Source organism: Drosophila tropicalis, unplaced genomic scaffold (assembly GCF_018151085.1).
Source record: "Drosophila tropicalis isolate 14030-0801.00 unplaced genomic scaffold, ASM1815108v1 contig_845, whole genome shotgun sequence".
Classification (NCBI taxonomy): Eukaryota; Metazoa; Arthropoda; class Insecta; order Diptera; family Drosophilidae; genus Drosophila; species Drosophila tropicalis.
The window spans coordinates 5555137-5840009 of NW_027173338.1; the positions used below are offsets into that span (position 1 = coordinate 5555137).

Consider the following 284873-nt stretch of genomic DNA (forward strand, 5'->3'; position numbering starts at 1 on the left):
AACCTTAGCCAAAGAGTCACATACTTGTTCAAAAATGGCAAAACATGGCAAAAACAATTACTGGCCAAAACGTTGCCGCTGCTTCAAGCCAATAACAACAACAACAGCAACAAAATAACCATAGCAAAATAATAATAATAATTGTGGCCAATTGCTGTTTAGTTGGCAGTTAATTGCAACATGGCCAAAACTCCAACCAAAGAGCACGAGTTCTGGCCCACCAAAAAGTCAATATAAAATACAAAGTAAAAGCGAATGTCTATGGCAAGTTAGTTAGCCGCTGCAAAAATAAAACCACAGGTAAAAGACACCTGAGAACCATATGATTCTCTAATGAATCTATCCCATAAAAAAATAGACAAAAACAAAAACAAAAAAACTGAGAAATCAAAAATGAAATGTAGTAGCAGAAATCGAACCATTTGTTCATTGATAATTCGCTTAATGATTGCACAACTTTTTCACTCAATATGGCTCTTCATGAAGTCATAATACCTAAAACTTGTATCTTATTGTTAGTTCTTTAGTCAGAGAACAACCTGCTAACCATCCCATTAAGTTTATAATTTGGTTTGGTTTCTAAACATCTTAGACACTTTCTTAGGCCTCAATGGAATGGATAGGAATTATACGGAAGAACTTTCGGGGATCACATTTGCCATATTGGAGAAAACTTGTCAAGTCTTAAAAAGATCCTGTTTTTACTTAAATTTAGGATTTAAGAGTACTTAATGTTAATATATGATTCTTAATACACCCAAACACAGATCTTAAAAAGAGATATTCGGTTACTCTTACTCAGGGTCGGATCCAGAGAGGGTCCTGAATCAGACTAAATCGTAAACTTAACAACTTTGCACATTTTATTCTTTACTTCTGGATAATCTGACGATTTCTAATAGATCCCCCACCAACTTTTTTTCCTAGATTTGATCTTGGTCTTCCTCATTCTAACTTCCATCACAAAATTTGCCAAAGTTAGATCTTTTATAAAGACTGGACTGTAGACTAACCGATTAATCTTGGACAGTTGTCATTTTACTTTTATTATTTAATTTCTTTGTTATTAAAACAATTATTTAAAGAACTTCAGCACAAAGTATCTCATAATTTGAAAGACTTTCTCAAGTTAAGGTATTTATAATACTATCAGATTATATATTCAATTTTAGGGGTTTTAATTTTTAAGCTTTTACTTTTGACTTTGAGTTATGGTTAAATAGTGAAGATAGATTCACAATATTAAACTGTCAGACTCTAACTTTTTTGATGTTACTAAAAATTAATCCGTGAAGTGGTAAAAAGAACTTGTCTTAACCCGATTTTGATTGGACATGGTAAGCATAGATTTTTCAGATGAATAGAATTGTGGCTAACATAATCAACAATCTCCTGTATTTATATTGACTTTCCATTGATTATTTTCTTACCACTTGATGTGACTTCTTTTTGACTTTGATTTTCAATTATTGAAGGACAAGTGCTTTATTTTCAAATATTGTTTTCTACAGGTTTTGTTCATGTTTAGATGGAGTGCAGTGATCTAACGATTCAGTGGCATTTCCATTGCCAAAACGTGTTGCATGTCTAAGACACATTTGCCTGCCGCCAAAACAAACAGACAAACTACATAGAGGATAGGAGAAGACAGGCAACTTTTTTGTTCTCAAATTGGTGTTAATGTGCAAATAGTTATAAATACGTATGTATGTATGGGTGTGTGTGTGTGTGTGTTTATATAAAGTCACCTAAAAATCTATGCAAATTAAACAGGAAATCATAAAAGTTGCTCTATCGAGCGTTGATTTGAAAGTGCCAATAGAAAAAGAGAAGAAAAGACGAAGGCAGATAAATGAAATAAATATTGTCAACAACTTCAATAGAGATAAATGTCTACAATGAAAACTACAAAAACAAAAACAAAAACAAAAAAATAAAAAGCACACGGAAACTTGTTCATTCCGAAAGTTGAGTTCAAGTTCAGAAATAGCAACAAAATGTAGATGCTTTGGTTTATATAAATCTAATATGAACAATGTGCTATTATTTGCCTATGGAAAAGTAAATGATAGTCAAAATATCAAAGAAGTTAAATTCGGCTATGCCGAAGTTTATATACCCTTGCAGTCCTTGACAATAATAATTTCACATGTTCAAAATTTGTTTTCTGCAACTCAATTCATTAATATACAAACAAAACAATTTTACTCTTCATACTATGTACAATTTGTTCTTCTTCTTCCCTCATTCCCTAAGCAAAGCAACGCACGCATACACATACAGTTTATGTAGCGTTGCGTCTGTGTGTGTATGCATGTGCTCTGTTAACAGATGGTGACGTAGTAGGCAGCAAGCAGAGCTGCCGGCAGCGATTGAACCGATTTATATAGACTGTAACTTGTGTTCTATTTATCCGATCAGGGTCAAATTTTGGGATCTGAGATTTTATATCAAATTCAATTATATTGGTAAAGTTCATGGGGATACTCCAATTTTTGCAAAAATTTTTGTTCCAGAGCTATATGATATAGTAGTCCGATCCCAAAGATTTTCATACTTTATCTCACCCGGGTAAAAAAAAAGCTCCCAAAAAAAAATTTCATCCCGATAGCTCTTAAGATGGCTGAGTAAAACGCGTACGCACCGACGGACAGACGGACAGACGGACATGGCTATATCGACTTAGCTTCTCATGCTGATCAAGAATATATATACTTTATGGGGTCGGAAACGTCTCCTTCTGTGCGTTACAAACATCTGACCAATTTTATAATACCCTCTGCAAGGGTATAATGACATATATTTTGATTATAATTCAATGAAATTTTTAATACACTATGAAATTGGAGGTGAAATATTTCTTATTTACTTTGATGTACATCTTTACATCATCTTCACACAACGCAATGGAATTAGGGACTTATATTTTAGGAATAGAAATTGTATTAGTTATCCAAGATTATTTATCTTAAACATTATTTATAGTTAACTAAAGATTTGCTGTGGTGTTGTGTTGCTTTCATGACTTTCTTTGGTGGTTAAACCTTCCATCATAGTCCATATACCCCTTTAAAGCCTTCTCCCTTTTTCGTATATAATAACTTTGATCTTTTTCTCTGGCAAATACGGCAAAACCCCACCTAGAGTTCAATTTATGTAAGAAGTGAAATGTTAGACACTTGGATAACATTTCCACTTTTAGGACCGTATTAAGTATCTATTGAAGTATTTTTCCATATTTGGTTGACCATTTTGTCAATGACTTTAAAACGTGAATGCCTAGACGAACGGAGCAGAAACTTGGCAAAAAAAAAAAAAGAAAAGAAAAAAAAAAACTTTACGTCGTGTTAAGACAAAGTGCAATAATTCACACTCACTTGCCGTTGTCTGAGGCATTCGACATGGACATGCCTCTCGATCGATTTGCCGTTCTCCCCACACAACCACCCAAACGATTCATCCACCCAACCACCCACCAGCTACTCTCCCGTCCCGCAATGATTATGAAATGTGAAGTCGAGCCTGCCCGCTTGTCTGCCACTTTAAATAGTTTATGAATTGACGAAGAGTTACAATTTGAACAAGGAATATTGAAACTAATCTGAATAGAGTTATAAATAATCCAAAAAAAAAACTGCCACTGGCAAAAATGCAAATTAAATTTATAGTCGATTTTATCATATATGATTTAAAGGCCTATAAATAAACCATGTGATTAAATATTAAGGGGTTTGGCTCAAGATCAAAACAAAAAAAAAAAAGAAAAAGAATGCAAAAGAATAATAAATATATTTAAATAATTGGCAAAAAAAAAAAAAACAAATTTAATTAACTATAAAACAAAGGTCATTTTAAACTTAGTAATAGTTAAATTATTTATGCCGAAGTTCTTTCTTCGTTAGCCAAGACACAAACCCGATATTTGCCGAAACGCGAATCGCCTGGATGCGAAACCTTGCTTCGGTTTTGCTTTTGTTGTTGTTGTTCGAGTGGTGCGGCGGCGACAGCAGCTACTTCTACTTGTGGTTGCATAAAAAGTATTTCAGTGGAGCAAACGGCTTCAAACCGACAGCATCTGAAACGCGCTTAAATCAACCAAAAAACCAAAAACGAGGAGAGAATCCCTCAAATTATTTGAAACGGAAGTGAAGTGTAGGTGTTAGCCTTAACAGGAAAAAGGAAGTGAATTCAAAGTGTGACAAATATTTACAAATCTATTCGTACCGATTTTTTGAAAGATCCCAAATACTTGAAATATTTTCAGCTCTTTTTTTTTTTTACTTTGGATTAAACAACTTTTGTTTGGAATTATCACTTAAATGAAGGTGAGTTGTTACTTTAAATGTGAACAAGTTTTGTTAAATGGAATTTCATTTTAATGGGGAAAGTTCAATGGCAAGTGAATTAAAAACAAAATATAAACAGATTAGTCAACTGCAAGTATAAACAAATACATATGAAAAGTAAAAAACTTAGAACAAGTTTCCATAAACATAAAGTTATGCAATTTGTTCTGTTTAAAGTCTAAAAAAGGAAACCTTGACAACTTTAAAAATTTATTAACTAATTTGCATTAATTTTGACTGAAATAAATTTATAATTTTTCTAGTTATGTTGATAGTTTGAGAAATGCATATACAATTTTTGCATATATTTTATTTGATTAAATAATAAATGCATAAACTAAATGAACTTAGTTTAGTTTTTAAGTCAAACGTGTTGCCTTTTCTTGCTTTTCTTTCACTTAATTTTTAGTTAGAATAAGAGAATTTTATGTTCAAGTTTTAAAACTCAAAAAACTTTGAATAAGATTCAATAATTTTGACATATTTATTATGAAATTATAAACTTTTTTTGTTTTATTTATTATTATTCACCTGAAATTCCTATGCTATTTTGTTTGGAATCTACCTGTTTCGTATGACTTTGCACTTTAGCATTTCCAGGAGGGAAGAACAACATACTTAAGCTTTTGTTAAGATTTCTTTGAATTTATGCTAAATAGAATTAAAATGGTAAATCATAAGAACCATTAAGAATAACAGGTCTCGCTCATGTCGATTGCCTTTCTATAAACTAAATGGCAACTTTTTTATAACTGTCACTCGGGGGGAAAAATGGCAAATCATTTGACAATTTCAATTAATTTAATACAAAACTTAACAATCATTTTCTCTCAGTAATCAGACTGACAGATGACAGCAGTAGCAGCAGCAACAACAACAACAACAACAGTAGCGAACAACAAATTTGCATATTAATTTTAATTGATTAGGCAATGATACCAGAAGCTCAAGCTCAAAGTTGAAGTCAGTTGGAAATTGAAAATGTCAAATTCAAATTGAATTTCGGGGGAAAAAAAAAAACAAAGCCATTGGCATTGTGCACTAGACTAAAACTTCAATCAGATGAATACATATAGCACTTACTGTTCGAGTTTCTGTTTCTGTGTGTGGTCTTTGGACCTACTGCATTAACATACAATGCAAAGAAAAATAAAAAGAGATAGACTAAACTAACAGAAAGAGATAGCAGAAGAAAAAAAAGGAAAGAGTCTTTATATGCATTATTCATGTTGCACTTCTTTTATCGCGCTCTAAATGGTTTAACGCCATAAATGTATGGCTAGTTTGTTGCCTAAGTCTTTTGATTTGCCATACAAATGTTTGTCATCTCTCTCCCTCCCCCATTCATCTCTGAGTGTTTCCGCCTTGAAAGTGACAAGTTGGTAAATTATTACAAAATTCTCTCGACATTGACAATGGCCAAAAAAAATTTGCGAAAAAAAATTCGCAACAAAAAAAATTTCGATCACAATTTGCATATGCAAATTGTATTCCCACGACTTTTAATTTTTTCGCTAAAAAAATCAAATAGAAGGCTGTATCACTGAAGTGATATAATTTTTCATTTAATGGCTAACCATGAGCCAAAACAAAACTAACAACAAAAAAAAAACAACAACAACTAACTACAAGTCCGTGGTAGATGCTATCAACAAATTTTCAATGCCTATTAAGCTGATTGATCTAATCCGACATACATACTTAGTAGTAGCTTCTATTCGGTCTCTTTTCTTGTTTTCCCCCTCATAGACCGAATACCTGAACACTTGTTGTTGCTGACTTTTACTTTTGAGCAAGGATTTTCATTGTCTTTAAAGTATTAATCATATTTCTCCTAGTCATGGTTGACTTTCATTAAAATTAGTTTGTAGATTTCCGACTGAAAAACATTTCTCATTTTGTTAGTTTAATTTAAAATACAATTCAAAGTTTTTGGGAAGAATTTGCTAAGTTCAAGAATAAATTGGGATTTTATGATGGGTATTCAATTTTAATTTTAACTTAGGAAGGATGAATAAAACACTTCAGCTTGCGTTTTTATGTCATTTCTTTCTCTCTCTTAAGGGAAGAACGACTATCTTTAATTTAAGACTTAAGTATTCTATAATGGTAGTTATTGGCCTTTATAATGCTTAATTTAAACATTACTAAATTATTGGATTACACACTTCGTTATGTTTTTATTAGACTAAATATTCTTAAGGCGTAGGAATCGCTTTTTTAATAAAAAAGGTTAGACTCTTAAAAAACTTAGCAGTTCTTTTAATGAAATTTAAGTTTTAAAGGCTCTAATCATATTGATGAATCTAAAGGTTTTTTTACGCTTTACTCTTGATCACACTGTGTTCTGCTGTATTGATAACCCCGACGAGTGTTTTGACATTTCCATATCCTAAAGCTGCCAACTAAGAAGGTGATCCAGACGACAGATAACTTTGTCTCTCCTCTGAATTAGTACTACTAAAGGGGTTCTTTAACATTTTCCCATTTTAAAGCTGTTATTTAAAAAGGTGACCCCGACGTCAAGTAACGCTAAAATAAAAGTTGTATGGACTTTAAGTTCAAAAGGGTATAGAAAAAGTGACTATACTCTACAGATCTTTTAAAAATGTGACTTCCATTTGTCTATAGACAATAGCTACTCAAGTTTTTGGTCATTTTAATTAACACTGTTAGCAAAGCTATTAAAAAATAAAAAAATTAGATTTTTTTTGTTTGCAAATTAATGTAGCAAATTAAATTGACATTTGTTGGCAGTTGGTTGTTTTTTTGTTTTGTGCAGGTTTGTAAATCTAAATACTTCAAGTATTGTCATAAATTAAAGCAAATTGTGACAGTTGCCTCAGGGCGACACTTGGTGCAGCAGCAGCAGCAGCAGGAGACAAAGAACATCAAGACGATGACAATGCACAAATTGAACTGCACCCTGGAAATTGCGTTGACATTTTGCCAAGAGAATAATTGAGAATTAATTGAGTTTTATCCCCCTTAACTCGTGCCACCCCAACTACTCTTACCTTGAGCTAAGACTAGAAACAAGAGTTTAGCTCAACTTGAAGTTAATTAATTACTTTCAAGGCAGTTTTAGGGGCGTGGTTGCCCTTTTTTTTTTTTTTTTTTTTTTCAATTTTTCATTTACAAATTGAGTAACATATTTTTGGTTTAGTTTGAAATGAAGAAAAATGTAACGAGGGGAATGGAAATTAATTGAAAGTGCTCATCAGTCTTACAAACATTGAAAAACAAGAAATAACTGGGAAAATGAGAAAAACAAATATTTATTCAAGTTGAGGCCAATTTGATTGAAGCTCACAGTGGGCAGTCCGAAGGGTTAAGATCTGGTGAATGGTTTGAGATAATCTTAAGTGGGGAAGGGTCATTTGCCTAGAGGCTAATGAAGCAAACAATGCAAATGCAAATGAAAAGTTATGAAATTGTCCGAAAAAATCATCGAATTAGAAGTTGTTGCAAGTTATTGAAACTTTTGGTTCAAGGTAAAAAATGCTTACGCAATTTACAAGATTTTTCCCAATGTGTTTTTGTATTGTAATCAAAATCAAAAGACTACGCCTTGCTTTTTTTTCTTTTTCTTCCATATAAATCAGCTTGACCACGCCCACATGAGTGCGTTAAACAAGAATCGTAGGCAAACCCAATTTGTAACTGAACATGGCCTGAAATAATTTGCATTAAATGACAAGCCAAGTGCTGACCTGGTTAAGAAACTAGGCAAAAAACCAAGCAAATGCATAAACTACATTAAAAGTTGTAATAAAAGTGTTTTGCATTAGCCGCAAAATAAATAACAAAAACTAAAAAAGAAAAAACAAGTAACAGGTGCTTAAACATTGTTAACAACATTTATCAATATGCAAAAATGTAATTAAAAATGATTTGTTTAATTTTAAGAAACAAAATTTACTTCTTATTTTACGGCGGGTTCTTCAAAAGTTCTCTAGGCAGCAAGTTCGTTGTTCAAGTCATTTGTTTTGTGGCCAAATTGCCATTGAATCCAGCAATTAAAATCCAGTTAACCGAAACAAAATGAAATTTAACTAAATGCCAAACAATGTTGAAGATTTATTTAAGAATTTGCTACTAATTGCCCTGAAGTTTCAAACTTAATTGTGTCATATACACACACACACACACAGGTACACACACACACACATTGAGGTGGGAGAGAGGGTTGGGTTAGAGTTAGATTCGGTTGCTTAGGGTAAAGGTAATGCGGGCAGGGGCACATTCTAACGCCTATTTGACATATCACGAACTTTTCGAGAAATGCAAATTCAACTGATCAAAAAATTTGCATTGCTCTTTTTTTTTTTTTGGGTTTTGGGTTTTTGGTTTTGGCCTCTCCAATTGCTAAATCGAGGGGAATTGAGTAATCTTTGCTAGATTTCTTTAGAAATCGAAAGGCATGCGTGACTGGCCGATATAATGCCGATTTTGTGATTCACTGTCAATAAATGAAACTTGAAAACTTGAACTCCCACCTCAAATACAATTATAGGTTTTGGCAATTTATTGAACTTTTGACCAACTCAAAATGAAGTATTTTGCCAGAGGCAAATACATTTTGTAATGATGAGAAAAGCAAATCATTATTTGCGGCTTTTTATCATCTTTGTATTCAGAAACTCATTAAAGTAATAAGTACAAACTTTTTATTACACTTAAAGCAAAAATATTAGCTTGAATTTATAAAGTAGTAAAAAAATCTGATGAATAGCTAGGAAGTGTAAAGATGCAAAATATTACTCGCCAACCCATTTTATAACTTATTCATCTAAAATTTGGACTAAAGAAGATAAACCTTGCTTACTTACTAAAAGCTAATAGAAGAAACTTTATTTTTAAGAGTGAACGTTTTTGTAAAGTAAAAAGGAAGAATTTTTTTTCTTTTGAAGATGTCTTAATTAGAAAAGTCAAAGATCGGCAGAAAATGGGCAAATAAATTAACTCTATTATAAATTTCAATAATTCTGTACATAATTATTACGATCATTATGAAGTATAGGGTATATATCATTGTTCGTGGGGGGGCGGAAGGATCCAAATGAAATACAAGGAGTTGGCGGGTGCCAATTTCTTCAGTTTGTGGTGAGCGAGTGGTGAATTAAAACGCACGAGAAACTTCGGTTAACTAAATGTAGGTTTTATTATTTATATAATATTCACAGGTAAACCGGCACACACGGAAATGGTTCGGGTTGAAAGTGATTAACAAATCGTAAAAAAAATGCAAGAGAACGGGTGTTCGGGTGAAAGGCTCGATTCTTAGTGATGGCGGTGCCCATTGGAAAAAATCAAGTCACTCCTCCTGGTGTGACCGTAGACGCCGAGGATCAAAAAACCCTCCTCACTCCTCACCGCTCACTGCTCTTCGCCGCTCACTGCTGTTCACCCGGTGGCGTGAACATACCGCCCCCCTTGCAACATGTTGCAATTGTCACCCTGGACATATAAAGGATGGGGGACGGCAACGTCCTGGAGCGCCTAGATCCCACAGGAGCCGGAGACGACCCATCCGAACACGGTGCTCTGGGCTGCGGGAGTACCGCTATGACCGGGCACACAGCCTGGTTGGATGACCTCAGGATAGAGGTCTGCCCCGAGCACCACGGATACCGACGCCGGCCGATAGAAGTAGGGGTCGGCCAGGATCAGGGTTGCGAACTTCTCTCGGACCGGCGCCGCCACTTCCCGGATGGGAGTGCGGATGAGCAAGTCCTCTTCGACCCGGAATATAACGTTCCGTCGGAACGTCTTGTCGGACCTCGACTCGAGGACGGCCGTACAGGCTTGGTCGACCCCGACCGTGGTCACAGCTAACCCCAGGGACCGGGCAAAGGAGAGATTGATGCGGCTCTCAGCCGCACACGCATCAAGAAGGACGCGGGTCTCGAAGGATTTCGAGCCATTGCCCAACCGTAGGACTGCGGTGGGCAGGACAGTCGTCGTCCTGGCGTGGAGCAGGGAGGATAACGAAATCTCGGGTGCGCCTTCTGGGGAAGCGGAGCGGTCGGACGATGATCGGGAACGGGGTTGTAGCGGGGGTGCAGCACGACTGGAGGGGGTGATCGGCTGCGACGCCGGGCGGAGGCACGTCGTCTCGGCGGTTGGTCGGCCATGTGGAGCAGGGTATGGTGCCTTTGCCCGCATCGTCGGCAACCATGGCGAGTCCGACACGCGTCGGATGAATGCTCGTGGGCCAAGCAATTGGGACAATATTTATTGATGAGCACCGCCCGAAGCCGCTTTTCCCCTCGGAGGTTTAGGAAGCGCTGACACTGCCGGAGTGCATGAACCCCCCGACAGACCCGGCATCGGTACACGTTCGTGCCCTGTGGAGCTCGTTTGCTGCGGTGGTGCGGCAGACGCGTGGGGGCCATGTCGCTATGAAAGGGCGAGCTGAATGAACTGTAACGAAAGAAATTACGTATGGGGGAGTGGATTAGTCTATGCACGGGAACGAGAAACATGCACGGAGACGAGGACATTCGGAGGAAACATAGAGGGATTAGGAGTCACGATAAGGTTTTAGACTCAGGACTCCTGCTGTCTTGCAACAGAATGAGCTTCGCTACGGGTCTTCGGATAGACCCACGCGCGGTGGTGACATCAGCCACTCGGACGAGGCCGTCAGCCCCGGGCAGAGTGCGCTCAATTCGCCCTAAGCGCCACTCGTTGGGAGGGGAGATGATCTTCGGACACGATCACGAGGTCGCCGGTCTGGATGCTGCGAGTCGGTGATTTCCACTTGTTCCGTTTGTGAAGCTCCTTGAGGTACTCACTCTTCCAGCGGCGGCAGAAAGCCTGCTGGATTGCCTTTAGTCGCTGCCATCGGTTGATCAGCGACATAGGCTCGACCAGAATTTCCGGTTCCGCAATGGCTAAGAGTGGTCCTCCAATCAGGAAATGTCCCGGGCTTAGGGCCAGTAGATCCTCTGGGTCCTCACTCATGGGAGAGATTGGCCTGGAGTTTAGGCACGCTTCGATCCTACACAGGAGAGTGGAAAGTTCCTCGAAGGTGTATTTGACAGTGGACGAGGACTTGTAAAACAGGGTCTTAAAACTTTTGACCCCTGCTTCCCACAGTCCTCCCATGTGGGGCGCGCTTGGCGGAATGAACTGCCAGGATAGGATGTGCTGGGGGAATGCCTTCATTATTTCAAGCTTGGTGGCGTTCAGGAAATCTTTTTCGAGCGCCTTTGAGGCCCCTACGAAGGTTTTGCCGTTGTCGGAGTAAATGCGCTGTGGACATTGTCTCCGTGCGACAAACCGAGAGAAGGCTGCCAGAAATCTTTCAGTGGTGAGGTCGGAGGTAGCCTCGAGATGGATTGCCTTCGTGCTGAAACACACAAAGACGCAGACATAACCCTTAGTTATGAGACACGCACGCCCGGTGTAATTTTTGATCTCGAACGGCCCTGCGAAATCAATGCCCGTGTGGGTGAAGGGCCTGGAATACGTGATGCGTTCTCGAGGGAGATCACCCATCATCTGGGTCTGTAGTCGTCGACGATGAACGATGCAGACCTTGCACCCCTTGATGTGGGACTTTACCATGTTCTTTATCCGTGGGATCCAGAATTTGGTGCGCAAATACCGCACCATCAGTTGATTGCCGCCATGCAACGTGATGCGGTGGGCGAATGCGACAAGCAGGCGAGTGAAATGAGTACTATATGGGAGGAGAATAGGGTGACGTTCATCATATCGGAGGGACTCAGCGGCCCGGAGTCGTCCGCAGGAGCGGAGTAACCCATGCTGGTCGAGAAATGGGTTCAGATTGAGTAGAGTGCTGGATGATGGCAGGGGTCGCCCTTCGCCCAGGGCCCGTATCTCCGCGAGGTATTCCCGCCGCTGAGAGGTCCGAATCAAGGCGCGCTCGGCGGAAAGAAGTTCGTCATTGGTGAGGCGAACCGTGGAAGGCGTCGAAATCCTCTTGGTGGCGAAGCGTAGGATGTACGCGATGACTCGTAGAGCCCTACCATAATTCGAGAACCGTTCGCTGACGTCCTCGAGTAGCGTGGTCGCGGTGGTGTGGCACTGGACCCGTTGCTCCAGCTGGGTGTCTGGGAGTTCGTTATGGGGAGTTGGCCAATACTCGGGGGCTCTCTGGAGCCAGTCCGGCCCATGCCACCAGAGGCTGCTGGCCGATAGCTCGGCCGCGGAGACTCCACGGCTCGCCAGATCCGCGGGGTTGTCCTCGGAGCGCACATGTGACCAGCTTTGGCCACTAGTGCTTTCGGAGATCCTGGATACGCGATTGGCCACGAAGGTGGACCAACTGCACGGAGGTTTATTGAGCCAAGCCAACACGATGGTAGAGTCGGTCCAAAACTGGGAGGTTGCAGGTCGGATTGGAAGTTCAGGAACGATCGACGCCCAGAGATCGGCTAGCAGAACCGCTCCGCACAACTCTAGCCGAGGCAGCGAGACTGTTTTGACTGGAGCTACACGGGTCTTAGCCGTTAATAAATGGACGTCTACTTGATTGCCGTACCGAACCCGCACATATAGGGCCGCTCCATACGCTTTCTGTGACGCGTCACAGAAGCCATGAAGCTCCCACGAGAGCTTATCGCTGGTGTTTAGCCAACGGGGAATGCGGAGTCGACTGAGGCCTGGGTAATCCTGCAGGAATTCATGCCATTGCTGCAGCAGGAGAGGCGGCAGAGCATCATCCCAGCCCAGTTCGGTAAGCCAGATTTGCTGCATGAATATCTTCGCTCGGATGACAAATGGGGCTAGCCACCCAGCGGGGTCGAAGAGCTTAGCGATATGAGACAGAACCTGCCTCTTGGAGATCGACTCCTTCAAGGGGGGTCCGCTGTGGTGAAGAAGAAGACGTCCTCAGCAGCTTGCCATCGAATACCCAAGGTTTTTGCGGTGCTCGCGTCTTCCAGCTCGAGAAAGTCCTCTCGCAGCAGGTGCTCTCTCGGAATGGCTTGAAGTACTTCCTTCTTATTGGAAGTCCACTTCCGAAGCGGGAATCCCGCAGATTGGAGGACCGCTTGAAGCTCTCGTATGGCGAGACGAGCGTCGGCTTCAGTGTGAGCGCCGGCAAGGACATCATCAACATACATGTAGTTCCGAAGGATTTCGCTCGCCTGAGGATACATCGTTTGCACGTCTTGTGCCAGTTGTAAAAGGACTCGGATCGCCAAGAATGGCGCGCAGTTAACCCCAAACGTGACAGTTTGTAACTCGTAATCCTGAATATTGCCGCAGCGGTCTCGGTAGAGGATCCGCTGAAAGGGGGTATGCCTGGGATCGACTCGGATTTGTCGATACATCTGCGTTATGTCGGCATTGAAAACGAATTGAAAGAACCGCCATTTCAGTACCTGAAGCGTGAGGTCGGCCTGAAGAGTAGGACCGGTGTGCAAGACATCGTTGAGGCTGACGCCTTGTGTGGAGGGGCTCGACGCGTTAAATACCACGCGTACCTTAGTGGTGGTGCTATCGGGCTTAAACACCGCATGATGGGGGAGATAGAAGTTTTTCCCATCTTGAGGCGGCGTCACCCGAATCATATGACCCAATTCCTCATATTCTTGAATAATGGCATCGTACTGCGTTTTTAGAACCGGATCCTTGAGAAGGCGTGCCTCATTCCGCAGGAATTGAGCCAGCGCGATCGGTCTTGAGTGGCCCAAGTCAACGCTATTCGGACCTTTGAACGGTAGGGACACAACATATCGGCCGTCCTTTCCCCTTTGGGTGGTCTCCTGGAAGTTCCGCTCGCAGAATGCGTCATCCTCCTTTTCCGGCTTTGCGGGAAGGTCTTCCACCTCCCAAAACTTGGTGAGGAGTACATCAAGCTTTGCTTCGGGACTAACTCGCGTCTGTGCCGCGAAAACGGATCTAGACACCGGGGGGGTCAGGAGTGATAGCCCCACACAGAACCCATCCAAAGATGGTTTCTAGCCCGACAAAATCACCAATATCCTTTTTGATCCGTTCTCCGAGGATGTGGGGAAACAGGTCTACACCGATGATCATGTCAATAGGCGCGGGCTTGTTGTAGTACGGGTCAGCCAGGGGGCGATCGAGGCACTGCGTCGGAACCGTATTAAGGAATGGAGCTGTTGGAATGGCCCCTGACAATTTGGATACGACCAGGGCGGAGACCTCAATCTTGTTCAATCTGTCACACGGGGGAGACAGCATTAGCAGACACACCTTGTCGGCGCAGCCTCCATCACTCTGGCCCATGCCAGTAACCGCGGCGTCTACTGGGTAGAAGGGGGCTGGACCATGCTGAAGACGCGTTCGGAGAGAAAAGTTGAATCGGCTCCCGAGTCGATCAACGCCCGAATATGATGATCCACACCACGATGGTGCAGAGTGACAATCGCAGTGCCTAAAAGGCCTCTGCCTGGGGTAGATGCAAAATAACTTTGAGCATTTGTGAGCTGGTCGCTCGCGGACGGGCGCTCTGTGACGCTGGATGGTGGGACTTGCGCAGCGGATGGCGAGGGCACGGACACATCACTAGGATGCAACAGCGTATGATGACGTTCCTTGCAGGTATGGCAATTATGCGCACTGGAGCAGCCCTTCACTTGATGACCGCGGGCAAAACAGTTCAGACAAAGTCCCTGCTGTCTAATGGTTTCCAGCCGCCTCTGAACAGGCATATCAAGGAAACTAGGGCAGAGCCGTATTGGGTGATTTTCCCGATGGCACAGCTTGCAAGACGCCGATTTGAGCTGAGCTTTCGCTGGAAACGCTTGGACTTTCATCGTTGCAGAGGATTTGCGGGGGCCAATGGGGATGGCTTGGACACTTGGGGCCGACTTATGTTCGTCGGTGGCATCCAGGACCCGATACCGATCGGTAAGAAATTGGTTCAAATCGGACCACGTTGAGACGACAGTCTTATTGGGCACTGATTGCTCCCACAGGAGGATTGTGGCCTTCGGCAATTTACTAGTGCAGATGGCGATAAGTAGGACATCCCAATTCTCAGTACTAACACCCGAACGCTCAAGTGCGGTAAGACACCCTTGAAACGCGGTCTGCAGCTCTCGCAAGGATTTGCCCGACTCTTGTGCCACCGCGGGAATCTGAAGGAGTTGTCTGGCTTGAGTCATGACCAGCAGACGGCTGTTTTCGTACCGTGCGGTGAGGTTCTCCCACGCGGCCTGGAAACCCTCATTCGTCAGGGGGGACTTAGCCACGATGGTTCTCGCTTCCCCTCGCGTCTTGGCGTTCAAGTGATAGAGCTTCTCCACTTGTGACAAATACGGATTGGCGATATAAATGGCGGCGAACAAATCGCGGAATGTGGGCCATGCTAGGCTGTCGCCATCAAATGTCTCTACCTCACACGGAGGAACTCTATGCCCCGGTGGCCCCGACGGAGCGGTTGGCTGACGCCTAAGAGTCGTCATCTGTACCGAGAGCTGTTCGATGCGTTCTCCGAACAACGTCCCGCATCGCACATATGCCGCGTAAGCGGATTCGTGCTTCGCCTTGATGTGGCTTATGTTTGCCAAGCTTTCCTCGTCGGCTTGGATTGTCAAGGCCTTGTGACAACGGGAGTATTCCATCTCGACAGTTGACCAAAGGGATTTGAGCTGCTCTAAGTGCATTTTAATGGAAAACAAGGGCACTTCAGAAGTTAGAGCTTCACTCTCGCGAGCTTCAAACAGAGTCAATGCGTCGCACGCTATAACGAAATCGGAAAGGGACATTCTGGAGTGTTCTCTACGCTGTTGTGATACGGATCGGGTGACGGGAGCGTCAGAACAGTGCGTCACAACAACGTGCGGAATCTGGGTCTGAGTTGAAAGCTTGGAACGACCTTGGTGTTCCCTCGAGTCTTTAACCGAGAATCTGCGACCCTCAGGTAAGCTGGACGAAGACGGACGGGACCTTGGGGATTCGCTGCGGCTGCGAACTGACGAGAACTTGCGCGAAATATCCGTACGCTTCACGGTCACCGGAGTTGTCGGAGGCCGAACCTTCTCCGGAGTTGCAGAGGGAGACGAAAGACTGTTGGACTTCGGCGCAGTCTTGGACGGCTCCGTGGACATACTCAGGGGACGAGCTTACCGACGAACACCGCGTTTGTGCGCGTCCCTTTTTTTGTTTTGGAAGTGAGAAGTGGACTGTATGGGGACGCAAGAACTTCCTCACTGTGCACCGCAGGATTGCGGGAGAATTTTCTCGCGTGTGGCTCGGAAACGAAGCCTCTTTAATGGGGATAGATGCGGAATAATATACGAACGCACGAATGCGGATTGAAAATTACCGATGGGAGTACGTATAAAACAAAACACGGATGAAATATATAAACAAAGATGTATAGGATAAAAGGAAAATACGTTTTTATATAAATCTGGATCTGGATATATATGTGTGCGCAGAATAATGGCCGGAAAAAATTGTATATATAATTTATAAATATGGACGGAGATATAAATATGGGCCCGATAGTGCTGGAAAAAATATATATATATGTATTTATTTAGAAATATGGGCGGATATATATATGAGCGCAAAAGGCTGGCCGGAAAAAATATATATATAGTTTTTAAAGCTGAACGGATATATAAATATGGGCCCGATAGTGCTGGAAAAAATTTATATGTGTTTATTTATAAATATGGGCGGATATATATTGAGCGCAAAATACTGGCCGGAAAAAATATATATATAGTTTTTAAATATGAACGGATATATAAATATGGGCCCGATAGTGCTGGAAAAAATTTATATGTGTTTATTTATAAATATGGGCGGATATATATATGAGCGCAAAATACTGGCCGAAAAAATTATATATATAATTTATAAATATGGACGGATATATAAATATGGGCCCGATAGTGCTGGAAAAAATATATATGTATTTATTTATAAATATGGGCGGATATATATATGAGCGCAAAATACTGGCCGAAAAAATTATATATATAATTTATAAATATGGACGGATATATATATGTGAGCGCAAAAAGTTGGCCGGAAAAATTATATAAATGATTTATAAATATGGACGGATATATAAATGTGGGCACGATAATGCTGGAAAAATATATATGTATTGTTTTATAAATATGGGCGGATATATAATTAGGCGAAAAAAGAGAATCGGAAATAATGTGATTTAAATTTGGCGCGCTTGAGCCGCCTATCGATATCACGACTCGACTCACGTGTCACCACTACTCCGAAAACAGCTGTCGGCCGCTGTTTATATATTTGGTTTTTGATTTTGTTGTTTAATTATGTATGTGAATAATTTTTTTTTTGTGGTTGTGCGGAAAAACCAAGAACAAGTGTTGTGCGGAAAAACAAGCGAGTGTTGTGCGCAAATAAAACAACCGATCAATGCATATGGACAGATGCTTTGATCTATGTGTGTACGTACATGCATAAGTACACAGGTGAGTATAGATATGTATGCACACGCGTTGTTCACAACAACAAAAAAAACGTAAGTAATTGTAATTTAATTGGATGTGGGGTTGTGTTAAATCAATGCGCGACACCGAAATGTATTATGCGTTGTGGATATGTACATATGTATGTGCAATGTATGACTATGTAAGCATATACATATGTATGTATGTACGTATGTAAGCAAGTGCACCGGTATCCAAAGACGCGCGTGAGGAAATTAATTTCGCACCTAATTCGAACGCGCAAGAAATCGCGGTGCATACGTGAAGTGCTATTTAAAAAAAAGAATATTTTTTTTGCCTTTTGTGTCGTGGTAAATGTGCGAAGGGATTGTATGTATATGGATATGTATGTACATATGCGCGTACATCAACAGGTGACGATGTATGTATGTACGTAGATACGCGCGTGTGGAAATAAGTTTGGCATTAAAGATTATTATTCCAACACATAAGAAAACGCGGTGAACACTTTGATTTTTATTTTTCCCTATTTTTTATAACACTTTAATAATTTTTTTTTTTTTGTTTTTTAAACTTTTACGCGGATTTGGCAAACAGCTGTGGAAATTACATGTACATGTGAATGCATATGTAAAAAAGGTGGATTTGGACAAGTGCGAGGAAAAAAAAACATAAATGAAAATGGATAATCGTGGAATGTAAAATGAGAACGTTGGACAATCACGCTAAGGATTAGGAACTACCATGAAACCTTGGAACAGGTCAGGTATGTACATACAATATGTAAAAGTGTGTAGGTCGCTATGGAGAAGCGGGAAAACCTCACACTTTTAGTAGTATGTAAATGAAATGAATAATGAAATTTTGTACTTATCAGGAATTCCGCCGATGCAAGCTGGAGGAGCGGAAGGATATCCGGCTCGAAGGACCAATGTTCGTGGGGGGCGGAAGGATCCAAATGAAATACAAGGAGTTGGCGGGTGCCAATTTCTTCAGTTTGTGGTGAGCGAGTGGTGAATTAAAACGCACGAGAAACTTCGGTTAACTAAATGTAGGTTTTATTATTTATATAATATTCACAGGTAAACCGGCACACACGGAAATGGTTCGGGTTGAAAGTGATTAACAAATCGTAAAAAAAATGCAAGAGAACGGGTGTTCGGGTGAAAGGCTCGATTCTTAGTGATGGCGGTGCCCATTGGAAAAAATCAAGTCACTCCTCCTGGTGTGACCGTAGACGCCGAGGATCAAAAAACCCTCCTCACTCCTCACCGCTCACTGCTCTTCGCCGCTCACTGCTGTTCACCCGGTGGCCTAACTATATTTTAAAAGCACTGGCAAACTAAGGGCTTCGGCTTAGACGAAAATTACATCCATAGCCTGGGATTCGAACCCGGGTCCTCGTTGTTCAGTTGCCCAAATGACTGGGTCACTTAGACAACTCATCTACCGAGGACTCGAACCTTGTATTTAATATTTTTATTAAGTATGTCATTCTACAAGTAATAATATGAAAAGTAATCAAAAGTTCAATAAATTGCCTAAAACAGTAATTGTAATTGCGTTGGGAGTTATTGACAGTAAATCAGAAAATCGGCTTTATATCAGCTTGTCATTTTAACTTAAACAGGTCCTCAATATCAATAAGAGCTATAAAATTTGATCAAAGTCGAACAACTTTAACAAAATAATTAAGATTCAAAAGAATAAGCTTTATATACTCGGATGTGGCCATCTTCGAAAACATCTGAGACTAGGCTTAAAGATGCTTCAAATCAACCTTTTCATTTCATTTACTCATGACGTCTTTCGTGTATATTCTCATAACTGAAGCTGTAAAGTTTGACTTTTGAACCAATATTAAGGGGTTGAAATCATTTTGGATGCTCAAGCAAGATGTTTTCATTCAAACAGCTGCTGATTAAGCGACAATATTTCAAATTTTTAACTTAAATCCTGATTCAAACCCTATACATAGTTTCTGAGCTAAGATCAGAACTGAGTCAACGAACATAAATCTTCTCAATTACACTATTAATTTGTATTGTGAAATATTTTCATTCTCTTGTTATTCTAAATGCTAAACGCTTTATGTTTTAGTTTGCATAATTACACTTACTAAGACATTGTAGCTCTCACTAGGTTGGGGCAATTAAAATAAATTATCATTGGCCCACGCTGAATAATGTAGTGAAAAATGTGGCTGGCAGAGATGTTGCAATGGCTGGCAAGTGCCATGATCCAAGCCATGCAACCGAAGGAGGCTTGTGAACGACATCAATTAGCAGTGTTTTTAATGTGCTCCGCATTTTTTGGCGCGAATGCGTAGCAAAGCGCCTCGAGTCAATCAATTTTTTCCTACCACTCCACAACACTCCACAGATCCATGTCCAAGCAGGTCCAGTGCCAAAGTGTTTTGGGGCCCGTCCAGAGCCAAGAGAGCCAAGAGATGCCGAGATGTCGAGATTGCGGCGGCAGCAAAACTTACGCAAATTTTTGTGCAAAGTTTTTTTCTTCTGTTTTCGCAGGCTCTGTAACTGCGCCTCATCAGACACCCAACACCAAATGCCGCACCCTAATACTTTAAGATTTTGTTGTTGTTGCCTGCAGTTTTCTGGCTTTTAGAGTATTTGAGATTTTTAATTGAAATCTGCAAATGGTTTTGGGGTCTTTTTTTCCGTCTCTCCCATTTTTTTTCCTTTTGGTCAAGTCAACTAGTTTACGCATTTGAAAGTGCGCACTGTGTGGACTTGGTCTCAGTGGCTCTTGTAATTAAAAACTTGTCGTACGATTTGATAACTTTTTTAGCTTTGTTTTTTTTTTTTTTTTTGTTGTTTTCTAATACCCTGAAGCTGGCAAAATAAATCAGGTTGATTAGTCACCGATAAAGTAATATCAACTAAAAGCAATTTCAATCAAATTTTATTTCAAAACAAAAATCCCAATCAAAAATTACCCAAATATGAAATGATTGTGTTTTGAAAACACTCCCCCAAAATAATATTGATTTGAATATAAAAATGAATAATTATACCTAAATCATTACACGGTGAAAAATAGGTAAAAAAAGACGAAATAGATATTGAAGAAAAAAGAGATCGATTTTTAAATCTTTCTTCGTTTTAATTTCTTTTTTTTCATTTTTGGAAACTTATTAGGTTTCACATTTTTAAAATTTGTACAATTGAGTAACTTTTTGTAAGTTAAATTTCTTTTTAACTTACTTAATAAGAATATTTTGTAAGAAAATTTAAGAGATATTCTGAAAATTATAATTAAAAATATTTGAAAATGTCTAATCATGATATGAAAAGCGAAAATATTAATGACATCTAGGGAAAAATGTTCTTTCTGGTTTCTCAAAACTTTTGAAGAGAAAAAATAACACAAGGAAATTTCTAAGTACATAAATCTTTAAATCTTTATTTCCCTGAGAATCTTTTTAGTGAGAAATTTCTAATTAAATAATTCTTAAAAAAAGGGGAACTCAGACATTTCTAATTAAAAAAATAAACATTTTGGATTAATTGCTGTGTTTAATTAATTTTATTTGCCACTAAAATCGTTTACTATTTATCAATCTAAAGTGTATTCAAAATTCATATGAAATCTAAAATGGAAAATGCGTTTTTTTATCCCACTTACAACCCGAGACAACATTGCGTATGAGCAACATTTGTCATGCAACTGTATTAATTATTTTATATACCCATTTACTTTGGCTTTTACTTTATTTTATTTTGCCATAGGATGTTCAATTGAGTGATTAATGTTTAGACGGCGAAACTTTGGTTGATTTGTCACCCACCTTCAACTTCCACATTATATATACCTATATTTTTTTAAGTAGCGATGTCTTAAAAATCTTGGCAAATTCTGTTAATACCAGTTTAAAAATTAAACTGGTTTCAATAAAAACGCCCCATGGCAACCTACTAAAAAAAATACCCAAACCCAAACGCACTTTCAAGTTTGGGGTACAGATTGCACAACTTGAGGGTATGACGTGACATCCTGGTCACTACAAACTATCAACTATTGGCTATTGGCTATTGGCTACTGGGTGAGATAATATAAAGCTCGATGATTGCATTTTATGCCTTTGGCTTAAGATTTTTGAGTTTATTATGCACAAAGTGAGCGGCAAGGCGCACGCAAGGATTTTAATTATAATTTTTGGTTGGTTTGCCTAACAAATCTAATTTCCGTTTGCAATACAAATAGAAACAGATCGAGAGAGAGAGAGAGAAAGAGATAGGGAGAGTGAGTGGAAAAAGGAAAGATATAACTTATTTATGTCTCACTCTGATGCAATCGTTAAACCAACTAACCAAAATAGAAACCAAAACCAAAAGTGCCACGCAAAAGTTATCAACAAATCAATGCGAGGTTGACACAGTTTCTCTTTGAGAACTGGCAGCAGGCAGGAGCCGGGGATTTTCCTAGAGAGCCGACCAGGCCAGACTAGGCCAACACAATCCAAAGACCAGAGCAGACCAGGCCCAAAAGTGCGTGCGACGTTCAATCAATGCAATTCATTCATTGAGTCTGAAGTGGCCAACAACATGCAACTAGACAGGCAGAAAGTCAGTTAGACAGACAGTCAGACAGACAGACAGGAAAATGTTGAATTTGATGTTAACAGGGGCTGAGTTTTGTCGACGGGGGAAGAGGGGTACAAGTACACAAGTAATTTTCTGCAGGGAAATTGCTTGTTAACCCAAATAAGGCAAGGGAAATTTTCTTGAATACCTTTGTGCAACATCATGCAACTCAAACTCTGCCCCCCTTCTCACCATCCGTTCAACTTTACCTTTTGGCACACGCTCTACCAGAAAAAAAAATGCGTATGCAAACGCCTGCAGAAAAAAGACCCAACTAGAGCAACAAAAGGGGGAGAAAAAAATTGCGTATTGCTAGAAAAAATATTGATTTATTTATAAAGAGCGCATAATTTATTACAAATCAAGTTTACCTTGCGATAAGATGAGGCACACAAAAAGAAAGAGGGGAGATACATTATCGTTTGCTTGATTTATCGGCTATATACATTTTACGAGATGCAACAAACAAAAGACTTGGACAACAAACTTGTGCATTAAATCGGATATAAACATAGATTCGAAGTCGTTAATGTAAATTTATGTGCTGATTTTAGTCAAGCGAGAGCATTAAGATGTTATACAAGATTGTTTATTGATTATTTTAACTAAAAATTGAAAGGGAAAATAAATTCTCGTTCAAGTTTGCACCTAATGCGTCAAAAAACAAAATTAAAGATGTTGGACTACACAGAGAAAACTGAATTTGCAAGGTATACAACTTATCGTTAGTCCAAATGACCGGGTCAAGCTCGGAGTCTGAGGTTTCTAGGGGGGCTACGAGCGCCACGAATACTCCCTTGGATACGTTTCCGTACTGTTGAATAAGTATTCAACACTCGCAAAGAGAAAGGGTGAATGCAAATAAAAGAGTTCAAATCATTTATTCAAGTTGAATTAAATGATTACTTGAAGTTTGTTTTGCCTTAAAAGGAAGAAAAGAAAATTGAAGATATTCATTTCGTCTTCCCTAAACCCATGAATAAGATGCTCATAGTTAAACAAACTATCTTTAAATAAAATGTTTTGATTACTTAGAATATATACCAAGTCAATAATTGCTTTAATTCATAATTGTTTTAGATCACACCATATTAGGATATCCAATTTAGTTGGAGTTACCAAAAATTCTCTTTAGCATTTGATACACTTGATTTCAATTTGAATAATTGTCACATAAGTCCATTGGTTGTTTCAATTGACATTTTCACGTATATGTTACCCCTTTCATCGCATCTGGGCAATCAAATGTCTTATCTCCCTGTTAATGGCTTAATTAAACGCCTTAAAAGCGAGTCAAAGTGAATAATGTATGCCATGAACTAAACCAACTTCAACAGCGACGCCCACGCTGAAACAACACCAACTACAACAACAACAACAACAACAATAACCCAATCTGACCACACGCCACCTTTAGGCTGAAAATCCATGGAGTATAAAGTCAGAGCCAGACTCAGCATAGACGGGCCAAGTTGGGCCACCAGCAAACACAGTTTGGCTTTGGCTTTGGCGTTAACATTAAGTTTGATTAATATCATTAGACACCCCGCCCCCGCCAGCTAACTTTGTTATTGTGTTTTTTTTAATTTAAGGCCTTTGTGTTTGCAGCAGTCTAGTCTGGTCTGTCTCTTTTTTGTTCAATATAAATTAAATTATCAATTAAATACTCGAATTTACTTACTGAGATGATCAGCAAAACGGTTAGGCTAATTAGTTAACTCGCTTCCATTATGCCAACTGCCGCCTCGGGCAATACTCGTATGTATTCACAATTTTCAATGTATGAAATATCACGCCAATTACCAACAGAGACTCAACCAGCAGATTTAAGCCACAAGCTCTCAGTGGTAGCCGTTTCCATTGACTGGAACTGTTTAGCCCGACTCAACGCGCGCCGCAAATTAAATCAATTAAATTATGACAAAAAAAGAAATACAACAAACATTAAAAAGTAAAAAAAAAATCATAACGAAATAAAGAAATATTTTTAAAAGTGACAATTTGATACTCTTTATTATTATAATTATTCATAATTTTGAATAAATTCATGAATTCGTCTTTTGTTTAAAATTCTAATTTATGTTTGTCTTTTAAAAGTCTTTTCTGACTTTTAAATTTTATAAATTTTATTATTGAGTTTCACTTTTCTTACCCCTTTTTCTTTGATTTTTTAATTTTGTAAATATTTATTATTGAGTTTAACCTTTATTAACCTTTTTTCTTAATGATAATAATTTGTAATCAAATTACAAATTCATTTTTTTGCTATAAAAAGTCATTATTATGGATTGAATTGAATTGTATTAAAAATTAGATAGATTTTATTTCAAAACATTTAAATATTCATAATAAAAAATTTCGTGAGAGAGACAAAAAGTCATTTGCCAGCAAAACTTTCAATCTGTTTAATTAGGAATTAATAAATAAATATTTCAAACTTTTTGAATATTTCATTGGCATTAACTAAATGTAGAGTAGATTATTACATTGTAACCGCAAAAGTTTCAAGTTATAGATAGACAACCGATTAAGTTTATGTCTTTCGATCTCTCATTAAACATTTATGGGTATTTTGATTGATTGCGCTGATGACATAAACGGAGAAGTTGGGAAAAAATTGGAATTACTTCATCTACTTACCTTAAGAAACTAATTAACTTTCGATATGTACTTCTAGATGACGCTTCAGAGATTGCCCGTGTTGATGCTGTTGAGTCTGTTAGCTTTGCTGCAAATTGAATCGCTCCAGGCGGATCTGCTTGGCTATCATTATGACAGACCCTCAGGACCATCGGCCCCAGCTAGCAGCTACACTGGGCATCAGTTTAAGCCATTGCCCACCATACAACCATTGCCGCCGGTGCCAGCTTTGCCGCCATTGCCCACAGCTCGAGTTCCTTTGCCCAGAAGTCGACCCACTGTGGCCAGCATCGTGAGCCAATATTTGCCACCTGCAGTGGCTTCACCCATCGCCTCCATTAGTTTTCATGGATCGACAGCAGCGCAACTGAATAAACCAGTCTATGGTGCTCCACCTCCGCCACAAGCAGTTTCGTTCCTACAGCCAACTGCTCCGACGGCGACATTTTTCCAGCCCACAGCTCCTCCAGCTCCTTATGTACGATCAGCAGCTCCGGCAGGACCTCTTCGCATACCGTTTGGCAAACAAGCTCTGATCGCTCCCGGTGAATCCTATGTGGCCAATGGGCGGCAGTTGAAGCAATATGCTGTCATCGAGATCATCGACAATGACATAGATGAGACTCCGGCGCCCTTCCTTAGTTCCAACTTCTTTGATCGCTACCGCGCTCAATCGAATGGCGTCCAATTGGATTCGCGGGCCAACTCTTTGCTACTGGAACAACAATCCCTGGGAATTCAGTCACGTTCTCAGCAGCCAAGTCAGGGTCAAGCTGATGCCATTGCCTTGGGTTCCGGGGGCTTGGGCTATATTCGTCTGCCCAATGGTAATGTCTATTTGGGTTCTGGTTCCTTGGGATATATAAGCGGTCAGCAGCGAGTTGCTTCCGTATTGGATGCACGTACTCGTTCCGATTCCATACCAGATGCCCTGCATTTCGGGCATGGTCCTTTGGGCGGACAAAGTGGAAATCTCTTGAGATTTAAATAGAGCAAACTAATTGGAATTTTTACTATTTTTATAATATTGTGTAAATATGTAAATTATTGTTTAAGCTTCTTCAAATTTTCTTGTACATTATTACCACTAACCATAGAACACATAGATGGGACAAACTCATGTTTTTTTGATTGCAAACGCTAGCCTAGTCATGGAACCCCAGAGAACTTCGGGAAAACCCGAACGCTCGTACTCTCAATGAGAGCGTAAAATGTAGCACAGACTACAGAACGATGAAGGCAGGCCTATGTCGCTTGTGATTTCGTTCTGTCTATGTATGTGTACACTCGTCGGTACATGCTCAGGCTTCGTAGTGTGTGTGTGACGTGAAGTTGTACAACATCGCATTTCAATAGCTCGCTCGACCAAAATTTTTAATTTTCGACAAAACAGCGACAATGCGAATAGGATATGCCCCTGTCGAAAGAATATCAAGAAATATTGGCCCTAGCTTCTTATGTATCCCGGTGGCTGTGCCGATAAAGTGCTCGCTTGGCGATCGGAATGTCCCTGGTTCGAATCCCAACTCGTACTCGTTAAAAAGGTTTTTCTTTGCCTATTTTTTTATTTATATAAAAATATTAAAAAAAAAAAACAAACCAAAAAGAAACAAAATAAAAAAATAGACAAAAAAACCTTCGTCAACGATAATCGAGAGTTTATTTCTATTTTGTTTTTTTCCCTTTTGTTTATTTTTTTATTTTCTTATATTAAAGTGCTCGCTTGGCGATCGGAATGTCCCTGGTTCGAATCCCAACTCATACTCGTTAAAAAGGTTTTTCTTTGCCTATTTTTTTATTTATATAAAAATATTAAAAAAAAACAAACCAAAAAGAAACAAAATAAAAAAATAGACAAAAAAACCTTCGTCAACGATAATCGAGAGTTTATTTCTATTTTGTTTTTTTCCCTTTTGTTTATTTTTTTATTTTTATATAAATAAAAAAATAGGCAAAGAAAAACCTTTTAACGAGTACGAGTTGGGATTCGAACCAGGGACATTCCGATCGCCAAGCGAGCACTTTATCGGCACAGCCACAGGGATACATACGAAGCTAGGGCCAATATTTCTTGATATTCTTTCGACAGGGGCATATCCTATTCGCATTGTCGCTGTTTTGTCGAAAATTAAAAATTTTGGTCGAGCGAGCTATTGAAATGCGATGTTGTACAACTTCACGTCACACACACACTACGAAGCCTGAGCATGTACCGACGAGTGTACACATACATAGACAGAACGAAATCACAAGCGACATAGGCCTGCCTTCATCGTTCTGTAGTCTGTGCTACACTAAATTATTTTTGTAGCTGCTTGGCCCTCTCCCCATTTTACGCTCTCATTGAGAGTACGAGCGTTCGGGTTTTCCCGAAGTTCTCTGGGGTTCCATGACTAGGCTAGCGTTTGCAATCAAAAAAACATGAGTTTGTCCCATCTATGTGTTCTATGGTTAGTGTTATTACCTACAGTTTTTTTCCTATTGACAGATGATGAAATAAATATGAAACAAAATAATAAACAAAATGCTTGCATATTTTTAAACTGAAATATTTTTAAAACATTTGAAATCTTTAAAAAATGCGCGCAAATTCTAGAAAATGTTTTCTGGGTTGCTGAGTTATCAATAAATTGTGTTATCGCTCATTTGCACATCTCTAGCCATTGTTATTGTTGTTTTCAAGTTGAGAAGTCGTGTGTGCGGGTTCTCTTATTGTTTTATTTTTGTGTGATAAATGCCGGCTAAATGACTAAGTTTAGGTAAATTTTAATAAGTTTAAACAAATTAAGGAGTGAAAAAATAAAATAAAAATGAAATTCTTAAAAACCGGGTTGCTCTTAGCTCTTGGCTGCATAGGTGAGTAAGAAATTGTTAATAAAAATTATTAATAAATGCTAAGCACGTAGACAGAGAGAGAGAGAGAATAGTTAAAACGAAGTTGAATGAACTTTTTTAAATGTTATTAGCATTGACATTGCCATCCCGCAACAACAACAACAATACATAAGAATGTTTATATCTGACACAGATTTTTAAGTGGAGCAGCTGTTATTAAAAACACAGTGTGAAAGCACAGTGGGGCAAATATAAGACTAAATTAAAAACCATATATAAAGTATACAACTAAAATGTTCAATGCCAAAAGTACTGGTTTTTAAATAAAAATTTTAATGAATATTGCTTATAACAATGTAGGAAATTACAAATATAAAAATAAACTGGTTGCCAACACACTGTGACTTAAACAACTTGTTGATAACCCTTGGCACACACACAGACACAAGCGTGTTTACTTATATATATGTATATGTATAGAGAAGCTGAAGATTAGCTTGTTTGCTTCTGGTGAAAGTTATAAATGATTACAAAATGACGTGGTCCTCCATTCTATGGTCTTCTTCTTCCACCCACAGCTCAAATCCAAGCCGGCCTCATTCCTCCGGAGAGTCAACAGCTGTACAAGCTACAGAACCACGTGAGCCTCGATCAAAGGGCAAGTTATCAATTGGAAACGAACTTGAAAATTAATTCTGTATGGAATCAAGATGAAGATCAACTGCTGGAAGTCTATCTCAGCGAGAGTCGTGTGAGTGCCGAAGGAGTGAAACGTTCTATAACTAGTCTGCCCGATAGACCATTCTATATCAGTGTGGTCAAAGGACAACCCCATCAGGTGATAGCCCATACCGGGCGTGATCAATCACTGCTCAATTTAGAGCGGGGCATTGCTTCCCTGCTCCAGCTACGGTATGCGGGTGACGAGGAACTTGATGTCTCGGGCCATTGTCGGGTCTCGTATCAGGTGAAATCCTCCACACGAGTGGAGAAAACCAAACGCGATTGTGCTCTATGGGATTTACGTGTCAGCTATCATCCGGAAGATGCATTGGGAATAGCACAGGAGTCAAAAGAGCAAATCTTTTACGATTTATCCGCCGATGGCCTATTGCTTCGAGCTGAATCTAAAGAGAGTCATCGCCTGAGGCTTAAACTGAAGCCAGATGTGGGTAGCTTCGTGGAGAGTAATCTAATTCTTGAGCATTTGGGTTCAGGATCTGCAGAAGAGATTACCCAGTTGAGTTTTTCCACGCTAGAAGCAGCCGTTGAGAGTCTCTTGGAGTGGTATCGTGTCTTTGACCTGGAGGCAGACGTGGATGGCCAAATAAGTGAACTAAAAGAACAAACTGTATGTATATATATTTCAAAGATGTATGGACAAAATTCTTAAATCTTCTTTAAATTGCAGCTTGTGGAAGAATTGGAATTATCAGTCGAACAATTGCAAACGGAAGATATTGGCAAATCATCGCTAGCTTTGGCATATGCTAAACTTTTACCCTTGGCCCGCATCACCAAACAAGATCAATTTGAGGAGTTGCTAGGGAAATATCCCAAACTTGCTTCACAGTTGGTGGATTTGTTGGGAGCCGTGCAGACATTTGATGCCCATAATGCCACCTTCAGCCATTTGTATCATGAAGCCGATAGCACATCGGAGCAATTGGAGTTGTTGGAAAAGTATTTACAATCTCTGGCTGTGGGCACACATCCGGAGAGGAGCATACTTGAGCATTTGTACAAACTCTTGGAACTGCAGGGTCAAATGAAATTCAAGGATTCAATACTCCAGACTCTGGCTACTTTGACACGGCAGAGTAACTTGGATAACAATGATCCATTGCTACAACAGATATGCAATTATTTGCTGAATGGCTTGAAATCGGAGGATCCGCTTTTGTATATACGTGCTCTGCAGAATCTTCAAGATTCGACTACTATTGAACAGCTGCTTGAGCAGGCTCTGAATCAGGAAGATTCCAAGCTATCGGTGGCTGCTCTGCAAGCACTGAAATCTTTTTCAGTCAAGAGATTTACCCCAGAGCATCGTCAAGTGTTTGAGAGAATCTTTTATCAACGCAGCGGACGTTTTGATAGCTCTGCTCGTACTTTGTCTCTGGATATTATTTTGGAGATGCGTCCATCATCAGAGCAATTGGGTCACTTGCTAGACTTTCTGGCCTCCAATGATCGACAATTTGAGATTAAGACTTATGTCTGGCAAAAGCTGCAAATGCTAGCAGAGATGTGTCCACGTTTTCGTGCATTGTTGAAGGCAGAATTGACGCAGCGTTCGAAGGTGAACAACTATCATGTTCTGGGACAAAAGGGTAAGTTCTGTTCTTCATGAACTTTCCAATGTTAAACTCTTTTCACGCCATTTTCAGGACTTACCACTGTATTGACTCGTCCCTTGTCGCAATCACCTGGCTTCAATGAGTCTCTGCTAAGCACTCAGGAAGTGTATAATGGCATATTGAAACGTGGCTCAGTGGAATTTCTACTTGAAGCTGGACGCTCTAAAGTCAGTAGCTTTAAATTGGGTATATATACCGCCGGCTTAGCTTCAATGGTGGGCGATGGCGATGATTCTACTGCAGGTAATGATCCCACACCACCTGATGATGATATCGTTGGCGAGGAGACAGTCACAGCTGGCATGGAAATCAGTGTGCAAGGATCACAGTTGCGACCACTCGTATTTTTCGTCGGACAAACTGAGCTGATGGGCCATGTTTGGGGTGGCAGCGCATCGGATTCGACGCCTGCATATCAAGCTACCACGTTAAATCAGGATCATGAACAATATGTGATATTGTCATCGGGTGCCACATTGCATTTACGTTTGCTAGGAGCCAAAAGTGTGGATTTAAATGGCAAAGTGGGTTTCAGTCTGTGGAATCGTAATGCCCAGACTGAAATTCAGCAAAAGTGAGTTTAAATTGAAATTCTCATTTATGTAACTTATTTATTTTGGTTCTACTTAATCCTTATTCTAGTACTGGTAGCGCTGTGGTTGGTCATCTAGCTGTGGGCTTTACTTATGCACAGCTACAGCAGGACTTCACCCTCACCCATGAGCCCAAGTTAAGTCTGCAAGCAGATTTGGACTTTTATAGTGGCATTAAGTTGTGCATGCAGCTTCAACGTTCCGAGCAGCTCCTAACGTAAGTTCCCGTAGACTTCCATATTTGAACTATTTCTAATTATTTCCATGTTTCCAGTTACCAAAACGTTCATTCTGTCCATCTTCATAAGGTGGAAAGATCCTATACCAAACATTGGCGCTCTATACTTATTCACAAATCACCTGGTTGCACATTTGCCCTCAATCAAAAGAACAACGAAATGTGCAACTTAATACATGCAAATTCCTAAAATTGAGATTGCTAAATTTACATTTTTATAACTAAATAACTAGTATGCTTCCAGAATTTTTACGAAAAAAAAAAAAAGAGATTAAGACTCAATTTAGTTGTAAATGTTCCACAACGAACAAATTTTGTACAATCATGAATACTCTTTATAAATTGTAATAATTATACCATATAATCATTCTGTAAAAAAATGTTTGATTTGAATTTAAATTTTGCGCCTTTTTGGTTCAAACAAATTTGGTATTTTTAGCTGGTATTTTTTGTGCAGCATAAATATAAGCAGGTGAGCTGCCAGACAGTTTGTAGCTTACCTTCTGGCAACACTAGTTAAAATTGAGTGCTGCCAGAAACAACGACACTGAAGTAAATAAATATAAATAAATTTAAAACAAAATCACAGATAAATGAGAAAGGCAAAGCAATTGTGTGATATATAAAGTGTAAAAAGTACGAATGGTTAAACAAATATTTAAAAAACGTGAGAGAGAAAGGGAGACACCCAGTGCAAAATTAGGCCAACAAAAATACTTCACTGTATGTACGTACGTACTGTAATGTAATGTGTGTGTGTTTGTATGTATGTATGGGGGAGGCTTGTCGCAATTCCCTCCAGCATCCCCACCCCTCCTCCTAATAATAATGTTTATTTGGTTAATATGGCCAACTGTTGACTGAAATTGTTGCTAATCGTTGCTAATATCAGAGAGTGGTTGTGTGCAGTTATTTATGGCTGATATTGTGCTAACTAAATGCAAGCAAAAAAGTGTTAACAAATATTCAATTTACAAAGTTTTTTTTTTTGTAGTTGTACACAAGAAATTTTTTCTTGTCTTTTTTTTTGGCACTCTACAGACGCATAGGCACATACATACATACATACACACGCATACAAAAACGGAAGAGCGTTCTTGGCATTGCATGGGAATTTAGTTTTTGTTGTTGTTGTTACCCGGTAGAGTTGGCCAATAAAAAACCACGTGTGAAGTTAAGAGTGCATCAAGGTTTTAATTGTTTATGCAAGAGATTCGTGCTAAAATTTACGCCACGTTGCGAAACATTGTGAAATGTGTGTTTCTTTTCATCCACTATTAATTATTAATATCAATAAAATAAACAAATAAAAATACTGCATTGCAAATATATAATGCCGGTAAATTATTATCTATGTATATTTTTTTTGTTATTTACATATGTTTGTATGTGTGTAAATTGCTGTCACCCACTCGCTCACGATCATGAGAGTGATGCTCGGTTTGAGTGAACTAGTTCATTTTTATTTATGTGTTTGTGTTATGAAAATTTGCTCTAAAATAATCAATGATAAATGATCTCAGATCATTGTGACAATATATATAACATTTGAAAAATTCGTATTATTCTTAAAAACTTTTTAACTTTGCAATGTAATTTTAATATAATGGCAATGAAGTGGAAAAAAGTCACATTAACCAAAAATATTTTTTTTAAAATGAACTACAGAGCAGAATTCGTCAGCACTGTTTCCCCTCTTTTATAACACACGCACACAATTACATTAGCGCACTCTCTTAAACTTTTGCGCTCTCACAAATAACTGGTAACGGTATTACACGCTCTTCTGGGCGAATATTCTCTCTTTACGGCGAATATTCAAAAAGTTACGGCGAACATGTTGGAGTTGGCCTCATCGGTTCGCCGTTGGCATCAATTGTTCGTGTTCGACTCTTGCATGTTGGATCGAGTTGCGAACCCCCCTTGTAGTGGCTGTCAAACTTTTTAGGAAAAGCCCTTGCAGTGGCGCCGTCAAACAAATTCTTCAAACAACCCCCCTTCTACATAAATTAACATTTTGAAATTTCTTAATATTTATTTATATATGTATGTATGATATGAATACTTTTTGAGACAATCATTCAACTTACAAATGACATTTCGACAAAATTAATTAAACTAAACTGTTAAAGCTAAGGAGTAAATTTTATAAAGATTAATAAAGTTCAAATTAGTATTTTATATTCTTTTTATATATTTTTTAACAATTTGTTATAAAATTAATTGTTCATGCATTTTTTTGCATTTTGCTAAAATGTTGCATATAGTCAAAGAAGAAGATTCCAATTAAAAACCTTTTCGACTTTAAAAAGATTTCATTTTATGAAAATTTTGGACGTTTTGCAAACAATTTAATATCATTTCTCGCAAAAAATATCTCCAGATTTTGAAATTCTACAGTTCCATGCAAGTTCTAGGTAGTTGTAAATAGTTACTTATTTTGTTCTTTATTTTCTAAACTTATTTTTCAAAAGATCTGACTTTATAACTCTCAAAATTGAGAGTAGATTTCATTGATATCTGTTTTACACACTTATTGCTAATACATCTATTATTTTCATTTAACAATTTTAATTTCATTTTAAATTTCAATGTAAATAACGTGCAATGTAAATAAGCTAAAGTTTTACCAAGTTATCGAATCCGCCATATCTTAAAACCGAGGAGTTTCAATTCCTACATCCCGAAGTTGTAGTGTAAGTAAATAATATCATTGTATTTGCCTTATCTATTAATAATAATTTCAATGGTTTGCGAGTAGCTCGTTTGGTATTTGGACGTGTTTCGTGTTTTCAGAATCGAACCACATAGGGAGTGCCCACTGTTCCAATAGCAATTCGCTTTCGCCGCGGTTAAAATCGAGTGTCGTCGTGGTCTGGTCTGGCCAGCAGACTCGGGCCATATTCGGAGGAGTCTCACATTTTCATGTCTCAGTCTCAGTACATTTTCAGCAGTCAGGCGGGCAACAACAACAATAACAAAACAAATCGAGTGAATTTAGTGAGAAACGGTAAAAATAATAATAAGCAAAACTAAAATAAAACCACTGCCTAACGGTTAATGTAAAGCCAGCGAAAAAAAAAGAATAAAGAAAAAATATATATTAACTTTCAATTCAAAAAGCAAATATCTTGATTCTGAAGTTGTTTCTGTTGTTGTTTTTGATTTCAAATTGTGCGGATGTGCGGTCGGAGTTTTTCTTCAAGAGTAAAAAGAGTAGCAAAGCGCCGAAAAATAAATTATTACAAAAATTTAAAAAGCATCAAAACACACAAATTGTTTATTTTTGAAAATAGTTGATTTCTTCAAAATATTAAAAACACTCGCAGCGGAAGGTAGTTGCCGCGGCATTAATAGTTTCAATATTCGATAATTCCGAAAAAAATTAAAGAGATACAAGAAAAAAAAAGGATTTATCCTATAAAAGGGGGTCAACAATTTGTGTGCGCCCGTGTGTTTGTGAGTGTGTTTAGGTGCGAAAGCGCTTAAATAATAAAACATCAATCCTTATAACAAATATTCTAGAATATACCATTTCAAAGGTGAAAACGACAAACGACGGGCAACTATCCCAAAAACAAAAAAAGAAACGAAGAAGCCAAGCAAAACACAGAAATAAAACCATTCGCGTGTGTGCAGAGGAAGCAAAGAAAGAAACACAGAGAGAGAAAACAAAAACAAAACGTGAAAAATAAAAATCAGCGAAAAAAAACCATCTACGAAGGAAAGAATATAAACACACACACCAAGAAAAAATAAAAAGAGACAGGTATGTAAATGCATTCCATTTTCGTTCTACCAGATTTAAGGAATTCCTGTGATACTATCAATGAATCATTTTATGTTCTTTATGCCAATCATTTCGAGTCTAAAAGTTCAATATTTCTGATAGGTTCTTTTTTATTTATTCCGGATGAGTCAGTGTGTTACTTGGTCATAAATTCTATATTTGACATTGGCAACAAACATGGAAATACTACCAGCATAGTAAGGAGTTTTTTTGTTGTTGCTGCTTACTTGAGTTTTAGTATAGACACTTGATAAATTAATGATAAAGGTATTACTGATTTAAATTACAGTAAAAATAATTGAATTTTGTATATTTTGGAGTAGTTTCTTACAAATTTTGTATATTTTCAAAAACTATTATCAAAAAATTCCCCATAAAAATGATGGGAATTCCCCTTACTAAGCATACCAAGAATATCGTTTAATTTTTATTACACATACTTTTATCTAGGGAAATTTTCAGCATTATGGCCATAGTTAGGGCATAATTTTTGATTTGTTTATCGTATAGCAGTCATATACATTTAAACTTTTAAGTTTAATCAAAGTAATTTGACGTGAAACAGAGTAATATCCAAATCGTTTGGGTATTATTTGAACTGATTTGAAGGCAGATTAGAAAATATTAAAAATTTTCATTATTATCATGTCTTCTTTTTAAATTCTTTCCCCTTCTAATTTAAATCCTGAATACGTCCTTTGAAAAGTTGAAAAGCTAAAAGAAAATCCTTCCGAAACTTGCATTGTTTCCTTTCTCCTTATTTACTTGGCACATAAATAAGAAAAGTTTATAGATAGACACTCTAAATTGTAAAGTTGGCTAAAGTTAGCCTAACCCTTTGGTTCTTTTGTATTTTTGGCTAAATCTCGTAGTAAGCAAACTGATTAGATAAAGTTTATATATATATATTTTCTGTCTAACCTTGCACAATTTATGATGTTTTGCAGGTTCGTTTTTCTTTCTTTTTCTGGTTTTGATAATAGTAGAAATAAGTTGTTCTATGGTGAGACTTTAATTTATATAGTGTCTTGTCTATTTAGGGTTTTAACGTTTTATTTGCAGTTGGCCTTAAATTATCTTTGAAAACGAAAAGGCAGAAGAATTTTTTGTATTTTGTAATTTATGAAACTTTTGGAAGTTTTTTTTTTTTTTTTTTTTGACAGACAAACATACGCTTTGTTTAAAATTTACGAGTTTGGGGAGCTTGAAAAGTTGTGATATTTGATTACAACCGAGACGAATAAGTTTCTTCTAGTGATGTAAGAAATTGTTTTGGTTACACGTAATTAGACTTAAACAATAAGGTAATAAGAGATTCAAACCTCACCTTTTTGGCTTCAATTACAAGCTTATTTTTAGCCGACTTTAACAGGTATTTACAGGAGGGCTGCAATTGATCTGACGATTATTCCTAAGAATATGAGTCATTATTATTTTTTATTTATTTATTTGTTGTGTTAAATTAATACTTAAATGTTTGTGTACTTGAAAAATAAGTTCAACAAGTGTTTCCAGTATCGAAATTCTTAAGAATTTTCATAGGGTGTGTTTAAAGTTTAAATTGGCCCTTGGCAAAAGAAGAAATCACCGCCCACTTTCAAAAGAATTAATGGCATATAATTCCCAAAAAAATTGCAACCACATAATGACACTTTGAGCAAGAAATAAAACCAATTTCGTTTTGGCCTAGCCCAAGTTATCTTATCTAAAAAAACAAAAAATTAAAAGAGATTGCCCACTATGAACGACGACCCAATTATTCCCACTGAGATTGAAAGAAACATTGCCCAGCTTAACGATCGAGACTTGTAGACAAATTATATTTTGGCTAAACTGTTTCTGACTGTCTGTCTGTCTGTCACAAATGATCATTAGATCGTTCGTTCATGTTGGAAAACGACTTTTAAAAGTTGCAAAGTAGCCAATCAACACGATTATAGATCCGGCAAATGCAACTGCAGACAGCGGACAGAATATCAATCCGAATATCGGCAATAAGTCAATGTCGCTTTCAATTGAATATTGCATCAATAATGCGTTGTGTGTGTGAGTTTGACATTTTTCTGCGATTTTCTAGACTTGAACGTGACTAGATGACAATAATGCGGTTTACTTCTATACATGCATGTATGCGTCATATGTAATCAATAGTGTTTTGTGACTTGTTTTAAGTTATATGCAATTTACCTGCATGCTAGACGAAAGACGAAAAGTTCATTCAACCTGCTAGTTTAGGGCTGAACTAGTAACCCAATGAAAGGGCAAACGACTCTCCACCCCCTTAATCATCAACAATTTCGTGTCCAGGTGAAATAGGAAAATCAATAAATTGTCTAAAATTATACATACACATTATTTATAATCGTCTCCTGACCTATGGGTATGTTTAACAACAAACAACTTAAGGTGGGAAACCATCCAACCAACGATGTTTGCAAACGATAGCAATTTAGAACCATTTTGAATTATTTCGTTTTCGAAGCTAAGTTTCAATTACTTTTGTTTTGCCTACTGTATCAGCAAATTTTAACAAATAACTCAGGTTTGTCAGGTTTGGCATAAATATTCCGACTGAAAACATTTGGAAACCGAGAATAAAATTGACCTTCGACTGCTTTTAAAACTATCAAAACAAATAATTCTTGTGACTTAACAGTTGGTACGAAAAAATCTATGTATTTATACTAAGAATCATCCTCGAAATATTACACTATTTGAAATCGAATAATAAACGAAAGCGAGAACAGGTCTTAAATCCTATTTCGACTGTATATCGCCAAATACCAAATAGAAATATTCTACTCACAATCCGTAAAATTGGTACATATGTATTTGTACGTGTTATTTTTGGGCTAAGTGAAATGAGAACCCCCACACCATGCTTAATAAATCCTAATCAAATTGATTAAATCAAGTACAACTCGTCGTAAAGCTCGCAATGATACAGAGACCACATACTACATACGCCCACAAAATTGACTCTACAAACAAACGAACACAAATACAATGAAGTAAAAATACAAAAATAAAACTAATTTCAGCGATATGAATGCCTATATATATATTAATGTCTATATAGTAATTCTCTGGTTATAAAGCGACAAAGCATATGCCCCCGAGATACCAAACAATCAATTGTCTGGTCGGGCAGAGACCCAGAGGGGCATTTGGGGTCTGAGGCTCAGGCTGCTGCTGCTGCTGCTGAGCCTGGTGTCCGGTAATTGTGCCGCATTAATTTGTGCAAGTAATTTCATTGACGAAGCCCGACATCAACAACAACAACAACAACAGCGACAACTGCAAAAATAACGCATATATACATACATTTGTGTGTGTGTATGTATATCAAAATAATAAAATCATATTGCTATGCTTGGTTAATGAATAAAAGTTTAATAACTGAGCCCAGTTAATGGCTAATGACAGAGATAGAGAGGGAGTGAAAGAGAGAGAGAGAGAGAGGGCAAGCGGCGGGTGGGCGACTCTATTGAGCTTATAGTGTAAATATTTTTACATTTTCCCTTGATTAAATAACCTTGATTTTGCCTTAGTGTGCGTGTGATAATATTGCTTGTAACGGTTAAATAAGTATAAACTACTTGCTACTTGTTTTTATGTCAATATAGTAGATGAGGTAAATTTGATTAAATTCGTGTTGCTAACTCGAGTTAAACGACACAGAAATTATATCTAAAATCAAGAGTTTTGATAATGAAATCAATGAGACAAATAAGTTCTCAAAGGACTAATAAATAAACTTTTGCTCTTTGTAGGGTTCGAATTCGAATCCCAAACCTGCAATGAAGCCCTCTCAATTTTTAAACAATTTAGTTTCTCGATTAGCCAAAGTTTTCAATGCATTAGTATTGCTTTTGAATTCACATTCAAAAGTTTAAGAATTTAAAAATATATATTTTGCCAAAAGGTTTTAGCACAGCATTCCTAAAGAAATCTACAAAAATCGGCGATGGTTTTTCTTAAAGTTAACCAACTATAGTAATTTAATAAAAATTTGAGTCAATTTTAAAGTTTTAAAACATTTTGACGAGTTATTTTTGTAACATCCCAGATAAAACTTACAAAAGATGAACCCACACAGTTAGAAGCCTTTTGTAAATTGAAAATTTAAATGTTGTAAATATAAATTTTATGTTATTTACTTGAGACTAATAATCATGAAATGCATGATAAGTAAGTGTTGGTCCATCGTATTCTCTGTGGAGTGCATTCAGATATGATTCAGTTGAAAGGGGGACAATTGTCCGCAGAAAGTAAATATTTAAAAACCGCTTGCTGGTTGTCACTCTTCATTGAGATAAGTTCAATTCGCACAGAGGTTGTAGTTAAAGCTCAATTCCAGGCGAAACTACTTACACACACACACACTCTCAACATTTACATATATTATAGTATGTAGGCACATACATGCATATATCCAAGCCCGATAACATCCGGCCGATCTGGGCACAAAAGCCTTTGTATCGGAATCTCTCTCTGTTTTGAGGTTCGAGGCGAACCACTTCAAGCAACAATGCTGCACATAGCGCGTAATTCACTTGCGTGTGTGTGTGTTTGGTGTGTTGTTGTGTATGTTGCATATAGGCATTTATTTATTTTATTATGCCATATTTGAATAAAGTGAATTACGCTCTCAAACAACAAGAACAACAAAAAAAGGTCTACAAGCCACGCAGCGCAGTGACTGAACTTAACTTCCCTATATAGGGGAATGCCAACGTTTAATTCAATTGAAAAAAAAAAGAAAACAAGAAACTCAGAACAGAAGGCAGGAAAGTCTCCTCTGGAATGACAAACTCTCTCCCCGCATAAAAATTCTTAGGCTTTGCTTGAATTTTTCTTTTGTTTTCATTTGTCTGTTGCATATTTTATGCCCCTTGTTTTCTTGTTGTTGTTGTTTACTTTGTCAACTGAAATGATTTAATTTATTATGTGTGTGGTTTGCTCTCAGCTCTGAACTGAACTAATTCAATTTATTGCATATCAACATCATTTGAGCCCCCTTGCAAATTCTTTTTGTCTGTATTTTTGTGGGCGGCATTTATGACATTTTTTTTTTTGCACGCCTTTTTTGGAATTCTTTTGTGGTAAATGTCACGTCCATCGTAGTCTCTGTCCATACTTGGGTCCGTAATTAATTAATTAGCTCTGTTTACCATAGGAATTTAACCAATTGGCACGTGTTAAAGACTAAAATATTTGCGTTTTTACGTTTAAGGACTACAACGCCGACGGGTAGCAACAGGTGACATGCCACAGTCAAAATTAATCGTTGGAAATCAATAAAATTTACTCTAAATGGTACTTATTTCTTTTGATTATCTCAAAGTTTATTGTGTGCATTCATTTTCAAGAGTTTGAATGAGTAATATGTTTGTGTAAAAACTCATTTGTTGAGTATAAACGATTCCATTACATTACGAGTGGCGTTTAATGGGTCAATGACGTAAATCTCGCATATTGAGTTATTTTTCGCGTTCTGCTACTGCTGCGTGTCTATGAAATTAGCAAGTATTGTCCCATTGTCTGCTGTCTGTTGTATGCTTGAACATCTTTTCGATGAACGTGATCACACAATATGTTGAAAGTATTAAAATCAGTTAAGAAAGTTAACAACAAACATCATTACGCGCCACACGAACACATACACACGCACACCCACACCCACCTACATATGGATAGGAAACGAGGGGGATGAAAATATCTCGGCATAGCAAAAAAGTCTTGGGTTTTTTTTTTGAGCAAACATTTGCCACATCAAATCGGAACCGGGAGCAACGAATTCCAGATACTTCATAATAAGTACGAAAAAAAATCTTTATTCCACTTCTGTTAAAAATTTGTTGTTGTTTTACAATTCTTTGAACACGCCACCTTCATAAGTCGAAGCTCGAACTCATGATCCTTTAGTTAGACTAGGTTTCCACTGAGCCACCAACTAGGATTAATCTAAGAGTATGTATGTATGTAACTTAACTGGTGGAAATCGGCCTTTGAGGTGGAAATATCTTTTTGGGATATCTAAATTTCAACACTTTCTTAGGGAAAAAAACGAAAGGTACCCTCAATTTATCATCCGACGAACAGCCACTGTTAGTACAATTCGATTTTGCCATATTCTTTTGGCAAAAAAAGTTGACCCAAATGCAAAACAGCCTGCTCCTAAAATAAATATATGCCCTGAATGTAGGTTATTACATCCTAATGAACACTTTTATCACTCGTTTGAAATACTCGTAAAGAATTAAATAGTTTATAAACTTTGTCTCTATATACCGACCGCTCCTTTTTTATGCCCTAGAGACACAAAGTATAAAAAGTAAACTCGTGCTTAACCTAAAATGGTATTGTATAATATGAGCGATACCAAATTACAACCAAAAAATACACAAATACATACATGGACATGCTATAAATATTTAGAAACAAGCCTCCCAATTGTTTATAAATACAACAACAAAGTCGACGACGACCGACTATGGCGATGGAGCCAATACAGCGAAACGTAACAAAAAACTTTTTGAAAGCACGTGACAGCGGCGGCAACGACAACATCTCAACTTGCAACGCAACCAAAGGGTGACAGAGAGAGAAGGGGGAGGACGTGGGGGCAGATGGAGTCTTGGTCTCAGCTGAGCTCTCGAATGTCATTTGTGGAGTTCGCTGAAACGCCAAACAAGTGTTCGTTCGTTGAGGCAATTGTTGTACAAAAAAAGTTGAGTCACGACATTAACTCACCACACGGTATAGAACGTTGCCGCCGCTGCTGACTTTTACACAATTTGGTAAAGGTGAATTTATATATGTATATATATATTTTACTTATTTATTTATTTATTATTTTTCGCAAAACCACAATATTTATGTGTGATGATGGCATCGAACCGGTTCGATCAGTCCAAAAACTTGAAAAAATACAAATACAAAGAATATCACAAGTGCAAGCAGCAGCACATAAACCAAATAGAGTCCAAATTTGTTGCTTTTTATTAATGACAATGATCTTATGATGTTTGAGATGATGACGTTAGATTTACAATCAATGTCAGAGACACTACCTGAGACTGATAGCCGTACGTTTGATTTTTTCACTCGTGATATGACTTGCTTACCTGCATCAACCCACAAAATTACCAACCAAGTTGACAATATTATTTATTATCTTTTATCAGCAACATGACCGAGTGTGCCAGTATATGTGTGTGGGTGCCAGTGTGTGTGTTAAGCTCAGTTTTGCAAAATCAAAATTGAAATCAAATTTATACATAAATAAAGTTAATAATTCTTATCAGCTCTTGTATTCCGGGTACAAGCAAACGGTATAGACTTTAAAAACTGAACCATATCTTATCAATATGTGAAATATACATTCAAATATATGTATAGAACAGTAAATGATATGCGTATGCTTATATTATGCATATTTCTTACCGCTTTCGTTTGTTCTTATGGTTGGCCTTAACGCGTGTATTAAGTCACATAATATCAATTAACTTTTAGTTTTTTTGATTAAAACAACAAACTTGTTATTCCCCATTTTAGTTAAAGTGTTTATTGCTTAAAATAAAATAAAAATTTAAAAATAAGTAGGCTTGATGATTGTGTCTGGGATGAATTCTTATCATAAGTGCGTAGCAAATTCATTTATTAGCAGACTTTGCCCTTAGCTATAGAATGCAAAAACTAATACACTTTGGGAATTACAACTGAACAAACTATAAACAAATTATCGAACTCTTAGCCATAAAGCTATTTCAAACTCTTTTTCCGTGTGTCTCTTTCTGTCCCTTTTATATTTTGCTAGACCCTAATTTCCCATTGTCTTCTTTACGCGTCTTTACATACATAGGTGATTGCCATGTCTCTGAGGTTCTTGATTGAAACTTGGTATTACATTATATAACATCAACTACCTAAATGACACAGTTGGTAGAATGACTCAAAACTTTGGACCGATTGTTGTTATGGCACTATATCTTATATGGGGGCCATCAATTTGTATACTTTAGTTCCCAAAAAAAAAATATATATATTTTTGGAGGTTATAAATTAATAGCAAGAAATTGACATAAACAGACAGACATGGTTACATGGAGTAGATTTTAAGAATATTTTTTGATATGTTGAAAATGCCCAATTTCTTGATTATCCTTCCGAATAAAATGTGTCTCTTTCTAATCGATCTAAAAGTCTTTTGTCAGTCAAATCCCAAAACATCTCTGGACTTTTGAACCTTTTTTCAATTGCCAAATTATTTTCATAAGATGAATCATCATCGGTATAGACAATGCCTACTACTTTATCTACTATATATTTTTATGCGCTGTCTAACTGAAATTAGTTCACAAAGAATTAAGAAAGAAATGTAATTGTGAAATATTGAAAAATGTTAAATTTTTACAACATTTTAATTAACATTTTTGTGAAGTGTGATAAAATTTTGAAAGAACGAGAGTTGGCTAAAAAGTAGTGAAACTGTTAGCATTTTGTTTTGTTTCTATTTTAATTGTATACACTTTGTATAGATTTGTATACATTGGTTAATGACTAAAGTTTAATAAAGTATAAATCCCATCTAAAAACTCAAAATAAATGCTGACGAAAACACTTTTTGTGGTTTTACTTGAAATATATACACAGCTTTTCAATCACACATCGTACATTCCTGCATATGTGTATGGCAATTGCGCAAATGTTTTTTGTATATTTTCTACCGACCCCCCCCCTAGCTTCTGCTACCAGTTTTACTACTACTACTGAATATTCTGTTATAGTTTTAGCCTTATAGTCTCTAGGGACTTTACAATTACCATTATTTTTTTGTTATGTTTTTTCCTCTCTTTTTTTGTTATTATTGTTAGAGTATAGTGTAGTGTGTTTGGTATACATATGTGTTGCCATTTATCTTTCGGGGGGTCAGACCCCATTAGTAATGGGACACAGCATATGGCCGAAAGTCTATTAAATGTCTTGCTCTATGTGTAATTAGTCGTAATTTGAGTGCAACTGCTGTTTGGAGATGTCTTCATAAAAATTTCATTGACCATAGCAAAATGACCACAAAATGTGCACATTAGTTTCATTTAATGACTTTCTATATGTACATATATATCTGTACATATTTTTCGTATATGTATATCGTATGGTATAATAATTTCTCTATATTTTTAGGAATTTGTGTTTAACCATATGGAAGCATCAAATAGTTTCTTAATTGCTTTTGAGCAATCTAAACGTTGGTGTTGGACACAGTACAAAAATATTTTAAATCCATTTCATAATCATACAGAGCAAGAAAAGCAAAATACCAAATTTTTATTAAAATTCAGAACTCAAGATCTGTCCAATGGTATTTTGGACACCCGCCCCTCTTAACAATAAACAGGGTAAATTGTAAATCATGACTTTTGATTTAAGTTGAGCCAAATAGCAAATTGTGTTAAAGCTATTCAAATGAAACTGAATGTGAGTACAGAGAAAGATCAATCTTGTTCTTAGGAAGGAGTATGAAATATATATTGGAAAGATCATCAAATTATCATTTTTATTATATTTACCTTATACGCAGCTATATTAATGTGTTTAATCCACAGAATCAATTTACAATGCCTAATGGGGGTTATATAGAAATCCATTCATGTTGTAACATGGTTTAGAAGTAAAAACAAGACAGGGAAGTCCTTACTTCCCTTCCCTTCGTTATCCTTATAACGAACAAAAATTTGGACTTTTAACCCTTGGACTCTTGATCTTTATACGTTCTCCTTTTTTTTTCTTGGAATACTTGATCCGATCCAAATGTTTATGACCGCGTTTGTACTGATCGATTAAATGATTCTGGATAAATAAATAAAGATTTTCTACTCGTGACGAAATCCAAAGGCAACGAATTTCAATCCTCAAATGCTCCCAACACCCATAGATTGTTTTCTTTATTTAATAGAAAACCTGCAGCTACTCCGATTCAGATATTTCGACGAATTTGTGCAACAAAAATTCAATAGACCGTTGGAAAACATCAGATTTCATGTAACTTTGTCTAGCCCGTTGAAGATGAAATAAATTGACCACATGGCGTATGTGTAATGTGCCGAATCTATGTATGTATGTATAATGGCCCTTTGATTATGTATGTATACTAGAAAGTAAACATTTTGTAGTGATTCATTTGGCTTCTTCTCTTTTCTTTTCTTTTGCTTTATTTGTGTGGCTGTTGTTGTTGTTCTTTCATTCTTCTTTACATGCATTCTCTGCGAGTCGCTAACGTTGCACTTTGACTACATTTTTTTCGTCGTTTTTCTTTTGGCTGCATTGCGAACTTTTCTGCCAGTCAAAGCGAAAAACGAATAGGAAAAAAAACAACAAGAAGAGAGAGAGCAAAAAAAATGTGGAAAATGCACGCTTACATAACACATTTATATGGGCAAGCTGCTGCTGTTGTTGTTGTTGCTGTTGTTACTGCTGCCTGCTAATGTCGTTTGGGAGTTGGTGGAAAAGCCTAAGCCAAGTTGCATCTAGAGAAGGCTCCCGGCGACTTCAAGTGGTCGTTCGCTGCTGTTTCGCTGCTGTTTGCCTTTGTTTGGGCTGAGGGACGACGACTTTTGTGTGCCATTTGTTGGCCCCCACTGCCTTTCCGCTTTTCCAGACCGTTTCACGTGATTTTCTTATGCGCTTTTATATGTAATCATTATGAAATAAAAATGTTGCTGCTGCTATTGTTGCTGCTGCTGCAATTGCAATTTTGTATGGTTCATTGACCTCGGAGTTGGCTACATGAGCTCTGTGTTATACATATACACATATATCTTATATATATACATATATATATATAGTATATACTGTTGTGGCAAGTGCATTGTACAGGTTTTTTCTTTTGTTGCCAAAAAATATATAGCTTAAAATGAGAAAAAGAAAAACGAAAAAACGGCCAAATCTTGCGTGTGTATGTGTTTGTTGCCGTCACGAAGTCTGCCACACAAAACTTGCTCGTCTCGGGGCAACAAATGAGGGAGACAGGGATAGCGAGAGATGGCGTGTCAGAGCGAGAGACATTGTGGGGGTGGGGGTGCTGGTGTTGGTGCTGCGGAGTGGGGCGCATGGCTGAAAACCAGGTCAAGCCTTGTTACACTTGCCAACAAAACGTACAAAAGCGTAGAAAGCGAAACAAAAGTTTAGAGGAATCATAGCCTTGGTATAAAACCACAAAAAAATGTTAAGAAAATATTTCACATTAAAGTCTAAAACGACTCGGTAAATGTAGATATATATATGGATAGACTGTTAATTCGGAAGCCTTTAACTTGTCTTTTTTCATACAACATTTTTTCTCACAGTGCAGATACAATCTCTGAGCCCCGGATTTTAATTGTTTTTGTTGCTATTTGTGTATATGTACATACATATGTATGCATGTATATATCCATGGATGTGTGTGTGTGTGTACGTCCTTGCCTTATACGCCGACAAGTTGATTTCCTTGCCAATCTATTTTCACTTAGCTTTTGTGTGTCCTTTGCATGCCCTCTGTTCCTGTAGCCCCCGCCGTGTTGCTTACAACATAAATTGATTCAGTTATTTGCCCGACTGGCACCGACACAGTCGCCGCCCTCCCTCTTTCTTTTTCTCCATGGTGGTGGCACATGCGTAACGTTCATTGTTAACCAAGTTTGTTCTCTTTGCCCCTCCATTCACTTTGGTTCTCGCTCTCTCTCTCTCTTTTGGATATAACACACCCAGTTTTTCCACTACGCAATTCTATATTGCTGACGCAAAGTGACCTGTCACACCCACACCCACTCATACACATACACTCAGACAATGAATGGTTCGGTACTTTAAGGACTTTTGTTGGCTGGATGGCATAATTTTTCGTATTTGCTTTTGGCTAAATTGACACAATTTTGAATTGAGCTACACAGCTAAATGTCCCTGAAAGAGGGCCAAGTCATTGCACTTCTTTTTTTGTACCCCAAAAAGGGTTGAAAAATGACAGCTGCTTGGCCTACTTTACCTACTTTTGCCCTTGCCTAACCCCAAAACCCCCTTCTAGTTGAACTATAATATCTCAACAGAAGGGCTTAGTCCCTTTTACAACTCATATCATATGCAAATTTTGTAACAAGTGGCAAACTAAATAGTTGCTCCTTGTAGACTTGTAAGTATTTACACACACTCACATACACACACATTTTGGCATTCCGCAATCTCTTACAGGTGACCTAGTTTTTCACTCACTAAATATTTCAATTTATTTTCGCCTCCAAGTATATAGTAATTAAGTACTTATCAATGGTAACTGCCTGCACATGACATTTCTAGGACAAAATTGTCTATCATTCAATGCATTGTAAATGGAAATTTGTGACTAGTAAAAAAACCACCCGTATGCGTCAGAAGGATAATTAATAGTAGAGGAGAAAGATAATCAAAGATATAATATAACGCAACTGTCAGAAGGTATATTATAAAGGTCAAATGTCAATCCTTTTTTATATGTTCGATAAGAATTTCAAATGTTTATAATTTCTACTTTCACATTTGTGTTCTCAAAAACGTGTGATAAAAGAAACATTTTAAAATATATTTTTTTATATATGGCTACATAATCAGCTGAATGTCATATCAAGGTTAAAGAAGACCACAAATTCAGCAAAACTCAATTTTATTTTTGTTTTAGTTTCATTTTCTGTGTTTACCTTTATACGCCATAAGCCATCTTAATTTTGAATTGGAACCAGACAAAATTCCAGCTAAGTACTAGCTACTTAGTTTCTTAACTCTGAAACTCAAACTCAAATGGAACTAGAATTAATAGTTTCATTAAGTAGCTTATATAATAAGCGAGCAAAAGAGCTCTAATAACTTTCATCAACTTTTAATGTCATGGAAAATTACACGAGCGTCAAAAGTTTTCTCTATCACAAACTGACGCAAATTGCATAAACAATTACATTGAGGGGAGGTGAAGAGGGGAAAGAAAAGAAATGTGACTGGCCAAATGTCCAGCCGGAGGAATTTACGTCACATGACCATCATGATGATTATCATCATCATCTATATCCCACCCACGCTTTGAATTGGTTTTCCGTGGCAAACTATTCAATGTGCTTTTGATTAGCACCTGTTAACCTGTAATTTTATTGCTGATTTTAATTTTTTTCTTTAAGTATTTTGCTGACCAGACATTTGTGACCTCCAGCGCCACTCAAATCAAAACAACACAACACAAACATTTCGGTGGACTTCTGCTGACATTCGACATGACATTGTGTCAGCTGATTTAGCATAAATGTTTTAATTAACTTTGCTTTTGCCCAGAGGTGGCCGTCCCCTCCCCTCCACTCGTGATCTAATCAATTCCATGCAATAACAACATTTAGTTGGGTTATTATGTCTAATTGAATTTGAATTGAAGTGAATCAAAAATAATCAACATTGCTTAATAACTTTATCTACATATACGAATTCATAACTATGTATATATATATATACTATAACTTGAGTTAAGGCACCTTGAGCAGAAAATACTAGAAGATTGCAAATTTTATGCGTTTTTGCATGCACATTTGACTGGTTTTTTTTTGTTTGTCTTTTCTTTTACGTATCTATAAGATATTTTATGAATATTTCTTTGCAGCACTTGGGCGATAAATACCCAATAGTTTTTTAAAAATATAGCGTAATGAATCATCATTGATGATATTTGATAATAAATAATCAAAATAAAACTAAAGAGCAAATTATTAACTATAAAGAATTATTCTTTATAGGACATGAAACTGGGTAAAACAAGACTAAGAGATTAGTCAGTCAGAAATGTGTTTTAATGAAAGTTAGAGAGTCTTGCAAACAATATTTAAAAGTTACATATTTCTAACTATAATTTTGGACACGTTCTTGAACGCTGTTAGTTAGTCAGTATCTTAAATGTTCCTTTATACGTAACTTTTGAGGAGGATCACTTGGAAAATTTTCACACATAACTTTTTTTGAAAAAATTGTTATATGTAAATATTGGTAAATATATAAGACATTTAACTGACAGTTACGTTAACATGTGTGGCGGACTTTATTGATTTTGTTGTCATTAGACAAGACATTAGAAACAACTGAAAGAAAGACTTAATGGCAGTTCCAGCTGTTAATGTCTCCAGGGTTAGTCAGGCAGTCAAGGCAAAGAAGCAGAAATAACAGTTTTGACATTCCGTGTCATGGTATTAAATGAGGCAAATTATTGCTAATAAATTGAGCTAAAGTATTTTTTCAAATATATGTAAATATTTAATAAGAGCCGCATTTCTGTTGCTCGACTAATTTTTCTAAGAAACTTTATTAAATTTGAGTTTGGTTAAACTTTTAAAGAATCACATGACCCAATTTTAATTTTAATTATCTCCAAAAGCAAATTCATAAATGAATTGAAAGTATTTTGGCTTTGATATTTTGTGTGTTTAACATGACGTATACGTGATATTTTGTAGATATAAATTTTATAAACGGTTAGCGTCATTCCAAGAGAGTGTAGTTTCATGCACTTGAATTCATTTATTTTTAGCCACAAAATTTTATTCAAAATGAAGCACTGCACTTTGTTAGCGTTAAAGAATAATAGTTTTGATATTTTGCACTTTGTTATCACAAGAAACCAGTGTAATATACATACATACATATATTCTCAATTGATGTGTGTGCGTTTAGATGTGTGTGTGTGTGTGTGTGTCGGAAAAGCAATTAATGAGGCTTAAGTGGGTGGGCATCAGAAGCAGCAGCGTCTACCTCAATTAAACTTGAGCACGGCTATGACTGGGACTGAGCTCTTCTATCTGTTTATATTTGTTATTATTAATTTGACCCTGGTTAAAGTAAAATAATACAAAAAAAAAACCTCAAGAATTAAGCAAACAAAGGAAGGATACTCAATTGAGTTTTTCTTAAGGTTTTTTGTTTCTTTGTCACCTTATTTAGTTGTAAGTTTGTTCGCTTCGTTTCAACAATTGACTGCAGCAATTTACTGTCTCTTAACTAAACGCAACAATTTATTTATCTATCTATCAGACTCTTTGCTTCCCACCTGTCTATGTGTTTTTTTCTCTTTCTCTTTTTCTCTCTATCTGTCTTATCTGTCTGTGGCTGTCTCCGCCGGCTGTCTCTATCTCTGTGTCTCCGTCAAAGTCCGTTGACAGGCAAAATCATTAAAAATGTCAAATGAAACTGACTGAATGAGAAGTGTTTGTTGCTTGTGTTTGAGACTGTCCGTTTGCTTAGTCTTTGTCTGTTTTCGGTTTTTTGCTCCCCTCTCTCTCTTTTACGTTAACAGAATTTCAATTGAAATTTGCAATTCGATTTAGCAAAACTCATTTGACTAATTTTTTTTTTTTTTTTTTGTCATTTGTTGGTTTTTTTTTTTTGGTTTTGCCTATTTAGCATGCTAAAGTGTCAACCGTGCAAATGAAAGCGAAATTAATTTAAAGGAATTACTAAATTTATGTTTATTGATTGCAGTTTGCTTAAAGAATTTATACGTTTTATTTGATACGATTTTTTAGTTATGGCTTGGAATTTTCAAACAAGATGGATAGTTTAAATAATATTACAAATATATTTTAAAAAACTATGCGTTTTATACATAAATAATATAAAATATAAAAATATATTTATTATTTATCAATTATCAAAGAAGCTAAAAAAGTGTTTAATTATTGGCTATAACATTAAGGATAGAAAGATCCGTAAAAATGAAAAACTTTGACCCCTAAAGTATGCAATAAGAAGTCGAAGAATTCACTATATTGAAAACTTGTAATGTCCTGTAGATAAGGACATATCATCAAGGAGACATTGTTAATAGAAACATTCAGCTTATTACAAACTTTAAGAAGCAAAGTTATTTCCATTTCAAAGCCCTAAATCAGTCTCTGTTCTAGTCGTAATAGGCTTTAACCAGTTCTTAAAATTTCGTTTCACTGATTAAGAAGTTATTATTTTTTTTTAAACAAAGTTAGAGTTTATGGCATCGTGTTAAAGTGTGAAAATTTTTGCTTGGCCCTGTTTTTAAATTTAATTGCATTTATTTTATATACATAAATGAATAATATACCACCATATACATACATATACATATATGTAAGAACATCTGTATTTTATACGTGTAATATATATTACACTTTTTTTGTGTGTGTGTATTGCTAAATAAAATATTTATGCCGGTTTTGGCATTTAATTAGAAACATTTAAAACCGGCTAGTGAGGGCAACAGCTAAAATATTGAAAATCAAAAAAACACAAATATACATACACATATGTATACAGGGTGGTTAGCACATTTTTGGCTGAGTATAAATAGGGTCGATGCTTTAAATTACCCCTTTCCATGCCAGTTCTAGTGTAGTCAATTATGAAATTTTGAAATGTTTATTTACAATATAAATTCTATGCCATTAAACTGATTTCCAGACCATTGATTGATGTTTCGTTTTCCTTTCTCTCTCTCTGTCTCTTTGCAGTTTTTGGAATATTGAGCTACTATGCCCTTGCAGTATTTGTTGTAAATTGTTTATTATAATGAATTCGGCGCGGCATCATCGTATTGGAGTATTTCTGTCTCCATAAATTACAAAAAGGATAAAAAGAAGCAAGAAGCAAAACTAATAACAGAGCAATCACGCAAAAGCAAATAAAAAAAAAAAACAAGTTATCTAGTCACAAATAAATAACTAATAAAAAAAGAAACAAACACAAAGGAAAAGGAATAGAATCATCGCCTCACAATAACAACGAAACAGAAATTTATCGCTCATAAGACAAGAGAAAATCCTTTACAACTACACACATATATAACTTTATATATATATAAATCTAAGGATAAGAAGCTGGCAAAGAAAATGCCATATCATCGTGGTGATACATCGGCCCAGGCCGATAAACTGAGCGGAATTGTGGAGGAGAGTGATCTATATGAGGGATTTGCACCACATGTGGAAACATCGGAAATTAAAACACTTGACTTTTACAATATACCAAAGCAAACTGGTAAGTTCAATAAATCCTATAAATAATTAACGATTTCCGGTCAGGCATAACTTAAGTATATTTGATAAATCTGTTGATCTATAAAATAAACATAAAGTATATGAATTAGCAAGTGGCAGCAGCAGCTAATAACAAAATTCTTGGAATACAAATAAAAGTTGGAGCATTCTTTTTAGTTGGAATACAAAAGAAAAGAACTTTTACCACTCTGTTGAAAATGATATGACTATGAGTTACCCTGTAACTAAATAAATAAGAGATTTTTATATGCAATAGAAAGGCAGAAATGGCCACACTTGATTCCAGGACTTCCTTAGGACAGATATACCCCATTTCTGAATATGATTGCTGCAGGGTAACAAAAATTGATTTAAGTGTACCATTGAATGAAATCACATCACGAGTTTCTTCAGACCGGGCACACGCCCACGAAAAACGAAACAAAAATATTTTGAGTGAGAAATTTTTAATTTATGTTTCTTAATGAAAGCAAGTACATAAATTTTTTGCTTTTTCTCCTTCTTCTTCTTCTTCTTCGTTTTTGCAAGAAGATTAATCAATAAACAAAACTTGAGCAAAGAAAAGGAAAAATGTGTAAAAAAAAGAAGTAAACAACTAAATAAATTATATTCAGCTTAATATTAGCTATGGACAATAAACAAAATAGTAAATTTCATGCCTTTTTAGACATCATACGATATTGCATGAACTGATATTTCGTGTATAAGGTATGCAGTGCTTCTAAAACTATATGGTGGAATTCTAAACTGTTGAAATTTTTGAAGCAAATTGGTTTCATGTTGATTTTATATGCAATTTTTTTGTTTTGGTTAACCCGCAGGCATTAATGCAATCTTCTTCTCAGCCTCTTTTTCGATGTTCTCCTTCTCTTTCACTCTCTCAGTCTCTTTCTTTTCCTTTTCAATTTATTTTTTTTTCTGCTTGCGGTTGTGTTTATTCAATTCATTTTCATTGGCACATGAAATTTTTGTTGTTTATTTGTGTGTTGAAAATATAAAATGCAAATTGCAATTTACATAAATTTACAACAACAATGAAAAAAATATTGTTAAATGGTAATTGTTTTTTTATTATGTGTTTCGTTTTGTTTTGTTAGTTTGTTTACCCAGTCAATGGGTTAGCTCACTTCACTTCATTTCACTTGCACCTCTTCCATCGACAATAATCGACCAAGCACAAAAATAAAAAACCAACCTTATCAAAAAGAAGAGAAAGATAAAAAAGGTTATACAACTCATTGACCTACATTATTTTTGTCAAATAATACTGAAAAACAGTAGGTGAAAATAAAATGTTTATGATAGCTAAATTTTGTTCGATCAACAAGTCCAACACCAAGAAAATTTAAATATTTAAAAATGGCGTTGTGGTAAAACTATATATAATTTGAATATTGCCATCAAAGCCAATTAAAATTTACAACATTTCAAAATGATTTATTCATGTGCATCTAATTGGTGCAGAAAAAAAAAACAGCCAAGAACATAACAACGTAATGGCAAAATTTTAAACTTAAAAGATGGGTGGACATAAAAATAAAAAAAAAAGAAATGAAGGTAAACCAAAAATGTTTCCTGAAAATGTTCAAATCAAAAGATAATTATCAAAGCCATGAAATGAATTCAATAAAAGAGATCAGGAAAACACACAGTGCTGTTCAGTTAAATAGGGCCCAGGTATTAGATATACCATAAAGTGGTACGAATTAAAGAAAATCCTTAAGCAATATGTTGCAGTTTAAAGAAGTTTCTGAAACAAGCAGAAAAGTTGTGTATATTTTTCTACTGAAATTAAAATATTATCAAAGTCCGAAAAACACAATGGTGATCAGCTAAATAGGAAAGAAGTATTTTCTATACTATAGAGAGATAAGAATTGAATATGAATGGAAAACAAGTAAGGAAAATATGTTTTAGGTTTGTTCTTAAAAACTCATAGCAAATATTTGGATTAATGTATTTCCTTTCAGTTTATTGGCTTACATATTTACTAATAGGTTTAGACAACTTTACAAATGCCCCTTTGATCGAGTCTTTTCCTGTCTCTCTCTCTTCCACCCCACCCCAAAAACCCGTTCAATCTCTTGTCAAAATGCCAAAATGCATTAAATGCAATTCCAATTTCGATACCAATTCGCAATAAGCTAAATGCAATCGAGCAATCCAAACAAATCGATCGAAACTTCCCTTCTGCTGCCTGGTTATGGATGGCTAATGGCTCTGACGACAATGGCCTTGATCCATCTTCTAGCCTTTTATAATGGCACAATTCTACGAAAATACTTACATCAACTGAATCCATATAGTCGACCATGTAATGGTATGTTTGCATATGGTTTGGATTTTCCACTCAAAATGAAAGCAGCAAATGGAAAAACCACAAATATTATATATCTATAGAATTGCTTGTTCAGGTTGATCGCATTGCGGAGAAGAATATTCTTTTATATTCTCGATTTATCTATATATGTATATATAGATAAATGCTTTTTGACACACACTTTTCTTTTGGTTTTAAGAATTTTTGCACAAAAACAAACACCAAGAACGAGAAATCATTCACGTTTTTATGGCAATTGGCTAGCGGCCAATTAATATTTTTAAAAATAAATGCAATCTTTGCTCTGCCTCCCCCATTTCTGCCCCTCTTCTAGGTGTCTTTAATTTGATTGGATTTTCATATGCCGTAGCTTTTCTTTTTATTTATTATTATTTTTCTTCTTTTTTTTGCGCGCGCGTTGTGATTAACACTGAAAGTGTGCAGAGCAGAGAATGAAATCTAAATACATTTATTTCCATTTTCTTTTTTGTTTCTTTGAAATGACAATACAAAAAATTTTATTATGCATCGGGGAAATTTTCATGACTTTTTCGGTTCAACCTTTTCGATGTATAAACAAATTTAGGTTTGTGTTTATTTTTGTGAAATTTGCATTTTCCATCAACATATCCATCCATCTACCTGCCTTTGAAGTTAAATCATTTTGTCTGATGGGTGGAATTAAAATACCCTGCAGTCATTGAAAATTTATCACAAACAAGTGTATCTTCTTGAAAGTCAATCGAGTCAAAAGTTTTCATATTAAGTATCAAAATATTTCGACCAACGTGTCGTATGAGTAATAAATATCAAAGTGTAATAAACCCTTGACAAAACTTCTGACTCTGAGATGCAGGGCTTATATAGACAATTTACTTTGATCCAAACTGTGATCGGTAAGTGGACCAAATGTGGAATGATTCTTAAGAATTTCAATATTTTATATCGTAAAGGGAAATAATTAGTTTCGGCCCACATTCAGTAACTTTTCAATGAATAGGTTTGGTTTTTCTTTTGCCAAGACTAAAATTAGTGTTCCGATTAAACAGATTATGTTGAACATCATCACACCTATGTAAAAAAAATTAATGTCTGGTTTAATAATCACGTTTTTTTCAAAATTTTTCCTAATAAAACGAAAACTTATTTTATTTATCTGATACAGTTTGACATTCACAGTTTAGAATTAACTGCTACTTAAACCCCAGTTTAAGAAACAAAGTTTTGAAAGAAGCGTTCAATGTTTTTTGTTGCTTAATATATGTTGCATTAATGTCATATTTCAATATTTTAAATAAAGTATCCTAATTTTTTGTATTTAACTTAAACTTTTAAATACCTCTACCAAATAAGATTCTGAGATATACATACATATGTATAATAACATAAAATTTCGATTTGTAATTAAAGATATTATTATAACTCGATTCAAAAAAGTATTTTCAAAACTTTGTTTTATGCGCAATTTATTTTCCCCACTGACATTTGATCCCATCAACAGAATTTTTTAGTCCGCGTGCCATTCGAAAAAAAAACAAGCATTTAATATATGTATAATATATTGATATACAAATACATATATTTTGTGAACATGATTTCTTTATGGCTTAAAATTGAATATTTATTTGTTTTTGCTGCTTCAAATGAAGAGCATTTTCTTTTCTTTTGCTTACGTAAGCAGAAGGCAGCCAATGAAAATATCTTTTTGGGATTCTTTTCGTTTTTTTTTACTTGTGACGTGAAAAGATTTAAAGAAAAACAACAACTTATAATAAATGTTATTAGCTCGAGGGGGCATAAATTTCAATTTATTTGAAAAACATAAATGTTTTTATTTTTAAAAAATTTTCCTATCAGGCCAATAAACTGATACACAGACACACACACACAGAGAGAGACAAATGAATAAGAACAATATATAGAGAGAGAGCAAAAACGTATTTGACTAACCCAGAAGACAAAGAGACGAGGCACGTGCCACAGACCAAATGAAAAAGTATGCGAAAAGTGTGCTTGCTGCGAATGCGTTCAAAACGATTCTCGAAGTCAGCAGATTCTTGTAACTGGCCAAAACTGGTTTTTGGCTTTTGGTCGAGTGTCTGGCCGAATTGTTTCGCCCAATGCTGCTTTATCGGCTTGCCCATTTCGAATTGATGGTTTGTTTTGGCATTTATTTTTAGTTTTTAGAGAATTCCACTTTAGTTCAATGCGTGGGCTAGAGAGAAAGAGGTGGTGATTGCAATTTGTAAAATGTTTGTCATAAACTTTATTTGGATTATTCATTTGGCGTTTCGAAAAACGAATTTTGAATACCAATATGACATTTTTTGTTTGTTTGTGCCAAAAAAAAGAAGCTATTTGACCGTTTTGACCGCTGCGGTTGGAGATGAAAAAATGAAAACCACTTGAGGATTTTTCGTTTTGTTTTTGCGTTTTGTTTTTCCCACATTTTTGGTGTATAACTTTTTTTTTGCCAAAGGCAACTTGCAATGTCTTGGCTCACTCAATTCTATTTTTGGTTTTCTGCTCATTTTTTTCTCTGATTAGATTAGACCAATTAAAATCATATCTATATATACATATGTACACTTATAAGTCGACAAGTTCGAAGATCAAATCCGTTAAATTAACACACTCTTTTTTGCTTCGTCTTGTTCTCTGTCTGTCATCATTGCACACGGTTGGCCACTTCCTTTTGATTCATTTATAAACCATTTTTCTTTGTTTTTTTTTGATCCTCCCGGCATTCTGTCCACTTGTTCATAAAGCAATCATCAACCTCTCCACACTCTGAGCTATAAACATATACATATACGAAGAGAAGGGGGTGGAAGAGTGTGGCTGGTCGGCAGTTGGATTTATTAATAATGCCAGCGGACGCGTTGGCGTCGATGGAAGCTTCTGTCCCAGGCACGACACTTTGCGTGACGAATGATCATGTTCTCAGCCACTAGAATGAACGGCATAGTTTTTGATTTCAACTAAAACCAAAATTTAAAAAAAATAAACAATCTTTTAGTAAGGCCAATTATAATTGTTAGTTCATCAAACTAACAAAAACAAAAAATGATGCGATCACCTTTTTAATTAAAGGGAATATGTTATTTCAGTGTTTTTGTAAACCTACCACAAAGTCCAATTATGTTTATAGGCGGATAGGAATACATAATAGCTGAAACTTTATCAAATCTCAATAGTTTCTCTCAAAATACCAATATTATGATCTTTCTCATACTTAACCAAAATATTATGAATTTACATATCTGACGCCCCGGCGTATACTTAATTTTTGTCACTCTTGACTTTATTTCAAAACAAAACATTTCCTTTGCATTTGCATTAGCAAAAACGCTAAATTAATATTAAACCAAACCTTAAATTAATATTAAAAAACAAAAAAAGTTGTAAAGCGAATAAATTTCTACCACTGTAAAAACCAATTACTGAGAAATAAATATCAAAGGCAACCTTCAAAGAGGCTTACCTGATATCTCATATAGAAAAAGAAGACGATTTTAGATTTTGGCTGAAAAGTGATTGATTGATAGTTTATTTCCCCATTTTTTTTTTTGGAAATTGCTTCAATTTAATTTTGGCATGAATTCAATTTGGCTAAATCCATCAGCGAACAATCAATAAACTGTTTTCAAGTGTTGGCGCCTCCAATTAGGCATTCATCTGTGTTTCTATATGTATTTCTCTTTATTTGTGTGCGTTGTTGTTTGTCTGTTTGTGTGGCAGTGTGAGAAGGTCAGAAGCATGTCATGTTTTAACCACTTCAAAAAGCAAATTATAAAACTTTTGCATATGTCTGTGTGTGTGTGTGTTTGTTTACACGATCTTTGATTTTCCACACACACAAAAAGAACATTAAAAAACACAACAAAAAAACAAGAAAATTGTCGCAACAAATGTTTAAATTTAGTTTTCACACGCATACTTATACATACCGGCAAATTGCCTGCTGTTTGTCATACTTCTCCCACTCTCTTTTTCTTTTTTGGTCTCTTTCCTCTGTCTCTAACAGATAACAGTGTTTACTGTGCTTCGCTGTTCAGAGATAAACAGAGTTAACAACAGTGGGTTTGGGTTTGTGGGTGGCTGGCAACCAGAGGGGGAGATTGGGAAAGAGAATTGATTCTTGTTTATTTTGTTTTAACATGGTCTATAGTATAGGCTAACAATACAGTTGTCAATGCCTTTCATACAGTGCGTATGCATAATAAAGTAGAAAATTAAAAATGGCTATCATCCGTCCTCTGTTAAGCCATTAACAGAATGATTACAGGGCTCTCTGAAATGTTAATAATATAAGCTGCCTGAAAGTCTGCTACACAAATATTTGCATTTACAAAATGGCCGAACAGATGGTATGCTTATTGAGAGACACCACTGTTAACACAACGCTTTAACGAATCAACCATGACAAAGTACATCCACAATTTCTTAAATTATTTAAATAAAAAATATCAAAGAAGTTAAATTCGGCTATGCCGAAGTTTATATACCCTTGCAGTCCTTGACAATAATAATTTCACATGTTCAAAATTTGTTTTCTGCAACTCAATTCATTAATATACAAACAAAACAATTTTACTCTTCATACTATGTACAATTTGTTCTTCTTCTTCCCTCATTCCCTAAGCAAAGCAACGCACCCATACACATACAGTTTATGTAGCGTTGCGTCTGTGTGTGTATGCATGTGCTCTGTTGATTTGATGATGACGTAGTAGGCAGCAAGCAGAGCTGCCGGCAGCGATTGAACCGATTTATATAGACTGTAACTTGTGTTCTATTTATCCGATCAGGGTCAAATTTTGGGATCTGAGATTTTATATCAAATTCTATTATATTGGTAAATTTCATGGGGATACTCCAATTTTTGCAAAAATTTTTGTTCCAGAGTTATATGATATAGTAGTCCGATCCCAAAGATTTTCATACTTTATCTCACCCGGGTAAAAAAAAGCTCCCAAAAAAAATTTCATCCCGATAGCTCTTAAGATGGCTGAGTAAAACGCGTACGCACCGACGGACAGACGGACAGACGGACATGGCTATATCGACTTAGCTTCTCATGCTGATCAAGAATATATATACTTTATGGGGTCGGAAACGTCTCCTTCTGTGCGTTACAAACATCTGACCAATTTTATAATACCCTCTGCAGGGGTATAAAAACTTTTAAAATATCAGATGATTTCTTTTTTGGTTTAACTTCGATTAAGGACAATTTATTTTTTGCTGTGGTCTTTCTTTCAGAAAATTAAGATCAGAGATCAACATTGGTCAACCAAATAACACACCTACAGAATTCATGTACTTTTAATTTATTTTTGTTTGCCATGATTATCTAATTTGTTTGTCCTTACAATTACATTTTTACACCTGAAAGCCTTTGGCAATGCCCGTCTGGTTTAGGTTTTGCTGCTCAAATGAATGTCACCACAGATTGATTCACACTTTGTTCACACACACACTCCATAACCACAACAAATGCGATCACATGATTACTTTGTAGCCTTCTGTCTCTCTGCCCATTTGCATTAACAATAAAATCAACAACAACAAGAAGAAATAAAGTATATATCGTAGTAAATTATAATATAATTTTAATTTTTATTAAATACATAACAAACCGCTCATTGATATGATGAAAACGAAAACCTGTCCATTTGCATTTGTGCACGTTTCGTTTATTAATTGTTTTAGAATTTTCAAAGCAGGTTCCGGCAGGTGTATTTATATATGGTTAACTGTCGTTTTTTAACCAATAGTTATTGGCCGTGCCTCCAAAAGAAAAGCCCAAACTATATAAAGTTGAACGAACTCGAACTCGGAAGCAAGTCTTCAAGTTACAGTTTTTAGAGAAAGCTTTTCATACATATGTACCTGCTATTTAGTAGGTGAGAAAGATATAGTGAAGTCGTTCAAATGGTTTAAGTTAAAGTGGGTAGACCTAACTTAGTATCGAATGAGAAATTATCTTCTAGCTATCGAGATGATCATTATCCTTAACGATCTACCCTCTGAGTTGTCTCTCAATGAAGAAATGATGGTAAAAATTGTATGGAGTTGCAAGAAAACCTGTTAAGATCCTCCAAAGATAAAAACTTCTTTAAACTTTAAAAATTAATTGCAGAGTAACTTGAGGTCGTTGTTTCTTTATCTAGTTTATCTAGCTAAATGCATTGGGGAAAGCTTTTTTTTGTGATATCAAAAAGCACTTGAAATGAATTTCGCTTGCAGTGCTTCCACCTGTCGCCATCAGTTTGCTCTCATAGTTATGCTTTGACCCCCCCACCCCCTCGACATTAATCACTCTCTCTATCTCTCTTGATGTCTCTTGTCTTATCTCTTTCCTCTTGGGAGTAGAGATCGCCTATTGGACTAGCTGGCGGCTCAGTTTTGTTTCAACCCTCGGGCAAAGCGGTTGTCGTTCTCTCTCTCTGTTATTCTCTCTCTCTATCTCTCTCTCGCTGTGTCTCCATTTACGTTTCTGTCTTTTACGCGTTGCCCACATCAAAAAAAAAAAAAAAAACCAACAAACAAAAAAAGTTGTCAACTGTCGAATTGAACTTTGTGTAATTGTAATTACTTTACGGTTGTGTGAGTGTGCGTGTCTGTGTGTGTCCATTATGCAACTTCCAAAAATTTAATGCAATTACTAATGTGCACACACACACACACACACACAAACAAACATACATATATCTAAATCGGTTATTGAGGAGGCAACGTCTCGTTAATTATCACGCCTCGTAAAATTGGAGAGGAAAAGCGAAAAGCCTCTTATTTCCATAGCTCATTCAATCATCTCAGTCAATCAGTTAGTCAGTCAGTTGGTCAATCAGTCAATGCTAAGCAATATCGCTCTCTCTCTCTCTATCTCTATCTCTCTTTTTCAACGTGTGTGTGTTTGTGTGTGTTCAGGTGTAGGCTATATGTAAATTGTTTATGCCAACATCATTTCTGAAAAAAAAAAAACAAATCATTGAAAACGAATTTTGTTCAGATTTTTTATTACTTACTTTTGTTGCTAAAGAATGACATGAAATTAAGGCCTGAAACGAATTGATTGTATACGATATATATACATATATCTGAATACAAGATATATAACTGATTGCAATCGAAACAGATTCTCGAATTGCAGCATTTAATGAATGCAAAATCAAGTAACAAAAAAACTCGTTTATAATTGTTGTAGTTGTTGTTGTATTTGCACATATGTTCGAAGATCAACCGTACGACTAAAGTTAGTCGTGGTGCCAGGCTCTCACAAATGAATTGTGGAATTGATATGTGCAACTAATCAAATCAATATCATTTAGCATGATTATTAACTAATTCATTTTCCATATTAATCAACAATATAACAATAAAAACACTCAAAACACGGCACCCACTCGTGCTTTTTGCAAAAAAAAAAATTTGCTTAATCCTCCCACATTTTCCCACCTCTCTTTTCATTATTAAACACATGTAAATCAAAGTAGGCGGAAATATGCCCCCTACAAAAAGAATATACATATATAGACGTAGATATCTATTTGACATGGGAAGGGATCACAGAAAGGTCGTTTTGGTCGATCATGTGCCACACATGTCTCCGATTACGATCGAAAAAATTGTGCTAATTGATCGTGAAACTAAAGTTATTTATAGCCCCACAAGGAGAAAACAAAACAAAAGATGAGTAAAAATTATATAGGAAAATATGGAACCCTCACGTGAAAGAAGGCTCGTTTGTTGTCTTGAGACCTAATTCAATTTAATTGAATCGCAAAACGACAAATTTTCAAGTCTCACACAGAAAGAATAAGTATATTTAGCAGAGTCTCAATAATAGTCAAAATATATTTATGTTTTCAATTCGTAGACCAAAATACTGATTAGCGTTGGAAATATTTTTTAGATAAATTTGTCTCGTAATGTTTTGCATAAAAAATTTGAAATTACCCAAATAATTTGTACAAATATATTATTTGAATGTTAAATTAACAAGCCCCAAAAAAGAGCACAAAAATCACAAATAGAAAATTTACCAATTTAATTTATGCAATTGACAATTGTTTGTCGCTAAAGTTAAACACTAAGAAATTCTCATCGAAATAAAATTTAGAACTTGTTTTATTTTTCATACAAACTTTGAATAGTTTTTAAAGTTTTCTTAACACTTATACCTTCATTTAGTTACATCATTTTAATATATACATTTAATTTGTGAGAATGATATACTAAAAGTTAATTTCTTGCCTGAAAATAAACTCCAGGACACTTAGACATTTCACATCCTGTTGATTTAACCTGACATTGTGGCAGATATAAAATTCTTAGCAAATAAACGTAGGACTAAGAAGTGTGTCTTTAAATTTACACGAAAAGACACAAGTTGGATCCATTCTTATGAATAAACCATTAATTAAAAATTTAAACATACTTAATTATTTTTAGATTCTGAAATGCAAACACATTGATTCCCCATTAAGCTCAAACCTTACCGCTTATTTAGTTTTTCTTTTGACTTTGCCTCTCGCAATGATAATTGCAATCCAAAGTCAATATCTTCCATTTAAATTCGTTTGTGATCTATTTATAGTGTGAAATCGATTCTCTCAGTTGGTGTGACGCGTTTTGTGGCTAATTAACAGATAAATGTTGGCAATCTTGGAAATCAATAAAACAAAAAACCAAAAAAAACAAAACAAGGCAGAACCATAAATTAACAATAGCAACAATTATTTACATATTGCCAAATAACAGAAACAAAAAGAACATGTTGTTGTTTAGCTTTTGGTCAAATTAAATTTAGATGCAGTGCCGGCATCTGGCTCAAATTGCTGGCAGCAAACAGAAGAAGCAACAACAATTGCAATAATAAATTACATTTTGCATACATTTGGCCCTGCTCCTCCGCCCGCACTTTACCCGCTTTTCCCCTATGTCTTTTCGCCCTCTTTATGCTTTTTCTTCATCAAACAATCCACGTCAGACAACGACGACAACGATTTTCTCATGTTTTTCTTTCGCCATTTTCCTTTTCCTCACTCTTTCTCCTTCTCTTTTCCTTAGGTCTATAGTCTATTGTACTAAAAATTGACCATTAGATCATGTCAAAATAATTTTATTTGCCATTTAGTAAGGAATATGTTGATAAAGATGATTAATGCAATTTAAGGGAAATAAATTTATTTTAAATATAAAAAAAATTCTTGGAAATAAAATTTTTCCTTTGTTATCTGCGTTTGGTTAAGCTTTTATCACATGATGATGGAACAATAAAAACAAAAATATGTATATATATATAAGAATATATCGACATCTTTAGAATCGTGCAATTTGCATTAGACAGAACTCACAAATTGATTATTGAATAATCATAAACTCTTTTAATATCAATGACTAAAAACTGAAAATTAATTTTCAACGAAATACTTAATTATAAGTGCCCTGCCATTTGCTCTAAATTTCTATGAATTTGTCTGCAAAATGTTCAATTCAAGTAATTACAAAATGATTTCCGTTATTGCAATTATTTGCATTGTTTGCACTTGAGAACTTAATTAAAATATTTTATGCCCTGTAGATAATTGATAGATATTAGTACCCTATAATCTAAAGTTCTCTATATTTTTGGCGCAGTGTACGAAAATTTGTACCTTCTAATCGAAGTATAGCAATCGTCTCTTTTGCCTGATACTCTCCTCCTGTCGAACTGTTCATAAAGATATCAGATCAGATATCAGCATATTATATGACCAATTTAGTTTCATATGGTGCCTAAATAGTATATTTTATGATTCCCTTGATTTGGAATAAAGTCCCCAGTTGACTTCTCCCTGTTTAACGTCAGAGCCAGAGTTGTTTGTCTCAGTTGTTTAACTAATCGGATATGAGACACGACAAATATCCATGCGTCATTCTGGCTATGAATCTACGTGACGAAATTTTTCTGTTTTTAGTTTCAAAAATCTTTCAAAGATTGCTCATTCCTGTATTTTGCTACCATCGTTAAGTAGAAGGTGTAAAACAATTTTTATTTTCTTGGCACAAGAATCAAAATTTCTAATGAGTTGACCATCTGATATAGCCAGTTCTCGAAAATTGTTCTGGTTTAAACATTTTAATAATTAATCATTTTAGTTCACACTCTGTCTGTCAGTGTGTGTGTGTGTGTGTGAATGTGTGTGTCTTGTGTTTCTTTTGGGCCACGCGTTTTGTTTATTTATTTTATATTTTTATTTTTTTGTACGCTTTTTTTTTTCTTATTTTATCTATTTTAGTATAAACAAATGGCAAAAGATTCGATTTGTGTTTTCCTCTTATTTTTTTTTCTTTTCTATTTTGTTTTAACATTTCGCCTGACGAAACATGTGAAAAATCAATTTGTATATGTTAAATGCTAAAAAAAGATCAACAAAAAACATTATTTAAATGTGTGTGTGTGTGTGTGTGTGTGTGTATGTATGTTGAAATGCGTTCGCCACACATTGTAGGAAGGCGTCACGTGAGGCAAACACAAAGAAAATAGACTTAACTTATATTTAAAACTTTTTCATTTTTCATTGGGAAATCCAATAAAACGAAATTTCTATATACATATAAGAAGAGAGATGATTTTCTATTTAAAATTTTATATTAAATATAGTAAATTAGTAAAGAATCATTTAAAGTATAAATTGAGATTTCTGTCCTAATATTAAGAGTTTCGAGTTAGTTCCAAAACTCATCTCTCTGTTTATTTTTTTTATGATTTTTTAGCAATTCCCTGAATTTATTCGTATTTGGCTTTGAGCTTACTCTATTAAACTCTGATTTGTAGGTAGTACAAACGAGTAAATTATAATATGCCTAAACTTATGGAATATCCTGTCTATTTCTCATTCCTCACATTCAAAAAGATACCCTGCGACTTATGTGTTTTGTAGACATTTTCGTTTGTTGCACTTCTAGTTCTTTTAAAAAGATATCCTGCAATTGAATGTTAGATTTTTTTTGAAAGTAGTCCCTTTGGACTTAATTCTTATCGTGTATATAAAAAAAAAGAAATACTTTTACAAACAATCTTAATAGTTTTATTAGGCAAAGCATAACATCAATCAAATGTAATTTCATGCCTTAGGAATAGTCAATATTATTGAAGTACTGATCAAATAAAATAAAAGTAAACAGTTGTCTCAATTCACAAAATGGATAATTCGTTCTACTTTCATTTGATATTATCATAATTTTCATTCAGAGGCTTTTTTCTTTCATAATATTCACTTGGAGTGTGTATAATTTCACAATAGGCATCCGCTTCCAGTTTATTTTATAGTCAACACCTGATTTCCACTGATGTCTGCAGTTCCCTTGACGTCTGCCTCTTCGCAGTCGTCGTCGTCGGCGTCGTCATCATCGTTGTTTCCCCATAAATATTAGAAGCTTCATCTGTTTCTATCCAGCACAAGAAGAAGAAATTTTCCATGGCATAGTATAAATATTTTCATGCCATATAAATGCCAAGCTTCTAGCTACTTAAAAAATGTAAAGTCAAAAGGGGCACAAAATGGGTGGAGGGAGGAGGGGATGGTATCATAAATCTAAATGCCGAAATTTTCCCCATAAACAAACATGGCACAAAAAACAACAACAAGAACAGAAAAAAATTGCCTAACACAAATATTACTTATACGCAAAGCGTTGCAAGAATTTTTCACAATTCTGCGGTTTTCCAAGCTTACGAAATTTCCCCAAAAATTCTTAACACACTGACATAAAGAAAGAGGGAGAGAGAGAGAGAGAGAGAGAGAGCGAAAAGAGCGCCAATATGTGTTTAAACAGAAAACAGCTGTTTGGTATCCCGCAGCAGATAGTAAAAAGCGAGAAAAAAAAACAACAACAATAAAAAGAAATTAAATCAAATGATGTATACACAACTCACAACTAAATAATTAGGCGACTTTGAGATACCCTTTAATAAAATAAATGCTACAAAATAATAGATTTTGATCTTGAAAGATCAACAAGAACACAAAAACCTTTATAGACATTCTTTTGAACTGCATATACCATTGCATCCTCTGTATACAGGGTGTGTGTGCCTGTGTGTGTGTGTGTGTAAAACCAAAAGAAAGTAAGAAAAAGCTTTTGTGGCGCATAACAAAGCTCGCACGCGCCGCCACCAGGTTGGTTGCGATCATCGAGCACGCTCTCAATTAGTCTCTTCCTCTCTGTTGGGCGCTCTCTCTCTCTCTCTCTCTCTCACCCCATTTTGGGGTTGTCAAAGCTTTCGGTTTCATTCACAGCGCCATTGAAAGCATTGAAACCGGCCCGCCAGCTGAGTGAAGTGCTGAGAACATTGAACGCATTCAAACCCATCGCACGTAGGCCTACGGAATTTTTGATTATTGTATTTGTGTGTGTGTCTCGGGCCAAAAGCGCGCGATCCCCGCTCGATATCGATCCTCAAGCCGCCGTCGTTACTCGCGATCGCGATTGACAAAAAAAATTTTATGATATTTTTCAACTCACAGTTGCAGCCGCAAACAAACTGCAATAAATAATAAATGTAAAATTATTCAAAAGAAAAATAAAACAAAAAAACACAGAAAGTGATCAGAAGCAAAAGTGAAAAGAATAAAACAAAAAAATGAAAATGTAAATTGAAAAATTTAAATGTATTGCAAATTAAAATCAACTGCGGCGCCCAGCAGCCCCACCACCAACCAACCACAGCAACCACCAGCACCACCCTCCTGTCGGCTCCACTAACGAGAGCAACAAATAAACGAAGCAAATTGCAGAGCGCAATAAATTAAAACAATAAAAGGCAAAAGGCAGTGACAAAAAAAAAAAACAAAAGAAACAACAACAAAAACGGACTAACAAATCTACATAAATGTATTTGTGGTTGTTGTTGCTCTTTTGAGCAAAAACAAAAAAAACAAAATATATATTTTTGGTGCCAAAAAAACACAAGTAAAACCCAAGCAGCAGCAACAAAAAATAAAAACGAATAAACCAAAACGAGTACACAGAAAGAAATAACAAAATAAAAACAGAAAATAAAAACCCACTCGAAACTCATTCGAAATGGTTGGCAAAGTCTTGGGCATACGCGATTTGGAGCAATTCAGTAGCCGTAGGAGCAGCGTCTATGTTGATCCCGAATGTGACAAATTCTTTGAGCTGCCCCTTTTTATAGCGGCCAGCTCGAATGATGTAACCACCAAGTGTCAGTGCTTTCAATTTAGTCCAGGTAAATCGACAAAAAAACGACAACCAACCGACAACTATAAACTGAAAAGCAAAAACAAAAAAGTTGAATACTAAATCAGAAGGCAGCAATTAAAAAAAAAACACTAACAACAATTATTGTGTTAATAGTTCAAAATAGTGTGAAAAAAAGAATATAATAAAAATTTAAATGCCCGATAAAAGAGAAGGTAATAAAAGGGAAAAAGATAGAGGATAGAGAGAGAGAGTGGTTGAGTGAGAGATTGGCAGAGTGTTTATAGGAAAAGCTCTGCAATTTGTTTGTTGATAAGGAAAATCTCCACAATTTATCTCTTTGCAATCTACCCTATCTCTTCGCTATCTCTAACCCTTTTTGCAGGGCTCTATTTTTTTCGTTTTTATTGCGAATTTAAGAACTACCAAGCAAATTGAAGTTTAAAAATTGACAAACAAAATAATATTTAGGTGGAAAAATTCTACGAAATTGAAGATGATTTATTTTCCTATTTATATCTAGTATATGTATTTCAGTTAAATTGATTAAAAATATTGATGCAATACATGGATGATAGATCTAATGTATTTTCTTAGTATTATCTACTTGAGTTCCAATTTAAAGTGATTGATGAGGAAAAGCAAATTTAAGGCATGAAGCGATGTGAATAAAGTTATCAACAAAGATTTTGCAGTGACTAACAATTAACACAATTAAACGAATAAAATATTTTTATATGAAGATTAAGGAAAAAAGTTAAATGAAACTTCGAAATTGAAATAAATGTAGATTGTAAATTATTAGAACTATTTAAACAATCAGTTTTTATGTTAGTCAAATATTATTTGATATCTATCTTCATTTTCGGTTTTGTGTGTATGTGTGTGTGTATACTGTTAGTTTAGCTTTGATTAGGCATATTTCAATTATTTAATGTGATTACATCTCTTAATTGCATGCATTAGAAAAACTTTATGGCACAATCTAATAATTAGATGGAAAATAATATTTAATTATTATGGAAATAGTTTTGCTGACATAATATGGCCATTTAGCATTTGCATATCGACGTGTGTGTGTGTGGGGGTGTGTACGATGATTTCTGATCTCCAACACATTCCAATGGAATGGAAATTGATTGTGTTGATAGGAAAATTACCGCATCCATAAGTTTTATATGTAAATATATATGTGGCTAAGTATATTCAGTTCACTTTGTGCTTAGTTTTTTTTTTTTCGATTTCCATTTTTTTTTTTTTTTTGTTTTTTTCTGAAATGCAAATGGTTGTTGCTTGAAGATGATGGGGATTAATTACCCGCACAGGCATGAGGAGAAACAGATGAAAAGAGACAGAGAGATGGAAAGAGTGAGAGAAATGCAAACGAGCCCCATTCAATATTATACCAGTTATTTTTATTGCATTTATTACTTATTACTCTGTCTCAAACGATATCGATATGTGTTCTTACATATACAAATGAGTCATTTTGTATACAAATGAGTCATTTTGCTCCTCTTTCAATTGCATTTTGGCACAAAAAATTGATTTTTGAGGTGAAAGCATCTAATTATATGTACATTAATTACATTACTAAGCTGCAACTTTGTTGTATCCCTCTCTCTCTCTCTCTGTGTATCCCTCTCTGTTTTTGTGTATTGATTGATATGACGTTGGGTTTTTCATCTTATCAGCATTTTGGACAATGATAAGATGAGGAGAACTGCGCTGCTCATGCAAAAATCGATCAGCTGTCTATAATGAGACATGTTTCGGGCGGCGCTCACAAATGTAATCAATTAACCTAGTTCAAAGATAACCCCTAATCAATACTTCTACTTGGACTATGACATTGAAGTGTTGCCTTAGCTTGGGGGTCTTCTTAAACAGCGCCACCTGACCAAGAAAGTTCGTTCTCGTGCTACAAACTGACCGATATCAATATAAACAAAGAATTGGTCTCTCGAGAATCTACCTAAAACTGTCAATTCCTTGGCCATATTCAATTGATTAAGTGAACATTATAAATGGCTTTATGACATAGTTCAAGATATTCATACACCAAATATTAAATATATGCGTAATATTTTATGTACGCCTCCAAATGCTATATGTATATATAATGATGATCTATCACTGACCTTATCAAAATGCATTTTTCTTTTTCTCCTATCTAAGTTTTGTGTACTTAAAAATATTGTGTTTGAAGTTGAAGTATTTTATTTGCCACTTTACTGCTTGCTCTGAGTTGATAATTAAGAGGGTAGAGGTATGGTCACCTCAGAGGGGGATGGGGGCAAGTAGGTGGAACGATAATAAAACACTTATAATGAAATTTAACTACTTATCAGCCGGACTACTTAAATGTACATGTATTTATATCTTGAGCCAATTGATAAACTTCAATGGAAAAAGAACGTATTTGTTTCGTTTACATGGAAAATGCTTTGGAATAACCTTAAAAAAGCCATCGAAAATATTGTGTTATCAACAATCATGTCATATGATAGATATAGTTCGTAAGTGATCAATAGAAGAACGTCAGTGAAAAAAATAAAACTTGACTCACTTGAGTAGTAAGTTTAAAGGATTAGCTAGCAAATTTGTTTCAACAAAGTGCAAAGATTTCATATAATAAGGGAATCAACTAACTAGTTTGTCTATACTATGACCTATCCTAAGTAAAACCAGAGTAAACTCTGTCTCTAATAACCTTCTCTATTTTGTAGGTAAAGAACCAGCCTTGCGTTCATTTACGGAGATTCAACAGCTACTGCAACAGGGCAAAAAGCGTGATGTGAAAAATATACTCAGAGAGAACTCTTGGCCCATTAATTCGCCCATTAGATCACAGCTATGGCCATTGCTTTGTGGCCAACATTTGACCAAGCAGCATATGCTAGATGGTTTCTATTGGGAAATGGTCCATCAGGTGAGTTAACCCATTTCATTGATATAAATTCATAATATTAATCTCCGTTTCTGCTTTGTTTTAGGTCTTTGGCACAACCGAACTATCGGAGAAGCCAATTATGCTGCCTGCCTTTGTTGATGCCATCCATTGTTTGCCCTATCACTTGACCAGCACAGGACGAGCTGTTGCCGATCGTATTGTGAACGTATTGGGCTATGATTGCCCCGATATTACCTACAGTCCAGTATTGTATCCAATTACATCGATACTTTTGCATTTCATGTCGGGTAAGTCATTCCATTCACAATGCCAATCCAATGTAGATATTTGTCAATATTTGTTCAAGTCATTTGCAAAACGGATAGCACAATTATAATCAGTTGATCGGTTCAGCGTTCAGTGAATTCAAGCTCTCAGATCTCTCAGATCTTTGCAAATTGATGTATCGTGATTTTTGTTAAGCTAATTGATTTGGTCAACATGCAAGCGAGTGAGCAATTTTTTAATAAAAGGGAGGAGAAACCAACAACCAACCGCCCTTTGTACCCCAAACAACATTCCAAATGAAAACCTCGTACTTGACATTAACTAGACGAGACTCTCTAGAGTCCATGTGTCTAGTTTGATTTTGATTTTAAGTTTCCGCACTTTTTGTTATCAGTTGTTGTTGTCGTATGGCCAAGGCAAGGCGACACCAATTAAATTATTGTTATACAATATTCATACAAATATGAATATTCAGTTTGACCGAAAATTGGTTTAATCTAGCCACATGTGGGTTGAGATTGGTAAAACCGCTAAAATCCAAGCACAATCACTTGTGGACAGGGACAGGAAAATAAAAAGAATATAAATGCAAAGCTCTTGATTGTTATCTCGCGCGATCTGTTGGAGGGTGTCAACAAATAAATGAAATTGACTCGACAAAAATGAATAAAATGACGAGACTTGATTGGATTCATCTCACTTTATTGTAGATCACTTCAAAATCCACAGAAAGAAAAACAAATTTCAAACCAAATTTTGTCAGTTTGAGTCATTAGAGAAGTTAAATTATAAACTAAAGAAAATCTGGCTTCTTCTTCTTTGTAGGTTGTCCTATATTATAATCTCTTAACCACGACTCTCTGGGTAGTCAAGCTTCTCCTAACAATTGTCTTTGCCTTTCTATGTTTGGCCCAAAACGTGGACAAATGTAAAAGTGAAGGAAATTTCGGCATCCAAACTTTGATTTGCCCTTTCTATAACCATTATCATTAGAAAGTCGATGAAAAATCGAAGCAATGAGCAAATGGTTCTTAATATTATCACACCAAAAACCTATAAAGACAGATTTAAAGCTATTTGTTGCATTGACTTTAATTTGTTTCTAAAGTCTTAAATAAAGAATAAAATTAGAATTAAAAACCTCAAGCTATAATTAACACACTTAATTATTAAATAAATATGTTCATTTGTATATAGAGCAATAAATCAATGATTTAAAAATTGCTATAGCGCTGATCACATGGCTGAACCATATATAGGTATATAAATATATAAGATAACCCATGAAATCTATAATGCACAAAAGTTTATAATGCAGTTTAATCGCTAAATAATGAACTATTTTAGCCCCCCATTAATAGATTTCTCCATATGCCTACGTGTTGTGTTGGATCTAGTATAGTTTATATGTATATGTACAAGTATATGGAGGTATTATATGGGTTGCACCTACAACAAATTAAGAGAACAACAAGACAATCAAAATAGATTTCCATCTACTAAAGTTCAAGTAGGCCGGCTGTTGCTCTACGTCGCACTTAATTTAGAATCTATAAACATATACAAACGATTCTCTATCGAGTGCACATGATGATGATGATGATGATGGTGACGATGATGATAGCTGATGCCTTCAACATTTGCTACTGATAAAGCCCGTTTGGATGATAAACCCCAATGGGGGAGGAGAAGGCAAACACACACACACACACACACGGTGCGGGTCAAGCTTCAGTCAGTCAGTCAGTTATCATCATTTTTTGGAGGTTTGTTTACACTGAGCAAAATTTCTGTTCCGCTGCCTTCAAGGCTAACCCCTGTCTCCGATCTGTCCTGGCCAGTCTGGTCAAATGTTTGTAAACATTTTGCACTTTGTTCAGACGAAGGGCGCTTTGGGAGTGAAGTGTGTAGTGCATTTTTTCATTTGCATATTTGTACATTTGTTTGTTCAATCAACACTCATTTCAAGTTCATGTAGAAGAAGAATGTTGCCTGTCTGCCTGCCTGCCCGCCACCCTTCAATTGACGTCATTGCCGGAGCCAGGAGCAAATGCAAACAGTGGCCAGGCTCCTCTCACTACTGACACACTTTTCTTTGACACTCTTAGTACGCTGCTGGTATTTATCAGTGTGTGTGTGTGTCTGTTTTTTTAGCCCATAAAGTTTATCTTGGAGATTTTTTTTGATGTATTTTTAGCCCCACATTTATTTGCTAATGATGACAACACGTGAGCATAATATTCGCATAAAGCCGAAAAGGGAAACAACTGAGTCGAAACATATTGCGCACATTACATTTAGTATGTTTTATTTTTCTCTCTCTCTCTCTCTCTCTCTCTCTCTCTCTCTCTGTCTCGTTTGCTCTTCTTGTCCCCCAATCATTTGTCGCACTTTATGCATATATTTGTTTTCGGGGACTTGTTAAATCAACTCACGCACGTTTCAGCTTAAAACTTAATGGGTTTGTTGGACGGCGGCAATACACCGACCACTTTTTGGCTCAAACACAAACGTATGTACTTTATTCTACGTCAGAAGTTGGAATTTGGCCTTGAGAGTAAAGATTTTTGCAATCCACAATGCATGGTCCAAATAATTTGCATATGTAGGTGCGAGCTTTAAAGCTTTACTTGAGGCTTCTATCGAAAGCTTCAGTTTAATTTCATCCCACTCCACCTATCCCATAGGGTGTGTGTGTGTATTTGTGTGTGAAAAGCTAAAAACATTTTCTTTTCGAGTGTGCCAAAGTACTTGAAATTTGAAAAATGTTTGAGATTTTCCTTTCTTCTGTCATTGGCTGAGTGTGTGTGTGTGTTTTGTTTAAGTATACTATATTATGCATTGTTTATGTTCAGCTAATTAAGGCAATTCAACAACGTGTTTTTCTCTCTATATATGTTTAGACTATAGAACCAAACAAGACAGCCCATAGACAGCCCAAATATCTATAGTCAGCCATGTGCATAATTTATTTTATTGTTTTCTTTTATTTCACTCACCTGCAGACAATTTAGTCACATATACACATACATATGTATATGTATTTAGATCTATTTGGCCCCAAAAAATGTGACGTCAAATTGGTGGAAACTTATCTAAACATCATTTAAAGTAAATAAACGAAGAAACCCATATATTTAGCTGATACTAAAGATCATAGTATGAAATATAAATTTAAAATGGATGAAAATTGTAATATTTAATTTATATTAGATTTGATTAATCATTAAAAGGCTAGAGAGATTATTTTCATATATTTAAAATAACATTTAACTAACTGAGGGATCTAGATATTACTTTTAAGGGTTGAGCAATACAAAATCAAATTCTTTCTCCGTTAAAATTATAGGTATTGGTTGTTGCTGAATTTTTCAAAATTATTTGGTGCACGGACCCCAGATTAGCCATTCAACGAAAGACCCCTTGTATTCATATGTACATATATATTGTGGTCACTGTATCAGAAAAGTTCATAACTAATATATCAGCTCAAAAACTTACCTATATAGACACCAAACATTTCATAGATTGTTTGAACAATAATAACACTGATGAGTCCCTCTCCTTTTGTCTGTTTTAAAACTCTTTCTGATTAAAATGAAGTATTTTTCATACTTGATTAAAATACAATTTAAAAGATAATCGCTCTGAATAAAAATAAGACTCTAAAGCGAATCGAGAATGATTTAAAATCTGTTAAGAGTCTCATATGTTACAAAATGAGTTGCCTTACGAATAAACAATAAAACTATTGGTTAAAGATTAAACATATGACTCAAAAAAGAATTGAAACTGATTTAAAGAAAAAGAATCGTGACTAGGATTCCATTTTCTTCCAAACAAAGAAGTCATATATGTATGATTAGAGAACGTACTTATTTATGAAAAAAGATTCGTGTGTGATCAGAAATTCTATGAAAGACTATGTGGGGCAACTGGCCATATAATAATAATTCTTATTGGGCCAAAAGTGTTGCAAATATTTTACGATATTTTTATAATCACTCTCTCTTATCACATTATGGAATTTCCTTACCACACCTAAATCTGAGAAATTTTGGCAACATTTTTATGACTTTTAAAGAGCATTCAAGTTTCGAACTGATACACTTAGCCCAATTTTTTTTTTACCGTTTTTGTTAAAATTTTTCTTATCTGGCCTAATCGTTGGTCATAAATATAAGCTTTTACGATTTACAATACTCATTATGGTTTTTTTTTTTTTTTTTTGTTAAGCCTAATTGGTTAATTAGTAGCTCGTTTTAGTTATTGTATGTATTTATTTACGGTAAGCAGTCATAAAGTGCAATCAGTTGAGGTAGTAGCTAAAAATTTGTCAACTCCAAGATTAAAAATGCACTTTTTGCAGTCAAGAACATGATTATGATTATCTGAAGCATCATAATGCGTCAGAGGACTACTATAAATAGTTGATTTAAAGCCGTAAAACTTAAATACTGCAAATGATAAAAATACATTCACAGAGCAAACAAAAAAACAAAAACAAAGATTGTTCTTATCGAGGTTTTTCACATCTCGATGTTTGCCAACTTGGAAGGTTTCCGCCAGTGGACTAGATAAAAAGCCAGAAAATGGCAAACAAAAAAACTCAGTCTCTCTCTCTGTCTCCCCCTCTCCTTTTGTGTCTCGAATCTCTGTTTGTTTTTATTGCTTTCCGTTGCTGTCAAAACAATTGATAATAGAAAAAATTATAATTAAGGGCAATCGCCGCTAAATAAGGCAAAACTGCCTTAGTCTAGCTAAATCCACTGATAAGAAGCCAGTTTAAAACTCAAAAGCAGCAGCAACAGCAGCAATCAGCCTATCAGCAAAAAGGAAGAAAGAAAACATAGTATATACATATGTATATAGTCAATTGAATTTGTTTAAACTTTGTAATGTGCAACAAGTACATACATATGTATATATGGAGTTCAAATCTTATCTGTCTTGAAAAGAAGTCATCAGTTTGCCTCTTTATTATTATCATCCTCTTTTGTCGTATCTAAATTGAATTTAAAGCCAGATTGTTAATTGATAACATTGACAGCAATTGTACAAAAAAGCCAGCCCTATTTTTATTTATAAAAAAAAAAAAACGAATCTTTTTATTATTATTCTTTTTTTTTTGTTTTGTAATTTAACATGGCGCTAATGGGCCGGACACGAATGAGTTTTGTATTCACATGCCTTAACAATGATCAACTGAACCGGAGTCGGTACATACTGATGAAAATCACAGATCTGTATTATTTTTAGCAGCGTGCGGCATAATTTTAGCTAATTTATAAATCAAACACACACACGCATGCGTATATATAAAGGCCAGGCTAACAGACTCCATAAACAAATTGTGGCAGCTAATTATGGGACAATTGCACAAAGAGCAGCAAGAGAGAAAAGGGAAAGAGATTGGTTAAAGTGCATGATGATGATGATGATGATGACCTCCTCCCACTGTCACTCCCACATAATCAATTGAATTTGTGCTGCGTCATCTGCGGTTGAGAATCAACTGCCACAAAAACCGCAAACATGTTCCAACTGCATCACACAAATGACATTTCAGTATATGTGCAATTAAATTTATTCCTCTCTCGATAGCCCCGCCATCCATCTGTCCATCCATCCCTCCAGTTAAAGGCCTTTTATAATAGAAATCTAGATAATTGCCAGTAAATTGGGATAGTATAGCTGCAATTCGATCTGACTGGTCACGCCTTTAGCTACTGTCAATATTATTATGTATACGAACTGTTGAACAGATTATGAAATTAATACGATTTATATTTAGATAAAATGATTAAATAGTTTCGTTTCATTTAGCACCTCTCCATAGCATAAACGGAGGCGGTAAAGAATTTAAAGTTCTGCCCTAGTTTTCACTTTTTCTGTTCTCCCTCTGTCCATGAAAAAAACATAAAAAAATGTTCAAATACAAAAACATTATAGGAGGCAGTTGGCCATGGCCAGAAATTTATAAACTTTTGAAACCACAAACAAATCAGACTTTAAAAACAGACATCAAATAGTATTAAACATTTGGAAATTTTTAAAATACTTTGAAATTTTATTGACTTTAAGCTTTATGAAATTAAGATTTAATGTGAATATTTTTCTGTTCTTTCCCTTTTTTAAGAAGTTAGTGAAATTTAAATGACGTAAAATTGATAATGAAACAATTTTATTTTAAATTAATGTTGAAAAATAGTATTCCCGGTTACGAGTCGTTTCATAAATCGACTACAAATCTAACATACGTCAATCGTTTCCGTTTTCTAAGCCAACTTTCAAAGATTAACATTCTATTGGGTTATATTGTTTTCAATATATTAAAGACTAATGGAAAGATTTTAAAGAAAATGTAAACTTAATATTTTACTGAAAGCGAGAATAGGTCTCAAATCAAATTCCATCTGTCCTTTATACCTAAGTATATTCCATTTTTAAACCTTACTTATTTGGTTTTTCTCTCCTTTTCTATTTGCAGAGGAAGAGGCCTACATTTGTCTGGCTGGTCTGGTGGCCAGCAAAGAGAAGGTATTCATCAATCAAACCAAATTGCAGCATGAGGTCACTTGGAAGACAGTTATGCAAATAGCTAAAAAGCATACGGTAAGACGAAATGAAATTCAAAATAAATATAAAAATTGCTTAAAATGTATTTCAAAAACATTTTACAGAAGAGTGCCGTTTCGTATTTTCAACGTATTTGCCCTGGCCTGAAATTGGAACGCGTTTTCATGGACTGGTGCTGGTGGATATTAGCTGGTCTACCCTTTCAGCATCTTGTGCGTATTATGGATTGCTATTTCCATGAGGGCATCAAGGTGCTCTATCGCGTTGCCTTGGTCATACTCAATCTCTTTCACAAGGAATGCCAATCGAACAACGAATGGAGTCCGGATAATATTAAAAATGACATTGGCAATGCATTGATTAAGTTCTGTAAAAAGATAACAGTGTCGCCAGCGAAGCTGCTTCATGCCGCTTTTAGTATTAGGGGACTGAGGTAAGCACACACACAAATACACATTGTTAGAACTATATTTAATTGAATTTTCTTTCTGTTGCAGTACCCAATATATATCTAGAATATCTATCAAGACTGAAATGCTATTAAAGAGCCGCTCTGTGCTCAATAGCAGCTCGAAGCAATTAATTAAATCGCGTTCAAGTGATAATCTGCCCACTAGTCAGTCGCAGGTCAACATACAAATGATGTCACATACATTGACCATACGTGAGGTATGAGAGAATTTAAATCTTCCACAAAAATTATATTGAAATAATTTCAAAACGAAAAAAAACTCAAAAACTCTAACGAAACGAAACACGTAAACACAACAATAAGAAACAACAAACTTAAAACAACTACAAAATCAATTAAGTTAGACAAACAGCACAGTTTTCTTTCTCTCTCTGTCACTCACTCACTCTCTTTCTATCAGCTGCAGTCAGTTATAGTTTTTTTTTTTTCGTTCTTTAGGGCTTAGGTCTCTTCTTGCCATAACTCTTAATATATAATACTTACAGCAACCACAAACAAAACAAAAAAAACACTTATCTAATGGTATAACTTGTATTTGATTTTCTGTATCTGTATGTGTGTTTTGTTTTCTTTTTTTATCTTCTTCACATTTTTATTTGATTTTCAAAACTTATGGAACACCCCCTGCACAACAACAAACAACAACTATCTACTTCTACAACAACTGCAACAACAATAAAAAAAACAAATTGAAAAACAAAACTAGAAGCTGCACTCCGAGAGCTGTCGCAATTTGGTATGAGGCAAACAAAATAGAAAACAGAAAAAAAAAAAAACGTTTTTAAACAAAATTTACAATATTTTCGAATGATGTTTGAGAATTCTGCTTGTTTTGTTTTTCAAAGTTCTCTTCAATATTTTTTGTTTCGATTTACTACTCAATCGACTTTTAGTTACAAAATTAAAAATTTATGTTTTATATTAACTTGTGCTTCTTCTTACACTCACCAGTTCTTATGTTACAACTCTCTAACACAATATATACATATACAAAACAGAAATCTGTATTATATTTATCAGTTTTTTGCTTCATTTAGTTTTTCCTAAAGAAACATGCAACAGCAGCAGCAGCTTATTATTTTGTTGTTTTAATTGCATAAACAAAATAATCAAAATCTACATAATACAAAATATACCACACACACCCACACACATATATATACATATATGAAAGAAGAAGAAGAAAAAAACTGTTATATAAAAAATGTTCTCTATTTTTCTTGTACTTTTCTTTGCTGCCTTGGCAACTATGAATGATCATGATAACGAAAACTAAAACCAAAACCAAAACTAATGCGTGCGCTTAATCAACATAATTCGATCATACACAATTTCCATACATATATACAAATACATTCTCAAAAAAAAAAAAACAAAACAACAAAAAATTAATCATTTAACATTTACAATTGACCATCTACTATATATATATATATGCATATAGGGCGAAAAGTCGCCTGGTCATAGAGCCATTGCCATGGGCGTTTATCCCATACATAATCTGAAAAGTAAAGTTTGTGCGAATGAAGATGTAAGTTTTTTTACCCCCCTCTCGTTATAAAAGACCAACTACTTCAATTATGCCACAATACATACATATACATACACACACACACACATATATATATATATTATCCCAAACGTAATATCTGCCAGATCATAGTTTACTCTATATATGCACCTGACAACTGATGCTTTTTTGCAACTTCTTCACAGATTGTCATATATGAAACCATGCATGGTCATAGGCAAAAACCTCCTTTTCCATTTTATCATATTTTCTATCAATTATTACGAGTTTCTGTTTGTTTAGTTGATTTCTTTTTATTGATCTCTTACCAGCCAGTTACAGTTTCAGCAGCACTGAAGTCTAAGTCTACCAAAGCAAATTAGTCGTAGGGTTAGATCATATAAACTTCTGATACTTTTTGTGAACGAACTATACTAATTAGATTGGTTTTCTTTGCATTGTAGGAAATTGGGATTTGTTTTGAAGCCTAGCACTTTGCTTATCGATTCTATTTATCTTCCACTAAGTGGCATTAACTTGTTTTTCTTTTTAAGTTACACTTAATAACTATGTGTGAAAACGTTTCAAGTGCAGCACCTTGAGTGTAATGACGTCTTTTTTAGTGCGAAGGCAACTCAAATAAATAAAAAAAATAATCATTTTTAACTATTTTTTAATTTTAAATCTTTATACATTTCGAGGAGAACAAATCTCAAAAACTAAAACCGTTTATAAATTTCGATATAAAAATATTATGTTGAGAATATAGTAAAGGAAAAATATAGAATAGAATGACTCTTCTTGTTCATAATCTAAAATAAATTTCCTAAATGAGAATCTTTTTGTAATTAAACTATGTCTTAATCTTTCAATAAATACTTTGAATAGTGACAACTTTAAACTTAAAAAGTCTCTAAATTAGATAAGAATTGCAAGATCTTTTCTTTTTTATCCTTATTAATGAACGGCAATGATTTAGACTTGGTTTTCTTACATACAAAAATCAAATAAAACCAATCTAAGGATGTTTCTCTTCTATCATAAGCCACATAAATCACATTAATATAAAAACATATATACAAATATATATATATATTTCTCATAGCATTTTGGTTTACCGGGCACAACGAATTTCATTAAAACCTGGACGGATAGACAATTTGTAAGCATATGCATTGTTGCATTTAGACCATCCATCCAACCACCAACCCACCCACCACAAAAAAAAAAAGAACCTTTCCATGTTTTCAAAAAGTGAATGCCCAAAAACCATCCCACATACTTACACCAACATTCCAGAATCCATTCCATCCACTATGTAAAATTGTATATTATCCCGCTCCATTGTCATTTTGTGCCGTCTTCCAAATATATATATATATATATACATACAATATATATAATAAGCCTTTCCAAGTGTGTTTTAGATACTCTGAAAGCAGCGTCTAATTAGATACATTCAATCTTCATGCGTATGTCCATCTACTAAGTAGTCCTGTGAGCGTCTTTTGTCTTCCTGTTTTTATAATCTAACATGCAGAAAATTTTCTACTCATTCATAATAATCTAAACAAAACAAAACCAAAAACGCAATCCAAGCCGCAGCAAAGCCTACCTACAGTTTGACAAGCACAGCTGCTTTGAAAATAAAAGAAAAAAACAAATGCAAAAATGTAGCTCCTCCTGTTTTGTTGTGATTGAAACTTAACTTGGCTTTTAGTTTGTTTTTTTTTTCCTTGGCAATTTAGTTCCCCGCCTCCCTAATCAGAATATATATATATTTATATATATATTTTTGTGTTCTTTGTTTTTCCGTCTTCTGTTTCTAATTCTTTTTTTTTTAATATCTACCTAATTGATTGGCTAACTGCTACCTACTTACTTACCTTTTATACTTATCTCTTATATACCCACTAGTTACTCTGTTTTATTAGTATATGTAGTTATTTTTGAGCTCTCAATTTGCCCAAAAACCAAACCAAACTTAACTGAAACAAAACTAATTCATGATTCACTTAAATTCATCCAGCTATTCACTCTCTGGTCGTGGCTGCCCGTCCGCATAACAATGTACCAACCGAAGCTGCTCTATACAACCGAGGAGCATGGCTGCTCGCTGACAACATTCTATGTCCGAGTGGAACAGCATGAGCCCACTCTGCTCATGATCAAGACGTGCAATAATGAGGTAAGCTCGACAAGAATACATCACTTGAAGAGGAAACAACTCAATTACTTCATTGATCACTCATCATTTAGGTATTTGGTGCCTACTGCTCATCGCGTTGGTTTGAACGCAATGTCAAGGATGACAAGGGCCAGCGACAGGCCTACTTTGGCACAGGCGAAACCTTCCTGTTCTCACTGTATCCCGAAAGAGCCAAATACCCTTGGGTGGGCATTGAAGGTGATAAGGATTTGGGCCATAGTTCGGAGCTATTTATGGCAGCTGATTCCAAAATGATAACCATTGGCGGAGGGTAAGTAAATAATGTTAAAGTAATCAATAAGGACTTTTTCCATAGACATAAAAAACGCAAATTGATTGTGAATAGAATATGTAGAGTAGGCATTTTTAGTTAATAATAAATTTGTTTTTTTAAATTTTAAATTTAAAATTTCTTCATACACACAAAAATGTTTAATTGATTTACTTTCAAGCAAAAAACTTACTATAAATTTTTATGCATCTTCTTAAAAACCATAACACATGAAATAAATTTTCACAAATTTTGTTTTATGCATAAAAATTTACAATAAATATTTCTGAATTTAAAGAAAATTTAAGAAAAATATAATGGTTTGAAAATTAATGAGATGAATTGTTTGTTTAGAAAATTTATGAAATCAAAAATTGTTTCTTATCGCAAAACTAAGCTTTTACTAATACATTCAAATCTTCTGTTTAAAACATTGTTTAAATTATTTAAGATTTTCAAAGTTTAAGTGATTTAAGATTGCCTTAAAGGGATTTTTATCTTTTTACTTATATAAATTGATATATCTTTCATTAAAAGCGTAGGAACAATTAGTAAATGAATAGGAGTAAATATTTAGTTTTTCCAATAACCTTGATAAAGAGGAAGATTATACTGACTAATTACTTACTAAATCTTTCTCTAACTCTTTAGCTGTATCAATCTAGAAACTTGTTACTAAATGACATTCATTTTATATATTTTTTAGAGAGGGTCAAGCCATTTGGATGGATGAGAATATACGCTTTGGCAAAACCGACGGCTGCAAGACCTTTAACAATCCTCCACTGTGTCCATCCGGTGATTTCGAGATACGTGTCCTCGAGGTCTATGGCTTTGTAGGCAGCTAAGCTAAACAACACAATTATCATCATTAGAAGCAGCAGCAGCAGCAAAAACAGAAGCAGAAGCTCAGTTCAATCCGAAAACCAAATTGCCCGCCGATGATCAAGTGCTCAGCCAAAAAAGAAATAAAAACATAAACAACTGCTAATCCCCGCCCCCAAACTCCCGCCCCGCCCGTTGTTTGCTCTATATACACCCACATACACACACACAGCCACACACACATACACATACATATATATATATATGTGTCTATGGAATGCTTACAGTGCCGCAATGTCTGTGCGGATGTCGTAAAAGGCAGCAAAATAAAATCTGTGTAAACATTTAGAAAGATTTATTTATAAATGAAAACAAAAACAAAACAAAAAACTATAGCCATGCAGCAGCAGCAGCCGTAATCGTTATCGTTATCGATGTCGTGTTAAATGTTACATGTTTGAAAACAAAAACAAAAAGTTTATAAACAAAAACAAGAAAGAAAATTCTATAATCAATAATGCAAATACTCTGTGAGTTAAAATGTTTCAAAACGCAAAAGCTTTGAAATTTCATTTAGACGATATGAAGAAAAATAATTGTTATTTCAAAACAAATAAATATATATATATATAATCCTAAATTATAATGTGTGTAAATCGATAATAAATGAGCTAAAGCAAAGCAGGCAACAAATAATATAACAATATATATATATATATATAGACAGATATATATTCCTTAACTCCAACAGAAAACAAAAACAATGAGAGAATAAGAAATGAAATGTTGTTGCTTGTTTATGTTTTAATAACTATTATTATATTATTATTATTATTACTATTATTATTATTATTTTTCTTTCTGTAAACCAAATTTACTGACTTGACTGAATTGATTATAAATGTTATTATTATTATTATTACAATTACTATTAATTTTTGTGTATAACTATTATGATTATAATTTAAAAAATTCTGCATTGGAAATGTTCTCTGTTTAAGTCTCTAAATGATAGTTATTATGTTTGCCGCAATTATTAACATAAAAAAAACAAAAAACAATTGATAAATGAAATCAAGAAAATAATGTTATTGCAATTAATAATTAAAAAAAGAAACCATAAAAACTTTTCTTTATTTTGGTCGCAAATGTTTAAACAATTTCTAAAGTGTTTAGCTGCTGTTCCAAAACAAAAACAAAAATAAAACTTAAAATATGCTCATCAAATTGTAAAACATTTCAAATAATGTCATTCGAGAGAATGAGAAAGCGAGAGACGCAGAATGGGAGAGTGGAAAGCATGGGAGATAGTGAGAAATTGAGCTAAAGGCATGACAAATTGATCTCATTTCCAAAAGTAAAAGCGAAAGTCAAGCGTATTACAATTCAAAATAGATAATAATATTTATCTTCTATATAAGATTCATTCCATACAAAGCAGTCAAAAACTAAATTCTTGTTTATTAAAAAAAACAACAAACAAAAACTTCTTTAACACACACACAACAACACCCAAAACACACATACACAAACTACTTTTCACTTTTTCTAGTCAATTTTATGTTTTATTTATGCTTAGCTCAATTTGTTTATCTCTTATAATTACTCTCTCGCTCTCTCACTCTCTCTCTCTCTCTCTTGAGGTCTCTTTCTCTTTATGAAAATGACATTTTACTCAAGCGAATTGTTACAACGAAAAAATTATACATTATCCATGTATCTACATATGTATGTAGTTGAGACCCTAGAATTGTCAACGTCAGACAGATAAATATATTCAGATCCCCTCACTTACACACACACACAGACACAGATTCAAGAAATTTCGGAGCTGGTACTCCACAAAAGAAGCAAATCCCTGCTAAGAAATAAATTACAAGAGGTGGCAAATAATATTTGAAACAATTAAAAATGTTTCTTCTTTATCAGTTTTTTTTTTTTTTTTTTATTTTTTTAGATGTTTAAAAGTCAAACTCTCTGTGTTGTTTGTTATGCAATTTTATCAAGAAATATATATATATACACATACATCTAAGCAGCATTAAACGATTTATATATCGTAAAATGTTTTGAAAATCAATTTTTGTATTGTTATTTGTTTCAAAAGTGTTTTCTTTCACATACATATATATATTTATAGAGTTTATTTGATTGATAAATGTTAAATCGATTAAGGATTGTGGATTGATCTATATATATATATATGAGCAGTATTTGGCATAATGTTGTTTCGAACCAAAAAAAAAAAAAAAAGCAAACTTTTGTAAATAAATCAAATTGTTTAACTTGTTTCATTGTGGAATGAATTTTTGTTGTTCTCTATATGCGTGTAGTAGTTGTTAATAGGTTTCTCCCCTTTCTACAGTTATACATACACTATAAAAATACACTATACGTACTTTACCTATGTAAACCCCCAATATATATATATATATATGCTATATAGAGTGATGTGTTATATACCTAAATAAAAACAAAAAATGAAAACTGAATCAATAATTTATACAAACAAAACTGGAATATTATATATAGGATTATACTTATCTGTGTGCAAAACATTTTTTATTAGCTAATTGAAACAAAGAGTGTGTTTATTCAAATTCAATGTCAATAAATTATCTTCTTCTGTTTTGTTTTTGTACTTTAATTTATGCATATATTTGATAAAGTATAATTACACTCACACAGAGACAAAAACCACAGAAGAAACAACAAACACACAATAAGAATTGATTAAATTTAATATATTGAATATATATATGTATACCCAGACTACATTACATTAAACAAATTATTGATAACATATATATATGTATGTATGTTAAATCATTTTAGTCGATGTATAAAAATAAAAATGAAAAATGTTGCAAAAAAAATATGAAAGAATGGATTTTGTTTGTTAACATAAAAGTTGTAATTGTATTTGAATTCTTTGGATTTGTTTGTTTTCAGATAACGACTTCTTCTTAACCATGTTAGTCTTGCTTTGTTTTGGCTTCAAATGAATCGTGCTTAAAATTTAAGTTATCTCTAAACATACAGATAACGATCGGATGATAGAAAATATAAAATTAATTAAACCGACATAGAGCTAAAGTCGAAGTTTTTTTTACCCTTGTAGTGTGAGTCATTTCGAAATCGTAAATAAGTATCGTTATAGATAAGTATTTTTGTGTTCTATAAGCTTACTTTTTCAATAATGTTGGCTGCTCGACTTGTTATATTAGGTTATAGTGCTCCGATTCAGCGAATTGTCAAACTGGATCTCAATTGTGCATTGAAAGGCTTAAATCTAAAGTATCAATCTATGAAAAGACGGACAGACATGGCTAAGTCGACTCGATTTCTCACTGTGATCAAGAATCTATATGTACCTATAGTTCTTCTCTGTGCTCTACACTTAAAATATTTCCTTAAATCGTTGTGCTGATGGCTCTCTAAATTATACATCTTGATGATTGTGCTGTGCTGTAGTGATAGGCGGATCTAGAGATGGGGAAAATAAAAGAAAATTTGCTCCCAAAGGTATGCAATAAGCAGATCAAAAATTATCATTTAGAAACATTTAAAGAAGTTAAGAAAGAGAATGTTATAAATTTAGTTTAACTTCACGAATACTTTTCCAGCCTATTGCATACTTTAAGGGGCAAAGTTTCCCCATTTCTAGGTTCACCTATGATATATAAGATGATACAAAGACACATCAGCTCCCATTAAACGGCCCATAGTATGGGCAAAGCGATTAGTAAGAACCAATAAGCTGATTTATAAGTAGCCGCCGTATTGCATAGATCATTGTTGCATATGCTGCAGGCCAAGAAACTGAAAGATGGCGCTACGGCATCTGGCTGTTCATCGCACTGAAATCCCAAGGACGATACATCGCCAAAGTAACAAGAGCGTCGCACGAAAAGTGGTTCTTCTAGGGCTAAGGTTAAATTTTGAAATGACTCACATTTGAACCTGGAACTCATTGTGTTTATACTTACAGCCTTTGTAGTATTTGGTTTGGCATGCCGTGTCCGGAGGTGGTAGATACGTTGTTCGCAAATATTCCGGTACTTCTAAGGCATCACAATTGGTTTTGGCTATATCATCGGGCTGAAAGTTGTCGCCATCCCCGCAACCCTTGTCATTCACCGAATCGCATTCATAGCAGGTAATTGCCCGAGCTGCGTTTCGCCATGGATGACGATGACGACGATGCCGATGACGACGATGACGACATGTGGTGCGTTAAAGATATGTGTGTCAAAACGGGAATGGGCAACTAGATGATGGGAATCTACTCACCTGCGTCAGTTAGCATGACGAGCAGCCATAGAGTGAGGACAAATGCACGCATTGCCATTATTGCTGGCTGCCGCACAAAAAAAAAACAAACTGAAATTAACAATTTTTTGTTTTGTTTTTTGTTCTTTTTTATTTCTACTTTTTTTAAACAGTTGACCGCACTGTTTTGTCCGCCGTTTGTTTTTTTCTTGTTGTTTGAGGTGAGTCAAATTCTCGTACATTCACAGATGTGAGATACACAGATGTGATGGCTGTTCATACAGATCAAAGTGATGGCGGCTGGTGATCACATAGTTGGTCTCTCTCTCCGTTCGAAAATCTAAACCGAACCGTACCGATGAGGTGCCCAGGCGAGACTGAAACGAAAAATTGACTGGCCAAATACACCAAAACTAACAAAAACCAACAATCGAATCTCATTCTATATAAGATTTTTGCTTATATAGTCAAATTTTCATTTTGATTTACCCCCACCCAACCCTGATGAATGAAGGGGGCGCGGCATGCGTGTTGACATTGTGGGCGGAGGTGGTGGAGATGAAGGTGTCGGTGTCGGTGTCAGTGGCGGTGTCGGCGGGTCGCCCTTGTTCATCATCCAAAAGTAAAGCAAAAAACAAAAAAAATTCATTAGTGGCCGTCGAGCAAATAAACAATTTGGCATTCTCAACATATATAAAATTAGTTTTTATTAGTTTCTTCTGTTGTTTTTGTGTCTGTTTTTTTTGCCATCTTTTCGGCTAATACAGCAAATTGTTCCCCAATGAGCACAGTGGTTTGATATATCAACAATAAATATTTATTCATTTTTCTGTTTTTTCCGTTCCTGAATTAAACACATAACGTCTTTTAGCTAAGTCTGAGTATATAAGAGGTCAATACAACCATTAAAAATGTAAGAATAGGCCAAGAATCGGCAACTTCTCGATTCACGCCATTGCAATAGTTCTCATCATCGCATACATGACATGAGGCGTTCTGGACGGCAGTAAGTGTTGGATCCAATCTACACCAGATATCCGTTTCATTCACATCACCGAAATAACAGCCTCTCACATATTTCCATATGCCATTCTCTGCAAAAAACAAAAAAAAAACAAACATCTTTTAATATGAAGTATAAAACATAAGCCATGTGTCTTTTTTCTAAATGGAACCCTTTTGTTGAGCTTCAAAAAAACACAGAAGATGACATAACTCTGACTCCAGGAAGCTTGAGAGGCGCCGCCAAGCGTAGTCAGCATATCAGAAAAGTAAACAAATCTTTGTGTAAACATATCCCCGCTTGAGTTCTATTGAAAAGTGGCCGTTGTTTGATCGAATGTTCATACGATTTCAAACTATTATAATTGCTAGGCCATGCCATAGGAGTGCATATAGAAAATGTGTAGCCTACTTTTTGGCTGAACCCATATTTGTGTGGGAGGGAAAAAATAGAATGTCAAAGCATAAAATTTCTATAAGTTAGCATCACATTCCTATAATTAATTGACAAAATTCCAAGAGGTTCTCTGCACAGAAAGAATACAAAATTCACATAATTCTTGAAGCGAATTCTGTCCCAAAAAAGAAAACAATAATTCTCATAGAAACAAAATAGAAAACTATTTAATTTTAATGGTCTATATTTAAGGAAGAAATTTAGTTTCGTTTTGACATGTTTTCTGTATATAAACCATTTGTTTAAGAGAACATGGAATTAACATTTTATTTAAAAAAATTAGATATGATTACATTTTTTAGTGGAAAAATAAAAGGTATATATGTATATCAAAATGGCGAATCTAAATAATAAATTTAGTGAGAAAAATCGGCCATTTACTGGGGGATATCAAGGATAGGAAAATTTGATTAGATTCATAGATAAGGAGGGGCACATTTCCCTCGTTAAACCACAATCTAAACACAATCTAAATAAAGAGTGCATTTGAATGCCTTTTATTGGAGAGAAAGGAGAAAGAAACACAAAGTTACCACAGGACACGTAAAAAGGAACAATCTTTGCCCCTTAAAGTATGCCATAAGCTGGAAATGTATTCATTGTTTTTAACAAGTTTATAACTTTTCGATGGCTTTGTTACTTTAACATGATTGTCTCTAAAGAATTAGCCACTTTAAGTAAGCGAATTCCTAGGCTCTGTTCTTGAGAGTAGTCTTTCCCAATTTCTCAGTTTGATTTAAAAAGTAATTACACATAATTTTCTGAATTTCTTAGATAAACTCATTAACTTAATGGACTCACCTTTGAACACTCGCTTTAGACAGGCTGTGGCATTGGGACTGCTCAGATCGCTCTCTAAGAATCTTGGCGGGGCACTGAAGGCACAATCGTATTTGAAATGGTTTTCAACTTCGAAATTTTCAGAGCAGCCAGCCTCATAGACAGATTCACAAGCATAGCACTTGATGGCGTAAGCTAATGGCATTGAAATGAAACACATAAATTCAAAAGATGAGAAACGAATTTGTTCATGTTATTTATTTTTTTTTTTTTTGTTTCTCAACCAAACCAACCTGTGGCCAGGCAAATGCTGACGAAGGCGCCAAATAAAAGTAAATAATTCGGCATATTTGGATGAAGAAAAAACAAAAACACAAAAAAACAACACCAAAATGAACAATTTTCGTAGCACTTTCTACAGACACACAGAGGAAAATGAAATGTTTGCCTTTTCACATTTGGTGAGTTGATAAACTCGTCTAGCTCCGCTTTTCTGTTGATGACTTATAATGATTTTCACTCGCCACCACTTGAGATGCAATTCAGACGAAACGTATCGGAACCGATTTTGGACTCAAAACTTTTATGTATATACATATATTTTATTTAATTTTTTTGGCTGTTTCGGCATATGTCAGGTACACAGACACATATGTATATACAATTGGTTTGTTTGTGTGTGTTCGTTGGTTTTTCTATAAATTATTTTTACATATAATTTTGTTGTTTTTGTTTTGCGGCACGTAAAACGAAAGCGTAAACACGCGCCTTTCCGTTTTCCGAGCGTTTCTTTTTCGTTTTTCCACAATGAATGTTGTATTGGCGATTTTCCCCCTCACACTAGTTCAAACTGTTTGTTATTTTCCCATTTCCCTTTTCTTTTTGTTTCTTCTTTCCTTCAGCCGTCATTCAGACAGTCGTCAGCTGAGTTCAAAATTGTACTAAAAAAGAATGCCGCAACTAAAATTCCAAATCAACTCCTTTGGCTGTTCTTTGGTTTTTTCTCTTCTAGTGTTCTCTATGAGGTTCTCTCTCTCTCTCTCTTCTGAGGCAACTTTATGGCCATTTGGCCTGGCGTCATCGCTCAGCATTTTAATTTGTCTAATTTTAATGAATTTTTTTTTGGCTTTTAGTTTGCTAGAAAGAATTTATAGCACACATCATGTGTGTGTGTGTGTGTGTGTGTGTGTGGAAGGAGGCAAGTAGCGTTTAGAGAGCGCAAGTCCAACAGCTCTTTGGCACTTCTGGCATTCATTATCAGGCAACCAAAAGAGAATTCCAAAAGAGTTTACTTGAGTATTTATTTAATAAAAGACTATCCCCCTCCCAGGTATGAGAGGGTGTGTGTGTGAGAGTGTGCTAGTGTGGGAGGAGAGTGAAATTTAAATATGGCCCATACATGCAAAGGTTTCGGCTGCCTTCTTCTTTAGGCATAATTTATAATTGGACTATTGTGGCAAGCCTTAAATGATGAGATATGTAAATGGAACCTCATATTCAATTTGTAGACAAGAACTGATGATTAATATCCTGAATTTCTCCTTGAAAGTGCTCTATTTCCATGTCCTTACTAACATTACCACTTTCTTCTATGAGTACTGTAAGTGAGTACTTATCCATTATCTAAATTTGAAACTCCTACGCTCAGTGGCGGATCAACAGGCTTGACCATATATAAACTCATCCGCCTCTTTGTGTACTTATGATTGACATAACGTATACGACTGGTGGGATAGCTATAGCTAACAAGATTAAGAATAATTTTAAGTAATATTATTTACCAGCCAGTGTTTATTTTGCTAATATATATAGCGACTTATTTAACATTTGAGTTTGACAATTTTACTGCCAATACACTTGCATTTCAAAATATTGAATGCTCTTTTCGAATTCTACCGGAATATGTGATGTTTAAGTGTAGAAAATGTGTAGCATACTTATGGGCTGAACGTTTTGTATTCATTGGAATTATGAATTATATATGTATCTCTTATGTGTAATATAAAAGGAAGTCTAACTACCTACATCATTTCGCTTGTCCTTTCATCAGTATAAACAACTAAATATCATATACTGAAGCTGGATAATTTTAAGAGTTTGATTATTATAAAAATTGATAAAAATGAATATTACAAATGTCAAAAAGGAACTAAGCCAATATACGTGCCAGTCCAAAGAATAACAAGATGGTAACAGCAATGGGGGCCAGGGAGCTGGAACCGTTGCACTCATCCTTGGTACAGACGTCACAGCTCAGCTCCTTGGAGAAGGGCAATGAGGGATCGCCCTGGCATCCAATATAAGTGTGGACAATGTCACCGAAATAGCAGCTACGTGCAATTGTTGGATTTCCCGTGACTGTAAATGAAGTGAGAAAGAAAACGATGATAACGAAGCGGAGGTCTTTGATTATCAGCAGCTATAAGCACATCACTGATGTCATTGGGATGCATTTTCATTGGTGGTTGAGATAAATGAATTCCATTTTTCACTTACCAACTTCGATTACTTTCTTCATGCATCCGCTGGCCTTGCTTGCGGAGTGGAAAATCTGCAGGAAGCGAGGTGGAGCAATGCGAGCACAATCAAACAGTAGAGAATCATCGGCTTTAAATTTTTCACCGCAATTTGGATTGTACATAGAATCACACACAAAGCATTTTATGGCATAGCCTAGAGGGAAAAATTTGAATTTTTTGGTTGACAAATATTTAAACACTTTCCATTTGAAATACTCATTTATTACCCGTGCAGGCGAAAGAGGCCAAGATGCTTAAAGCCAACGTAAGTTTCACTCTTGTCAGCATTTTTAGTCTTTGGTTTTCGATTATCGAGTAAAAACTACAATTATTTATAACTTGACGTCGTAACGTTTCACAGTCATCTGAAATTTGAAAGAAAAATTTAAAACGTTCTATTGAAATCCAAGTGACTGCGCAATGCAGTCATATCTTCCTGACTTGATATCAGACTGGTTATTTTCTAGTTCGACAACATTTTCTGCCTCACCGAATTTAGAATTTTATTACATTGTTTATTGTATCCATGCATCGGACAAAGGAAATGTATTTCTTGGTAATTCATAACTCATAACTTTCCAGACAGACTAAAGATAAAAGACTACATAAACTGAAACATGATCAACTGAAATGATCAAGACAATTACTCATAGATTAGTCAGGCTCTCAGAAACACAAAAAAACTTTCTTAAAAGATTATTCCAAATACTTTTTATAAAATTACCAGAGCAACTTAGACCTTTTCGCGTCGGATTGGTGTGGGAAACTAAATCAGTTTATTCTCTCTGAGATCAATTCCGCGAGGGAAGAAAATCTTACCTTGTAATCGCTTCATCTCACCTTTCTAATCAAACCAAATGTGACCTTTATTCAAGCATCGATTTGACAGACGTTATCACTTCATAATTTGATGCTGCTCATACAAAAGTAAAGTTTGATTCTTAGTAAGTATTTCGTCCTAGAAGATGCTTTTAGATGGTGATGCTATTGCATGGGTTTAGTCCGAACTTTATAAATGAAAATATGTATGTTTTATTTTGGCCTTTTTTAATATAGGTAAATTTCTTTGAAAGATCATTTTGATGATGATATTTTTCTTATCCGACGTTTTATTTGTAAAACGTAAAGTATACCAAGTAAACTGTCCATCGTCCTTAGGGATTCTTGTAACTATTTTCAATCAGTCACTGTATCGAAGAAACACTCTTAAGTTAGCTTGGACGATCTGTTTGATATATGTATTAGATCTGGCTTATATAGAGTTTGATTAATAATAAATTTAAGTTTTTAGACTCTCACACTTTATAAAGCATCTCTTAATTGATTTAAAAATGTTAAATATTACATTTTAGCACTATTCACTTTGATTTTGTTGATTTGGTTTTGAATTTTTGATGTCATATCAGTCGAAAAATTAATCATTAATCAATTAGTCAATAAAAATAAATATATTAAGATGTTTGTGTAAAAAATAATAGAATACTTTTGGGCTAACCCAAAGAATTTTTTTGTTTTAAGTGAAATATTTAACCCAGTTCGATTCCTTACTTCTAAAAACTTGGCCATATATAACTTACCTTTCTTTATTTTCAATAGCTTAATTGTTAATTGAAAATAGTTTTAAGCAATATATAGAAATATATGGAAAATAAGATTTAGTATTTGGTAATTATCTCCCCATGATCGAAGCAGTTCCATTTCCTTGACAATCTTAATACTTAAATTTTTGTGAGATTTCACTTTATTTTCATAATTTAAATGTGGGAAAATTGATTTCAGGCTTGCAAAACATACAAATTACAATTAAATTAAAATTTTTGATGAAAAGCACATACAAATTTGAGATTGGCGATATGCGTAACTAACTCTGAGATACAAATTTGATGCTAATGAATGTTTTGAATGGCAAACAGGAATTAGGCCAACATGCGGGCCAGGCCAAAGAATAACAAGATGGTAACAGCAATGGGGGCCAGGGAGCTGGAACCGTTGCACTCATCCTTGGTGCAGACGTCACAGCTCAGCTCCTTGGAGAAGGGCAATGAGGGATCGCCCTGGCATCCAGCATGAGTGTTGATAATGTCACCGAAATAGCAGCTACGTGCAATTGTTGGATGTCCGGTAACTGTAAAAATATTAAGGAAAACAATTAAACATTTCCATTGCTTTATAATGAACAATTGAAGTCTATTCGATTAATTGTTGATACAATCGAAAAGCCAACAGCCCACAATGACAATGTAATTGAAAATAATTACACAAACACCTTCCATCCCACTTGCACACTGTGTAACTACGAGATACTTGTTTATACAGCCATCTATGACTAATTTATGACTGATGATTGGCGTTTTAATAGCTACTTTTAATAGTCTAGTGATCAGTTTTGCCAAGTTGTTAACTTTAAATAAAATATTATTGAGCTCCAGCTTCAGTCAAAGGTAAATACGATATAAAATTCTCTTTTTAGGCATGGCATCATCCACCTATAAAGACACAATCGAGCTAATTGCCTAAAAATGTTAAACAGACAGTTCAAACTGAATACTAAACAATATATCAACACGATCGGTGTTGTTAAATTGTGACAAATCAAAAGGGTTGGGCATTGCCTGCTATACATTGTGGATTCACATTTATATCTAAAAGATGCTTGGAATGAGATATAGCTATAAAAAATGAATACTTCGAAACATTGCCAGAAATGTTTCAGCAACAGATATAAATATTATTAACAAATTTTTTGTGGTTGTGAGCATGTAGAATATTAATTAGATTTTGTCAACTCTTATATGTATGTATATAATGTGTTTATGAAATAATTTTACTTTATATATTTACAAGTAAAATTCTTGACATGATGTAATCATCGTAGAAAACTTTAAGAAATATGTTTGTATTCTTTAAATAGAATAAATAAGAAAAAAAAACATTTAAACATAAAGTTAACTTTATCCCAAAATTCCTTATAGAAGTTCTGCATGACTTTATAAATGTTCTATACGACTTTGTGTGGCTTTATTCACTGCAGTGCACTGTTTAAGTACTTTAGTTTATAAACTTGATGCAAATTTAACTACTCAATTACTAACTTAAGTAATGATTCAGTATTCAAGTATTCAAACACATCTATACTGACTTTATACAATAGACCTAAATCTGCCAGATCTTTCTGCTTGAGTCATACTAAGGAGTATTAACTTTGGTACTATATATAAAATATATTCTAAATAAATTTGGTCGAGAGGGATGGTAAGGGAATGTACAGAAGGGATAACTTTAGTATTTTAAGTTTTGCTAACATAATTCTAAAATTTTTCACTTAATTCGCTTGTAATTCTCAACTAGTTTTAGCCTTGAACATATGAAAAAATAATCTTCTTTTGAAAGATTGACCTAAAACCGATTAATAACTGAGATTAAATATAAAAATTCATTTCTTAATTACCAGCCATTAGGCGAAATGTTTTGACAAGAACTAAAAAAGAATGTTAATATTTAATAAGAAATAAAAAAAATTGGATACTCAAAAGTTCAAGAATAAACAACGAAAAATATACTTCTGGATTTTCTAAATACATTTCAAAAGCAAAATAATTGCAAGTGAGTTCACTTGATAATGACAATGAAAGATAAACCATAATACAATAAGGAAGAAAAGAGAGGAGAAGCGTCAACCAGAACATTTTAATTAGTTTTAAGTACTCAAAAAATAACTAATTTTGAAAGCGAGATAATGAGATAACTATGAAAAATTCATTTGCCATTTTGGGAATCGAGCAAGAAAAATAAAAATTTTTAATTATTAAAACAAAGGTAAAATTTTTGTTTCAAAAGAAATGAACTACTCATAGGAACAGAAACAAAAATTTTTACATTAAAAATAAATTGAATATAAATAATGGTGACGACATTAATAAGGAAACAGTTTGTTCTTTCAAGCTTATCTATTTAAATTACTTTAAAACTTGTGAAAAATATTTAAAAAGAAACTTAATTTATAATTGATTTCATTCAATATGAAAGCAGAGTCAAAAATATTGTCAATTATTTCAACAAAAGAAACCTAAATATAGAAAATATTGTTTAAATTTGTATGACAAAGAAACGAAATTTACAAACTTTTCTCTTGAAGAAATTTCCAAATTTAAATTTCAATGATGATATATTTATTTCCAATATGAACCATATATATTCAAAAAGCAGACATCTCAATAAATATGCACATATATAAAACTAAAAATATTTGCCTAAGAAATGTTTGAGTTTGCTTCTCACATAAATTATACTTATTTTACATATAAATTTGAGTTACGCCCAAACTAAGATTATAATTAATGTTATGTATTAATAGTGGAACTTAGTTTACCCCTACACACCCACACACACACACATACACCAACACATAGTCAGCCTGTGATTAAAATTAATCAAGCTAATTGCTTAAGTGACGAATTTTGCTCTTCTTTTGTTTTTTGACTTTTTGGCTCTTTCCTATTTTGTTTGGTTTCTTTTAGTTTAGATATTTCTTTGGTGGTGGGTATGAGGACATCAATGACATCATAGTGGGTTGTGGTTAAAGTGGTTGATGTTAAGCTCTTCACTTTGCAAGAATTTGATTTTTTTTTTTTTGACTTACCAACTTCGACGACTTTCTTCATGCATCCGGTGGCATTGCGTACGGGGAAGAAAGTCTGCAGGAAACGTGGTGGAGCAATGCGAGCACAGTCAAAGAGTAGAGAGTCGTCGGCTTCAAATTGAGCACCGCACTTTGGATTGGACACAGACTCACACTGATAGCATTTGATGGCATAGCCTACGAAAGAGAATTTCCATTTTTCAATTGACAAATATTTGAAATGTTTTCCACAAAAAGGCTTAGTAAGTACCCGTGCAGGCGAGAGTGGCCAAGATGGTCAGGGCCAGAATAAGTTTTACACTTGACACCATTTTGGTCTTTTTGTCTTTTATATTTCAAGAATCGAGCGTAAGATCTTGATGGTACGGCGTTTGACAGTCGTCTGATGTCTGGTAATTTTTGAAATGCCAGCTAGAGGCTAGCCATTGAGTGGTTCGGGTATAATCCCAAGCAACCACCGGCCATTGACGACCCCATGCCACTGCAGCGCCACTCACGCTCTTACTCATCAACATTCATGTGTTTCACTCACACTCAAAAAACAACATTTTGAGTGAGTTTTGGTTCAGTTTTTCATTGCGTGTTTTGTAGTTGTTTTTTTTTTTTTGGAATTTATTTCGCTTGGGTCTTAGAATTTTGTGTTATTATTATTATTTTTTTTTTTTTTTTTTTTTGACACAAAAAAATTGCACATATACTTGTATGTGTGTGTGTGTGTGTGTTTGGAAATTAAGCGAAACATTTTGGGGACTTGTTTTTCGGGTGATGTCAGATGAATTTTTTGCGGCTTGCTTCTCATTTGATCTCATCCTCTTTATTTATTTCGTTTCATGTTGATGTATTTTTGGAGAATTATGCAAGATTGCTGATACTTTATGCTTAACCAGATCGAAGAGAAGTTTATTTTATATGCGTAGTTCACATCGAATGAGGAATTTCACTCAAATATTGAGCATGAAATGAAAATGAAATTAACAACTGTCAAATTGTCAGTTTGAGATATCAAAGCCATCTAATGATATTGGCCCTCATATGTTAACTAATTGCTTTATGGACTAAGGATGGACATGAGCATTAACATATGTATATGAAAATTTCTCTAATTATTTTCCATCCCTCTTGGGGTGTTTTATGTATACATTTTTCCATTTTCTCAGTTAACAAAATTTGTAAATTTCTTTAAGTGGCTTGACTTTCCCATACCAAAGAGGGAGAAAAAAAACTGTATACTTCCCCTTTCTAATTTACCATCTTTCTCAATTAAGTAATTTTTAAATTATGCCAAATGAGTTAAGGGTCAATTGTGTGGGGGAAGAGATGCTGTCGATGCAGATGTTTCCCTTTCTCCCTCTCTCTCTCTCTCTCTGTCTCTTTAGGTTCTTGACCTCAACGTGGTGTTGCATCTATAAGATACATTTAACACTTTGTAAACTTGTAAATGAAATTAATTTCAATTGTATATAATTAACAATACCAGACGATACACACACACACACACACACTCTCTCCACATGGTTGGAAATTGTGTGTAGACAAAAATTGAACCTTTTTAATGTACGAATTTTAATACCATGCACTCATAGGGTGAAATGGTATATTAAAACTACCAAACGGACAAAAGGAAGCTTTTCCAACTCCAAAAGTAGATATATATTCCTTCTCAGCACCAATAGCTGGGTCCATCTAGCCATATCCACACGATTGTCCTAGATCTTTTGCCTTGTCTTTGATCTAATTTCATCCTGTAGTCCGCCAAGGACGTGCTTTTTAAGGGTATCAGTTGTCTTCGGAGACATATCCGTTCCATTGTTGTCGTAGAATTCAGAATTTTGTATTTTTTGGTTTTACTTAGTGCACGGTATACCTAAGTCGGCGAGAGGACTTACCTACTTCATTTCATTTGTTTTACGATCTTTTTTATTTTTGTTTTGTTATTAATTTTTAAGCCTCAGATAAATGAATTCAGAGGCGGCAACTGCACACACTAATTGGAGTCCCAGGTGTTTTACGAGCTCAAGTTTTGAATTCGTTTTTGAGTCATTGAACCGCCATTTGAATACTTTAATGACTATGACTGAGATAGGCCCATAAAATTATGAATATATCTATCTAAACCTAAACAAATAAAACATCAGATTATATTATATTTAAACAAGGTGTGTCTATAAACATTTGCCTTTACTTAAGTTTTCTAATCAGTTTTAAGTTCTAAAACTAGGATGATTCCAATAAATATAAGCTTTTTTTATCCATTTGTTTGTTAATATATTCATTTTATAAATCTGAACGATCACTTTTTATCAGTTATGCATATTCTCAAGGTTATTTTCTAGTTAAAATTATTGCCCAAAGGATTAAATATTTGTAATGAGATTCTTTAAATAAATTGAATGCATTTTGTTTCAGAGTTTCCATCTCATTATTTAATGATAACACCTCATACAAAGGCGAAGTTTATTTGAAGATAAACAAGGGAGACGGAACTGGAAGGAAAATAAACTTCTGTAATGTATAAACAAGAGATATTTAAATATGACACATATTAAATTAAAGTATTGTTATTTAAGTTAAACAAAGATTGCTCTCATTCAATGACAATGAATGTCTCATGCGATAAGTCTGATAAATGTTGCACATATTTAATATCAACATTGAGAAAAAAGAAAACATTTCAAGGAAATTAAAGTAGAAATTTGATTACTGATATCAAATTTGCTTCATTTCATTCATTTATTGCTTACAAACAAACCGAAAATAAAGAATATTCTCAGCTAATTCAATTATAATATATAAAAACATAAATAAGAATCTCTCTATCTATGACACGCTTCAATTCTGAGAATCGTGTTTGTTTGACTTTTATATTTTTAGCTTAACTATCTCAATGCATTGATTCATCAAATAGCAAAATAAGAGGAGCTATTAAAAAACAAATTACTTGAGAGAAAAGCAGGTTTTAGGGCGTACTTACAAACATATGTAATTACTTGAATGTAAGTATATGCATGTATGTAAGTTATAAGTGGACACTTTTCTTTCCAAGTGCTAGTAGAAAATGTTTAGTAATCTAATATTTGATTATTTGTTGCAATTGTTGATGTAGCTGAGAAAAAAATTGACTGGAATAATTTGTGGTTTTAGTAAAACAAGTTTTTAAGCTGTTTTCACATGCTATTAGAAACTTTTACCAATGCTTTTAACTATTGTTTCTGATTCATTTTGCCAATGAAGGTAAAAAGTTTATCAACGTTTTTTATATGCATTATCCTTCTTCTTTCATCTTTTTAAAACGATATTGAAACTTTGTCGTATCTTCAGCTGTAGACAATAAGGAGCTTGTTATATAACTATAACTCTGATTTTGTTTCATTGTTGATTTCTGTGTGGTTTTAGTCCTATCATAATCCTGAAATTAGATCATAGTAGTTGAATATGACGCGGTGTTTGTGGATCCGTTGAGAGATATTTCAAAAGTTAAATGTATTTAACTTTGATACATTATTTTTCAAAAATACTTCTTACCTCTACTTCTGTACTTTACAAACATCTAACCAATTTTATAATATACTCCAAAAGAGTACAAAAATCACTTCCAAATTGTTATTTATGATCAGCGAAGCAAACTGGGCGGCTACTATACATACAAAGAAAAACAATGTTCAATCGAATGGGCTTGGTAATCCATTTCTTTGAGTTATCTGGCCAGTTTGTATGAATCCCTTCCAAATAGGGTGATTGAAGTCTTAGAACAGAAAGGTGAAGGTATCCTATCCAAGTGATGAGGAGTGTATATGCAATCTTAGAAGACAATTTTTCTTAAAAATACTTTTTCTAATGACCAATGTGTTTGGGTGTCAAAAGTTGTTTATATCTCATGCTCAGCGTTGGTCACTTGATATCTGTTATTAAACTGTTTACTGTATTTTGGTTCGAATTAACGCAATGTTAGGCAAATAATGCTGAAAAAATGTCAAAATTCACATAAATTTCGTTGACATCCTATTTGATTTCAGAATATTCAACCCCCAGTATATTATTTTCACAGTGAAAAAGAAAAATCCAATTGATATTTTGTATCATTGACAATTTATAGATATTTTTAATCATATTTATACTTATGGATTCAGAGATAAACTTACAAATTAGCAACCAAATAGGATTAAGAACTAATGACCGCAGAACTAATGGGTCCCAGATCCCAATGAGATCTATGCCAGCAGGCGTGCAATACCAAAGAACAGCATCATGATGCCAAAGGCAATGGGAGTCATGGAGGTGGAACCATTGCACTCATCCTTGGTGCAGACATCGCAATTCAATTGTCTGACAAATGGAAATGCAGGATCTGGTTGGCAGCCACTCTGAATGTTTGACACATCGCCAAAGTAACAACTACGCACAATTTGTGGTGGTCCGGCAGCTAAAAAAAAAAAAACAATTGTTTAACAATTTTACAAATATAACTTTCACTTGTTGTTGTTGTTTTGGCTAATGAACAATGAACAATGACTGGACTGATGATTAGCTGACGGTGTGAAAATTGAGATAACAGTGGAGATGACTGTACTATTGACTGTTTGTTTTCTTTTTTTTTTGTTATGTTAATAGACTACACCCTGTGTGACACATAGTTAAAAAAAAAAAAAAACTGAAATAAGTCACAAGTCTAATTAACTAGAGCAAAAAGCAATAAAAGAAACAAGCGAATAAATTACATTTCGATTTCTTTTTAACGCTTGATTTAGTTTCGATATTGCTTGAGTAATGAGATGAGATCATGCCTCAAATCGGATTATTCGCAAATCAATTAAAACTCAATTAGACTCAAATGAAAATGATCAAAACAAATGAAAACGAAGTATATGAATGCCGTTTCATACAAATCTTTATATATAGATATAAGAGAAAACCGATTTAAACTCGCTGGGAACTTTAACCGGTTAAACACCAAAAAACAAAAGGCTAAAATATGCCAATATAATAATAAATTTGAAATTTATAAAATATGTAAATTTCCATATATCTCACAATCACGTCATTATTATTATGATTATTATAATTATTATAATTACGCGTGACAAAGAGGCATAGTAGATTCACGCATGATATCACAGGGATTACAATGGTTAAGATGACATCACATACATACAAAAGGGGTGACGGAGGGGGGGATAACTTACCACTTTCGAGGGTCTTCTTCATGCAGCCACTGGCATTACGTGGGGGAAGAAATTCTGCAGATATCTTGGTGGTCCCATACGACTACAATCCAAAATGAGACTATCATCGCCATCAAATTTAAGACCACATTTCGGAATGGTGAGCGAATCACAGTGATAGCACTTAATGGCATAGGCTGTAAATTTAATATATTAAATGGCATAACAAAATATTTAATATTACTAAATAAACAGATGTCGAACATAAATAATAACAATAAATTCTGTATATGTATGTTATTTCTACTTACCCGAACTAGCCAAGCCAACAATGAGGGCCAAGGCCAAACTATATTTCACAGCGGATACCATTTTTAGAAAATTGGTTTTTTAATTTTTGAGAATCGCGTTTTGTTGAACCTTTACTGACTGTGTCTGCTGCACGTCTGACAAATTCAAATTCGTTTACTTCATCTTGAACATAATCTCACTCAAAACAAATTGAAAACGACTCCGTTTGACAATGTTTTGAGTGATTTTTCAATTGCCTTATCGGATCTTGGCCAAGTTTTTGTACTACGCCTTGTAAAATTTAAACCGGTTTTTGGCAATTGATGCCTTTACTTTTTGCTTTGTTTTATTTGTTATTTGTCTTATGATTAGAACAATAGGGCAATTTGTATGCTGACCTGAAAGTTTTTCGAAAATGATTCATTTCGGTGACAGTTTTTTATTAACATTTGCCTGTCAATTGCATTGTTTACATTCAAGTCTAAAATAAATATGAAAGAAGTTCTAAGTGTCCCCGTAGTCGTTGAGTTGTTAATGTAGCTAATTGGCATTTAGCATGGCTAAGTACATGAAAATGTTTTGAGTGCTTTTTGGTTTTTTGTAGTTCATTGAAATTTTGAAGATTTTTCCATGTTCGCCTAAATGTATGCTAAGCTTTTTGAGCTCATTGAGCACGATCGAAATGTACTTACATGATGGGCGACCTGATTTAGTTAGAAAGGAGAGAAAAATTTGCATATATTTAATTAGAAATAGTCAGACGAAGGGCCATAGCAAACACACACACACACACACAAAATGATGGGGGTTAATGAGGTGTCGCTGCTTGAGATTGAAGGCTGCGATTGCCTCTGCCTAGTCAAGACAATTCAAGTCAGGGCATAACTAATATGACAATGTTTGTGGGGTGATGGTAAATAAAAACTACAGGGGTTTGTTTTGTTTTTTTTTTTTTTTTGGGTAGGGAAAGCTCTTAGGCCCAAAGTGATGAAGAAATCAGGTCACATCAAATTGGATTAACTTTTTGTGGATTATTTCCTATTTTCTAGGGGATGAATTTAAGTTGTTAAGGCTTTCCAGTATCATAGAAATTGATTTGACATTACAAAGTTTGTGAAGGAAACCATGAAAATTGTAATTTATAGCCTATTATATGTTTTTGTGTGGTGACAACTCATGACCGAACTAGCGGAGGAAATATAATGAATGCATCCAGCTGATAACTAAACAATCTCAGCTTTATTGCTCTCAATAACTAATCTAGCTTATCAGTTGCATTCGAGATGATGTTCAAAGCGTTTGTGTTTCTGTTTATATTGCTGCCATCTCTGCTTGATGCTTTGGGAACTCAAGTGGCTGGCTATGACTATAAACGTATGTTGGCCATAATTCGAAATTTCAATGGCACCTTAAACGATCAACTTAACTTGGTTTCCATCACCTGGGGTAAACTTCAAGCGGATTATCCACGAGATATTGGCAAAATGGAAGATTTAAGTGAGACCCTGACTCACATTATGTGCCAAAAGGAAGGCAATTCCTCGCTACAACAAAATTTGAAAGGCTATCTCATAAGAGAGCAAATTGCCGAGTATATGGAAGTTTCGAATACCAGTGATCTATTTCGAGTGGCTTTGGTGGCACCTGAACATGATATGGGCAAATGGCAATTAAAATTGTCGGAGCATTCACAGAGATTACATTGTCTCTTCAATGCAAAGCAATTGCAAAATATAATGCAAAATGTCATCCACAGGGTATATACCAAAGAATTTTCCTTGCCGCTTAGTATCCTTCTACGACAATTGTATTTGGCTAACAATCGTGAATCTTACCAACTTATGGTTCGCTCGGAACTCATACTTTATCAGAGATATAAAACCCATGGCCGACGTGAGGAAAAATTTGGCACTTACATGGCCAAATTGTGGCAGCAAATACAAGCCGATCCTTTCTATGCTGATTTGGATCATGAAACAAAACGTTATTTATTAGATGCTGTTATTGAACTTTTGCATTATCTATGACATCAAGACTTTATTTGTGTTGTGCTCTTTGTTGAGTAATTATGGTTATTTTCTGTTTTCATGTGAATTTGAGAATATACTTTACAATTTTCAAATATTATGTAAATACTTTGAATTGGTTTGTTCTTGTTGCTTTTTGGTTTTTAGCTTATAAAATAAATTGAGAAAACTATATAGGGTTGTGAGAGCTTTGAGCATGGCAAAATGCGACACAAGCATACGAATTAACTTAATTTTAAGAACTAAACTTTAAAACTAAAACTAAATAGGTAATCAATAATCAGCAAAATATCACGTTCTCAACTCAAAAACAATTTGTTTTCCTTGTAATAAAAGTATACTAAGCAGTTCTCTATGTGACTTTTGGTTTTTATAATTCAGTTTTCTGTTTATACGAAAGCCAAAAACGGCATTAAAATGGTAACTATCATGATTCCCATTAAATGTTCCGCCGAATTGCAACGATCAGTTGTGCAATCCTCACAGAATATTCGTCGAACATTCTTGTCGGGGCTGGTGACATTACACAACTCCAGGGGATCCGATTTATTGGTATAATAGCAAAAACGTTTGGTTATATATTTGCCATTGGCTGCAAGACATAAAACAAAATTTAGAAACTTCTTGTTTGAGTTGATCCTTTAATCCTTACCACCCTCCTCGACGGTTTTGCGGCACACAGCCTTCTCGTGATCCGAGTTAATGGTGCTATTGCAGCTACGGAGTAAGTTGATATTACGTTCACGTATAAAGTCCTCCGGTATACTATCCTCCTGGAAGGTCACATCACAAAAGTCCTCGGCTCCTACAGTATCGGAGCTGCAATGCCAGCATTGTAAATGACGCGGTTGCTCAACGCCTGAAAGAAAGATGAAAGCGGATTACAACCTTTACATGGAGAGAGGGCAACAATTTTTGTGCGAAATTTTATTGGCAACAAAAAATACCAAAAATTGTTTGTTTTCTTTTCTCTTTTTCTATTTTTTGGGGCTAAAAATATAGCTGCGACACAGTTTTCATTTCCAGTTTTGTGTATCCATTGGAGGAGGTTGACATCATCAAAAACAACAACAACAACAACAACAATAACAAACCAAAAAGCACTGATAGTCACCCCCGAAATCTACCCAAACGAAACACACAGCAGCCATAGTCAATGTGGCGCCTTGTCCAGACATTTGACATTTCATTACCTTCTACCCAATTTGAAGGCAGTTCCTTCTTCTCATGGTTTTTGGCACATTTCGGTGGACTGGTCTTTAGTGTCTACACACTTAATCACTGTACAAGCACAACTTTTGATAACACAAGTAAAAGGAGGAAGGACATCAATTATGATATCATGTTCACTCAAGAATATCAATAACTTAAATGTTGTTTACTTGTCAATCACTCAAATATGCTGTTTTATCTTTAGTTAAAGTGCTTATGTTACGTTATGCCAAGGAATGAGGTTGACTTCTGAAACTCCTGAAAAGGATGTCAAAATGTTGGCAAAATATTTATCTTTCAAAATAGAATTACTGACCCATGATGAAGCAATTGAGGCTTTCGCAGAAATATTCTTTATTTAGTCCAAAAGATAAAATGTTAGAACCAACCTAACTGCGGCTACAACAAGACATTTTAAATGTAAAATTTATATCAACCACTTCCCATTATCTTTAAAAATTAATCAATACCTTTACGTTATTAATTCTCCTTTAAGTTAATAATCGATCCCTTCTTTAAAGAAATGACAGATCAAAATGAGTGACACGCGGATTCTTAGGACTTCGTTTGGGTACTAGACTAAGAATAAATATGCCAATCTTCTTGTTATTCTCTAAGTTCAAACAGGGTTCAATACAGCTAACCTCGAGCTTCAAAAAGAAGATTATTTCAAAGGTAACACAAAAAGGTTAGCAAGTTGTTTATATAACCATTTCAAGAACCAAAACTCCAGAATTGCAATAGCCATACCATGTCTTCAACGCTAAAACAAGTTTGGAATCGTAGCTAAACGAAGCGAAAAGGGATTCCTTTCCACCTTTTTGTGCATTCCCCCAGGACTCGATGAAAAACTCTTAATTCTATGAACTAAACTCATACCATATGGAAAAGAGGTTTTTCGGAATGGGCACAGACTGTCATAAAAGACAGCAAGCTTGCATTGTCTAGTGTGAAATTCATCTAATATATATTTGATTAGAAAAAAATAATAACTAATTCAGAATATCTTCGACGGGGTTTTTAACTTACATTCTAATGTATACAAAAAATCAAGAGGGTAGTAGGTTATTTCTCAATATTGTCTAGAAAAAGCTTAATCGTCAGTTGAATTTGTGAATTTAATAATATTTAATCTTTAATTGAAAGAAAGGAAGAGATCAAATGTCCAGCTGCCCTCCCTTGCCCATATCACGCTACGTCCTTGGAAGAAGTATAACAATTTTGAATCAATTAATAGTAAAATAAATGCTCTTCATAAGCACTAAAGTCACTTTTAATGCTACATCAACAACTTTTCATCTATCAATTAATATAACCAGAGATCAGATTCAAAGTACCATACTCTATTGGATGAGTATTCCGTAGTCTCTGCGTCTAAACTTTTGTAGTCCACCACCATGTATATGACCATTTCACGGTTGGAGATCCTTTATTGCACACTTTTTATCAAAAATACCAATATACCCTTTCGTGCAAGGGTATAATAAAATTATACGCAACTTTTCCGATTTTCCACTCTGTTTTGGTTGCTGGTCTATTCCCGACTGATTGATCTATTCGTCATGCTGCGGTCATTTCTTTATGTAGCCCAAATGTTTATTTTGTTTTCCGAATAATTTGTTTTCATTTCAACTTGGTCAAAAAAAAAAAAGAAAGAAGAAAAACACAAAGATTGAACATCTAATTCAATTTTCATAAACAATACATAAAGCGAAGTAGGTAATCAACTATTTATACTTGTATATTTCGGGTTTTTGTTCGTTTTGAATTATTCCCATAAATTAATTAATTAAAAGAGATTGAATGATTGGCGAAAAGTTGTTTTTAATTGGGCGAGGCAGAAGCAAAGGCGTGAAGGGCCAGACACATGCCAAGTTGGCGTGATTTGGTCAGGATCAAGATTAGCATTGTCCTTGACGAAGTTTCTTTCTTTTGCATGTTCTCAGGTTTGGTTTATCTTTCTAGCCACAATTTCGCTAGCCGTAAATCACAACATGCCATGAATAACAAGGACCTTGGCTCATGTACTCGTATGTCCGCTTTGTGCCTCATTCAAATATTGACGTTAAACCTGAAATTGTATTCCTTTCTTCTTACTTGAAAATTGTTATTAAATTGCTCGAAAAGGAACAATACAATATTATGCAACTTTAGCCCAAGTCTGTGGCCTTGTCCTGTCCAGGATATGTGTGGGTGTTTACCATTTAGCCGCTGACTGCTCCACTTTCAGCACATTCCAGCTCTTAGCCCTGTCTCAGTCTTGACATTAAATTGCAGGTAATTTTGCAAGACCGAAGTAAAGGTAAAATACCTATTTTTATAGTGTTGAGTAATTGATTGCTCTATGGCTTAGTCAAGGCCACTGCTTATCGTCTCAATTGGTAGTAGTAGGAGAACATGTTTATAGACTGGGGCAAAAGTATTGGAGTATTGGTGGGAGGATTTGGTTAGGTCACGCATAGCTGGTAAAGTGAAAATTTAAACTTTAGCTTGTTTGCAGGAAATAAACTTATACGACTTCAGTTCCTCCAAACTCTGAAAACGGATATGCAACCCTTAAGCTACCTACTTGTATTACAAAATTTCCATACCCTGCTTTGCTGCGATAAATATGAACAACATCAACAACAGCAACAACAACAGATATAATTTGATATCCAACCCCCAACTCTAATAACGGAAGTGTCGCTGTGTTGCAAATAAAGTAAAGAAACCCTGTGAAGCGTGCGCAATCTTTACATCCTGCTTGGAAGTCCTTTTCATTATCAGTTTTGTGGATTACGCAATTCATGCCAGGCAAGGCAAACCCCAAAAAAAAAATTGACTGGAAACCCCCTAAACTAAACCAGAACAAACCAGTCTCTCTCTCTTTCTCTCTCTGTATCTATCTCTCAGTCTCCTTTGACATAGTTTTCTATTTGGCTTTTCAGTTTTCTTTTCCGAATGGTTGGGAGTCCATCTTCACAGCAGCCCTCACGATATGAAAAACTGGAACAGACGCCTGTCTGGCGCCACTTTGACATGCGCAGATTTCGGTAGTTGGTATTGTGAATCCCATTAGCTAATTACAGGCATTCAATCCACAAGTTGCAAAATATTTAATTGCTTAATCATTATTATATACAATGCGAAAATATATTGACTGTATATTTGGGAAATATCTTTCAATTCAAACAAGGGAATGCATTTTACAATTTGCCAAACATTTCAATTTTGTTTTGTCTTATTTTTGCAAATAAATAAACAAAAATATTTCACACAAAATATTTATACAGAAGACATGCAAAAATTCAGTGAATGGAAAAATTACATGAATATTTTCCCGGAGGTTTGCGAAAGAAATTTAAGGAGTGGCTTGAAAAAAGGACCAAAACCAAGCAATGAATTTCAAAAGGAATTGAAAAAACCGCAAGTGCCACTGAAAATGAGCTAAAAAGTTTTTTATAGTGAGCTGTTTTTTTTTTTATGATTATTTCTCTGTTTGTTTATGGCCACCTGGACACGTGTTTTCATTTCATTTGATTATCTCTTTTACCACTGTCCATCCATTAATATGTCATTATGATCACTAAAACATGGCATATATTAATTTGTTTATGACAAAAAACAAAAGCCAAAACTTAATAAATTTGATGGCTGGGCCATAAATTTTGAAATGAAATGCTAAAAGGTGTGAAATATACCTTAGATTGATTCTGTTTTTTCTATACCCTTACATAGGAAAGATTATCTGTTTCTATGAAAAGTAAGTCTTTCAATGTACATAAACATTTGAACATTTGATTATAAAAAGGTAGGTCAAGTTTTGTTCTATATAAATAATAAATCTTGGAAATTCACTGCAAAGCCTTGACATTCTAGAAAAAGGTCAATGGCGATAACAGGGACTAATCAGTTGATTCAATATATAGCCCGCCAATCTGATTCGCACATTATATACATTGTTCTTTCCTGTTTCGACTTTATAGAACATTTCTGAGAATATTATAAGACTAAAGTTTGTTAAGGCAAAAACCACTGTAACTTATAATTGTCAAAAAATTCTTATTGAAAAAACTTTTTGGTTTCTTGTACCGAAAGTTCTCAGCAATTAGGTCGTTTATGGGTCGATAAACCTCTTAAAGGATAACTCTGCTAATTTTGGTAAAAGTTATGACGTCATGTTAGTATTTGATAACATTTTGCAAAGGGTATATAAACTTCAGCATAGACAGAAAGAACTAAGTTTCTGTTTTCATATTTTTTGTTTGCATTTGGAAAACTTTTTTAGTTGTAAAACAAATTTATGGCATGTTCATCCAAAAGTTCTATGTATGTGTGTACACATAAACAAATTGAATTGTTTAAATGGCCACAATTCATTCATATTTTTTAGATGGTCTAAGCCGATGGAGGGAGTAGGCGAATAGTAGGGAGGGGACGGCACAACCCACCTGCCCCGTGCGTTTGGTTAACCTGAGTGCGGTGACCTTGTGGGGGCAGATGGAATTACTCATAGACAAGCGAAATTAAATGAGAAACTTTTACAGCTCTTTCCTTGCTTTCTGGCTCAACTATTTATGAATGCATTAAAACCAGAGAACCAGAAAAACCACACACGTTTAGCGTAACATGGTTATTGATCGCCACTTTTTATTAGAAAACATTTCACAGATTCAACTCACCTTGAATGTGAAAGGCATTGGCCAGAAGAAAAACACCAGCAATGATCAATTTCACCAGCACTGACATGTTGCTTATTGAGTTAGTTGCCTGGAATGCGTCTGAGTGGCGCCGGGTTTTGTCCTGTAAACAGTTTTTGGGTTTTAGATTTCCCAAAATGTTCTTTTCCCGCTGAATCCTTTTTCCTATTGCTGCTCTTTTCCTTTCTTTTTTTTTTTTTTTTTTGTTTTTTTTTTTTTTTTTTGAATATGCGCGCGATGCAAACGGTTGCTCGTCCAAGAAACGACTGTGCCGCACAGTTCACAGGCTTCTAGTGCGAAATGTTGATGGCAAAACGAATACCGCACAAACCGAATATGAGGGGTAGTGCGTCAACATCGTCGTCTTCGTTGTTGCCAGCATGGAGGATGATGTCGATGACGATGATGATGATGATGTTGACGATAATGACGATGTTTTTTTGGGGGATGCCCATGCCCATTCAGAAGTTCATTCAGCTTGTGTGTGTGTTGACAGACAGTCGGCTAGACAGACGTTATAACAAAAGATGAGCTTTTAATTGATGACGTTGATTTCTGCATTCAAATTGCAATAAATGTTAATTGTTTAATTCAAAAGCAAATGATAATTAAACCATTCAACAAAGTTTCAATGAAGAAGATTAATTTCGAGATTTATTAGAGATCAAAGAGAAAACTTTGATGACTTTGCAAAATTATAATTTAATTAAGTTCCAAATGATTTTAAAATTTCTAAAATAAGACCTAAACTTCAATTGTTTAGTCATTTTTCCAAGTTACTAAAAAGTTTTATGATTTAATTTCAAATTGTAACAGCTTAAGAAGCTTTTATCCACAAATTTTATGGTCACCCCATTTTAAAAGAGGTTCGGCACTTGGCTAAGGTTTGTAGCTTAACTAACTAATGTAAATTTCACACAAAAGTTACAACTTGTCAGATTCACATTTATTTAGTTTTTTTCTTATAACTTTGATGTCTTTATAAATCATCATTGATTTTCAATTCGAGCTGAGCATTCAAATGATTCATTCCACCACAATCTGCAGTAGCAATTGGGTTAGCCTAACATGATTCATGACACCAAAAATATGTCTAAAACCCAAATTTGGCCAACAATCAAATGAGCTTAGTTAGTTAGTTAGTTGGTCGGTTGGTTGGCTGGTTGGCTGGTGCTTGCTGACACATGATTTTGTATGCAAATCTTGACACTAATCTGTTGCATTATAACAGCCATTGAACGCTCCTCCTTCTCTCAGGCCAAAACGACAACATTTGACAAAGCGTGAATAGAGCAAAAACAAAAACCTCAAACACGCATATCGATGGCTTATAGTTGGGGGCCCCCCGAGTCTGATTGGCGGGAGCTCGCCAACTGGCCAACAGTTAGCCATAACGGCCAGTATAACAAATGCTCGTATCGGATTAGGAGGTTAAGCCTAAGCAATAAAAAGTCAAATCACATCATAAACTTGGACACGGGCAAGCGGCAAGTTTGTTTTTTTTTTTTTTTAATTTTTTCTATCGTGGTTGGAAGCCCACCGACAACGTATGGGGGCAATAAATGTATGCCTCAAGTCATCGTCAAGAGTTGCAATTGCAACGGCATCGGGGCGTATGCGTAACACTCACCGAATGAATTTCAATATTTTGTCTATGCCTTTAGCTCCCTGCCTCTGCCTCTGCCTCTGCCCCTACTTCTCTCACTCTCTCTCATGATAAATGGCCAGTTTTATTGCAAAAAATGTACGACATTTTTTTTTTTTTGTTGGACCATTGCATGTTAGTTTGTTTGCCTCTAGAAAATATATAAAACAAGTTTAAGTTGCTTAAAAAAAATATATATATATTCGTGAGATTTTCAGTTGCCACCCATTTTAATTTTGCAGTTTTGCGGATTGTGGATTTTTCTTTTTCTTTTTGTGGCATGTGAGAATTTTTATTTATACTCGTTATAATATTTATGCGATTTTAATTAAACATCATAAAAAATTATCACGCACCCAAGAAAAAAAAAGACGAAAAAATTAAGTTATTAATTATTATTTCCTTGCCCTTTAACTAAATCTTCTTTTTGACTTTTGTCTAATTGCTTAGGGTCACAAAATTTCTGTATTTTTTGCGTGGTCGGGTCAATTAAACAAATTAAAATTAAACCCCAGCCAACTGGCTTCATTTCCGCTTTGATCATAAGAGAGAACCTGAATACGAAAATAAAGACTTATCCAGTGAATCTTTTGCGACTCAAGACTCGACGGCCAATGTCAAGCGCACAGGCAAATGATGTGAGGCAATTACTTTTGATTTGCCTTTCTGTAAATTACATTTCATAAAAGATATAATAGATATATAAATGGTTTAGCTGTGAATAAAACGACAAGCGGTTTATGTACATACATATATGTATAATAATAATTTTCAGTATGAAAATGATGAGTGAATCTTTTTAAATATTATTGTACATCTTGAAAATGATTCAATCTGTTAAATCGGGCATAAACTTGGAGCTGCATATTTTTCTTTCACAGTAGATCTTACCTTAAGTGACCTTTCACATAGTAATTTCTTCTTATTATGAATAATTCTCAGAACTTCTTCAAGTCTTAACTTAACTTGTACTTTGTTTCATTAGTTGATCTTAAAAAAGTTCTCCTTATTCTCCAAATTTCAAGGTGTTTTCTTTGCCTTCTATAAACAAAGGCTGAAAAGACCTAAAGTTATTAAATTTTATGCTTAATTGACTTGCAATCATATATCTTTGATCTTCTTCAGTTTAAAACTTCAGTTTATATTTGTATATTGAAAATATATTCTTTTTCCAACTAATATTCGATTTCTTCTCAATAAATTGATTAAGTTTTGCTTTCTAACTTGACAAATTCAATTTAAACTATATTTCATTTGATTTTCCCTTTAATAACTCTTTAACTTCTTGGCACACACCAGACTTTATATATTTTAAAGTCCACATTTCGACCACGTTCATTTAGGGCTACGAGAAGGCAATGCAATAATTTTTGCAATTGCCTCATTCGAAGCAAATAGGGTGCACCTTGTGTACCAGGATCTTTGCCCTGGCAATTGAACATAAAGTATGCCCCTCTCGATGAACATTCTGGCCTAAAACCAAAGGCCAAAGTGCGATCTTTAAGCTGCACAATGCCCGATCGTTGGTGTTGATTGAAGAAAGCTGAGAGGGCGGAACCAAGACTCTTGCGTTTGCTATACAATTTGCCACACAAGACCTTTTCGGTGTAGACCCAAAATGCCTGCTTGTCCAAGATACAGGCGGTATATAGATTTTCCAGCGATAACTCAGCCTCGTCCTTACCCCGTTGGAGTGCCGAGCAACTGATATCATGATATTGACTGCCATAGAGCATAATGCGATCCAACAGCTGGGAATTCCATTCGTCCAGGGAGATAATGTTACTGACACAGCAGGCAACCACACAGCGGGCTAGCAACTGGCCAGGCGGAACAGTTGCTGAATTTGGCAATGGGCACTCAATATCAGCTTTTGGCTCGGCATCGTAAAGTGGACAATCGGCTTTTGGCTCGGAATCGTAGAGTGGACTACCCCACAGAGACCACAGGCGATCCGTTATTTCCTCGCGATATTCATTGCCATTGGTCGAGGGGAACTTCTGTTGAAGCGAGCCCCATTGTGGATCTGCTTTCTCGTCCTTAGGGGAATTCAAGGCCATGTTAATGGGGTGTTTTGGGGTTTTTGCTATTTACATATTAAATTTAGAGCATTTAATGCTATGATTACTATGATGTGGTCTCTTTTTAAACTACTCTCTAAAAGAGTGCCCATTTGGAAATGGTTTTAGCACTTACTTGTTTATATGAATCACTTTTGATTCAATTTAACTTCGAATGCCAGTTTGTCTTAGGGCTCTTTCAGTCGATTCATTATAGGAATGAATATACTTACTTATTTCTTTCGATTCTTTATTAATTTAATTTTAATCCAGCTTTTAGGACAAATGTTTTGGTTCTATGTCTCATTCTCATTCTAAAAGACATAATGACTTTAAGAAAGGCGAGTAAAATAATTCCAAAATCAAATGGTAGAAGAATTATCATTGTGTGTTAACACTAAAATACTTAAATACTTAAATTAATAGGCCTCACTACTATTAAATAAAAAGTACTTAAATTTCGTACCATCTAAATAACTTTATTCACATCATAAAACTGTGTTTCAATTACAGATAAATACATATTACATTTTACAAAAAATTTAACATTATAATAAATGTTTTTGTGTGTGTGTGTGTGTGTAGTGTATGTTTTGTGAGAAATTGTGTGTTTCAATTCACTGATTGTTTATTATGTGTATGTTTTTTTGGTGTGATGATGCATTTTTGCATTTGCTTATAGAATTTTTCGGTGACTTTGTGCACTATGTGAGGCAAATAAGTTTCATTTCAATTATAGAAATAGGTTTAAATTGCAAAAAATGTTTACTGTTGCTTTTGTTGTTGTTTCTGTTGTTGCTTTGTTCCCATTTTAGTTGGAATTCGGTGTAATTAAGTCTCTTTCATTGAAGCATCTTGACTCATTTGCATACAAGCAGCTGCCTCAGTGCAGCCAACAGGGGCAACACTAGAAGACCCATTAAAGGGGCAAATCCCTTAGCACCATTGCAACCGTCTGTGGTGCAAGTACGACAATAGACTGTCTTGATGTACGAAGATGTTGTGTCCATGGCACATTTGTCCGCCGGATCGTCAACATCCTCATAGAAACAGGAGCGGGAAATAACTCGTTTGCCATAGACTGCAAAAACAGAAAATGTTTGTTGATTAAAAACAATTTGAATTAATGCCAGTTTTCAGTTGAAAATGCTTAAATATGTGTGCACATTAAAAGTAATTTATCTAACTGTGACTTGTTTTCCTCTTTTTCTTTTGCATTCTGCGTGGGTTTTTCGGCTCGCTTGTCCACATTCAGCTGAAAATCTGAAAAATTACATTTCAAATGCCCAAAATAGCTTAAAACTTGCTGAAATTTTGCACAGTGATGTAAGAAAAATATTTACTTGTGCACACATTGTATGATTAATGCCATATTCAAAATCAAATAAACACTTGGTAAGATATCCAAAACCATTAAAGAATTATAATTTGTCGTAATCTGTATATAAGTGCTAGGAAATATCAAAATATTACATCATGTGGAGACTTTGAAATTGTTTATAATATATTCCTTTTTGCATTTGGCAGTTTGCAGTCTTTCATCATATTTTAGTCGTTCGAATTTAAACATTGAGTTCATCTGAATCGACAAAACCAAATTGGGTCATGAAGAAAGAAATGTCAAGTTTGCCTAAACACAAATCGAAACGCATCCAAACGCTTTAAGATCAAGTAATCAAAGCTAAGCATGAAATATAAACCATTTTACACCCGGATACGATTTTACCCCCAATCATTAAAATTAGTATTTCTTAAGAAAAATTGTCGCCTAATAGATCATAAGATTTCAGTTACTTATATGTATATATATCTTTGCGGTAAATAAAATCAGTTCATATTTTTAACATTCACAAGTCATCACAAATATCTTTAGTATTTAGTGATGGTCATAAGATAAGCACGTTTTTCGTATTAAACTTTTCTTTTAATTTTCGTTTCTAGTTCAAGAAAATAAGAACTAAATGTAGTATAATACGTATAAAAACCAAAAATTTGTATTGGCCACAAAGCGACTGCTTCATAAAGATTTTTGTATAATTACACCCGTGGAAAAACGAGAAAAGCTAACATGACGATACTTAGGGGACATAATTTAAAAACAATAACCAATTAATTTCCTTAAAAACTTCTTTATTAAGTTCATTGGGAGCCGAACACTTTATACTGAAAGTTCAAGAACTAAAAACTTTTTCACTCAGTAAAAATTACGACTTTTCTATTCCATTTTTCTTTGGCCATGTACAAAATAATTCATATTATTATCCAATAACTTGGCTAAAAATACATTTAATAAGACGAAACTCTGAAATATCTATATGTATGTAGCTATCCTTAAGCTATCCTTACATATATGTACATCTATGTATGCATATATATATAAATTTATGGAATTTAAACTAAAAATAATTAAAATTTTGCCAAATTATATGAAAGGGGAATGAATTAACATTAAAAGTTTTGTAGTTTTAGTTAAACAATTTTCGATTTCGAGAACATTTTTTGCTTTGCCTGTATCAAAACATGTCTTAACTTCGTTAGTTATTGCGACTTAGATGCACCCTCTGCAGATGTGAAAGCTTTGAAATTCACTGATTTATCAGTTAGTTAAACAGACTCCAACCAGTAAATGGGTTCAAGGTTTTAGACGATTGCAACCTGACTCCAATTCGATGGACGCAAAAAAAAAAACTAGCCAAACTAAAATTGAGAAAATGAGGCCTGCATCTATGTCTACTACATTGACTATATAACAACAACAACGTCAACGCACACATGATTTGCCAAAATGAACGTTAAGACTGAGCCAAACGAGAGACAGTCGAGAGACAATTTGCAATCAGAAAACCAGAAAAATGCTACACAACATCAGACTGAAGAGATACCCAGTAGTAAATATGATTGGACGAATCACATTTTATTTCCATCAAAAATACATGAAGATTCAGAGGGAACAAGCATATATATCTTATTATCTTCTTAGTAGTTGTTTACCATATACAGCCATATATACCCTGTTAACTCATTGAATGCAGGGTATTAAGATACACACGAAGACAACAAATTGCGTTTCTCATTGCGTGTAGAATGAAACGAATAAAACAAATAAACCAAATAAAATTAAAATAAAATAAAATAAAATTTTAAAAGCCTCTCAATAAGGTAGGCACCTCTTGCCATTTTTGTGATTGGCTAACAAAAAACAAAAAAAATCACAAAAAATCGCAAACTCTGTTGGTGGGAAAGAGAAGTCCGTTTGACCAGTTAAAGTTAATAAAATTGTTGACAATTGTCGCCTTATCACGATCGGCGAAACGAAACAGAGACAGAGACAGCAACCGAGAGACATTTCAAATTGCAAATCATAAATTTCAATTTTTAATTAATTTAATTATTTATGGCTTAAACAAAAAAAAAAAAATAACTTCAACTTCCCTCTAGCTTTACCCCCTTTTAAGTTTTGCCTGGCCAAAAATAGAAAAAACCAGACTAGACTTGGGATTTCTTAGTTTTTTTTTTGTTTTTGTTTTTGTTTTTAGTGTTGTTTTGTTTTGGTCAGCAACAAGTTGCAACATATTTACCCAGTGACGCACATTGACAACTGGAAAAAAAACTCACGCACACACACACACACACGCACACACAATTGCAAATGGCCATACATTACGATTTGATTCGATTCTATATACATATAGCTAATTGCTTGACTTGGCTTTGCAAAAATTATGGAATACATTCTTAATTTGACATTTGGCCAAAATGCACAAACTTAGCCGAGATTCGAGTCGTTTTGGCTAAACTTCATAAGCAATTAATTTAACGGCATATAAATTGAGCGGCAACAGCAGCAACAACACCAACAACATGAGTTGCATCGCCTAGTTGCATTTTTCTCAGACATTTTGCTGACTTGCGGCGCTTCACGCTGTGCAACAACTTAATTAATTTATATTTTAGTTAGTGTTTTTTTTTATCTCTCTCTCTATCTATCTCTCTCTCTCGTACAAGCGCTGCTCATGTATTAATGTATGTAAGTTTGTAGTTCGGAAACAGAATTCGCATTTTCAGTCTTTTGGATTTGGCTTTTTCAAGATCTGCAATTGCAATTTTAATTGCCTCTCGCTCACAAATCACAAATTTGAGCCACAAAATATTCGTCAAAGAGCAATTTGCTAGACGCCTGATTGCAAATATTTAATGGTGTCCATTAATTGGCCATAAGAAAATTGGCTAAATTGTTCGTTTCCCTCCATCGGTCTGATCTCATGTTAGCCAGATAAGTTTATGGTTGTCATGTCGATCGTAGCAAATGATTTTCAATTGATATGCTTGAATGCTGCTAGAAACAACAACAACAACAACAACCATTCATCGCATTTTCTAAGTAAATGACCAAGTCAAGAAAAGTAATTAGAAAGATTTATATGATTATCCACATATTCAAGGAAGATGAAATTTCTATATCTCAATCTGTGTTGATGAAACTAAATGAGAAAAATATTGCAAACTGATCATACCAAATATAATTGTTAAATTTCCAAGTTCCCTACTTTTCTTAAATTTTATCTGAATTTAAAATCAATTCAAAAAGTATGAACTCAATTCCTTCATACTCAGAAGTCTTTGGATAGAGATAGCTTTAAGCGTTACCATATGATTAATCGAAGGAAAAAGTGTATTTAAGAGAAATATATCAGAGTTTGAGGGCTCTTGGAACTTAATTTGGAACATCGAAAAAGGAAAAACCAAGAACTAAACTGACAAGAACTGATTGGATTCTATTTTGGTTGAATTTATATTGAAGAGACTATTGAAAAATTGATTTAAAATTTATCCAATCAACAGTTATCACTGTATATAAAGCGACATTGTGAGCTTTAAAAAAAATACTTATCCATTTTTTGGAAAACCTATATTTTCTCTTTCTTTCGATCTTTCGATACAAACATCTGAGCAACTTTACAATATTCTCTATATCGGAAAAGAACAACACAAAATATTATTATTTTGTTTTATTCACAAAAGAAAATTTGACCTCGAGCCGGCAAAACATACATTTATTCTCTATCAGGATAACTAATTGTATGTACTTTATAGTCAATTTTATATTTATTTCTAGAGTCCAAAACATATGTATTGTTTTGCCAAATTATTTGATACATTGTAGAGACTGTGTTTATATGTAGGTATCTAAATACGTGATGTGTATAATAAACTAATTTCATGCATATTCCCACAGAGAAGAAACAAATTTTATGACCTATGGTTTACTTGATATACATACATTCATATGTTTAGCAAATTCTTTTCCTTGAAATAAAGTAGCATTACTTATTTCTATAAAGATGCTCACAGAAAAATAAATAAAACTTAACTTTATAGATTTTAAAAGCAATAATGATAGTTAAAGAAAGGAGAATATAAAATCTAATGGCATTATCGCCGGCTTAACCTGTCTAAATCCAAAAATGCTTCAGAAATTCAAAAAAGAATCTTTTTCTTCCCCTATACGTTGTCTTATACGATGAAGGGTATACCAGAATCTGCCTCTAACATTATTTTCTATGTCTGAATATCGTGTAAACAAAATGCTTATAATTTTTCCACATGCATTTTTCAAAATAAAGTCTCAAAATCACAATTGTGAGAAACAGCAGAAAAATTTAATAAATATTATTTTCATCCGACATACAATTTTTCTAAGAATATGAAAAACTTTTTATCAAATTCTACCACCTAGCAGACATATAAAATTCCGATCGCCAACGAATCTTTTTCGAGTCCTATTTCTCCTTGAACTAATCCATTTCTTGTCATATATGATTCCTTTGTCTGGATAGAATTGTAACTTAGACAAAGCTCCTCTTGATATCCCCTCCTTTCAATCAGTTAGCACTTTCCTTCTCAGTCAAAGTAATTTAGAAGCAGATTCATCTTAATAAAGTAATATAATTTCCCAAAACACGATAAAACAAATTTACTTACAACAATTGTCATTAAATTACAACGCAAAAGTAATGTAAATGCATAAAAATTTGATGACACAATTTTGTTAATAAAATGTTCTGTCAATTTCAATAAGCTTTGTTTGCAATTGTTGCTCAACAGGTTGACCCACATTATAAAAAAGCGAAAAAAAAAAAAAACCAAACAACAAAACTCGTCTGCCGGCCTTTTGGGCAACGCGTTAACAATAGGAGACAAATTAATGGCAGTAGCGTGACCAGGTGAATGATAATGATAGACCCACCCCCTAGCCCACCCATTGATACAAAAAAGGAAATAACAAATGCAACAAAAAGCAAGGTTTTTGGCACAAATTGAATTTTCGTTAAAATGTTGCTATTGCTTATGTAAATGCGGCAAACAATTTGTTTTATGGACAAAGATCGACAAATATCACGAATAGTTTACTCTGGCCGATATCACTCATACGCCGCGTGTGCCTAGTCGGCTCAACATTTCTGCTCTCTGCTCTCCGCTCTCGATGACTTTTTTTCACAATAAATTTGCCGTAAATTAGCGGCACATGCAACATTTGCAGGCCAAGTGTCGCGTCGCCACTTGTACACGCCCCCTGACCCACCCCCTCCCTCTTGCCATAGCCATCGTCGTCATCATCAACGCCCAGCAACCACGGAGGCAGCCACTGCAGCTGCAAATTGTCAATTGTCTCGCTTGCACTTGCTCAAAACAAGCTAACAAAAACAACAACAAAAAACAAACAAAAAGACTTGCCCGAGGCAATAAATTTCAATCTTGTTTGACGCTTTGTGGCAGCCAACACACATATCCAGTCCCGGGTGGTGTGAGTTTTGGGTCTGGTTCAGGGGTTTCGGTCTTTCGGCTCAGCTTAGCGCGCTCTCTTTCTCTGATCTGGCCCGCCGCTGTCAACTTGGTCAAAATACATGTACCTGTATCTATATATCTATCTATCTATCTACTTATGCACAATGAAAACGAAATGATAAATGGCCTTTGTTGTTGGCTGGTTGGCTTACCTTCCTGCACCAGTTTCTTGCACACGGGTCGAGCATTCACCGACTTGACGCCCACCGAGTAAGTACAATTGACATAGCTCCAATAGCGTTGTTGCTCCGATATGGTATCCGGCTGGAAGGGATCATTACAGAATTCACCATTCGACACATCTGTGGAACAGCGCCAGCAACGTAAGACTCCATTGGCTAGAAAGAAAAGTAATAATAATAATGTTTAGTTTTTGGTTTTAATAAGAGTCGATTTATAAAATAAAACCTAAACTTTAGACTTTATGCTGGACACGTTCTTTCATCTTTACAGTTTCCTACCCATGGCCTATTTGGATTGCATTTGTCATAATGGAACCGATTCCGATAAATAAACAAAACAGAAGTTGTCTGAAACTGTCAATATTTTAACTAGTAAGAAATCACTCATACATATAAATACATGCTTGTGAAAAGGTATAGAGTAGCTTGTTTAGAAACTTATACTTGGAAAACTTTCTCGAAAACATATTTCACACATTTTTATGTAACAGATGATTTAATAAAACAGACACAAAACGTTGGTCATTTAACCAGCATCTTTAGATTATAGTCCTAGATTTGCGTCTAATTTATATGGATCATAAAATTAAATAAGTAATTTTAGCGATGACTAACCGAGTAACTAACGAACTAACTAACTAAGTAACGTTCGACTAATGAGTTTCCTGCTGCGTTTTTGTGTGGAAGCATTTTGCATTTTGAATTATTTATGCGACAAGCTATGGAAAAACTGTCTTATAAAAGTGTCAAAATTTTCGACGTTAACTAAATTTATGCCTAACAACGATTAGGCCCACTGGCCAGAGGGAGATGCAAATGGCAAAAGCAATAGATAGATAGAGAGAGAGAAGGCTAACTCTAATATTGACAATTGTTTGATGTCACACAATGATAGAGAATAAAACTTGTTTGATATAGCAGCATTATTTTCTTTTCGTTTGCCTCAAGTCAATTTAAACGTCAAGCGTTAACGTTCAGGTTAAATGCACTTAACCAACACTTTTGAGGTGCGTTTAAATGAAAGCCATGAAAGATAAGCGAAATCCCCATGGCCAGCAAAAGAGGGTATCCAATTGAAGGGGTGGGAGGGAGGTGAAGGGGTCTCCTCGTTGAAGTGTGCCAACGCACTCCAAACGCAAACATGTTTTGCGTTTCTTTTGCCTTTGATTTGGAGTTTTTCTACCAATCTTGCCAATCGACCGCATTTGGCCATAAACAACAAACGTAATAAACATTACAATTTGCGTATGTTTTTGCCGTTTCGGCGTTTCGCCGTTTCGGTATTTGAGAAAACCGAAACTGCTTAGAAATTATAATCATTTACAATATATTGAAATTAATTGACAGTTGAATTGTCAGATCGTTGGCAAAATTGTTTATACTATAAACAGTTGGCCCGGCTCCGAGCAGTTTCTCAATGGTTCAGTGGCAGTGGCAGCTTACTAATGGTAATGACTGTAATTGAAATTGTAAATTGAAAACGGAAAATTGATATTGTTGCCGTACCGAAATTAAATCGACTGTGCCAACTTTAAACTTATGCACAGTTTTGTTAACTCTTATGGCAAATAGAATTTCAACAAATTAGAATGTAACCTAACTAAATGTCCAGCAATAACAAATTTTATGATATGGGTTTTGGCTTCTGCATGTATGTATTAGATAAGATAAATCGAATCCTTAATGTTAACGTGTGGTACGACAATCTCTTTAAAATTATGTTGACGAAATTTTCTTTGGATTCAACTCAAGACTGTTTATAAAAATCTTTAGGGTTCGAACTGACTTTCTAACATAAATAGATCTTATTTTAATCATTCTATTATAGACTTAATCTGCTAAGAAATGGAATTGAATTACCCCATTAAAAGGTCAAGAAGTTTATTTTTTATTCACCCAAGTGAAATACTTTTTCGATCCCAAAAAGTGAATACATGAAGTTAATACATCATTATGGTCATTAATTAAAGTTTTTGAACACAAAAATGTTAACTCGGGAAACTCAGAGATTCATCTCAGAAATAAATTCAACTTTTTTAAAAATTTATCATTTTTAAGAAAGTAAGTTTTTTTCTTTTGGCTCAATAAAGCTGAGAAAATACCAAGGGACAGCCGAGAAGCTAATCCACTCGATTCCAAATTATTTGTAAATATAAATTGGTTCAATTTCGAAATCGTTTTAAAATTAAAATTGTAACTGAAACAGCTAAAAGGCAAAATAATTCGGAATAAAAAACTATAAGATATAGACGAAAGATAGGAGTATGAGTTTATTGGGTCTTATGCTTCCAAAATTTGGACACAATTGCATTAAGTTTTAGTTAAAGGGGACAATAGTTCTCGAAAGTATTTGTTAGTGAATTTAAATATATAGATATCAGACTTTCAAGATATGGCAAAGTTCAACCACTCAGCCATGAACATATTGTATGAGATTTGTGCCTATATCAAGTTTATTGCCCTTTCTCATATATGACAAGTCGCACAACAATAGTGCAACATAAGTCGACTTTCCCACACAGACACACACACAATCACAAATACACCCACACATACTCACACACACACACTTGATAAAGTTCGCATGCAATTTTTCCATTAAGTAGCCCAGCAGCAACAACTTGAAGAAAAACTTATAAAAGTCGAACAATTGCCACAACTTTTTGTTTTTACTTTTCAACGGGAGGGGGGCTAGGGCTGAGCCACCAAAACGTAACACAAAAGTGTTGATTATCCCAATAACTCTTTCTCTTTCTTCCACCCTTTGCTCTGCATGTCATATACCTTTGCAACTTATGGCCCTAACTTGGAGCCCTAAAAGGTGACTAGAGAAAGGGAGCCACTATTGAAAGTTCATTGACAGGGCAAAAGTTTTGCTGTTGCATTTCTGAGAACAACATGTTGCAACATTTTCTGTTGTTGTTGTCGTCAAATTGTTTCACATTTACCCCAAATGCTTGTATAATTTGAAAAGGGTTTTTAACATGAATTGGAAAGTGTACCGAATGCCAAAGCTAATGACTATTTCAACTGAGAAAAAGCTTGAAAAACATTTCAAACCCCACCTAAGAGTCTTATAGACTTTTCCCTTAATCCAGAGCCCGCACCCATAAATGTTTGCATTCCAAAAAAAAAATTCCATTACAAGGCAATTTTCTAGTACTGAAATTACTTTTAATGACCTACACGTACAATAAAAACGATGACATTTGTGGGTGTGCATATTAATGATTATATATCTCATCAAATTGCTCGGCATCTTGATTTGTCAATCAGTTAACTGAGATCAGTCAACTAGACTTTTTTGCTGACATTTATGCAAGATGACTATGTCATGCATAATAACTACACAAGTAAAGTAAATACATATTTCATTTAGTTGATGGAATCGTAAAAACCTTAGCATGAGCTATGAAAAGTTTTATCACCACGCCAAAAACAACATGAAGCCGTATAAACTTTTTAGGACAGCATAAAAGCATAAACATTTCCTGGGTAAGGCCAGGATGATAACACAAAAAACGAATGTAGATCCGGCATCCTGGAAACCAAACTTTGGTGTAACAAAAAGGACATAGATTGCTTGTTATTTCAATTACTTAGCCAAGCCCTTAGATAACATATTGTATTACAAGCCATAATTTCTTGGAAAGCTTCAAAAACTACGTAGAACATGTTTTACTTAATCTTATAGTGCCCTATTAGGACTATTTGTTAGAAAAATTTCAGTAGTATGGAATTATATTATTTACAATCCGCAACCATTAGAAACTTATACTTTATTCCATTTTGTTTAATGACTAAGTTGAATTTTCCGATTACAGTTACTAAAAGCTTACTACTTTAATCCCATAAAAAAGCAACTGAAATGTTTAAAAAATTTTTCAAAAGATCGATAAAACAATGAATAATTCCATTTAAAACGAGATTTTTAGAAAAATATCAAAAATATTAACTGAATTCAACGTTTATTTTTAAATTAAAAGAAAGACAACAAAAAAAATTAATATTTAAGTAAGTTTTCCTACATTTGACTAGCGTGGCTAACGATAAAAAACGAAGATGTTGTTAGTTTAGTTTTGATTGAGTTAAAAAAAATATTGTCCATTGATTCGACGACTCAATTTATGGTCTAGTACTTATAGGTACTTAATCTTTTGTTTCTTAATTAAATAAAATAATTCTTAGAATAAATAGAACACTGTAAGTGCAATCGTCTAACAATAAGTTGTTGAGCATGATTCTCACCCCCCGAAAAGTCTCATAGAATTGTTTAGTCTTGTTTAGTATTAAAAAGAACTACAAGTTTCTATTGTCTTTTTTTATTGTTTTACTGACCCATTTTTGAGGTTTGAATTAAATTCAATTAATTGAACTTAAATTTAAGGGCGTCGTTTTATTAATTGAAACTGTCAATAGGCAATTTTTCCTCCTTTTTTTTTTTATATTTTCTTCAAAGTTTATTCGTACTTGTTAAAGATTTTAAATTTTTGTATCTATTTATAGTTGGTTTTTTTTTTTTTGTTTCTTCTGACAATTTAAGGCCAGGAAAATATTATTTTTTTCCAACATTCTGATTGAATAAATAAACTGTGTTCGTATGAAAGAGAACTAAGACAAGTGCAAAAATATTATTCATAAATCATTTGAAATAAGCAAAAATGAAAATAAGAATGTTAAGCATACGCCCCATACGCCTGCTGCTGCTGCTGCAAGCTGTCAAGCAGATGACGAGACACCTCTCCAACCACTCTCCACCTCTTTTGCAATGCAATAATTGCATTTAATGATAATGAGGTGAAGAGTTACTTGAATATGACATCTTAGCTTACCCTGAGCTTATAATTGATAAAGAATTAAGGTCAGAGACACAATTGATTTTCTATAGACTCAATGAGCAGTCAAACAGGTCTACCACAAGAAAACAGTCTTTCCAACTCATATTTTTCTGGTTCATTCCTCATCTTTAATTCTTCCTGTTTCCTCTTTTTAACCCTTTCTGACTTAGTTGGTTCAGTGAACTCAAAAGTCTCATATTGTGGCCTTTTAAATGCTTGCTCACGTCTTCACGTCACCCCCATCAGTCAGCCAAGCTCCACTTAATTAACTGCACTTTCATGGCAAAACTCCCCGCTGCATAATCCAAACTCACCTGCATTAAAGCACATCAGAAGGCTAAATAGAACCAGCAGCAAATTGCCGCCTGTTGAACAGCTTAAGGGTGACATGGTGAACTTTAAGTAGACTTTTAAACTCTATGGTTTTTGTACTTAATATCTTGTTTCAAACAATTTCACTTGCAACACTCAGTTAAGGCACTTTTCTTTAAAACACAATTTTTCTTTATTTGTTTTTCGAAATATTCGTTTTATACTTTGACTTTGACTTGCCGTTCCACGCATGCGACGCGTTGACAAAGTGAACTAAAACTGAAATAGAAGACAAAAAACTGAAATTGAAAATGCCGCGTTGCGACGCCATCGTCGCTGTGGTCGTCGACTTCGTCGGATACGAACCAATATTATAACCAAACTATGTATGTATGTATTCATACATATACAAGTGAGTATAAAACGAATGCGATTCACAGAGAGGGAGACAGAGAGAGAGAGAGTGAGAGAGATCGTTGAACGCAACCACACACAGATTGAAAGGAATCAAATTGAATGTAGATATTTGAGTGCGTTTCAATTTAAGAACTTGGCTTTGGGTTGGGTCGAGTTATGCTAGTTTTACTACTTCACGCGACTCTGTTTTTAGTGCCTTTCCTCTTTTGCACTAGAAAATTGCATAAACACATACATACTTCCCCCGGCCCAGCCATTACATTTTCTTGCACCATTTCACATTTAATGGTCGACAAGACCAGACATCGCCGACTCCAGAAGGGACAGATGGCACTGGCAATTGAGTGTTGTGTTGCTGAACTTCAAATAAAGTGCATCAGTTTCCATTTGATAAGAAAATGTCAGTGAAGAAAAACTGCTAATCGAAATGTTATTCAATTTATGATTGTTTTTTTTTTTTTTTATTGTGTTTGGGTAAGAGATTTGCCAGCGTTTACGTTAGTTTTTAGCAGAGTTATAAATACATATTTATAGTTAGTTTTACTATATGTATAACTATATACCATATAAGCAAAGTTAATCACATATTTTCAGTAGGCAGCTTGGTCTTTGGCTAGCCAGTTCAATGGCCATAGACTAAGTACCTTCTACACCTCCTTCTTTTTATTGTTAGACGTATGTAAATTAGCTAGCAAGTTCAATGGAACATAAAGCCTGTCAATTGGGCCACAGACCAACTAAGGCCAATAAATTACGTTTCAGGTATGACAGGGCACAAAATCAAATAGTAAAAGACAAAGAGACAACCCCCAAAATAAGTAGATTATCTTGGACTCAAAGAAAAAAACTAATAAGAAATTGGTTTACTATTGACTAGGCGACTTAAGCATTGGGAATGACGTCAAAAACCTTGCACTATTTTCTTCGATTTATTGATGAAAATTTGGTTTCTTATCAGGTAAATTAGAAAATAATTGTCTAGCATGAGCCAAGGAAGGCAATTAATTTAAGTTCTGTTTGAGGTATTTAATGTTGGAAAAAAAAAACGAGTATAATTAATTTCAATTTATTTTGTCTTAATGAAGTTGAGTTTATTCGAGTTTTGTCACGTTTTTTTTCCATTTGGTTTCATATGTTGGTTTTTGTTAGCAATTTCAAGATTTATCTATCATCTCTATTTGTTTAAACAATTCTCAAAAACTACGTTTTTTTTTTTGTGTCATCTCATCTCGGAGTAATTGCAATTGATTATACCAAAATGTTACGCTTGCTTAACTTAATAGTAAATTACAGTGGTTGAGGGGGAAAATGAAAAACAAATACAGGTAGTAGACAATTAAAATTATTAGATTATCATAAGGTCAGATAAGGATCTCAATTTCAAATCAAGGAAATACTTAAATAATTCAAACTGAAGAAAAACAAAAACTTACTTAGTCTATGAGCAAACCACTTAGCAAAGACAACAACCAACATAGATTGCCTAGCAACCGATAAACAACTTTTTGTCATGGCAACTGAAAAAGACACAAAACAAACGAGTAGAAAAACTAAATGGCTTAAAATCAAGTAGTTAGTTTTTCCCCTTTTCGAGTAGAATGAAGCTAAGAACCCGTATATGCAAGAAGAGTTCCATAAAATCTGTCGAAACTTCAACCGATGCCGGCAGTAATAATACTCAATCCTCGCAGAATTATCCTTTGAGTTGTGTAGACTGGAGCAGCAATGAGGAGATCTATTTTGTGAGGTAATTGTAGGAGTTTGTTCTCTTTTATTTTCAACTTTTTAGACTTTGTTTTCATTGTTAGTGATGACCATCAGATCTACAAATGGAGCGATGTAAGTCGAGATTCCGTTGAGGTGGCCAAATTGCCGGATGATTTCATACCCACGGATCTGCATTGGTTACTCCTAGGGGGACGCAGCAGTGGTGGCGGCAAGGGCAGTGATACCTTGCTTATATCCAGCAATGATGGACGGTTCATTATCCTCAATAAGAGTGCCAGAGTCGAACGTAGCATATCGGCTCATACGGCTGCCATTAGTTCTGGTCGTTGGAGTCCAGATGCGGCGGGTTTGCTTACAGCTGGCGAGGATGGTGTCATTAAGATCTGGTCACGGTCTGGGATGCTACGCTCCACAGTCATTCAAAGTGATGAGTCCATAAGATGTGCTCGCTGGTCACCGAATTCCACTTCGATTGTATTTTGTCAAGGTGGTCATATATCTATAAAACCCTTGGCAGCCAATAGCAAGTTGATAAGAGTAAGTTCAAGTGAAAAAGCAGCAAGTGAGTCATTAACTGAGGATGTTTTCAGTGGCGTGCCCATGATGGTTTGGTCCTCTCTTTGAGTTGGTCTCAACAATCGAATATCATTGCCTCGGGTGGTGAGGATTTTCGTTTCAAAATCTGGGATGCTCAAGGAGCCAATCTCTACACAAGTTCAGCTGAGGAATATGCCATTACGAGTGTGGCATTCAATCCCGAAAAGGACTTTCTACTGATTGGCACTTTCAATATGCTTAAATTGTGCCACAGTACAGGAGTAAGTAAAGTTATTTAATTTCAAATTTCTCATCTAAAGTGTTGTTTCGTTTCTTTGTTAGTGGACCTATAATAGTGCCCGCTTCACTGCGCCCAGTGTTGGATCCTTCTACACGCTCGCTTGGTCGGCTGATGGCACTCAAGTAGCCTGCGGCAGTTCCACAGGACAATTAATTGTTGCCTATGCCATTGAAGAGCAGCTTATATCCCGCAATCTAAAGGCCACCAGTACAAGTCGCAAATCAATTGCTCTCAAGGACATTGCAACTGGTACACAGGATGTCTTGGATTTTCCGCAGCGTGTCATAAACATGGCCTTGGGCTATGGTCATCTGGTGGTGGCCACCACACACCAAATTCACATCTATAATGAGAAATATATTAATACTCCGATTATAATTGATGGTCGAAATGATGTGCGTGTCATTGAAGTGGGCAAAAAGTAAGCCGTGCAGACATAATAAAATTATAAGCTCATTTCTGTCATGTTTCTTTTAGATATTTTATGGTCCTGGATGCCGCCTCCATTTGGGTGTATACCTACACGGGACGTCTTCATCTGAATCCACGTTATCCTGGCTCGCAGGCTCAATTGCCATTGCTAAATTGGCGTTCACTCTCTTTGGGCTTGGATGTTCTGGCCATTAGGGATAATTCTGATACAACTGTATTGCATCTGTTTGATTTAATGCCAGGAGCTTCGCGTCAATATGAACCACACTCCTTGAGAGCCAAACAACAATTGTCAGAGATTGCAGCCTGTAGAGCAGGCACTGCCGATGATCAGTTTGTGGCCTTTATCGATGGCAATCGGGAGCTCTATATATGTGAGACGAGAAATTTGAGTGGAGGCGGTGGTGGAACCACGACCGGAACAGTGGGAGGCACCGAACGTATATCCAATAATCAAGATGAAATCTATAAGATTGGCACCCAATTGACGGACATAAAGTGGGCCAGTGAGACAAATATTTTGGTAGGTGTACACGATGCCTGCTACAGCATTTGGTATTGTCCTGGCGAAGGTGCAAGTGATCCCACAATTATAGCACTGACCACCATCACACTAGATACAGCGTAAGACCGTTTAGTTATTCTCGAATCAATTTTTTGTTTTAATAGTTCATGTTTTCAGAGAGTTTGGCAAACATGTGGCCATTGATAGCTTTGAGGATGCTGTTGTTACCTTTCGCTGTGCCGGTGCCTTGCTCCCAGTCAATGTCAATATTCACTGTGAAGTTTTGCATCGTTCTCTGCTTGAGGGACAATGGCAACAGGCCCTCAAAATCTGTCGTTTGGGCCAACATGCCAGCTTGTGGGCCACTTTGGCTGCCGTGGCCACACGCAAACATCAACTGCAACTCAGTGAAGAGGCCTACTCAGCCGCTTTGCAAATTGATAAGGTCAGTTATCTGCAACATCTGAAGGCCCTAACGCCATCGAGTGCCGAACAAATGGCTGAAAATTCTCTAATGTTGGGTCGCATGCTGGAGGCGGAAACTATCCTATTGCATAATCGAAAGTATGTTGAAGCTGTGGCTCTTAATCTACGTATGCATAATTGGAAAAGAGCCTTGGAAATTGCCCAAAAATATCAAAAAGAACAACTCACAGATGTAAATATACTGCAGAAAGTACTCGACGAGAGGCGGCGTTATTTGAAGGCTCTGCAACGTGATGAATGGGAAGCAGCCTATCTAGCTCATAGTACTCAAGATGATAAAGATGATCTCAACGATTAATAATCATAAATATACGATTTATTATACATTTCTGACAACTTAGTAGGCAGGCGAAGGCATTGGCTTGCCATGTAAGCCGCATAGGATATTCTGGGCAGCCAAAATGGCAGCCTCAAGGCGTGATCGTTCTGTGGCATAGCCAATGTGGGGTAGGACAACTGAAACGACAGAAAATTAAGTTAAGTAAAGGTCACAAAAAGGTTAGAAACAAAGTGCGGGCTTATTTTTGCAAGTGTAAGCAATTATTTTACTTGGCTTATATTCTTCTCTTACCAGCATTGTCCAAAGTTAGTAATTTGTTACTGGGAGGCAGAGGTTCAGGATCTGTGACATCAAGACCAGCGGCAAATATTCTATTCGATTTCAAAGCCTCATACAGGTCATCTTGATTAACAAGTTCTAAGAGAAATCAAAATTATATCTTCAAGCTCAAAACATTTATTTGCGATAAACTTACTGCCCCTTGCAATATTGACTAGGACCGAGTTTTTCTTCATCTTATTAAAGGCTTTGGCATTGAAAATGCCCTGTGTTTCGGGAGTCAAGGGAGCAGCAATGACAATGAAATCACTTTCGGCCAACAAAACATCAAAATCAACCTTTGTGGCATTTAGTTTTTCTTCGATTTTCGCATCCACTCGACTACGTGTGGTATAAAGAACTCGTTCAATCTCAAATCCAGCTAGCCGTTGAGCTATAGCCTGGCCAATGGCACCAAAACCAAACAGACCCACAGTAGACCCTTGTATATCTTGACCAACCAACCAATTGAGACGGAAATTCTCCCATTGATCACTAACAAATGAAACTGTCTATCAGAACAACTGTGACATATCCGATTTTCCACTCACCTATCAATTTTCCTACGTGCCTCTTCAAAACGTCGTGCTGCGGCTATTAGTAGACCAACTGCCAAATCAGCCACGGCTATGCTTAACATTTTTGGTGTGCTACCCAAGGGAATGTTACGTTTCTTCAACTCGTCCAAGTGTATGAAATTAATGCCCGATGACATGGTAGATACTACTCTAAATTGCGGTCCAGCGGCAATTAAGACCTGGGCATTTAGTGTCTCACGACTATTCCAGAGGGCAGCATCGACGCCTTTGATTTTCTCTAGCAACTCAATGCGATTCTGTGGCGGTTCACTTAAAATCTGAACTATTTCACAATTGTTTGCACGAAGTAAATCAATGGCTTCCGTCGGAACATCTGGATGTCCAATTAGAACTTTAAATGCTGGCTGAGTGGAGGACATTTTGCACTGTGCTGACGAACGATTCTCTAAAGACTGAATACGTTTAGCCAAGTGTGAAGAGTTAAGCTCTCTGATAATTAACTGTTACACAAGTGATAAGTAAAAGCTTTTTCTGATGAAAGAGTATACGAAACTTATATATTTTTCTCTTTAGAGTTGGGCATTGAATTCATACAAAATAGGGACTCGAATAGTTGAGAGATTGATTAATTTTTCTTTTTAATAGGCAGGTCTAATCATAGGTTTGCCTTCAATGGCATTTAATATATTATTGGCAGCCAGCAAACTCATTTCCATAGTTGTCTTCATGGTTTGTGTGCCCAGATGAGGTAGGACAACTGCAAAATGCGGATGATTAATAACTTCATATGCTTAGTTTCCCTTGCAAACTTACCACAATTGGGCAACTTTAAGATTGGATCATCGGCGGGCAGTGGTTCGGGTGTAGTGACATCAAGGCCAGCGGCAAAGATTGTACCCTTTGTCAAAGCCTCATGAAGTTCCTTCTGATTGACCAAACCTCCTCGTGCCACATTCACAAATATCGATGTCGGTTTCATTTGCTTAAAGGCTATGGAATTGAATTTTCCACGCGTTTCATCGGTTAAAGGAGCAGCCACAACCAGAAAATCACTTTCCTTTAATAAGGTTTCAAACGAAACATGTTCAGCTTTGAGGTCCACATCGTTTGCCTTACGGGTGCGAGTGTGGTAGATGATTTTGGCCACATCCCAGCACTGAAGACGCTTGGCTATGGCCTGGGCTATGCCTCCAAAACCAAAGAAACCAATCACAGAATCGCGAATTTCATGGCCCATCAGCCAATTAATTTGTTCTGTTTTCCACTCTGAACTGAATAGTGAATTCAAATAATTCAGTTAAGTAGACAACCCTGGCAAACAAAAAAGCTTTGAAAACTTTCCACCAGCTGATGTTTACCTTTCGATGTGATTGCGACCGGTATGAAAATTGCGGCCAGCTGCAATCATCAAGCCAATGGCAAGATCTGCCACTGAATTCTGGACAACTCCCGGTGTGTGACCCAAGCGCAATTGACGACGCTTAAATTCTGGCACATCGACAAAATCAATACCGGATGACATGGTGCTGACACAACGCAGCTGGGGACCAGCTGCATCCAATATGCCAGCATTCAGTGGCTGATAGTGAGCCCAATAGATGGCATCCACACCGGGAACCTTTTGCAGGATCTCCTCTCTTGATGGGGGCACACTCTGGCAGATGATTGTCTCTGCTCCTCGAGAGCGTAGCAGCTCCAAGGCCGGCAAAGGGACATTGGGATGGGAAACGAGTACCTTAAACGCCTTGCGAACCGACGACATTTCACGATTATGAAGGTCGATAGTGAACTAAACTGAATGAGAAAGCTTTTTGTTTTAAGGGGCAATGTAGGAGGAGCTCTCTAAGCTCATAATATACTCTTAAGCTTTTCCATTGAATAGTTTTTTCTCATACTTAAAAAATAAACAACTATGCAAATATACTTTAATTAAGTAACTTTGACTTTCATTTATGTTTATTGTAGTTGCAATTATTATCAAGGCCGTTGGGAAACAACCTTTCACAGTTAAGTGATTTCCTTAGTCCATCGTATTCCTAGTAGGCGGGCGACAACATGGGCTCTCCAGCCAATCCACGGAGCACATTGTGGGCAGCAATTGTGGCCATTTCGGCGCGGGTACGTTTCGTCGCCGAACCAATGTGGGGGAGGACAACTGAAATTGAAGTCAAGTCAAGTGTTTAGATTACACAAAAATTGAGCAGATAACCGAGAGGTCGAAAATAAGACAAAATGATAAGATAGAACTTAACTAAAAGGGAAGACATACACACAAAAAAATTAAAGAGAGACATTGTAAATATCTTAACAAACATTGAGTGATATGTTCACAGCCTAAAATTTCCTCCATGACCTTCATGAAACCTTAACACATCATTTTTTTTTGTTCAATCATTACCACCAAGTAGGAATTTAGGAAATATTTGTACAATCATCAAGCACAGCGATAAGAAGGGGGGAAATCAAAGCGATAAGGAGACTTGTTCACTTACCGGCATTATCCAAGGCTAGCAATTTATCAGTGGGGGCCAATGGTTCAGGATCTGTGACATCTAGGCCAGCGGCAAAGATTCTATTCGACTTCAAAGCTTCGTACAAATCATCCTGGTTAACAATCTCTGAAAATATGATAACAAAAGTCATTAAATTAATCTTAATATGTGGCGAATTGATTGTGTTTAAGTATGTCTACGCTAGAATTTAAAGCCCTAACAGATCAATTAGAAATAGTTATAAGGCAAATCTTTTTAGGCTAACTAATCGATTATTTCTTGAATTTGGAGATGTTATTCCTTAATCTACCTATGAAGAAAGACCAGTTCCTTCTGATCGTAATAAATATACCCTTAATGGGCAGGGTGACTTACTTCCTCGGCCAATGTTCACGAGAACTGCGGTCTCCTTCATCTTGTTAAAGGCAGTCGTATTGAACACACCCTGTGTGTCAGCAGTCAAGGGCGAGGCAATGACAATGAAATCACTTTGGGCCAGCAAAGTATCGAAATCAACCTTTTTGGCCTTGAGTTCCTCTTCGATTTCTTTGTGAACACGACGGCGGGTTGTGTAGAGCACCTGATCAATATCGAAGCCGAGCAAACGCTTAGCAATGGCCTGACCAATGCCGCCAAAGCCATAGAAACCCACAGTGGAATCGCGAATATCCTGACCCAACAGCCAGTTCAAATGATAGTTTTCCCAGTTATCGCTGTCAAAAAAATCAATATGAAATGCAAATTTATTTGAAACTCATTCCACAAAACTTACGTATCGATCTTCTTGCGTGCCTCTTGGAAACGACGGGAAGCTGCAATAACCAAACCAACTGCCAAATCAGCCACAGCTGTATTTAGGACTGTGGGTGTGTGGCCCAGAGGAATGCCACGTTTCTTGAGTTCAGGTACATCGACAAAATCAATACCCGCTGACATGGTGGAAACCGATTTGAATTGCGGACCAGCAGCATCGAGCACCTCTGCATTTAGCTTCTCATGACCACCCCAGAAGGCGCCATCGACACCCTTAATTTTCTCCAGCAATTCGGCACGATTTGTGGGCAAACTGTTCACTTGAATAATCTCACAGTGCTCCTTCAGAATATCCAAACCCTCTTGTGGCACTTCGGGATGTGTAACAAGTACTTTGAATGACTTTCCCGTCGACATGGTTTGATTCTTTTTGGCTCTGTGTAAAAGCGAAGCATTATTAACTGATATGAACAAAGCCAAAGACAAGGCAAGCAATAACTTTGTCATTGGAGCCATATTGAGTGTATATATTATTTCCGAGAACGTTCTTAACAGATCTGAGCTTAACTAAGAACTGAGCTACACACCCGAATTTGAACGAAGTCTCAGCCAGTAGACGCCGACTGATGATTGTTGTTGATAAACCTGCGAACCTGTTTAGCATTTTACCGCTCAGCTCAGCTGTTCCCAAGTCTTACTCTTCTATATTATTCAAAAGTTTATAAGAGTAAAAAAAAAAAAAATTTTAAAATGCCTTAAGAAAGTAAAATTCCTCAACTGAATGTTTTAAAGTTTTAGTTTTTTTAAAAAGGTTGCGACAATATCAACCAAAGTCAAAAAGGGGGTTAGAACATTTTCCATTATCTTGACACTTAAGAAATGCCTACGTCAGAGTCTCATCGACACATAATTCTAACAAAAAGTAGTTTATAAATAAATTATATGAGTATTTTGTTTGTACTTTAAGGAAATTCGTTTTAAAGTAAGCAAAATGTCAATATTCAGAGGAATTCGCTTGAAAATTTATGGTGAAATTCATAGAAGAATCGTTCATTTGTTTATCTAATTGTCTTCACACGATTTCTATAATTTGACAATTTTATTAATGAGATAATGGAAAAATACCGCATTGATATTAATTATATATTTTTCAAATGGACCAAATTTCTAAGTGATTCTCTGTGCTTTCTCTCACTCTCTTAAACTAGTGTAAGAGATCATATTACAAAAATATTACAAACTTTTTTTCGGCACTTGTCTAACAAACAAATTCTCTGCACAAAGCAAAAAAGTCAACTAAATCACTCGCTGGGCCTTTTCGAAAGGGAGGATCGTTTGAAAAGCTTTCGTTATCTCTGTTCGTTCTCCATTTGTTTCACTCTTTTGTTCTCTCTTCAATAAGTCTTTTGTTTATTCTCTCTTACCGTTTCGTTAGAATCTTAACTGCTGGACGTTTGCCTCACAACTGACTGAATTATAAGTCAAAGCTTTGCCTTTATATAGAGTTACTCTAACTGATATCGCAGAGAATCATCAGATAACACAAAAAAAAGTTTAATAAGGAGAGGCCAGATTTTATGATTATTGATAGAAAACAGCTTTTGCAAAGAGTACTATAATTTTTCGAACTCGGTGTAATAGTGTCTTAAAAAAGGGGTAAGGCTTTAGCAACAAAATAAAAACGAAATTTGTAAATAAATTCTAGATCGTTTTATATTTTTAAACTACTCTTGAAAAATGTGAATTTCTACGTCGATTGCAGCTATTCTGGCGGATCCAATGACATGAATTGAGTTTGCTTTAAATGTTGCATAAACAAAAAATTCTTTGGAAAAAAAGGCACTCTTAAAGTTGATAATTCTGAGTTCCTGAGTTTTTTTATAAATCAGTTAAAGATTAAAACAAAAAAATGTAGAATTTTGCAATGGCCACAGAAAATGGAAAATAGCCTAGATATATAGACCATCAGAAATATTGTTATTAGCAATTGTGTCAACCTTAATGTGGGATCATTTTGTGGCATAAACCAAATGTTGAGAATGCAATACAAAATATATTTAACAAAATGTTAATCAATTTAATAAATATATTTTTTGGTAAAAGATTTTATGTATTTAGTATTTAACTAGCAAGTTACTACTTATTAACAGAAAACCCAAATTTAAAAATTTATTTCGTTAATCTCAAACTCATCTCTATAACAATTCCAATTTGTTTCAATTTGTTTTATGCAAAGGAACAGTTATAAACTGTTCAGATTCTTAATGTGTACTCTGTACTCTGGCTCAGGGTTTTGGCTTCTACTTGTCGGCCTGTGCTATTTGAATCGTGATCAAATCTGTGTACCATAACTTTAAAGGGAATGGGAGAGGGTTAACAAACGGACATTAGTATGACTACTGGTCTTCTTATATTGATCAAGGCTATGCATACAATGCTCTATGTCATACATTGTAGATACATTACCAAACCACAATCGAGTAATGCATCTAAAACTTTGTTTTTTAGCCATAGCTTTTATGTTTTACTTATTAGTTCAATGCCATTAAATATTAAACAAATTTAAATACAGTAAGTGGACTAAAAAGAAACTGAATAATGTTGGGAGAAGATAAGCATTTTACTCGTTCTGCTGATCGGGAATAAAAGTATGAAAATGTATTTAAATCTGAAAATACTTTCTTTTAACCTTGGCTCATCTACAATCAAAATTAACAGAAATGCGTAAGTAATTAAGAGCTCGAAATTGGATGATCTTTACTATATATCTTTGTAATTCTGTTTTAGCTCGCCTTGACCAAGTGTTTCAAACGTAAGTAGGTACATTATTGAGCTCGAGCAAACCGCTTCATATGAACAAATGTGTATTTGTATGCAACCCACGTATCTCTCTCGAAGTGATGTTTGTCATTGTTCCGTTCCTTCTGCATCCACTTTAGCCAAAACAGAAATAAAAAAAAAAATAATAATAAACTCTTTAACCGGCCTGCAGCTGGTTTAATCTGTGCGCCTGCTTAAAATACCAGTTGGGGATTTTTCCCATGTGATTTGTTGGGGCCGCAGTAATTTCAGTTTCCAATTGGAATGGGGGAACGTCAGGTTATTGGAACGCTGTCTTATTGTGGAACCTACCCACACACACACCGAACACATCCACACACACTGTAACGAAAACTATTTATTTCGATGGTTGTTCACTTTTGTTTGTTTTGTATATAATGCCGTTTTTTTGTGAGCGGATCTGCTCAAATTTTGTCCGCAAAGCCACAGGCGCTCATAAAGTACTCACAAGGTTCTCTCCACTTTCGTCGGTCATTGTTGTTGACTTTCTCACACTCGCACACACACACACACACCGCATACTTACACACACACACACCACAAAGCAAACACACATAAGAATCGTTTGGCGTTGCCGTTAGCGTTGGCGTCATGTTGCGTTGCGTCGCGACAAATAATTGCAGGGCTCCCCAACAACAACAAAAACGCCCAGGACCAGGCGCTTGCAAGATTTTGAGCCCTGTTTTTTTTGAGAGAGTGTGTTGTTTTCTTTTTTGGTCTTTGTTTCTCTTTCCCATGCTAGAGTCTGTTGCACTCTAGCTAATTGCATTCAGAGTTGCGGGGGTGGTTTCTGACGATGGCGCTCTTTTATGTTATGTTACTTTTGCGTTACATTTTCTGCGTCTGGGTGTGTTTTTGCTTTTGCTTCGGTTTTTTGGTCATATTCTTTTGTTTCTTCGTGGATTTTCTTTTTTGTGCGGCTTTCGCTCCAGTATCCCATCAGTTTTTCCCCCACCCGTCTTCTTGTCGAGAGAAATGTGGCGCGCGACCACGCTCTGTTTATCTCTGCTTTGTGTTTTATGCTTTCCTGTTACCAAAACACGATGCGTCATTTTGACTGACGTAACCAGAAGACAGCTGTCTATCAGCTGTGACCTCGGCTTGCCGCTGTCGCTGTCGATGTCACTGTGGTTGCTTTCAGATGGTCGGGGGTGGTTTGAAGTCATTTACCGTTACCGTGAACTGCGGTTTGTTGAACAAGTGCTCAGCACTAAAGAAAAGTTGACAAGAGCCACTGTGGTGAGAGTATAACGGTAAAATTGTATAAGTATGTATGTTGCTTGAAATGAAAGCTTACCATGTTTAAGTTTTTGCCTTTGGGGGGCCATCATCATTTCGATCACGCGGTTAAAGTTAACGGCGAATGTCAAGGCCAAGCAGCGGCAACAGCAGCATCCCTAGGCGCACCAGCCTTGTGCCTCATTCTGTTTGCTTCATAAACCAACTACAGCGCCATCGAAATCAAAAATGGTGGCCCAAGCTGCAAACTACAAAGCTGCAAAGTCACTCCAGTTACTCTCCAACCTCCATCGCTGAGGGAAGCGGGAGGTCTCTGTCTATGTTGGTCTATACGGCAAATTGCAACACTACGTGGGCGTCTGATCTCGGTTCGCGCAAGCGCTAAAAGACATAAAAAAGGTCGACCACTTCTTTCCTCCTCAACCTCAAAAATTCACGAATGGGCCAACTTTGAGTAGCGCTAAAAGAAAAAGACACGTAGAAAAGCGAAGCGTCACTAATTTTTTGTGTAGGCTCCCTACAAAAAAATCAACGCGCAACATTGAGGCAGGTCCCTCTACGCGATACGAGGGAACAGGCGCACAAAGACCGATAGCAAGTAAATGAAACTACACACACAACGCCAAGCAGCCCCACCAACCAGCCAAAGCGAATGGGTTTTTGTGTGTATGACAGAGACAAACTGAACAGAGTGAGCAAGAGAGTGATGGAGCAAGAGAGAGAAAATTGCCCCCCAAAGCAACATCACTCTGTGGCCCCTACGTCACAGCAACCAAGAGAACGAACGAATGTCGACCATAACGGGCGGCCCCATATGTCTGAGAGAGGGAGACAATAGTGGTAGAGGGAGCGAGTGGGTAAGTAAGTGAGAGTAAGCAATGTGGAAGCGATGAGTGTGAGAGCGTGAGGAGCGTGAGAAGCGTGGGAGAGATGGCGTGCGCACACAATTTGCTTGTAGTATCTCTTTTGTGTTGGATTTTTTGCCACTGTTTAATTTACAGTTACACACACACAGACACTGACAGACACACAGGTGTCAACATTGCAGTCAACGTTGACGTCGACGTCGAATGCCATTGCATGTAACTTGTAACTATTTTGACTGACATCACAGAGGCACGGGTCGTAATTTAGCCAACTGCCGTTGGCTTACATCCGAATGCTAATTATGAGAATAATTTTTGGCTTTGAATATACTTCTTTTCCTGTGTTGGTCTCTATACGCTTTCAATAAGGGTATTTTAAATTGGGTCAAAATATGAAACGCCCAAAAAAGAAGCTCCTACCAATTTATATATCGGCCTGTCTGTGTCTCAACCAAAGCAATCTGTCTTAGCCAGAAAAAGGCTAACTCCGATGATTTTTAAGGTATGCTCTAAAAACTTACAGTTTTAGAGCCAATATACCTTCCATTATACATTCATACTTATGTTTTAAAGCTCTTCATAGTAGACAGCAATTTAAGATTAAAAATAAATAAGGGATTGTAATAAATAAGATTAGTTTCATTAACTTAGGTTAATGTTAGGACTAGGATATTTAAGCTTCTGAATGACCCAAGTTACCTCGACTATCTGTCCACGCCTTTTGATGCAGTTCCAAGATGACGGCGATTTCTAAGGCATTTGTTAAGTTAGTTTTTATAGAAAAGAAACAACCGAATTTTGTCGTCACTAAATCTTTAACATTTTAGTTTAATTCAAATACTTTATCTGTATGGATCCTACATTATCTAATTACATGTGCAGTTGCCGACTCTATATGCGCAGCCGCCTCAGTTATGGTAGATGCAATATGAGGCCAAATAGTCGATTGCCATTGGATAAAACTCATGTTCATGTTCACAACGTTGTTGCTCACCAAACGTTCGTCCCGCTCGGAATAATGGGCACCTAGTTCAATGGTCGTGGAGTCCAAAGAAAATAAGGAACACTCGGTCATCGGGCGAGTAAGCCAGTGTACCATAAATTCCGAGGACAAAACATGTGTCAACTCCCCTTCATCCATATCGCTAACATTATAAATGGGATCCGAGACACGTGAACGATTGATGGCCTTTAGAAACGATGCATTCATCTCTCTGGCCGACAAATAGAGCATCCGTAGACGTTGAAAAGCCTCCATGCTGGCAAAACGAAAGGGTAGCTGACCAGCCCGTACAGCCAGATTTCGTAGAGTATTGACAATCGTGGTCAAATTGATTAAAAGATGCATTGCATTAGAGTCACAGGCTAGAAAGGATTCAGATCTTGTGGCGGCAGGTGAATTAATCAGCTGACGAACAACAGTGGGCGATGAATCGCCTGGATAGAGACTTGTCGTACTATTGGCTGAATCGCCTATTTGCCGTGGCATAATACGTGCCAGGACCTGTTGAACCTGTTCGGAATGAAGAGTTTTTCGTACAAATTTATCTTACCAAGTTAAATTTATACCTTCTTTGAAGCGTGGTTGGCATTAGTTCCAGTTGAAGGTGTATTCCTTTTGCACTCCATGTTAAAATTAGTTGTTTTTTTTTGTTTTTAATTTTTGTTTTATTTTCTACCGAAATTTTAACGAAACTGAATTTTTTGATAGCTCTTGTCAGTAGCATTAAATACTTCATGAGTTCACAAACAAAACACAAAAAGAAAAAACAAATACAAACACTATGATTCGCTCAAAAAGCATTAAAGAAAAACATCGTTTTAGCCGTCTAATCAGGCATGGTAAGAACGCTGTACCTTCAGATCTGTTTCCTTTACCAGTGCAAACCGATGAGAGTCTTTGTCGAGATGCCTTCCTCCGGCAGGTGCTTGGCTCTAACAAGCGCACGGGAACTCTCGAAGATCTTACGTCCACTAAACGTCCATCAACGACAGCAATCGTAAATATTAGTACTTCGAGTCAAAATTTATCAGATGTGGAACCCCAATTTATGCCATCAGATATAAGAAGTCATTCGAGTCTTTCATCCACTGATTCAAAAGTTCTTGCCATGGATCTCAACGAAAGGATGCTAATGAGATATCGTTATTTATTATCAGATATAGGAAATCAAAGTATTTGCTATCAAATTGAGCATCTAAAGGCTCAACTCACAATAATCGGTGATGTTTGTTGCGGCAAATTGGATGAAATGTATAAGGTATTCAATTGGTCAATATCCGATCATTTGGCCATGTTTGAAACAAGACGTAACACCGTCTATTTGGATATATTAGAACGTGTGCAAACGGAAAGGGAATTGGATAAAATGAAATTAAAAGTAGATATCAACGAAATAATACGTCTACTCGATGCCATACAGGACGATGTCAAGACCAAAACCGATCCATGTCAGGGTTCATTACGTCTTTTAAAGTAAGAGAAGAAATATTCAACTTGCTATTTTATATATTAACTTTCTTTACATACTTATAGACATACACAGCATGATATTATGAAATATTTGACGGCACCCTTTGAGAAATTACAAAGTGAACATGATGACTTGACTCTGGCACTTTATCAATGTAAACCAACTCCTTTAGTTAATTCCCTGTTTGCTACAAGGCGTCATTTTGTCAAGATGAAACGTTTGGATTGTGATTGTGAGTGGAGTTGGCCATTAGTTTAACCATTTCATACATATATCTTTGTATAACTTAGATTTGCATCCCATTGAGGTACGCTATTCCATAAATCTTGCCAACGATGCTGTGGAGCAAGCTAATTTTGTTTATAACTTGGCTTACAAGGTTAGTTTTAAACTAAAAGCAAAAGAGGACAATTGCCTACTAATGTCCTTTTCGTTTTCTTAAAGGCGATAACCGACGAATTAGCCCAACTTGAGCTTCTATCCATACAGGATCTTTATGTGTGGCAATCTTGTCAATTAAGCTATTCCCAAACTATTGAGGAGTACAAAATTCGTATTGAAAAATTACAATTAATCTATGATGAGGATATGGATCGAACTGAAAATGAGTTGCAAGAAATGCGTAATGCTGTGCAAAAGTGTAAAGATGATCTATTATTCTATCAGGAACAAGTGCAATTCTTTCAGAGTGAAGTTGAACGTACCAAAGATATTATTGCCCAAGAGCAGTTGAAACCAAAGGTAAACAATTAACGACAAAAAATAAACTAAAAACTATTTTTAATTCTTTCATTATTTCAGAAATTATTATCAAAGCAATCCCTTTCAATTAGACATCAGGGCAAACGCAAAGTGAAGAAGCGTAAAATGTAATTTCTCACAGTTTACATGTTTCCTAACATTGCTATGTACCTACCTATCTATGTATCATAAATTCGATATATTAATAACTCAATTCAAATGTTTGGTTTTAAATTTTGTTTTTCGCTACAATTTCAATTTTTATTGAATACCAGAAACTAAATTGATTTCTTGTTGTATATAGATATATTTTTATGTGTGGTGTATACATATAAGTATATATAGAAGGTTCTGTAAACTGTCAATTTAATAATTATAGCATTAAAATAGTTGCATCTATATATTCTCTCTCGCACAATTTGTCTCTCGTCAGAGCTTACAAACTAAACACACGCCAATTCAACCTGAATCCTAATCCTAAAAAACTAACACACAATTATTATAATTAGTTTACATTTAGTTATACATTGGAAGAGATAAATTTATATATATATATAAATCGATATTAATTATATACTCAGTTAAGAAACTAAAAACAAATTCTTTATACAATATTTTCGGTTTTCTTATTTTGTTTTTATACAGACAACGCACACGACTAAATTTGAGTTGGGTTACTTTTCCCTTTTTTGCATTAACAAAAGAGTTCTTAAAAATTAAACATATAAAATAATTTGCATAGTAATATCAAGTGACAAAAAGAAAACGTTATTTTAATTCAACACAATTTGGTTAAGTCAATTTAGATTTTTTAGATACGATCCGAATACGGAATTTGGTTATCGAGCCTAATTCGGCCCATGCGCTGTGGCTGCACGTAATTTGGCTCGCACATTTAGATATTCGGGATTCACATATTGTCGGTCCTCAGCCTCCTCGGCATCGTGCTTCTGGGCAGCTGCCTCATGTTTCTGGGCCCGCTCCAAAATCACGCGACCCAATTCCCCTTTAAGATTGGGTATGCCACCAACTATTTCCGAATCCGGTGAATGGTGCTGATGTTCGGCAGCTGCATGACGTTCCTTTTGCTTGTCATAGGCTCGCTGTAGTTCTGATTTTTGATTCAACACCGATTTGCCACTACAAAAAAGAAGGGTATTAATTAGTTTTCAAAGTTCTTTCTCATTTCATATCATTTGACTTACATGCGTGCATTGAACTTCAATTCTCGATGCAACTCCTTGCGATCTGTGTTCTCCATGCATGGATTGATTAGCTTTTTGGGTAATATCAGACCCTCGGCATCCGTTTGTACGCCAGTGGGTGTAGGTGGGGGTGAACTCGACATGGACATCATGGCTACGCCGCTAAAGTTCTCAGCCTCAGCAAAACTATGGGTCAATGCAGTATCTGTATGAAATGAAGAAAAGGTCAATTATTGATTAATAAAAATCTTTTTCTTTCATTCTTTAAGCTTTCTCAAAAAAGAAACAACAATCTTTCCTAGTTAGTTAGCAGGCAATGGCAAAGTTTAATTGGCACTTGGCCTTCGACCAACCAAGAAGTGTTCCATAAATCAGTCTGCATACAATGCACATGGCACACAGCTCACAGAGGCAGAAATAAAAAATACCAACAAACACAACACGAACCACAGACAAAAGCCGTCAAAAGCGTAGTCAGTCTTCTGTGTTGCCGTGTTCATTGTTGTTCTTGCCGTCGTTTATTAAGGTTAAATATTTCTTCTCATTCATGTCATTGTCAATTTGTTGTAACAAAAAAAGCAAATATATACACACATACAGACTACACATAAGAAAAGAACCCAAACCACTATAGACATTTTTTTTTTTTTTTTTTTTTGTTTTCTGTAAAACTAACTGGCTGGCGGCTTTAACTTGGTTCTTTTGCTTTCTTTAACTTCTTTTTGTTCACCCATCATCATACATGTATTAGCCCACATTGGGGCCACACATTTTGGAGCACTGAACTAGTTAAATTGGCTTGCCAAAAACCAAAAGCGAACCTAAACTAGATTAATAGTCAAAGATAAGGGACACAACATACTTACAGAAACAAACAAAAACCAGATTAAGCCGTTGAAATATGCCTTATGAATGAAAAAGGGTCAATGATTTTAACCTAAAGTGAAGCAAATTGCATGTGTCAAAAATTATCAAATGAAAATATCTGCAAAATGCATCTAATGGGGACACAATTTAATTGTTTATAAGGATGAAATTATAAAAGTAGTTATGAAATTCCTTATAGACTCAGTTTTACTAACTTCAATTTAGCAATATTTATAACTAAATATTGCTTCATTAACTATTTTTTGTTTATTGAATTATTGTTTGTTTCAAACACTTTTTATTTGCACAATTTTGTTAGTTCAATACGTGTCAATCAATATTAATTGTTCAATATTGATCATCAATTTGTTTGCTTTAACTTTTAATCCAATAAATTGATAAATTCATTCAATTTCAAATGCAAAGCCTTTGCAATTTGGGATGGGAAATTTAGTTAGCACAAAGAAAATCTATTGCAATGAAAATAATCAATATTAAGATTGTTTTTAAAATATGTTTTTACTAGAGTAAATGATTATTTGTTTGAAATAAATCAAGCATTTCTTTTATTAGGTTAAGATTACAGATAACACAGGCCGACATGATTTTTGCTGACGTTAACTTGAGAGATGTTCCTAACTAATTCGGGTACGCTGATTTTGACTGCATACTTGGTTTTTGTCCATCACGTCCAGATTTTGTGAAATCTGGAGATCTGGGGTTGGAAAATAGGCACCCAAAAGTATACTATAGAAAGTACAAACAAAAATTTTCTACTTTTTTAACAGATTTTAAAATATTCTGTATAAGAAAATTAGTTCTTGTTTGCACATAAAACTAATAAACAATATGTTACACGCAGTAGAGTTCCATAATTCTTTAAAATTAAAAAGCAGACAATACTTGGAATCCCTATAGCATACTTTTTGGTTGAAATTTTACTCATTATAGAACTATATCCAGAGTGTAAGATATTATCCATTATAACAAAGAAATAACTCTTTGATATTTTGTAAATTTCTGTTAAACCAAGCCTAATATATTAATAGGATAAAATAATAATGTTTTTAGTACAATATTATGCCTATATCATGGAATAATATATTACAAATTAGGTCATTTTGAATAATTTGAACGCATTTTTTTCGAAATCCTGACGTGATGGAGAAAAACTAAGTACAGGACCGTGATCAGCACCCCCCAATTACTATAGGAGACCTATTGAACTTCAAACACTTTTTCATGACCTCAAAAATGTCGGCCTGTGTAATTTTACTTTTCAAGCATTTAGTATTCATGTTAATAACAATATTATTAATAATATAAAGCTGAGTTGAAGCTAGACTCATATTTTATTGTTCAAGTTTGGTATTCATAATTTATCTAACATTTTAAATAAATTAATATAAAAAGCATTTTTAGATTTCATTTTAAAATTTCAAATAGGGCTCCTTTTAGTCAGTTTAAGTTCTTTTTTAAGTCATATTTATAAATGTTCTTAGCACCCTTTTTGGTTGCTGATAAACTCTAGAAATACAATCTAAAAACTTTTAAATTTAAATATTATTATATTGATATACCTTTCAAATCTAATATTAGAATCATTCAAAAGTTATAAGTTGAGTTATTAATCTTCTCAACCAAATGTATTCGAATTCAACCTTAAACTTTAAATGCAGATAAATTTTTCTCATTTTCAGCCAAGAGTTTGTCCTAAAATCTAAAACTGCAATTTGTTAGACTTCTTCTTAACAATAAACAATTAGAGATGTGGATAAGTTGCATAAATTCTTACTAAAAAATGTTAAGTTTCAGTGATGTTGTGGAATGTTATAAGTTTCAGTCATATATAAAAAGCAAGTTGCAGTTATCAGAGTTAAAAAAAACTTGATTGATTGATATCATTTTATTTGCATAATAGTTTTGTAATTAATTCTTTTGTTTTGTACTTAAAAGTAAGCCAAATCGAATTGATCTTCTTGGGCTTGTTTTATTACTTAATAAAGTTACATTTTTTAGTAACATATTTTCATCCATTTTCCCCATTTTCTTTTGAAATCAAGTCATGACAGCGTTAAGTTAAATCTTGATAAATAACTTTAAAGTTTGACTTTCTTTTCAAATACTCAACAGTACTGTTGGTATGTCATGGCTTGTTAAGCTTAAACTAGCTTGGCCTTTAGTTCTAATCAACTTCTTTTATTTATTATTTTTTTGTGCGTATGTCTCAAGCATTGGCTTGAAAAACTTTTCTTCTCTTTATACATTTAAAATGCAAGACAAACAACTTTCATTTAGTAACCATAAAGAAACAACTTACAGTGCGCTTGATACGAGTATATATTTCTCTTTTTTTCATATCATAAATTAGACACACTCCACACATACAGATGTAGAGGCCTTCCACAAAGGGCTTGCATTATGATGCCAATTTGATTTATGCTTCTGGTTTCGGGTGAAAACAAATTGCATATAATTAGTATGAGGGTTTTGGGTTGGGTTCGGTCCGAAGGCGGCGGCGGCGACCTCTTAGAAAAGTCACCGCCATTATTTCATTTTAATTTCATTTAATTTCACGCCCAGACAAACTAACCACATTGTGTGAAGACGAGGAGGAGACATGTGTGAACGACGTCATTAACCCACATGAGTTGGACAATTTTCTAATATGGCTCTACGCGCACTTGGCTAGGCTGGAACTACTGGACACAGGCACTGAAAAATTGCGCAAGTGAAAACTTGTTAAACGGCTCCGTCTCGGAGTCGGACTCAGACTCGTACTTGTAATCGTAAACGTAATCGTAATCATTCAAACAGGCCTCTCTGTTGGCATGCCCAACTATGGCCCACTCTATAGAGTGTTTGGTTTGGTATGGTATCGTAATGCCTTAATGCCTTTGGGGGCATTAAATTGTCAAACCAATCAATGAGTCTCTTTTAGAATAGATGCAAGTCCCCCGACCCTAAAGCCTTTTTGTAACCAGAGAAATGCAAATGCAAATCGAACAAGACAAATTAATCAAATAGATTTGCATACAATTTCCGATTGTGCCATATAAAATACATATGTATATATACATCTTTACTTGTTTGAGGCATTTGCATATTTGTAAAAGATATACACACGTTTCATAATTATGCTTCAGGCTTACAAATGTTAAAGGTTAATTTTCATGGTCATTTAATGATCTCGCATGAGAAGACAAAAGACCGAAAGAAAAAAAATCTCACAAATGTTTTTTTCTGAATTGGCTATAATTTGTCGGAATTATATTGAAAATTTGTTTGTGTGTGTGTGTATGGATCTTATGATATTGATTGATTGATTTCAGCGCATTTGTCAAATGAACTTTGTTCCTTGTATTGAGCGAAAAAGAGGATGGTATAACAGCTAATTGAAAGTTGTTGATGAAGAACCAAAAAACAACTCAAGTACTATAACGTTCAGATCAATGTGGATATTATTGCTTTTACTTTTAACAAAAATATCTTTTTAAGGGCCAAGAGCGTTGCCACCAAAAATGGGGAAATAAATATTTAAACAGCTTTCGTCATTTAATTAACTTCAATTGTCACTGCACAAAAGATGCTCACAAAGAATTTCACAAAGTTTCTTCTTTTCTTATCTTTTATTAATTATCTTTCTTGAGTTCATTAAACTGATAAAAGTAGCAAAATAACTAAAAAAACATAATTGAAAATAATTTTCAATTAATTTATGGATTTTTCACATCATTTATCTACAAGATGAGCCACCAAAATGACGAGATTTATTCTTTTCTTTTCGTTTCTAAATTAAATTAGCTTACAAATACTTAGTTTGGCTTTTTATTCAGTGTATCACCTCAAAAATATTTCTATTTAGTTCTCGGATTCAAGAACAAATCGTAAACCACAACAGACCTGATAAAAAAGCAACGGTTAATATTAGATTTCTTTAAGAATTCAATTGAAGTTTATTAGTAATCAATATATATGTGAAAACTGTTTTTAAACATCCACTAAAAGTATGTACAATTAGCTTAATTTAGTTAAAAGAGCTTCATAAAAACCTTTTATAAAATTTTAAATTCATAAGCATTGACGCATTGAACGCATTTTGATAATAAATGACTTAAGTTGATTTTTTTAACCTGCTTTCTAAGTCCTAAGTTAATTTTCTCGCAGTGTGGTTTTTTTGTCAATTTGAAGCATGATTCCAGTAAGTAAACAATGTTGCCAGTTCGAGTTTGGCAATTTCTCATAAAGAATTGTTTCTACATTTGAAACACTTTCGACCTTATCAGATTCCTAACTTTTATAGCTTTTCTTTAAGCAAATGCCATTCGGCATTTCATTCATCATTTAACACCATCTCTCCACATACGATATTTCAATGTCTTTTTAGTCATGCCCCAACGATTTCACTTCTATTGTCTCTGTGGCAGAATTGTAAAGACCTCCCCATTGGAAAAAAGATGAAGAGGAATTCAAAGAAAAACAACACTCACTTTCAAAGACCGACATACGGCTCATGATGTTTGATGAAATATTTGAGCCCGGTCGCTGCATTGTTAGGCCAGGACATAAAATGAAATCTTTACACAAATATTGAGAATTTATAGATAGAGGTACACCAAAACGTATTTACATAACACAAAAAAACACAATTTTAAACGTTGATTTTATTGTTTTGCCAGTTTTGTTTCAAATGGCCTACCAAGTTGGAAAAAAACCCTTTTGAAAAGGGTCCGTAAGTTAGTTAATCAGCTGTTACCCTGTCTATGTATATATTTAATGATATTATTAACACAGTTGCTTTCGTTTTCGTTTGAAGCGAGAGAGCTTTTTGAGCTCTTTGGCTGCGGCGTGTTCTTATCAACACAAGAAACTGCAAAAAACTGTGTGAGCCAGTGGAAAATAATGGTAACCGGACCCCAAATGCAACGGGCAACTGACTGCACAATCGATTGCTGTTTCTGTTGCTGTTGCTGCTGCTGTTGCTGCTGCAACTATTTTAGGCTTCCTCATTTGGCCAAGTAGGTGAGGAGAAGGGGTGGGGAGGCGGCTTATGCAAGGCAACCCCCTCAAACAAACCAGCCGAACGACCTAGATACTATTTACAGGCACGAGCAGAGTCAGCTTTTTTTTTTTTTTTTTTTTTTTGTAAATTTATTTTCTCGGCTTGAAATCCTCTGAAAGTGAAAGCTTTTGTTATACGCAAATGCACAAACATATGTCTGAGTGTGTAGGTGAACGTGTGCATCCTTGACCTGAGAGGACACAATGGGGCCAGCAGCATCCAGGCTAAAAGAAAGGGAGGGAGCTTTAACGGAAACAGTTTGCCATTGGCCAATGCTTTCCCATCGAAATTTTCAGGGGCAAAGCTGCTGCTGCTGCTGTTAGCTTTGTTGTTTCTGTCTTTTCTCTGCGTTGTTGGTGCGTAGGAGCTGCTGCCGCTGCCAGTGAGGAAAATTCATCCGGAGCATCATCATCCGTCAGTTGATTCCTGTTCGCCTGGTCTTAATTGGCTCCATGGAGAAAATGGCCGCTCCGCAATACACACAACACACGCACACACATATACACACGCGCGCGCACACTCTCAAGATGCTTGTCTAAGACATTCAACTTCTTGGCCGCATCCGCCGCAAGGAGCAGGAATTTTCTCCAAAAAAAAAAAAAAAAAAAAGGAAACCCCTTCAACCAAACATGAGTGAGTGAGTCGGAGAGAGGAGAGAAAAACTAACTCACCCTGTTTGGGGGCGTTTTGGAGCCCGCCAACTCAACAACTCTAACTCAAATACTCCGCCTCAAATGAACAGGCGAGCAGGAGACGGCAGCAGAGCAAACCAATTTCAATTGGGCAGGAGCAACAGGAGTCAAAAAACAGGAGCACTGCCGTCGACAGGAGTCCATAGGAAAAGCAAAGCTCAACAAATCACTAAGAAAAGCTTCAGACGAAAGCTTTCCCTCCTCCCAATTCTCATTCCCATGTGGTGGTGGGTGGTGGGTGGTTTTGGTGTAGGTGGTGACGTCGAAATCGTCTTTGGGTCTGGGCGAAAAACATCAATAAATAGATTTCCCTGATTTTTCAACAGGATAGCAGAAACAGGCAGCTACACCAAAAACGACACACAACAATAACAAAAGTCTCCCCCCATAGTTAAGTGTGGGTTTGGGGCTTGGGGCTCGTCACCCTCTAATCAGCTGTTTTGCCCAGTGTTTCCAGAGAAGGAAAAGAGAAGAGGGTGTGTGTGTGCGTGTGTTTGGTATTTTATCTATTTATCTATCACCGGCGGCTGGTTGAGTGTGCGCCAAAATATTTGCCCATGTTTTGTTTTTTAGTCTATTGGATCAATAAATAACACAATCGCCATGTGTTTCCCATTAAAAGCAATTTTGTGTATTTCACTTGAGCATAAGTTTTTTGTTTGTTCTTCAATCTAAACGTTAACATTAGAAAAGAAACAAGCAAACATAATTGAACTAAACAAAAACATGAGGGAACCTTGAAAACTTCAAATCAATTTGCATAACTTGATGATACAAAAAAAATATCTTTTATCTTTAAAACAAATTATCTTGCTTAATTTAAGTATTGTTTAATATTCGACTCTTTGTTCCATTTGTTTTCATTGATGTTAATCAATTGGTCAATCTTTTTTTTTTTTTTTTGTGTAAAAAGCGACTCCCACAAACAAACTATTTTCAATAAAGTTTCAAAGAAAATCTTTTTCTTAGGCTTATCTTTTGTTTGCAACTTTTAAGCAAACTGTTTGAACAAACTTCTTATAAAAGTTTTAAGTGTATTTGTAAATTGTCCATTGTACATGTACTATAAGTGTAATGAAAGGTAATGAACTTTAGCTATGTTTCTTTATGCAGAATGAATAGTCCAGAATGTCTTATTTCAGCTTTAAATTATTTAAAATTTAAACATTGATAAAACTAAGTTTGTAAAGATCTTTTCTAAAGAAACTTGTTGTGCTGCTTTTAAAACAATCTTGATCCGAAGACTTCTTCAGCCGGCCTAAATACAAGATTTGATTTGTAAGGTCCTCCAATCATTGCCTTTAAATGTAAAATTTTTAAATCTTCATTTCCGGGTTTGATAATGATGTTCAATACCCCGTCAAGCAATTGAGTTAATGTGCTAGTAAAAAACAGATTTTAAATAAAGAGTTCAAACCAAAATTAATATTACCTAGTTAAAAGAAGGTTGATAAAACTATCTAACTAACTATCTGTTGATATGTAACAACTACTATCTTGAATACTGCAAATAAAATTTAGAAACATTGTAAGTACTTCATCAGATTAAAGTTACTAAACAGTTATTAAAGGCATAATTAATCATACCGAATCGTTCGATTCATTGAGTCGTTGATCATTATATTCCTTTAAGTGCAATTTTTTGTCTAATTGTTATTGCCTTTAACTTAAAGGCTTCAAGACAGATTTAAAACATATCAACAGCTACTGCCTTAAATTTAAACAATTTTACGGAAATTCGAAAACATCCTTTAATAAAACAATTATTTCTAATTTTTTACGTTCAATAATGATTACATTTTTAGTTTAATCAAATATACATAATTTTAGTCCATTAATATATTAAAGCCTATGCTCTGGTCAATAGCTTTTTTACATAAATAACAAATTTAGTTGCATTTCCTAATTAGTTCCAACCATTTCTAGGAAAATAATTATCGTTTTGCTTACTTATGTCATGATTCTCGACTCTCTAATTGGCAATTGTTCCTTTATTAACCACGACGACGACGACGACAACGGCGGTGACCCACTCCCTACTCACCTTTATAGACGACATTGTTGTCTCTATATACATGGATATATTGTAGGCGCGTGTTAGTCATAGTCGTTTTTATGTTTACTATTTATTTGTATTTACTATTGGCTCTTTCTCTTGTTTGTCGGCCTCACAAAAAACAAAACAAAAATAATAGAAAGGGATGCCATTGCCACACGCAAGGGCAACGCCCACTCCAAACGCCTTCTCTCTTGCCTCCCACCCGTATTTGACATGGTCTAGTTATGGGTAGCAAGGGGGCAGAGCACGGAGATGAGCTGTTAAGTTTTCAATTTTAATGGCGTGTCAGAATTTATTGGCCTGCTGCTCATTAGAAGGCTATTTGTTAGGTGAGTCATGGAGTCGTAACTAGCTGGCTGATTCTTCGAGTGGTCACTCATCCAACCAAGTGGGAGGGGGTGCTCACAGGAAGTCCAAAATGTTTAAAGAAAAACCAATTCCCAATGTAAGTCAGCCGAGCTGTTGCAATAAGTGGCTTACTGGCTTTCTCTTCAGTTAGTCATTCACTCACTCATTCATTCATCCATTCATTCAGTCAAGCGACTAATTTTCCGCGTCGACATCGTTTGTCGTCTCTTGTACGCGCATTTAATAACAGTTTTTTTTTTTTCTTTTTTTTTTTTTTTTAGTTTTTTTGTAACTTTAATTTGTGGTTGCTCGACAAGTGCGACAATGACCAGAGAGAAAGACCAAAAAGAAAAAACAAAAACCTCTTAAAAGTAAATAAAATGAAATGAAAAATGGACAAAAACCGGACCCTGAAATTGCGCAATGATAGCCTGCTGCTGTATCTCTCTAACTGATGGGGTTTATTTGCCTTTTTTCCACTCTCCCTCCCTCCCTTATCCTATCACAAATTGGATAAATTAACTGACCTTTCCATGGAATCAAAACTTGACTGTTTTTAGCGCGTGCAACTATTTCTAATAGGGGGCAGGGGTTGGTTTAGGCAGACCACAGCCACACTAGAGGCCTTCCAGGAAAATATATATGTAACATTAGAAATATTTCAGTAATTTTGTTTATATAACAAAGCAGACCAAAAACATAGGCCAGCAGTAGGCAGGCTCCCATGTGGTGCCAACGCCGCGGCGTGGCTAGTGCTGGTGCCGATGGCGTCGGTTCTCAGCACAACAATTTTTAACATAAACATTTCGACGATAAACAATTTTTTTCTCTCTCTGGCATGTTGGAAAAAAAAAAATTATAATCATAGGGAACAAGAAATATGTACGAGGGCTAATCAGTAAGTTACACCAAACCCAATATAAAACTTTTCCTTGGTTGCTAGAAGTTAATCTGATTTAGATTCAGAATTAACTCAATAAGACTTAGCCACTATCTTGATCTTTAATGATCCATATTAATCTAACATTATCCTTCGAAGAAGATGTTTTATATAAATTGGAATTCTATCCTAATCTACATCTGTAAAGGACTTTAAGCTCTTGTTACGATTGATAATTACTATATGTTTAGTCTGTGGCATAGTTTTAGGCTCATTTTTAATGTTCAAGATAAATATCCTTTTAAATATTTATATCCTTTTAATGAGCTTAACTCCCATGGGATTAAGTTGTCTAAAACTTAAATTTTCACTATAAAAATTATAGACTTTGTAGATAATATTACTTCTCTCTCTCTCTATCTCTCTCTTACTTCTTTAGTTCTAGTGAAATAAAACTCACACAACCCCCCTCGATAATTTTGTTTTCTAGGAATGATTTAAAGAGGGAGTCAGTACATTAAAATTACCAAACAAATTTCGTAATCCATAAAGAGCTAATCAAGCAAAATTTTCTATAAAAACGTTTATGCGGGTAAATAGAAAATAAAACAACAAGAAAGACCCGCTTATCACCGCCATCATCATCATCATCGTGATGAAGAATCCAAACTATCAGCAAAACAAAAACAATTTTAATGAAATTTTATGATTGCTTATTTTATAAATAAATTGCTTTAGCTCTCAGGCTCACAACCAACAACACTTGACATCGCTTTCGAATAGTTCTTTGCATTTTATGAAATACGAGTGGGTATAATCCATTTCTTGCTTCGCATAAGCAAATATTTTACCATAAAAAATTAAACTCGCAATCAGAGGCAAAAGTAGATAACAAGTTGGATTATTATCTAAAACAAACATTTAGATCGCCCTCTTATAAAAAGCACATTGTTCTTGAGTGGAACTTAGACTGAAACCTTAATGAACAGAACAGAACAAATTTGTTGGTATTTTATTTATGTTTGCTTTTAGGGAAATGAGAAATTTGAGCCAACGATTGAAGAAGCGCATAAAAAACCATCGAAGTTCGCCCTATATATCATTCTCAAGTTACTGCAAAGCTTTTTGATATCTTTGGCAGATGTTGGGAATATTTCAGTTTAAAGTTTCTTTAAGGAAACAAGAAAAACAAAGGAATGGGCTAGAGTAAAATGAGTTTCTTAAATTAGTTAAAAAACGGGCTAGGCTAATATGAGTTTTCTAACCAAAATTGTTTCCTCACATCTCTTAGAATACTTTTGTTTAGAATTTTTAATTCAAGCCACTAGGCTTCAATTACTTAGCAGCTCCTTTTAAAAAATGCATTCTAACATATATTTTAGTAAAGTAAAAGTTATTTGCCGCATTTCTTTAATAGCGGACTCCAAAGACTAAAACTTTTAGGGCCAATAAATAAAAGTATTTACGACACAACTTGAATGATTGATGAAGTGTTCTGGGACTCCTTTCACAAGTGCATTTAACGTACGGGCAAAATAGTTGGCATAAATATTTGTTGTATATAAGTAGGCGAAACTAGAAAAGCAATTTCCTTTAGTTAATAATATGTGCTCCCCCACATTTTGTGCTGTGCTGCTGCTGACACATTAATGAGGTATTAAAAACTATCGAAAAGAACCTAAATACCAAACTATAAATAGAAATGAAAATGAGTTCCCATTTAGGTTTTAAAAAGCTCTTCACAATAAAAGTCCCCCCAAGACAATAAAGAGAAACATTACAATAAATTTTGTGAATGCAATTAATTTGTTTATAAATAACTAATTGACTTGTCAACTTTAGAGACTTAAATATGCTTGAGTTAAGGGTTAAATATTTTAATAAATATTCGCGTAGATTTTTGTTTTGTTTTGTTGATTTTTGTTTTGCCAACTCATTGGACTGACTTGGCCTAAAGTGAAAGGGGCCAAGTGCGTTATCTTTGTTGTTATTTCTTTTTCGGTTTTAATTGTTTCGCACGATTTTGTGTTGTTGTTGTTGCTGCTGCTGCAATCTGTGCCATTTTATTGGTTAAGTGCTGCAATTTCAGCTTACATAAAATGCAAAATTATTATTTTGTCTGCAAGCGCGTTAAATGTTATTTGTATTTTCTTTTCGTTTCTTTCCCTCATTCATTTTGGCCTTCTTTCCCTGGTTGTCTTGGCCATTTCATGTTAAGCATTTGATTGGCTAATTTGAGTTGTTGTTGTTTGTTTGTTTGTGTGTGTTTTGGGCTTGTTGTATTGTTTGTTGTTGTCGTTGTCTGTCAAGGCCAGTTTTGTTGTAATGCTGCTGCTCATTTACACGGCGCATTATGATTAAATGTTGTTTCTTGTGTGAAATAGTTTAATATCTCCCATCTCTGTCTACGAGTGCTCATAATGCATATTAAATAATCAGTCTTATGACTTTTTTTTATAGCTGGTCATAAGCATATTAATGAATGTCTATTAACTCATAAAGCGTGAAGGAGAGAAAGAGAATGATTTTTGATTTAATCTCTTTCCATATACACATACATACATACATATATATAGATGTATATGTATTTTCGGGTAGCAGCCTGTTTTTGGAACAAGTTCATCTGGGCATGACTAATTTCGGGAATTTTCGGATGACCAAACAAATCTATTTTTAAGAATTTAAAAGTGAAAGATTTAAGAAATTACGTTATCCCAAACAAGGCGTCGTGTTAATTACTTTATTAATAGATTAATAGATATCTATAAAATTTAATGAGAATATACCAAATTAGAAATCGACAATCAATTTCATTTTCTTTGGTAGGTTCCGTGATTGAAATGACATAAACAAATTTAATGACACAAAAAAAATCATAAAAAAATATTTTATTCGTTTTTTATGAAATGTCAATGAAAGTGAATAAATTTGCTGATTTGTTTACTTTTGAATAGATTGCAAATTAAGCAAAAATAATTGTTGATTATTAAATATCTCCAATTTGAAGTAACTCTTGACACTTTAAAGTTGTAAGTATAAATCGACATTTTTTATAGATATATGTAGATTCATAAACAGCTTCAAAATCCAAGACTTAGTAAAAATGTTGGGCCAGATTTGGTTGTGTCTCTTACATAGGTAAATTCTTTTTATAGGAACTAAGTAGTTAAATTTTAAAGATTTCATTTGGGTAAAATTTAAACCCTTAAAAGACTCAACGGTAAAGTCTAGGAGTCTTGCCATATTCGGGCTATCTACGAAATTCCAGATAAAATGCAACTCATCAAATATCATCAACTGGAATGGCAAGGGCGGACACACACACATGAAAAATTGTTGGCACTCAATTCGTATCGCATGCAACAAGTTCCTTTTTACATTGAAATATCCAAAATGTTAACAGGAAATCATCAAAATGTGCAAGTGCTAGTCGAAAATCCAATAAAACAATTTTGAAGCAATGCGAAAAAGAGATGCATACAGAGTGAGTAAGTGAGTGAGTGAGAGAGACAGAGCCTATGAAACGTACATACATAATGGGATATATGTGTACATCTATATGTAGGCTGCCCTCTGACTGTGTCGATGTATCTGAAACAACTCGCGTCATTGCACTTCGTACGCTTGGCCGAGAGGCCGTGTCGGGGCAAGCACCACACACCAGACACACACATGCACATATAGACACGTACTTATGACTTATTTACTCGCATGCGCCCACAAAACTAACCACCGCACCACACCACCCCAAGCTCCACTCACCCCCCTCTTCATCACTCTCTCTCTCTCTCTCTCTCTTATCCCATAAATTGGGTGTTGCAAATGCGTGCGGGGTTGCAAAAGCCAAAGGAAAATCGAAAGCGCCAAGCCAAGTCGCCGCGCACCACCAGCCACATTTGGTTTGTTTGGTGGTGGCAACTTCGAATGGGTCTCTTGGCACAGTCGTACAAAATTGTCCAAGAAAGCTCCAACTGTTTGACGCATTAACAATTATGATCGTACGAGTAGCTCTCATTTGACGTCATTTCAAGCAAAAACAATTTAATCGTGCTCCTACACAAAACTATAGCTAATTTAGATTTGTAAATATTTTATATTTCGGTTGTACGTGAGAACGTGTTGATTACAAAAACTTCAAATTTTTCACTGCCCTAAACTAATAAACAAAAAACAATAATAATTATTTTTAATTCACAGCTTCCAGATAACCATTTATAATAGTTTATGCAAGGCTAGTGGTGGCAAAGAATCGATAGTAACCCAATAACTTTTAAAACAATCGATCGATTTCTGCTAAATATTGGATAATAATGTTCTTGCAAACCTTTGACATTCGACTGTTTAGTCAAGTATTGCTAGAATTCATGCCCTTCGACCTATCTAGATCACCGTGGGTACTTCCCCTTAAGTTCAATCAATCGAAGATCGATAGACTTGTTCAATAAACAAATGTATCCCGAACACATACAAATCTAATTCAATTCATGCATATCTTGTATTTATGTAAATGTATACACATAAGATTTTATTGAGAAAAATATATATACATTTCATAGAATAAATTTATGGGTTTTATATACAGATAGAAGGAACTTTATTATATAGAAGTTCACTGCAAAGAACTTAAGCCATATACTTAATTTATTTTTGTGAGGAATTTAAGAGAGAGACATATTTTTTGGATGCTATAAAAATTGCTAAAAAAAAAATAGAAGAGTAATGTTTATTTTGGTTTTAATTAAAACATTTGACAGTCATTCGAATAAATAAAAGTATTAAATAAACGAGCTCAACAGATAAGATAATAACAGTCTTTATTGACTGAAGGCTTTTAAAAGATTTTATTAAAGAGACGAGAAATTTCACAATTGGGCATAACGAAAAAACACAACTTGACACATCGGAGAACAATGTTAATATATCGTCTTTATATAGAATTAGATCCGGTTTAAGAGAAGAAGGAAGCCTTACAAAACCAAATCGACTACACAATTTACGGAATTATTATTTCAAACAAGATTCACAATTATCGCTACTGATAAGACTATTTTCTAAATCCCGCTCTGTTTAGAGTATATAAACTTTAACTGAGATATTATTTCCTATTTTTAGTTTAGGTTTTACTTTTAGGTTGAAAGTACATTTTAAACCAGACTCTGTCTGAACAATTGGACTTTGGATTCGAATTCAGTCCAAGATGGACCATTTTTTAAATTTTTTTATGATTTTTGCTTTGTTTTTAAGTTACGTAAAGTTTTCCTTTTGAATGAATCAAAATTGATTCCTTTTTCACTGACTTTCAACACACTGTGACCAGTGGATGATGCTGCTACTGCTGACTGAAGTAAACGCGACTTCCATCGGGGCGGTTAAAAAGTCAAAGTCAAATGCAAGACATAAATAAAACAAAAACGAAAACAAGTAAAGAAACAAAACAACAACAAACTTTTGTACATAGGCTAAACAATAACAACAGAAAGCAAAAAAATAAAACAAGTTTTCACTTTTTTTCAAAATATTTGTTTGTTGTTTTCTTGCTGAGTTACTCAGGTTGCCTCAAAATCTATGATGACGGGTGGCGGCGGCGACTGTGTGGCATTCATTTCCAAACGCGATTCAATTGCGTTTTTTGTTTTTGTTGTCTTCTTCTTCTTTTTCTTCATTCATTTTGTTGCAAGCTGTTTTATTTGATGTTGCTCTTGTTGTTGTTGGCCATAATGATAAATTACATAAGCCGGAATTGCAATGGCAAATCGTAAATTGCATTCGCTTTTGGCCAGGCAAAAGACTTGCTCATCATCAATCCGTTTGGCTGTCTCCTCTCTTTTCTTTCTCACTGTGCGGGCTTATCACAAAAGCAAAAACCGATTTACTTGAATTATAAAAATACACAAAATATGACCATATATGGGGACAGAGAAACGAAACGAAACGCAAATGGCTATTTGTGGTCGTGCGACAAGAGCAGCAGCAACAACAACAGCAAAGCTGATGACGATATGTAATCAACCACATGGCCGACCCCCCGTTTTCCCACCCAACCCCACTCTTACACACACACATACAAACTCACTAATATTATATATGCCTACCCCAGTTTTCTCAACAATAGCCAAAAAATGTGAATACAACAAGCAACGAACTTGACGTTTCATTCATTCATTCATTTATACGATAAACGAAAAGTCATACCCTCTAATCAAAAGAAGTCGTCGAATTTCTTACTAGGCGACAAAGTTTACGCTCGATTTGAAGCCACGACTTGAAATTACGCTGCATTTACATAAGAAGTCGAACTTTTAAAGTAATATCACTAAATTTCTTTTCTTCACACAGACCAAACACGGATCAAGCTCTCTTAAATGTGGCACGGCACCTTGCTCCCGAAAGTATGCAATAAGCAAATATAAAATATTAGATAGCACCTAATTTTCATTATTTCGCTGGAAAGTACAAATTAAAGGATAACAATAACATATACTCTTCTACTTTGTAGGATCGGAGACGTCTACTTCTCTGCATAACAAACATCTGTACAATTTTAGAACACCCTCTGCAAGGGTATTAAAAACGTACTAATCTTAAATGCCAAGCAGACTCCTGTTAATTTTCACTGAGAATAAACCTCTTCTTAATATTATTCAATATTTTGCTAATAAGTTTACAAAGTATTTTACTTTGAGGTTCCCATTGCCAACATTCTGTGGACACTTTGTGTGGGTCCATTTTAATTAGGACCAGAAAGAGCAAACACTGAACCCTTTTTTCGATTTTTACTGATTCCAGAAACACTTTGCAGAAACTACAAAGTTTATTTATCCATCCCGGAAGAGGAAACTTTTAGAATCGATTGTAAAACTTGTCGATTTCCAATTCCGTTCTATATATGTACATATGTACATGCCAATTCTTTGATCACAATCTTGATTATAAAAATTTGGTGGCTAAATGATTCTAAGAGACGATAAGGTTAATTTCATTTGTAGACATAATAAAGTAAACTATGTGGATTGGTCACTCGTACTACTGAAATTCCTGCTGATAATTAGGTAATTTAATCTTAACCTTCGTTCTCCTAAATCGTTTTAATGAATTTAATCAAATTTTAAATAAACACAAGATTTTTGAAGAAGTTTTAAGCATTTCTTATTGAAATTTCTTTACATCAAAATGTTAACTGAAACCCAATAGAATCTTAAGTATTTTACTTCTCTTAACCCATCGAAGTTATTTTTTTTTAGGCTTAAAACTAAATGAACTTTAAACCCTTTACAATTTCGTTAAGTGACTTTAATTAAATTAAGCTAACTGAAGATTAATTTAGTTTTTTTTAACGATATAAACCTTTTATAACGAAAGCGTAACGAATCTACTACCGTGAGGCCATTACGATCGACTATAATTTGACTTTTTCTGAATATTACAATGGGGTGTGTGTAATGTGAATGTGTGTGTGTGTGTGTGTGTGTATATAGGCTTCAAAGCTCCGAAAAGAGGTCTATTTATTTGATAACAAACAATGTGCTTGGTGTTGTTGTTGTTCTATGTAGATTGTTCTTTACCCCTTCTCCAAATCATTTTGCACATTGTTCGACGACGACCTTGTCGTTGTGTCGTGTCGTAACGTTTGTTGTATTTGCAAATCTAATCCAAATGGGAAATGTTTTTTGAGGCGTCATCAAAAACAAATGGAAATGTATCGCATTATTTTGGCGTTTTAAACTAAATAAACTACAATAAACAACAGTTTAAGCGTAGTTTTTTTTCAGTAAATGCGCAATAAACAAAAATATAACAATGTGAAAATGTGTTTTGAAATCATGTCTGTAGTTTAACTATATAATATTCAATACGATAATGGAAATGTGAGTGGCTTCTACATGACCTTTATGGAAAAAATACTAAAAAATAGCTAGTAAGTTAACTTTTGATAAAAAATGCATTATGCATATTATTATTATGCATTATGATTCAACAATAACAAGAATATTAATTTTTATAGCTAGAAATATTGTGAAAAATAGTTTGTTTGTTAAAAATAATTGTCATTGCATTTTAGTTTCTATGTATTATGCCTTTTGTACATATTAAAATAGCTTTATTTCATTAAAATATTGACCATCTTTAATATATTTTTACACTAGAGCTTCTGTTACTAAAATGGTTACCAAATTCGTTGTTTATATTACTTATTTGCATTTCTTTTTTATTTTGGCTTAATTTACAAAGTTTTTACAAGGTATTTACCTTAATACTTTAGCTGAAAACTAGAATGTCGCGTGATACATATATCCAGAATAATCCTTTTGAAAAAAGTACAGGCAACATTTCGAGCTCGCAGAGTTTTCCGATTATTAGCTACGTACATTTGAAGTCGTGTAAGCTACCGCGGAAATGCGCAAATGTTAGTTTTAAAATTGCAATTTTTTTAAATTTTTATCATAACTGTATAAGCTGATTAATTACTTCAGGTAGCCAAAAGATTTCCCGACACCGTTAAAACCAAAAAGAAGAAAAAAAGGTGTTGACGATAAATCAATCGAGTCAACTATCAATCATTAAAAATCCCCCTCGTATCACGTGGAAGGATAATTAGAAATTTATTCATTTAAAAAAAAAAAAGAGAAGAGAAGAAGTCAAGAGGAGTATAATTTGTTGAGTGAATAAAAACGAGTGAAAGAAGAAAAGGGCTCGCTCGTATACTCACTCTCTCTCCCTCTATCTTTCTCTTTCTTTCTCAGATGTTGAGTGGGTGGAAACGAAACGAAAAACAGAAGGCCATGCTAATCACGAACAACTCACAATAACAACAACAACGAAACAAAACAAAAACTTGCCTGGCAACAATCGACCCGACCCCATCATATACTTGTTTGCCTCTTCTTGGCGCCTGTTCAAATAAGTTTCAAATTTTGACAAATAAAACCATGGTTTTCTAATTTACGAGCAATATATTCATTATGTTTGAGCGACGTCATCATCATTAGAGAGAGACGGAGACAAGTTGAGTGGTTTGCAATCAGAAAGAGGTCCTTGGGTCCTTGTACACAATTTCTCCCACATTCGACGCAATAAAACGGGATTATGCACGGACCATGTGAGTTCTGTACATAAATATGTACATATATATGTTGAGATTGTGAGCCTTTCTGAGGGGTTTGGGGTTTTTGGAGCCTAAAGATGCTGCTCCCAACAGCAGCAACAACAACACCAACGACGACGACGGGTCCCTGTCTAGACGTTTGATTACCGGGCACACAGACGCCGCGAGGTCGTAGTACAGTGTCCCTTAAACTGTCAATATTTCTGCCTCTCTCTCCCTCTCACTTTCTCTGTCTCTATATTTTTAATGATAATTGCTTAATATTACACACATTTTTTTATTGATTTTGTTTGATTTTTGATCGGCTTTGGTTTGGGTTGGGCATGTAATAAAATATATGTGTATGTACATCTATTTTTTTTCGTTTCTTATCATTTCTTCACACATTTTACTCTATTGGTCGTTGAACTAAGATTAAAAGTGCCTTCGATTATTTGATATTTGTCTTTTGGCACTGTGGTTCTTACATATTAGGCTTTGATAAGAGAAGTGGAAGTGGAAGGAGGAGTGGAAGTGGGTCGTTTTAGTTTCGTTGATCTCAAAATATTTGGTTTTCATTAGAATTCTGATTGTGAAGCGTAATATAGTTAAAAATTATGTCATTATTTGCATGAAGCCCCCTTAAACTTATTGGTTGATTTCAAGGACAAGATAAATTCTCAGAATTCTGCTTAAATCTAACTAGCTATGATAAAGAATCTTTCTGGAACTAGTTTCTGCCATAAATTATGCAATAGATCCTCTAAGCCTACTTATTGTTAGTCTTCATGTAATAGGATCTTCTCTTTTTATCTAGCATCTGCTCAGCTTCACAGATCATTAGCCAACCAAAACCGGAAAGGATTTGCCCCTTATGATAATACAAAATCCGGTATAAGGGTTACAAATCTTTGTTTTTTCTACCTGACTAAATTTCATTATATCAGACGTTTCGATACAATGCATTCAGCGTCTATTGCACAATGAAATCGTTTCTTTTGTTCAGCTGGGAAATGTCATAAGTAGGTAAATAACTTTTCCGTCATGCAATTTTGTATATTGCAATTGTGTGTGTGTGTGTATGTTTTTTGCATTTCGCAACCACTGTGCACTGTGTCATTGCCTGTCAAGGACTGACTGACTGACTTTATGTCTGTACATCGGTTTTTTTTTTCTTTTTTTCTTTCTTTCTCTCTCTCGTGCCGTCTCATTCTATAGATGTTTTGCCAAAGGTCAAACAGGCGCAAATCAAAGCCACATGAATAGGAGCCTTGACTTTTGCACTTTGCCAAATGTTTGCAGACTTTTAGAAGGCAGGAAAAAAATGAAAATCTAGAGGGTCATTATGGGATCTAAATTGAAAAGGACGAAAATGTCAATACCCTCACAAATACATGGGTTTATATGTTTTTAGAAAGGAATTACATATTTGAACTCGAATCAAATTCTTATAGGAAGAAAATAGTTTTAATCAAATAGAATTAATTTATTTGTTATCATATTTTTATGGATTATTAAATACTTTTTATAAGAAAGAAAGACATAAAAGGCCTCTCGGCCAAAGTTAATGCAAAGGTTGGTAACGACTTTGTCAGAGATTTTCAATAATTAATATTTATCCCCTAAGATAAACCACAAAAGTTATCATGATTTGCTTATAACCGAATACGTTGAAGAGTATTTGAAAGTAATTCAAACATTCCATACCTTCTGCTAGCGTTGTTGTTGTTGTTGTTGTCAATATATATATATATTTATATACATATATATATTTTTGTCCTTGTCCTTTGTGCGCTTGTGTGCGTTAAAGATGCTGGAAGCGAAACGAGAGGAATGGGATAACTGGAATTTTGTTGTGATTTCTTGTTTTGCGCTGTTGTTGTTTTTGTTGTTGTTATTGTTGCTCAGCTGCTTTTGTGTAATCCTTTTTGGCGCGCAATTTTCACCTATCTCTCTCTTTCGCACACACGCAATATTCTGCTTGTTGTTGCAATTTTTATTTCTTGTTAGACACACGCGAAACCGTTTTGTTTTGCTTTTGCAATTTGCATTTCACGTTTTTTTTGTCTCAGCTTCTTTTTTGTTGTTGTTTGTTTGCTGCTTTTCGTTGTTGTTGTTGTTGTTGATGCTTGCTTGCCTAATAACACGCCACAACAACAATCTGGAGGAAGCTGTGCGGCGTCTCTGCTTCTTGTGCGCCTTTTCCCAGATTTTGCTGATTCGTTGTTGCAATTAGCTAACCAAACAATATCACTTTTTTCTCGTTGTTGTCAACCTTAATGAATCTATAAGATTCGCGGTGTTTTTTTGTTTAGTGATTGTTGACAAGTTGGCGACGTAGCGGCAAACGAAAAATTTAAATACACTCAAAAACATGCGCGACACGTCCGTCTCGGACCGTTACAAAATCAAAACAGCAAAATAACAACAAAAACAAACATTGCTTGAAATTCCCAGTATAAGGAAAAAAACAAGAAAATCCCAGTATAAGGTAAAAACGATAACTTGGCTCCGATAATGTCGATTAACCGATAGGCTTGCTCCGATAATGTCGATTGCGATAACTTTGCTCCGATAATGTCGATGGCGATAACATTGCTCAAATAACTCCGATAACGATAGCTTTGCTCCGATAACTACTATCGTGCAACAACAACAACAGCGGACGATTCCAACAACAAAGCAAAGGCCAAAACAATAATTTTAAAAAAATATCAAACGAATCGAAAGCAATAATTAATACGCAGCAGTCGTCCACTGCTGGATCGTCGAGTGTTTTTTTATAAAAAAAAAATAAATAAATTCATTCGAAAGTAGTGCAACAAAAAGTGATAACAACAAAGTTCCATCTAAAAGGCAGAGTGAAAGTGTAACATCAGATACGAGAAAAAGATACAGATACATATTCCAAATAAGAAAAAAAACACAAACCCATTAGCAATGTCAGCATATCAGATGAATTTTAACCAGGATTTTACGTAAGTAACAACTCAATCATAATCACAATATATGGAAAAACCTTGGCTCCTTCCACCCCCAAACCCAAACTAAAAGAAGGTCATAATGGCAAATAACACAACAACAAGAACAACAACAAGTAAATATAATATTCAAAAGATACAAAATAATCAGATACACAACAACAGCAAAAACAAGCACAAACAATAACAGCTGCTGGATAAGCGGGGTGTCTGGTGGGGCAGTTAGCAGGGGGGAGGGTTAATAGAGCTCAAAAACTTTGAGCGTGTATTTGAATCGTTTGTATCTGTGTGTGCATGTGTGTGTGAGTGAGTGAGTTTTTATGTATGTATGTGTGTATTTAGTTTATTAGAACATGCAAACAGCCAATTCTAATAAGAATGACATGCATATAAACACAAAACTATTATGAAATATGCGGTTGGAGAGAGGGGGCGGGGTAAAAAAAATCAGAGGCAGGCGATAAGTGCAAAAAATCAAACAATTACACTAAACAACAAAGAATTGGAAAGGGGTGCATTTAATTGATTAACAACTTGTAGATTCGTTTTTAATGTTTAACTTAACAGAACAGGAGAACTTTTTATCAGAAGGTTTTCCTTATAGTTGCCTTGTAGGCTAGTGTAACTCTCCTACGCATACACTCTCACACACACACACACACACACACACACACTGTTAAATGCGCAACAGCTGATGTTGATGCTGAAATCAGAGTCAGGTCTGTCTTTATTTGCAAAGCTTAACTAACCAGTTTTGCGTTTATAATAGATAAGTGATTACTTTTGGGTTTTTTTTTAGATATTTTCGCACAGCTGATGTCATTGATTAGGTATAAACCGTTACACTTTAATTTCTCTCTTCCTCTTTGGCCTCCCCTCTCTTTCTCTCTCTCTCTATCTCTGTAATGGTCAAGTGACGCAGAAGCCTCCAATCAATAATTTCCACTTATGGTGAAAACGAGAAAAGGCAGAAAAACAAAAACAAAAAACAATTGCAATAAATGTTTACTATATGTAAAATTTACTGATGGATGCGCATCATAGGGGAGGCAAAACAAAGAACATTAACTCATAGACAAGTTGGCGGATTGTGGGGGGAAAGGCAAAAAGCAAAAGAAGAGAGCGCGAGAGAGCACGGTAGAGAGATAACGGAAAGTGTATGCCTTCTAATCTAGAACAAAAATCAATTAGCGGGTGAATGCACGCCAGAAAAAAGTAAATCAAATGAAATAAAAAATTTATACATTTCCTTTTGACTTTTGTATTTTAAAACACAGGCAAGTTCAAGGTTTACTTTGGGAAACTTTTTGTTTTGTTTGCCGATCACAGGTGCACTTTTTTATGTGGAATGACGGTGGAATGGGGAAATGCGTGATAATGCACGTGATGTAAGAATGCAAAAACTAGAAGGAGGGTGGGGTTACCGGGTGAAACGTGTGGTTTCCTCTACTTCTCTCTTTCTTTTGTTTGTATTAAAGATACCCTGCATTTTAGTTTATAGCTATTTTTTGACCATTCTCCTGTAATCGAATATATAATATATTACAAATTATTTTTAACCAAAAGCCCTACAAAAAAGAGGCTGAAATATATAGTATTTACGTATATTTATATTTGTTTACATATGTATGTATTAATCATTCATTGTTGTTTACGTTGAACTCTCATTCAACCCTTTCTATATTTTTGTGGCTTCGTCACTTGAATTAACGAGTTAATAACAAGAAATTTACTGTACTTAATTATCTTTTTTTCTTTGAGACAATGCGTCATTATAAATTAAACAAATATGTAAAATAACAAAAACAGCAAGAAGAAAAACAACAAAAAATTCTTCAAAGCTAATCATTGTTTTTGTTAGTAAACAGAATAAAAATTGAAAAATACGAAAACTATCAACAAATAAGGCCTTTGATGGTTGACTATCGCATTCCAGTCAGCCTTGGGCTCTATATTATTCGGTATACCCTGTAACCGCAAGGTCAAAGGGTATGCTAGGCAAAAGCAGTATTATGAATATCCTTCAAAAATGACTAGATATTGCTGGGTATATGTACATATATGACTAACACATTCAATTAATTTTAATTAGGTTTGGCATCTATTAATAGCAAATCTACCCTTAACATTTTCGAATTTCTTATTCATTAATATAAGCAAACTGAATAAGTAATAAATTTCAAGTTCATATAAGAAACTGACTTCCAATTCGGCTCAAGTATTTTTTGATGTAAAGCCTAAGTTTCCCTTTTACAGGGTATTTAAAAATCGTTGCTCTGCTGGAAGTGCGAAATTTTTGTTGTTTTTAGCGAATGACGACAGGGTTACGACTATTTTATGATAGCCAACTGGCTAGGGAGTTTCCCCCGCTAAACTAGTTTCGATTTCATGTGAGCCACAATAACATAGCATATCGGCCGAGCTATAGCCACACGTGTTGCGCTCTCCTCACTCTTGGCCTTATCATTGCAAAACGTGCCTGGCATAAATATGAGTCCATAGATTGGCCAAGTAAGAAGTAAAAAAAAAAAAAACATAAAAACAAACAAAAAAAAACTTTCCAAGGCAATAAGACGCCAAAGCAGTAAAATCTAAAAAACCAGCCGAATAATTTAACTAGCTTTAAATGTTGAGATCAAAATAAGTCACTGAAAACTGAATTTGGAAATGTTTTTCGAGTACCAAGCGATTTATATTATATTCTCAATTTTCAACGATTTTGCAATAATAATCTCATTTCTTTGATAATAATTCAAAAAGTTCATTGATTTTAAGCTTCAGTTTATATATTTTTATTAATGTATACATATGTACGTATATAAATGTATGTATGTATAATCGTATGTAAAATTAATATAAAAAGAAAATGTAGGCCAGTGCAGTGTGAAATTGATATTATTAAACACTTTAAGTTATATAGATGCAAAGAAAACATTCTTTAATATTCCCGACCCAAGGCAAACCATTTTTAAATCTGCCGCCCTCCGATAACGATAACATTCACACGTAAACGCTACTGGCAACACTACTGGCCACCATATTGGTGTTGCCAGATGTGTGGACAAGAACAATAACAACAAACCACAACAATTGGCATTGAAAAACGCATAATTTTAAAACCATAAAAAAAAACCAATAAATAAATCAATATTTTTGTTCCTGCCATGGAGCAGCGTGCTAATTTTCTGGCTTTAATCCTTCTGGATGCATTAGAGGATGAAAACGAAACGGATATATTCGAAATGCTTGAAAAAAATGGTACAAGGAATAGAAAAAACATTAACTAAAACTAATTATAAACAAATTACAAAATTCTGCAGGTAGAACTGGCATTAATGCCAGCCTAGTGATCCTGGAGAGGGGATTAGCCCCACTGCATTATGTATGTGGCATGAGGAATGAGAAGTTAGCCGAACGGATATTGGAAAAGTTCCTGGAGAATCCCCAATTGGATGCAAATGTGCGTTGTGATGGTCAGATGACGCCTCTGCACATAGCTTCAATGTATGGCCGTGTGGAGCTAGTGCGAATGCTACTTGAAAAGGGAAAAGCTCGACCCGATCTCGCCGATGATGAGAATAAATTGCCCGTTCATTATGCCATTGAGGAATGCCATTTCGAGGTGCTCCAGTTGCTGAGAGATCACATATTCCAGGAGAAACAAAAACAGCGGGAGAAGAAGCAAAAGTTACAAGTACCAAATCAAACATCAACACCCAACGGGGAGGGGAAACTAAAATATAATTATGATACCACATCACCGTATTATATTAATATAACCCATAGAAGGCATAAGGCGCAGCCTGTATATCCCGATGAGGGTCCTTCTCCCATGCCCGAGGCAGAGGAGTCGGTGAATTTGTTTTCGCTAACCCGTGAGCATCTCAATCAAAAGGTGCACAGCTCAATGGAGCATCATCCATCGCGACGTTCTCTAATAGAGAGTTGGCGCGAGAAAGTGGAACGCTCAAGAGCACGCCAAAGTCTTCTCCAGCAATATGATGATCATGTCGAGCAAATGGTTGACGAAGCCTTGACCAAGGATGATTTTAACTATGCGGAACATGTGCACAGAAAACTCCGTGAGGAACAACACGCTGAGGAGGAGCGGCAACTAAAAGGCAAGGAACAAGAGCTGCAAATTTCGAAAAGTCGTGAGCTTTTCGAGCATTTGGTCGAACAAGTCTCACAGGCCAAAGTTGTGGAACCGGAAAACAGCTTCCAAACCGCTCAAGATGCTTTGGAAAATGACAATGATGATGATAAAGGCGATGGTGATCAGCCCCAATCTGAACAATTGGATTCCAGTCGTACGGGATTGATACGATCACCACGCCAGGATGATTACTTCCTGCAAATGACAGAAGCCTATGTCCATACAGATGATGAGAATGGTTTGGTTTTCTATGAAACGAAACTACTACAAAATGGAGGCACTAAAGTGGCCAATCAAAGAGCCAAGAAAGCAAAGGAACAGGAAGTTCAGTTGGATAGTACAGTTAGCACAAATTTAACCATTCCCCTAGATTATGAGACCGATGCTTTGAGAGCGGAATTAACTCAGCTCGGAGCCCCATTGATTGGGCCAATAACGAAGACCACGAAACGATTATATATCAAGCAATTGATCAAATATCGCCGTAATACCGAAGCTCTACTCAAGGCCCAAAAAGCATGCGGAGGCCTCGCAAATAAAATATTCCGTTGAATTGCACAGAACTCTCAAATCGCCGCAAGATTTTCAAAGAATTAGCGACTATATGCCGCAATTGGATACACACAGTCAGCACTTTAACACCTCGAATGCCACCAAGAAACCCGTGAGAGAGGGTCACTTGAAGCAAAGTTTTATTTATATGCTGATTGATCCGCTTATCTCTCGTAATTTACCCGGTGAATCGGCATTTCTGGATAAATTTAGCATTTGGCAAAGATTTTTGGATTCAATTTTCTACATAGGCAAGGGCAAATCATCTCGGCCCTATGCCCATCTCTATGATGCAATGCGTCAGCATACGCGTCTCCATCAACAGAAACGCCGCAAGGAGGAGAAGTTAAAGAAACCAAATCTGAATCACTTGCTGCAATCATCGGATATTTTTAAGTCGCCCACAAATGATCCAGCCACTTCGAAGAAATTGCAACGTATTCTGGACATTTGGTCACGTGGATCGGGTGTCGTTTGCCTTCATGTCTTTCACAACATAATGCCAATTGATGCCTACACTCGGGAGGCTTCCATGATCGATGCCCTTGGTTTGCTACATTTGAGCAACTTGAAGCGTGGCGACTATTATGGCCCGTCCCAATCATGGACAATGAAACAAAAGAAGCAACTGGGCATTGCCCTTTTATTTAAAGCCATGCATATCTATTTAGCTGAAGGGGAATCGCAATTATCGCCCAGTGATTTGATCTAAGAAGATTATAAGAAACTTTTAACTATAGTCAATTAATTTTGAAGTACAAAGTACAAACTCACAATGAATTTAGATGCTTGATCTCGCTCTATTAATTAATTGTATAGAATTTTAAGAAATTTTATTATATATAGCTTGATTTGAAAAATTTACATTTATAACTTAACAATATACTTAAAAGAAAAATGAATCAGATTTCTTTCATTCTTTAATGCAATTATTGCAAATTTCTGCTCACCATTTTGTAAGTCAAAGGTTAAAAAACATTGCAAAATAGTTAAAATGGTTTATTTGAAAACTCAAAATTGTTTACTCTATGATCCAAACTATATCCTAGCGTCCTATTTAACGGTTGTTGTATATTAAAATTTCCTTTACTTTTATTCAGAAAATTCCATACTTTAGCCACATATGTAGATACAGATAGTCATAGTAGAAAAATGAAACAAACAAGCCATAAAAAAGTAACTAAAAGATTGTATAAAAATTGCCTTCAATAAATAAGTTTCTGTTTTCATTGCTTTTATATCAGTTTTTGTATCTTCCTTCCGTTTGTTCATTTCCCCTTGAAATGCCTTTTGCTCTAACTGCCAACAAAAGTAACACATGCCAAAGCGAAGTGTGAGTTCGAATCCCGTCAAGGTCAACAAGTGGTTAAAAGATTTTTTTCTCGTTTTTTGCTTTTGTTTGTTTATAATGTTTTTTTTTTCTTTCTATATTTTATCGCGTTTCACGGACTTATGTTGTTTTTGTAAAATTTTGTTTTATTTGTTGCAGCTGCCTTGCATTTGCCGAATTAACCCCCAACTGAAAATCCACCCTTAATAATCCTTAAAGTGCATTGCAACATATCTGCATAGAAAGAAACTAGTGCACCCTAAAAGTATACTGCACTTTTTGAGGGGAGAGAAAACGTTTTGCTTTGTGTGTTTATTTTTGAGTCTTGTTGCCCCTTAGAATTCCCAACTGGTTATAGCATTGCCGGCATGGAGTAAGTGCCGTTTGGTCATGTTAAGTTATCTTTGCGCAGCGGCAATTTCGTAACCAATGAAGGCAACTGAGGTGCGAATATTGCTAGTTGAAAACTTTAACCAATACCCCGCCCAGGGGACGTGAAATACCGTCCGCTAAGGCAATTTTTGGAAGCCCGAGAGGGCTTAAATATATAATAAATTTGACAAAACCCTAAAGAGACTGTTTGGAAAAAAGGAGTAAATTTTAAGGAAACTTGAAAATATCCTTTTGTAGGCCAAACGAGTTACTTTACTAATAAAGAAATTATGTCTCTTAAAGGACATTTTTCATGAAGGTTCCGAGTTTTTTGCTTAAGTTTGAGCTACGAGTTCAACCAGGTTAATGATAGGTACTAAAAAAATTAAAATGTTTCTTTTTTTAAATAGAAAAATAATTTGAATTAAAATAAACATTTGAACTATTACAATTATAATTACTGTAAGTCCCTGATTTAAAGTAAACTTTTAGACTCCTTATTTAAACTATATTCCTATCTTGTTTATCCTTGCAGTTCTCTATCCGTGCTCAGTGCTACGGGACTGCGTCTGTATTCCATAGCTGGTCAGGATGTTGAGGAGATTTTCGCCAAGGACAATACCGAGCAGATACGGATCGTGGAACGATTATTCAATAGCTCGCTGATCGTGCTGGTCACCAAACAGAAACCGAATTGTTTAAAAATGCTGCATTTCAAAAAGAAACAGGATATATGCAATTGCTTCTATCCTTCAGAGATATTGTGTGTGCGCATGAATCGACAACGTTTGATTGTATGCCTGGCGGAGAGTATACACATTCACGATATACGAGATATGAAGATCCTGCATTCCATTGTCAATATAGCGCCCAATGAGCAAGGACTCTGTGCTCTCTCGCTCAACTCGCATCTGGCTTTTCCCATATGCCAGAGCAGTGGCGAGTTGCGTATATTCAATGCAAGTAAACTACGCACTGGTATGACAATTAAAGCCCATGACACACCTCTATCTGCCTTAACATTTTCACCAAGTGGAGCTCTGTTGGCCACCGCTTCCGAGCGGGGAACAGTGATTCGAGTCTTTTGCGTAAAGAACGGTCAACGTGTACAGGAATTTCGACGTGGTGTGAGTTGCGTCAGGATATTCTCCCTGGTATTTGCAGCAAATGGTGATTTCCTGTGCGCCTCATCGAATACGGAGACGGTTCATGTGTTCAAGATCGATGCTCGTGCCGTGGAGTCGGCGGAACTGAAGGCCATTGGTGAGTTAATCGACATCAGAGTCAAAAATTTCAATTAACTTCTTTTTTTACAGCCGAGGTAGCTGCTAAAGCGGATAGTGCCACTAAAGATGCAGCCTCAAGCACCCCCACTGCAGATGAGTCCAGCACCAATACGACAACGCAAGCTCCTGTGGCCACTTCAGCGTCATCGCCTCCATCTGCCAGTTGGGGTGGCATGTTCTCCAAGGCCGTTTCATCACTGTTGCTGCCCTCGCAGGTCAGTGATGTGTTGGCCCAGGATCGTTCGTTTGCCACGGTTGTGCTGGCACAACCTGGCCTAAAGCACATTTGTGCCATAACCCGAGTGCAGAGAGAATTGCGTTTGCTGATCGCCTGCGAAGATGGTTTCCTCTATGTCCATGAATTTAATGCCGAAAAGGGTGGAGTGGCGAAACTATTGTCCGTTCATGATTTACGCGGCGCTTTAGAAGATGTCATTGAACTGCAATTGACTGAAAGTCAATTGGGCAGAATACAATCAAAAACAACTTCAGGAGCAACGCAACAATCACTGACCATGCCAAAAAGTTGTGCAGCCAGTGTCCTTATTGAGAATCCTGAACCCATGCCGGATAATAGTTATGCTGGCATTCTACGTGGCGATCAGGCAGATGCCATGTCAGGTAAGCTAATTGTTGGATTCAAGTCGCAAAATATGCCAAATAATAGCCTTTAATTCTCTTATAGATTCTGCTAAATTTCGTAAGCTTTGCGATGCCATCGACACGCCAACGAAACTCTATGACGAACGACAATTTCCACCCGTTGCCATTGCGGCCAAGGATTGACCTAGCCGCCAAGGGTCCAACGATATGGTTATTGTAGACAAAGCGCAATTTCGTTAAAACTAAATAACTACAACAATTTAAAGCAATTTACTTTAAGTAACGAAAAAAAAGCAACAAACAACAAAAAAATCAAATACTCTACAAGGAAAATTAAAAAAAAAAGTATTTTATTTTAGTTTAATTTTATTTATGTGTATATAAAACTACTTATCTTTCTCATTCCGCTAATTGACTATCTTTTTTGATCTAATAATCGCAAGAAAAAAACACTTCAAATTTAATTTAGTACATTAAACGATCTTCTCTTCTCTGTAATTATAATTTAAACCTTTTTTTTTATAAGTTCAAAGGCAATTATTAAAAAGAAGCTCAAAAATCCCAAAAAAAAACTATAAAACAACAACAAAATGTGTACCTAAAAAAATATAAATTAAGTAATTTAGTAACAAAATGTATTCAATTAGCTTTGCAAATAACATCTAAAATATTTTAAATCTTAAAAAGAAAACATAACGCAAAATGTAAAGTAAAAATATAAGTATTGTGTAATTATAATAAATGTAAAAAAATCATTAGTTATATCCCATAAGAATATCAATATGAATACAATCTGAGATTTCCAAACAAGAAACTATCTATTAATTATGTCAATATGAAATTATGCCCCAAAATTATAAAAGCAAAAAAAAGGAAGAAAAAAAAAAAACAAGAAAATTTCTGCTAAAGAAGAAAACAAAGAAAAAAAAAGTTTAAAAAACCAAAAACCAAATAAAAAAAACTCTTAAAAACTCTGAATTACGTCCAAAGTATTGTTATTTGTGTGGATTACCTTATAAGAATCGTTTTGAATTTGGCATTCATATGATAAGAAAGAATTTATTACACTACAAGAATTTATTAAAAACTTTGCTTACTGTGCTTAAATTTTTCCAAGATTCTATCTGAAATATTTATAATTCCTCCTCAATTTGTGACCATTAAAAGAGACTGTTCACAGTGGTTCGGTTGCTCCGTGATCCATTCTTATTAAGGTTCAAGGTTTTTTTCCCGATTCTGTAACTTCTTATGACTTTTGAGTGAAAAATTGAAATAAATCTGAGCAAAGCCGACCTCTGTCGGACTATATCTCTATATAGCCTGTTAAAAACTTTCAGACTTTCAAGTTTTAAGATCCTAACGCAAATATTTGACCATCGCATTACAATTTTTAACTTTAATTCTAAATTTAATTCTACATTTCACTCTATTGAAAAATTGGCCTAAAATCGAAATTTTTACTTTGCTCCGTGATTATCACGGTCAACTTTTTGAACTCTCAACTTTCAGATAATCAACTCAGTATCATGTCTGATTAAAAAGTATATATACATACATATAAATATATATAAAATTAAAATTATACCAGCGATATTTCAAATTGGTTCTATCCACTTACAAAATTTATTGTAAATTTTTCTTGGATTTTCACTTTACAATTTCTCTGCTTGGAAAGTTTATTTAATTACCTTTAAGTTGCTTTTAAAATTTCTCCATAAATTTAACGTTTTAATTTGATTCAAATCAATTTTAAAATTATTCATTAGTATGGTTAAAATAATTGAAAAACAGTGTGATAATCTAAGGGAGAAATAAATCAAATTTATCAACCACAATACAAAATTAACTTGTTAATTGCATAAAACGTATACTTTTTAAATCAGATATTATTACTAGAAGGATGATTTATATTTATATTCCATTACTCATTTTGCTAGCACGTTTCTCATCTCCGTTTTCCTCATCCTCTTTGCGATGATGATGATGATGGTGATGCCTATGATGATGATGATGATGATGATGCTTTTGGTTTGGTTGTATTTGCTCTACGTCTGGCTCTTCCTCAGCCTCGTCCTTCTGATCGATTACATCTGGCACCTCATCCATTTGAGTGGATTTATCCAGTTTCCAACCCATTTTTGGTGGCGGTGTGACAGATTTGTGTGATGACTTTATGGAAAACATTGAACCAATTTTTCTTAACTTATCATGTACAGAGGCCTCTACATCATGTTCTCCAGAATTTTTTAGACTTTTCATAGATAAACCAAAAGATTTTGAAGAACATTTGGAACGATTCGAGTGCGATTTGCATGATTTCGATGAAGCATTCGATGCTGCCGACGAGGATGAAGAGGAGCTACTTGATCCTGCACTGGTATGGACCGGTTTGGTAGTAATCCAAACTTGCAGGGCAAACATGACTTCCGACTTAAGAGCTTCTTTGAGGGAAATCTGCACAAGTAGAAGATAAGATAATGATAATGATTTTGTTATAAGCTAGCTAACCTTCTCTTCAATGGCCACAGATTTGACATTCCACAGGAATTCGGTGCAGCCCAGGACCATGGCAGCGAATAGACCAAGTCCCAAGACGAGAAATACGCCACCAACATTCTCTAGACCCAATTCTGGCGTATCACCTCCATCATCAGCGCTCTTCTCACAACTGCCCCCGCCATGCATCTCTTTCCACCATTTACGCTTCAGCTCCGATAATTGACCCAGTTCACCAAGTTTCAGAACAGCTCCACTGATTTGCTTGCGATACGGTGAATCTAGGAGGAAATCATTTAAACTTTGTTTCTGAATAAGGGCTGAAAGAAATTACTAAAGGGCATGGCTATGCCGTAGCTCTTGTAGTCCAACCAACCGCCAATTTGCATAAGATCACATTTTCTCTCCACATTGTACTCCAAGGTAGTTGATTCCATCATAAAGGCATACAAATTCTTGCCCTTTTGGACCCGCTCCACGCCCTCATCGTTGGTTTTGGTAAAGACCGAGGGGCGCGCACTCTCCATGGCTGTCCACATTTTCTGATAAGTACTAAAATTGGAATCTCGAAAGAAGCCCATGGTGGACCCGCCCAATAGAGCTCCATATTTGATCTTATTCTGGGTGGCCAACTCTTCAGCATTGTTTATGGAACTAGCCTGACGTGAGTTGGTCAAGAAGGCAGCCAAATTGGCGGTATAAGAATTCAACATCATCAGAGCAAAGAACCACCACATGCCGGTAACCAATCTCGTAGAAGCAGCTCTAAAAAATAAAATTTCCAGGATCAAGTTACGTATATTATTTCATTTTCACTCACTTGGGCAATATATCACAACCCTGACCCATCAAGGAGCCAATCGAAAGCCATGTTGTATTCATTATGGACCAAATATTTTCAACTTCTTCGGGTTCTTTGCATGGATGTGGATTTTCCCAATCATCTGGAGCCATACGAGCCAAGGCAAAGAGGAGCAGGGATATGAACAGATATGCCGAACCCATATAGATCCAAACATCCAGCGAGAATGGTGAAAGAAAGGAAAATAAATCTGTAGGAGGAACAGGTGGCTTCGAGAACAATATGCTAATGCCCAGATTCATGAAAGGAGGTGTAAAATCAACAGCTTGACGTCTAGATGAAGTCATTGTTAAATCGCATATACCCAAATCGGCATTCTGGAATGAGAAAAATTATATCAAGATATGTCCAGAAGATTTGGTGTGACTAGAAGACTTCAAAAAATGAAAACAATTTTTGTTTTTGGTCGCGAGTAGGATTTGAACCCACATCCTTTTGTGATATATACAAGAAATCTTTAGGCACGTAAACTTGAACTCATTCAAAACTCACCCCATCGATCAGCTGGCGAACAATGCCATCCCATGTTTGTGTTGCCTTATTCAAGCTTCCGTATTTACCATCGGGTGCTAAGCGAAATTCATATTTGAAATTCAACATTTTGGCAATAGCATCAATCAGATCCATCGAGTATCCTTCGTAGCGTGAATTGCCTTGCAACACTTCGCCCTCATTCGGCTCCCGCATGGTCAGAAATGGAGCTCCAATACGCGAGGAGATAATAAATGTTTTATTCGATAACTTTTGACCCACACGCTTTTCACTCTCCTCATCATCGTTGAGGACATCCAAGCCATTAACTGGATCCCAAGTGGCCAGATCCAAATAGCCCGCAGCATTCATTTCCATGAAACGTAAAGTGAAAAAACTTCTCTGACCATTCTCATTGAAGTCTATGCGTCCTGTGGCTACCTCATCGGAGCGCTAGAAGAAAAGAATTCCAAAGGAAATTAGAGGGATTTCTTTTCCCAAAAACCTTTTTAACCTACCGCCTTCATAAACTCAATTATACGTCTACCCTGAGGCCAGGGTTTTTTGCGTCTGCATTCAATTTCGGGAGCCTTTAGTTCCTCAATAATGCCCAATTCGGTTAGGCCTTTTGAAAAGAGCCAAACGGCATCGTTGAGTAATATCATTTGAGTTTTAACTTGATGTGGTTCCACTTTATAATAACGTCCCTCCCGTTTCTCATGCTCCTCCCAATCATGGACTACATTCTTAATATGAAAATCTGTGGGATCTATTAAACGAACTGTCGTTATATTTGCCTCCACACCGCTGAGTTCACCAAACTCCATGGTGTGAGTGTCCAAAACGGGTATAAAAACGCTCTGTAATTAGACAAACAGATCAGAAAAGAAGGATGATAGATTTAATTGGTTTATATCTCACCTGATATTCACCCAACATTTTCAATTCATTTGCCTGCTGCAAAATATTAAATAGATTCTCTGGAGCACAATGTAATATCAGACAATTATCTGTAGATAATTTAATTTCCTTCAAAAATGGCCTATAATCCTCATCTGGCCCCAGTTGCTTAATTGTTGTAGGATTTTTACTTGGCTCGCCCAAACGCAAAATGTCCTGTAATTGCTGTAGCTCTAAATCAGAGAATATGAAATTATTATTTCAAAAGTTTTTAACTTTTTTGTTTACAACAAACCTTTATCCGATTCATAGATAATTGTAAAACTACGCCAACCAAAACTTTGAACAATTTCTGCAAATCCTTGAGATAACAGCAGATTATCAGGATGTATATTGAGTGTCATTGAAGTGTGTTCACGATCTGGCAACGATTCATTGGGTAGCCAATCGTAAATGAAATGAGGTATATCCAATGTATCGCATATTGAGGCAATTATGTCTAGAGATATTAAAAATTAATCGAGTAAAATCGACTAAGAATCGAAAGGACTTACCAGTTCCACCGCCAGTGCTAGGACCAAAAATTGCTATAACCCCTTGAGAAATTAGATTGCAAACTGAAATATTTATACAAAAAATTTAAATAAAGTTATTAATGGTATGGGTATTTTTTGTCCAATCTTAAGGTTGTAGGTATCTATTAATGTACAATAATGTGTAACTTATTATCTTTGGTGTAGATAGTTCATTTTCCTGGTCCTACAGTTAGTATGAATCCTTTCTTGTTTCTAATTTTATTTCTATAAGAACTTTTTCCAAATAAACTGTCTTTATGTCCATCTTTTTGTATGCTCTCTATTTTATAGCCTTCTCCCAGAAGATCAATAAACAACTGATGATGACTTGGCCTCGAGCACCTTTGCCGGGTCCTTATATATACATGTATGTCATATATGTTTAGCCTAATTCTACCCTCTTCTCACCCGTTTTCTCCATTATGAAACTATCATCAGTATTTGCATAGATCACAACAGGAACCAACTCTATACTGCGTTCCAATATATTTGCACGATCCACTGCAGTACGAAAAGCAATTTCCGCTTCATCTTTGTCTGATGTAAAAATACTGCCTATAAAAAGAAAAAGACAAGTTGTTTTTAGTATACATATGTATACATACATCTTTCTTGCCGAGCACTGACCCAGTTTTCTTGTATTTTTTTTTTGCAACTTACCCACCATAAATTTCTCTCGGTCTGCCCATGTTAAGGGCAGTAAAAACATAGATAAATATATACAAAACACTTTACACATTCTTAACCAACTAAATGACCATTATTTTCTATGAAATTTGAACTTTTTCATGGGGTTTTTCTTTTTGGCTGATGATGTAAAAGTGGCAAGAGAATAAATATTTCGCGAAATAAACTGCAACTATGATGTTCCGTGGTCTACAACACAATGATCAGAAACAGAAACTATGCTAAATTTAATAGCACAATGATGTTGAGCTAATGAGAGATGAGATGAGATGAGATCTTGCTCGATCCACAAAAAGAGAAAGAGAGGGAGAGAGAGGACTAGCTGGTTTCTAATGTTGTTTGTTTTGCTCAGCATATTCTAAACAAGAAGAAAGAAAATACAAATATAGGGCAACAAGAAAATTTCTCTCACAGCTCTTTTTTTTTTGGATTTTGTTTTATTTGTGAATTTTGGCACTGCGAATTAGTCTTATACCTTTTTGCGTACAATATGATCGTAGAAGACAACATAACCATATTTGGGTGAATAGACCATAGAGCGTTTGGCATTCTTTGAATACTGGTTATGTTGTCCACCCAGTGAGATCTTCTTGTGGTCGCCCTTATGCATAAACATTAAACCATATTGATGATCATGTATAATCAAAAAATTATCACTTGCTGTGTACTTTAGCATGCCATAACGTGGATTCCAGTAGCTTAGATGATGGGACATCGGTTTCAGACGATGGCGACCCTCGAAAACACCTTTCCAATCGGTATGCTTAAGGGCTTCCCGCAAGGCGTTTCGCCAACTCATGTCCAGATCCAAATAACCGGATATCTCAGAACCATCCGTGTGGACATAAGATGTAAAAATAATTGTCTAAAATGCAAATGCTCAGAATTATTACATTTGGGTATTATTTTTGCTACTCACCGACAAATATTTATTCAAATTGGGCAACTCTCGTCGTTTGAACTCCAAGAGAACAGGATCTTGATTTTCGGCAGGCAGAAAACTACCAAAACTGGACAAACCCACCATTTTTGGTCTAATAGACTGCAAGGCAATATCACGACGTTTTTCATATTCCAATTCAGTATATGGGATCTTTGTGGTGCGATAACCCAATTGTACAATGGTCTTAATGGTTCTCCGATTATTCAAATACCGCCGATCGTTGACGGTAGCAAACGAGTGTATATAGTCCACATAATTGTTATGATCCAACACACTAAAGTCTATGCTCTTTCCTCCTGCGGTAAGCATCTTGGCAAATTGGTGACGAAATCAGTTTATACAAGTGTGCAAAGTGGATTGAGGGGAAAATTTTATGTGAGGATATTAGTTAGACGTCTAAATCGAAGCTATTTTTCGAAATGACCTTTGTTTGATCTATCAAGTGTTTAGAGTTTTTTGAACGACATGGATTTGTCTATTCCCACTGCAATGGGAAAGGTAAGATTCCACTTTTGGTATAAATTAGAAACGTTACTTAAGAAATATTCCATCACAGTTAGAAAAGAACGAGAGTGGGCTAACTTTGACGGCTAGTAGCCCGTCTTTATCCTTGATTAAACGTCAGCCAAGTATCAATCGTATGATCGTTTATTATATGCCGAAAATTTGACCCTTTTAGACCTAAGGATATCTCAAGTGCATATGCCGATTATGTAAACTCGTTTATTACCACAAACGACAAGAGATACTTGGCAAATTATCAGTTGATTCGACAAGTAGTGCCTCATCGTGATATTGCAGGGACATCTATAATGTCAGAGGATCAATTTCTCAGGGTCTGTGATTTTAGACCCTAAGAACACGAACCTTGCGCGCGGATTTTTTATTTAGTGAACTAAATTGCAGTGACGATCCGTTAATGCGTTGGCTGAACGCGAGAAATGCAATGTTATGAAAAACATATTGGTAAGAGATTAAGTTCAAATATCAATTGATGATATTAATTAAATCCTTTTTCAGACTATTACTTTCATATGCACCCGTAATTCCAAGGGTCTTAATATTTCTGCTTATATTGATTACGAGCAAAGCTTACGTCAGTTCAAGTCTGGCGATTCGCTTGAAGAACGAAATTGGTTTCACATAATTGCTGGTCGTCAGCGCATTGAACCCTGTAAACATGATCTTAGTTTTATAAATTGGAAATACAGGGATATTCATTATAATGATACCGATAATTTTAAAAATCTACCATGGTGCAAAATTGGTTTATGTTTCAAACACAAGGGTGACAATTGTATCATTAAGATTGAAAAACGCATCCTTAGAGGTGATCACAGGTGTTTGGAAATTGAGTCGCCAAAACATGGATCGGCCGTTTTATACGATCATCGTGTACGGCGGCAGAATGGACAATGAATTAAATAATGCACAATAAAATTAAATTCAAGATAATAATTTTGAGAAATATGTTCAATCTTATGTTAGTATCTTTCTAAATTTGTCTATAATTTAAGTTTGATGACTATCTCTCAGTAATTGGAAGATTACAATGTAAAAGCTAGCAAAAAGAAATTTTATATATAAATAATTATTGTTAACATCAAGTCTCATAATTTTAAAGGATTATAGCCAAAAATAAATCTCTTATTTAACTTAGGCCTTTCTAAAAGCTTTTCTAGGTATTTTACTTAGTTTTAGGAATCTAAGATAGCTTCAAGCTTAACTTAATACTCATAAGATGACTTAAGATACTTTGCAAACTCTATTCAAAAACAATCTTTTTCGATCAATCTAATTGATCTAATAGTTCTTTTTTACGAAAAATATCTGCGAAAAAGCAAAATCAAAAAGTAGTCTGGCATTCGCATCACTAGAAAACATCAAAAGCACGACCGTTGAGAGGCACTTTTGAGATCAAAAACGCTGCCAAAACCAAACAAAAGCAAACGAATATCATAATATATGGCACACAATTCGAAAAAGCCCTGATAAACACTACGAAAAATGGCAATAGATCAGGCCGGACCAGACCAGACTAGTGGATGCCGCCTACGTCATGGACAAGCGCCATAAATAATGACAGCACAGCAACGAAATCTCTCCTGAGAGATATATATACATATGCAGAAAGAGGAGAGTATTTCTAGTATATAGAGAGAAGATGAGAATTTTATTCAAATATTCACAGTCAGTGGGACAGTCAGTGTGCGTGCTAAGCGCTCCAAGACTGGACCGCAAAAATAAAGAAAGCGGAAGAAATATCTATATGTATTTTTGAATATTTTTTGAAAATATTTCTTGGCTAACGTAATTTTGTGAGTCTGTGTGTGTGCTAAATTCTATATACTTACATATGTAGCTAACGAAATGGCCGCTGCATTTAGAAAATTCAATTAGTTTTGAGTGTTTTTACTTGAATATACTATATACATACATATATATATGGACACGCATTTTGATTTGGAAAAATGCATTTGTATCCAGTCTACATTTATGTTCTAATCATTACGAAATCCATATACGTCCTTGGCGCTGATAGGCGTGAGGAAATCACAGTGGGTAGGTCCAACCAGACAAAAAAAAACAAGTAAAAGGAAAACAAATGTTTTGTGAGCAATATGTTGTTGTTTTTTTTTTTTTTTTTTTGCCTTCAGGTGCCATTTTCTTTGAAGAGGAGAAAGATATAGAACTTAGTTTCGATGAGGCTATCCGTGAGGTTAATAATCTTAAGTTTTTCGAATTACGTTTCGTCAGCAATAAACGTTTTTTGCCCACCTATGATAGTTTTTTGCTACAGCAAATTGGTAAGTAGATTTACCCACTCGATTATATGAGTATATTATAAATTATAGAATATCTTCCGTGTGTATAGCTTGTGAACTAATTTCCAATGGCGTTGCTGCTATTTTCGGACCAAGTTCAAAGGCAGCTAGTGGTACGTACGATCGTCGTTCATATACAGACACACAAACTTATATGCATATATACATATATGTACATATATACAAAGTAAAAACATATGTTTGTCTTCCTTGATAGATATTGTAGCGCAAATAGCAAACACCACCGGCATTCCACATATAGAATACGATTTTAAGTTGGAGGCTGTACGTCAGGAGCATTTAAATCATCAGATGTCGGTGAATGTGGCACCCACGTTGTCTGTATTATCTCGTGCCTATTTTGAAATCATCAAAACAAATTATGAATGGCGCATCTTTACGCTCATTTATGAAACACCTGAGGGTAAGTATGGCGAAATATCTCTTGATGACATATATTTTCGAATAATTTGGGGCCATTGATCAAATTATTCTAAATAGAGTGATATTTTAATGGGAAGATATGTATATGTATGTAGAAAAATACATTTTTTTTTTAACCATTTAGGTCAGTCTTTTAATTTCCAATTCAAGTAATAGGCAATGAGATATATTGTAATGAAAAATACTTTTTAATTATTAACTTTTAATCATGTTGATATTCCTTTCTCATTTTCGGTTCCTCTAATCTTTTTTTTTATAAAATAATATATTACAGGCCTGGCTCGCTTTCAGGATCTAATAAATATATATGCCCTTAACAGTGACTATGTTAAGCTGCGAAATTTGGCTGACTATGCAGAGGACTTTCGAGTCTTATGGAAAGAAGCGGATGAAACATATCACGAGCATCATATTATTTTAGATTGTGAGCCTCAAACTTTAAAGGAATTGCTTAAGATATCTGTTAAATTCAAACTACAAGGACCCTTTCGAGTGAGTTGTTGAAATCAATATTAACATATAATCCATTCAGTTAATTTGTCATTTGTATGCCCGTAGAATTGGTTTCTCACACACCTGGATACACATAGTTCGGGATTGAAGGATATATATAATGAGGACTTCAAGGCAAATATAACTTCAGTACGCCTGAAACTTACGGATCCCAATCCTTTTGAGAGAAAGAAGACACGTTTTAGAGAAGTGGATGTAAGTCAGTGTTTGTTTTACGTTATTCTCTCTAACAATTTAGTTTATTTAAAGCGTATACTTGGCAATCAGACTATGCTGCCCATACTTATCTATGATGCTGTGATTCTTTTTGCAAATTCTGCCAAAAATGTTATATCAGCAATGCAACCATATCATCCACCTGATAGACATTGTGGTAGTTTATCCCCATGGGTATACGGTCCATTTATAGTGCATGAAATGAAAACTATATCAGAAGATGATGTCGAACCTCATTTTAAGACCGAAAACATGAAATTCGATGAGAATGGACGACGTACACATTTCAATTTGGAAATCTATAAGCCAACGGTGAATGAACCATTAATGATCTGGACTCCGGAAAATGGTATAAAGGCGCGTAAGATAACTTTGGAAACTGAAAGTTCCATAACCGCACCCGATTTCTCTATACAACGTAAAGTCTATACAGTTGTTACCCACTATGAGGAGCCCTATTTCATGATGAAGTTGGTATTTCTAACAATTGTAAATAAGATAATTTCTTAATATTTCTTTTTTGTCTGCTCAGGGCTGATCATGAAAATTTCCGAGGGCGTGAAAAATATGAAGGCTATGCCGTGGATTTAATAAGTAAACTTTCCGAGCTCATGGAATTTGATTATGAATTCATGATCGTCAATGGTAATGGTAAATATAATCCAGAAACCAAACAATGGGATGGTATCATAAGAAAACTTATCGATCATGTAAGTGAAAATTCAGCTTTTCCAAATGCCTTTCCATATTTAACGTTTGAAAATCGTTTCCAAAAAAGCATGCTCAAATTGGCGTATGTGATTTAACCATTACCCAACTTCGACGTTCTGTTGTGGATTTTACTGTGCCCTTCATGCAGTTGGGTATCAGTATTTTACATTATAAAAAGGCACCGGAGCCCAAGAATCCCTTTGCTTTCCTTGACCCATTCGCCATGGAAGTATGGGTCTACATGGGTTTTGCTCAGCTTATTATGACATTGGCTTTGGTTTTCATAGCCAGGTGAGCAGTTTTGACTTCATTTTGACTTCAAGTATCAGTTTTCCTTTTTGCAGGCTATCCTATCGTGAGTGGATGCCACCAAATCCGGCAATTGTGGATCCAGATGAGCTAGAGAATATATGGAATGTGAATAATTGTACATGGCTAATGGTTGGGTCTATCATGCAACAGGGTTGTGATATACTTCCTAGGTAGGTTCTTGACCAAATCATAACTGTAGTCTAACTTAGTACTGCTGTTTGTTCTGTGAACAAATTTGAAAGCTTAGCTTACTAAACCTTAGCCAAAAAAGTGATATATTCTTCATTTCTTAGAGGTCCTCCAATGCGCATTCTGACCGGCATGTGGTGGTTCTTTGCATTAATGATGCTAAGTACCTATACAGCCAATTTGGCTGCCTTTTTGACAAGTAACAAATGGCAGAACAGCATAACTAGTCTGGGAGATCTGATTGAACAGGATGATGTCCATTTCGGTAGCATGCGTGGCGGTAGTACTTCATTGTTTTTCTCTGAGTCCAATGATACCGACTATCAGCGTGCCTGGAATAAAATGAAGGACTTCAAACCCAACGCATTTACAAGTACCAATAAAGAAGGTGTGGCTCGTGTCAAAAAGGAGAAGGGCGGCTATGCTTTTCTCATGGAGACAACTAGTTTGCAATTTAATATTGAACGGGACTGCAATTTAATGCAAATTGGTGAACAGATCGGTGAAAAGCACTATGGCCTAGCAGTGCCCTTGGGTAAGTTGAATACACCAGAGATAAAAGCAATACTAACTGCATACATCTCCAGGTGCTGATTATCGGACAAATCTAAGTGTTTCCATACTTCAGCTTAGCGAGAAGGGTGAACTGTATAAAATGAAAAACAAATGGTGGAAAAATGAGACTAATACGTGCGATTCCTTCCATGAGGTGGACGGCGATGAATTGTCCATCATCGAGTTAGGTGGCGTGTTTTTGGTACTTGCTGGTGGTGTCCTGACTGCTGTTGTTGTGGGCATCTTTGAGTTCTTGTTCAATGTTCAGCATGTGGCCGTTGAGGAACGTGTGACGCCTTGGCAAGCTCTGAAGGCTGAGCTAATATTCGCTCTCAAGTTCTGGGTGGGCAAGAAACCCATGAGAATATCCAATAGCAGCAGCAGTGGAGGCGATAAGTCATCAAGAAGATCTTCTACTTCGCGACGCAGTTCAAAGGAAAAAACTCGTAGTAAAACGGCATCTTAAAGGCCATGCCAATAATTTGGTTTTTGATAGTTGAATAAATTTGTAAAAATTCTTACTTTGTTAAATTATTTTTTTTCTGTATTACCTTTTAGTAAATATAACATTTTTTTTGCATTATATTTTTGTTTAAGGGTCAGTGAATGTAAATGTATAAGTGGCTATCTAAGCCCCACCATTTATAGGGTATTCTGGAGAGTGTAAAACTATCTGATATAAGATGATAATGCTAGAAAATCAAAAGGGAATCGTTCTTTGTTTTCCATTAGATCTGAGTTAACCGAGAGTTCTTTTAATGGAAAACTTTCTCTAATGAATATGTTTCATAAGTATTTAGAGACCAAGTTCCTTAATTTCTAGTTTCTTCTTGCCTCTTTTAAAATTCTAACAATCAGAAAGACTTTTTTTGACTTTTCTGTGGGGCAATTTTTAAATCGTATTCTTCATAATTATCTGTCTGCCATTTCCATAGCCCAGTTAACATAGAATGTGGGCGTTTGTTATTCCCAATTTTAAACTACATTAACTTTTTCTTATTTATTGGCTCATTTCCAGCTAATACTCAGGGCACACTCTGGATGGAAAATGCAGAAGAGTCTTTGGTGTCGCTCTTTTTGTTGCGTATTGGTTATTTTGTTATCCACAAAGCGAAGGAGAAATACTTCTCCTGCTCCCTGCCCCAAAAACCACGCGCTCTCTCTCTCTCTCTCTGAGCGATCTATCTTTGTCGTGTCATCGGGGAGGTGGTTGCTTTTCCAAAAAACATATTTTTCTTGTTTAGTACTTCGTGAACAGCGCGCTGGTCCGCATCCGGAGGAATCGTCAACATATATACACGAATATTTTTTAAATAAACTCGACAGACATCATAAAAAAATATATATAAACATATTTTAATGTCCATATAGATGAGAAAGTGAAGTGCTTTAAGAACTGGAAACAATTAGCTGTAGACGCATTTTTTATAAATTTAAAATCGAAATAATGTATATAAATAGATGACCGATATGTGTGTGGTACAGTTCCTAATTTTTGTGACTTTATTTCTCTCGGGCAAAGCAAATAATGATGATGGGTTGGTGGTTAAAGTTGGTGAGGAATTTGTATATATCAAAATATATACTTGAGACACATTTATTTATATATTCTTTGGAATTTGTAGGTGCCATTTTCTTTGACACGGAAATGGTATTGTCCGAAGCTTTTGATATTGTGATCGCTGAAGTGAATGCCATAAATCCAGCTTTAAAAGTCGAACCAATCAAACACTTTCTAACTGTGGATGATAGTATATTACTGCAAGATCTATGTGAGTTTGTTATAACTTACATATATCCCCATATATATATATATATGTATATATATTAATGTTTTTTTTCTTCTTTGATTCCCATTAGCTTGTGACTTGATTGGTAATGGTGTCGTGGCTATTTTTGGACCAAGTTCAAAGACAAGCAGCGGTAAGTTTATAATCATTTGCTTTCTTCGGCGTCATTAAAAAATTATGTCTGGCCAGACAATACAAATATAAATACATACATATGTATGTATGTACCTTCTCATCTAGTATAAGAAGAGGGAGAGCGATCAAAGAGAATTTACCTTCTAGTCTAACCTCGTTAATGATCATCCTCACTCACAAACACACACACACAAACACATGTTAGCCATCAAAATGGGCAGCCAAACATTATGTTCCAAATATTTTTTGCAGTAAATAAACGTCAACACACCCCGAAAATATATATATGTTTTCGAAAGACACGGTTTACCGCGTTTTTTTAATCTTTGCCAATAAATTTTTGGCGAATACTTTTTTTTTCATCTCTTTCCATGTTTTGCTCGGCACTTTCGTTTTCTATTGTATATTTTGTTTTGTTCATCGAATCATTCTAAACATAAATAAATATGTAAAACCAAATTGTCTCTCGCTCTTCGTTTGTTTAGACATTGTCGATGTACTCTGTAATATGACGGGTATACCTCACATGCAATTCGACTGGCATCCTCAGCAAACATCGCGAGAACGTATGAACCGTCAGCAAACTGTCAATGTGGCACCCATGGAGGTAATATTATCGAATGCTCTATCAGATATATTGAGTAGTAAGGACTTTGATTGGAAATCATTTACCATTGCCTATGAGAAGAATTCGCGTGAGTATTTTCATAATAAACTTCAATTGATTGAGTTCTAGAAATATGCATTGCATAAACCGTAGTTATAAGATAGTAGTTATAATTTACTACACAATTCACTATTGAGTACTTATAACTACTACTTAAAATCGTATCCTCATTCCACCTTAAACCAATTCCCCTAGACCTTTCCCGCCTTCAGCATGTATTTGCTTGGAAACAATTGCATAAAACTGGCATCAAGTTGCAGGAATTTGAACGCGGTGACGACTATCGCATATTATGGAAAAGGATAAACAATGCACGTGAGAAATTTGTGCTCTTGGACTGTCCCTCGGATATAATGGTGGATGTGATAAATGCCTCGATTAATTTCAATATGACGGGATCATTTAATGTGAGTTAACAATAGCAGTTAGATAAAAATTGGAAAAATAATTAACTACTTGGAATTTTAGCATCTTTTTCTAACCAATTTGGATACCCATGTAAGTGGCATAGATCGTTTCTATTCACGTGAGTTTACTGTAGCTGTGGCTGCTATAAGAATCAGAGCGTACATTCCGCCCCCCCTGCACGATGAGATCGATGTATTTGACAATGAAGTTGATACTCGGGTAAGACTTATTTTTTGTGCCATCTATAAATAATGGCAAATTGATTGTATAACGACTTTGCAGTTTGATTCACTAAGAACTCAATTGATATATGACGCCGTGGTTCTATTTTACAATGCTCTCTTACAAATGAGTCAAAGGACTGGCTTTTATACGCCAGAATTTGGTTGTGGACGTGGTTTTTGGCAGCCAGGACCTCATTTAATACAACAAATGAAGGAAGTACGTACAATTAAAGAAAATTAATTAACAATCATTACTTTTTATTGCTGTTGTTTAAAGATTTCGCCCAAGCAAGTGAAACCTCCATTTAAGACACAACGCTTGCATATCAATGAAGACGGTCAACGGGATGATTTCAATTTGGAGGTGTATAATCCACTTATTGATCGTGTTACTCATGTTTGGAATAAAGAATTTCAACTTGTGGACTTTGAGACAATCAAAGAGAACTCCACTCAGGCAGTAAAGCAGAGGCGTCAAGAGATAAAAGAGGATTTCTCACAAAAACAAGTTCGATACACTGTGGCCACACGAGTGGGTAAACCCTATTTTAGTTGGAAGTAAGTAGCTTTGCTTTAAAATTTGATTAACTTATGATCTTATCTGTATCCTGGGACTTCTTTAGAGTGGAACCAGAGGGTGTGCACTACGAGGGAAACGAACGTTTTGAAGGATATGCCGTGGATTTAATGTACAAATTGGCCGAAGAGTGTAACTTTGATTTTAATTTCGAGCCTGTGCCGGATAACAAATATGGAAGCTACGATCCTGTAACAGATGAATGGGATGGTATAATAAGGCAACTAATTGATAATGTAAGTGCCATAAAGAAGAAACAAAAAAAGAATGACCGAAAATATATTTATGTCTTTAATAGAATGCCCAGATTGGCATTTGCGATTTGACCATTACTCAGGCTCGTCGTACTGTGGTAGATTTCACTGTACCCTTCATGCAATTGGGCATTAGCATTCTGTCCTACAAAGAACCCCCTCCCCAAGCAGATATCTATGCATTTTTGAATCCCTACGGCATGGAAGTATGGCTTTATGTAATGATTGCCATGATGATTACTGCCGTGGCATTGATCTTGGCTGGACGGATGGATCAGTATGAATGGGAACCGCCTGTCGAGAATGAAAACCATGAGCAGGTGCGTGAGAATATTTGGCATTTGCATAATACCATGTGGTTAGTCCTTGGTTCCATACTTAATCAGGGTTGTGATCTATTACCCAGGTAAGTGTATTTAGTTAACAACTTTGAATTTGGAATAATGATTAAAAATATTTTTGTTTCTATAGGGGCTTACCAATGCGTCTTCTAACAGCTTTTTGGTGGATCTTCGCTTTGCTCATCTCTCAGACTTATATTGCCAAATTGGCTGCCTTTATTACCTCATCGAAAATGACTGGAAATATTGAGTCGTTGCATGATTTAATAGATCAGAACAAAGTACAGTTCGGTACTATACGTGGCGGGGCCACATCGGTGTACTTTTCCGAATCGAATGACACGGATAATCGTATGGCCTGGAATAAGATGCTTTCGGTTAAGCCAGATGCATTCACTAAAAACAATGAAGAGGGTGTCGATCGTGTCAAACTGAGCCGCGGAACATATGCCTTTCTCATGGAAACCACTAATCTACAATATTACGTCCAAAGAAATTGTGAATTGACACAAATTGGTGAAAGTTTTGGCGAAAAACATTATGGAATTGCTGTGCCGTTGAGTGAGTAGTCCAGGAGGAGAATTATAGTTCAAGAGTTTGAAATTTAAAAAAAAAAAACATTAGAATGAATGAGTAAATAGAATGTACTGAGACTTCTATCATAACTACTAATTGCTATTCAAATATTAATACCTTTTAATCATTTTTTAGATGCCGATTTCCGTTCCAATCTTAGTGTGGGCATATTGAAGCTGAGCGAGAAAGGGGAACTCTATAAACTGCGAACCAATTGGTTTAATTCCAATGAGACCAAGTGCACCAGTGATTCCTCTGCCCGGGATGATGGGCAATTCGATATGGACTCTGTGGGTGGTCTGTTTGTGGTGCTCATTGTGGGCGTAATTGTGGCATTCATTATAGGAATAGGAGAATTCCTACGGCATGTTCAGCGGATAGCAGTCAAGGAGAGGGTAATTTATTAACTATAATCTGCAACTAATTGAATATTTTAAAAAGTGAACATCTTTTTGCACAGATAACTCCGATGGTGGCTTTAAAGGGCGAACTACATTTTGTTTTACGTTTCTGGCTAAAACGAAAACCTTTGCATACATATAGCCAAAGTCGTGACTCCACTTCGACAGGTTATTCATCTTTGGAACAAATTTCGAGTACTTCCACAGTGAAGAAGAGAAAGAAAAAGACTAAAAGAGAAAGGGAATAATAGATTTACATAAAGGGAAGGGAATTGAAGTTGAAGACGGCACATACACACTTACATTCATTGAAATAGTTTAATTTTTTTAAATTTTAATAAAATTAATTTATTAATTAATTCTCTTTTGGTTGATTTGAAATTTATTTATAAGTGAGCCCTTGCGAGCCTTAAAAAATTGCCTCAGCTGTAGCAAAAATCCTAATGGATCTAACAAACAGCTGGGCGAGTTATTGGTTAAAGTTTTCAACTAGCAATAATCGCAGCTCAGTTAACACTTCATTACTTACGATGTTGCCACTGCACAAGGTTGTTGATGCTCTCAGTGGAATAACTGTGAATTGATATAGATGGAAGTTTATAAAACTAGTTGAGAATTATAACAGATGTCAGAAGAGAAAAAATGAAATCTTTATTATAAAGGGTGGAAAACCAGTTTCATTTTCAATGCCAAGTCATTGCACTTTGTCACAATAAATGTTATTTTGCGAAAGCTCTATCAGGGGGTGACCATTTGCTACCCCTACATTACCCTACCCCCTGTCGCTCCTGGACTATTGAATTTTTATGACCTTACAAGCAAATTCATTCCCTGTTTCCTGGCTACTCGATGATGACGATGATGACCGTTGCCCGCATAAGACACGCACTAACCCATTCAACTTTGATGGCCGAAAAAGGCAAAAACGTAAAGGAAAAATGGGAAAAAAGGGTTAAGCGTTCGGTCTGCGTTCTGGCCAGATATTTGGATTATGCAAGTTAAGCGGCTTGCCCGCACTGTGGCCAAATTGTAAGCAGCTTTAAAAGGCCATCACCGGTAAATTTTCTTTAAAAGTCGGAGAAAACAGTGAATTGCAGATGCCACTCAACATTCCACCTCAGACAATTTCGCGCCTTTTATGACTCCCAACCCAGCTTCACTCCCAACCACTTCCAATTAACAAATGGGCCTCAATAGCCAAGATCTTGTTGTGTTCTTTGCCTTTTGTTATTTAAATGGGGCCCGGCCTTATTGTGCGGGCCATAAAGTGTACAAATAAGGGTTAATTATGTTTCGGTAAGTTGACGTTAAGCATGCCAAATACTTGCCAGATACAATAAGATGCGAAAATTTGTGGCACAGCACAATTGGCCAATGGGAATTTTAATGAGCAGATTGCCTTGGCCTTGCCACTTAAAGGCTCTTAAAAGTGAAAGTGATTCCATGATTCACACTTGTATTATTATTCCTCAAAGAAGATAATTTTCTGTTATTACAGCTTCTCAAAAGTTGCATGTTCTTTGGATTTCTTAAGCAAGAATTGCAACAGAAATTCACATGATAACCCTAGATATAGTATGATTTAATTTTGGGCAGGAATATTTATCAAATTGCAGTATATTTATATAACATTTAACCATTTATATTAATAATAATTAAATTCATTAACCATTTCGATTCGTTTTATATGCCTAACGCCTTTGCCATCTAAAGTAACTTAATTAGTTTGCAAGAGTTCTGTTTGTTTCAGCCTAATCGGAAGTCTAACAAACCATCTAATATTCAAATGCCTCATCTGAGCCGGAAAAACGACAGCTTTCCGCAGGCTTATTAACCCTTGTCAAATACGCCTCCAAGTGAAAAAAACACAACAGAAACTTTTATTCGACGGATGCTGGCAATACCAACACCATAAAAAAGCATAGCCCCAAACCCATAAAAAGAGACGCAGTCGATTGCCTCATCGGTGGAGCGGAAACAATTGACTCGATTACATGGACAAACAAATAAACAAGAAAAAAAATCTGAAAAAAAGTAACACAAAAAATGAGCAAACACATGAAGTAAAATTGAAGTCAATCAACGACTTCAAAATACCCTCTAACCTCCGAGGAGTAATCCTTTCTTTTTTAGTTAGTTCAAGCAGAATAATCAATATCAGTAAATATCCATAATTTTGATCCTCTTTGAGTAAGAATCTAGACTCTATATATGTATATCTTGTTTCCTTTCTTATTTTTATCTTTTCACAAAGTGGATATTCCTCTCTTCGAAAGTATAAAAGCCAAAACACTTTGTAACAAGTGTGAATGGCATAGTAAGGATGAAGTGCGTGAGGAGGAGTTTCAGATTGGTTTAGTTGATGCTTTGCTTGTGCTTTGATTTGAATAAATGTTTTCACTTTATTTTATTCACATTGTGTTTTTGTTTTTTGTTTTATGTTTTTTTATATCAAAATGTTATTTTATTTTTGCATTGTTTGTCTGTGAGTGCGTTTAACCGCATTTTATTTGTTGTAGATATTTTTATTTTAATTTTGTTTAGTTTTTATTGATAATAAATTTTTGTTGTTTTTTGTTCTACGTTTTTTTTTTTTTTTTTTTTTGTGTTAAAATTGTCCAATGCCACAAATTGTTTTATTGTGTTTTGAATTGTGAATGAAATTTTAATTGCTATAGATGGCCAGGTCATGCAAATTTTATGGCGATGTATTTTACGTGTTTGTAGTTGTGTTAATTGGGCATCATTTGGATATGAAGTTGATGGCAGTAACTGACAGCAACCAAATGAAAAACTGTTGTAAATTAAATCATTTTTTCACCAACTTGCAGTCACTTATTTCATTTTGGCTATGTGATTAGTTATTAACAGGCAATACACGGCACTCTATTATATTATTTTTTCCAAACTTAGATCTGCTTACTTGTATATAAAACAAATATGTTTTTGTAATTTTAACCCACTTTTTTGGAAATTTCTATGTTACTTTTAAACTATTAGAAGTCTCGAATAAGCAAGGTTATATTAAAAGTCTGGAATATGAGTACGAGCTAAAAGATTTGAATAATAAAACTAGAAGGTTGACCTCAAGTCGTCTTAATTGCAATGTTTGACTTAAGTTAAAACGATTTAACTCGTTAGTATATAGGAAAGTCATAGAAAGGGTCATAACTCGACTTTCGTAATCGTTTCACCTAGTCAACCCATTGACCCAAATTTTTGGCAGACGTTCTTTATTCGACGCAGGGACTCTGCATACTTAAAATAATGCATATGGATGCGCTTGGCTAGGAAGAATAATATTTATTCCCAAAATTTTTAGTGACTGGCTTAAATTTTTAATGGCATACAGTGCGTATACGTTATGAATATGCCAAAGCTGAAAAGTAGGCAACGGTTTTTGCAATCTCGATAATCGTCAACTTGAAAATGCATGGAAATTTGTTCGTCTGTGTGTGTGTGTTCATGTGCATGTGCATGTGTGTAGTATCAACAACACACAAATCTATAACCCGGAAGGAGTTGCCCCACAATGCATTTTAAACAACAAGTTGCCGTCCACCAGGCCACTGTAGCGCGCCCCTTTTGTCAACGAACTGAAGGTGGGTGAAGTGGATCAGGAACAGAGGGAATCGAAGCCTGTGCCCCAATATGTTTGCTTTTGCTTGTATTTTCGTTAGCAACACGCGCAACATCAACCAAAGGATGGGTAACACAAGGGTTTTTGGGTTGAAAATCAGCTAGCTAACCAGCAGAAAACAAGCAGGCAAATAAAAACAGAGAACCAAAGCCAACAAACAACAACAGAGAGGGAGGGTGCTACCCCACACTTCTCCTCCTCTGTCATAAAGCTAAGAGTTGAGGTTCCAATTGAGGCTCGGGCTCAGGCACAAATTCAATATGGCGCTACAGAGGAAGTGCCACAGACGCAACTAGATGCTCGGTGTATGTATGTATGTGTGTATGAGTGTATGCGTGTGTGTCAGTGTATGCTCTCACATTGAACCAACAGCTTGTGGCGTCAATTTGTGGACATTATTGTTTCATGACTAGCAACTGGGAAACGAGTATCGAGGCCTAAGCAAAGCCTCGAAAACTCACCGCAATCACTGGCTAGAGGATATAAAAACGTTCATATAAAGAGCAGGTCAGAATAATGTTGATGATGACGGCGATGCTATTTGACACAACCATCTGCTGTGATCCCATTTCTGATTATTTACGCGATTTTGTGCGATAAATTAATTGCAACCGAAACAATTTTCGTATATCATTTTTGGGTTTTCTGCTTAACGAGCCGACGATACGGCAATTGAGTAGAATTTTTGTGGCTTAAATAATTGGGACTCATTGGGTAAAGTTTGCCTGCACGTTGCATGGACTCTTAAAACAGTTGATTGAATTTAGCATTGAATGAAAAACCATTGTTAAATTCCATATAGAGCTTATAGAGGAGATTTTTCATTTCATTTCAAGACACCTCACTGATAGACATACATAGTTAGGCTTACGAGAAAATATAGGGGATAATTAATCAATTTTTTTTTGAGTTAGTGAGAAAAGAGTAAGGAACAGAGACCATTAATGCGTATAAAGGGAATGTTCTATGCATAAGAAATAAAGAAATTTGAAAGGCATATTTCAAATTTTCGAATGAACAGAGGTAAAAAAGGACATACCAAGAGATTTTTAGAGTAAAAGGACAATTTTTCTATAATTCAACGATTGCCCTTTGCACATTTTTGCATCCTCCTTTTCACAATTGTTGATTCGAATTAAATATAACTGCATAACTATACTTGAAAGATGTTAAATATCATATCTATTATCTAAGACTACTTAGATTCTACAGTAATGATTTCAAAATTTCAGATGTGATACGACAGTAGATTAGAGATTAGAGAAACGATTTTCATGGTTTCAATTCCTTTTCCACTTTAATCTATGACATAAAACTTAAAATAAGCCCATTCGATTATGTTTGACCTAAAAATTTCTCTCTTACATCAAATATGCTATTCTTGCCAATTAAATCCGTTTTGTCGATTAATTAGAAAATAAGTTCTGTAAGATGACACCTAAATTACGTTTTGTCTGTGTGAATCACTGAAAGGAAATGAAAAAGGTAAATTGCGGCAGGGAAGCTACAGATAGTTGGCATAACAGATACAAATTTCCCAACAGCTTGACACAAATGTCGAAAATCAACCAATGAGAACTGCTCTAACAAGTCCACACACTGCGTTTGAGTCTTTTCGTAGGACCTTTTGGGGCACCAGTTAAACTGCCAATATGCAGGCTTCTTTATTCTTTCAATATTCTCTATAAGCTTCACTCTCTCTCTCTCTCTTTCCTAATGCCTATCCTACTTTGACTACGTATCTTTCTGTGATGACATTTACAAACGTATTAATTGAATTCAATTTCAGGCATTACATCAAAGTCGACTGCAACCCACAAGCAAAAGCGCTTCAGTTTTTGGGAGGTTTCTGTCTGTGGTCCCAGAAAGTTGATTTGATTTTCAACTCACTGTCATTGCTTGGCATGGAAGTGTGGAGTCCGGACTAGTCGAAGTAGCCGTAACCATTGGGCCATTGCAAAACATAAAACAACTGCAGACAGTTTGCTCAATGTTTTCTGGCATTTTAATGAAAATTTAAAAATTATTTTTATACCATACACCCATAGGGTGAAATGGTATATTAAAGTCGCCAAAATGTATGTAACAGGCAGAAGGAAGCTTCTCCGACTCTATAAAGTATATATATTCTTGATCAGGATCAACAGCCGAGTCGATCTAGCCATGTCCGTCTGTCCGTCCGTCCATCCGTCCGTCTGTATGAACACGCAGATCTCGGAGACTATAAGAGCTAGAGCCACCAAATTTGGTATGTATACTCGTGTAGTATGCACATGTTCAGCATTAATTGGAATTTCGGCCACGCCCCCTTACGCCCCCAGGAATCACATAAAACTGTTTTTCTTAAAAAGTATGACAGCTAGAGACATCAAATTTGGTTTATATGCTCGGTTAGTTAGCGCGCAGAAACTAATTGTTTAAACTTTTTGCCACGCCCCCTTCCGCCCCCGGAATTTACATAAAAGTGATTTCCTTAAAAACTATGATAGCTACCGACATCAAATTTAGTATGTAGACTAGCTTAATAGACGCGCAGATATTGGCTATTTAAACATTTTGCCACGCCCACTTCCGCCCCCATAATTAAGAAAAAACCGATTTCCTCCTGTAGTTTTTTGACTATCGCATTCAAATTCGGCACAATAATTAATCTTATCTATTTCTACCAAACTATCAAATTTTATTGAAATCGGACTAGAAACATGTAAAATATGCGTATGAACGTATTTTACTACGCGGTCCACAAGGCCAGAATTGGACGTTGGCTAGTAGCGGCGCTAGAGTGCTCGTGTGTTTGTAGAGTGAGCGAGATAGCACATAGTATAAGACATGTAAAAACAATTTAATAGACATACATTCGGTCTTCGAAATTTGAAATATTTGTTTCACCAGGTGTATGGTATACCCAAGTCGACGAGTCGACTTACTTGCTTCATTTTTTCTCTTCTTTCCGACCAACATTGACCTGAGTTGAATTTGTTTTTATTTCTAGTGTTCGTTCGAATTGCATTTCATTTGCAGTTTATAATTGATTTGTAAATTTTCAATTGTCGTTGGTAGTTTGCTGTGTGTTTTTCGTATATTTGTATTCGATGTTGTGTTTATTGATTGTTTAATTGCCTTGGCATTTCCTGCTGAGTCTAAACACAATTGTTAGAAAATGCCGGAGGTCAATTGAATTATGGAGTTTAAATTGCTGCCCATAGAGTTTTGAGAAAGTTATCAAGGGAATTTTTGAATTTTATGCACTGTCGGAACTCTAACTTCCACATCAATTGCATTATAGTTTTAAGCTAAATATTTATTGTGTTTATGTTAAGCTCTAATTGAATATAATATATTGCATATGTTGGCCACTAAGATGGATTGATTAACCTTAGTAGATACTAAGTCGTAAAAGTCGTTGGATATATAAATGTTAAATTTGATATATATGTGCTTTCCGTGACTGTTGTGCCTGTTCGGGCCTCTCTTGCGGCACTGAACTGGCTGTTTAGTTGAAAGGGATATTTTATGGCACAGAGTTAGGGAAATTTTTTTTGCACTTTGCCATAGAAGCGATTGAGGTGAGTATAAATTTGTTTTTTCTCTTTTAAATAAAAAGGTTGCTATGCAGCAAAGTAACAATTAAATAAAATGGTAAGCCATTGAACTAACAATCTATATGGAAGAGATTTAATAAAAAGTTATTCAGTAAGTTTGAAAGCGAATGCTTTAATTGAATAATAGCCATCATTTGTGGATTCAACTTAGTATACTCAAGGGTTAAAATATATCTCAAAAATTTGATTAGATTTGGGTATTGAATGATTCTCCTGAAAAACTGTCCATGCTTGATTTAGTTTGAATCGTACATTTTCAAAACTAAAATCTAATCTTATGCAATATTCCAATGTTATCTTTCTTTGTCTGATGCAGCAACTATAACTTTCCATGAAATTTTCCCTGAAGTAACGAAGTTTTACTATTGGATAACTCAACTTCACTGGAAATGTGAATACATACTAACTCATCTTGGCGTTATCTTTAACGATTCTTGTATAGAATGAGGAGGAACATCTTGAAGGACACAAAAAAATATACAATTCGCTTTTAACTTGTCACCAAAAATATTTGCCAATTAAGCAAACAAATCTTTGGCAATTTTCTTGAAGCAATTTGTATACAAAATTGCGAATCGAAATGCGTGATACAGCAGCTGTTTCATTTCTCAGTGTAACAAAATTTAATGAATAGGTGTCTTGGGTAGCTACTAAACAGTAACAGAAAACGGGCACCCACTGCCAACCATCAAGAAATATAGATAAAAATAATGTGGAAAAGCCGAAGACGCGTTATGGGAAACGAACTTTTTCGGCTCTAACGCGAAGACATTGAAAATTGGAAAATATACGCCCACCCAGGACATGCGATATGATAGGCTGTTGCTGTTAAATAATAAATAAGGAGCTGACGCACACACACACACCCACACAGCCACACATATACAGTTAAAGCTACGCATTTAGACCAATGCCAAAGACTTCGCTAAGTAGGCTATTATTAGGTAAAAATGTACATGAAAAGGAAAATATTATAGGCTTGTCTTTTGATTTTTCTTTGCATTTCTTAAGTCTTGGTCAAGTCAAATAGAATCGCCAAATAAACCATCTAAGACAGAAGTCAATGTACTGTTCGGTCATTGCATTGCAGTCCTTCAATTCAATCCATTTCCAAGGAAATGTTGGACTAGCGAATTCGGAGTCTTATACTGGTCAACGCCCTCAAAAGTTTATCCATATCCGGAAATTATTACCGGCACCAAGGACTGCATATTTGAGGCAAGGAATACATGTATATTCAAACCGAAACTGATTTGTTGTAATGTCAGCTGTTTTGCTTTTAAAGCAGTGTAATTCAATTCAATTCAATTTGATCATGTTAAAGAAATGCTTCGTAGTCCTTTTATACATAAATTTTAAGTAACATGAAAATTTTATCGACACAAAATTATTTAAATGCCAAACTTGCAGTGTAAATTCATGAAACGGGATGCAATACGTGTGTATGTGTGTGTGTGGGATTCTTCATTCTGCTTTTTACAGTACCGAAGCAGTCGCCTGGGCCTTTATCTGTTTGTGATACTGCGCTCTATCATTTATATAGATATTGTAAGCCTCGGCTTGGGCTGGACTTTCGATATTTGGATTTTGTAGCAATTCCTGGATGCCCAACAATATCTGGCCAATGCTTATAGAGGGACACCAATCGCCATCCCCATCGAGCAACGAAAGACACACAGTCCCCGATGGATACACATTTGGATGAAAAATTGGTGGTTCAAAAACACATTTTGGTGGCGATAAGGGATAATCGTCTTTGAAGATCATCCGCATCTTATAGACTCCACCCTCCCAGAACGTATCTTTTGCTCCAGGTATAGTGCATTGCCAAATCATCAGATTCAATGTGCCATTTGAATTTTTTTTCGGATTAGCCGTAAATCCAAATGGGTGATTTTTGCGCCACGATTTGCGCTCTTCTAACAAACGCTTTATTGCCATCTGGTACATCTGTAAATAGCTTTTAATGTCCGGAATGCTGCAGAAAAAATATAAATAGAAAACAAATTTTCGGGAAAATAAATAATTAGAAAGTATAGGGTTTTCGTTCTTACCTGCCTTGCTGACGAATAAATTTGTATGGTTTGTTTGGGTCGTTTTTTTTCTTACTTCTTGACTTGATTTCTGACAAGTTTTGATAAGGTAGAATGGTTAACGAATAAATATACCAAAACATTACTGAATTTCCCATTATACACATATCGAAAAAAAGAAAACTGTATGAAGTTTATAAAATTTTTAAACTAGCCTAAGCGAAAAAGGAAGTCATATATTTTGCAATTGAATTATTCGTGTTATTCTTACACTTTGAATATAGTAAAGAGTCACTTATACACTCTCACGCATATTGAAACCATTGGGAATACTGCGTTCAAAGTTACCATAATACTCACGTCTGTGATTAAAAATGGCCATAATAGGGGGAAGGCTAAGTGCATGCTTTCGGCCTTCTATGTTCTATGTATGCATGCTATATACAAATATGCTTGTGTTGGTATATGAATGCACGTTTGAAAGTCATTAGGGAGGAGTCTTGGGGTTCAGTAGCGTGGTCATTATGCGGTTGGTTATTTTCCAAACATTTCGTGGCTCAAGTGCTTATTTGTATAGCCAAAGAGACGAGAACCCTATGCTTGGGCAGTAGTTTTAGTTTTTTCCTTCTTTTTTTCTGATTTGATTTCCCAAGAAGCACTTAAAAATCGACACGGTATGCAGTTATTTATTATTTACAGTTGCGAAAATTGCTTACTTCAAAATCTTTCAACCCTCTTGCCTTACTTGCCACCGTCGTCGTCGTCTTCGTCGTCTAGTGGCCGCTTTTTCAATCAGTCTAATGACAGAGAGCCAGTCCAAAATTTGCTTTTTAATTAAAAGAAATATTCAAGCCACTCCAAAAACTATTCACAATCAAAAAAAAAAAAAAATAAGATGAAGATACAACACAGAGAAAGAGATAGATTCATAATAACAATAACAAACAAGTTGCCACTTCATTTTGAATGGTCCAACGACATTTTGATAGTATTTAACCATGTCTATAGATACACTCCATACTTAGTGCCAATATTAAAAAGCAGCCACAAAAGGAAAAGATAAACAGCACAACAACTGCAAGTCGAGTTAACTGCAGCCATTGCAGAAGTAAAAGTTGCTCAGCCAAGTTAATCAGCATTTATGGCAGACTTTTCAAAACTTTGTATACTCTAGACAACATTGCCCAGAAAAGAATTTGGTATATTAGCTATGATAATGTGTTTGTCAACAAGGACTTACAAACAAATTTTTCTTAACATCGTAGTTAATTTTCTTAATGTAGTTAGAAATCCGTAATCTTAATAAAGACATCCATTTGGTTTCATTGTGATTTCATTCCACCTATAATTCTATCTTAAATCTTTGGACTTAGAAATACGAACTCATGCAGATTTTACCATAAGAGTAGCATACTTTTTTGCGCAAACGATCATTTATTGTTGGAATTGGTTTTTCTATTAAGAGTATTAAATTTTCGTTGCTTTTAGAATTCTTTGCGAATTCTCTTTGAGTTTTTTTTTTTTTTGCCAAGTAAATAATTTCATATTTTTACGCTGAAGCATTTATTTGCTTAGCTCGGCTAGCGGAATGTAATCTGGCAAATGTACTTGCCATCGTTTTGTCCCAGCTTCAGGAATGGCAACATTGGCATCAGAGCTTCTTCACTTCCACTCGAACTAATGACACTTTATGTGGCCAAAAGCTGGAGTTGTGTGTGTTGGAGAAGGTGGCTAATGCCCTTCAGTCTGGTCTAGTTTTTATTTTTTGGCTATTTTTTCTCTGGTGTCTGAGGAATGTTGCTTATGCTTTGGCGTCTGGGATGTTTAGAGAACTGCGACTTTAGTGTTCTGAATATGTTGAGTAGGTCACTTGTAGATGCTAGATGTTTTGCTTATAAATCATTTATCAGATAATGTTCAACTGGGGTTCATATAACATGAAAGTTCCGTTAATTACACGTAAATTGCTTTGAAGTAGGCAAGGCGTGCCCGAACCTTTTACGATTTTAAACACTTCCGTTGTACAATTCAACTTGAAAATAAATTAAAAAATTTACTTCGGCCATTTGTTGTCTGGGTTGCACATAAAACTTTACCATTGCCTTAGCTGTCTGTCTCTCTGTCTGTCTGTCTGTCTGCCTATCTGTCTGTCCGTTCGAGGCTATAAACAAAAAAAAATTTACGCGCTGCTAACATGCAACTTGTGGCTTGTAACTTGAGTCAAGGTTTTTTCTTCTAGCCCCTTCACTCCCACTTACTTGAGCACGAGAATGAGGTGTTTGCCGGGCAAACTATGGGTTGGCAGGGTAGAGTTAATGCAATTTGTTCACTGCATAAAACTTGCAGCTGGCGTTTTCTATATCGTTGAGAGCAAAAGGTTCTTGGTTCACAGTTCTCGGTTATTGTTCCACCCGAGCAACTTTGTAATTGAAATCAAAGTGTGTAAACTGAGCTGAAAATCAAACTTAATGTTAGACACATGAACACTTCCATTTCAAGTCATCTAAAGTAAGACAAAGAGGTCCATGTGTTATATATAGCTTGTAACAATTAAACCATTCGTATATATGTACATATGTATGTAGGATTGCGTGAGAACCTCTAATGTTATCGGAATGCCGATAACGATATTAGTAGGATAGATATCGATAGATGGTAAATCGGAGAGGGAGAGAGAAGAGCTTGAGTTGCTGGACGGAGAGGTTGTGTTGGTCTCGTGAAATTAAAAGTGTTCAATAAGATGGTTTCTTTTTCTTTTATTAATAATTAAATAAAAATGATAAGCTAAGATACATACATAAAAGCAAAGTGGTGTGAAGTGTATATTTTATTCTGGTCCAGTGGACTCAGCCTTCCTACATTTTGGGGGCTCAACCGGGAGTGTAACAAAGAGTGAGTGAGAGAGAAAACTTTATGAAGAAATCGCGCGTAATTGCAAGAGTGACGCCAACATAAGGAAACATGAGAGCAAGCGAGACAAAATAAAATGCGTGCTTTAATTTCACCACCGACAAGAAAAGAGACGAGCACATGAGAAATAACAACAAAGAGGAAAAGATGAGTAACGCTTAAAGACGACAATTTTGTTCAGAGAGGAACAAAATGAGGAAAAGCAAGAACAAAGACGAAAATATTTGAAAGACGAACAACTTCCCAAAGACGAAAATTTGTTCAGAGACGAACACGAAGAGCATCAAAAGACGAAAGACGACAAAAATTTGTTCAGAGAGGGACAAAACGAGGAGAAAAATTAAACTTGCTTGGATTCGGCGCTATCCAATCATTCAGGCAAGCCAAGAAGTAACCTGGAGCAGAGATCGGACTCGGAGAGTGGCTGCTAATACGAGGAGTACCAGATCAAGACGAGACGACCCGATTCACCACTACATGCACAGTCAGAAGGCATCATCCATCCAACATTGTGTGTGTGTGAGTGAGAAGAAGCTAAGACGTAAAGAAGACAACGCGTAAGAAGACAACTGCGTAAAGAAGATCACGAGAAACGGACAACATAGACGTAAAATAACCAGGGCTACATCGCAAGTACATTTATTTTTAATACTAACAATAGTTAAAAGTTTTGAAATAAGAGAACAATGAATTACAATTTTTAAAAATAAGAAAAGAAGATTTAAAAGTTGTGAAATAAGAGAACAATGAATTACAATTTTTAAAAATAAGAAAAGAAGATTTAAAATTTTGGAAAGAGAAAAGATGATCTAAAAGTTGTGAAATAAGAGAACAATGAATTACAATTTTTAAAATAAGAAAAGAGGATTTAAAATTTTGAAAATAAGAAAAGAAAGATTTAAAATTTTGGAAAATAAGATTTAAAATTTTGGAAAATAAGATTTAAAATTTTCGAATTAGAGAAAGAGAAATAAGAAAAGACGAACTACGAGTTTTGGAAAATAAGTAAGAAAGAAAAATTCAACAAAGAGGAATTAGAATATTTGTAATCATATAAACTAACATCTAATTTAAACACTAATTTAAATTATTTTGTAATCAATATTTTTACACATGTTGTATAACGAGATCACCGAACTGACCGTCGCAGGGTTAAAAGAAAAGTTAAAAGAGCTGAATTTAAGTGTAAAAGGCAACAAACCTGAATTAAGAGAGAGATTAATTTCATATTTTGATTTAGACACGAACGAGCAATCCTTATATTCAGAAGCTAATACCAGTATTCAAGGCGAAGTTGAAGAAGTTGAGAGAGAAGTGACAATGGCGTTCACCTTAAAAGATATTCGTGATTCGTTGACAGAGTTTGATGGGAGCAACAAAAAGGATGTATTAGAATGGCTTTCAGACTTTGAGGGTACTGCTGTAACAGTACAATGGAATGATCTTCAGAAATTTATCTATGGTAGACAGCTGTTGACAGGAGCGGCTAAGTTGTTCGTAAATAGTCAAGAGGGTCTAACAAGTTGGGGTGGACTTAAGAGCGCGCTACAGGATGAGTTTACTGTTAAATTGTCGGCAAAAAGAAGTTCACAAGCAATTAGAGAGTAGAAAGAAGAAATACAACGAGAGTCTGGTTGAGTACTTTTATCTAATGAAGAGTATAGCCAAAAGAGGCAGCTTAGATGAGGAAAGCATTGTCGAATACATCATTGAGGGTATCCCTGACTCTAAAATGAATAAAAGCGTTCTTTACCAAGCGAGAGATTTGAAGGAATTACGAGAGAAACTAACGATGTACGAGAAATATGCTTCCAACCAAGAGTCTAAAACAAAACCACGATTTGAGAAGCTGCAATCGAGGAATACTTTGGAGGATTTCAAATGCTTTAAATGTGGAGGAAAGAATCACGTCGCTAAGAATTGTAAAGACGATTTCAAATGTTTTAAATGTAATCAGATGGGCCACAAAGCTAATCAGTGTGAGGCAAGGAACACAAAAGAAACTAAGAAGGATAATACAAATTATCAACAAATGACACTTAAGTTTAATCGTTCTTTTAAGGACGTTCCAATAGGCAATAGAGTATTATCTGCTCTGTTTGATTCGGGCAGTGATCTTTCCACCATTAGCGAGAGCACTTATAAGGAAATAAACCCGGTTAACTTAAACCGTGAATGCAAGGAGGTAATTGGCGTAGGAGGGAAAAAGATTCGTACACTGGGATTTTTCAAGATCAAAACAGAGTTAGATGGCAACGCTGTAGAAATAGACTTTCATGTTGTTCGAGATAAAGACACATTGTATAAAGGAGTGATCGGAAATGATGTTCTGGAGAACTTGAATGTTACTATTGGAAGAAAACGAATCGTGTTCCACAAAGAAGACGAAATACCAAAGCCAATAAGCCGAGAAGTGCAAACTAAGACAAACATTTCTGAATTGCAGACAACGTTTGAGAGAATTATGACAATGACCTTGGATGAAGACGCTGCACTGGAAATTGATCTCAACCATTTAGACGAAGGTATAAAATCAGATATATTAGAAATGTTGAAGTCATATAAACCGGTAAAGCCTACTATATCGCCAGTGGAAATGAAGATTGTGGTAACAGATGATATTCCAATTTCTCAAAGGCCAAGACGTTTACCATATCAGGATCAAGTGATAGTGAATCAGCAGATAAAGGAATGGATGGAGGCTGGAATCGTTCGTCAAAGCTTTTCCGAGTATTCATCTCCTGTGGTGCTAGTTTCAAAAAAAGATGGCAAGAAAAGATTATGCTGTGATTACAGGAAGCTGAATCAGAAAATAATAAAAGACAATTTTCCGACAGCATTAATTGACGACGTTTTGCATAAACTGCAGAGAGGAAAGGTGTTTACAACCCTCGATTTATGCAATGGATTCTTTCACGTTCCCGTAGACGAAAGCTCACGGAAGTTTACATCGTTCGTTACTCAAAACGGCCAGTTCGAGTTTAATTTCGTGCCATTTGGGATAACCAATTCGCCAGCTGTATTCATGAGATACATATTTGCAGTCTTAAGGCCACTTATCGATGAAGGGATTGTTATTTTGTACATGGATGACATTATCATACCATCAGATGATGAGGAAGATGGATTAAATAAGCTGAAAAGAGTATTAAATCTAGCCGAGACTTCAGGACTGAAAATTAAATGGGAAAAATGTCAATTTTTACAAAGGCGAGTCAATTTTCTAGGATACATAATTGAAAATTCGACTATTAAACCGTCCAGAGAAAAGACTATGGCTGTAGAAAGTTACCCAATCCCAAGAGACAAAAAGGGCTTACAAAGGTTCTTAGGTCTTACTTCGTATTTTCGCCGATTCGTGAAAGACTTTGCAACAATCGCTAGGCCGTTGACGAATATGATGAAAAAAGATGTACCATTCATGATGAATGAAGAAGCACTTGCATCCGTTAGGCAGTTAAAAGTAGGTTTGTCAAATCCGCCAGTATTACGTTTGTTTGATCCGATGGGTATAACCGAAGTTCACTGTGACGCTAGTATGTATGGTTATGGCGCTATGTTACTACAATTTGATTCTGAAGACCAGAATTTCCATCCTGTGGAGTACATGAGTCGTAAGACTACACCAGCAGAGGAGAAGTATCACTCATATGAGTTGGAAGTACTCGCCATAATTCAGGCTTTGTCAAAGTGGAGGGTTTACGTGCTTGGGAAGAAGATAAAAATCGTTACAGATTGTAATGCATTCGCAATGACGATTAAAAAAAAGAAGTGCCTTTAAGAGTGGCTCGATGGGCGATATTTCTACAAGATTTCGACTTCGAGATCGAACATCGACCTGGAACTAAAATGAAACACGTGGATGCGTTAAGCAGAATTCATTGCTTATTGCTCGAAAATTCTCTGAGACACAAGATACAACAGGCTCAGCTTTTGGATGAATGGATTAATGCGGTTAGAAAGGTATTGGAAAACGGGACATATGACGACTTTTATTTGCAGTATGATATTTTACACAAAGACCCGATTAAAGAACTTATAGTTATACCGTCGGCAATGGAGAGAGAAATCATAACTATGGCGCACCGCCAGGGGCATTTTGGAATTAAGAAGACCATAGATCTCCTAGAAAAAGATTATTATATACCAAACGTTGCCAGCAAAGTTGAGGTGGTTATCAAATCGTGTGTGGAGTGCATTGTGAGCGAACAGAAGCATGGAAGGAAGGAAGGATTTTTAAATGTCATCGACAAAGGTGATGAGCCATTGACAACGTTTCACCTAGATCACATAGGCCCCATGGAATCGACAAAAAAGCAGTATAACCATGTTTTGGTCATAGTAGATGCTTTCTCCAAGTTCGTCTGGCTATATCCCACTAAGAGCACAGGATCTGAAGAAGTTGTTGATCGTCTGCAGAGACAATCGGAAGTATTCGGGAACCCGAAACGTTTTATAACTGACAGAGGAACTGCTTTCACTTCCAACATGTTTAAAGAATACTGTACCTCGCAAAAGATTCAGCATTTACTTATTGCTACAGGAGTACCCCGTGGAAATGGGCAAGTCGAGCGTCTTAATAGGACTGTTTCAACGCTATTGACCAAGTTATGTGCAGAGGAACCCAAGTCCTGGTATAAAAACGTTGGCAGGGTACAACAGTTCATCAACTCTTCGCCACCACGGAGTACTAAGATCTCGCCTTTTAAAATTTTGACTGGTATTGAAATGAGAACGACATATGATCAAGAGTTAAAGTCCCAGTTAGAGGAAGAATTACTTATAGAGTTGCAACGGGAGAAAGATGAAATTCGTAGATTAGCAAAAGATAATATAGCAAAAATACAGGAAGAAAATCGTAAGTCATATAACAAGTTTAGAAAGTCCGAAACAGAATACGAAGTGGGCGATATGGTTGCTATAAAGCGTACCCAGTTTGGAGCAGGGCTGAAGCTTAAGAAGAATTATCTAGGGCCGTATAAAATTGTTAGGAAGTTGAGACATGGTAGATACTCAGTGGAGAAGATTGGGGATGGTGAGGGCCCAAATAGGACCAATACCGTAGCGGAGTACATGAAGATGTGGAATCCATCATTCGGGACGAATGAGCCTGTAGAATGGCCGAATGTAGGATTGCGTGAGAACCTCTAATGTTATCGGAATGCCGATAACGATATTAGTAGGATAGATATCGATAGATGGTAAATCGGAGAGGGAGAGAGAAGAGCTTGAGTTGCTGGACGGAGAGGTTGTGTTGGTCTCGTGAAATTAAAAGTGTTCAATAAGATGGTTTCTTTTTCTTTTATTAATAATTAAATAAAAATGATAAGCTAAGATACATACATAAAAGCAAAGTGGTGTGAAGTGTATATTTTATTCTGGTCCAGTGGACTCAGCCTTCCTACATGTATGTATGAAATTCGAAACGATAAGAGACTCTTTTATTTTGGGCTTACATTTCCAATTGATTGTATTGAAAGTATTCATTCAAGAAGTTCAAAGTTTACAGAGGTGAAATAATGGATATGAGGAGATTCATATGTTTCCTTGTTGAAAAGTGAACCAATTATTTAATGACTACAAAATTACCTTTCTACTTTTGGTATGCTATATACTTCCATGAATCCTTTGACGATTGTTTCTTCAATTTGTTTAAACTCCTTTCGAGAGGTATGTTATGTTGAACTTGTTGACAATCACAACTATAAGAATCGGTAAAAGTTTCACATTTGGAAATAGTAGTTCATTATTTAAACAATTAATATACAATGTTATCAATTATTTTAAAGTGCTTATAAAGTGTTAAGATAAATCGCTTAAAAGCTTAAAATGACTTTAAAAATAGACTAAAGTCTAATGATTATTAATCTATCTAATATCCCATCATTTCGAACTAACAAATTTTGATTCTTCTTTCAGGTTGTCTTAGCTAATTTTGCAATAAGAGGCTTAGCAAACACGTAAAGTGCAACAAAATCAACGGCATTAAACAAAAGTTGCATATGACAATATTTCAAATATTAATCAATGCTAAATTTTGTGTTCATTTGCTGGTCTTAAAATATTTGTTCTGGCACTTTGGATCAGATCTACAGACAAACCGACATGCATACAAATTGATACATTAGAAAATTACTAATTTCAACTCTCGACTAGGTTGAGATGAGTAACCATAAAATTATGCCAAAATATTACGATATTAATAATTTTGCATATCCCCGCACACAATAAATCTTCAAGGTGGGTTAGGCAGGTTGCTTGCTTGGTTAGGTTTGGTTTGGGTTTGGTCTGGCTGGCCGAATGACCGTCAACCGTCTGTATGCCTACCGAGCTAGGAGCCGCTTAAGTTCATGTCATTTGTCATATTTGAATTTTACACTTCCTTCCGGTGGTACGTCGACATCTTCTAAAGTTGCAATTCGACTTGGACGGTTCTTGTGGATCTGCTCTTAATCACTCACCCCTAAAGCCGCACCCATTATAATTAACCAAATCCAAGTCCATCTCCTGCTTTGGATTCCCATCCCCACCACAGTCCTCCGTGGCATGACAAATGTCCTCAATTGCAGTTCCTGCATATCTGTGGGATGCATCTGCAGGCCTTCGGTTGTACATACATACCTACACACACATACACACACAAACATACTTATACACTTCTATAGATACAAAATGGCCACCAAAGTTTATGTAAATGCCTTCAACGTCGTCGTCGTCGTCGTCGTCGTCGTCGTCGTCGTCGTCGTTCTGATTCTCCTTCACTTGGCTACTTTAGATAGATTCCTGTGATTATATTTTGCTCAATTGCACGTCCCTTCATCCATGTGTATGTGTGTAGGTAATGCGTGTGTGTGTATGGCAAATTGATTTGAGATTTACTATTAAGATGATTTCCATGCATTTTGCATTTTGTGGCACAAATTATTTTCATATAAATTATAGATTTTATAATGAATATGAAATTAATTAATTCCCAGCAGCTGTTGGACAAAATTTTCATAGAAACTTATTTCAAGGTTCCATTCAGTACATCGTGAACTTTAATACAAAATTTATTGGACTAATTATATAAAGATGAAAAGTGTTTTTTAGGTTGGCAAATTACTTGAATCGAATGCATATCCATCATCTCTTTATCCCAGTTGCAGTTGGAAAAGAAACACTGCAAAAATTTTTGTTAAAAATATAATCTATTAAGATGTCATCGTTATCTCTATCAACAAAAGACCAATTAAATGGATAAATTGTGCTCCAAATCCGTTTGTAAGTCAGGTTTATGCTTAAACTGAAAGGAAAGTAATTTGATCAAAAGCCGTAGTATAATTAAGCCAAAAACAACCATCAGTAATGGGGAAAGTCAATGCCAGTTGCACAAAGACAATACACAATGGCAGCGTTTCCAGTTGGCATCTTTGATTTGCTTTGAGCCCTGTTTGCGGTTTCACACATTGGCCTATACCGAGTCGAATGCCATGTAATCCCAAGCGCGCCTAAGGGCACAAACAATCTCCACCCACACGCTCTCATACACACACACACACACATAAGTACACACCCACAACGACAGTCTATGAAACACAGATTACAAGGCAAACAACAAAACTGCCAACACGATAACAATAAAAACAGCCAACAAGGCAAGAAAACAAAAAATAATGGAAAAGAAAAACTCGTGAACAGCTCTAAAAACAATTTGACATTTGGCCAGCAAACTGGGAGACAGAAAGGAAAAACACAAAACCGACACTGGACATAAAAAATTAGTGGGTCTGGTATCAGCAACGCCATCATCAATGAAAAGACCTGACGACAAACTGGCATTCTGACGGACATTGTCAACACTCTTCGTAAAAAAAGCGAAAAAGAAAGAGAAGTAAAGTGTACCGGAAAAAAAGGCGAGAGCACAAAAAGGCCAAGAAGTCAGGTCACATGAATGGAGTCAAAATGCACAACGCCTATGAGTTGGCAAACGAAAATCAAATGAATGTCCTGCTGTTGGCAAAGCGACAAACCTTTGGGGCCCATAATAATACGTGACCAGTCTGGTGTTTCGTCTTCAGTTCAGTTTCCTCAGTTTTGCATTTTTCTACTCTTTAACATGTTAAGTTTTGCTTTAAAATGCCATATAGTTTAGTCTATCTTGAAATTGTTGGGAATTCTTTCACATGTTCGAACTATACCCACACGCAAGCCATTCATCATCATCGGCAGCAGCAACAGAGTATCTTATTTTCTTTTCAGCTTCAGCTTCAGCTTTCAGATACTGGTATTCATGCACAAATGGGATAAAAGATACACTCTCCTGCCATAAGTGTTTATGCATGTGTATGTGTGTGTGTAAAAATGTGTGCAAAATAAATTTACAAGTTACAGCCTAAGGCTATTTGGCTTGAATAAACTTTTTGCCCAATGGCTGGCACAGTGGGCACAGACAGTAAATGTCTGTATAATAATCCAATCCAAATTGATTAAAAATTCATTCTGGAATCACAGGATATAATAGGCATGATAAAAGTTATTACAAATTAAGGAGTCATAACTTTATTAGAATCAGAATCAGAATGCTGATCTGCGATCATTGAGAACCAGTTTAACCAGTTTAAGATATCCTTGGATTTCTATTCAAAAATCAGGAACTGTATGTATATATACTTATCAATTAAAACTAGGGAAGTTAATAGGTACTACAAAAGATATTTAGATATTGCATTCAGCGGGGAAGGACTTCTTCTTCATGAACAAAATATTTGTTTCTTTTTATGGAATATTGAATAATGCGAACTGAGTAAACTTTAGAGGAAAAACAAAGACCAATATAATGTTTGATCATATATGGTTGAAAAAGCCTATGATATAAGACTTTTTCAGACATGTTGATCTATGAATAAGTGAAAGTTATGTAGCTCTAAACTAAGATTATAAGAAAATAGGACTTTGACGAATAGCTCGATATTTAATTCAATATTTAGTTCATATTCGATTTCGTTGCAGGGTAATAGAAGGGCATCATTCAGCACAGCATACAAAATTTTCCCTTTCAATTTCACTCTTAATTCTTGGGATTTCATACCACTGTGCAATCGCTCCAACAAGCTAAGACTTATGACCGTATGTAATATACAAATTTTTGTGTGTAAAAAAAATATTGTTGTCTAAGTGAAAAAGTTTTCGTATACGAATGATTTATTTATTTGATTTGCAACAACATATACCTTTCATATTCCCACAGCATTCGACAAAAAGGCATCCCCTCCTGCACCTTACCACCCCATACCCAATATAAAAGATGAGAGCACAAAATATTAAGCTCGTTATCGCTTCCTGTTGTACATGATATAAAGTTATAAGTGATTAGTTATAAAGAGAAACTTCTCTGATTGATGAATGTAACCTAAGAAGCTGCGTGTTGGCTGATTTAATTATTGGGAAAATATATAAATATATAAGTATGTATCTATGATAAGGAACCATTATCTAATTCATAACCTCTGGAGAAATTTGCTGTCATTTATAACTTAATTTAAAGCCACACCTCCTGCTCTTGTTGTCTGTTTGAAAAGCTGACAAATTTTATTTCCGCTAAAGTCACGCACCAGGGAACAAGTCACTGAGCCTCATCGACCCACTTTTTGTTTAGGATGGAGATGTCGGAAAAATAAAGAGTAGTAAAACGGGAGAAAGAGAAAGAGAGAAGCACGCGAGACACAGTCAACTCCCCCAGTAGCAACATTTATGCGAATTGTCTTCTGTGCGCTTCATTTCGCATAAACAAATCTCGACCGTTGTATGTATATTTATACCGGAAACGTGCAAATAACGCCCTGGGGACTAGGCAAAGTAGAGTTCTCAACGTGTCTCCATTGTTGTGGCTAACGTTACCGCTGTCGACGCCTCCATCCCAACCACCACCACAACAGCTAGCACCACCTGCGTCGCTCAGATTTTTTTTGTATATTTGCGTTTTTTTGTTTCGTTACACAGACTTCGTTTTACTTTTTTTGTTTTATTTCATCAACTAACTAACGTAGAGGGAAAAAAATTTACTTGACGTTTCCGTTGCAGTAAAAACACATGGTCGAAATACAAATAAACCCACAACCAAACAAACGGAGAATGGGGGAAAAGAATTTGTTGTTGTTTTCTATTTCAATACAGCAAAACAAGAAGTGTAAATACTCTTTTAAGAGCATTTAAAAGTTGAAACGAAAGACACTAAACATTGTAGATCCTTTTTTGCAAATCCCTATAAGTTCCTTGAACGGTTATATGTTAGTAGAAAAAACTCATGCTTGGAATAAGATAGACTTTGCTGGATAGTGTAAGTGATAACATCATAGTTCCACATTGCCAAACGATTCTTCTTTTATTTGTTAATACAAACGTTTAAAACTTCGTGATATTTGAAATTTCTTGCTTGTTTTACAAAAAGTGTAGAAAATGGTCGCCAACATTTGCTGTTGGGCTACGCTCTTTTGTGTGGGCTTCCATTCACTCGAATGCAGGCTCAGTGCGGTCGGTTTGGTTTGGTTAGGTTGGCTTTTGTGTGCGCCTATTGTCAAATTGAATTGTAATAGACACGTTTTTGCACCAACTGAGTGTCTCTATACACGTATGGTAGGTGGTGTCTATGTGTGTTTGTGTGAGTGTGTGTGTGTTTTTTTTTTTGGCTTGACACTTTATATTTACAGCTGAGCTCGACCGAGTCCAAGTCGGCTAGGTCGGTCGGCTTAATTTTATTCATACGAAACGTATGCGGCGTCTTTCTAGCGCATAAAAAAATCTTTATTGCATACATTTAGGCTGCTTCTGGAAGCTCTGTCTCTCTGGCTTCTTCATATTCACTCGCATTTGCATTTTCTTATTTAAATGTCGACTTTTAAATGACGACAAATTGTTTTGACGTTGTGTCGCTTTTTGATTTAAAAAAAACCCACCAACAATAACAACAAAAAGTAAAATATATTCTGAAAGGCAACAACAAGTTGAAAAGCCTCAGCTGCACGGGACAGAGATAGAGCAGGAGTGAGCCAGATGGAAACAGAGCCGGGAAGGGGACTAAAGAGTATGTGTGTGGCAAGTGGAAAATGGTTTTTTGTTGACGCTTAAAGGCTTAAAAGCTTGCCGCTTTTGTTTTGGGCAATGAAAATGCATACGAAGAAAATGTTGTTGAAAGAATTATGTGCTGAATTTTTATGGCAAAAGCAAAAAAAAAAAAAAATAAATAAACCTGAATAAGAGTAACAATTTTATTGTCTTCAAAAAGTCTCTGAAATTTTTACTCTATGACATTCTGTCACTTTTAGATGAGTTGCAAACTAGCCGAAGAAATTGCTTACAAGCAAACCGTAATAAAAATATTTTTAAAACTTAAATTGAACAAATTTTTTCCGTATTCAAATTCAAATTGTTGTTTGTATCTGTTTAAATGCAACAAAAAAATTCTTTGAAACTAAAGAGCAATTGCAAATATTGATGAACTTCGTGAAGAAATGTGGCAGAGTGAAAGATTTTGATATACTTAGAAACATAAAAGCGCTCAAAAGTCGACTATGGTTTTGAAAATGCTAGAAATGGACACTGCAACAATTATAGAAGACTTGAGTAAAACTCTCTCAATATAGAAACGACTTCATAAAAAAATGTCAATTATAATATATCAAACTATTAATTCTCCATTATGCTTTATAATTGTAATAAATAAATTTGGTAAATAATATTCAATGATTCCTGTCAGTGGGATATTCCCTGCTCAATTACAATTCAAAATATCAGTAAAATTTAAACCTAAATGCAACGCTAACAGGCTTTGACGTCACCAACAAATTTTGTTACTATGAACAAGAAGCGAGTGTGCCTGGACAGAGGCCCTCGATAGGCCAATTAAAATGAAACAAAAATCCGAAAAACCGTATAAACAGTGAACAACATTGTCACTTAATTTAATCACATTTATAAAAACCACTAATTGACTTTTGAACGTTAATGCTCCAGCACCATTGAAAATGCCATACACATACATATGCACAGTTTTTCCCCCAAACAGATACCCACGCACACACACACAACACACTGGTATCGATAAATTGGCTTCTGGAACGTTTCACATGGGTAGGACAACAAAATGTTGCCATAATTGGTATTTTTGATATGCATACAATTTTTCGGACCAGGCCATAACCTCTGTCTCACTCCATTTGCTCCTCTCGCCGCCCCCCGTGTCACTCTTTTAAACTAATTAAATTATTATTTCCCACAAAATGGTGGTTCGCGGCTAGTATACAGAAAATATGCATACATATTGTTAGTCTTCTATCTATCTATTCATATTTATGTGCAATATATAAACTCATATATAAGCATAGTTGGGAACAACAAAATTAGATGCCAGAAAATGTGCGATACGACAATATTATTTTATATTTTAGTCTAGCTACCGTTTGCTCTATTAATTATCTAAAATTTGTATCATGAATATGGTCAAGTTAAAAATAAGTACAAGAAGAAGTAGGAGTTGGTGTTGTTCAATAGAATGGTTTATGGTAAGACGTATTGTATTTTTATGCCTATTCATACTATGTATAGCAAATAGTTTGAAAATAAGCTCCTTGAATTACCGTTAGTATTTACACTTATGTAAGCTCTTGCGCCAAGATTATATGTTACATAAATGAATTCGTTTAGTCTCTCTTGACTTTTGCTTTGATTAGCCTTTTGCCAATTTATTTTAATTAAAGTTATCGCAAATCTGATGAATTGAAATGCATTTTCCTTTTGTATATCTCTCCTAATTGGTACTAGTACGACGAGACTAATCAAAGGGCTTTTGAAAAGAGTTTCTGAGTAGTTGACATATTTTTTGAATTGTTCATATCTCTGCAATTTCTAAGCGATAGACATGAACTCAGGTGTAATAGAAAATTTAGAGTCAACCTCAGAGGATGGCAAATCTCCTACCAGAAAAATCCAATAAAAATTTATAAAAATTGAGTGAAACAAAAATTTATAAAATAGTTTAAAAAAGTTCATGAAAGTTTGGTCCAAGAAACTGTTTTACAAATGTGACTAATATAACTTTGTTAAATTTATTTGCCCAAACAATAACAATTGAATAAGAGAACCAACTACTAAAGACTACTAAATATGCCCTTTACTCATGGAAAAAACCTTCCAAAAACTTTTCTTTTTATATGGAACGATATGTTAATAAGTTGGAATTATGATTAGCCACTTATTAATTAGAGACTAAATTAAGTTATTACGATCACTGGCACTTTAGCATTATATTATCGGTTTGTGTCACTTTTATTATATTTGTTAATAAAAGTCGCTGGATACTTCTGATATAATTAAGACTAAGTCTTTTTTAAAATTCATTGACTTATAATTTTTTGAATAAACCTAAGGTTATCTCTTAATATTTAAAGAGGATTTTGTTTAAAGTATAATTTTATATGAACGTATAAATATTTTATTTGATTGAACAGTTGAATAACTGCCATGAATTAGTTCCCTTAAGTATGCTAGAAATGATCTCCACAAGGAATTCGATTGCTTAGTTCTGCTGTTAGTTCTGTTGTCCCTATACAAATTTTTGATGTAAAATATTTGGTTATATGTATAAGAAACTGATTGATTTTCAATTGTAGCGCATTTGCAGAAATTTTATAGCCGAACCATGGGCACTTAATATTTTTACCAATGCACTTTTCGTTTATTTTTCACACGCTATCAGTTTTCAATGAATTTTCATTTATTAAACAAGTTTTTCCTCTTGATATTTTTGTAGTCCTTTATTTTTGCGCCCCCTTTCGCACACTTGAAGCGTGCGTCGGTTATTCATCACGACTTTACCTGGGTAAACAAGAGGTGAATTGGTGCCATGGTGTGTGTGTGTGGGTGTGAGTTGATGGAGTGCAAGTGTGTGTAGCTGTGTGTGTGTGTGTGTATTTACATATGTCTTGGTGTGTATTAACACGCAGCATGCCGCCGTTCTTCACTCACTGCAATTGCCAATCAATGTTTGCGGAAAAAAATATTTGCTTCTCATTTTTTCCACACTCTTAGCTTTTACGAAATGTGTGTGTGTGTGTGTGTGTGTGTGTGTGCGTGTGCGTGTGTGTGTTTACGGGGATATATATGTCAGTGTGTATGTCCTGCGTGAGTCCTGTTTTTATTTTTCCTTTCTGATAAATCTGTCTAGGCTTGAAATGTACGCCATGCCGCTCAATTGCAGTGGATTAAATTATTAAAAAATGGTCGAATATACATACAAGCAGGAAAGATATAAAAGAACAACAACAAGAACCAAATTGTATGATTGGCAATGTATCTGTGTGTGTGTGTATGTGTCCAACGATGTCTGGTTATTGGTTAAAATGTGTGCGGCTACTTTAATTTGATTAACATTTAAATTGGTTGTGAGTGAATGAATATAGATACTTCGTTTTGGCCATATGTGTGTGTGTGTGTGGAAAATTTTCATGTTATTCTTGCACATAAAACATAAAAATTATTTTGTATTAGTTCTACATGCCCATAAATTCATTTATTTTAAATTAATTTATATTTGAATACAATAATAATATGCCGGCGTATTATATTAGTATGTCCCCTGGGAATTTTAATCAATATCCGCATTAAATTTGTAACTTACTCGCTGAACTAGACGTCGCGTCGTCTATATTAGACATAAAATCTAATTTTTTGAATAAGGGAATCCTAAAGTTAATAAGATTTGCTTAATTGAGATTCAAAGTATCTTTTAAGTTTAGTTAAATACTTAAACTCAATAAGGCAATTAGACTATATGGTTGTCATTGAGTTTGACGCATAAATTTCCATTCGTGAATCACAATCAATTTTTGTGTGCCTTCAAGCAGGAATATGAAAAAGAAATGATGAAAATAACTAAATCGCTTAAGGCCAAGTGCCTGTAAGGCTAACCGAAGCTCAAATAAAATTTTACCAGCACGCCATTTTCATATTAAATAACTTTGTATATATTTCCTGTGCTGGTGTTCTCTTTTTCTTTTCCCCTTTTTTTTGTTCTTCCTTTTATTTTTACTCATTTTCCCTCTGCCGTAGTTCTTGTTGTTGTTTCTCATTTTTATTTTATTGTTTCAGTTGAGCGACAGGTGAACAAATTCACAGCAGTTTTGAGCTTTAACCAAAAATGCGGAAGCAAAACGGAATCTTTAACCTCAAGGACAATCTTTTTTGTTGACTAATTGAATGAAAAGTTCAATTTTTTTGAAAATTCCTTAAGTTGTAGTACGAAGAGAATGAATGTCTCTTTAAGTATCTATCGTAGGGAGGCCCTTAGAGGTTTTGATCCGCAGGTGTTAAGAGAAAATATAGCATTAATATCGTATGTAGGCTCCACTCTGATTATTGCAAATGTTTTGCTATGAAGTGTAATCTTGACCACCCTTCGCTCTTTGTCCCTGGCCATAACCACATCAATAGCTGCCAAGAGTGCGTGTCGGATTTTAGTTACATAACTACACCACTCTAAATACGACTGTGTGTGTGTTTGAGTGTTCTTACGTGCATACATGGATGATGTGCATTATGAATCACTTTGAGGTATTCTGAGCTTTGAGTTTAATGCAGCTAATGAGTTGGATATTATCATAATGTATTTTGAGGTTTCAGCAATATTTGTTACTATAGTAAAAGTTTAACTGAATTTAACTGAATCTGAATCTTAAAACTTTAAAAGTTTAACTGAATCTATATCTATTATGATAAATAGTCATTGACATGTTATATAGAAGCAAAGCGTTCAAATTTATATTTCGATTCGACTTCTCATATCACAGTAGATATAATGTATAACGCCAAATATGTCAACATACATATACTTGAATAGGTTTATTGTTTCATACAACACAAATATAACAGATACACATTTCTATATACAAGGTTTACTTTTCTAGACCTGTGCAAATCTTCTGAACCAAGGAAGACGTATTGTAGTTACATATATTGAATTTAATCGACTTGTTTTAATGGCTTTCCTGGGACGAATGAATAGTGTGGGTGATCTGGTGGACTTTGAGGTTTTTCATGGTAGTCGTTCAAAAATCCAACAACCACATGTTCCAGCACAGGGGTTCGCTGAGATAAGCGAAGTTAGTATATCTCCAAAACATCACATGGAGAGAAAGTGCTCCAGGACATTTGTCAAGACGTACGATAGCTCCGAAAGGTGCGCTTCTAGGCATATGCCGGGTAGTCCGCGGACAGTACGTTATGTTCCCGGCTCCGTTTCATCCAGCGAAATCAATTCGATGGCCGAGACTGAGACGAGCACATTACGATGCTGTTCATCTGACTCAAGGGAAGTCATGGAAACGGAGACGGAAACCGAAACGCTGCATTTAATAACAGCAGCACCTGACTATCGAAATAATTTATTAGAACACCAGCAATTGGAGGAGGATAACCGCTTAACAGGTGATGAAGTAGATTTGGACTTGGATTTGGATAAAGATTCCAACACATCGATGTGTAGCTGGGAGGAGGCCTTGTCGCATCATTCTCTTCGTTCTCAGACTGAGAGCCAAAGCATTCAAGTGCCTTCTCTGACATTGCAGTCGGAGGCTACTTCTGTCAGTTACCATCATCATTATTGTATGGATCAATTGAAGCTGAATAGACCAGCTGGAGAGGCTTATGATAATTGGCTATCGGCGAAACGTCGACAGGTTCAGTATAAACAACAAGCAGCACGGGACTGGAAGGAGCAACAAAAGCAAAATACTATCCTGCGTCAGCAACTCTCCGAGCAGCGTTATCGAGAATGGTGCAAACGGAAAACGGAACAGTCCAGACGGCGACAAACCCAGCCAGAAAGGAATAATGGTCACATTATTACTCCACAAAGGACTGATACTGATGCCAACGTTCGACATTTACATGCCTGGGAATTGCAGAAACTTAAGCAAGCTGAGCAGCGTCGCCAGCAACAGGAAATGATGGCTTTAAGAAGGGAAAAGGAGAAATTTCAGCGTAAACAGAAATCAGAGCAAGCCTTTCAGCAATGGATGAAAAATGTGCATCAACGTCCCAAACCAGTGCCACTCAATCAAGGCCTGAAAACTCTCAGAGGAACCGTATCCCACATCTACATCAATCCCAACGAATGGGTTAATTAAGTCTACTCGACACATTAATAAATGTAAATACAGTTATCGAAATCTAACAAGAGCATTCATTATGTTTGAGAAGCCAATAGTTTTTCAGTTTAGTAGCTGTTAATCTAATGGTATTCGTTATCGTTTCTTGTTGTTCTTCTTTATACGTCACAGAAATCTTAAATCAAGGAGTTTAACTTGAGGCTTAAAGGACATATATTAAGGTGACCAATTGACAATCGTCTGTTAGTTCTTCAAAAGCTCTACACAAAATTTGAAGCTACTAAGTACTAATATCCTTGACGAAGAAATCCATGTACCTGGTTTCAGTATCATGTCAGAGAGGTTTAAATCAATTAAATCAATTCACAATATCTTATGTAAGGTTAGTGCAATTATCGTGCATATGAATTTGTCCCAAATTGATATCAATTCCAACTGCAAGCGCATTATTGGGGGCAATGTCAATTCAGCTTTAAAATTATGTATTAATGCATTGAACTGATTTCTATCAATGAAATTTTGTGTAACACATTCAAAGGCCACAAACTGCATAAAACCTACATCAATATACTATCAGAGCAAACTAATGGAATTTCATGTCTGAATATTGAGTAAGGCGGCGGGGGGGGTGGAGGCAAAAAGGTTTCTGGAAAGGGATTTTGGGTTGACTGTTGTGTGGTAACATTTCGCTTTGCGAATGTTGTTGTCGATAAAGGTAAACCGTGTTGCAGACGTCGTCGTCGTCATCGTGCGACTTGTTTGTAAATTATAAAATAATGTCGGTTGCCGTCTGCTAGTTTCTCTTTCTCTCGCTCTCACTTGTTTCATCTTCTTGCTTCTTGGTTTTGTTTTTGTGTGTTTTTTTTTTTTGCATGTGGTTTAAGGCGGCTGGTGTGGGCGGGGCCAACAATTTTTATGCCTGCACGGCTAAGTGGCACATTTTTTGGCTTAGACATCATAAGAAGTAAAGTGAAGTACAATGAGAGAGAGAGAGAGAGAGAAAGAGAGAGATTTTGTCGCTACTGCGGTGAGACGATTGCCGGGGAGTGGCATCAGAAGGGGGTCACTTGCATGCACTCGACTGTCGGTGCTGTCAAATAACTGACATTACCTCGCCGCCATCGTCGTCGTCGCCATCGCCATCGCCATTCTGGTTCTGGTCCTCATCCTCATTGTAGTCGCACACATTTCGTGACTTTGAACAATAAAAAATTTCGATTAGAATGTAAAAGTCTCCGCCCTTCCCGACAACGGCAACAACTGCAACGGCAATCAAATTCTATAAGACGGCCGCCAGCGGATCGAGGTAGGGGGAACCAGGGGCTGAACCGTAAGGGGGTGTGTCGCAGACGTATAATAGCAAAAAATAGCTAAATTGTATATTAATAGAAAATGAAATCTAGAATGTTATTTAGTTCAAAAAAACGAACTGCATTCAAACTAAAGCAAAAAAAAAAATATAAAACCAAATGGTAACCAAATTGTTGGGGGGATTCATTTGGCCGCAGGAGAATATCAGGTATGGCAACTCATAAGCCTTTATTGAACCAATATATAATTGTATAAGAAGGATATGCCTTTTCCCTCCATAAGTGGTTACAACAATAAAAGTTCCCTAAACTGGAAAAAAATTATTAGATGCAGGACGATTTGGCCATGTAGTTACTTATTATGCAGGCTAGAAAGTTAGTTTAGTTATTATTATTGATGAACAATAAACCACTGTGTTTAATTTCTCATAAGAACTTAACTTTATTTTTACTTAAACTTCACTGAACTGTGTCTGCCACTGCCAGAACACGTCTTGATCGTTCGTTTGCTTGCTTATTACTAAATTTTCAATTCTTACGCAACTACGTAGGTCATATAGGTTTATAAAGAGTGACAGAGACAGAGCATACCAGACTGACGCCAGTATATTCTAGAAAACTTAATAGAAAATACAAAAACAAAAGCATTGTGAGATGTGCAAGATCATTCATGAGTCTTTGCCTTGCTGCGTATAGCAATGCAAGTCAAATGACAATTGGTTCCTCAACATCCCGCCCCCCTGAAACTCCGTTTCTGAACCCGGTAGGGCTGCAATCCTTGTGATAGGGCGAGTGACTTCTCCTGATTTGGTGAGAACCTGAACCGCTCTGACGAGGCCATCATCTCCTGTGAACACCTGAGTTACCCGTCCTAAGAGCCATGCCGATGGGGGCGCGTTAGAGTCCTTGATGAGTACAAGTTTACCGATCGCAATGTTTGGTAACTTGGTGGTCCATTTCGGGCGCTGTTGTAGCGATGTCAAGTATTCTTGATGCCAACGCTTCCAAAATCCTTGAAGCATTGCTTGAACATGCTGCCAGTAGCTCAATCGATTGGTCGGAATCTGCAAATAGCCGTCTTCAGGAACTGCTGTATATGTTCTGCCAATTAAGAAATGTGCCGGTGACAGGTAGGCAATTTCAGTATCCGATGCTGTGCACAATGGTCGCGAATTAACGACAGATTCTATTTGCGAGAGCAGTGTGTGCATCTGCTCAAAGGTGAGGACGTTGGTTCCTATTACACGTCGCAAATGCAGCTTAACCGAGCGTACTGCCGACTCCCACTTACCACCCCAGTGTGGTGAATATGGAGGAATAAAATTCCATTTGATGCCTTGATCCGCAAGGGCTTTTGAAACGACATCATTGTGCTCGCGTGAAGCGAGAAGCTGTACCATTTCGTCTAGTGCACGTTTTGCACCAACAAAGTTGCGACCGTTATCGCTATACATTTGGGAGCACTTTCCACGACGAGCCATAAAACGTTTTAATGCCGCCAAGAATGTGTCGGTGCTGAGATCAGTGGCCAGCTCCAGATGAAGAGCTGAAGTAACCATACATACAAACAGGCAAATGTAGCCCTTTTCCTTCCTGGGGTTTCGTCCCTTGTGAACCTTCAACAAGATAGGTCCAGCATAATCGCATCCAGTATGCTCAAATGGAAAGGCTTGTCGCACTCGAACAGCCGGTAAATTGGCCATAAACTGATTTGCTGTGTGATGGCGCTGTCTAAAACAGTTTAAACACTCATGTGTGATACGTCGAATAAGGTTTCGTGCGCCAATGATCCAATATTTCTGGCGAATTATTACAAACATTGCTGAAACTCCTGGATGAAGATTGACCTTATGCTCATGTTTCAGCAGCAATTCCACAAGGCGATGTTGTTTCGGCAAAACTACTGGATGCTTGGCATCTGCAGGCAATTGCGACCTTTCCAAACGTCCACCCACACGTACAATTCCATCTTCGTCAACGAAGGGAGATAGTTTGCTTAAAATTGATCGTCGCTCCACCGATTGCTTCCTCAAAAGCAGCTGTCTATCGTCATTGAATTGATTTTGTGCCTGTCGTAGGCAAAACTTCCTTGCTCTGGTAACTTCATCGAACTTTAGAGGTCCTGAATATTTAGACTTGCTTGATTTGATTCGATGAACGAAGCGGAATACATATGCGACCACTCGAACCAGTCTGATCCAAGATGATGTCCTTCCGAGTAGTACCTCAAATGGGGAATCCTCAATATCCTTGGAAATGGTTGTCAAGATTTTGGTTTTGAACTCAAGTTCTGCTGCTGGCTTGAGAATTGAGCAGCAAGTTGGTGGTCTGTTCATTGTCTCTGAGTATAGTGTACAGTCGTGCAGCCAAGATGGTCCCTTCCACCATAGATCAAAGTTAATTAAGTCACTCGCTAGCATGCCTCGTGATGCACAGTCCGCAGGATTCTCTTTAGTGCTGACATGTCTCCAAGCGCTACGTGGTATGATCTCTAGTATTTCTGCCGTTCGGTTTGCAACAAATGTTTTAAGTTTACAGGGTTGATGCGAAAGCCATGACAAAACGATTGTAGAATCGGTCCATGCGTGTATCTTAACATCCTTCTGGCGCAGACCAGACCTTACTGCTTGGAATAAACGAGCTAATAGTAGAGCTCCGCAAAGTTCCAACCGTGGCAACGACTTCTGCTTTAATGGTGAAACTCTTGTTTTAGCTGCAATGAGTGCCACTCCGATGCTTCCATCTAGGTGTGTCACACGGTTGTAAATGACAGCAGAGTAAGCCTTTAACGAAGCATCTGAAAATCCATGGAGTTCGATGTCATCGGGTTGATTGTCTACAAATCGTGGTATCTTCAAGTTCCTTAACGTGAAAATGTCCTTTCTGAATGTTTGCCATAAGTGCGCTTGCTTCGTTGGCAGTTCCGAGTCCCAATCCAGATTAAGCAGCCATAATTCTTGGAGCAGAATTTTAAAATTGATCACCACTGGCGCCAAAATGCCGAGTGGGTCAAAGATGCGTGCCGTGTCAGATAGCACTTGTCGCTTCGTACAAGTCATATGTTCCGATAATGAAACCTTATATGTTAGGACGTCTTCTCCAGGACGCCAATGCAGCCCAAGCACCTTTGCTGCCATCTTTGAGAAATCGATTTCATTTCCCTCGTTGCTGGCAATTCGTTTACTATTCGAGACCCATTTGCTTAGCTCCAATTGTGCCCGTGACATAAGGAGTATCAGCTCTTCCTTAATGTCGAGCAGTTCTTGTTCGTTCATGGCTCCTGTCAGTACGTCATCGACGTAGAAATCATCCAAAAGTATCCTAGCCGCCCTTGGAAACTCGTATTCGTGATCAGTTGCCAGTTGTTCCAGCACTCTAACTGCCAGAAACGGTGCACATGCCGTGCCATAGGTGACTGTGGTCAACTTGTAATGCTTCAATGGTTCCTCAGGGTCTTCTCTCCAAAGGATTCGTTGAAAATTCTGATGTTCAGGGGCCACTAAAATCTGTCTGAACATTTTGACGATGTCCGCAGAAAATACGAATCTGTGCATTCGAAAACGCAGACAAACGTTGAAGAGGTTGCGTTGTATACATGGGCCAATGTGAAGTGCGTCGTTAAGAGATCGTCCATCCCGATCTTGAAATGATCCATCGAACACCACCCGCAGCTTGGCGCCTATGACTGGATGGTGTGGCAAATAGAATGACTTCATACATACGTTTGTGTCTTCGTCTGCAGCTACTTCCTTCATGTGACCCAGCTGGATATACTCTCTCATAAACTGAGTATATTTTAACTTCAAGCTGGAGTCCTTCATTAGACGACGCTCGACTGCGAGAAAGCGCGATCTTGCTCCTTGAAATGTATCCGCAAATTGTGGGTTTTGTTCCTTGAAGGGCAAATCGACTATGTATCTCCAATTCGAGTTGCGGTTGTGGGTACGGCGGAAGTGCGTTTCGACCTTTTCATCCTCTTTGTTTACAGTTGTGTGTGATGGAACTTCCTCTAGTTCCCAAAATCTTTGCAGTAGTCCATCTATATTAACCGTAGTCAGCAATGACGTAGATGATGTTTGCAATCTTGAAGTGTATACCGATGTGATTACCCATCCAAATATGGTGTTAACTGCAATAGGGTGCCCTTGACCATCGCATAACTTCTCTCCGGTGAGAACTAACCAAATGCAATCATTGCCCAGCAAAATGTCGATTGAGGCGTTAGTTCTGAAGTCAGGGTCAGCCATTTGGTATCCCTTAAATACCGACAGTGATGAAGCATCAATGTTTTTACGTGCCAATGGTGAGGTGATCTTTCCTAAAATGTGAGCTTTAATATCGATGCAATGACTCGACACACGAGACATCATCTGGAGATTGCAGAAACCTCTGGTTATTCCCGCCTTGACGTCTGAGATGCCCGATGTGGCAACTCGAAATGGCGAACGTGCAAGCCCCAACGTCTGTACGCACCGTTCCGAAATGAATGACAAGTCTGAGGCGCTATCCAATAAAATACGGCACGTCAGCAAGGCTCCTTGAGAATTTCGGACGTGTACCAATGCAGTAGGTAGAGTGCTTCTTCGTTGGCCATTTGGCTTACTGGGTCTGGTTACATTCATCATTGCTATCGCTGATGCCGCTGGTGACTCCTCAGAAACCTGGCCTGAGTTGCCTTGGTGCTGCTCTGAGCTATTTTGCGGTGTAGAATGGCCTTCAGAATGCAGCATAGAATGATGGCGGCGCTTGCAATACTTGCAAGAAGACTTCGAGCCACAAGCGCTTACTCCATGTCCAGTTCTCAAACAATTAAAACACGTATGTTTCTCCTTCGCAAAGGTGTAACGTTGCTTGACAGTCAAGCTCTGGAATTGAGGACAAGCCGACAGTATGTGCTCAGTACTATGACATTTCATACAATTACCTGTAATGGCAAGCATGGTGCGTGCTTGCCTTTTTCCCTTTTCATCCCTCGGTTTGCTCGCTACATGATCGATAACTTGACTGAGCTCAAGGCGATCGCATCGTGAGTCCAAAAACTTGAGCAACTCTTCAATGGTAGGATTTTCGATATCTTGGCTTTTGTCGATCCATTCACGTCGGGTAGCCTCATCAACCTTGTTGATGAGCAAGTATATGAGCCAACAGTCACGGCCCGTTTGTCCAGAAGCGTCTAAAGCCCGAATAACATCACTGGCTCCGCAAGTCAGAGCGCGTAGCGATGATGAGTTTTGCCCAACAGCTTTTGGCAATGCGGTGAATGTGTCCATCAGTAAATTCACCAAGTAACGGGGCTTTTCATATCGATCACTCAATGATTTCCATGCAGTGACGTAATTTGCATCCACTACGGGCAGATGCTGGATGAGTATCGCTGCTTCTCCTATGACGCATGACTTAAGGTGATGAAACTTTTGGATATTCGTTAAAGTTGTCTTTCCGTGAATGGTACTCTCAAACAGGTCTTTAAAGGCACGCCATTCCTTGTAATCTCCACCGAAGGGCTTGATGTTGATTTTCGGTAACTCACAATCTCTTGTTGCCGCTGTTGCAACCGACTGTGAGCCTGACGAAGACGAAGATTGCTGTGGCGAGAGCAATCTCTCAACCAATAGTTGCTGCTGCTCCATTTGACGCTGCTGGTGTTCCATTTGACTCTGCATCTGGAGTTCCATTTGACGCTGCTGGTGTTCCATTTGACTCTGCATCTGGAGTTGTAGTTGTTGCTGTTGATTCTGCATTTGTTGCAGAATTCCTTGGAAGAGCGAACCATCGTTACCAGCCGCGCCGATTTCTTCCAACTTGCCAGACGGAGCCAAGGCAGCTCGTAACGCCTTAAGGCGGGCATTTGCTATTTCATATTTCTCCTCGTATATCCCGAAGTCTTCGGTAGGGTCCACATAACCCTCTAGTTTGTCGTATTTGGCCAATTCGTCGCCAGACTTCACGAACTCGTTCCACGCATTGGACAAAGTTTCCAATTTGGTGTCAATTGCGAAGACGTCGGCATCCTGTGCAGGATTCTCTGCATATCCATATATGCGGGTAATGGTTGTCTTCAATCTTCCTCTGGCCTTTATGAATGTTTTCATTTCCTCCATGATGAAATACCAAGAAATCTCCACTGCTTGTGTGGACCAAAAATTTCAAGACGCGTCTTTTTCCAGAGATGTGTTCCCTCACGATCTCGTCGATTATATCGATAACAGATACCGATAGGCGAGTGGCGCCACCGTTTGTCCGCGCTTTTTCCAATAAGCACGCGATTGTCTATTCGATAGTAGGCCAGAACTATCGACTACTAACTTTGAGGTTAACAATTAATTGCAACCACGTTGCAACAAATTATTAAGCAATGAGTAACAAACAAACAATGCCCAACGATCCGGCTCGAAGGACCAAATTATGATGAACAATAAACCACTGTGTTTAATTTCTCATAAGAACTTAACTTTATTTTTACTTAAACTTCACTGAACTGTGTCTGCCACTGCCAGAACACGTCTTGATCGTTCGTTTGCTTGCTTATTACTAAATTTTCAATTCTTACGCAACTACGTAGGTCATATAGGTTTATAAAGAGTGACAGAGACAGAGCATACCAGACTGACGCCAGTATATTCTAGAAAACTTAATAGAAAATACAAAAACAAAAGCATTGTGAGATGTGCAAGATCATTCATGAGTCTTTGCCTTGCTGCGTATAGCAATGCAAGTCAAATGACAATTGGTTCCTCAACAATTATATACTAGTAAGACTGTCTAGTCTTAATCTTAAAACAAAGTAACAAACAAAGTTCCAGGTTATACAAATAAGTAAATGGTCAGAATGCTTATTTGTTATCATCTTTTCTATATACAAAGATAACACCAGCAAATGCTTAAATTTAAGGTTGTTTTTCGATTTTTTATTATTTCCATTTAAATTGTTTTTAAGCCTTATTTTTTCGAGTTTTTTTCTTTATCATTTTCTTCACCATTTTCCATGACATGCCCCCCGGTTTTTTCTTTTCTTTCATTTGATTTGCTGCTATTATTTTTCGTATTAACATAACTAATTCTTTTTTTACTACATCCGGCACGAGAGTACGTGCTTTAGGTGTCACCTCCATGATAAGTTGTTCCACTGTAAAATTGTCAATATTTGGATCATCTTCCATGCGCGATTTGTCCTTCAATATTTGCTTACATTGCAAACGCACTTCGTCCATCCATCCACATTCCCCAAGGCGTTGACTTAGCAAACATTTGATTTTCAAACGATCCTCATTCAATTCGTTTTGTTGGTCCATCAGGATGCTAGTGGTTAGGACATTTAATAAAGCAAAACATCTTAAGTTGTAAAATTAATGCAAAAATTGATTTACCTCTCAGCAACAGTGCTTGATTCTATTAAGAATTACCTTATTTATTTGACTGTCAAATATTGCTTATCTATAATTGAAATAAAAGTCAAAGCCAATTGAGTTATCGATTTTGTAAATATCGATTAATAATTTGGAAAAATGTTCAACACTGAAATTGTTATAAAACAGAAAAATACAGAATATACAATAAGGAGTAAGCCTGGAGGAGAATAAAAGTTCGAAATTACTACTTATTATATACTCTTTATCCTCTCTAGTTTAGGTTCGCTTTATTTTAGAATAATGGAAAAGTTATATTTTAAATTTAAATAGAACCACGAGACAATTACAATTTCAATACATCATTCATAACATGTGATTGTCCTTTGAAACGTTGTTCATCCTGCCTTTAGAAAAAGATAAATTCAAAACTAAAATAAATATTGCTTAGTTTTTGGGTTAAAAGTTCTTTTATGCGTGCCTTTTATGCAACAAAATCATAAATTTACTTATGTAACATGAACATCCTTGTGTTGGCATTTTACTTAAACTTTTTTGTTTAGAGAAAAATCTTTATTTAATCAGCCATAGTTTTTGGCAAAAGTTTGTTTGGCTCTGGCAATTGTTTTTTGTCCTTTGACATTTTGTTTAGCATACTTTGCAGCGCTTTCATATGGGAGATGCGAGTCAGTTATTTGCTGCAATCAAATAAAAACTTTTCGAAAATTACAAAAAAAAAAAAAAAAAAAAATAAAAGAAGAGGAAAACAAAAATGAAAACAATGTAGCAAGGAAATGAAAGTGGAAAGCAGAAGCTAGGCAAATCCCCAAGAGAATGCCTACTGTCTTCGGATGTTGAAGAAAAATCTAATAACTGTTAAATCACCTGCAAAATGTTCATTTCACAGTGCCATAAACACAGCGCGTCCTTGGTCGACCCTTGTTGTAGGCTTAAACACTTACAAGGACTTAACCACCTTTTGTTCTATACATTTTACCTTTTCCTTTTTACGTAGCCCTGTCTGTCACTTTAATCTGGCCCCAGCACGCATACGAAAGAAGTCCTGCGAAGGACAATCAAGTCTCTCGCATGTGCTCCTCTGTGTGTGTGTGTGTGTGTGCGTTTCATTTAAGAAAAAGTTTGCATGCCATGTCTTGGCCGGATTGCAAAAAAGTTATTAACACGCGGCTTTGACTTGAATAAGTCATATGGTAGACGTCTCCCAAATCGGAGTTGGCTGACTAACTGACTGACTGACGAGGCGAGCTGCCTATTACACATATCCTAGACAATCCTGAAAAGTAATGTGAAACTTTTAATTGTTATATAATAAAAAAAGCTATTGAAATAACAAGATTTTGAAATAAGTATGTATGAGAGGATGGATCAATTTTAAATAGTTTATTTTGTAATCACATTAAACTTACAAACAATTACAAATGCAGAAATATATTATTTTATAACTGCTCAAATTTGAAACCAAGAAAAAGTATAATTTCAGAGAATGAATATACAGAAATTACTTGTGACTCAGTTGAATTTCAAATATAATTTGGTCTGCCCCTTTGGGATAAAACTTTTTGGGAAAAATAGGTATATATCTCTCCATGCTGAATTATTCAAAATAACTAACTGAAATGTTAATTTAATTTCAACCAAGTTTCTGAGAAGTGTGCATAGTAGTTGAATGTAGATGCATTTGCCCTGCACGGCTTTAAATAAATTGAATAAGTATGCTAGGTCAGAGGAAACAAGTTTGAAACATTTCTTAATTAGGTTTATGAGTTTTATTATGCCAAGCACCTGACAAAATTCCCACAGAAGCGGTCAGCCAGGTGTCCGGCCTAGGCCAAAAGCGAGAAAAACTTTTCTTTTTTGCGCCTGAGAAAATATTAAATATGCCACAAAAAAAAAAAAAAACAAACCCAAAAAATCTCTAACACAGAAAAACTTTTTGGCTTTTGTTCAAGTTTCGTTGAATTTTTATGGTTCAATTGCAAGAGTGGAGTAGAAGTAGAAGAGCAGCCAACTATCAATGACATTGACAACAATGGCCAATTTGTAGTTGAGATTCTTGAGGAGCATAAATTATACCTTGCCCTCTAATTGGATGATGGTGGAAAAGAAGACGATGACTACTAACCAAGACGAGGTCGGATGGCGACACTTGAAATCAAAATTCACGAGAAACTGGGGAAGGTTGCTAAGGTAGAGGAATGGCTTTGTGACATTCCTTCGGCGTAAATGCGAAGAGGCAGCAAGGCGTAACATGCGATAAAATTGACTTGAAAACGTGTTTCAAATCTAAAATTAACTGCTACTGACGTAGCAAGTCAGTCAGTCAATCTGATGTCCTGCATGTAAATGACTTGTTAATGATGTCCACAGTTCCCCATTTCGCTCAATCTGTCTCTCTTTTGTCCCCCGTCTCTCTTTCTTCTCTGTCTCTGTTTTTTTTTCCATCTAGTGTCATAGTTTGCCTGCCTAATTACAGACATAAATTTCCCATTTTTTCTGACTACTCTACTGGGGCTTTAATAGTTTTCATTCTCGCCTTTTTTGTCCCCTGTCCTAGGTCAAGCTATTGGTTACTTGTAAATGCCATGCTGATTAGCACAAGTCGTGAATTTCAATTTGCTTTTAATTAATTGTTGTTTTAAAATTTCTTTTGCGTGTTAATGTGAGTTCCAGAGTCATACATATCTAATCCAATTTTCAGGTAAAACTTCTAATTGCAGTCAATTAGGTATTTTAGTGCATTTCAACGGAAAAAGTCGAAAGAAGTTTAAATGCTTCTCTTATTAGATATTGCAGATAGTTCGACTATAAAATAATGTTATCTAGACTAATAATTGTAAGCCTAAAGTTATATGAATATGAATATTACGAACCTGTTAATCGATTTAAGTAAGTTTCAGACATTGTTTAATGGCCTATTTGCAAGTGCCAGGTAGATCACACAAACGAATCATGGGCCGCTTTCAAGCAGAGCAAGTTTTATTATAAAACAATTTTTGCATATCAATCCTCATCGGTGTGAATGCTGCCAACTGCTTGGTCCCCAGACACAGTCCATTTTAGGTCGCTAAACCAAAAAAAAAGAAGACAAGATAAATTTCAACGTGTTTAGTTCTAAAAACAATGAAAAGGCCTCTCTCTGCCATTTCAAAACAATACCGCCCATTGGGTCCATAAATAATGCAATGGCAGAAAGAAAAGAAAAGAAGGAAAAACAGAAAAAAACTCTCTCTCTCTCTCTGTGTAAGACAGAGGTGCTTGCTAGCTTTGAAAGGTAGTTGGATTTTTTGGTTCAGACAATGGGCCACATATTTATCACACTGATGTCAGGTGATCAATAACTGAAGGGCGGGAGGAGTCGTGTAAAGAGCAATGATGATGAGTGATGTGCGAACATTGAACAATTGCTGAAGAGGTGATTGAAAATAAACTAATGGATATGACACATAATACATAAGCCATAACAAAAGTGAATTGTCTTCGAGATTAAAAAGAGATTTCAAAAAATATCGGGATATATACTGTTAAATATACAAACTTCTGAGTAACACCCTCGACAACATTTGCATTGTGATTTTTTGTGGAGTTGTATTTAAAATTATAGTCATTAAATTGATATTGAATCGTCAATGTCAAGTCCTTGAAAACTCGCAACATATTAAAACAAGCAGTTTTTACATACGAATTATCCTTCACTCGACTTTTTTTCAAAAACATCAAATGTTAATACTGAATTAAGCCGTTGGATCCAGTCATTGACCTGCGAAGTTTATCATAACTTGAGTTGATCGAAAATTTATATGGCAATACAGTATAACGATTCTTGATATCTATTTTTCTAAATGTCTTAAAAATTTAAATATACTCATGTGTTATTTTATATTAGATGTTTATCTGTATTAGTTTTGACATTTAATATATATTGAAATATTTAAAGCTTACTTCTTAAGGGGACATGTTTAAAACACTTTACCTAAATGTAATAACAAGTGATTTATTTACATTCGTTATCCATTTACTTTATTGCAAACCAAACGATTGTAGGGTTATAGTAAGAAAAGTCGAGACATTCAATAATGATTTAAAGGTTTCAAGGACTTGATGTAAATTTGAGTGCCAGAAATATTGAATTTCATTGCAGTGGACACACACAGGCAATAAGCTACATAGATTGTTCTACTAGGGTGAAGGGGAAACCAAAATTTAATGGAATATTCCCTGGTCAAATTCTGTGGACTTCTATTTCCAGGTTATCTCTGTCTTTCAAGCTGAAATGAACACTACAATAATATCAAAGCGAAAGTGCGTAAACAATGCAAACAACATGGATATTCAACTCTACCAATTTCAATTTGACTCTCCCCATGCTCCAATGGCAAATGCAACAAAAGCAACACCAAACAAGAACAACAACAACAGCAACATATTCGGCAAGACGCAAACAAAGAACAACAACTACAAGTTGCACTAACAAGAACAACACAAACTAGTTAGTGCAAACTACATTGATGACGAATAACATGCTTCAATACCTTCCAAATTTAATCCTGCCAATGCTCAAGCAACCAGTACTGACCACTTCTCACCACCATCCTCATCATTTCAGTGTCTATCTAACCCACACACATGGTTATCCCACACACAGACACACACACACACACATATGTACACTTGAGTAAACATTGACCTGGCACAGTGACCACTGATCACTGCAAAATAAACGGATCTTAAAGTTATTATTTCCAACTGTAATTAATGTTGAATCGAAAATGATCTTATAAAGACTGCAACAAAGTTTTATGAAAATTATAATTCTCCTTCCTTTGGTTGAAATAATTATAAAGCTACCTGAAGAACTATATTTATATTTTTTCAAAAAGGTAATACATTTTAAAAGAACTACAAAAAGGAGCATTTCGAGTTAGCAGAACAGTTTAGTTTTAGTTTGATATTAACTAAAGAAAGATATACTTATTCATAAGCAAAAGTAATTATTTTTAAATATTTGTAAATTGTTGTTAATTTTTTAACATAGTTTTTGTTTACAAGTGAATAAGATTTCGTTGTTTTATTTAAAAATTATGAATCTTCTTGCTATGTTGAAGCATATGAATAAATCACATTATAAATGACTTTAAAAGGAGCTAACCAAGGATTTCCTTAAGGAGTGGAAAGTCTATATTAGATTAGTCAGTTTTTAAATGATGCATTTTGTATAAAAAAATAATGCTATCCTGTAGGAGATTGTTAAATTGCAAAAATATTTTTGAAGCAATTGCAATATAAGTAAGGTTTTTTAACCACAGTGCTTCATACGGCATATGCAGAAGCTTTGTTTGTATGTGTGTGTGTATGTGTGTGCGTGCGTGTGTGGCTGGTGTGTGGAGGATAGTAACCAGACCAACGTTGACCTCATCAAAAGGATGGCCAACGTCTTTTTGGTCTTTTTGTTTGCCCAGCTTTGCACGGCCTTTGACTTTGCCGAAGGGTCGGTGATGAGGCGAGGGCCAGAAGAGCAGTAAAATTGTGCAAATGAACTTTAGGCCTTTGGTTGAGTTTTGTTTGCATTTTGGTTTTTCCCTTTACCATGAAGCGTCCACCAAGTACCTCCTCTGCTCCACATCATGTTCGCCTCATGATGCGCCTAAAAACATGTTTTATTTTATTTTGAACAATATAATTTTGTGACCTTACACACACAGTGTTGAAAAACTAATGAAAATGGGCAGAACTTTTACTATCCCTCGTCCCCCCTCGTTTTTGGTAAACCACCCAACAACGCCCATGCATTCCTGGACATGTATACATATGTAGCATGTCGAACAACAATTGAAATCCTATTGAATGTCCTGCCGTTTCCTGTCCAGTGCAGTCATCTCTTCGATTTTTGCTTAACATTGTTTTTATCGATAAAAACCTTTTATCAATGAGGAATCTGATGGCATGGAGTGGATGGGTGGATGGATACGGGGATATCTTGGATATCTTGTTGACATCGGGTATTGGTTTACAAAATTGGTTAAATTCTGTTGGCACACAATTGTGTAAATTGACTTTTGCAAAATAATGTTTTGAGTGCTGTGCAAAAAGGGAAAAATATGTAAATATTTAAATCGAAAGACATTTGCATTCATTTGGAATGTAATATTAAGTGCAAAATTCAAGATCCAATTCTTTTAATTTGTTTTCAACTTATTTTCTAGTAGAAAGAAACTTTCTTCCTTTTCTTTAAACATATATTTTCGATACAATTTCTTTAGAATGGCCAAATAATTTTATACACAACAATTCTTAATGCGCTTGATTAACGATCAACTTATCTCTCTTAATACTTATTAATAATGGTCTTCTGCCAGTGCTGGGGATTGATATACAACTGAGAGATAGTGCCACGCAGCGAGTCCATGCCCTGATTCAGGGGTACAGGCTTGGGTTTGGTAGACACTTTGCTCATCCACTTTTCCCAGGCCATTTTCGCCTCTTTTCTACGATTCTGCTCTTCTAAGGTCTTTAGCAATTCGGCTCGTTTTATGGCCTCGCGTTGACGTTGTCGTTGCTCTTGTTTCTTTAGCCACCATCCTTGGACCTCTTTCCGAATGTTATCGGGTGATGTATTCCGATTGGATTTTTCACTAGCTGATTTTATGGAACAAGCCGCTTTGAATCCGGCGATCTGAAGATGACGATTCATCCGTTGATCTGATAACTGACGTGCCTTATTTTTAAGCCATTCCTTGTAGCAAGTTTGGGCCTTACGCTTGCGTTCCTCTATCTTATTCTGCTCCTGATCACGTACAGCCTTGACGAGCAGTTGCTTCTTCTGTCGTTCCTGCTCCTTTGCGGAATACCAATTATCATAAGCCGCATCTGGCTCACGTCCGACCTTCATGGATTGGATCTGCGCCCGATAGCTCATGGAGCTGGCCTTTGAGCCAAGAGCCAGAGACGGCACCACGCTCTGACTTCCCGACTGCTTCAGTCCGCCATACATTTCCGACCAACTGCAAAGGGATTCGGCGGACAATGAATGATTCCCATTTACTGGTGGTGGTGTATACGAAGACGAGTCGTCGCTACTGGCAACTTGTGAAACACTTTGATTGTCAGTTAAAATATATGTACGCGAACTGCCTCCGCCTTCTAATACGGCCTTATTGTCGGTGGCGTTTGATATTTGATCGCTTGATTGTGAGAGAGGAGAATCGAATTCCCCCGATGAGGATCGACCAAGATTTATACGTGTACGGCCAGTATAGACTTCGTCGCGCAGGACAATGTGTCCCGAGGAGCTAACACGTCCACAGAATGCCATAATGATTATTGTTTTGTGTTGATTGGTTTATTGTGTAGCGGCTTAAAAAAATACAAAAGACGATACATTAATTTTATACAATTATTATATAATTTGTTATTTACCTGCTTGATGCGGCTACCAACGACTGAGCAACTAATTCAAAGATTCTAACTTGCAGAAACTTGACTTAGAGCTCGAAACTAACTATGATAAGCAATCTAATCTATTGACAAAATAAAACATGATATTAGTAAATTTCAAATCTCACAAGTTGCTTAGTTTTTGAAATGTTTTTATATAATTTCAAATATTTTCCTAAAGGCAAGAAACTTTTGTTCATTATAGGTTTCCGATTCTTATGGATTTAGCTTGGGAATAACAAAAAAATCTCCCAATCATAACTATTACAGATGCAAAATCAATCAGTGCACTTTTTTTTGCTGCATTTTCCCAAATACTTGTGCAATTTTCTGGGTCCGCTGTCAATAGACATTAACCGCTTATCAATGCGGATGCATAAAATATTTGTCATCACACTCCTGTGCACACAATTAAACCTGCACCACTTTGACAATCGCCTCATTCCCCTCTCCTCTCATGCCCAGCAAGGAACAATTTTAATTACAATGCAGCGAGCACAACAACAACAACAAAAAATCGGAGGAGAAAAAAATATAATAAAGAATACCTTGACGCTGATGTGTGTCCCATGTAAACCTCAGTTGCCGACACATCAGCAAATGGCGGCGGCTCATTGACATTTCCGCTGATTACTTTATGGCCACACACATACACACACACACACACATGGACAGGAACACACGCACACTAGCTATGCAGGTTCATATAACGCACCGACGCCTGTCGCGACATGACATGACATTTCAACAACCCATTCTTCCGCCGTGTTTACCCCTTTGGCTCATAAAGTGACCAGCTTGACCGTCCGGTCTCGAGCATATATTTTTGTAGGGTATAATTACTTTTTAATGCTGCTGGGCTTTAGCTGAACTGAAACAATTTACATACTACATATGGTATCCTTGAGATCGTATTAAATGGAATGCTTTAAATATATATATATTCAGGTTTAAAACGATTTTGAAGTATTCACCACAACTGCCCACATTTTTCTTCGATTTTGGAAAGGAATATTCACCTTATAAACACATTTTTCTGATTTCTTGAAGAGTAATTGTAAATATTCTATCAATACCCTGTTTTGGCGATAATTCTAAAACTTCAGTAACCGAAGCGGAATTCGAAAGGAAATACATTGACTTAACCATATCTAGTTCTTATTGAAGGAACTAGAAATCTTGCTTATACTTGTTAAGTAACAATACAAACATTTTTTTAAGACTTTTCCTGTTTTTTCACAGTAATTTGAATTTTATTTTATTTTTTTGAAATTTTTTAAAAGGTTTTAAAGTTTTTATCGAAGGGTCAAAGAAACTAAAATAATTTAAGCTGCTTAATTTTCAAACGTACAGACGAAACACTGGATTATTCATTGAATTATTGATAGCTGAGCTTACTTTGTTATTTAAGTTATAGAATTAAAGACAGTGAGTAAATAGTTTGAAAGTAATTATCTAAGGCGAGAAAATTGATATAGAGTATTGAAGCATTCTGTGTATTCTCTTAACAAGTTGGGTCCCATTGTCTTTGCCAATATTCCTGTTCACAAGAGTCTGCACTGACAGTAGTATAATTTTAAGCGCACATACCGCGCACATAGTAGTCACACACACACATACACACACACAAATACAAGTTTGTGGAAACACCGAAAATCTCAAAATTTAATGACAGACTAATTATGCGTGCAAATGGTTTATAAATATTTTATAATGCCAACGTTGACCGTGACTGCTGGAGCGGAGTAAAGCGAGAGTTGTGGCCACAAATACTCCATCCATTCTTTACTTTTCACCCCCAATCCTCTCACCTCTCTTCACAACACACACCTCACACTCTGTAGTTCTATATGCATTTCGACTTTTCGACTGTATATATGTACATATAAACGAATAAGTGAGTCTGTATATGTGTATATGATTGTGCTTGTGTTTTTGCGCATCGCTGATTGCATTGCGGTTTTACGACTTCATTATTGTTAATTATACGCCGTGTTGCCTGTCCCCAGTATGACCTCAACTGCATTCACTCTCTCCTTTTAAACGTATAGAAAATTTTTGCATGCAACTGTCAAAAATGTTATTGCACATGCGAAAACAAATAATAGAGCGAGAGAAGGAGAAAAAAATTACTAATTCATTGTGCATACGACAAGGACACACTGTCACACAGTCAGGAATTAATACCAGATATAAACAATCGATATTCAAATACATCAGATCACAATATATATCTTTTGTCTCATCGTGCAAATAAATACTTACTTGATAATGTTAAAAATTCACAACAAAAGCGTAAATGCCTTTTAATTGGACACAATAAAAATGTATCTCAAGGAACAACTTTTTCCAGAACAAGGAAAAAAAATTTTAATTTTTCAATTTTTTTTTATTTTGTATGTAATTTTTATATGTTTATGTTTCAGCACTAGATGCTTTCTATTTGAAACTAAAATCAATGTTTATTTGGTTTGAATTTGTTACCCGAGCGAAAGCAATATATTTATTTAATTTGCTTTACTTTATTTTAGTTAATTAACTAACTGTAATGTAATTTCTATATTGTGAAATTGAACAAAAAGGCTTTCAATTAAATTTATTTGTGTGAAATTAAAATGAAATTCAGTTGAATGTGTAAATAATAATTTGGCAACGACTTTGAAATACTAAGAAAAAACAAGTACTGACTAAAATAAAGATTTGTCTGTTCTATATTTAAATAAAGAAATCATCTCGATCTATTGACTAATCCAATAGTAGTTTAGATTCAGATTCTTATTTACACCAGGCAGTCCCTGCACAAATATACCCATTTTGCAAGCGATTACAAGGTATATAAAGAACCTGTTGATTGATTTGCATTGGTATTTCATGAATGAATTAAATTTGCGAATTGCAATCAGAGAGTTATTATTCTTTTTTTTCCGAAATTTCACAATAGAAATGAAATTCACAATGCACTCCAGTGTGAATATCCAAACCATTCACTATAGCGTCTGGCATTCCAGAGTACACATAAGAAGCCTTCAATGTCATCAGGCTGAAATGCTAATGCATAAATGCTAACAAATTTGATATCAGAAGAGGCGTACTTAAGTTAAAATACTCGTACAATACATTGACTGGCCCTCCCCGTTCTTGCCTATTTTGGGCAAATGACTTGGCCAATTCCCCTTACTGATTTCACATGCATACCAAGAAGAAAGACATTGGGGGCGTGCCCACCACACACTGTAGTCCTGTGAATTTGATTTGGAATTTGTAAATATGGTCACGTATGTTATTATAACAAATATCTTTCATGGTTATGTTTATATGTTTCTGCTCTCGCACATTTGCTGTGAATTCAGCCTGCTTACAACAAATTGACTTTTGTCTTACGCATTTGAAATTGTCGCCCACACACATACGCACACACACCCAGACATACACGCAGACACACGCCACACATAGTCGTTTCTATGACTATTGTAAAATTTGAATTTATATTGAATTTATGCCGTGCTTGGAGATTCTAATTAAATCATTTTACGCAATTTGCTTTGGTTAAAAGCTAATCGTAAAAGAGAAAGCTTATTTGATATTTGGCTTATGATATTAAAGTCAAATTTTATTATATCACACATAATATTTAAGAGAAATAGAATGGAATTAGATCAAGAAATGTATCTTCTGTTATAAGTGAGTATTAGCTAACATTTTCTATTTGTATCTCCCAGATTTAAACATTTTTATATTTTTATAGTATCAAGAATCAGTCTTATCAATATTTAATTAATTTTATGTTTTCCTATTCCTTTAATAAGGTATTATTTGTTTTTAATGAGAAATCATTTCATTTATTAGAAATATTGAAGTTTCTTATACCTTGAAGTCTCTAGAATGAAGTTATATGATCTTGGCTTGAATCTAGAGGGTCTCTTGATTAGTAAACAAATTCTTAATTGGTCGTTGTATTTGCACAGTTGGCTTACAACTCTCTCTGTTCATAGGCAGTGAAAAATAAAGAGTACTTGTTTCAGTATAATGGTGGAATATTAAACTTTACATTTGACTTAATTGAAGCTGTCGTTGGAGTAACAATCGGTTGTAGAACAATTCTTAACTAACTCAAACAGTCTGCAACTACAGTTCCATCACTTCTCTGTCCTCAATTGCACTTAAGCAAGGCATACAAACAATTCCAGAGCACTTCACACTATCTCTCCTCTATGGCTCTAACTAAGCCTTGTTCAAGAAACTTTCTTTCCAACTTGCATAGAGCAAAAAAAAAAAAAGAGGCAAAGCAAAAACTTAATTAAGCATAATAGAGCTCTCATTTCTCTCACGGCATTTCATTGCTAGGTTCATTTTTTTCACCCTCTCTCTCTCCCTCTCTCTTCTCCTGGTTTAGTGCCTAAGTAGCTGTTGGTAATTTGCGCTTAGCCACACTTACAGACCAACGCCCCCCAAAGAGCAAAAGTGGAGTAAGAAACAGAGACAGAAAAAATACAAGAAAGAGAAATAGAGAGAGAGAGTATGTAAACGGGAGTCCGTTGCACATTTTAATTGCATTTCCGCTATTTTTGATGCCTTTTGCATTTATAATGCGATGGGAGACAACGGTCGACTTATCTCTAGGGGGCACGTCCTGAGAAAAATAATTCAATTAATTACAAAGCGGACAGGTGCAAGATAGAGCTATGCTTAATATTAATCATACGCCGTGTAAACATTGCGCTCTCAAAAAAAAAACAAAATCCAAAGTGTTTGGGAAAAAAAAAAAGGGAAAAACATGAAGTCGTGTAGAAGGACCCTTGATGATACGCATTTGTATCTAATAAACATGTTTATTTCATTAGCCATGCCCGTGCGGACATTTCTTCGTTCTTTTTTTTAGGTCACTCCCCCAGGACATCATTTGCCATGCCACGATTTTCGACATGAAAAATGCGTTCGCGAAAAAGTCGTGCCACATTCGCTCTTTATGATTGGGATTTGCGGGCACTAATGTGCCGTTTCTGTGTGTTTTTTTTCTGCTCTTCGTTGGCCTAGTAACATTATTTTTTTTTTCGCAGAGTTCTGCTGTCGACATCATTACAAATAAATTGAGCGTGAAAGATACATTTCACCTACATCCATTGACATGACTCAGATAGGCAGCATCTCAGCCTCTCTTATTCTCAAGAGGTTTTCAGGGCCAACTTAGAAATGTGAATATGTGTGTGGGTTTGATGGAATGGTGCGACGGTGTTTTATTTGACTTTCAATTTTTTAGTGTTGACTTGTGAGAAAGTTTTGCTGTCAGAGAATGTTAGAGGCGGCAAAGACCTTGAAAATTAAATTCTTATGTAGAATTTACATCTTTCTACTAAAGTTATACATAATTCATTGCAAAGTAGTTTCATGTTAAGTAAATATTAATCAAATCCAAATCAATGGACTTGGTTAATTTGTAAAAATTAAACTACAAAAATTATATTGAATTAGCCATATTAATATTATTTTTGCAACTTATATTATAATTGAATTTATTTTTTGCTTGTCTCAATGTTCAGTCAGTCAATTAGATTAAGTTAATACAACTAATCCATTAAAAACATAAAACATGTATATTTCGCTGACTCCGATAAACGTGTGTATATCTAAATATTCAGTTACTGAAATGCTAATGAGGTTAATGTTTGCATTGAACTCAAAATGGCGGCCAAAAGCCATCCTCCATCATAAGCGCATCCATGGGATGGCAAAAGGAAGTAGTAAAAAACATTTTGCCAGCAAACAAATAGACTGTGGAAGGGATTGCCAGTCAGTCATAGACAGAACAGGACAGACCTGAGAAGACCAACTAATCAAGGTAATGAAATCAGTTTTATTTCAGCTTATACTCGTATTTTTCCCCCTGGACTTGGCATGGCCAATGCAAGTCCTGAATTTGCTGTTCAGGAAGGCGAAATGAGGGTTTGCAAATAGAAGGGCAGTTCAAAGTGTTTGCTAAGCAGTTGAAGGAGGTGAGGTATAAGGAAGGGTAACCTGGGTCTCACTTTTTTGAACTTGTACAGTTGTCGGAAATTTCTCTTTCTTTTTATTTTTTGTTTGGCTTATGTGGCGGGTACTTACTGCGCTGACTGTCTGGTCTAATGTGTGGGTTTCGGTTTGCAGTTAAAGAGTTTTTTTTATTCTATTTTATAAACATGCAAAATTAAAAGTATTAAAATGGCCTCAACCGTGGAAAGTATACAAAAGTTGAGATTAATGGCGAGGTTAAGAGATTAAAGGTAAAAACATTTGCCAAATGGACAGTGGAAAGGGGTAAAATATATTTTGCTAATTAATATAATCAACAAATTATCTTAATTTGTGGTGCCACAAAGAGTTTATTTCAGCGCGTTGCTAAGTAGATGCCTTTTTATTTGAAGTTTAGTATTAAAAGATCTTGCTAGATTTTGGTGAAGTTTGATTTTCTTTGCGCAATTGAAATCATATTCATATCACTCGCAACATTCTCAAATCAGTGTTTGGGTGTTTAGCTTTAACAGAGTGTGCACAGTGGTAAAAATGCCGAAAACTTTCATATATTGGGCTTTGGAATATCTTTTGTTTAGTTTGAAGATTAAAGTGTTGTGTCTCTAAATTTTCATATTAGTCTTTTAAACATGGTTGTCAAACTCCAAATCTCAAGCATTTCAATTGGCTTTGGGACCAGTGTATTGTGGAGATAAATTAGAATGGTTCAACAAAGTTCAAACCACTAAAACTTTAAAGCGACACAAAACTAACTCAGTTGACAACTCAACTAACAACGACTAGACACAAAAACAGAGAAAGTTTAGTCAACCAGATAGCTAGTTAAATAAACTTATGTTGGCTGTATGTTGTCACATTTCCGCTTACGTGAAAATATTAATTACCAAAATTTCATTCGCCTATACACGTTGGTATACACACGCCAACACACACACACCCGCATACATAGATGTGTGTGTGTGCATGAAACAAATCTTGTCAGCAATTCAATTAGTGGGCGCTTGCATTTATCTTATTTAAATGCAGCATACTTTCAGGCTGGAGGGTGTGACTGCCTCTGTATGTCGTTATGGCGACGACAACAACCAAGGCAAGGACTTGAAACGAACTTGTGACTTATGCACTGACGCAACCAATTATGGCTTAAGGGCCAAACTGTAACTGCCAACCATCCACCCCCTAACTCTCCATCCCTTTTTGTAAGAAACTCATTGGGCTGCATGTGTGTGTGTGTGTGTGGTTAACTCTTCTGTCTGTGTCCTGTGCTGGTGTGTGCTTGTATGTATGTATATGTCTGCTCTGTGTCTGCAATCTAAGCCGATTCAAAACTATGTCAAATTAAATTTATGCTACACCTCTTACCTCTCTTTCCCCCTTACAACCAGGCTAAAATCAAAAGCAAAGCAAAAAAAAAAAAAAACAACGACAATGAAAATTCAAAAATTTGTTAGAGCTTCTCATTGATAAGGCGCTAAAAGCGTCGCGTTGTCGGCAATATTTCATCAGCAATTGTTGAAAAGTTTCTTAATTAAATATGACAAGTCACCTGCCAGTGGCTTGGACTAATTGAAGTTAAAAGTTATGCTCTGCTTCTGACACGGATATTGAGCATAAAATCTGCGTACAGCAGTTTCTTACATCCAAGAAGAAGTGCGAGGACCACAGAGCCCTTTGCTTTTGTGAACGAATGAGCTCAAGGACTTGTGTATCTCAATTAAGAAACATTCATAATGCAGTGCTGAAGGATAATTTAATAGTTAATATTAAGTTTCTACCTTCAATCGAATAATACAGATTATAGAGGAAAGGTTCGGCAGCTTATTGTCAATCAGTTTGAACATTCCAGGATTCTAAATTTTATCAATGGACCCCAAATGTAATTATTCAGTGTTTAAAAACATTTGTTTCTTAATACATAGTAATCTTGTAGTTACAAGTGTTTTCAAGCTATAAATTAAATGAGAAATTGTTGGTATTCTGTCGTGATCGAAGAATTTTTAAGTGATAAACATTGACCCCTAGTCGACAAATTCAATTGCCCTTAAAAGCCAAATGTATAGCTTCATTTCACAAATTAAAGTGCAGCTAATTTAATAGACATTTATTCATTCATTCATTCAAATGAAACTGTCGAAACTTTGTCGTCCTTTGGCTCATAAGTCAATTAGGTAAATTGATTTACTTACTTAGCCTTTCCCTCCGGCTAGAGGTTGTCGCGTTTTATATTACTTGTCTTTTTCTTCTTTTTTTGTGCTGTATTTTCTTCTTTTAGGTTGGTTACTTTACTGATTTGTTTGTGGTCTGAGGACTGAAGTTGTTGAAGTTCTGTCTGGTTTGGTCTTGAGGTCTTGAGGTGCGTGAGGTGTCAAATGATTTCAATGAATTAATCTCTGAGATGGGCCAGAGAGATGGGAGAATGCATTTCATTTGGCTTTTGTATCTAAATGTGAGTTCAATATAATAATTACTTAGTAGGTCTTCAATTTTCCATTAAAAACCTGTCAGATTAAACACGATTTTACATTTACAACAACAACAACAAATAAAACGTAAAAGTATATATGCAGTCGGGCAATACTCCTTTCAAGGGACCAATCAGAGTGTTTTAGAAACGTTTTAGGATTAATGGTAAGTTCTTGCATAGACTGCCATTTACTCTGGAATCACGCCTTTTGCATAAATAATTAAAACGATTTAAATTAATCAGATCAATTTACCGCTTCATTGAATAAAAACACAATTCAACTAGCCCCCGAATCGCCTTTTCACCCATCCATTCTTCTTCACTCTATGTATATGAGTTAATTAAATTCTGTGGATAACGAAAGTGAAATGTAATACAACACGAAAATGTTTCGAAATGTAAATAACACGCTAGATGCGTTCGCATTTCCCTTTTTTAAATATTTAAACAAAAAATTATTGGAATTGGTCAAACACATGGCGTATGAAATATGTGCCACATTGGCCACAGGTAAAATTGTCACGTTTTTAATTAAACGTGTTGCCCGCTCCTGTTGCTGACGACCCACGAGAAGCAAACGCATCATAATCAATGGGCATTGGTCATGCCGGGCAAATACCAAAGTGAAAAGTAAAAACAATGAAATTATAATTAAACAAAAAAGCCAACAAAAGCGAAAAAATGAAAAGTTATTTGAGTGCGTGCTGAAAATTTGTAATTGGCCCATATATATAAATCTGTGTGTGTGCCTGTGTGTGTATATGTATGGCAACCTGTTGGTTTTGCTTACTTTCAATTTTTAATTTTTCATAGTTTTTCTTTGCAATTTAATTGATTGTTTATGATTTTATTACTTTAGGCTATTCAACAGTTATGCAAATATTGACAAAAAAGTTTTTATCTATAAATAATTTTTAATTAAAATAGACAAATAGATTTAAAGGTAAATAAAACTCTCACAAATTGCCGCAAAACTTTTATTTATAGCTTTAAGCCCGATTTCGGGTAATTTAACTTTAAGTTTTTACTTTCTAAAACAGGTTTCTCATCTCCATTTCTGTAACTTGATGAAACCTAAATAATTAATACACTTTATACTCCTCATTTTAAAATAGGAAATGTTTCCCAAAGAGTGACATCTGCAGGAGTTCACAGACTACACGGAGATGAACCTTTAACCTTATAATAATCTATATGACTAAACTACAAATTTCATATTCTCTTTAACCTTTGTTAAGTGAATTGTTTAATGAAAATCGAAATCGAAAGAGGAATGCAAATTTACCAAGTCCTTGCTTGGAAATACTTCGAAAAGATATATAGAAAATTTAATTTCTTTGTTAAAAAGAGCATCATCCGCTACTAGTTATATGAGATAAGCATGATTTTGTGCAAAAGTCACAAAAATCTCTCCACTTAATCTGTTTCAGTGATGCAACATTCTTAGGTTAGGATGTTTGTGTTTCATTTAAATTTGAAAATTTCAATTCTATCACTATTCCATCATTAAAGTCTGCCTTTGTCTAAGCTTTTGATGGTTCTACTTATTTCTTTTTAAGGTTAACCACTATGTGTTTTATCACATTCGGCTGACCCAATTTCCCTCGAAAAAAAAAAAAAAAAGAACAAAGAAAGGAAGACATATAACATTTTAACTGACATCCAGAAATAGCTCACACACGCAATCCCCCCACACCCATAGACACGCCCCCTTTTTGACAAGTCATTTGGCAGCTCGTAGAAAAGGCCACCAACATTAATTGTTTTTGTTTTAATTTAAAGGCTTTCCTTTCCAAGGCCCTTCCACCAGGCATCAAGATGTTGGCAGACGATACAACAATTAAGGAACATAAAAAATCATTTCATTATGTCTATCAAATGTTGTGTGTGTCTGTGTGTGTGAGTCTGAGAAAAACGATAAGTATTTTTTATTACACCTGAGCTCGTGTGGTTCTCATTAAAAATGAAAAGGGTCCGCTCATTACACACACCCATACACACACACATGCAGAAGAAAGCTGAAGAACAAACGATTTTTGAGTCGACAACTTTCCGCTTAAACACCCAAACACATCTACGAAAAGATTGTCCTGAAGTTTACTCCTTGTATGGGTGGTGTGTCTGTGTGTGTTGCTGTATAGTTTTAATTACCTTTTTTGCTGTTGTCCTTGTCGTCGTCGTCCTTGTTGCCTGTTTTCCACTCGTTGCTACAGTGTGAGCCATTCGCAGTTTTCCGTTCACCGTTCGACTCGTTGTTTAAGTAATTGTTTGTCATTAGTTAAAATGTTTTCATTTTTACTTTAGCTAGTGGTGTTGTAGGTGCATGTATGTATGTATGTATCTGTGTATGTGGGTTTATGTTGACGACATAGTAACTGCTAGGCGTTTTTACACTGCAAGAGATAGAAATCTCAAGCAATTGAAACTAATCCCTGGGCATCTATTTTAAAGGTAATTTAACAAGTCACATTTTTTTAGTGACTAAATGAGATTATTATATGGTAAACCAATGAAATTCCGATTTATTTTCTTAAGATCGCTTTCTTTTTGTGATAAGTAGAAGTGGTTATTACAGTGACTTAAGACTGTGATATCATTATTTGTCTTCAAAGTTATCACATGATTGCGACACGATTTAAGTATTTGTTCTAGTAAGCTCTGCTTTGATTGTTGGAACTCTCGATTGAGCGAATTTTCTAAAATATGCTAGTCTATACGAAACAGTCAACACAGAATAAACTATAGTATTATCATTCTCACATTTCCAACTCTTCTGTAGAAATATCTAAGAAAATGGCCTTTGTAGCACGCCGTTCTACGGAGGGCAAGTTAGTTGAGCGTCAGCAATTGTCCGGTCGTGGTTCGAGTACGAAGAACAGGCCCATGACAGATATAAGCGATGATGATGACACAGATACGATGATGGGTTACACTAATCGAACCATTCGTTCGCCACCCACTGTGCGTTATGTGGGAGAGGACACGAAAAATGACATCGACGACTACGATGATGATGATGTTGAGGAAGAGAAGGACATTGATGAGTTAGATGAGGATCCAGACACTGATGCAGAAACAAGTTACACCTTTGCGCCCCAGAAGATGGGAAGTGTCAACAGTTTGGACACCAATGAGGATACCATAATGGATTTTTGCAATGAGTTGGATGATTGCGAAAGGGAAGATCAGGAGCGAGAAAATAAGCAAACTCTAAAAGATAGCATCGAGGCAGAACTGGCTGATTTGGATGACCTTGATATTGATGATGAAGATGATCTGGAATTGCAAACCTTTAAGAGTCCAACTCCAAGAGCCGTCCCTGTTGAGGAGCATGCAATGGCATCTGATACAGAAACCGATACCATTTGGGATAATAATCAGGATACTCAGAGTCTCAGTTCATTTGAGAGTATTCACGTCCCGGCGACTCCTGCAACACCTGTTGATGCCCAGAGTGCCAAGACTTACTTTGTTGGAAAAGTGGAGAGTAAAAATGACCCTCTATTGACCAATCGCACTTATGATGTGAGCAGTGCTTCTTCTGTGCGTAAAACTGACGCTTCTTCGGTATCAGGTTCAAGCTGGACAGAAAATCGTGGTAATATGGTGCCTTCTATAAGTCTGGGTAGCTGTAGTTCTGAAGCCTCTACGTACTATAAGACCCTGGATGGGAAGAAAGAGCGCGTCTCTCAGTCAGCCTATGAGGATTGGATTGCCCGTAAAGAACGCCAGAAGCAGGAAAAGATACAAGCAGCCAAAATGGAAAAGGAGAAAAAAGAATCCGAAGCTGCACTACGTCAACGTCTCTCCAAAGAACACTTCGAACAATGGTGCAAGCGCAAGGAGGAACAGAAAAAATCTAAGCCAATGAATTTGATTAATGGTAGGCACTAGAAATTGCAGCATCTAATTCAATCATTCATTAACGTACCATTTTCCCCTAGCCAAAGGTAGCGTCTCTTCTCGAGTAAGAATGGGTGGTGGTACCTCGTCTTTTGCTAGCACACACTCGTTGAGATCTGTTAAGCCACCGCCTAGCAGAGAAACGCCAGAGATGATGAAGAAGCGTCTCAAGGAGTGGGAACGTGTCAAGGTTGAAAAACAACAGCAGGAACGTGAGCGTATACGTCAGCAGGAGGAGCGTAAGATAAAATTGGAGCAAGAGCGACTGCAAAAGACTAAAGGAGCTTGGAACAAGTGGATGAAAAAAGCGAGCAATCGTCCGAAGCCAGTGCCTCTCAATCAGGGCATTGATACGTTGCGAGGCACAGTGTCGAATATCTACATCAATCCCATTCCATGGGTCTCCAATATAGAGACAAAAGATTGCCGCGGACGTTAAGTATACCTTCTCAACCTTCACTTTCACTTCCTTTCCCTGTATAACCCTCAGTTGTTCCTCAAAAAAAAAAAAAGAAAGCAAAGCGGTTTAATAGGCGTGATTTATATGAGCGTCAGGACCAGAAAAAAGAGACATACATACATATACGCAGGATAATTGTTTGTTGACGATATATTTTGAGCTACGACTCACCCAATAAACATCAGAATGCATGAACATAAATAGATGTCGATTTCTTTGTGTATTTTCCTCAGTGTATTTACCACTCACATTCTCAACATTGGCAATTATAATTGTTTTAATTACAAAGCATGGACAGTTCATATAAGTGGATGTGGAAGTGTATATCCGGTTGACCGAAGCAAACCAACCCCCCACTCCACCCACCAACATGGCATATTAATAAAGGTCTACACCAAGCCAATACGATAACCTTTAGCCTTGCTTTGTAATGACTTTTTGCCGCATTTCCCTGCCTCCCGATTGTCCTGTGTCTCATCTACAAACAGCGTTTTCAACTAACGTAGAACTAACTTCTTGCATTTCCTTGTTTACCAGTTTGTTGCCCCTTTTTATACCACACCCTGTTTATTTTTGTACATATGCAGACAGGAGTGGATTTCAAATGTATAAGGGTTTGCAATAAATTGGAAACAATATATTTTTCATTTCATCATAGTCAATCCACCAGCCGCTGTAATATTTGTTTTGCTCAGCACAATTTAGTTATGGTATCTTTAGATAGATTCATACTTCAGATTGGAAAACGGTTTGATTTGGATGGTGACCTTAGGTTAACCGCACATGCAAACTTTCTTTATTTCAGCAAATGAAAGTATTTCAATTCTATTAGAAAGTTAAGCAAAATTAATTTCTAGTTTATATTGAATCTGATGTTAAAGTATTTACATACCAATTGCCAAATAGTTCTTCTCTACATGTGGCCAATTTATGTCTCTTTTTGTCATTTGTTCCTCAATTCACCCCTGCATACATATCTATCGCCCTTATTTCTCTTTGCCTATTTGTATGTGTGTCAATTTGGGTTTTTATTATTTATTTGCCGACTCCATTGGGAGCATGAGGTTGGGTGGAGGATTAATTAAGCCAGTTATTGCTGTAGTTGTTGCTGTTGTTGTTGTCTCCATCATCCCAAAACATTAGAGTTTTATTTATGCAATTAACCAAAGCTGCGTGTAATAAAGTCCCGTTAGGTAAAATCTTTGATTAATTGTAGTTTTGTTTACACGATGAGAGCGAATGAGCGACACACACGAGTCCCCCTGACAGCCTGATTATTACAACAGGGGAAAGCAGTACACACACACACACACACACACAAAACACACATAGAAGTGTGTGTGAATATTCTTTTTGATATCTCCTCTTTTCAGGTGATTAGTGTCCTGGTCGTTGTCCTGGTGGTTCTTCGTGTTCTTGTTGTTGTTGACTAAGCTGTGGCAATTTGATTATAGGCTTGTTGTACTGTTAATCGCTTTTTGGGTCTCATCATTATCATTATCGTTCTTTTAGTAAGACTTGGGCTAATGATTTTTTGTCCTTTTTTTTTTTTTTGTTGTCTTCGTAAATGATTTGGGAAATAGTATTAGAAATTAGTTCCTTATATAGCCCAAGAGTTTTAGTGAAATGGTTTAGCTTATTCAAATTTTGTTTTATGGCATCATTAGTAACCGACCATAATTAGTTGTTTATCACAAAGAATATCTTTATTTAAAGGGTGCACATCTCTTTGCTGGGTAATTGCTGTTCAAGTATCTACATTTATATAGAAATGGTTGGTACTCATGACCAATTGAAACTACTTTCTCTGTTTATAACAGAGGCAAATTAAACAAACTATTTGTCAGGTTGCTATTTAGCAAAGATTACTAGATTCATTGACATTGAGCGTTCAAATAAGATTCATATGGTAAATAGTTATAAACATTGTCGAAATTAAACAAAATTATAAATTCTTAATAATTGTATATTGTAGGTACATTTAAAGACCACTTACGTCTGATGATTCTATTCTAGATACAGTAAGTAGAATTTCGAACCACATATCTCTCTGGTACAGGGTACAACAAAGATGGCAGTCTACTTAAAATACCGTCTACTTCCCTTATTATTTCTTTTTTTTTTGTAAACTGCCTTTCCTGGGGTTATAAACTTTAATGTGAAATCGTAAAATGAAAGCACGAATCCTAAATGGTCTTTTTTTGGCTTTGGAGTTTCCTCATATGACGAAGAGGAAGATGATAATGATGATGATGATGATGGCATAATCACAGCAATGACAATGGCAAAATGTTAATGTGACTTCTGAGGCACTGTGATTTTATGGTTAGTCATAAATTAAATAACAATTTGACAAACGATTCAAGTAAAATGCCCCTGAGCCGTAGAACATTTAAAATAATTTTCAAGCATTTAAATAGCAATTAAGAACACACACACACTCACATATTCACACAAAATGACTAAAATATGTATATTTGCAAGAAATTTATGCAGATTAGCACAAAAATTTGCAAGAAGAACTGCAAATAGTTATAATAAATAATTTGCTTTGGGACCAAAACGAATCAAAAAAAAAAAAAAAAACAACATAACAAAACGTACAAGAACAAAAGAAATGGAAAAATGAAAAAGTGAAAGAAATAATGTGAAGAAAAATTAATAATAAATCTCAAAATGCTCATTAACTTAATTACTGTGTTTATTTTCATTGCCCTTCCGTTTCGTCGTTGTTCCTCTGATTGTGATTTCTCTGACTGGTTTCCTTCTGGCAGTTCTCCTAACCTCCTCCATTTCTTTCATTTGTTTTGTTGTGTTGAAATGTGCTTTCTTTTGGGTGCGTCACGCAATTTTTATAGCCGCCCTTCATCCAAACTTCCACATCATCCAAGTCTCCCTCAAAAAATAGCCCCAAAACATGAAAAAATTGCGCGTCTTTAACCTTAATGTGTATTTAAGTAATGTTAATTGTGTGTAGAGGCCGCCAGGTGGCGCCATTTGTGCCTGTTCTTTTTGTAATTATGTTAATATACACTACAAATACATATACATACATACATACATACATATATATATATGTTTGGAGGCAGGTATCTAAAGTTTTGTTATATAATTGTTGATTCGGTGTTAATTGAATTTCATTTGAATTTGCGACAAGGTAGCAATTAGATATGCTGCCCACAGGCGGCTCGCAAATTTCAAACAGCTGGACAAATAAAATTCAAACAAAAAATCTAGAAAACTAAACAAAAGAACTAAAGAGAGAGAGAAAGAGAAAGAAAAAACTTTAAAGTAACATTCATTATAAATTGGCAAGGCGAAGCTAGAGTGCAGCAGATAAGTATGCTACATAAAATTTCTACAGAAACCTTTTGAAACCTTTATCGAGTCTTAAGACAATTATTTAATAGACAATCGAATGCAATATCTAAACCTTAAAAAGAAATCTTTTATTAAGACAACAGCCCAATCCTAGATCTGTATTCACACATGTGACATTTGCTTACATCCTCGACACTCGGCAAGGAAATGAGGAAATTTATATTCATTCTGAATTCGAATATGCTATAAGAATGTTCTTTTCATTCTCTCTTAATTAGATATTCCAATAGGTCAGCATTTTGATTCTGCATTCTGGAAATCAGTTGAACAACGAAATGCTTTAAAAAACTTAAAAGTATAAAAAAGTTTCTTTACAAAGAGTTTTAAATACTTTTTTTTTGTATTCCAGTACCTCATAACTTTAGTATTTTAACTGTTAATATGTGAAACGTTAATCCATTTCGACTCTCGGCAATATTTTTGTAGTACTGTATGAGAGAACTTTCAACAGAATATTATTATGATTCTTTTGAATGATTTTCATTATGTGGTTCAGCTTGCCAGTGAACAGTGAATGCATTTTAAGGCCTCAATGTCTCTCATTAATATGTCCATCATGTAAGAAGTGAAACACTTTATTGGCATGAATGATGCATATTTACAACAACAGTTAACCTTGATATTTATGGGAAAATATCTTTTTACGAGATGAAAAACGCATTGGTCAGTAAACTATATTTTCAGCGAAAACAAACTTCAGGAAATTGCAGTGCGGAGTAACGGAAAAAGAGCGGCAAGAAAATGGAACCAAAAAAAAAAAAAAAAAAAGCAGCTCACGTAAACCAGGCTAAAAGTTGGTTTGTGGTTGCACCTGTTTTGGCATGTTTGAAAATTCCTGGAAACAAATGTAATAAAAACTACTCATACTGGTAATACATTCGCATACACACATACCGGCATACTCACATACACACACACACACACACACACACTAGGGCAAAGTTGATGAGAGCTTTTTATTAGCCCCTGCCTTTTTGAAGAGTTCCATGAGTTCTATGTATTTTTCTGGTTTTGGTTTTTTGCGTGCTGGCCGGCACTTAAAGTACCCTTAATGAAAGAATTCTGTTTTTCTTTTTCTTTTTTTTTTTGTTTTGTTTTTTTTTGCTGTTGCTGTTCCTGTGTGTGTGTGTTTCTTTTTATTTTTGTATTTTGTGTTTTGTTTTATTTTGGAATTTGTAGCTGGTTTTAATTTGATTTTTTTAGTGTTCAGTTGGGTATTAGTTGTAATTTATGCGATTTTTTTTTGGCTTGGCATTTTGATGGTTCAAATCATAGCAACTCATTTTGTCGTTATACAAACCACACGAGATATTACATATATAGAAAAAGCTTTGTTTAAAGGATTTCCATAGAAGTTTTAAGCCGATTCGTAGGTATCTTAAAGTTTCCATTTCAAAAATATTTGATACGTTATTAGTTGATGGTTTAAATTGGAGTTCAAAAGACGAGAAGAATGTTGCAAAAATGATGCATAAATAGAATTATTTTAAGCTTCATCAAAAAAAAAAAAAAAACTGGTATATGTATACAGAGGAATGTAAATATGGTAACTTTCTTATTAGTTTTGAGAATAAAATGAATTTTTACCTTTTATTTCATATTGCATATCAATTAGAGAGTCCTTATAAATGAATCCTTGTGTTAACCTTCAAAATCTTTCATATAAGACTGAAAATTACAAATACCAAAAATAATTTGATCTCAAAGGGTATAAAATCTTCGGTGAACTACTGATAACTTCCCCAGCTATGAAAGATGCTTTGCTTTTGCTTTGAATTTGAAAAAAAAAAAAACTAGAATAAGAACTTTGTTTATTTCACTTAACACTTTAATATTTATTTTATAAATATTCCTGTCGATTTATGCCAAGTTGCTTACATTGTCATTTACATGTGATGCTTATTCGGTAGATATATATATATGTATATATATGTATTCATATACATACATATAAATAGATATTTATAATTGTTTAATGGTTAATCAACTTATATATTTTTTTTTGGTCTACTTTTCATAGACCTCTTTTTTTTTTGGTTTAACAACAATGTAGTTTTTTATACACTCGTTTTTAAATATTAATTAATAATATATATGATTAATGCATATTCTGTAAGCTATTTAGCATGGATTTTCTTTTCTTTTTTTGTTTTGGTTTTGGTTTTAGTTTAATTTTTATTTGATATAAGAATAGCTTTGTAAATAACATAACTTTACAATTCAATTTGCTTTTTTTCGATTGTTTATTAAACAAATATATATTTGCTTATTGTGTTTAGTAAATGATATGTATGATGGTTTTATTTTTTAACTTCTCTTTCTATAATTTTTAAATTTCTGCAATTTCGAGTTCGATTTAAGCTTTTTGGGGGAGCTCACGGGAAATGAATGATTTATTGAAGTTTTCTTTTATTTTTTGCTTTGTATTTACGGGTTAGAGTAATTTTTGTTTTGTTTTTACTTACACAGCCAATTGCTGAGCATTTCATTATTTTGTATTGCAATTTATCGGCATTGATTTTGAGTTTTATTTTCAGGTTTTTCGCACTATTATTTTGAAATATTTTTGGTGTTATTTAATCAGTTTTTGATTTCCATGTCTAAAAACGGTTTCTGGTTGATTTATTTCTTGCGCTTCTGTCCCCACTTCTCCCAAATTTAATTTTCATTAATTTCTTTTTTTAACTTATTTACTAGTTTTGGTTTTCTTTGAATTAATTTCAAATTAAACATTACTTTGCACACATACAGTCTCTTTAATATTATCCACATTCTGGTTTATACAATTCTATATAATACATAATCCTTCAACACTTTAACTACCAACGAAACAGTTTGTTCGCTTTTTAATTTCTTCTGCTATAAATATAAAAAAATGTATTACTTTTTTTCTTGTTGTTGCTGTACTCGTATGTACATGTGCTGATGAGTTTTTTTTTTGAAGTATTAAAACTAAACGTAATACTAGAGAGTATTTAACAGCTCAACATGCACGCATTTTGGGGGGATTAGGAAGCCTGGTTTGACTTATTAGCTACAAAGAATCGACTTGCATGATATATAGTGTCTGTATATTTTAACTAAACCATCGAAGCACATAAATCAGCACCAAGCAACGTTTGGCTTTGACAAACTCAATCATCATCATCATCATCGTCATCATCCAGAGCATCATCATCATCATTATCATCATCATCGCAATTCGAACTCCTTTAGCAACATCACGGCTTGGCGTCTATGTCAAACATGTGTCAGTGTTTGTGGCAACAATGTCAGCTGAATTTTTTGCATCATCCTCGTCAATGTTGTCAACAGCAACAGAAACAGTGGCATGAGGAGTGGCAGACAATTCTGTTTGGTTTGGGTCCCAGCTGCCGACCCCGTGCCGCCATACATGCTGTCAATACTTTCCGCACTGAGACTCAAATCAGCTGTGAAAGAGATGGATAGAGAGCCAAAGAGATAGAGAGAGAGAGAAAAGGCAAAATCGTGGAGAAAGTGCACGAGAAATGTTAATAGCAATCTGCGGAAATTGGCTAAGCTTTTGGATGGGCAGCTCATGTGATTAGCTGGCACTGGTGCAGTGATTTTAGGTTGGCCGAAAGATTGAAGACTATTTCGATGTAAAGAGTCTCAAGCAAGGAACGTTTAGATGGGAAAAGCCTTACTGAACCTTTCTAGTCAACAGCTTTCAAGTTCGCTTTTAATTCAGTTAGTAGACAAGTTGATCTGTTCATGTTATTCCTATGTCTATACCTATTATTTGATTGATTTTGATTCTTCAATTATGTAGGGCAGTTTATCTTACAATTAGATTAATTATTAATTATCTTGATAGTGCTTATTGACAGTATTTTATAGCGCTTTCACTTTGTCTTCTCCCTATAAAATCAAAAAAAAAAAACCCTTTTTAACTAAGCAGATTAAAACATTTTAGTTTAAAACTTAAAAATTATGAATAATGATTCAAAAACTCCAAACAAAAGCACACTTTCAAAGTCAATTGGAATAATTTTAAGCATATTTGTATGTTTGTTTAAGTATCCCTAATTTGGCTTTTTAAATTCTAAATGTTAGCTCAATTGCCAATTCAAAAAACTTTCCATTTTATTCTACACAATTAAGGTAATAAAAAAAAGGAAAACGAAACAAATTTCCAACAAAATTTCTCCCACCTTTTGAAAAAAAAACCTCAAACGATATCCCGCACGAAATCAAATAAATTTCAACCACAAAAGAATTTATTTGATTGTAGCCAAGTATTTACAAATCATTAAATTGCCATAAAGCCAACCGGAGCGTGTTTATTGATATACAATTATGCGAAATGAACCAAACCGCCGACCCCAACTGCCAGAAATAACAAAAAAAAGGAATGGTCACAAAGAAGAGGAAAAGAAACGAAAGTTTCACCTCCACCTGCTTGGTTTGGTCGACCAACTTTTTACTGAACTCGGCAAATTAGTGTGAAAATCTGTTAAACAACCGGGACAAACTCCGTGGACGCAATCCCATGATTCTTTTTATGGCTTTTGCATACCGTCTCAAGTGGCCTGTTAAGCCATCAACCCCACAAAAAAAAAAAAAGAAAGGGAAAAATACACAGAAAGCCCCTCCTGTAAATGCTTGAAAAATGGCCCATAACCCTAATCGGTGTGCCGCACTCTTGGACTCACCTTTTCGTTTGCCCGGATTCTCCATATCCTCGCCGCTGTGCTCCTGCGCCCTGGCCGGATGATACATTTCGCTTTTCGTACGCTTTTTTCCTGTGTCCAACAAAGAAATGGAAAATTATTGAATTTGCGGTCGAGTAAATTGCTAAATGAATCTTTAAGTTACTTTTTTTTTTTTTTGTTTGCAAACGAACAAACCTAAGCCTGAGAGAGAGGGAGAGCCATAATGCATATTCATGTTGTTGTTTTTCAATTTCATTTCCATTCTCTGACCTCAACCACAAAACAGAGCTAAAGCACCTGGAACTCCTTCTACCGCAAAATCCACTTTCCCCTATGCTGCTAAAAACAAATTCTGTGCCATCATTCAACTGATTCGTGGCGTTGACGATTTGAAACGGATTTGCATGCCAAATGAATTATTTATGCGTTTTTCTCTGTCTCTTCCCCCCTGACTCTTTTATCTGTCGCTTCTTTTCTAAATCTTGCAGCTTTTACGCCTGGTTTGGTAAAAAAAAAAAATAAAAATAAGTGAAACATTTGCCGCCTCTTTTTAAATTTATGCCAAGTGGCTATTAAATCTACCATTTTTGTCTTACGACTTCTCAACTGGGTTGCAATTTAACAAACGAGGTTCAAACAATGAGTAAGGATAAGAAATTTAAATTCAATTTAACCGCAAAATTTGTCGCCTTCCTGTTGAGTTATTAACACTTGGGCTGTTAAAGTGAGATTAGAAGTTAAGGCTAGACTGGCAGGTAAAAAAAATTAAGTAAATAAATAAGAAATAACGAAATCGTTTAAGAAAATGTTAAAACTAATCAATAAAATTTATAGATTCGTTCGGTTTGTCCTCCTCATTTTTGGTAAAATCTTTTATTTTACCATGAAAAATGGTCTTCGATATCGAAATTTGCACAGTTTTATAAGGGAAATATCGCTTTAAAGGGAAATTTGTTCTCGTTTTTTCTTACGGGGGAGATACGAAACTATTCACAGTAAAAGCTTCTTCTATAGTTTTTTAACAGAAACGCCTGAAAGTATGTATTAAAAGTGTCGCTAGTAACTTTTAACTTATATATTAAATAAACGAGTTGACTAATACTTTAGGCAATGAAAGATCAACAAATTTAGTTAAAATTTTAACGTTAAAAGCGCTACAAAAACTGTCATAAAGAAAGTTTTAAAGATAAGTATTAATAGGGCGAGTTTACAAATGATACTTAATTAAATACAACGTTTAGTGGTCAACTTAATACGACTTGACATTTCAACTGATATTTGCCGACAACTTTTTCGACTTGTTTCATCAACGACTAAACTACTAAGTGCCTTATTGCTTTGCTGAACAATTATTTTCATTCTAATTATAGAATGACATATGAAAACCGAGGAAGTCTTCGGTAGAACAAAAACTCAACTTGCGCTTACCTTTATGTCTGGCTTCAAAGTTTTCCACATAATTGACAGCATTTGGCGGTATTCCTGATGGGTTTTCCAAGTATTAATTGTGGCTGTAACCGTTTGTCAATCTTATATACTTACTATACAGTTTAATGGTGCCATCTGTATCGCCCAATGAATTCTTGGCCACACAACGATAAGCCCCAAATTCCGCCTGAGATAATGGATTGATGTGAAGCTTCATCGAATTACGATATCCTCCTATTTCAGTGACATTTGCTGCATATTTTCCGCCTGTTGGTGAATGTAATGCGTTTGTATCGGAGTTAATAATTGATTAAAATAACAAACTAATTAACATTTAATTGAAAATTTCACATTATTAATAATGAAATGCATGTCATGTGCAAAAACTTTCTTTATCACAGAAAAAAACTTAACTACACACACAATGTCGCTGACAGGCATACAATTTATGCCTGAACGCTTGACATTGCCTGCGGATAGATTGTTGCAATTGTCAACGAAAAGTTGGAAATGAAATTTATTTAGCTAGGCTGTTCTCGTTTGTGACTAATTATTGAAAGTAAATTGGTTTTTCGAAATACAAATTTTAGAACTGACATGAATCAGAGAGGCATGAAATTGTGACCAAAATAACAAACCATTTTCACAAGAGTAAAACATGATTTTCTAAAAGAATTTCGAAAGGAACTTTTTCAAGTCTGACTCTGAAAATCCCCGGTTTCATGAGTTTTATTCCTAATATAATTGAAAGTCTTTTCATAAATATCGAAAAACTTAATTTAAAAGACACTTCTAATTCATTTTGCTTACAACGACTAAAGGACGAAATATTTGATATTCATTTTTTGGAATGACATTAAATACCGATTACATTTCGGATTTATTTTTGTGACAACATTCCTTGATTTACTTTCATATTGAGCCTGCAATTTAATGCAAATTTAATAATGAACCGAACAACTGAATAAGTGTATGCTAGACAGGAGAGAAACCACAGAACTGTGACAGACAACCGTCATTAGTTTTAGCCTGGTCTGGTTTATTTCACACTCTGTCTCATTCTCTTTAATAAAATCAGCTAATTAAAAACTTTGTTTCTCTGACTCTCTCTCTCTCTCTCGTTTCGAGTTTGGCACTCAACGGTCATCAGTTAGTTAGTTAGACAGTCAGTCGGGGCTAAAAAAGTTGTCAACTTGCATACTAATACATAGTCTATCCTCCCCCATTGGGGACTTACATACTATGCATGGTGTGTGGGTGTGTGTGTGGGTTGGGTAGCTTGCTAATGTGCTTGTCATTAGGCAATGAATTCATATTTGTATTTCTGGGAATTTCTCTTTGAATTATTTTAATGCCATAAACAGTTTGACTAAACAAATTGACACAAAAAGTGACATACAAATAAAATAAATCTATGAAATCTGTTTTTTACATTACTAACAAAAAGAGTTTTGATTTTAATTATATCACTCTTACCCGGTGGCACAATCTCTCCACGTTCTCTGGTCCAATAGTTTATGGACTTGGGATAGGCCTCTGATTCGCATTCCAAAGTCACATCTTTGCCCTCCACAGCGCCAATTAATTGATTCTGAACGGTTATCATAGGTGGAACTGAAATCACAAAGAAAAGAAGCAATAAAATGTTAAAACCAGCCTCATCCAATTAGTTAAAGAGACAATATTTTTGTCTATGTCTATATCTGTAGCATTAGGTTGGTATTTTCTGAATTCCCCATAAGTCAATAAAATCACAGAAAAACTGTTCAACTAAAGCCAAATGGTGTTCTCTAGACAGACAGATTTTCAACCTTAACTTACAGTGTACAATGAGCGTTATCCTTTTGCTAACTGATGGCGGGACACCATTCGAGGCAATACACAGATAGGCGCCCATATGCTGACGCTTCACATTTGGGATTATCAAATCGGTGCCTTCGATATTTGGAACTGAAATGAAAAGGAGAATTTACAATTAGATAAAGCTTAATGGACAAAAAGAAAAAATGGAAGATTTAATAACTCTTTTACAAAATTCTCTTTCTAAAGTATCATAGACCACATTACTCTCATCTGGACTGAAATGTAGTCATGTAATAGCATCATAACTACAAATGCATTTACAAAATGTTTTGCAACTATGTAATAACTATCATTACACTTCTCTAAGCCCTTCGCCTACATTCGCCTCCATTCCCCTCCATCCACATTGTGTGAAGGGTTGTGTCGCCAACAAAAGCGCACAAAACTTTTACTAACCATGACTTTTTATGGCATGATGATGCTGCTCCAGCTCCTGCAGTTGTTTGCTCCATTATAATTCGGACTGGGCCAGGATCAGGCCCGACTGTCCGCAAACATCCTGTTCAGATAGTCGAACAGGACTTTTTATAATATAAATTGCATAGTGGCTGAGTTAAGCCGGCAGCACCACAGACATATTTGTATGTATGTATGTATGTATATGTACTTTGTAGCCCTTTCTATAACTGCAGCAGTGAGTTGAGCGTGTGTTTGGGATTTTCGGAGGCCAAAACGGAAGCGGAAGTTTGGTGCTAGTTTGCGCTTGATATTGTTAGGTATAATAAGCTGCTGATTTGCGTTTCGTTTATTGATTTGCCACGAGGCCCACGGGTTGTGCTTTAATATGGCCAGGGAGCTGACTGTCCGGCGAACTGGCTTATTAGCCTCCCTTTTTTTTCTGTGTTTTGCCATTAAATGTAATAGCCAAAATATCCAATGCAACGGCTATTGGAAGAAGCAAGAAGCCTGTAATTTTATTTGGCCATGTAAAACCCACCAGGCAACAAAATGGCATAAAAACTTTACCTTTGTTCTCTAATTGCATTACATTCCCAAGCCACAGCTAATAATCGAATTTCAAAGCGAAGGTAATTGGAATGGAATGTTTTTCGAGTTTGGCCAAATATTGAAAAACAAATGTTGGTAAAGAAAAAACCGCATGTACTTATTACAATTTTTGTTTCAAGTGTTCAAGCCGAGATGTGTATACCCTTTTTTTCGTGTAGGACAACAAAATGAACGGAATTGAAAAGAATTGGAGCGACTCTTTTTAAAATTTCTAATAATTAGACTTACATATCAGGGAACAGAAAGTATCTAAAACGATTTGAGCTTAAGTTCGATATGAGCTCCTATAGAACTTCTATAGGAGAAACATTGCTTGAATTTGAACGAAAGTTGATATTGTGCTGTTAAATCTGTGATCGATAATGAATTTTGAATACATTTGTCTTGCATTCGAATAAGAACAAACCAAATTCATATACAAATCTCTTAATTAAACACCTTTGCTGACCTTTTAAATGCAGGGTATCCATACAACTATCTAACTTACATTCCGGTCATTTCCATCTTTATTAGTTGTTTCTTTTTTTTTTTTTAAACATTTTAAGTTTTACATACTAAAATGGCGGCGAGAGCACTCAATGGCCCAGTTGAACAGCAAGCAGACTGTTTGAAAATCATGGTGAAATGGTCGGCAGACATTTAAGCCAGTGCCGAAAAGGTCATATTGCCAACTTTTGTTCTATTTATGGCGAACTTTTTGTTGTTGTTTTTACTGCTTGTTGGGCCTTTCTCATATTCATGGTTTTTTTTTTTTATTTTTTTGGTTTTTTGTGTTGGGTAGGCCACCTTTGATTAAGCTTTTTTTCAACGGGTTTCGTGTGGGTTTCAAGGGAGTTTGTATTTTTGATGATCCGAATGAAGTACTTATAGCTCATGCGATGCATTAAGCGACACTGTAAGAATAATTGGTATTAAATATACCATTACAATATCCATAAAGGAAGAAATATTGAACAAAAAATAAAAGCTGCTAATTAGTTGCAGCCTTGGACTATCCTATCGAATCGAATCTATAAAATATGTAGATTATAACGAAACCTTATATTAAACTTCTCTCTGTCATTTTTAAATTTAAGCTGATTCTTGGGGTCACTTTTACGTCATTTTTAAATTTCAGCTGATTTTTGGGGTTGCCATATCGTCAGTTAACGAACGATAGCAAAGTTTGCTATCGATATCCGTACGAAAAGTGCAATTCACGACGATAAGTAGAATTAATTTTGTGAAAACCACAGCAGATTTGTTTTTAAATCAAATTTCTAAGCTAGTTGCCACTCTGTGGTACTTCAACATCAATTAGTAAATCTCGCCTGATCTTCTGGCCATCCTCACTGCCCCTCTCCCTCTCTCTCTCTTTATCCATCAGCTTGTTAATTCTGCCAGTGCAGACATCAAACGTCATCATCCAGCGGCGAAGCAACCCAAACACATCCGTATCGAGCAGGAACTAGAACAGGAGCAAAGGACGACGAATAAAAAAGGAAAAACGACTCGCATGCAGGTGCCATGACCACGTACATACAGTCAGTCAGTGTGAGTGAGAGCGTCGGTCCACCATTTGTGCATTTGTCTGCTGGGCCCTGGCCCAAAGGCTGGCTTTGGGTTCCACCACCGCCACACCATCACCACCAGTGGCAGCGGCAGCGGCAGCTCAGCTCAGCTACTACAGCTGCCTTTTTGTGTAAAAGTACTTCAAATTGTTGGCTGGAAAACCACCTTATGGAGGCAACCAGGACGATACCAACAGCAAAAAGTACTTACGAATCAACACGGACAAGGTGAGTGATAAATAGGGAAAGAGCTATGCTGTAAGCGAGACGAAAGCCTTATGCACTGGCCAAAATGTGTGATTGCATAAAATATGAACATCGCAATGTCCTTTGGTTTTGTATCATTTTAGAAAGAAATCAAAGAAAAATCAATCATCGAAAAATTTAGTAAATTGAACACTCGCTTTGAGTTTGTTGGGGTTTCCCCGTAAATTGTTAAATTCTATGTTAGAAGAGCAAACGAGTTCAATTTTTGTTTGAGTACATTCGATTGCTAAGGCAAAAGTTAAAACTTGCAGTGAATTTTCGTATTCGAATCGCACTTTTTCGTATAAATTCCTGTAAATGCATTGACTTACCCTCTTCGCCGTTGGCCAACTCGATGGGTACTCCACTTTCACGACGCCATGTAATTGTCGGCTCTGGTGAACCGGTAGCAGCGCATTTGAGCGTCACGTTACTGCCCTCGCGAACGACCATGTCCGTGCTTGTAGGATAATCTAGGATATCCGGCGGTACTGCAGCCAGCAGCGCGACCCCAGCAACAATGAGAGCAATTGAGGTTGCCAGACATTCGACAACGTTGTCAGATAATGTTTATACCACATATATATTCATATTCCGCATCGAAAAAAAAACAAGAGAAAGAGAGAAAAAGAGTAGTAAAACAATGAGTTGTATATCATATTAAATCATTTAAATTTTACTTAACAATTTTCATGCTATGGCTCTAATGGCTGATGGCACTGATTCGTATATACTGTACATTTACTATATATATATGTTGTATATATCTTTCTGTATTTGTTGTGGTTTGTTTTCACATATGTATGTAAATATGTATGTGCTGTTGCATCCCCCAGCAGGTATGCATTCCGCTATTTCTACCACCTCCAACAAACCTCTCGAACCCAACCCAGAACCCAAGTGAATCGCATAAATGAGTGTCCTTGTTGGTTGCTTTTGTTTTAAAGGACAAACTTTTCATACGTCCTGACATGGGAGCCAGAAAATACAAATTATTACCCACGATGGCGGCGAATGTTTGCGCCCACAGCGGAAAACCTATGAACCATGAAAACGTAATAATGCTACCAGAACGAGCCAAAAGAAACGTTGGGGTCCAGGCCAGCGGGAATTGAGGGGCTTTCCTTTTTTTCCTTCCTTCTTTTTTTGTATGCATATAATATGCCGCAATTATGTGGTTCGTAAATGACCAAAAAATTGTGTGCTGGTGTTGACAAACAGCTTGTTATACTCGGCAGGAGTCCACACGAGTGAGGTGAGGTGAGCGGTGAGGTTCGCGACTGACGACATGAATGAGTGACTGAATGACTCAGAGACAGAGGAGAAGTGGTTACCAGGAGTACTGACGGCTAGACCACTGAATGGTCATTAAGTGACCAAGGTTATTGGGGGAGAGAAACTGTGCAAAATTAAAATTATCCAAGGCGATTTAAAGGTAATACTCCTGAGTTATCCACTCGTTTTGAATAAAAATTCTGTGCAAATATCTGAAATAGTCTCGTATCTTAAATACTAGTGCATATATGTACAAGTATGTGTATATAAATATCTCATCAGTTTAAATGCCGGGAATGTCAGGATGGTTTTCATACATATCCTGTATCTATATGGGTATATGAAAGATAGTCGAATTGGTTGGGGGATGGTAGAGGTTTTTGCCGTTTGTTGGCGACTATTTAACTGCACTTGGTCACGAAAATCATCAGGAATGGCCAGTTGTCCAGTTGTCCAAATGTCCAACTCGGCTCGAAACTCGAACGTTTCCCGTTTGCCGTTTTTCCGCTCACTGGCGTCACCTATGTACACACACAGAACAAGGACTATTTGTACAGTGGTTTGACTTTCATTTCAATACGAAAAAATTCTTAGTCAAGCCAAATGAAATCTATAGTTTTAAAAGAGAATAAATCTTTTCTATCTACCCATTTCAAGATATAGTCCAACTAGGTAATCATGTATCTATAACTAGTTTTGTACCACTGTAGCAGTGGTCGACCCGCTGATTATCCAGTGCAAATACCCACAGTTGATTATACTTTTTCGTGTTTGCCACTGAACGCTATGCCAACTGAAATGGTGGCTAAAATATTTAGCGCGTTGATTTAGATTTTTCGCCAGGCAAAAGGTATTTAGGCAGCTAACAGAATGAAGAGTCGGGTGAATGGTGGTGGATATAGTGGAATGGGGTTTCTAGGTGGTGCAAACCACAAATGGACAGACCGAAATGCTGCACCGCGTCGGACACTTCGTAGGCCCGTTCACCTGGTCACCCGGTTTGTTCGTTGATTTCATTTCTTACGCTTTCTACCCGCCCATTTCGCGTCGTTTTAATTCAAAATCAACAATTTCTGCGGTTCAGTGGACGGTTAAACATGTTTAAGTAGTCACAATAGACCAGAGCCACCGCCCATGGGCCAGTGAAATTCTCATAAACCACAACTCTCCACTGGAGCTTGCTTCTGCTTGTTTCTACTTCCCAACCGAAAAACGTTTTGTTCGAGTTTGTATTTTTGTTTAAAATTTTGTTTGTTTTATTTTTGTTTTTTGTTCTCTAGAATACAAATCGAACAATAGCTCGGTAGCAGCCAAGTCCTGGCAACCAGGCGTATGATTGTTTGACAAACCAAATGGAAAAGGCAAAACGGGAGAACACAAAAGAACAACAAAAAAAAAAAAAGAGTTTATTTCCGCCAACTTACCCACAACATCCAGGTAGCCCATTTGACTTTTCATTGGATCCGTGTTGATTTGGCACATGTACCTAATGTGACGAGTTGGAAGGGAAGACGAGGCAGTAGGGAATAACTCATAAACTCTTAAACAGCTGTGGGAACATCTGAAAGGCTTACCATCCTTTATCCGACTCCTTGATATCTCGTATACGCATTGTCCATGTCTTGTGCTCCGAATTGGCAATGCCAATACGTTGATTTTTAGTTATTACATGATTTTGTATTGTCAATATAGTTTGTGTATCGACACGCAGCCACGCCACCTACGAGAAAAAAAAGAAAGAAGAAAAGTTTTAACTAGAACTAGGATTTAAGAACTATCAAAGGAAGTGAAAGATATGTGCCTTTTTTGGATTGGAAACTCAGATCATCCCTATACACGGCATTATTTCTATTAGTTATTTTAAACCATCAAGAGCTCAAAAGATGATTATAATTGATCTATATTAAAATTATCTGGTTGGTTAACTAAGAGTTGTGTAATCTTGTCCTCAGATCTTGATTCCTGAAATATGTATATGTGTATGAAGAATTAATGACTCCACAAAAACCTTTTTAAGAACACAATTCTTAAGCGACCAGTTTAGTTTTCTTTGCAAATACATATAAAGTTTTACGACAAAATCAAATTTTTAAGTCAATTCTGCTTTGCTAACTTTTAAAAGTCAGTTATGGCAACTAATTGTGGTTCTGATAAATTAGAGGATTTAGTTATTAGCCAAGTAAATGAATTTCAGAAATGCTTTGCCGTCAGAATTCATATACAAGTCATATTGGCCTTTCCCAATTTATTGGTATGAGATAAATGTTAGTTAAATATAATATTAAATTATATACTTATAGTTAAAATATTGATATTCCGTTTCATTGCCTAACTTTCTATCAAGTGCAATTAAAGCATTCCGGAAGAGAAGGGAGTATGAATCATAAACTAAATTTATCATAACTAGCATGCAAAGGACTTCAATTATAAAAAAATGGAAAAAAACGAAACCAATTCCACGAACTGTTCAACTAAAAATTTTCTTTTCACTCACACATACAAAAACACATATGTGTGGTAAGGTAATTGTACAATTACCTTAGTAAATTATTATGCGATAAAACACGCAGTTGAATTATTTTATAAGCGTAATGGTCAAGGAACCTAAAGGGAATCTGGCAAACCCTTTTTGAAGTCATGCCTTTGCATGTGTAAATGTGACATTTGATGGCTATGGCAAGGGGGATGGCAGAGGACATGGAAGGATACATATCCAGTTTGACATGTCAACACGTAAATAAGTCCATTTTATAAATAAATTTCAATGTTTCAACTAATTTATAAACATTTTCCCTCAGCTCAGGCTAATGAATTACTTTTCGTTTAAATTGAATGTGATTTTTCAATATTTCACCAATGTAGAGAGACGCAGAGGAAGAGAGATTTCGGGGGAATTCAGTTGATATGGAAAATCCCATTACAGGTGTCAGAATAAAATAAGTAATTATGCCCAAGTGCCTGCTCAATTATCTCATCGTACAGAAAATCGCTTAATTGTACAGGGTAGCTAGCTACTTTATTGAGGGTGGCATTAGACTGTCCACCCCTCGACGAATCAGACTAAATCTAAAGTCAGCATAAAGCTTTGCACTTCAATGGAGTTCGCTTCGCTTTATTAACATGCAGTTGTTGTTTCATTCACAGTTGAAACGCCAGATGGTGGGAGTTGGGGGTTGGAAGGGGGAGCTTATCTTCCTGGCAGACAACACAAAACAAATACTCAGCTAAAGAGCAGACCAAAAGGACTGCCTTCCCTCCTAAATGCTTTACCATTCCCTCGTTTTTCATCCATGTTTAACACATTCTCTCTCTCATTCATATTTCAATTACTTTTTATGTGATTTTCACCATTGTTATCGCTGTCTGGCATATTCCTATTTATGTTTTTATTTTCACTTTCATTTCCATTCAATTTTTGTTGTCTACTTTTTGGGTGTCGAGATTTGCTCTTTGAGATTACCAACATTGGGCGAAGGTGGGTAAAAATACTAATGAATATTAATGCGACTGGTCCGATGGGTTGGAGCGTTAAAAGAGACGGGGGGTCGGTTTGAGGTTTTTGTGGATGTTTATTGAGTGTGTAATTGAGCCAGGGGCTTGACACTCTATCCTGATTTGTTTTCTGCTGAAAAAGGGCGAACGGGAGAAGCGAAAGTGTGTTTTTAGCTCACCTTATACGGACCCAAGTCCTGGACGACACATGTGAGAAAAGCATCACGTCCCACTGGGGCTGTCATATTTACAATTGGCGAACTAAATTTCGGATCAACTGGAATGAGAAAAAGTTATTTGGGGTTTTTATTTTGTGTGTGTTCACATTAATAGTTTCGGTTATGGTTGATTGGAAAATAATTGGATATGGAACAATAATAGCCCACTAAGGGTTGGACGACTATTACTTATGCATTCAAGATAATCAAAGTGTTTAAGGTTCAATATAAATATGTTAACAAGTTTATCTTTAATAACAGAATAAGATAAGTGGGTCTTATTGTTTAGGCTTGATTAATATTTCAAAGAAATGTTTTATGGAACACTGCTATCAACCATTACCAATTTAGAAACTACAAAAAATAATTGCTTTATTTGTGCATTTTGTACTTACCTATTGCTTCCGCTGGCACCTCGACTCTCTGTAGATGACATTTCTGGCACATTAATATGATAGCCAATGTGACTTTTGTGGCATAACACAATGTGTTAGCCAGATTATTTAATGATGGCATATATTTTGCTCGCATGTTGTTATATTTGGATTTCACCTTCCTTTGGTAATTACAAATTTTTGTCTTTTTAATTACATAATTGTCGCTATTTGATGCAATTGAAAAATATGTATAATTGTTATGCCTAAATCAAATGAATGCAAAAGCAACAAAACCGGATGAATGGAAATTACAAACTTGAACCTTCTATATATAAATTTTCACACACAGTGCCAACAATACCAACACCACCAAAAGTGGAGGGCAACTCGATTCAGTGAGCAATGTTAGCGTCTGCCTGGTAGGTAATTGGCAGTCATTAGCAGGTCTGAAAATGGCATAAAGTTACACTCATTCGCATGGTTGTTGCTTTTCCTGTTCCTGTTGCTGCTGCTGCTGCTGCTGTTGTTGGTTATTAATTTGTTGAAAGTTCAACAGAAAGTACTTGAATAAGCGGAATCTCAAATAATGGCAAACAATGCCAACAACAACAGCAATAATAGTAATAATAATAATAATGCAAAATACACCAAATTAAAAAGTTTCAAGTTTAAAACGCGCCCACAGGATGCCTCTCGGCAAGTATTAAGTATTTTTGCGTGTTTGGCCTACGTAAATTAGCTAGAAGAACTGCGGCTTACGGAGCACGGATTACGGAAAACATGGAGAGAGGCTAAGACCCCAACGACTGACTGACCGAAACGAACGGGGAAACGAAAACGAGGTGTTGCATGTGTCTGCTCATTTCATTTCGAAAAAAGAGTTTATGGAACGGAAACGAAATTCGTTTTCAGGTGTGTGGGCTCTCGTTGTCGTAAATAAGGCATAAAACTGTCCGGATGAGTTGCAGTTACTATTGCCTGCTTTTGGGCGTAGTACGAATGTCAAATGTGACATGCGGGGGGAAATTGATAGTGGGCTATAACTGCAATGCAGTTGTAATCAGCATTTTCTAAATGTTGAGACTCAAAAAACAGAAAATTGTTAAATTTATTATATCTCTAACCTATCTCCAAGAAAGTTTAAGCCTCTTTTCTAACTTGTCTGCAATAACTTAACTGACAGCAACAATTTTACAATGACATTTCATTAAAATTTCTTGCATTTACCTTTTCACTTAATTTTTATCTTTTGTATACTATTGTTGTATTGATTTTTACATTATTTAGTGCAATTGAAAGCAAAGTTACCAGTTTGTATGTCCTTTTTATTGTCAGACATTCAAATACCCCATTCCTCTCCATTTGCATTCACATTGCATGCCCTGAAAATTCAACTATAAAAGACAACCGACACAACACGTCGTGGCGATGGGAGGTCAGGCGCCAGGCACGCAAATAGGCTCCGGAAAAAATGTCTAGCAAATGGGTATGAGTAATATTATTAATAATTTAGAGCATGCGGGCCATGTCAGTAAACCCACAGACATGAGACACACAGAGAGAGAAAGACAGAAAGAGAGAGTGTAAGAGAGAGGGAGAGGCAAGACATAGGCTTCTGCATGGAAATCTTGTTTGGTTTGTAACTGAAGCCATATCGGCTTTTATTGTGTCAATGGCGATTATTTAGTTAGCATAGCTAATTGACCAAAAAGAAAAACACACAACAATGATTCAGACGCATCTTTGATTAGTGAAATCCAGTTTAACTTCCGTCTTAAATTTCATTTGAATTTTTTGAACGTTTAAATTAAATTTTCTAACCAAAAGCAACGAATGTGATTGTTGTTGATGCAATGCAAACAAGGAAGGAAGTATTTAGTTCAAGCTTATAGAATTTGTATACACTTTCAGGTTTCAATGCTTGAGACTAATATTTTGAAAATTTATAAGTTATTTTCGAAAATTAATAAGTTATATTTCAAGATTAGCTGCCTGTTTAAGTTCTGAAGTTCTTTAGCAAAATCTGCTTATTATAGTTATTAGTTCTTGAAATAGCTACAAAAACTAATCGCTAACTGCTTGCCATTTTTGAAATAATCTTCTTTTAAAAAGTCATCAACCTGCTTGAATGCAAGGTTTGATTTAATCTTCAAAGAAGTCGTTATCTAAACAGATAGTTAGTTGTAGTTAAATCTTACAACATTTCTCAATATACACATACATAATTGTCATTAGATTGCTTCACAGTAAAACGAATATAGAAATGGTTACAATATAATACTTTGTAGTATTGTGGCTACAGAACATTCCAAAATTACTCGAGGTTCTAAAAATAAAAAGTTTGATTTTAATCAAAAAGATCGCCAAATCAACGAAGTTCCTCGGAATTTTTAATATATAAACTTCTGGGTAGCTTGTAGCGACTACAGTCAAATCTAAGAAGATTAAATCACTTAATCTCTTTTTGGTCCTACATATTCATGAATAGCTCGCCTAAATTAGATTTCAAAATTTGAACAATTTGTATACTTTAGAGTTGGTTTTCATTTCATATTTTTAAAAATAAACTATTCTTAGCCTTAGCTTTATAAAATAATGTAAACTTCAAGTTAGTTTGGAGCAAGTTTTGAAATAATTTAGAATTTCTATTTCCATAGATTCCAGATTAGATTTAGTTTTCGAATCATTCCTAAAGCAGCGATAAAACTTGTGGAGTGCAGTTCATTCGCGTTATACGTACTATGAGTCTAGTACCCGGTTTTCCATTGTCTAGGGATTGCTCCTTATCTGTGTCTCGTTCTCTAGTCTAGTCCTTATAGCTTAATATCTTTAAGAGTTTCCATTTTTCCCATACTTCAATGCTGATTCAAGCTTTAAGGCTGCTCAGCTGTTAACTCAAGAAAGCAGCCGATCCCAAAATTAAAATTCCCAAGTTTTCATAGCACATATAGACCCGCAATATTTGAGTATAAATAATATTTATGACATGTAATAAGAGCTACTCATGAAACTTTGTAAGTAGACCCAGACAAAACAAAACAAAGAAGGAAAATATATTTGTGAAAAAGAGTCCCTCTAAAAAATATATATCGTATATTATTTTTATGGTTTCGGTCATGCAAAGGTATGTGCTATATGCTTCATACAATTTGTATAATCAGCTGTTAAATTATGTGCAAAATGAGGTCCTTAAAAAAACAAGTTAAGCCACATTTTCGCACAAGGTCAACTCCCTCTGCATTCGTCGAGTGTTTGTGTGTGGTGACCCCCAAAGCAATGCAACAAAACTAAAAACGAGAGAGACAGTTAAACGAAAGGGACAGAATGTTTTTGGAAAAACAAATGTCTCGGCTGCAGTCCAGCAGCAAATAAACAAATTTTTCTGCCATAATTTAGGTAAATTTTCAATTTTCAACACAAACGTTAATTAACACGTGATATATTTCACAGCTTATCTGTGATCTAACTTCGACATTTTTCAAAAATTATTCTTATATTATACCCCTCTCTCTCTCTACCTTGTTGCTGTTGCAAATGTTTCCACTAAGTTGGCCAGAATTGCATAAAATTAGCATAAATCAAAAGAATTTTCCAGTGCTGTGCCGGCACCTTGAAGTATGCAATGTTTTGCTTTTCTGTTTTCTCCCAGTTTTCCTTCCTATTCCTACCTTACATTTCCCCCGCTTACATTTCTCCTCCCAGAACTACCCCAAGGCACGGAAGTTGATTATTATCGCTTGTTATTAACAACAACAGTAACAACAATAAGAGGAAGAAGGGCGACAGTGACGGGGGCGGCATGTACAAGAGGCAGAAGAGTGTGTGGGAGTGGCAGCAACTGCACTCACATGTCGGCTATTATGTCACAGAAGTTTTCTGATTTCCCCCGCCAGCCCCTACCCAATCTTTCTTCATTTTTTTCTTCTTTTTGCTTTGTTGACTTTGCAACTTACGACTTTAGCCAGGAATTTTGCTTTTGTTTGTCTCCTTCATAGTAATTGGTCTTTGGCAATTTGCAATTGATATGCAATTGTGTGGGTAGCTCCATATAAATGTGTGTGTGTGTTTGTGTCCAGAACTGTGTACGGGTGTGTGTTTGTAAATGAAATTCATTGAACGAATTGAGTTTCGGTTGGAAGGACCATTGACTTTGGTTCAATAGTCTTAAGGCTAATGAGAATGTGGTCTGGAATTGAATTCTTTGGGGAGACAAAATGTAAGACTTGCATTGCGAACAATGCAAATCAAATCTTTACATACATATTTCCATTATGTTTGAATCTAATACATGAAGGGGAATCCCTTTAAGTGAGTCAACGCTTGATTAACTTAATCTATATTCTGTTCTCTTTCGATTTGGGTAAATTAATTAACTATAATGGAATATAGTTAATTTGTTATTCAACTTCAGATCATTTGCATTGTGTTAATTTTCAATTAAGTGCATCTGTTTTAATGCCAAGGCAACTGGACATATTTAAAATTTAACTACTGTAACTATTTTAAATCAAGTTTTAGTTAATAATGATTTATTCTTTTGGTTCTGCTGCTGTTGCAAAATTGTGAACCATATTGGCTACAATAATCAAGATCGAGCTTGTCTAATACAATTGACTTATGGAAATGATTGTATTCCATAGTTGGTAGCTAACGTCACTTGAAAATCTCTTAAGCATGTTTTATTCGAAGTGTTCTTAATTTTTAGTATACAATCGGAAATAGCACTTTTAAATCGGACAAAAGTATTCTTGTAATACTAAGTGATTTTAAAGCATGCTGGTAAACCTTTGGATGCTTCTAAATGTTTGCCATTTCCATTTCCAAAATCGATGTTGATAAGTGAACAACTACACAGAAACGTGTACCTTGTTTTATGTAAAATGCAAATGACACAGAAATCGCATAAAGCGTAAACACATCTTCTTTCTGCTATTGTTTCTCTCTTGCCCCGTATCTCTATACTCTACACTCTATACCCGAGGGACGCTATTTAATCACATCGACACAGTCGAAAAATTGCATGGCAACATATTTGCAACAAATAATAATCAGGCGATGGATTTACATATGTAACGGGGCAGGCACAGTCCCGGACCCGGTGCCAGTCCAGTCCCAGTCAGGTCTGGTCTGTAGTGTCCATCTCATGTTGGGCGGCATTTCAGTTCGTTGCTGGTTATTATGCGGTTTATGGATATCAATGAACTTTAAATTGCAGCCAGCCCAAAAACCGCCATTTGCCATTCGCCATGAAACATGAAATATGCAATTGTTCGGCGCGCCTAAAACTCTGCAATACACATGCTGGCACACATACATCTACATAATCATTTGGCGGGCAATAAACAGCAGAGAGCCAGACACATTTGTAGGCAAATTTCAAAATATACATCAAAAACACGCGTCACGGCTTAAAAAGACGGCAAAACATCTGACGAGTGGTTCATTGAGGCTTTCCCAGTGTGGCATACACACGTATTTGGCAAGGGAGGGGCAACACTCTGGCGGGAGATCGGTCTAAAGGTATAAATAACTTGGCTTTAGTTTTTCCCCTTATTTTAAATATAATTACACTAAACACGCAGTAGAGGAAAAAAACAAAAAAAGTCGCTAAAACTTGCCACTAAATTGCCAACAAGCGACAAAAAAATGCCCACAACAAAACACGCAAGCATTTTGAGATTTTTCGTCTAACCATGTTGTCGCATTTGTTGTTGTTGTTGTTGTTGTCGTTGTTAATGTCGTTGTGGTAATGCATTTTTGCAGTTTGTTGTTAATTACTTATTAATGCTGAATAAGGAAACAATCAAAATATTTATACGTACATATAGAAGAACATATAATTGATTGAGGGTTAGTCTAACAGAAGCCTAAAGAGTATTATGCAGTAGTTTGATTTTGAAAATTATATTTGAAAATTAGCAAAAATAGACATTATGGGATTTAATGTTATCAAGTTTTGCAAATTTATAACTGACCTCTTGATAGCTCTTTAATTTCTTATTCAATTGCAATCTAACTAAAACAAACAAACTGAAACAAGCATCCGAATCCCAATAGAGTACAACATCAGCTAGTTTGGCTCATACCATCCAATAAAATCAGGTCATATTTAAAATTTAAGTGGTTTTGACTTCCTTATTTAGTTAAAGTTTTAAAAATTTGATAAAACTAATTGACCCTCTAACTGATTAATTAACTCAACAAAAATAGTTTGAAAACTTTTAAAGGAATTCTTAAGAAAACTGCTTTATAAAGAGGCTCAAATATTTTGATTTAACAATTTATAGATTATTAATTTTTACTAGGTGTTTGCCTGCCTAATCCTTAAAAATTAAATAGAGTTTTAATTGAAAAGAAATTAAGTTATTTAGTTGAATTAGGTTTTGTTTTGATAATTTCCAAAGACATTTCCAAAGAGGTTTCTTTTCTAAATGATAACGAAATAATGTGTAGATCAGTTAAATATATGTTTTCCAAAGTATGTAATTTTTTTATTTTATTTTTACCCATTTCATTAACTATTATACTTTATATACCATACTACTTTGAATGTTGATTTTAGTTTGATTTCAATAGTTTTTTATAGTTTCTACACATTTTGAAAGTGGAAGTTGGATTGGTTTGTTTTTAAGAATATATTTTTGTGAAATATTTAAAACATTTTCGAAATGAATTGAGTTTTATTTTGAATTATTCACTGAATGCACATGCAACACTTGGCGGCAAAATAGGGTCTCGAATGTGGCACGAAACACTTTTTTGATTTTTCACAAGGATCTTCCGCTCGATAGGAAAAACACAACCGCTCGGCCCGAAGGTTGTCGTTAGACTAAAATCCAAACGCGACACCTGCAAAAGTGCTACACGAAGTGGCAAGGAGCCGAAGATGATGGCAAATCGTCGTCGGTTGGTGGTTGGGTGGTTTAACCTTGATGGGCAGAGAGAGACGTACTGTGTTATCAGTGTGTGAGTTCGTGTATGTGTGGGTGTGTGTGTGTGTGTGAGGGGGGCTTTGCTGCCGGTGGCAGCTGCGTCGCGAACGAATCAGACAACTGTGATTTTTGTTGTACTTGTTGTTGGTGTTGTTGCTGGGCCACATTTTATTTTGCGTTTTGTTGTTTTTGTTCTTGTTGTTGTTGGGAAGCATTTCACTTCGTCTTTTTTTCTAACTTTTGGTTTATTTGTGTGTGAGTGTGCGTGAGTATTGCCCAATGGGGGGTGTGCTCAGGAAACTCACCACAGTTGAAATGCTCTCAGCTGGATTGAAAGACACACAATGCCATTGAATGTGTGCCAGTCAATTGGGGGGAAATTTTCTCTGCATACTTTTTGGCGCTGTTGTTGGCTGGGTTTGTAGCATTGGATTTATGAATGAATTTTCGTTTGTGTATCGTAAAAAGGGTTGAGGCGGGATTTGGTGCGTGTTAAGCAAAAATTGATTGTCATTGGTCATGGCATTGGGTCTTTTTTTTTTATATTCTTATATATGTATATTGTTTGTCGAGGTGTTTGCAATAAATACTACTTTGCCTGGTAAATGGCACTCTGACGTGTTTTTTCTTCTGCTTTTTTATATTTTTTATTTTCATTATGCAAATTTTTTTTTTTTTTTAAAGGGGTTTTCAGGTAGGGTTTAGTGGTCGCAAATGTAAACGTTAAACACTAGTTCAATTAATTAACTTTATGAATGGGAAAAAGTTGAAAGAATTGGACTGTTTTTTCTGTCAATAGTAAATTGAACTTGGTTATAGTTGTAAGACAAAAGGAAAATGTGTCCAATTAATAATGAAAAATACACAAATTTCTTATTCAAAGTACAATAAAGAGTTCAACCTGTTGACCCTTTAACACAGAAATTAATTCTTGGACTCATTTATATATAAACAGAGTATAGTTCTCAGAGATGTTCTATAGTTTTTTTCATATGCTAATTCAGATATTAATCCAGAACAATTTCGCTTATATTTCTGAAGCTGCTTATGATGGATCATTACCTGATACTAAGAACGATGTTCAAAGATACAAGAAATTGGATCATGGCTTTAAAGATTCTTTTCTAAGTATTTCATTATTGAATAAGAAAAGAGAAAGGTGAGTCAATTCTAGCTAAGTTTTAACAAAAAGTTTCCTAAACTTTGTCCAATATCAACACCCAAAGTAATTTTAGATTTGGCATTCGACTTTAATTGTTAACCTTGGAAATTCATTCTTGATTGACTTTTAAACAAAACTATTATCTATTGCCTTCAAAAAGGGTTTTGAATAGGATTGTTCTCTCTCCACCCAAGCTTTCTTTTCTTTTTATACCCTTGCAAAAAGGGTATATTAATTTTGGTCAGAAGTGTGCAACGCATAGAACGAAGCATCTCCGACCATACAAAGTATATATATTCTTGATCAGCACGACGAGACGAGTTCAACTAGCCATGTCCGTCCGTCCGTCCGTCCGTCCGTCTGGATCAACGCAAACTCCTCCTAGACCGTAAGAGCTACAGAGCTGAAATTTTGCACGTAGGCTTGTATATACTGCAGGCGTTGTATATCTCGGATTCAGCCGGATCGGACCACTATATCATATAGCTCCCATACAAACCCCAAAGTCACGAACAGTGACTTTCTCAATAACTTCGTTATTTTCTGAGCTATTGTCGTGAAACTTAATATTAGAGAGTTTACTACGCCTATAAGCGACTATGCCAAATTTGATCAAGATCAGGTGACTATATCATATAGCTCCCATAGGAACGATTGGTCGAAAACAGTGACTTTTGTAAATAACTTCGTTACTTTTAACGCGATTGCTTTTAATTTAAACATTTCTTAATTTAATATATATGTTAATGACTGTGCCGAATTTGATAAAGATCGGGTGACTATATCATATAGCTCCCATAGGAACGATCGGTGGAAAACAGTGACTTTGATCAATATCTTCGTTATTTCCTATGATTGTAGGCCTTTCTTTCTCAAGCTTAAGCCTTTTTAGATAAAACGTTCTTCCACATTGATGGCTAATAGGTAAGGAAAGAGTCACCAAAAAGTTGCAAGGGTATACAAACTTTGACGCGGTCGAAGTTAGCCCCGGCCCTCTGGTTAGTTGTCATATTTCTTTGTAGTTTTATTTACTTGACAGAGTCAATGCAAATGTCCCCTATAGCATTTGTTTGAAATTTTATATTCTTTTGAAGTTGCATTAAATTTATGCTCGAAACTGCATTTATCATATTTGCTTTTCAATTAATTCCACGAAGAAGCTCTGCGGTGATATCTATAAACTGTTAAGTACATCAGACGAGACATGGAGACATCAGGTGACGCCCACTGCCGTCGCATTATGTAGACTTTCCACCCAATATAAGTTAGTTTTCAATAATCGTGCCAGATTGTGTCAGGTACGCGATTGCCCCTATCCCGTTTGCTGTCCCCTGCTCCCTGCTCCAATTCCCGCTGTGGCGTCAACTTAATTGCTCACATATATCAGTTTCAGTTTTCTATCCCCTGCCTTCGGGACTCTTCCAATTTAACTAATCTCCCCCCATGCCGCTGACATGGAGCCTATCATTTTCACACAACTCACGCACACACGGGTCATAAATAATAGAAGAAGACTCCTAACAACAACAACAACAACAACAGCAGCTACGGTAATAGCAAAGTTCGGGTTAAAAAACAAAAAAGAAAAAAAAAAAACGTAGGAGATTGTTGTTAGAGCGCAAAATGTTGAAAAGGATATCCGCGTCCTGACGCCGGGATTCACCTCATTCGCTTGCCTGCTACGTCTCGCGTTTGCATTGCGTGCCAATGCACTTGCGCCACAAATCAAACCAAACCAAAAAACAATAACAAAAAAACTCTCCAACAACAACAACTACTAGTCTGTGAAAGGGTTAAGGGTCGCAACTTTATTTTTCAAGTTTCTTTTGCTTCCTTGGCAACTTTTCCTATACGTCTTTTTGTTATTTTGTTCGTCCTTTTTTGGGTTGGGGGATTCTCCTAATATAAATTTTGACACCTGATAATTGCTTTTCACTCGCTTCCGCGTTTTGTGTGCCACGATGCGACGACGACAGCTGCTTCTGCTACTGCCTACCGCCACTCCCTGCACAAGGCGAATCCTTCCCCGAATCACCTCCTTCTTATTGTGGCAGAACATGCAAAGTTTTGGGGTTCTAGTTCGAGGTGTCTTCAGGATAAATTTACCCACCGCCTCATTTCATAGAAACTGCTATAAATTATGACTAAATTTTCGTCATTTTTTTATGGCTTTGTTTAATGCATAAAAGTTTCATATGGTGAGTTATGGGACGCAACCTTGATGGCAGTTAGACGGGAAATTGGTAATTAAAACACTATAAAACTAGATAATTATAAGGGAGTGAGTATCATCTAGGTTGTAGTTTCTTTTTTGCGTTTTAATTGTTGAATCAGAACTCATAACTGGGCAGCTCGAAAAGTCTACCATGATTTTTCCATAAGTCCACGTCCAACGGTTTGAATCAGTAATAAGTTTTTTAACGATTCTGAGAACGTCCTCAGAAGTTTGAGAGGTAAAATTGAGAGTCTATTTTTCCCTTGGTTCTTCATATTTCAACCTCACTCAAACCTTTTTGTCTCTCAGAAGAAACTAACTAAGAGTTTTTTTTGTGATCTTCAACTCAAATACATCTGCATCCTTAGTCTATTTAGATAGAACAGGACAGTTTTGGCTAACCCTTAGTTGTCCGTTTTTCTCCTTTAGTTAAAATATCTCTTTAGTATTCTTAAACAAAAAGCGAAGAAAGAAAAAGTTTATGTAATCATTAAATGTGAGTACTTTATATAAACTCTAAAAATGGCTCATTCTGAAACTCTCTTTAAAGTTTTCTCACTCTTTCTCGGTATCTCCTTCCAGTGCTCTCAATCGAGTTATTCTCTCCCCTTATTAATTGACGGTTGAGCCGAATTTTGTCAGTCATTTCAGTGATCAGTTCTTATCTACACCTCAGATTGACAAGTTTTTGTTACGCAAAATTAATTCAATCAAAAAGTGAAAGACAAAAAGTTTAAAAAATCATGAGATACAAGGATAAGGTAGGATAAAAGATTATGAACTTTAATATTATTAAGATTTTAAAGTATACAATAAAATGAAAATTTATATTATATTTATAACAAATGTGATTGCACCTCCTCATTTTTTAACAAATAAGAAAAACTATTTTAATTAGTTTTCGACCTTGAATTTGATCAAACTTTTGATTTTTCCTGAGCTTATCATTATTATTTTTGGACCTAGAGCTGGAGAAACCAATAGTTTTGTATTAGAAAATTTCTCTGAATGTTTTTAGCTTTTGACATTAAATAATAACTAGTGAAAAATGTTTCAATTTAATATTCAATTTAAGTTTTAAAGAAAGTAACTTTTAATTTTTCTAAAATTATGTTATTGGCGATTCATCTTTAACTGACTATTATTGGCGACTCCTTTTTAAGTGCATAATCAAATTGTGTTATTTAAATAGAAATCCCTAAAGTCCCCTTTTTCGAAAAAAATTAATCTTTAAAGTAAATTCTCTTTCGTAACTTACATTATAATTGCTGGTAGACTTTGATACTTTACCCAATTGGTTTGTGGGAGTGAAGTCGCTTGATTGATTAATATAGGACATTATTCCAGCTCGTTTCCCAATTTGATGAAACTAATCACAGAAATCAGGAAAATGTTGAGTCTATGTTGCCTGTCAGCTCCTTTTCAGCTACCTTTGCTCCTCTGTCTATCCAACTTTCTGGTCGGTCGGTTGGTCGGTCTGTCTGTTCATTTTGTGGGCAGTCCTAGACATAAATTTTATATGACACCTACAGGAGCCAACATATTCGATGCCTGCGTTTCGTCCTCTCTCTCTCTCTCTCTCTTTCTCCTTCTCTCTCTTTCGCCCGCTCTAAGTTGATCTCTACTCAACCCCCTTTGTCACATTCATTATTCACACATATTTTGCTAATTAGCAAAATATTGTAAATGTTTGGATTTATGCTAGCAGCATACCAGTGGCATGAGATGTGTAGAAAGGTGTGTGTTGGGTGTGTTTGTGGACGGGGGCGGGGAGGTGAGCTGATGGAACAGTGCATCAAAGCTGCACCACAATGGTTTCTGGTCAGCTCACATGGCTAGTCATTCGTGCGCCACCCTTCCTATGCAACTCCCTCACGCATGTCTCTCATTTCTGTTGATTTAATGCCCTTGGTGTCGGCTTTGGGGTTGGGGTACAGCCGATGGGGCTGAGAATCGGGTGGACCAGATTGGATACCTCAGACGCCTGGCAATGAGACTCAACCGTTGCTTTGCGGCTGCCATAAATTTTCGTTTTGGCTTTCAATCGACCGCCAAACTGGAGTCAATTTAATTGAATTTTCTGCTGACACTTCTCACTTGTCAACGAATTCACTGTGAGTGTTTATTCAATTTTTGGCCTGTTTACAATTGTCGCGCCGCAACTCGAATCCTCTACACGAATCATTTGTATAGTTAATTCCTCAAATTTCATGAGAGAATTTCGGTTACTTAGCTTTAGAAATAAATTTTTTTTAGATAGAAACTTAATTTTTGCACAAGATGGCCAAAACCCATCTCAATCAAAGCCAAGAAACTGTTTTAAACTGCATTAGTTCATGCATTTTACCTAAATTTTACCTAGTTCGTGTTGCATATTAATAACACTTTAATGTGATTTCAGAATAATTGTTGAGAAGAATTGTAAGTTGAAGAAACGAAAAGAAGTTTAAATGCTTGCTATAGTTTAAACTTCGCATTTAAGTTTTATGTATCACATCATCTTTTTGTGGCAACTTTTGGGAATCTTTTAAAAATGATGATTTGTGGTCATATGTGCATTCCTCTTGGCTTTTAACAACATCAAAAAGTTTCCTATGAATCCATTCTAAATTGGAGAATCTGAATCAAAAATTAGTATTTAAAGTATTAAGCAAGTGGAGAATCTGAATCAAAAATTAGTATTTAAAGTATTAAGCAAGTATGCTTAAAATTTAATGATACAATTTTAAGGAAAAGACAAGGAGAGATTTCAAGCTAGCTGTTCATTTCCTTCTAATTTCTAATTCCTGACAATATCTCTTTATTTTTCCATTTACTAGTTTTATCAAAAATATAATGTTACGTTATTGTTTTTCAGAATCCTTTCTTTGTGCTGGCATCTACAACTCCTGTAAGTTTACAGTTAACAGGTAAATACTTAAATGTTAAGTATCTTTAAAAGCTCTTCCGGTTTGTGAATTGGCAAAGAAAAGCTTCAGAACAGTTAACTTATACCGGTAAGTTCGTCCTTTAAATAAACTTTTTGCGGATTGTGCTTTGCCAAAAAGCTTTTACGTTAGATTTAAAACAGAATTTTTGTGTTATTTTGAATTTTGTCAGTTTGTTTTTATAGTGAATTGAAGTTAATTGTCGAAAAATAAGTTTTAAAAAGTTTTTACCCAATTTTCAATTTAGTAATCTTAATGAATTAACTTACATTTTTCCGGCATTTTACCCTCAATATAAGTAGTGCAGGGTTCAATTTGTTGCTATTTCCCAACATTTTGTTTTGTGTCTGATTTTACATTTAAACAAATATCTTTTCAAACCACGATTTGCTTCATATATAATAGAAAATACATTTTATGCCATAGAGATTAAAATATATTTATTATTATTTCTGTGGGCTTCAATTTTAATAATGCATCTAACTAACTAAATGTATTGGACAGCTTGCTACATTTGAAGAAGAACATAATTTGTTTTGTAAAATTTTAATTAGCTTTGTTCATAGATAGACAAACATTAAAATTGTTTTTGGTTGAATAAATTAATTCTAGACCTTTTAAATGTCCATCATTATTTCATTTAGGTTAATCCTATCATTTCGTAAACCATTTTCTCACCTTTTCCCTTTCAAGAGAATGGGCAAAAGATTACTCCATATTTTACTTCTTACTTACGTGTTGCTTGTTAATTAGTAAAAGTAAATAAAGAAATCGCATTTTCATTTAAGTGCTAAGCAAATATAAAATATTTTACAAGCTAATATTTAGTCTACCTCATAAGCAGTGGCAATGTCGGTGGTGAAGCGAAAGTTCGCTCAATTATGGCGCCGCCGCAAGGACAACTGCAACAGGAACAAAAAGATGGTAGAATTTCAACGGAAAATGAAGGAGAGTGAAAAAGGACCAAAATGCATTGCATACGCAAGTGGGTGAGCAAAAAGCATAGTATATCAAAGGGAGCAAATTCAAGAAAGAACACGTACATAGAACGAAAAAAAAGAAGCAAACTGTTTTTTAAAGCTTAAATTATCTCAATGCAGCCAATGGAAAATCATTTTTAAGACACTTCACATTAATTATTAATATGGATATTAGAATTTTCATTGTTGTGGTTTGAACTCATTAATCTGTGTACTATATCAGGAGGCAAAAAAATTGACAATTTGATGATGTTTGATTACAACGGACTTTAGCCATTGTCAATTACCTGATTAAATAATAAAAATTTGCCATGTAACCAAAATGAATAATGCATTAGTTGTTAAATGTTGCAACAAGAGCTAAATTTCTGTGGCCTACTTTTAGGTGCTGGCAATGAACTCCATGTATTTTCGATAAATCGACACATGTATTGTATCCTTTTTAGCCGCCATTGCGGTTTGTTCTCTGCTGTCTGCTTTTCTAGGATATTCACATTTTCCTTTTGGCAATTTCATTTCGGACATGCAGCACATGGTCGGTTGGCTTTATTAACTTGGCGGGTGGGTTAGCTGGTTGGTTGGTTTCCACGGTGTGCAACACATCGCTTTGTATTCGAATTTGTATACTCTTTCAGACGGCTAGATTATTTCGATGCTTCAGCAATAGAAATTGTGTTAGTTTAAAGCTCTGATTCAACAATATATTCTGAACGTTTGTATACTACGATCCATTCTTCGATCGGTCTTCATTGTATTTTTTAGTTTTGAAGAGTATACAAAATTCCAAACTTTATAATTTTTTCAATCTTTTCATGTTAGTTTTATTCTACATATTTGCTGTGCGAAAATTCTCAGTCAAATGCACCAGAAAGCCATTTTTTTTACTTTCATTGTACCGCTTAACTCTTCAATCCTGAGCAGATATAAAACAAAGGGGAAGAGGGGGGAAAAAGGAGTAACGCGAACTAGCCATTTAATTGCCCACTCGCTGAAGTTTATGAGGGCAGCC

At 35.6% G+C, this 284873-nt stretch overlaps 30 protein-coding genes, 2 long non-coding RNA genes and 2 other non-coding genes across 56 annotated transcripts; 14 read left to right on the plus strand and 20 right to left on the minus strand.

Annotated features, from left to right (window-relative positions):
• The first annotated feature begins 4072 nt into the window (after positions 1-4072).
• On the plus strand, positions 4073-26125 carry LOC137581266 (uncharacterized). Its single transcript, XM_068295474.1, has 2 exons — positions 4073-4325; positions 25019-26125. Exons 1-2 carry the CDS (start codon positions 4320-4322, stop codon positions 25970-25972), a joined length of 960 nt encoding a protein of 319 aa, XP_068151575.1. The 5' UTR covers positions 4073-4319; the 3' UTR covers positions 25973-26125.
• A 1511-nt stretch (positions 26126-27636) lies between these two features.
• Positions 27637-31379, plus strand: Mtp (microsomal triacylglycerol transfer protein). The gene is made up of 6 exons (XM_068294417.1): positions 27637-27837; positions 28395-29167; positions 29228-30149; positions 30207-30750; positions 30819-30986; positions 31044-31379. The coding sequence occupies exons 1-6, from the start codon at positions 27792-27794 to the stop codon at positions 31195-31197; spliced, it is 2607 nt and encodes an 868-aa protein (XP_068150518.1). The 5' UTR covers positions 27637-27791; the 3' UTR covers positions 31198-31379.
• A 144-nt stretch (positions 31380-31523) lies between these two features.
• On the plus strand, positions 31524-83006 carry sky (GTPase-activating protein skywalker). 15 transcript variants are annotated; one of them, XM_068294153.1, is made up of 13 exons: positions 31524-31643; positions 34533-34776; positions 51318-51843; positions 70131-70333; positions 70398-70602; positions 77073-77197; positions 77266-77594; positions 77659-77830; positions 78340-78369; positions 79078-79164; positions 81173-81331; positions 81403-81623; positions 82330-83006. In XM_068294153.1, exons 3-13 carry the CDS (start codon positions 51696-51698, stop codon positions 82469-82471), a joined length of 1821 nt encoding a protein of 606 aa, XP_068150254.1. In that variant the 5' UTR covers positions 31524-31643; positions 34533-34776; positions 51318-51695; the 3' UTR covers positions 82472-83006. The 15 variants fall into 15 exon arrangements, with proteins under 15 accessions (XP_068150254.1, XP_068150260.1, XP_068150256.1 ...); XM_068294159.1 differs by having other exon boundaries at positions 31529-31643; positions 34550-34776; XM_068294155.1 differs by having other exon boundaries at positions 31599-31734.
• Positions 83007-85177: 2171 nt separating this feature from the next.
• LOC137580232 (UPAR/Ly6 domain-containing protein bero) lies at positions 85178-87078 on the minus strand. Its single transcript, XM_068294168.1, has 3 exons — positions 86742-87078; positions 86438-86620; positions 85178-86376 (listed from the first exon to the last, which is right to left on the minus strand). The coding sequence occupies exons 1-3, from the start codon at positions 86797-86799 to the stop codon at positions 86162-86164; spliced, it is 456 nt and encodes a 151-aa protein (XP_068150269.1). The 5' UTR covers positions 86800-87078; the 3' UTR covers positions 85178-86161.
• Positions 87079-87465: 387 nt separating this feature from the next.
• Positions 87466-89882, minus strand: LOC137581267 (UPAR/Ly6 domain-containing protein CG9338). Its single transcript, XM_068295476.1, has 3 exons — positions 89253-89882; positions 88981-89154; positions 87466-87814 (listed from the first exon to the last, which is right to left on the minus strand). Exons 1-3 carry the CDS (start codon positions 89305-89307, stop codon positions 87588-87590), a joined length of 456 nt encoding a protein of 151 aa, XP_068151577.1. The 5' UTR covers positions 89308-89882; the 3' UTR covers positions 87466-87587.
• A 1148-nt stretch (positions 89883-91030) lies between these two features.
• Positions 91031-92237, minus strand: LOC137581022 (UPAR/Ly6 domain-containing protein bero-like). The gene is made up of 4 exons (XM_068295178.1): positions 92203-92237; positions 91706-91843; positions 91456-91632; positions 91031-91317 (listed from the first exon to the last, which is right to left on the minus strand). The coding sequence occupies exons 2-4, from the start codon at positions 91764-91766 to the stop codon at positions 91109-91111; spliced, it is 447 nt and encodes a 148-aa protein (XP_068151279.1). The 5' UTR covers positions 91767-91843; positions 92203-92237; the 3' UTR covers positions 91031-91108.
• Positions 92238-93201: 964 nt separating this feature from the next.
• On the minus strand, positions 93202-96528 carry LOC137580997 (UPAR/Ly6 domain-containing protein bero-like). Its single transcript, XM_068295150.1, has 3 exons — positions 96368-96528; positions 96118-96294; positions 93202-93603 (listed from the first exon to the last, which is right to left on the minus strand). Exons 1-3 carry the CDS (start codon positions 96426-96428, stop codon positions 93395-93397), a joined length of 447 nt encoding a protein of 148 aa, XP_068151251.1. The 5' UTR covers positions 96429-96528; the 3' UTR covers positions 93202-93394.
• Positions 96529-100186: 3658 nt separating this feature from the next.
• Positions 100187-101721, minus strand: LOC137581038 (UPAR/Ly6 domain-containing protein bero-like). Its single transcript, XM_068295196.1, is given in 4 exon segments — positions 100187-100537; positions 101298-101339; positions 101342-101473; positions 101588-101721. Coding segments are annotated over 4 exon segments (447 nt in total). The 5' UTR covers positions 101649-101721; the 3' UTR covers positions 100187-100325.
• A 1131-nt stretch (positions 101722-102852) lies between these two features.
• Positions 102853-103949, plus strand: LOC137581008 (uncharacterized). Its single transcript, XM_068295161.1, has one exon. It carries the CDS (start codon positions 102854-102856, stop codon positions 103592-103594), a length of 741 nt encoding a protein of 246 aa, XP_068151262.1. The 5' UTR covers position 102853; the 3' UTR covers positions 103595-103949.
• Positions 103569-109719, minus strand: twit (target of wit). Its single transcript, XM_068295162.1, has 3 exons — positions 109471-109719; positions 104247-104453; positions 103569-104186 (listed from the first exon to the last, which is right to left on the minus strand). The coding sequence occupies exons 1-3, from the start codon at positions 109535-109537 to the stop codon at positions 103984-103986; spliced, it is 477 nt and encodes a 158-aa protein (XP_068151263.1). The 5' UTR covers positions 109538-109719; the 3' UTR covers positions 103569-103983.
• A 2600-nt stretch (positions 109720-112319) lies between these two features.
• LOC137581243 (uncharacterized) lies at positions 112320-113264 on the minus strand. Its single transcript, XM_068295440.1, has one exon. It carries the CDS (start codon positions 113191-113193, stop codon positions 112411-112413), a length of 783 nt encoding a protein of 260 aa, XP_068151541.1. The 5' UTR covers positions 113194-113264; the 3' UTR covers positions 112320-112410.
• Positions 113265-113651: 387 nt separating this feature from the next.
• On the minus strand, positions 113652-125633 carry LOC137581014 (UPAR/Ly6 domain-containing protein twit). 2 transcript variants are annotated; one of them, XM_068295168.1, is made up of 3 exons: positions 125374-125633; positions 120192-120377; positions 113652-114274 (listed from the first exon to the last, which is right to left on the minus strand). In XM_068295168.1, the coding sequence occupies exons 1-3, from the start codon at positions 125447-125449 to the stop codon at positions 114054-114056; spliced, it is 483 nt and encodes a 160-aa protein (XP_068151269.1). In that variant the 5' UTR covers positions 125450-125633; the 3' UTR covers positions 113652-114053. The 2 variants fall into 2 exon arrangements, with proteins under 2 accessions (XP_068151269.1, XP_068151270.1); XM_068295169.1 differs by lacking the exon at positions 113652-114274 and adding an exon at positions 119997-120130.
• A 1753-nt stretch (positions 125634-127386) lies between these two features.
• Oseg5 (intraflagellar transport protein Oseg5) lies at positions 127387-130289 on the plus strand. Its single transcript, XM_068295860.1, has 6 exons — positions 127387-127535; positions 127597-128053; positions 128107-128334; positions 128396-128775; positions 128832-129410; positions 129469-130289. Exons 1-6 carry the CDS (start codon positions 127387-127389, stop codon positions 130073-130075), a joined length of 2400 nt encoding a protein of 799 aa, XP_068151961.1. The 3' UTR covers positions 130076-130289.
• LOC137581559 (glyoxylate reductase/hydroxypyruvate reductase) lies at positions 130072-131353 on the minus strand. Its single transcript, XM_068295857.1, has 4 exons — positions 130927-131353; positions 130533-130870; positions 130349-130474; positions 130072-130233 (listed from the first exon to the last, which is right to left on the minus strand). Exons 1-4 carry the CDS (start codon positions 131331-131333, stop codon positions 130115-130117), a joined length of 990 nt encoding a protein of 329 aa, XP_068151958.1. The 5' UTR covers positions 131334-131353; the 3' UTR covers positions 130072-130114.
• An 87-nt stretch (positions 131354-131440) lies between these two features.
• Positions 131441-134856, minus strand: LOC137580735 (uncharacterized). Its single transcript, XM_068294852.1, has 8 exons — positions 134747-134856; positions 134179-134595; positions 133782-134119; positions 133407-133532; positions 132954-133069; positions 132273-132703; positions 131728-132185; positions 131441-131671 (listed from the first exon to the last, which is right to left on the minus strand). Exons 1-8 carry the CDS (start codon positions 134821-134823, stop codon positions 131553-131555), a joined length of 2082 nt encoding a protein of 693 aa, XP_068150953.1. The 5' UTR covers positions 134824-134856; the 3' UTR covers positions 131441-131552.
• Positions 134857-136655: 1799 nt separating this feature from the next.
• LOC137581563 (uncharacterized) lies at positions 136656-138898 on the minus strand. Its single transcript, XR_011033186.1, has 2 exons — positions 138298-138898; positions 136656-138234 (listed from the first exon to the last, which is right to left on the minus strand). It is a non-coding gene; the product is annotated as an uncharacterized lncRNA (long non-coding RNA).
• Positions 138899-139901: 1003 nt separating this feature from the next.
• On the minus strand, positions 139902-140816 carry LOC137581562 (uncharacterized). The gene is made up of 2 exons (XR_011033185.1): positions 140675-140816; positions 139902-140618 (listed from the first exon to the last, which is right to left on the minus strand). It is a non-coding gene; the product is annotated as an uncharacterized lncRNA (long non-coding RNA).
• LOC137581558 (uncharacterized) lies at positions 140810-142534 on the plus strand. The gene is made up of 5 exons (XM_068295856.1): positions 140810-141581; positions 141642-141811; positions 141870-141958; positions 142024-142320; positions 142381-142534. Exons 1-5 carry the CDS (start codon positions 140890-140892, stop codon positions 142450-142452), a joined length of 1320 nt encoding a protein of 439 aa, XP_068151957.1. The 5' UTR covers positions 140810-140889; the 3' UTR covers positions 142453-142534.
• An 8-nt stretch (positions 142535-142542) lies between these two features.
• On the minus strand, positions 142543-164929 carry LOC137581560 (protein FAM107B). Of its 2 annotated transcripts, XM_068295858.1 has the most exons (4): positions 149092-149122; positions 148883-148969; positions 143526-143730; positions 142543-143460 (listed from the first exon to the last, which is right to left on the minus strand). In XM_068295858.1, the coding sequence occupies exons 2-4, from the start codon at positions 148941-148943 to the stop codon at positions 143169-143171; spliced, it is 558 nt and encodes a 185-aa protein (XP_068151959.1). In that variant the 5' UTR covers positions 148944-148969; positions 149092-149122; the 3' UTR covers positions 142543-143168. The 2 variants fall into 2 exon arrangements, with proteins under 2 accessions (XP_068151959.1, XP_068151960.1); XM_068295859.1 differs by lacking the exons at positions 148883-148969; positions 149092-149122 and adding an exon at positions 164223-164929.
• Positions 164930-165156: 227 nt separating this feature from the next.
• Positions 165157-174384, plus strand: Atg18b (Autophagy-related 18b). Of its 3 annotated transcripts, none has more exons than XM_068294576.1 (4): positions 165157-165493; positions 172442-173169; positions 173223-173813; positions 173860-174384. In XM_068294576.1, the coding sequence occupies exons 1-4, from the start codon at positions 165456-165458 to the stop codon at positions 173976-173978; spliced, it is 1476 nt and encodes a 491-aa protein (XP_068150677.1). In that variant the 5' UTR covers positions 165157-165455; the 3' UTR covers positions 173979-174384. The 3 variants fall into 3 exon arrangements, with proteins under 3 accessions (XP_068150677.1, XP_068150678.1, XP_068150680.1); XM_068294577.1 differs by having other exon boundaries at positions 173878-174382; XM_068294579.1 differs by lacking the exon at positions 165157-165493 and adding an exon at positions 172218-172368.
• LOC137580521 (ankyrin repeat and LEM domain-containing protein 1) lies at positions 168538-171102 on the plus strand. The gene is given in 3 exon segments (XM_068294598.1): positions 168538-168754; positions 168817-170165; positions 170167-171102. Coding segments are annotated over 3 exon segments (2193 nt in total). The 5' UTR covers positions 168538-168660; the 3' UTR covers positions 170917-171102.
• LOC137581588 (U4 spliceosomal RNA) lies at positions 171935-172073 on the plus strand. Its single transcript, XR_011033197.1, has one exon. It is a non-coding gene; the product is annotated as a U4 spliceosomal RNA (small nuclear RNA).
• Positions 174385-175706: 1322 nt separating the features above from the next.
• On the minus strand, positions 175707-179964 carry clumsy. The gene is made up of 11 exons (XM_068294853.1): positions 179760-179964; positions 179508-179654; positions 179079-179141; positions 178820-179023; positions 178546-178757; positions 178143-178484; positions 177646-178077; positions 177112-177470; positions 176626-177056; positions 176304-176572; positions 175707-176249 (listed from the first exon to the last, which is right to left on the minus strand). Exons 1-11 carry the CDS (start codon positions 179836-179838, stop codon positions 175707-175709), a joined length of 3081 nt encoding a protein of 1026 aa, XP_068150954.1. The 5' UTR covers positions 179839-179964.
• Positions 179965-180209: 245 nt separating this feature from the next.
• LOC137581312 (cilia- and flagella-associated protein 299) lies at positions 180210-181145 on the minus strand. The gene is made up of 2 exons (XM_068295521.1): positions 180706-181145; positions 180210-180651 (listed from the first exon to the last, which is right to left on the minus strand). The coding sequence occupies exons 1-2, from the start codon at positions 181036-181038 to the stop codon at positions 180256-180258; spliced, it is 729 nt and encodes a 242-aa protein (XP_068151622.1). The 5' UTR covers positions 181039-181145; the 3' UTR covers positions 180210-180255.
• A 49-nt stretch (positions 181146-181194) lies between these two features.
• LOC137580737 (cilia- and flagella-associated protein 299) lies at positions 181195-182148 on the plus strand. Its single transcript, XM_068294854.1, is given in 6 exon segments — positions 181195-181227; positions 181286-181329; positions 181409-181583; positions 181586-181646; positions 181649-181695; positions 181750-182148. Coding segments are annotated over 6 exon segments (759 nt in total).
• An 814-nt stretch (positions 182149-182962) lies between these two features.
• On the plus strand, positions 182963-186960 carry GluRIIA (Glutamate receptor IIA). Its single transcript, XM_068295071.1, has 12 exons — positions 182963-183291; positions 183387-183536; positions 183605-183667; positions 183772-183978; positions 184273-184490; positions 184557-184706; positions 184761-185197; positions 185260-185437; positions 185506-185729; positions 185783-185920; positions 186044-186474; positions 186527-186960. The coding sequence occupies exons 1-12, from the start codon at positions 183201-183203 to the stop codon at positions 186958-186960; spliced, it is 2721 nt and encodes a 906-aa protein (XP_068151172.1). The 5' UTR covers positions 182963-183200.
• A 1004-nt stretch (positions 186961-187964) lies between these two features.
• On the plus strand, positions 187965-192152 carry GluRIIB (Glutamate receptor IIB). Its single transcript, XM_068295495.1, has 13 exons — positions 187965-188049; positions 188120-188266; positions 188355-188417; positions 188905-189114; positions 189282-189493; positions 189555-189713; positions 189777-189935; positions 189996-190276; positions 190342-190531; positions 190594-190955; positions 191021-191451; positions 191602-191861; positions 191927-192152. The coding sequence occupies exons 1-13, from the start codon at positions 187965-187967 to the stop codon at positions 192113-192115; spliced, it is 2748 nt and encodes a 915-aa protein (XP_068151596.1). The 3' UTR covers positions 192116-192152.
• A 111-nt stretch (positions 192153-192263) lies between these two features.
• On the minus strand, positions 192264-192418 carry LOC137581589 (U4 spliceosomal RNA). The gene has a single exon (XR_011033198.1). It is a non-coding gene; the product is annotated as a U4 spliceosomal RNA (small nuclear RNA).
• Positions 192419-200417: 7999 nt separating this feature from the next.
• Positions 200418-201267, minus strand: LOC137580938 (SUMO-conjugating enzyme UBC9-like). 2 transcript variants are annotated; one of them, XM_068295087.1, is made up of 2 exons: positions 201164-201267; positions 200418-201087 (listed from the first exon to the last, which is right to left on the minus strand). In XM_068295087.1, exon 2 carries the CDS (start codon positions 201057-201059, stop codon positions 200586-200588), a length of 474 nt encoding a protein of 157 aa, XP_068151188.1. In that variant the 5' UTR covers positions 201060-201087; positions 201164-201267; the 3' UTR covers positions 200418-200585. The 2 variants fall into 2 exon arrangements, with proteins under 2 accessions (XP_068151188.1, XP_068151189.1); XM_068295088.1 differs by having other exon boundaries at positions 201168-201186.
• Positions 201268-220080: 18813 nt separating this feature from the next.
• Positions 220081-221211, plus strand: LOC137580740 (coiled-coil domain-containing protein 34). Its single transcript, XM_068294856.1, has one exon. The coding sequence runs from the start codon at positions 220081-220083 to the stop codon at positions 221209-221211; it is 1131 nt and encodes a 376-aa protein (XP_068150957.1).
• A 1075-nt stretch (positions 221212-222286) lies between these two features.
• Positions 222287-228604, minus strand: LOC137580741 (uncharacterized). Its single transcript, XM_068294857.1, has 3 exons — positions 224322-228604; positions 223370-224234; positions 222287-222388 (listed from the first exon to the last, which is right to left on the minus strand). The coding sequence occupies exons 1-3, from the start codon at positions 228602-228604 to the stop codon at positions 222287-222289; spliced, it is 5250 nt and encodes a 1749-aa protein (XP_068150958.1).
• Positions 228605-236000: 7396 nt separating this feature from the next.
• Positions 236001-239722, minus strand: LOC137581062 (uncharacterized). Its single transcript, XM_068295226.1, has 3 exons — positions 239567-239722; positions 237284-237384; positions 236001-237220 (listed from the first exon to the last, which is right to left on the minus strand). The coding sequence occupies exon 3, from the start codon at positions 237177-237179 to the stop codon at positions 236193-236195; it is 987 nt and encodes a 328-aa protein (XP_068151327.1). The 5' UTR covers positions 237180-237220; positions 237284-237384; positions 239567-239722; the 3' UTR covers positions 236001-236192.
• A 6089-nt stretch (positions 239723-245811) lies between these two features.
• LOC137580983 (uncharacterized) lies at positions 245812-250335 on the plus strand. Of its 2 annotated transcripts, XM_068295133.1 has the most exons (3): positions 245812-245935; positions 248551-249654; positions 249716-250335. In XM_068295133.1, exons 2-3 carry the CDS (start codon positions 248565-248567, stop codon positions 250111-250113), a joined length of 1488 nt encoding a protein of 495 aa, XP_068151234.1. In that variant the 5' UTR covers positions 245812-245935; positions 248551-248564; the 3' UTR covers positions 250114-250335. The 2 variants fall into 2 exon arrangements, with proteins under 2 accessions (XP_068151234.1, XP_068151235.1); XM_068295134.1 differs by lacking the exon at positions 245812-245935 and having other exon boundaries at positions 248477-249654.
• A 5014-nt stretch (positions 250336-255349) lies between these two features.
• On the minus strand, positions 255350-276377 carry DIP-eta (Dpr-interacting protein eta). Of its 3 annotated transcripts, none has more exons than XM_068295058.1 (12): positions 276155-276377; positions 269667-269872; positions 269233-269330; positions 267136-267281; positions 266986-267047; positions 264619-264777; positions 261441-261569; positions 261096-261233; positions 259734-259886; positions 259620-259673; positions 258192-258281; positions 255350-256946 (listed from the first exon to the last, which is right to left on the minus strand). In XM_068295058.1, exons 2-12 carry the CDS (start codon positions 269800-269802, stop codon positions 256756-256758), a joined length of 1356 nt encoding a protein of 451 aa, XP_068151159.1. In that variant the 5' UTR covers positions 269803-269872; positions 276155-276377; the 3' UTR covers positions 255350-256755. The 3 variants fall into 3 exon arrangements, with proteins under 3 accessions (XP_068151159.1, XP_068151160.1, XP_068151161.1); XM_068295059.1 differs by having other exon boundaries at positions 269667-269911; positions 276155-276199; XM_068295060.1 differs by lacking the exon at positions 276155-276377 and adding an exon at positions 270116-270249.
• Positions 276378-284873: the final 8496 nt, after the last annotated feature.

Excerpts from the sequence above, each read along its gene's own strand:
- LOC137581558 (XM_068295856.1), top strand. The coding sequence starts at position 140,890 with ATGATTCGCTCAAAAAGCATTAAAGAAAAACATCGTTTTAGCCGTCTA. Across the intron at positions 141,959-142,023 it reads TTTATAACTTGGCTTACAAG|GCGATAACCGACGAATTAGC; the intron begins GTTAGTTTTAAA and ends GTTTTCTTAAAG. Across the intron at positions 142,321-142,380 it reads AAGAGCAGTTGAAACCAAAG|AAATTATTATCAAAGCAATC; the intron begins GTAAACAATTAA and ends TCATTATTTCAG.
- LOC137580997 (XM_068295150.1), bottom strand. The coding sequence starts at position 96,428 with ATGGTGTCAAGTGTAAAACTTATTCTGGCCCTGACCATCTTGGCCACT. Across the intron at positions 96,295-96,367 it reads GGCCACTCTCGCCTGCACGG|GCTATGCCATCAAATGCTAT; the intron begins GTACTTACTAAG and ends TCTCTTTCGTAG. Across the intron at positions 93,604-96,117 it reads GAAGAAAGTCGTCGAAGTTG|TTACCGGACATCCAACAATT; the intron begins GTAAGTCAAAAA and ends ATATTTTTACAG.
- LOC137581267 (XM_068295476.1), bottom strand. The coding sequence starts at position 89,307 with ATGCCGAATTATTTACTTTTATTTGGCGCCTTCGTCAGCATTTGCCTG. Across the intron at positions 89,155-89,252 it reads CAGCATTTGCCTGGCCACAG|CTTACGCCATCAAGTGCTAT; the intron begins GTTGGTTTGGTT and ends CAATGCCATTAG. Across the intron at positions 87,815-88,980 it reads TCTAAAGCGAGTGTTCAAAG|AGAATGGCATATGGAAATAT; the intron begins GTGAGTCCATTA and ends TGTTTTTTGCAG.
- LOC137581559 (XM_068295857.1), bottom strand. The coding sequence starts at position 131,333 with ATGTCCTCCACTCAGCCAGCATTTAAAGTTCTAATTGGACATCCAGAT. Across the intron at positions 130,871-130,926 it reads GCACGTAGGAAAATTGATAG|TGATCAATGGGAGAATTTCC; the intron begins GTGAGTGGAAAA and ends TTCATTTGTTAG. Across the intron at positions 130,234-130,348 it reads ACTAACTTTGGACAATGCTG|TTGTCCTACCCCACATTGGC; the intron begins GTAAGAGAAGAA and ends CTGTCGTTTCAG.
- LOC137580740 (XM_068294856.1), top strand. The coding sequence starts at position 220,081 with ATGAATAGTGTGGGTGATCTGGTGGACTTTGAGGTTTTTCATGGTAGT.
- twit (XM_068295162.1), bottom strand. The coding sequence starts at position 109,537 with ATGTCAGTGCTGGTGAAATTGATCATTGCTGGTGTTTTTCTTCTGGCC. Across the intron at positions 104,454-109,470 it reads CAATGCCTTTCACATTCAAG|GCGTTGAGCAACCGCGTCAT; the intron begins GTGAGTTGAATC and ends TCTTTCTTTCAG. Across the intron at positions 104,187-104,246 it reads CAAAACCGTCGAGGAGGGTG|CCAATGGCAAATATATAACC; the intron begins GTAAGGATTAAA and ends TATGTCTTGCAG.
- LOC137580741 (XM_068294857.1), bottom strand. The coding sequence starts at position 228,604 with ATGGAGGAAATGAAAACATTCATAAAGGCCAGAGGAAGATTGAAGACA. Across the intron at positions 224,235-224,321 it reads CATCCAGGAGTTTCAGCAAT|ACAGCGCCATCACACAGCAA; the intron begins GTTTGTAATAAT and ends AAACTGTTTTAG. Across the intron at positions 222,389-223,369 it reads CGGCATGGCTCTTAGGACGG|TCACGAAATGTGTGCGACTA; the intron begins GTAACTCAGGTG and ends TATTGTTCAAAG.
- LOC137580983 (XM_068295133.1), top strand. The coding sequence starts at position 248,565 with ATGGCCTTTGTAGCACGCCGTTCTACGGAGGGCAAGTTAGTTGAGCGT. Across the intron at positions 249,655-249,715 it reads GCCAATGAATTTGATTAATG|CCAAAGGTAGCGTCTCTTCT; the intron begins GTAGGCACTAGA and ends ATTTTCCCCTAG.
- DIP-eta (XM_068295058.1), bottom strand. The coding sequence starts at position 269,802 with ATGCGAGCAAAATATATGCCATCATTAAATAATCTGGCTAACACATTG. Across the intron at positions 267,282-269,232 it reads AGGACTTGGGTCCGTATAAG|GTGGCGTGGCTGCGTGTCGA; the intron begins GTGAGCTAAAAA and ends TTTTTCTCGTAG. Across the intron at positions 261,234-261,440 it reads GATAACGCTCATTGTACACT|TTCCACCTATGATAACCGTT; the intron begins GTAAGTTAAGGT and ends TTGTGATTTCAG.
- LOC137580735 (XM_068294852.1), bottom strand. The coding sequence starts at position 134,823 with ATGCTAAACAGGTTCGCAGGTTTATCAACAACAATCATCAGTCGGCGT. Across the intron at positions 134,120-134,178 it reads GCACGCAAGAAGATCGATAC|CGATAACTGGGAAAACTATC; the intron begins GTAAGTTTTGTG and ends TTTTTTTGACAG. Across the intron at positions 133,070-133,406 it reads GCTAGCCTTGGATAATGCCG|TTGTCCTCCCCCACATTGGT; the intron begins GTAAGTGAACAA and ends CTTCAATTTCAG.
- LOC137581243 (XM_068295440.1), bottom strand. The coding sequence starts at position 113,193 with ATGGCCTTGAATTCCCCTAAGGACGAGAAAGCAGATCCACAATGGGGC.
- GluRIIA (XM_068295071.1), top strand. The coding sequence starts at position 183,201 with ATGCATTTGTATCCAGTCTACATTTATGTTCTAATCATTACGAAATCC. Across the intron at positions 183,537-183,604 it reads TTTTTTGCTACAGCAAATTG|CTTGTGAACTAATTTCCAAT; the intron begins GTAAGTAGATTT and ends CCGTGTGTATAG. Across the intron at positions 185,198-185,259 it reads GAGCCCTATTTCATGATGAA|GGCTGATCATGAAAATTTCC; the intron begins GTTGGTATTTCT and ends TTGTCTGCTCAG.
- clumsy (XM_068294853.1), bottom strand. The coding sequence starts at position 179,838 with ATGTGTAAAGTGTTTTGTATATATTTATCTATGTTTTTACTGCCCTTA. Across the intron at positions 178,758-178,819 it reads TATCTATGAATCGGATAAAG|AGCTACAGCAATTACAGGAC; the intron begins GTTTGTTGTAAA and ends TCTCTGATTTAG. Across the intron at positions 176,250-176,303 it reads CTGTGGCCATTGAAGAGAAG|ATTTCCCTCAAAGAAGCTCT; the intron begins GTTAGCTAGCTT and ends CTACTTGTGCAG.
- LOC137581560 (XM_068295858.1), bottom strand. The coding sequence starts at position 148,943 with ATGCAGCGACCGGGCTCAAATATTTCATCAAACATCATGAGCCGTATG. Across the intron at positions 143,731-148,882 it reads CCGTATGTCGGTCTTTGAAA|ATACTGCATTGACCCATAGT; the intron begins GTGAGTGTTGTT and ends CATTTCATACAG. Across the intron at positions 143,461-143,525 it reads TTGAAGTTCAATGCACGCAT|TGGCAAATCGGTGTTGAATC; the intron begins GTAAGTCAAATG and ends TCTTTTTTGTAG.
- LOC137580232 (XM_068294168.1), bottom strand. The coding sequence starts at position 86,799 with ATGGCAATGCGTGCATTTGTCCTCACTCTATGGCTGCTCGTCATGCTA. Across the intron at positions 86,621-86,741 it reads CGTCATGCTAACTGACGCAG|CTCGGGCAATTACCTGCTAT; the intron begins GTGAGTAGATTC and ends GGCGAAACGCAG. Across the intron at positions 86,377-86,437 it reads AACCAAATACTACAAAGGCT|CCCTAGAAGAACCACTTTTC; the intron begins GTAAGTATAAAC and ends ATTTAACCTTAG.
- LOC137581022 (XM_068295178.1), bottom strand. The coding sequence starts at position 91,766 with ATGCTGACAAGAGTGAAACTTACGTTGGCTTTAAGCATCTTGGCCTCT. Across the intron at positions 91,633-91,705 it reads GGCCTCTTTCGCCTGCACGG|GCTATGCCATAAAATGCTTT; the intron begins GTAATAAATGAG and ends TTTTCCCTCTAG. Across the intron at positions 91,318-91,455 it reads GAAGAAAGTAATCGAAGTTG|TCACGGGAAATCCAACAATT; the intron begins GTAAGTGAAAAA and ends CTTCATTTACAG.
- LOC137581014 (XM_068295168.1), bottom strand. The coding sequence starts at position 125,449 with ATGTCACCCTTAAGCTGTTCAACAGGCGGCAATTTGCTGCTGGTTCTA. Across the intron at positions 120,378-125,373 it reads TCTGATGTGCTTTAATGCAG|CCAATGGAGTCTTACGTTGC; the intron begins GTGAGTTTGGAT and ends TTTTCTTTCTAG. Across the intron at positions 114,275-120,191 it reads CAAGAAACTGGTGCAGGAAG|TCTATGGCAAACGAGTTATT; the intron begins GTAAGCCAACCA and ends CTGTTTTTGCAG.
- LOC137581062 (XM_068295226.1), bottom strand. The coding sequence starts at position 237,179 with ATGGCATTCTGTGGACGTGTTAGCTCCTCGGGACACATTGTCCTGCGC.
- LOC137580938 (XM_068295087.1), bottom strand. The coding sequence starts at position 201,059 with ATGTACCAGATGGCAATAAAGCGTTTGTTAGAAGAGCGCAAATCGTGG.
- Mtp (XM_068294417.1), top strand. The coding sequence starts at position 27,792 with ATGAAATTCTTAAAAACCGGGTTGCTCTTAGCTCTTGGCTGCATAG. Across the intron at positions 27,838-28,394 it reads CTTAGCTCTTGGCTGCATAG|CTCAAATCCAAGCCGGCCTC; the intron begins GTGAGTAAGAAA and ends TTCCACCCACAG. Across the intron at positions 30,150-30,206 it reads TCATGTTCTGGGACAAAAGG|GACTTACCACTGTATTGACT; the intron begins GTAAGTTCTGTT and ends CGCCATTTTCAG.
- Oseg5 (XM_068295860.1), top strand. The coding sequence starts at position 127,387 with ATGAAGCTAAGAACCCGTATATGCAAGAAGAGTTCCATAAAATCTGTC. Across the intron at positions 127,536-127,596 it reads GAGGAGATCTATTTTGTGAG|TGATGACCATCAGATCTACA; the intron begins GTAATTGTAGGA and ends TTTCATTGTTAG. Across the intron at positions 129,411-129,468 it reads ACCATCACACTAGATACAGC|AGAGTTTGGCAAACATGTGG; the intron begins GTAAGACCGTTT and ends TCATGTTTTCAG.
- LOC137581312 (XM_068295521.1), bottom strand. The coding sequence starts at position 181,038 with ATGCTTACCGCAGGAGGAAAGAGCATAGACTTTAGTGTGTTGGATCAT. Across the intron at positions 180,652-180,705 it reads ATTTGAATAAATATTTGTCG|ACAATTATTTTTACATCTTA; the intron begins GTGAGTAGCAAA and ends TTTGCATTTTAG.
- Atg18b (XM_068294576.1), top strand. The coding sequence starts at position 165,456 with ATGTCAGCATATCAGATGAATTTTAACCAGGATTTTAC. Across the intron at positions 173,170-173,222 it reads GGCGGAACTGAAGGCCATTG|CCGAGGTAGCTGCTAAAGCG; the intron begins GTGAGTTAATCG and ends CTTTTTTTACAG. Across the intron at positions 173,814-173,859 it reads TCAGGCAGATGCCATGTCAG|CCTTTAATTCTCTTATAGAT; the intron begins GTAAGCTAATTG and ends GCCAAATAATAG.
- LOC137581008 (XM_068295161.1), top strand. The coding sequence starts at position 102,854 with ATGTTCAAAGCGTTTGTGTTTCTGTTTATATTGCTGCCATCTCTGCTT.
- GluRIIB (XM_068295495.1), top strand. The coding sequence starts at position 187,965 with ATGTGTGTGGTACAGTTCCTAATTTTTGTGACTTTATTTCTCTCGGGC. Across the intron at positions 190,956-191,020 it reads GGTTGTGATCTATTACCCAG|GGGCTTACCAATGCGTCTTC; the intron begins GTAAGTGTATTT and ends TTGTTTCTATAG. Across the intron at positions 191,452-191,601 it reads TGGAATTGCTGTGCCGTTGA|ATGCCGATTTCCGTTCCAAT; the intron begins GTGAGTAGTCCA and ends ATCATTTTTTAG.
- sky (XM_068294151.1), top strand. The coding sequence starts at position 67,264 with ATGGTTGGCAAAGTCTTGGGCATACGCGATTTGGAGCAATTCAGTAGC. Across the intron at positions 77,198-77,265 it reads AAATAGCTAAAAAGCATACG|AAGAGTGCCGTTTCGTATTT; the intron begins GTAAGACGAAAT and ends AACATTTTACAG. Across the intron at positions 77,831-78,339 it reads ATACATTGACCATACGTGAG|AAGCTGCACTCCGAGAGCTG; the intron begins GTATGAGAGAAT and ends AAACAAAACTAG.